At 45.0% G+C, this 286,725-nt stretch overlaps 6 protein-coding genes and 1 pseudogene across 18 annotated transcripts; 3 read left to right on the top strand and 4 right to left on the bottom strand.

The window, feature by feature from the left end:
* Positions 1 to 1,482: 1,482 nt before the first annotated feature.
* On the bottom strand, positions 1,483 to 23,168 carry Cacnb1 (calcium voltage-gated channel auxiliary subunit beta 1). 5 transcript variants are annotated; one of them, XM_021175436.3, is made up of 14 exons: positions 22,891 to 23,168; positions 20,073 to 20,159; positions 17,095 to 17,214; positions 12,943 to 13,065; positions 12,322 to 12,458; positions 12,007 to 12,083; positions 11,484 to 11,638; positions 10,420 to 10,500; positions 9,980 to 10,038; positions 9,688 to 9,797; positions 9,400 to 9,551; positions 5,630 to 5,725; positions 5,073 to 5,258; positions 1,483 to 3,324 (listed from the first exon to the last, which is right to left on the bottom strand). In XM_021175436.3, the coding sequence occupies exons 1-14, from the start codon at positions 22,972 to 22,974 to the stop codon at positions 2,863 to 2,865; spliced, it is 1,929 nt and encodes a 642-aa protein (XP_021031095.1). In that variant the 5' UTR covers positions 22,975 to 23,168; the 3' UTR covers positions 1,483 to 2,862. The 5 variants fall into 5 exon arrangements, with proteins under 5 accessions (XP_021031095.1, XP_021031096.1, XP_085685710.1 ...); XM_021175437.3 differs by lacking the exon at positions 11,484 to 11,638 and adding an exon at positions 10,756 to 10,775; XM_085829584.1 differs by lacking the exons at positions 11,484 to 11,638; positions 22,891 to 23,168 and adding exons at positions 10,756 to 10,775; positions 22,628 to 22,849.
* Positions 23,169 to 27,874: 4,706 nt separating this feature from the next.
* Rpl19 (ribosomal protein L19) lies at positions 27,875 to 31,415 on the top strand. Its single transcript, XM_021176342.3, has 6 exons — positions 27,875 to 27,975; positions 28,796 to 28,902; positions 29,320 to 29,442; positions 30,369 to 30,489; positions 30,713 to 30,823; positions 31,211 to 31,415. The coding sequence occupies exons 1-6, from the start codon at positions 27,971 to 27,973 to the stop codon at positions 31,332 to 31,334; spliced, it is 591 nt and encodes a 196-aa protein (XP_021032001.1). The 5' UTR covers positions 27,875 to 27,970; the 3' UTR covers positions 31,335 to 31,415.
* Positions 31,416 to 38,585: 7,170 nt separating this feature from the next.
* Positions 38,586 to 55,808, bottom strand: Stac2 (SH3 and cysteine rich domain 2). The gene is made up of 11 exons (XM_021177829.2): positions 55,349 to 55,808; positions 45,420 to 45,726; positions 44,706 to 44,803; positions 44,479 to 44,569; positions 43,384 to 43,496; positions 43,217 to 43,289; positions 43,058 to 43,119; positions 42,512 to 42,609; positions 42,187 to 42,238; positions 41,704 to 41,841; positions 38,586 to 40,045 (listed from the first exon to the last, which is right to left on the bottom strand). Exons 1-11 carry the CDS (start codon positions 55,436 to 55,438, stop codon positions 39,941 to 39,943), a joined length of 1,227 nt encoding a protein of 408 aa, XP_021033488.1. The 5' UTR covers positions 55,439 to 55,808; the 3' UTR covers positions 38,586 to 39,940.
* A 31,689-nt stretch (positions 55,809 to 87,497) lies between these two features.
* Fbxl20 (F-box and leucine rich repeat protein 20) lies at positions 87,498 to 150,950 on the bottom strand. Of its 3 annotated transcripts, none has more exons than XM_021177652.3 (15): positions 150,617 to 150,950; positions 127,381 to 127,442; positions 114,977 to 115,031; positions 112,733 to 112,807; positions 110,476 to 110,570; positions 109,029 to 109,097; positions 101,025 to 101,120; positions 98,132 to 98,258; positions 96,554 to 96,628; positions 95,149 to 95,279; positions 93,416 to 93,476; positions 91,774 to 91,818; positions 90,787 to 90,843; positions 89,357 to 89,569; positions 87,498 to 88,357 (listed from the first exon to the last, which is right to left on the bottom strand). In XM_021177652.3, the coding sequence occupies exons 1-15, from the start codon at positions 150,662 to 150,664 to the stop codon at positions 88,250 to 88,252; spliced, it is 1,317 nt and encodes a 438-aa protein (XP_021033311.1). In that variant the 5' UTR covers positions 150,665 to 150,950; the 3' UTR covers positions 87,498 to 88,249. The 3 variants fall into 3 exon arrangements, with proteins under 3 accessions (XP_021033311.1, XP_085685708.1, XP_021033312.1); XM_085829582.1 differs by lacking the exon at positions 150,617 to 150,950 and adding an exon at positions 150,117 to 150,137; XM_021177653.3 differs by lacking the exon at positions 150,617 to 150,950 and adding an exon at positions 149,808 to 150,109.
* A 2,404-nt stretch (positions 150,951 to 153,354) lies between these two features.
* Positions 153,355 to 193,682, bottom strand: Med1 (mediator complex subunit 1). 3 transcript variants are annotated; one of them, XM_021175428.3, is made up of 18 exons: positions 193,351 to 193,665; positions 189,334 to 189,440; positions 184,525 to 184,603; positions 181,939 to 181,993; positions 181,702 to 181,834; positions 180,785 to 180,813; positions 175,102 to 175,173; positions 173,270 to 173,344; positions 172,322 to 172,395; positions 170,202 to 170,291; positions 168,397 to 168,508; positions 167,581 to 167,705; positions 167,112 to 167,230; positions 164,636 to 164,837; positions 161,368 to 161,463; positions 161,162 to 161,267; positions 158,926 to 159,066; positions 153,355 to 153,672 (listed from the first exon to the last, which is right to left on the bottom strand). In XM_021175428.3, exons 1-18 carry the CDS (start codon positions 193,373 to 193,375, stop codon positions 153,642 to 153,644), a joined length of 1,671 nt encoding a protein of 556 aa, XP_021031087.1. In that variant the 5' UTR covers positions 193,376 to 193,665; the 3' UTR covers positions 153,355 to 153,641. The 3 variants fall into 3 exon arrangements, with proteins under 3 accessions (XP_021031087.1, XP_021031086.1, XP_029339323.1); XM_029483463.2 differs by lacking the exon at positions 153,355 to 153,672 and adding an exon at positions 158,490 to 158,731 and having other exon boundaries at positions 193,351 to 193,666; XM_021175427.3 differs by lacking the exon at positions 153,355 to 153,672 and having other exon boundaries at positions 155,512 to 159,066; positions 193,351 to 193,682.
* Positions 185,642 to 185,993, top strand: LOC147001403 (small ribosomal subunit protein eS27 pseudogene; annotated as a pseudogene).
* A 9,629-nt stretch (positions 193,683 to 203,311) lies between the features above and the next one.
* Positions 203,312 to 279,572, top strand: Cdk12 (cyclin dependent kinase 12). Of its 5 annotated transcripts, XR_015044960.1 has the most exons (18): positions 203,312 to 204,417; positions 208,781 to 209,656; positions 217,905 to 218,081; positions 219,326 to 219,465; positions 220,917 to 221,087; positions 225,616 to 225,805; positions 231,558 to 231,614; positions 232,436 to 232,537; positions 238,096 to 238,173; positions 242,211 to 242,327; positions 243,239 to 243,370; positions 244,836 to 245,047; positions 246,647 to 247,099; positions 251,065 to 251,482; positions 264,686 to 264,786; positions 265,225 to 265,335; positions 268,781 to 268,887; positions 278,428 to 279,572. XR_015044960.1 is itself a non-coding variant. In XM_021176011.3 (14 exons), the coding sequence occupies exons 1-14, from the start codon at positions 203,375 to 203,377 to the stop codon at positions 251,769 to 251,771; spliced, it is 4,452 nt and encodes a 1,483-aa protein (XP_021031670.1). In that variant the 5' UTR covers positions 203,312 to 203,374; the 3' UTR covers positions 251,772 to 253,440. The 5 variants fall into 5 exon arrangements, 3 of the variants coding, with proteins under 3 accessions (XP_021031670.1, XP_021031671.1, XP_021031669.1); XR_015044961.1 differs by lacking the exon at positions 251,065 to 251,482; XM_021176011.3 differs by lacking the exons at positions 264,686 to 264,786; positions 265,225 to 265,335; positions 268,781 to 268,887; positions 278,428 to 279,572 and having other exon boundaries at positions 208,784 to 209,656; positions 251,065 to 253,440.
* The last annotated feature ends 7,153 nt before the right edge of the window (positions 279,573 to 286,725 follow it).

Raw genomic sequence — 286,725 nt, 5'->3', positions numbered from 1 at the left:
CTCTGTCCTCTGCACTAGGAACTTCCTCCCTCTTCTCTGCCTTGGGTTAACTTAACCATGTCCCCAGGTTTCAAGGGAGCCTCACCTCTGACCTCTCTAGTTAAGGAACTGGTGTCCCCAGTACCAACTGCTCCCCACAGCAAGAAACTCACAGTGCTATCTGTGGTTTCCAGTTTGACTTGTGCCTACCACAGAGGAGATCTTTAATAAATGCTGGCTCCACACCTAAACATAGACGTGAATGATTGATTACCATGCAAAGGTAGTGGGGAGGATGGGAGGCAGAGCGGGGCTCTCAACAACTCTACTATCAGTTCCCCAAGGGGAACTGCCCCTGGGCTGCCCAGACCCCTGTCTGTGATCTGCTGGCTTATCTGGAGGCCATCAGGGGTCCGATGTCAGACTGACCCTTGAACACAAACTATGAACAGAAGCACTCAGGCAAGGGACCCAGACGTTCAAGTCCTCTAGAGCTGTCACCTCAAAAACAAGACCCAGGAAGGCAAGAAAGCTTTGCAGGTGCTGTGTGAGGTAGGACAACAGCTATGAGAGCCCACATCCTGGCAGCTGGTGACAAGGAGGGGCCTGCCACCTGCTTATTTTGTTCTCACATGTCTCAGGGGGCCTGGTCTCTCCAACCTCTTCACACCAGCGGAAAACCTCCCCAGCTCCAAAGCTCTCAGGACCCGTGTGATAGCACATCTGTAACTTTTGCAATCACAGACACTCAGGAGGGTGAGGCAGGAGAGTTGCTATGAGTTTGAGTCCCACCTCAGCTGCATGCAGAGTCCCAGGTCAGTCAAGAGTTACATTGTAAACCTGTCCCAAAATAAAATTTCCTGGCATGCTAGTTCACCCACAGCTGTGATCCCAGCATCTGGGGATGCTGAGGTAATCCCAGCGCAGCTGGAGATACATGGGAACTCCGGTGAGCATTGTCTACTGAGTGTACTGAGTGACACCCTGTCTCGGGAGGAGGTGAACAAATAACACACACACACACACCAAGCTGGGTGCTAAGTGTGTGGTGTCTTTAATCCCAGCAGTCAGGAGGCAGATCCAGGCAAACCTCTGAGATCCAGAGGAGCCAAAGTTGACCTTTCCCTAGTGAGGAGCTGCTAGGGCACAGGGAGGTCAGAGTAGAAAGGGGAAATAAGTAAATAAAAACAAAATATGTGTCTTTAAGATGTGAACCAGAGAGGCTTGAGACCACCCAGCCCCCCCCCCCGCCCCCTTTGCAGGGAAGAAACAGGTATGGCTGGCGTGAGCCTGTGGCTGAATGAGGAACACCTGCAGACAATCCCGAAGCAGCAAAACAAAGTACCATCTCTCCTTCGCCTCAAAGGCCCCCGGGGTGGAGCATTTGCCTGCACTCCCCCTTGATCCCCAACAGGTCCCCACCCTCACCACTGAGAGAGAGTGAGACTAAAGGGCTGACAAAGTGTGGTGACAACAAAGAAAACAGGCTCAGTAGGTGGCCGCAAAGGACAGAACTGCGGTTTTATATGTGGCAAAATATCTCTCCTAGAGGAGTACAGACAGACAGACAGACAGATGGGCACAGGACAGTAGACTGGGGCGGGGAGCGAAAGGTCGGGCAGTGCTATCTTCTAACCTGTTAGTGGAAGCTGCACCCCACCCCCCAGGAGGGTGGGGCAACATTGGCACAGGAGGTGGCGAGACAGGCGTGAGGTGCCCATCCCTGAGGTGGGCAGCTGGGCAGGGCCCAGTCCTTGTTGGCACAATCGGCTCTCTCTGGACCAGCTGTGATGCTGGGGAGGGGGCAGGGCTGCTGGACTCTTAGGGATGCTGAGGCTAAGGGAACCCCAGGGGAGAGGGGTTACCATGGCCTCTCTTGGAGAAAGTGGACACTGGGGAAGGACAGGGTCACAAGAGGCAAATACAGAGAAGCAGCAGCAACCAAGACCCCTAGGGGAGACCCAAGGTCCTTAGGAAGCCCCTGGATGGTGGTCATCTCACGGGTACCAACACATAGAGCCTGTCCCCTGGGGCCTCAGGATGACGGTGAAGGAGCAGTTTTTTTGGTTTAGAATGAGGTGGACCACAAAGTATTCATGGTCTCCACACCCAGGTGGCACGGAGATGTGGGGCTCAGATGCAGAGGGCCCCTCTCTCCTGATGGCAGCAGGCAGGGTATGCTGTAGACAAAGCTCATTCCTGGGGGAGGCAAGGGGTGGAGGGAGGGGGGCAGCATCTTGAGTTGCTCACTCCTCAAGGTTCTAGGACCTGCTTTCTTGCTATGACCATGGAGGGCAGAGAGTGCGCACTGATGCCCAGCAGCCTGCACCCAGCTCTGCTCCCCAAGGGTTTCCAAGCCGTGCCTTTCACCCACCAGAGAATGCTGCTAGGAAACTGTTCTGTTATGGAATGGACATGGTGGGGGATCCCGGGTCTGGGGGATTGGGGAAGATTCAGCGGGCTCTCTTCAGGAAAAGCACCCAACCCTTCCCAAGTACCCCTGTGTTGGTAGAAGAAGCCCCCACCCCCACCCCGATTTAAGACCTTCGCTTACAGCCCCGAGTAGAAAGAGTTGAGGAAGTGCACCTTTTCTCTGGGAGGGAGAGAGCCCCCAAAGATGGGGAAAGGGGGCACTTCAGAAAGTAAGCATTCCCCCATCCACCTACAGCAGTTTAGGGAAAAACCTACAGCTGGGGATTAAGGACCTCCCAGGAGCTGGGATAATTACCACCAAAGAAACCCCAAGCTTTGAGCAAAGGCATCTGAAAACAAGGGACACAGCGCCCCCTGGAGGCAAGACACATCTTGGGTGGTGTGCCCCTCTGCCCTCCCCTCCCCTCCCCGAGCTCAGAGCCTTTCCTCTCCCCGAACTGCCCCTGCCTCTCAGCGGATGTAGACGCCTTGTCCCCAGCCCTCCAGCTCATTCTTATTGCGCCCCAGAACCGGCCCACCACCCTCCGCACAGTAGCGGGCCTTATTCCGGCCCCGGTTCCTGTTGTCGGTCATCTCCTCCTCATAGTCTTCTTCTTCTTCCCAGGAGCCCTGCCGGGCTGGTGGTGTGCCTCCCCCTGCAGGGTCTCCAGGCCCTGGGCCCTCTGAGGGGTCTGTCTCCATGTCCACACACGAGTCTCCCGGCTCCGTGTAGGCAGAGTTTCGGCTGCCGGGGGTGTCAGCATCAAAGGTGTCTTGGCGGGATAGCGCCCGCAGGGTGCCTGCCCGGCCAGGTGGGTGGTTGCTGGGGTAAAGGCCTGGGGGCTGGCCCAGTTCCCCGGGGTACTCGTGCACACTGGCATGTTCCCCAGTGGCCCGGTCCAGCGGCTGGTCCCCGGAAGCAAGGTAGGGTCCCTGGTTAGCAGACAGACGGCACGCACCATGCAGATCAGGCAGGGGTGAGAAAAACACAAAGCAAGGCAGGTTAGTGATAGTGCCAAGACACCAGCCTGGCTCCTGGAGGGCGCTGGCTCTAGAGGAGGGGCACCCAGGAGCAGGGCGTGGCTCTAGAGCTGAGCCTGAGGGCATGCCATAGGCCATTTGCTCCTCCCTCTAGCAGCCTGAAGGCACCCAACTTCATCTGAGCGTGAACTGTCCTAGTAACCATGGTAAGGAGCCCTGAATAATTAGTCACCGCTTCCTCAGTGCATGTTATTAATGCTTTCCTGGGTTAATCATCGTTAACAGCTCATTAGTACTGCCGCTCATTAGTCGTTGCTTGGGTTAGTCAATTGCTCCAATTTTCCCAATATACTGAGATTTCAGCTCGAACTCACTGACCTCCCCACCCCCCAGTTTCCTCTGCCCACACTTAGACCTCAGCCATAGTCTTCGAGAAACCCACACTTCTTCCTTAGACTAACCCTGAGCCTCCATGGTTGAAGGATTCCTCCCCCGCCCACCGGCCCCACATAAAGCACTCAAAGCAGCCAGTTTGAAGAGGGCGAATGACTCCACGTCTCTACCCTAGCTCCACACCCACAGCTGGAGACCACAAGGTGGCCCAATGCCCTCATCACCAGTGGCTGACAGCTCCAGCCATCTCATGGTGTGTGATCCTCTCTGTAGTACCATTTCCTGGTTAAAGCGGGATGGGAATTGCAAAACAACACCAGTTTCCAAACTGCCTCCCAGAGCTGTTTTCTGGCAGAGTGGGGTGGGGGCAAAGAAGGCTGCGGTCCCTGAGGCTGGGAAGGGGAGGCTAGGCCCCCAGCTCCCCATGAGTAGATCCAGGACGGCTCAGCTTCACCGAACAAGTGAGCTCTGTTGCTGAAAACCCACTTGAGATGCAGCAGTCTAGAATGACTTCATGGTGTTTTGGCTCTAAGCCAGACCATACTCTTATCGGTGTGGGCTCAGAGATGGGCTGTGGCTCCGTGGGAGGAGAGCCTTTCCTGGACTCTGTTTCCCTGGGAGACGGTGGAAGGAAGGTACAGCTTAGCTCATAGATCCAGCTTGGGTCCCTCAAAGATTGAGGGATGCTGGGGAAAGGCAAGTTCTCTGGATTCGATGGCTCCCACTCTGTTAGATCTAACGTGGGTACATGGAGCTGACTGCTGTAGTGCTAGCTTGTAATTCCAGCATCCAAGAGGCTGAAGCAGGAGGATTGCCTCCAGTTTGAGGCCAGTCTGGAACACTGGAAATTCCAGGCCAGCTACTGCCAGAATGAAACTGTGTTTCCAAAAACCAACAACAACAACAACAAAAAGAAAAGGCTGTAGAGTCCAATGAACAGCCTATTCTTCTTCCTGAGATTTTCTTCCTAGCGCCCGGACTTATATGGGGTCCCCATCAGGCCTCAAGTCCAACAGATAGCAGATGCAGTCCTAAGGGACCAGTCCCAGGGAGGCAGCACCAGCCAGTCCCCAGTCCCACCAAAAACCACAGACACCAGACGCTGCCGCTCACCACGTTTTTTACAAAATAAAGCTCTTCCCTTCCTTCCTCATGTTCCCTGCACTCCAGGGTGGGAGGAAAGACCGGAGGGACATCGGCTACATGGCGTGCTCCTGAGGCTGGGCCACCGCGTCGCCTCCCCGCGGTGAGGCCTCCAGCCCGCCCCAGAAGCTGAGATTTCTCCTGAGCGAGGTGAGCACCTGTACCTGGAGGTTGGAGACGGGGGCAGGGCTGGCAGCCAGAGCTGCGGTAGCCATGGTGCGGTTCAGCAGCGGATTGGGTGGCGTGCTGCTAGGCGGATGTGTGGCCTTCCAGTAGGCTTCCAAGTACTCGGCCAAGTGCTCGCACGCATCTTCCAATTGGTTCTCGTCCAGGATTATGTCAAACATTTCCTGTGGAGGTGGGGTTAGGGGCGGGGCTGGGATGAGCGGGGGCGTGACCAAGGGTTGAAGGTGTGGCCTGGGTGCAGTGGGTGGAGTCAAGGGGGTTGAAGGACAAGGTTAAAAGGCCTCTGGATGTGGCCCAAGGAAAGGACACTTAGACCTACAAAAGACCGAACTCAGCCCAACTCCCTCTCATTCTAGGGATAGGGAAATCAGGCCATGGCTGGGCACGCAGTAGGGAGTATTTGAGCCATTTGGCCAATCAGGCATCCCTCTTTACTCAAGGACCTGGCCCAAGTGCTGTCTTCCATGCAGGCTGAAGGAAACAGGAGAACCCAAAAAGACACCTTCCCTTCCCTCCCCTGGGTCTGAGCACTCACGGGGGGACACTGTGCCAGCTTCTCCGAGGCTGCTATTTGGACATTGAGGTGTTTGGATTGAGACTTCCCTCGGGATTTGATGAGCCTCTGCAGTACCTGTTGGAGGGGAAGAGAGAGAGAGCTAGAAGGGCACGGGCAACGACCCAAGTCTAAAAGGCAGATTCTGCTTGGAGCCGGTGGGAAGTCAGAGTCAGAGCGGTGGAATGTTCCATGATTCTCTGCCCTGAGCATCTCTGCCAGAATGAGATCACAAGCTCTGTGTCCATGACACAAGGCCCAGGCTTAGGGCAACATGCCACACGGACAGACAGACACACACACACACACTTTCTCACACACTCATGCACATACTCACGAGCACATACTCAAATATTCATGCAACACACTCATACACACACACACACACACACACCTTGTCTACAGACTTTATTCTAATCCTCCAGTCTCACTCTCTCTTTTCCATATGAACAAAAGCTGGATACTAGCCTTGCTCCAAGGCTGCTGGTGTTTGAGGTGAGGACTTGCTATATCATCCAGACTGGTATCCAACAGGCCCTGGCACTGGCAGGCAGTCTGCTCCCTCCTGTCTATTCTCCTGAGTAGCTTCTTCACATGATCAAGTTAAACTTGATCCCCAAACTAAATTCAGCTATGGAGGGACATGAAACTCCAACAGAGAGGCAGTCTACAACATGGTCGGCCTATACTACTGCAAACCACCAATGTCATAAAAATCTAAAGAAAGCTAAAGAGCTACTCCATATAAAGAAGACTCCAAGTGGGCCTGAAGAAATGGCTCAGTGGTTAAGAACACTCTAGCTGCTCTTTCAGAGGACCCAGGTTCAAATCCCAACAACCACATGGCAGCTCATGGCTGTCTGTAACTCCAGTTCCAGGGGATCTGACACAGCCAAACATGCAAGCAAGATACTAATGCATGTAAAAAAAAAAAATCATTCTTTAAAAAAGAAGGAAAAAGGGCAGAAAAAGACACACAGTATGATACTGGGTTATGGGAAATGGTATCATAAGGGGGAATTATTGGGACAATTTTTAAAAAGCTGAATATGGGCTTTTTTGATTGGTTGGTTTTTTAAGACAGGGTCTCACTATGTAATTATAGCTGGCCTGGAACTTGATACGAAGATCAGCTGGCCTTGAACTCACTGAGATCCACCCACCTCTGCCTCCTGAGTGCAGGGATTAAAGGTGTGCACCCCATTTTTAGATAACATAGGGTATGGGAGGAGGCACTGAGGCAAGCCCATGCTGTTCATGAACTCATAATGTAGCTGAGGCTGACCCAAACTTCCGATCCTCCTGACTCACTCCCAGAAAGCTCCTGGCCTTAAGAAACACATGCTGGCCGGGCGTGGTGGCGCACGCCTTTAATCCCAGCACTCGGGAGGCAGAGGCAGGCGGATTTCTGAGTTCGAGGCCAGCCTGGTCTACAAAGTGAGTTCCAGGACAGCCCGGGCTATACAGAGAAACCCTGTCTCGAAAAAAACCAAAAAAAAAAAAAAAAAAAGAAACACATGCTGGGGGCTGGAGAGATGGCTCAGTGGTTAAGAGCACCAACTTCTCTTCCAGTGGTCCTGAGTTCAATTCCCAGCAACCACATGGTGGCTCACAACCATCTGTAATATCTGATGCCCTCTTCTGGTGTGTCTGAAGACAACTACGGTGTACTCATACATAAAATAAATAAATCTTTAAAAAACAAAACAAAACAAAAAAACACATGCTGTCTTAAAAGGAATGAAGGCATAAGATTTGTTGTTAAGTGTGTGCTGAGAACTGAATCCAGGGGCTCACTCTGTATATGTGAGCTTAAAATTTATCTTAAAAATCGACATGAGAGGCCCAGGTGGTAGTGCACACCTTTAGTCCTCAAACTCAGGAGGCAGAGGCAGAGTATCTCTGTAACCCTAGCCTGGTCTACAGAGTGTGTTTAAATCCAGTCAGGGCTACACAGTATAAAACCCTGTGTCAAACAAAGCCATAAGCAAAAATAATGAAATAAAGTCAGAGCTGAACACAATGGCAGTCATCCCAGTACTCAGGAGTCGGAAGCGGGAGGGCTGGGGGGTGAGGCCAGTCTTGGCTAATGAAAATGAGAGCAAAAATTCATCCATTGAAATAAAATAAAATCAGACTAGAGGTATAGCTTGGTGCCATGGTACTTGCTCAACACTTACGAGAGAGACGCTGGGTTTGGTTCCTAGCAATGGAGGAGGTGGAATTAGGCAGACCAGAGGTTCAAGATCACTAGTAGTTCAGTTGGTAGAGTGTTTGCCTCCCAAACCTGAAGACCAGAGTTTGAACCCCAGAATCAACATAAAAAGTTGGGCATGGTGAACCAGGGGGCGATGGCATACACCTTTAATCTCAGCACTTGGGGAGACAGAGGATCTGAGTTCGAGGCCAGCCTGGTCTACAGCGTGAGCTCCAGGACAGCCAGGAATGTTACACAGAAAAACCAAACCAAACCAACCAAACCAACCGAACATGCTAGCATGTGCCTGAACTCTTAGCACTTGGGAGTCAAACGTTCAAGACCATCCTTAGTTGCACAGTGAATTAGAAGCCAGAGCTACTGAGATCCTGTCCTAAAAGCTGGAAACAAAGCTAACAGAAAGAATATGGTACCAGCGTGGGCACCAGGCTCTTTACATAATTAATGCATTTACTAAGTTTTCACAGTGATCACCAAAGCGTGACTAGGCAGAAGATGGGGAAACTAGGGCACAGAGATGTTACATGAGTTTCCAGGAGAACACAGTAACGCTAAGGCTAAGTGACAGCCCAGGGCAGGAAACCCAGGCACTCGAGCCCACGCCCACATAAGCTCGGTGGAGGAAGCGGAACCTCCAATACTTTCTAGGCCACAGAATGTTTCTGCATCCATCACCTCATTTGATCTTTGCAATGTCTCCACCCTCAGGGATATAAACCCCATCCTAACAGTTATAGAGCAATGGAAATCAAGGGCTCGGGAAGCTTAAGGAAATGGCGCAGGGTTCTTTAGAACAAACCCTTCACCTAAATCCTTCCCCCGTGTCTCTCGAATCCACTAGCATCTTCAAAGGGAAGTTCGTGGAGCCAGGAGTACGTCACACGCCTGAATGCCAGTACTTGGCAGGCTAAGGCAGAGGTTAGCAAGTTCAAACTACACAGGGCAACCCTGCCTTGCAAAGGAAAGACTGGCTCAGTGGTTAGGACTCAAGTTTGATTCCCAGCCTCCTTGTGGGACAGCTCACAACCTGAAATTCCAGCTCCAGGGAGATTCTCTGCCTTTGGCCTCACATGCACATACTCACACATATATACATAATTAACAAGAATCAAAAGAAAAATTGTTTTAAAGGAGGAAGGAAGGAGAAAGTTCCTGGGGTCCTTACCACTACCCTCTGTGTCAAATTCTGCAGGAGCAAGTTTGTACAGCCTGACACTAGAAGGTCAAAACTTTCCAACCACCACACAGCTGGGTGGAACACTGGAACAAACTATACCATGTTCTTTCATTTTTCTGACCCAACGATGGACTGGAAGTTTGAAGATGAGATTGACCTGTAAAACCCTAATAACATTTATAATATTGAATCCACAGAAGGCACAGCACACCCGACTCTTTCCACCCATATCAGGTTGTGTAGTTCCGATTTCCATGAGTCTAGGACATAAGTCACCCCATCATGACCCATGCACCCCGTCTCCAGAACAATCCTGGTAGACCGTGTCCACCATAAGAACCAGTCTCCTGCACCCACCTTGGGAGATGTGATCTTGATGTAAACAATGATGGGGGCCAGCGATGTTTTAGAGAGCTGGGCTGGGTGGTTGATGGTATCAGCGTCCAAAGCGACCAGCTGCAAGGTCCGGGCCAGCTCGAAGATCCTCTCAATTTCACTCTGTACCTCAGCTGGGGCACAGGGACGGGGAGGGGATCGTAAGGTTCCCCCAGGAGGCAATGGAGAGAAGGGACACTTCCCCAGCACCTCGAATCCCACCCACCCTGACAGCCCGGGAGGGGAAGGGCGAGGAGGCGGGCAGCTCACCCAGGCTGGAGCGCGTGTTGGAGCGCTCAATGATGATGTGTTTGCTGGGGTTGTTGAGGACCGAGCGCTTGGCCAGGGAAATGTCAGCTGTTACTCGGGTGATAGAAATCCTGGAGGACCGGGCAGGGAAGGGGTCAAGGGTTGGGTGGGCAAGAACATACTGTCCACTCACTGGCTCCAGGCCTGCCACCCTTGTCTCTGTCTAAGAATCCCAGAGTGGTGGTCCCTTGTGTATCCCCAAGTGGATGGAAGGAGCCACAGTCAGGTGGCGAGTCACCTCTCAGGGTCCTACCTGCCATCAAACCGATGCTTGAGGAAGTCAAACAACGCTTTCTGCATCATGTCTGTCACCTGTCATGCAGGGGTTAGAGCGGAAGTCAGGCTCTGAACCACACCCCCAAGAGGTCCGCCTGCTGGGTACCAGGATCCTCCCTTTCCACCTTTTGAAACTCTTGAGATGAAGGGGTCTCTAGAAGGGTGGGAGCTTCCTCAGGAGCCAGGGCCTCCGATGCAGCCTGATTCCACCGGTCTCTTACATGGCATCTCCAAAAGGACTCTTAAGAATTTTCCTTGGGAGACTGGGCCCTCCTGAATGGACTTCCCATGGGTCAGGCCCCCTTAAGGGTTTTCTCTGAAGGGATAATGAGCTTTGGGGACATGGGACCCTTTGGAATATCTGCACACTCTGGAGGTCTGGGCCCGTCTGGGTGAACTGCCCTTTAGAGCTCCTACCTCATAGCCCTTGAGTGACGGTCCCACCAGGATGATGGGCCTCATGGAAGGCACCACGTCATAGGGGGGCACGTGCTCTGTCTGGGAGGGAAGCAGGGAAGGGAAACCCCAAAGTACAGATGTTATCAGCCCCTCTCCCCAAGTTCTAGGCTCCCCATGCAGCCTTTCCTCCCTCTGACCCCAGAGCCCAAATGTTGGTGTCAGAGGATTGGGAGTGGGGGATGGCCAGGCAGGACCAGGAAGGAGGGTAAAGGGAGAAAGGTCTGGAAACAGGTGTTAGAAGCCCCTCCCCAGCTCATCCCCAGTGGGGCAGACACAGAAAGCTGCCATACTCACCGATTTCTGCTTCTGTTTGGCTGGGTCCAGAGATTGCCAGGAAGGGGAAGGGGAGGAGAGAGGGGAAGGCACCAGGCAGGGGTAGAGGGCCAGGAAGGAGCCAGGACAGGAGAAGGGGCAAGAGAGCGGGTAGACCAAGAAAAATAACAGGCATGCGTGTTAGTGACAGACAGAGCCAGAAAGGGGATGGGACCCCGTGCCACAGGGGAGCCAAAGGTGGCCTTGGAGGCTGGAGGCAGGACAGACAGTCATCCAGTGGACTTGAGACTAGTGAGTCAAGCCTCCTGCCCTTCCAGATATAGCTCTGAAAAGAGCTAGAGACATTGGAAGCCCCTAATCCAGGGCCCACCCTCTGTCCATTGTTTATCTTCCTGTATATTTTAAGGATTGCCTGTTCTGTATCTAGGAGAGGCTGTTGGACATCTATTCACTCAGAGTTGGAACAGGGCAGATGAATGAACTCAGAGCAGGGCCTACATTAGTCATGAGGACAAAACTGGGTATGTCTATTACTAGACGAAGCAAGAGCTGCCTCTTCTTGAGGAATTGGGGAATGGGGTTTTATAAAGAGAGGTATGGTTCCAGCCCAGCCCAGCCCCGTACATCCAGTTGGGCAGAAAGCCCACAGGCTTGCTGTATAGAATGGACCACATCTGGACCACTCCAGCCTCTTTTCTTTGCCAAGAGCTGGGTCCTGACTCCCCTCACAGGAAACCAGACAGAATTACCTTCTTAAAGAAGGGGATGCGCTTGCCGTGGGGTGGCGGCGTGGTGACACTGCTCACGCTAGTCTTGGCTGAGCCACCGTGCTCCCCTAGCTCTGCCTCCTCCTCCTCTAACTCTAGGGGGTCGAGCTCAAAGGCAAAGTTAGTCATTTCATTACCTGGACCAGTCAGGAAGGAGGTGAAGGGAGAGGAGGAGGGAGATGAGCACAGAGACACAGCGCAGAACACAAGGATGGGATGGGGAAGAAAGAAAGAAGAAGTGAATGGAACGGGGCTAGGAGAATGGATGGGAGATGGGGGGTATGGGGGAAGGCAGAGAGATGGAGCTACCACAGAGAGGGACAGGAGAGACATGACAGACTCAGCTCGGAGGATAGCCTATCCTTAATGGAGGGGTACTACTGCATGTGTTTGGGGGACTCAGAATTGGGGTACCTCTTACTGCAGGGAGGAGGGGCCACCCCTGGGAGAGACCACCCCACCGGGGGAAAAACTCTCCCTCCCCTGGGTTGCAGGCCGCTCTTACCACTGGCAGGGGGTGTAGGGCGGCGGGTGCCAGTCACCACGTCTCCCAGACTGGAACTGGAGTTGTCACCTGACTTGCTGTGTGGGCAGAGAAGCAAAGGAACTGATGAGCAAAGGTGGGCGTGGGGCCCGTGGGGGGTGTGGGGGGGAACTTCGGTGCTCACGCGATGCATGCTGGGTAGTTCTCCAACCCACCCACCCACCCGTTCAGGCCATGGGCGAGCCCTGGAGGTCAAGGATTAGCTCTGAGGATCCCCCCTCCCCTGCTGGCCTCAAGAGGGGTAGCAAGTGTCCTCCCCACCCCCTCGGCAGACACCTGGAGCTGAGGCGGTTCTGGCGCAGGGTCTGTTCCTGCAGCAGACGAAGGCTGTCCAGTTTGACCGGGCTGGGGATGAAGCCAACCTCGCAGCCTTCCTTCACCAGCCGCCCAATCCACCAGTCATTATTGTACTTCTGTGAACAAGAGCCCAAGAGGGAGAGACTGGAGATGGGAGCCATAGCTACCTTCTAGGGAGACCCCCCAGGCTGCCAACCCTGCCAGTAAACAGCTCCCCCAAAGAAGCCCCGCCCCCGGCTTCATCCTCTGATAAGATCCTCCCAATTCCCTCTGTGACCATCGACCACCCTCCTTTAGAGAGAAGGTAGGAAGGCTCCTGCCTTCCTGAGATTTATGCTGTGGGTAGGAAAGCAGACACATGCACAGGGGCCCAGGGCTCACAAGCCCTCTCAGCCTCTCTGCGACTTAGGCATTACCAACTAATGAAAATTCACTGAGCTCAGAGAGGTGAAGAGATTTGCCTAAGGGTGCACAGCAGACTCAGGCCAGCTGCGTTCAGCTGGGCAGCTTTTTCCCACTAGCCCCCTCTCTTGGCATCCCTCCCATACACCACTAATGTCCCACCCTCGCCCCACTCCCGGTGCCAAGTGTTGCACCCACCTCCTTGATGTGTAGGAAGTCCTTGGGCTCAAAGGTGATGGCCACTCCCTGTACAGGCACCTCATCCCCTGGAGACGGATTGTAGCCAACATTTGTCCGAACAGCAAAAGCCACTGGTTTGGTCTAGAGGGGACACATGAGGTGGATGAAAGCGGAGAGCTGCAGCCAACAGTACCCTCTTTGACTGGGATAGTGGCTGTGTGGTTGTTTGCTTTGTAAATTATTCATTAAAATGTATACTGAATGGCTTGTGTGGTTTCCTGTAACTTTTACAATACAAAAGCGACGGGTGGGGCACTGGGAAGGCGGCTCAAGAGCTAGCAGCTCTTGGTACAAGCTTGGCAATCTGTTTTGATCCCAGAACCTAACAGAGAGAGCTGACTTTATACAGGCATCCTCTGCCCGCCATACGTGTGTGGCAGCATGTACACGCTCACACATACAGCACCATGCCCAGACACACCTAAGTGCACACACACTAATGAATTCAAGAGAAATTCAGTGGTTAAGAGCACTGACTGCTCTTCTTCTGGGGGTCCTGAGTTCAAATCCCAGCAACCACATGGTAGCTCACAACCATCCGTAATGAGACCTAAAGAGAGCTACAGTGTACTTACATATAATAAATAAATAAGCCGGGCGTGGTGGCACACGCCTTTAATCCCAGCACTCGGGAGGCAGAGGCAGGCGGATTTCTGAGTTCGAGGCCAGCCTGGTCTACAAAGTGAGTGCCAGGACAGCCAGGGCTACACAGAGAAACCCTGTCTCGAAAAACCAAAAATAAATAAATAAATAAATAAATAAATAAAATCTTTAAAAAAAAAAAAGAAAGAAAGAAAACTAAGAAAGGCTAGAATTCAGGGCTGGGAGGAGACGGCTCAGCCTGTAAAGGTATCTGCCACCAAGTGTGACAGAGAACCTTAGTCCAGTCCCCAGGACTAACATGGTGGAAGGTCAGACCCAACTCCCACAAGTTGGCCTCTGACCTCCATATGTACGTCATGACATACAGAACAAACATACAAATGCAAGATAATTTTTTGTTTGTTTGTTTGAGACAGGGTTTCTCTGTGCAGTCCTGGCTGTCCTGGAACTCACTCTGTAGACCAGGCTGACCTCTAACTCAGAAATCCGCCTGCCTCTGCCTCCCAAGCGCTGAGATTCAAGGCGTGCGCCACCATGCCCGGCGCAAGATAATTTTTTAAGTATTTGAAAATGGAAGCTAGGGGCTAGAGAGATAGCTCAGCGGGTTAAGAGCACTGGCTGCTCTTCCAGAGGTCCTGAGTTCAATTCCCAGCAACCACATGGTGGCTCACAACCATCTGTAATGGGATCCGATGCCCTCTTCTGGTGTGTCTGAAGACAGCGACAGTGTGCTCACATACATGAAATAAATAAACGTGTATGTGTGTGCCTGTGTGCATGAGAGAGGCAGGTCGTGGGCGTGTTTGTGCCACGGTAGCTATCTGGTCAGGAGCCAGTTCTCTCCTGTCACTGTGGTCCCAGAAATAAAACTCTGGTGGTCAAGCCTGCCCTGCAAGTGCTTTTACTGAGCAACTTTACCAGGGCCCCACCCCCTTTTTCTTTTTTAGATGTGAGACAAGGTCTCATGTGGGCTAGGCTTGCCTTGAACCCAATATGTGGCCAAGGATGGCCTTGGATTTCTCCTCCTGCTTCTACCTCCCACTGCTGGGATTACAGACATGGGTCACCAAGCCTGGGTTTTTTTTTGTTTGGTTGTTTGGTTGGTTTGGTTTGGTGATGCTGAGGATTGAAACCAGGGCCAAATCTACGATGGACAAGCACTATACCAACTGAACTACATCCCCAGTCCAGGCTGCCATTCTTCAGGAGCCTTGAGCTTCAAATCACGTCTGAGCTGATCACTCATCCAGTGTAACCTCCCCGTGATGTCCATAACACTTCTCAGCTCAGTGACGAGCTGTGATGTAAGCACAGACACAGATGATGACAGGTACGGGGTGGCTCCCAGCACCCACATCAAGTGGCTCACAATGGACTGTAACTCCAGTTCTAGGTTTTAAATGCTGTCTCCTGGCCTTTGTGGTCATCTGCATATGCTTAGCATACAGACATACACATAAGTACTAGATAGATAGATAGAGAGAGAGATAGATAGAGAGATGATAGATAGATATTGAGGCCCTGAGTGGTAGTACACTTTGTTTTCTTAACTTATTTTATTTTTATGAGTATACTGCAGCTGTCTCCAGACACACCAGAAGAGGGCATCCTGTCTCAAAACAAATAAATAAAGCAAAATTTTTCTTTTAAGATTCACTTACCCATTTTAGATATATGAATACTCTATTCTGCATGTACATCTACACACCAGAAGAGGGCATCAGAGCACATGATAGATGGTTTTGAGCCACCATGTGGTTGCTGGGAATTGACACTTAACCTTGTTGGTGCCTCTAGAGCATCAGGTCCATTGTTTTGTGTACCTTATGGTGTCATGGAAAAGTGGCAAACGGGAACCATAATGGCTGTGAGATGGCTCGGTGGGTAAAGTACTTGTGTGCTGGGGGGCAGGCGTGGTCAGAGATCAGCCCTGAGACCTCTCCTAGCTGTCATCCTCTCCTGAGGTGGCCACGTGCCACCACTAGACAAACACCCTAGTACATATGTAAAGGCCAGGAACAGAGGTTCACATCTGGAACCTGAGCACTGGGGTTTCACAAGCAGAGATAGGTGGATCCAGGCTGGGCACACTAGTCAGTCAAAATGGAGCTCCAGGACCAGTAAGGAACAATCGAGGAAAACACCTAACACTGACCTCTGGCCCACACTGCCGCATACAAGTGCACACACATGCGTACATCATAAACAGATGTGCAAACAAGTGCACACACACACACACAGAGCTCCACCAGCCATATGTGGTGCCTCAGTCTATAATTCCACCACTTGGGAAGCTGAGGCAGGAGGATTGCTGTAAATTCTGGGACATCCTGGGCTACAGAATGAGAGCCTGTTTCAAACATCAAAGAAAAGGGTCAGTAAGGCGGCTCAGCATGTAAAGGAGATTGCTGCCAAGCCTGCCACCTGGACTGGACCCCACGGTAGGAGGAGAGAAGTGTTCCACAGCTTGTCTTCTGATGTAGTGTGTCCAGGACAGCATGCACGGTCTCTTTCCCCCTCCCCAAATAAGGGTGATTTTTTTTTTTTTTTTGGTTTTGAGACAGGGTTTCTCTGTATAGCCCTGGCTGTCCTGGCACTCACTTTGTAGACCAGGCTGGCCTCCAACTCAGAAATCTGCCTGCCTCTGCCTCCCAAGTGCTGGGATTAAAGGTGTGTGCCACCACCACTCGGCAATTTTAAAAAATGTAAACCCCCTCCGTAAAAAAGGGCTGGTGGCACATCCCTTAAATCCCAGCTCTTGGGAGATAAAGGCGGGAGGATCTGTGAGTTCAAGGCCACCCCAGTCTTCAGAGTGAGTTCCAGGATGGCCAGGACTATTAAACAGAGAAACCCTGTCTTGAAAAAACAGGGAGGGGACTGGGGATATCCCTCAGTGATAGAGCACTCACCTGGTAGGAACAACTCCTTAAGATCAATCCCATAAGCGTGAATGGGTGTGCGTGCGTGCGTGCGTGCGTGCGTGCGTGCATGCCTGCGTGCGTGCGTGCGTGCGTGCGTGCAGGGACCAGGTTTAGAAGCTGGACATATTCTGAAGACTGAATCAGGAGCACTGAAGTTCAAGGCAAGTATGGGCCACATAAACAGACTTTGCTCTAGGACAAACAATGGCCATGGCTGGGTTCCAGTCTAGAATGTTTGTTTGATTGTAGAAAGTAGGTTTGTTTTCTTTGTGGTGCTGGAGATTGAACCCAGGACCTTGTGCCAGCTGGGCAAGCACTCCACACTGAGCCATATCCCTAACCCAGGAAGAAGCAAGTCCATCACTTATCAAGCTATGGAAATAGCATCAGACACTTTGAAGGCTGCATGAGAAAGAAGAATCTAGCACAGCCCAAATACTTTCTTCACAGGGGAAAGACACAGGGACAGACCTCTGTAAGCAACTGGTCCAAAACTTGACAGAGTCTGCCCAGGCTCTCTCGGGATGGAGGGAGGGGGCGGGGATGAGGATAACACGCGCAGGTCCTCAACCATCATTAGTCTCACCTTGGCTTTCTCGAGCTGGGCTAAGGCCTGGCGCTCTGCCTCCTTCCTTAAGGCTTCCCGGTCCTCCTCCAGAGACACATCAGAGTCTGATGGTCGGCTTGTGTAGGACTCTGCTGAGCCCTGAAAGCAGAGGGGACCAGATGAAGGCCAGCACCACTTCTCATGGCTCCTGGGACCACATAGAGGTGCTACCAGGGGTCAAAGTTTGCAGGCCTGTGGGATGAGTGTGACCCTAGGAAAGGTGACAACAGCCAGCTGGAGGTTAAGGCAGGTCTAATGACAGCTGCTTGGGGCTTGGGAGGGGTGGGAACCTGATAGGGGCACAGCACAAGGGAGGAGTGCCAGGGGATGACTCTAACTCCCAGCTCCTCCTTCTCTGCCCTGCCCCTGAATGGCCGAGGAGGCATAGCAGAAACTCAACGCCATCCTTTCCAGGGACTGTAGCCACCTTCTTAAGCCTGAATCCTCACGGTTGCCCATGGGTGGTCTGTTGGAATGACAGAGCCACCAAAATCATTGATTGAGGATCAGGGGAGCAAGACACCACCTCCCCTCCTCCTCTCTAGCTGGGAGTTCCTGAATAGGGCTACTCTAAGGCAACCCCAAGCTGCCTTATGGTATTCAGGGCAGTTCAGCAGGAGGTGTGAGGGGAGAGCAGAAGATGGATCGGGTCTCTGCCCTGACACTAGACTGCTAGATTGCAGGGTAAAGTCAAGTTGTGAAGATTGAGTGTGACAGGAACCCAATGCAGACCACAGTCACCATCCCAGAGTGCCAAGGACTCTGGTACAGACACACATACGTGTGAGACACATGGAAGCTATACAGATGTGTATAGCACTGGTCATGAGTGTGCAGACGTGTGTGTGTGTGTGTGTGTGTGTGTGTGTGTGTGTGTGTCTATTTGGGAATACAAAAAGTACGCTTGGGAAGATGTCCTCCACCGTGTGTGCTGGGTGTGAACAATTGAGTCACCAAGGGTGATCCAGAGGTCTATGTCCCTGACGGTGGGAGGCAAAGGGTGGCAGAGGACAGGATGCATGGATGTGGTGCGACTTCTGGAGGGGAGGGGGTGGCAGACAAGTGTGGGAGGGGATATGGAGAAGACGCAGAGTTACAGGTATGTGAGGGATCTATCTCTCCTGAGGGCAGGAAAGAGTCACTTGGATAGGACTGTCCATAGCTTTGGCATGGGAGACGGAGGCCAAGACCTACTTCTCCCCAAATCATCAGGTGATACAGGCATTACCTTCCTAGGGAAAATCCTGGGAACGAGAAGCTAGAGATTTGAGTCACTAATTAAAGCTGGAGAGACACAAAACCAGGGGGAGGGAGAAGCAAAAGAGCCCTCATTCCCCCTTGTTACAGAGTCCCCCAAAACAAGAATACAGATGCCCAGAGAGACAGAGACACCCCCTGACCCCAGCAGATTCACATATGCATACACGCACATACACACAACCAGAAATGGGAGACAGGAAAGAGGAAAGGAACGAAGAGATGAGCTGGGAGAAAGGCCCTCCTCAGCAGTCTGAGGGGTTCTTCCACCCACCCACCACCTGCCCCATCCCCAGCTCACCACTACCAGGGTCCGGCTGGGCACCTCCATCCCGGCGCCCTCAGTGCCTGGGCCCTGCCGGCCTAGGGGTGGCCCCCACAGCCGGTTCCCCCAGGAGCTCAGGTTACAAGCAGAATTGCTACATGTGCAAACTGCTAGGGTATATTTAGCTCAGAGATGTGGCAAGGTCTGCCCCCCACTCCCGCCACCTACTGGGGGTAGGACTTGGGGAGCTGGGAAGAAGGATGGGAACCTGTGGGGGTCTAAGCCCTTGGCTGACAAGGGGGAAACTGAAGGCTCTCTCTGCCTCAACCACAGGAGGGTGGTATCACTGCTTCTAGGCCTGGCACTGGCCAGCTCTGGAACAGCAGGGATAAAGGAATGCTTAAGGAAAGAACTTCAGATCTGTTTGGGTATTTTAGACTCACTCAGATCAAAACCTCCCTTCAGTATCTGGAGCTAAGCCTGGGCTCACACGTGAAAAACTCAAGAGAGAGAAGAATCAAAAAGAAAGTACTCAGGGGGTGGGGGGTGGGGGAGGGGGAGGATGGAATATGGAGTGTAAAAAATAAATTAATAATAATAAAAAAATGGAAGTACTCAGTTCAGTCGGCTTGGACCCGGCAGGGCTCGCCCCAGGGGCTCTTCCTACCAAGTGTCCTCTGCCCTCTCACGCTCTGTCTACTATCTCCTTAGCCACACTCCTTTTCTTCTCTGATCCCCAGCCCCTCTTGCCTTTTTTGGGTACCAGTCTTTGTTGAGATGCTCAGTAGTCATAGCAACCACATGCCTCCTCACTGCCTCTCCCCAGCCTAAGATGGCCTGGGGTTGAGGGAAGAGAGGGAAGTGGCAGTTTTCCCAGCTCAGCATGAGGGCCCAGAGAACTACTGTCAGCACCAACTTCAGCTAGGGATGCAGGCTACATCCCTCTAAAATAAAACACCCCTTATCCCACATCTTGCTCTCTCTCTCTGTGCATATTTAAAAGGAGTCATATTTGGAAGTGGAGAGAATCTGTTCCCTGACCCATCCCTCACTAGGGCCCGGTATCTCAGCTTATTTCCAGGCACCTGCCTCAGCCCCACCCCATCACAGTTTCTGGGGGAGGACGTGGAAGCAGACAGCCGGCAGGGGGAGTGGGTGACAGCCCAAAGCAAGCCAGGAGGAGGCAGGCCAGGCTGTCCCTGAATGAGATGACGCAGGCAGGCAGCAGGGGCAGGCAGCAGGGGCAGGCAGCAGGGGCTGGGAGCTGGTGCTGGAGGAGAGGCGGAAGCAGTGGGTGCAGAGAGGTCACAGGGTGGCGGGGCGTGGTGGTTCCAGGTAGGTGACAAGTGACAGAAGAAAAGGTGCCTGGAGAAAGTCGCAAGCCAGCCTGCACCAACCGGTGGCGTCTCCCAAGCCCTCTTCCCGGTTAGGTTACCTGGCGGACGAAGCTGTTGGATGTTGTATCCGAGGACGTACTCCCATCTGACCTTTTGAACCGCCCTTTCCTCTTGCTGTACTTGCCCTGGAGAGGTGGGGAAGGAACCAGAGTCAAATCAGAAAGATGCTTTCCTAGTTCACCTCCTACCAGGGCTGCTGCTGTATACAGCCAGCCTAGCCTGGGGACGCTCTGCTTGGCCCCACCCCTGTCCTCAGCTTCTCCATAGAGGTGGCCAGCCTGAAAGGAAAGAGGGTCTTCTACCTCACTGACAATGCCCAGACAACAGACACCATGAGGAAGCTTTGCAAGCGAGCCTGGGATGCACACACAGGAATCCCCCAAATCACGCAGAAGGCTGAGAAGCAGAAGGCCCGAGGAACGGGAGGCTCATTAGGCAGCAAAGCTAATTAAGATGCTGGGCAGGCTGCAGCAGCCTCCGGGGAAGGGAGAGGCTGCCTGCAGTGCTGGGGGGGGGGGATGGAGGAAGAGAGGGGGATGTCCTCTCCCCTGCATCTGGAGCTGAGGGGGCAGAGTGTGTGTTGTGCCCCCAGAGAGAGGAGGCGAGTGAGGCAACCCAGGGCCTGGCTTGGTTCCTCCCCTGAGCCCCTGAGTAGGGAGGGAAAGACATTCAGCGCTTGAAGACACGTTTCTGAGGAAGGAAAACAGGGAGGAGGTAGAGGACAGCCACGTCTGAGAAACTAAACACCCAACCTGTGGCCGGTGCCTCGGAGTAGGCTCAGCTTCGCACTCTGCCTCCACCCTAGCAGAACTTTCTCTCAGCCTCCGTCCTGGCAATCAGTGTTTATATTCCTCCCCAAGGAAGGATCCACTTTACTCCCACGCCAGCTGCTACTGCCCATGCCCCATCCCCACCGTGCTAACCCTGCTCCATCCATCTAAAGGCCCTTTGGCCCCACCCCAAGCTGAGACTAGGACATATACTCCTGCCAGTACCAGGTAAGATGGTTAATCTCTCTTAGTGGGCTCTAACTGGGGTGGGGGATCCTGCCTGACCTCTCATATGCCAAAGTTATGGCATTGAATGTCTCTTTGCTTCCTATATGGGAGCTGCTTTTGTGTCCCCCCTCTCTCATACACACACACACACACACACACACACACACACACACACACACTCATATTTCATATTCTTGGCCCTTGCCCAGTACAGGATGGGCAGAATGCCCAAAAGCTCCTGCCCCTAACCTCTATCCCAGACTTTCTTTGACCAAAGAGCCTAGAGGCACCTCAGCCACACTGCAGGCTCTGGCTCCTGAGACCTGGTGACAAGGAAGTTGATGAGCCAGGCATAGTGACTCACACCTGTGATTCTCTTTGGAGGTAGAGGCAGGAGGATCATAAGTTCAAGGCCAGCCTTGACTATATAAGATTCTATCACACACACACACACACACACACACACACACACGAATAATAGGACTGAATATTCTATGATCCTCCTTCCTTCTTTAAAACTGGGCATACAGCTAAACTAGTTTTGAGGCTCTCTACAGACCTAAGAGCATCCTACAGTGAACCTCAAGACACTTTCACGCGGGGCCAGTGAGACAGCTCAGCAGGTAAAGGGGCTTGCCTCCAAATCTGATGACCTGAGTTCGATTCCCAGGACTCACGTAGCAGGAAGTAAAAATCAACCTCCACATGGATACACGCATACACATTAAATAAATAAATGAAAAAAGTTTAAATAAAAAAAAAAAAGACTCTTTCACACACTACCTCGCCCCAGCTGGGCAAAGGGAGTGGCCTTCAGAGGGACAGGGGACAGCTGAAAGGAAGGCATCAGTCAGCTGCCTCCCAGACTCCAAGGGGCCTGGGGTGGAGAGACGAAGTATTTTTAGGTCTGACCTGACCCCCCCCCCCATACACACCCATCAACCACATCATGTTGCTTACAGTTGCTCCAGGCTGGCCACAGCAATGCAAGAGTTAATGCTATCCTTGGAGAAGGACAAGTCCTAGAGAAATCCCCTGGCATGGCCACCACATACCCTGCTGGTCATTCTAGGGGGACCTTGTATGCCCAAGAACGCCCCTACCTAGGAATAATCCAGGCACATAGGAAAAGTGAACGTGCTAGAGGGCAGCGCCCCTCCCCCAGGTAAAACGGCGACCTCCACTCCAAGACAGTGAGGTGGCACCCATCCAACTTTCCAAACTTTGGAGGCTCCCACCCCTTGGGGCAGGGGGTGGGGTAAGCTAATGTGGGTGTTGGGAGTAGGGAAACATCCAAGAGAGGGACGGAGACCAGGTGACTAGGGGAGGGCCTCCCAGAGCTGATCTCTTCTCCACCTTCGAAAGCCAATGTCTGAGCCTTCGAAGGCCTGTTGGCAACGCCCTCTGACCATCGTCTCGGCCTTTTCCCAGTACTACCCCCGCCCCACCCACACCCACTAGCGCCCCTAAACGTGCTCTGCGTCGCCCCCCTCGCCTGATTCGCTCTCCAGCCTCCCTCCAACTCCGCTTCTCAAGGCCTGGATTCCCCCCAACCCCCATCAGCATCCCCGCTGTCAGCCTGCTGGAGCCAGTACCCCAGCAGCAGGAACCTGGACGCGGGGGAGACCTGGAGGCGAGGTTGACAGGCATTCCACCCGCCTCCTCTCCGCTCCGCAGCACCGCAACCCGACTCGGGCCAATAGTCCATCGATCATTAACCCTCGAGAATGGAGGGTCGCGCAGACACCCCTCTCCCATCCACGCGGGGCATATAACCCTTTCCTTCCCGGGGCTTTCCAAGCCGACCCCAAGATCCGCAGGAGCGGTCCTTTCCCTCGGGCCTGGCACCTCGCCTTACCTGTGGGCTGGGGTCGAAGACCTCCATAGGGATCTCTTGGGAAGGTGGGTAAGGGCCCCGGGACATGCCGCTCTTCTGGACCATGGAGAGGATCCTCCGGTCCGGCCGCCCTCCCGGCCCAACCGGGCGCCCTCAACGCATGGGAGAGGCCGTCCGAGCCCAGAGCAGCGCAGCGTCGCGCAGCCAGCACCGGGTGCAGTCGCCCAGCTGGACCTCCGGCTGCACGCTCGCCGCCTTGCTGCCCTCCCTGCTCGCGCTGTGCTCTCTGCGGCCGCCGCCGCCGCCGCCTCCGCCCCTGAGGGTTCAGCATCTCCCCCCGCCCCTCCCTCGCTCCCGCCCCGCGCCGCGGCCCCGCCCCTCGAGCCCCTCAACCGGCTGCGCGCAGACAATGGCCGAGTGGCGGAGCCCCGCTGGCTTCCAGAACGTGGAGGGGCTCGATTGCTGTCCTCCGATTAGTCTGGGATGAGGGCGGCCTGCAGGGGACTAAGGGGAAACCGGCCTTGAGGCTGGGGTGGAGGTGGGGGGCGTTTACCAGTGTGTGCCAAGCATTGATGGGGGTGAAGCGCCGCTTGGTATGACTGGTACCGCCTCCCTTTCTGTCCCAAACTACTCTCTCAGCTGGTCTCCCTGAGCTCTCCAGCTTGGGCCACCGGAACTTCCCGGTCCCTGTGATCCTGGGACCTGCCTTTAACTCCTTTCTCCCCAGTGTCAGGCCCAGGCCGCCATGAAACTAGCTGAGTAGACAGACCTCCCTCTTCAACCGGGCTCTAGGTCTGCTGGCCCCAGCCGGGGCTGGATGATGGGGTGAGTGTCCAAAAAAGGCCACCAGGGACATTAGGAATGCTATCCAGGGACCCAGGAATGCTTCGACCTCATCAGTTACTAAGGTCTCACAGACTCTTCCAAAAGGCCAGGAGTCAGGCTTGGCAAGTCCCTGTTGCTTCTAAGAGAAAGGGAAGAGGAGGAAGTATGAAATGGGGGGAGGGGCTATTCAAAATTATACACCATGACTGTTGACCTAGGACTGTCTCTCTCCTTTATCCTTGACTGAGGAACAAATGTCCCAGAAATGTGGCTCCGGCTCAGCTGGTTATTGGATCCTAAGAGGGTCGTCTTCCACCGAGCAGTGGTGGAGCACACATTTAATCCCAACACTGGAGACAGACGCAGGTCAGCCTCATTTACATAGTCACCCTCAGGACAACCTGGGCTACGTAGAGAAGCCCCATCTCAGATAAACAAGTAAGCATTCTTTGTTTCCTACAGTGTTGCTAATACTATGGTATCTTTGCCCACTGAGATTCTTGGCAAGATGAGAGAACAGTAAGAGGCCCAGAAGCTGGGTCTGATGGTGTACAGCCATGTTGGGGGCTAGAGGCCAGCCTAGATCACATCATGAGTTTGAGGTCAGCCTTAGCTATGTAGAGAGACCCTGTCACAAACATGAATGAACAAGGGGGCTGGAGAAATGGCTCAGTGGTCTTATAAGAGCACTCGCTATTTGCTCTTCCAGAGGTCCTGAGTTCAATTCCCAGCAACCACATGTTGGCTCACAACCGTCTGTAATGGCTTCTGATACCCTCTTCTGATGTGTCTGAAGACATCTACAGTAACTCATATAAACAAAATAAACCTTAAAAAGAAAACATGAATGAACAAACAAAAAAAGTCCCACAACAAAAAAATGATGGCTGGGCTTCTGGGGGTGCTTAATAGCAGCATGGGGGCCATCTGTGGCAAGAGGACCAGTTCCTCCTTCTCCACCCAGCTCAGGGAGCAGAGAGATAAGAAAATGAAGCCAGAGCCTGGCATGGTGGCAGGGCACGCCTTTAATCCCAGCACTTGGGAGGTAGAGTGAGGACAGCCTGGTATACAGAGTGAGTTCCAGGACCAGGACAGTCAGGGCTACACAGAGAAACCTTGTCTCTCGAAAAACAAGAAGGAGAAGGAGGAGAAGGAGGAGGAGGAGGAGAAGAAGAAGAAGCAGAAGCAGCAGCAGCAGCAGCTTTGCCAAGGTCCATTGCCCTAAAATAAAGACTATTTTCTGTGTTCTGCTTGCCTAGAGCCTGTGTGCTATTTGGACTCCTCACTGTGGATTCTGAGAAGTGATGTTCATTCTCTGATCACATCATCTGATAAGGATCATGAGTAGTGAGGAAACCATGAGCAAGGTTCCTGTCTGCACACTGAGGACAGCAGAGCCTGGCAAGAGGAGGCAGCATGGGCTTCTCTAGCTAGGAATAACAGCAGGGCCTTTAACCTCAACATTCCAGAGGCAGGGGCAGCAGGCCTCTGTGAGCACAAGGTCAGCCTGGTCTACAGAGGACATGCAGGCTGGGTAAGGTTACAGATCCTCCCACAAAAAGGAGGAGGAGGAAGAAGAGAAGGGAGAAGAGAAGAAAGAAACCTAGCTGCATGTGTATCAGAAGATGGCCTAGGCGGCCATCACTGGAGAGAGGCCCATTGGACACGCAAACTGTATATGCCCCAGTACAGGGGAACACCAGGGCCAAAAACTGGGAATGGGTGGGTAGGGGAGTGGGGGGAAGGGTATGGGGGACTTTTGGGATAGCATTGGAAATGTAATTGAGGAAAATACGTAATAAAAAAAATAAAAAGAAAAAAGAAAAGAAATAAACCCAGTCTGTTTCATAAGTTGTAAAACGATGTAGATTTTTGTTTGTTTGTTTTATTTGATTGATGATTGGAGACAGGGTTTCCTTATGTAGCTCATCTGGCCCAGGCTGGCCATGAACTTCCAGAGATCTGCCTCGCATCTGCCTCCTAAATGCTGGGCTTGGAGGTGTGCAGCACCGCCAAGATGAGGATTTTTTTTTTTTGCTTGTTTGTTTGTTTGTTTGTTTGTTTTGTTGTTGTTTTGGTTTTTTGAGATGGGGTTTCTCTGTGTCATCCTGGCCATCCTGGAATTCACTCTCTAGACCAGGCTGGCCTCGAACTCAGAAATCCGCCTGCCTATGCCTCCCAAGTGCTGGGATTAAAGGCGTGCACCACCACCACTGCCTGGCCAAAATGAAGATTTTTTTAAAAGGTTGAATATTTCTGAGATAGTGCATAAGTATGTTTCTTACCCTGACTCTTTCCTTTTAACTCTCAGCTCATTTTACTGCTTAGAAAATTCAAAGAAATTGGGCGTGGTGGCGCACGCCTTTAATCCCAGCACTTGGGAGGCAGAGGCAGGCGGATTTCTGAGTTCGAGGCCAGCCTGGTCTACAAAGTGAGTTCCAGGACAGCCAGGGCTATACAGAGAAACCCTGTCTCGAAAAACCAAAAAAAAAAAAAAAAAAAAAAAAAAGAAAATTCAAAGAAGATAGCAACCAAGCACGGAGACGCAGACCTGTACGTGCAATTCAAGCACTGGAAAGAAGGTAGAGGCAGGAAGATAGAGTTGAGGCCATCCTAGGCTACATAACAGGATCTTGTCTCAAAAACAAGCAGAGAAAAGCTGGGCTGTGGTGGTTCACGCCTTTAATCCCAGCACTTGAGAGGCGGAGGCAGGTGGATTTCTGAGTTCAAGGCCAGCCTGGTCTACAAAGTGAGTTCCAGGACAGCCAGGGTTACACAGAGAAACCCTGTCTCAAAAAACCAAAAAAACGAAAACAAAAACAAGCAGAGAAAAAGAGAAAGACTCTTGATTCAAGTAATCATGAGAGCCAAAACCCTGATCTAGACTAGGCTGGCCTCAAACTCACAGAGATCCACCTGCCTGTGCCTCCTGAGTGCTAGGATTAAAGGAACATACTACGATACCCCGCTTGGGTCTAGGACTTTTAAAAAACAGGGTTACTTTTGTTTATTTATGTGCATATGTACATGCATGCCATCCTATCTGCTCTACCTCTCTATGCTGGTGCCTGAGGAGACTGGCACAGGCCACCAGGTAGCAAGGACAGGAGTTACAGACAGTTTTGAATGTTTACAGGCAGATATGGATGTTGGGAATCCAACTGCAATCCATTGCAAGCACACAAGCCTGTGCCATCTCTAGTCCCACTCCCTGGTTTTTGGGTTTGTTTTGTTTTTTTAATCGGGGCTCCCAGTATCCAGGCTGGCCTTGAACTCCATAGGTCCCTAAGGGTGGCCTTGGAATTTGGATCCTTCTGCCTTCCAAGTACTGGGGCCCAGATTGCCTGGACCGCCTTAAATTTGGGTCCATCTCATTTCCTGACAGTTAGGATTAAGGGAGTAAGCCAGCTGCTCCGCTCCGGAGCTCCAGGCATTTGAACTTTGGCCCCAGAACATTCTCTTTAGGTTTTCAGTCAGAGGTCTCCAAAACCACTCGTCTTTTTTTGTTCTGACAACCCTTCGTTTAGTCAATGTAGGTCTCCTCATGGGCTTGCTACAGTGCAGATTGAGGCAAACGAGATTGGTTCCGCTTGTTTGTGCTAACGCCTTTTTTGTAAATATTAGATGCAGATGATTTTCACAAGTGGATGAGAGAAATACGAGGCTTAGGTTCAGACTACAATGGAGATTGAAATGGAAGCATCCAGAAGCATCCAGAGATAGGGATCTGCGGGGGGCACTGAGAAAAATTTCTTGGTTTTGCCTGCGCGCCAGCGACTACTCTCTGGGAGCGAAAGCGGGGTAGTGTCCGCTAGCTCCCCGCCGTCCTTATTCCCTAACGCTCCTTTCGCTCCTTTTCTCCCAGCTAATCTAGAAACCTTTCACAGACGACTAGCGCCCCGCGAAGACCAGGCCGTCCAGGCCAAACCCTCCTCACGCCGCCTGCGCGACTTAGCGTGACTTCCGGCTACCCAGAGGACCACGTGACCAAACGCCCTCACTGCGCATGTGCGCCGCGGAGTTGGACTGAACCATTTTGCCCGACGAAAGGGGGTAGGTCTTTTGTGTTTTACAGTTTAAAACCGATTTTCGATCTCCAGTATCTAGGATCACGATTTTTTAGGAAGAAAATAAATTAGTGTGAGATGAAAGAAGGTGAAATAGCGTAGCGTAAATACAGACAATCATGGAGTGGGGCTTGGGCTCTCCCCTTCGCAGATAATGGGAGGAGCCTGCGGCCCACAAGCTCTTTCCTTTCGCTGCTGCGGCCGCAGCCATGAGGTGAGCGGGCCCGGCTCTCGGTTCCTGGCCGATGAGGTCGACGGGGCCGACGGGGCTGGCAAGGCTTGGCAGGGATCGGGGCCGGGACCCCGGATGGCAGCGGGGAGAGGGGAGGCGAGCGTGGTGCGGCCGCACCCGGGGCGCCGAGAGCGCGCACGGCCTGGGCCTAGGGAGGGTGGAACGCCGGACGCCGAGGCCCGAAGACCTCCCGCGGGCGCCGCTCCCCTCCTGGCTCGCGTCGTGGGGCAGCACGCGGGGAGACCGGCGGCGACAGGGCCCTGAGTGGCTCCTCGGCGCGCCGGAGCCCAGCAGACCCCTACCATGTAACGTGGGACAAGTCTCGGGCCGGGCCTCGGAGTGCGGAGGGAGAGGTGCCGGGTTGGCTTCCGCCCGAACGGCTGGGCGAGGTTTATTAACGTGAAAAAGCCCAGAAAGCAAAGAGCTTGTCCTCCTGGGTAAACAGGCTGCGTCACAGTCGAGTCTGATCAATTCGTGCCTCATCCTTAACATTAAAGTCTTCACCGAGCCAAATACCCGGAAGAGCTTAAGCACCCCTTCCCCCACCCCAAATCCCAAATGGCTGTCCACTTTGGCCACGTTCATTGCCCATGTCTTGGTTTAGATTTAAGCCCTTGCTTTGGAAATAGTTATTAGAGGACAGGAAGGGGTGGCAAAAGATTTTAGGTCTAGGGGGTGTGTTTGCCCTTAATAGTAATGTTGTATGCATACTGGTGTATATTTTAGAGGGAATATTTTGCTTGGAGTGTTTGTTGTTCAGATGTGGCTTCCAGGGCTTACTAGTGCTTTCTGTGTACCCCAGTATGCTCAGGCTACAGAAGAGGCTTGCCTCTAGTGTCCTCCGCTGCGGGAAAAAGAAGGTCTGGTTGGATCCCAATGAGACCAATGAAATCGCCAATGCCAACTCCCGTGAGTATGATTTATCACCCTCACTCACCATCTACCTACAAGGAGATAAATATGTATGTCTATGCATGTATCATTGTATATAGAATTGGTTTATAGGATGCAACCATCTCGTGTTACATTAATTTATGAGTAAAGTGAACATTTTATGTCGCATGGAAGTTTTTGATATTTGAAGACTGGAGGATGTTGGGTGAGGTTTCAAGACAGAAGCAAGCCTTGTTAGTATCAAACCAAGTACTTTGTTAACCTGCATTTCAGATACACTGATATGCTATGAAATATTTATGAGGTAGATGTTCTTTTTTAAATAAGTATTCCAGGATTTCAGCTCCTTTTCAGGATGTTGGGTCAAGGATAAAAGCTTGAGTTTCGTGGCTGGCACTTTACTAACTCAACGGGTTTGTTGTGCTTTCCCAGGTCAGCAGATCAGGAAGCTGATCAAAGATGGGCTGATCATCCGCAAGCCTGTGACTGTCCATTCCCGGGCTCGTTGCCGGAAAAACACCCTGGCCCGACGGAAGGGCAGGCATATGGGCATAGGTGAGAATGGTCTAGCCTTTCACTCTGCCTCTTAGATGGGTACACTGGGTAGAGCACTTGGTCAGCAAGGTTAAGACCTGTCGGGCTCTACATTCACATTGGTGATATTTTTCTCCCATCTTGTGCAGTTGCTGGGTGGTAACTATCTTCTTTTGCATGGATACAAGTTGGCACTAGTGCTGAGTTTGTTGGTGGGAAAAGATGTCAGCATTAAGTCCCTATATTCTGATTATGCTGGGGGGTCTACTGGGTGGTTTTGTTTGGTTGGTTGGTTGGTTTTTTGTTTTTTCAAGACAGGGTTTCTCTGTAGCCCTGGCTGTGCTGAAACTCACTCTGTAGACCAGGCTGGCCTTGAACTCAGAAATCCACCTGCCTCTGCCTCCCAAGTGCTAGGATTAAAGGCATACATCACCACTGCCCAGATTACTGGGTGTTTTAAAACGGGATTAAAGGGGTGGCTCAGAAGTTGGGGACACTACTGATGATCCTGCAGGGGATGTGAAGTTTGGTCCCAGCTCTCGTGGCCCACCTGTGTGCATGTTTCTCCCACATGGTTTTGGGGAATGACTTCAAGGGCCATTGTTGTTTACAGGGAAAAGGTTCATACACACTACCCTTTGTCCTGCCGCAGCCTCATGCTTATAGAGTTTGTGCTGAAGCCGGTGGATCTCAATTTCAAGACTGGCTTTAGTGCTGTCCCCCAGCCTGAAAGGAGAAATTGTTAATGTTTGTGTTTATTGAGACCATCTTCTGTATAGCTCTGACTGACCTGTGCAGAGCCATCCTGCTATTTGTCTTCTCTTGACTCAGTAGATAACAGAAATTAAGTGTTTGGATGGACCAAGTATCTCTTAAAATGAAAGACAGGTGAGGGAAGGACGGCTCAGTTGTCTTTGGTGAGTAACTCATTTCTAATTCTTGCTCAGGGAAGAGGAAGGGTACTGCCAATGCTCGGATGCCCGAGAAGGTGACCTGGATGAGAAGGATGAGGATCCTGCGCCGGCTTCTCAGGAGATACCGGGAATCCAAGAAGATTGACCGCCATATGTAAGCCCCCAATTTTATGGCTTTGTCTTTTCATCCATCTCTGTCTCAGTTTGAACAGGGAATCCTGCCAGAGAAGTGGGTTATTTTCCCCTTATGCTACCAGTAGCCTAGGATTTAAATTGGCCAGGCAAGTTGTGTGTAGGAGCTGCCCCAAAGTCTTTGGTGTCCCTGTAATAACAGACTTAGTGACCATTGTTAACCAGGGTTACATTGTCTGCTGCAGGTACCACAGCCTGTACCTGAAGGTCAAGGGGAACGTGTTCAAAAACAAGCGCATCCTCATGGAGCACATCCACAAGCTGAAGGCCGACAAGGCCCGCAAGAAGCTCCTGGCGTAAGTTTCGAGAAGGATCTTGGGGCTGGAGAAATGTCTCGGGCTAAGAGCACTGGCTGCTCTTCCAGAGGTCCTGAGTTCAAATCCCAGCAACCACCTGCTGGCTCACAACCATCTGTGATGGGTTCTGATGCCCTCTGCCCTCTTCTGGTGTGTCTGAAGACAGCGACAGTGTAGTTATGTACATTAAATAAGTAAATAGTACTTTTAAAAATGTTATTTAATAAAGAAAAAACCTACCACCTGCCCATCCTCGCCTATCTAGGTGAAGCAGGAACTGCTATTCTTTGGGCTGATATGGCTCCAAAGGTTTAGAGGTCTGGGATGTGCCTCTTTCCAGCTATTCATCTGTGCCCAGACTGACTCTCTTTCTCTTTCTTGCACCAGTGACCAGGCTGAGGCTCGCAGGTCTAAGACCAAGGAAGCACGAAAGCGCCGGGAGGAGCGCCTCCAGGCCAAGAAGGAAGAGATCATCAAGACTCTGTCCAAGGAGGAGGAGACCAAGAAATAAAGCTTCCCTCGTGTCTGTACATAGTGGCCTGGCTGCGGCCTCATGTGGATCAGTCTTTAAAATAAACAAGCCTTTGTCCAATGCCCTCTTGTTTAGCAGTTTGGGCTGCTGTGTCTTAATGAGAGCTGGCCACACAAGCCTGGGATGTCAGCCTAGATTTCAGGGTGGTATTGGGACTTACTGAAGGGTCACCTACCTCTTGTAGCCTTGAGTGATGTATCCATTCTCTGGAGTGGCTTAGTCCATCAAGCAGCCTGTGGGAAGGGTTCTAGTCCCAAAATGTTACCCAGATGCTTGAAACCAACCTGCCTTAGCATCTCATGAAGCATTTACCATGTGGTTGTTGGTTTGGTAGACCAGGCTTGGCCTCAAACTCGAACTCAGAAATCCACCTGCCCCTGCCTCCCAAGTGCTGGGATTAAAAGCTTGTGCCCCCACTGCCTGGCTGGGTTTTTGGGTTTTTTTTTTTTTTCTCGTTTTTCAAGACAGGGTTTCTCTGTATATCCCTGGCAGTCCTGGAACTCACTTTGTAGACCAGGCTGGCCTCGAACTCAGAAATCCGCCTGCCTCTGCCTCCCGAGTGCTGGGATTAAAGGCATGCGCCACCACGCCCGGTTTGGGGTTTTTTTTTTTTTAAGATTTATGGATATGAGTGCTCCTCTTCATTTACACCAGAAGAGGGCATCCGATTTCATTACAGATGGTTGTGAGCCACCATGTGGTTACTGAGAATTGAACTATAGAAGAGCAGTCAGTGCTGTTAACTGCTGAGCCATCTCTCCAGCCTGTACTTAACCCTGTTAGCTGCTGTTCATAAGGTTTTTTTTGGTTTGGTTTGGTTTTTCGAGACAAGCTTTCTCTGTATATCCCTGGCTGTCCTGGTACTCACTTTGTAGACCAGGCTGGCCTCAAACTCAGAAATCCGCCTGTCTCTCCCTCCCAAGTGCTGGAATTAAAGGTGTGCGCCACATAATAGCTGTGAGCTGAGTACATTGACCCTGTAGACTTCACACTGTAATGAAGTAGGGTCAATCCCGTCCATTTTGTGACTGATAAGAACGTGGATGAATAAGGAGGATGCTGTGTGATGGTTTAACGTGTCTGGTGACAGGTCGGCTCTGAGTTACACTTGAATTACCAGAGTGAGTTGTGTCCTCAGTAGCAGGGCCTTTCAAGGAAGCAGTGGAAAGAATGAGGTGGAGGAGGCAGGTGTACAGAGGCACAAGGGCCGGTAGACCCCAGGGCTCTGCTTTATCCAGTTCTGGGCCGGGAAGAAAGGTGGTAGAAGGCTCTAAGCCCAGACTCAGAAACACCACCTTCCTATGTGGCCAGGTACAAGGCCTGGCACAGGGGAATTGATTTCTTCTGCCTTTGCTACCATGGGCTCTTCCTATAAGACTTTCCTAATGGCAAAGCTTCCAAGGCCTGGAGAAGGAGTGTCCTCTGTCAAGCTCTCAGTTTAGCCTGGACATGAGTCCAGCTCAACTCTGAGGGGAAAGTTTAGAGACTACCCTATCTAGACAGGGACCACAGAAGGGGACTGCAGTGATCCAAGCATAGTAGTCACGGTTCCATTCTGAGCCAGGAGATGGCGCTGTTCGCTCACTGCTGGTTTGTATACTCAGGCTTCTCGGGCTTTTTGTTTGATTGGCTGACATTGGGTGATTTTGAAAGGTTAAAATGCTTGTTTAATTTTTTATTTTTAAGGACTTATTTGCATTGATGTTTTGCCTCCGTGGATGTTTGTGTGAAGATACCAGACATTCTGGAACTGGAATTATAAGTAGTTGTGAGCTGCCATATTGGGAATTGGCAGCTGGGAAATGAACCTGGGTCCTCTGGAAGAGCAACATCTGAGCCATCTCCCCAGCCCTATGAGAGTTTGTTTTAATGTCAACTTGCCACAAATTAGAATCAACTGAGTAGGGAGCCTCACCTGAAGAATTCACATTGCCTTAATAATGTTAGGAAGACACACCCGCCAAGGGTCCAGATAAAGAAGGGCCACAGGAGGAGGACGATTATTCCTTTGTCTGATTGATCTTCTCTTGTGCCACCAAGTTTACTTACCCCACTACTGCCACCTTCATTAAAGACAAAACCAGCGATTCCAGGCTTCCACCACTGACTACAAAACAGTGACTCTCTAAAGACTAGGTGTTCAGTGCCAGAGGGGGCTGATTAGGCTCACAGCCTTAGGACCTGAGCCAGTCAGTAAGCAGCACTCTCCAATGGTCTCTGCTTCCATTCCCAACCCCAGGTTTCTACCTTGAGTTCCTGCCCTGGTTTTCCTCGGCTGTAACCTGTAACCCAAATAAACCCTGTCCTCGTCCGAGTTGTTTTAGGTCATTTTCACACAGTGACAGAGAAGCAAACTAGGAAAGATACAGGAAGTGATGGATGGGCTGAGGGTTCTCAAAAAACCACTCATGACAGACAATGTTCTGCCACTGAGCTATTATTCCCTATCCCACTGTTATTTTCTCCTGACAGCCACCCCAGACCTGGAAGGAACACCTATCATCGGCTCTGACACTTTTACAAGAAAATACATGAAGGGATTCTAATTTTCAAGAACTTCAAGCATAAAGCATCCGTCCCTAAATAGGGCTGGAAAGAGGGCTCAGCGGTTAAGAGCACTGGCTGCTCTTGGAGAGATCCTGAATTCAATTCCCAGCAACCACATGGTGGCTCACAACCATCTATAATGGGATCTGAGGCCCTCTTCTGATGCAGTGACCTCATATACATAAAAGTAAATAAATAAATCTTTAAAAGAAAGAGCCAGGCGTGGTGGTGCATGCCTTTAATCCCAGCACTCGGGAGGCAGAGGGCAGGTGGATTTCTGAGTTGGAGGCCAGCCTGATCTACAAAGTGAGTTCCAGGATAGCCAGGGCTATACAGAGAAACCCTGTCTCGAAAAAAACAAAAAAGAAAAAGAAGGAAGGAGGAAAGAAAGAAGAAAAGAAAGATAACTGTTGAATCCACTCCAGGCCCTGGAAATCCAATTAACTTAGCCCTGAAGTATAGCTTTGCAGCATAGGATGTACTTAGCATGAGTTCCAGCCCCAGCTCCAACCTCCTTAGCCCCTCCAGCCCCTCATGATGGGCCCTTTCATTCAAGAGTATACGACTTGGGGCTGGAGAGATAGATGGGTAGCAGTTTAGAGCCTTTGATGCTATTCCTGAGGACTCAATTTCAATCCCCAGAGCACACACTGGGCAGTCCCAGCCACCTGTGACTCTGGCCCTAATGCCGTCTGCCCTTCCTTGGCACCCACTTATATCTAGCACACACACATAGGAACACACACATTAAAAATAAAAACAGCCGGGCGTGGTGGCGCACGCCTTTAATCCCAGCACTTGGGAGGCAGAGGCAGGCGGATTTCTGAGTTCGAGGCCAGCCTGGTCTACAAAGTGAGTTCCAGGACAGCCAGGGCTATACAGAGAAACCCTGTCTTGAAAAACCAAAAAAAATAAAAAAATAAAATAAATAAATAAATAAAAACAAAGCCAGGTGTGGTGGTGCACACCTTTAATCCCAGCACTCAGGAAGCAGAGGCAGACTGATTTCTGAGTTTGAGGCCAGCCTGGTCTACAAAGTGAGTTCCAGGACAGCCAGGGCTATACAGAGAAACCCTGTCTTGAAAAACCAAAAAAAATAAAAAAAATAAATAAATAAAAACAAAGCCAGGTGTGGTGGTGCACACCTTTAATCCCAGCACTCAGGAAGCAGAGGCAGACTGATTTCTGAGTTTGAGGCCAGCCTGGTCTACAAAGTGAGTTCCAGGACAGCCAGGGCTATACAGAGAAACCCTCTCTCAAAAAACCAAAATAAATAAATAGATAGATAGATAGATAGATAGATAGATATAAAAAAATAAATAAAAACAAATCTTTTAAAAAGTATATGACTGGCCAGGCATGGTGGTACATATAATCCTGTCACTCCGGAGCCTGACTGCTCCAAGTTTGAGGCCAGCTGGAGCTACACAGCAAAACAGAACAAAAGTATAGAACTATTCCTATGAAATATTTTTATATATCTTTCCAAGGGACTCACTGTCTCCCAGGTAAAGACCCTGAAAAAAGCCAACTCATTCTTTCTGTTTGTTTGTTTTCTTTTTTTCTTTTTTAAGATTTAGTTATTGGGGCTGGTGAGATGGCTCAGTGGGTAAGAGCACCTGACTGCTCTTCCGAAGGTCCAGAGTTCAAATCCCAGCAACCACATGGTGGCTCACAACCATCCGTAACGAGATCTGGCGCCCTCTTCTGGAGTGTCTGAAGACAGCTACAGTGTACTTACATATAATAAATAAATAAATCTTAAAAAAAAAATCTTTAAAAAAAAAAAAAAGAAATATTTTTATATATCTTTCCAAGGGACTCACTGTCTCCCAGGTAAAGACCCTGAAAAAAGCCAACTCATTCTTTCTGTTTGTTTGTTTTCTTTTTTTCTTTTTTAAGATTTAGTTATTGGGGCTGGTGAGATGGCTCAGTGGGTAAGAGCACCCGACTGCTCTTCCGAAGGTCCAGAGTTCAAATCCCAGCAACCACATGGTGGCTCACAACCATCCGTAACGAGATCTGGCGCCCTCCTCTGGAGTGTCTGAAGACAGCTACAGTGTACTTACATATAATAAATAAATAAAAATCTTTAAAAAAAAAAGATTTAGTTATTTATTATATATAAGTACACTGTAGCTCTCGTTAGACACACCAGAAGAAGACATCGGATCCCATTACAGATGGTTGTGAGCCACCATGTGGTTGCTGGGAATTGAACTCAGAACCTCTGGAAGAGCAGCCAGTGCTCTCAACCGCTGAGCCATCTCTCCAGCCCTGTTTGTTTGTTTTCAAGACAGTATTTCTTTGTGTAGCCCTGGTTATCCTGAAACTAGCCCATAGGTCATGCTGGCCCCGAACTCCAAGATCCACCTGCTTCCATCTCTGAGTCCTGAGGTTAAAGGCGTGTGCCATCATCCAGCTATCCAAGTTGCTCCAGTGACTTCCCAGAATCTCAACATTGTCTAGTTATGAGTACCATGGAGGTCTGGCTCGGGGCTGCCCCCTGTGGGTTATGACTCAATAGTGCCACGGCAGAGCTGGAGACAGGCTAGGAAAGTGAAGATGACTTTGGCCTCCTCCCTGGTGGCATAAGTGAAGCTGAGGCAGGGATGGGCTCTGCCACCCCCTTTAAAACAGAAGACTGAGTCTAGAAGTGCACAACTGTTTTCCTTGGGGTCCAAGCCCTGGGGGACCTGGGGGATGCAGGAGACTGAAGAGAGGGGACTAGGCTATATATGTGATGGGATTACACAAAGAGCCTCACTGCCTGAGTCTCCCCAACCCCTGTCTCCAGCATCTATTACCCTGTTCTTTTAGGCTTCCCCTTCTCTGGCTCCTACCTTTTTCTTTCTGCATCTCCCTTGAACCCAAGTGGGGTGTACTAGGAGATCTCAGGTTGAGACAGAGGGAAGAGAGAAGGATGTATGTAGGTCAGAGATGGTGCTGGCAGCAGATTTCTGGGCATCCCCAGGCCAGCAGTGTGGCTGGTCCAGATCCCCAAGAACAAGAACGGGCAGGGAGGAGGGTGGAGGCCACAGTGGGGACACCAGCTGTTCCCAGCCCCTAGGCTGGGAGCCTGCTGTCAGTAGCTCAGCCACCCGAAAAAGCTGCTGTGTTCAGCAGCGCAGCAAACAGACTGGGGGAGGGGGTCCAGGCCAGCTGCTGGCTGGTGGCAGACACTGGGTATGCATAAGGCTTCAAAGGCTTGAATTCAATATTCCTACTTGTCTCCATTCCTGGAGCTCCTGGCCAGGCCATCTCAGGCTATCCTCCATCATGGTGGCTTAAGGCACTGAGGGACACAGGGTAAGATGTCTAGGCCCCTGATTGCTTGGTAATCCCGGACAAATCATTTTAGTTTCCGATCGGCATCAGTTTTCCTAAGTGTAAAAGGGCCGGGTTGTTCTGTATAAAGTGGATGACTTCCAGCAAACTACTTACCATCTCTACCCCAGTGTCCTCATTTGTCAAAGGGTTCAGCACATGGTCTAAGTTATTGAGAGGACCAAATAGCATGAGGTTCCCAGCATGCTCCGCGGGCCACGCCTGGTGCTTTATTACGGGCCACGCCTGGTGTTTTTATCCTCTTCCAGGCAGGCATGGTGCTGCACACCTGTAGTCTCAGCTACTAGAGAGTGCACCGATGCTGGAGGATCAAGACATTCAGGAGAAGATGCCTGGATTACATAATTCTAGCTACAGTCTTCAGACGCAGGCATGGTGCCTTCTACCTGCAATCCTAACACGTGGGAGGCTGAGGTGGGACATTACTGATTCAAAACAAGACCCCATTCTCCCCACCCCACAAAAAAAGCCATCAGATATGTGTGTGTTCCGGTTCCAGGGCGAGCAATTCTAGTAAAAGGCTGTCTTTCTTCCCTCTCCACCCTCAATCTCTATTGCTTTCATCGGATGAAGGGGTCCAAAGGATGCTCAAGGAGGAGGCGCCACAGTCTGGTCCCAGCCAGCCTACCTAACTCCAAAGGTGAAGGGAGGTGGGGACCAAACTCCGATGGAGGAGTGGGTACTTGTCAAGACTGGCAGATTCCCACCCTCTTGCGGTCTGGCAGCACCACCACTGCCCTGGCCCTCCCGCAGTAGCCTCGGGCTCGCTTGCTCCCCCCTGCGCCTATAAATAGCTCAGGACACGCGAGCCGCGCGAGTGACGCGGCCAGGCAGGCGCGGGAAGGCGGCCGCTTGGCTGGAGCAGGTGGGCGGCAGCCCCAGAGGGGCGTGCACGACCCCTCCCCCCACCGTTCCCTCCTCCTCCCCTCCCCCCATGCCAGGCATCTGATGACGGACGCTGCTGAGTCATCTCCTGGCCTTAGCGTCCTCCACTGTCCCCTCCACCACCTCTGAATCTCAGGCTTAGGGGCTGCGGAGAGAGGCGGCCTCCGAGGCCGAAGCATGCAGGTCTGCGTCAACAAGGTCACTGTGGGTCAGTCCCCTGCGCGATTCAAGTGCACGTAGAACCCAGAAGTGACCTCAGCTCACCTCCCTGGCCTGACTTTGTTTCCCGCCTTCCTCGGGTCCCTCTGCTTCTTTCTGTGGTCCCCAAGCCAGCACATCCTACTCTGACGCCCCTCTCAGAGCTCAATACCTCCTGTACTCTTAGCCTCCATCCCAGCCTGATACTCGCTTGCTTTCTCTATCCCAATCAGATACACCAAGCAGGCAAGCTGAGACAAGAAACATTTAATTATGGGCCTGGGGGCTCAGCAACGCCCCCGCAGACCCTTCATGCAGCCTCATGTACAGTGGGCATTGGGCCCGCCCCGGGGATTTTGCTGGGGGGGGGGCCTCATGGCAGCAAACAGGGCAGTGTGGCTTTAGACCCCTTTTAGGGGAAAAAATGGGGCAAGGTGTGTTGGGTAGAGAATCGGTGTCCTCTCGTTGTATGGAAGGCAAGACTGTGCCCAGAACTGGGGGGTTGGGGTGGGGGTGGTGGCATTGGCTGACAGAATCAGGGCTCAAAAGGAGGGTCTGAGCTTGGAAGGAGGAGCAGGTGCTGGCACCAGGAAAAAAAAAAAAGCAGCCTCTTGAGGAAGAGGTTCTTTGTCCTGCCAGGAGGGCTAAGGGCTCCTAGAGCATCATTTGATGGTGGCCAAAAGAACTTTCCATAGCCTTCCTCAATCTGCCAAGGTATCCTTCCCAGGGATGTGCCGTGTAGATCCCAAACGGTAAGAAGGTAAGTTTGGTCCATCTGAGGACAGGGCTTTTAGAGAAACCTCACAACCTCAGACTCCCCTAGCTGTCTGCTTCTGGTGGTAGGGATTTCTGGAGTCCTAACAGTGAAATGTTTTGACCAAGCAAGGGCCAGCATCTTGTTCTCCACCTGGGTCTTTGTCCAGGCTGCTCTTGGATACCGATTTCTAGTAGACAAAGGAGAATGAGACTGTTCTGTGAGGACTGCCTTCAATGGAACAGACTCCTATGTGTTACAATCCTTTCCAGACCTCAGTCCTGACCCTGCTCTGTCGCCCAGGTTTCAAGTAATTGGAAAGATCCCTGAACTTTCCTGAGAGTTGAAGGGGTGACAGGTGGTTAACTTAGGGCTCTCCCATAGTCCTCAGGGTCTTCTCAAGCCAGAGGGGAGGGCTGAGAGACACCAACAGGTCCTCTCTCAAGGCCCCACTTGCAGAGGGTGGATACACAGACCCAAGCAAAGGCTGTGGGCAGAGAGGAGTCAGGCATGCAAGGCAGTATGAGCGGGTAGTCTCTGGAAGACAGCAGGCGACTCCCTAGGGTGGGCCTCACTATGGCAACCCGACTAGGTGGTGCTTGGGCTCTGGGTGGTCCTACCTGTAACTTCCTCGTTTCTTCCCAATTTTGACTCCCTTTCCCAAGCCCCATTCAGGATACCCCACCCAAGAAATAAACCTTCCTCAGTGCAGAAGGCTCCTAAGTGGGGGCGGGTGATGCTTAGGAGAGAGACAGGGAGAGGAAGGGTGTGGCCAGGATGCCCGCTTCCTTCTCAGGCCAGAAGCAAGAGCCAGGCATGGGCAGGGGTAGCATCTGGGTTCTCTCGGTTTCTGTCAGATCTCTGCCAAGGAGTCGGCTGGCACCAAACCCCGCTTCTTGCCACTGCTGACGCGGATGAAGCCATCGCTATCCTTGCTTCTGCTCACGCCTACGCAGATCTGAGTGGAAACAGAAGAGATCAGGAATGAGAGTACTGCTCATGACTTCCAAAGGACACGCCCCAGGGGAGGGCGGGACTGGCGGGCTAGCATAAATCTTGTGGATAGAGCTGATGCAGGCAGATGCTAGGAGAGGGATCAGCAGCAAGACCAGGACCCAGGGGATAGCAAGCAAGCGGCTGAATCTGGTGCTCAGTTAAACCAACGTCCAGTCCTGATCCCATGTCACAGAGGAGGTGGCAGAGGGGAAAGGGCTAGCCTGAGGTGACCCAGCAAGCTAGAGGGCATAGTGTTTAAACTAGCCAGGGGCACACTAAGTCCTAGCACTCGGGAGGCAAAGGTGGGCAGATGTTTGAGTTTAAGGCCAGCCTGGCCTACATAGAGTGTTCCAGGCCAGCCAGGGTTAGGGCTACATAGTAAAATACTATCTAATAAAAACAAAAAGCAAGAGCTGGCAAGATGGTTCAGTCTCAGTGGTTAAGAGCCCTGAGCCCTGGCTGCTCTTCCAGAGGAGCCAGGTTTAATTTCCAGTACCAACATGGCAGCTCGTAACTGTCTGTAACTCCAGTTCTAGGGTATCTGACACCCTCACAAAAACGTATATAAAATAAAGTTAAATAAATTAAAAAAAAAAAAAAAACAAGTTCTGGAGAGATAGATCAATGCTTGGGTCACCGAGGTTCTCAGCACATGGGTCAAGACGCCTTTGAGGGACAAATATTAGACATTCTGTGTATCAGATTGTTTTTGTGGTTGTTGTTTGTTTTGTTTTGTTTTTCCAGACAGGGTTATCTGGGTAGCTCTGTCTGTCCTGGACTCACTTTATACATCAGGCTGGCCTTGAACTCTTCTTGACTACATTACAATTGTTTTGTTTTTTTTTTTAAAGATTTATTTATTTATTATATGTAAGTACACTGTAGCTGTCTTCAGACACTCCAGAAGAGGGCGCCAGATCTCGTTACGGATGGTTGTGAGCCACCATGTGGTTGCTGGGATTAGAACTCTGGACCTTCGGAAGAGCAGTCGGGTGCTCTTACCCACTGAGCCATCTTACCAGCCCTTGTTTTGTTTTTTTGTTTTGTTTTGTTTTTTTCTTTTTTGATTTTTGGAGACAGGGTTTCTCTGTATAGCCCTGGCTGTCCTGGAACTCACTTTGTAGACCAGGCTGGCCTCGAACTCAGAAATCTGCCTGCCTCTGCCTCCCAAGCGCTGGGATTAAAGGCGTGTGCCACCACTGCCCAGTTTACAAGCTGGGTTTTTTTTTTTTTTTTGCTTTTTCGAGACACAGTTTCTCTGTGTTGCCCTGGCTGTCCTGGAACTCACTCTGTAGACCAGGCTGGCCTCAAAGTCACAAAAATCCTTCTATTTCAGCCTCCCAGGTCTACACCACTGCCCAGCTGCTATATAGTCTTAGACCCAAGACACCCCTCCTGCCTTACCTAGGTCACAGGTATGCGCCACCATGTCCAGTTTATGTGCTGCTGGGATGGAGCCCAGAGCAAGCTGTCCACCAGTGCCCCCAGCTGTAGTCTCTAGAGCATCCCTAGCTCCAATGTCTTCCCTTCTAACCTGCTTGCTCCCTTCGGACCCTCCATCGGAGCACTTGACACCCTCACTCAGTACACATCCTGTGCCTGCAGGGCCCTGCCACCCACCTGGTTCTCCTTGAGGCTCATGTAACCCTGCTCCTTGTTTCCAGAGAAGGGCTGACAGCATCTCCAAACATTCTCTCCTGGCCTCACCCGCTGCACGAAATTGGCCGGGAAGAAGCCAACCCGGTCGCCAATCTTGCCCTGGGGGTGAGGGTTTCAGTGAGCCTAAGAATTAGCTTCACCCACACTCTCTCTCTAGACCCACTTCCTACTCAGAGCCACAACTGGGGTCCTCCAGACCTTGGGCTCCAGCTCCTCTCGCTGGGCGTGGCTTCTGGCCTTGGAAGGCTATAGCATGGGTAGGGGGAGTTGATAGAGGGGGAGGGAAACTGACAGCAAGACCCAAGAGTTGGCCCTGGGCTGGCCTGGGCAAGCCATTGGAGGAAGCCTGAAGGGAAGGTGGATGGAGTAGCAGTTATCAGAACCCCCCCTCCACCCCCTCTGCGCCCTCCCCCCCAGGCCCCGTACCCCACCCTGACACATTACCTTCCACCAGTCTTCGTTAGAGTCATCCACCAGCATGATCCGATCTCCAGGCCTGGGAAAGAGAGAGTTGGGGCAGCGTGTGGGTACCCAAGTGCCCTGCAGTCCCCGCTCATGTGCGAGAGGATTCTTAGTGCCCCTTAGAGGCCATTGAGACCAGAGATACACCAGGTTCCCTGGAACAGTCCAGAATTGGACAGGAGGCAGGACACTACACCGATCACTCTGAGTACAGAATCATTAGATGTTCAAGAAGCAAAGGTCCCCATCATCCTATGTTCCAAGGTCAGTGGGGGTTAGACAGGGCTAGACCACAGAAAGGACTCACTGCAGAGCCAGGTCATTGTTCTCCTGAGGCAGGAACTTGTAGAGGGCGACATAGGAGTACATGGGCCCCACGTCCTTCCGCAGGGGCAGCTTTGGGGGCTGTAGGACAAGTTCTGGGTCAGTGATGGTGGGTCACCTCCTTGCTCTACCCCCTGTCTGCTTGCTGTGACTATGCATGTCTGACCTGGGAGTCTGTGAGGTCGGACAGAGTGAATTTCTGGTAAGCAATAGGGCCTAATGTGTATCTTCTCAACCCTGGGGGGGGGGGGGCACTGATCTAGAGAGGGAAGACACCCTCTGTCTGCTGCATTCAAGAATGACCCGCCCTTGCGAGAGCAGGGGTGGAGTCATAGACAGTGGAGACCCCTCCCAATCTTCATGGCTCCTGTCTTGACTGTGACCTCTCTCTGGGGCCTGAGAACACAGGAGGAAGGAAGCCGTCAGCGCCCTTTGTAGTGTGTTGTAATGTACATCATACTGATCAATGACAAGAAGTGACATTCCTTCCCACCCTGGCCTGTGGGTTCCAAGCTAACTCCAGGCATACCTGCTGTCCAGGGCTCTTCTCCTCTGGTCCTGAGCCTTCACTTTCTGCTGGAGCTGTGAATACTGGAAACAGCAAGGTCAGGCCAAAAGGCCGAGCTTCAAAGACTACCTCCCCCATCCTCCCTCCTCCTGTCCCTGGGGCCTTCTCACCCTGGCTTACCACTGTCCCCAGGCCCCTCTTCTGAGCTGCGGATGCTGCCTTCCCCGTCTTCTGTTAGCTCATCACGCTCACTCTGGGGAGAAACAGGAGGAGGATCAATCAGCCCCTGGGCCCACAGTCATGCTCCGGTCCCCTCCCCCAGGCCTCCCCTTCCGTGCCCAGCATACCAGGCTCCGTGTGGGGGACTCAGATGTGCTGCTGAAGCTGGAACGGTTCATCAGTGCCAGGGAGGTGCCATAGCGCAGCGTCTCATAAACTGGGTCCACCTTCCCGCTGGTCCCTGCGGAGCATTCAACCTCAACGCCTGCCACCCAGATGCCAACCTGGATTCACCCTGAAGCTCCATCATATGGGTCCCAAGAATAGAACTCAGGTTGCCAGCTTTGGGGGGCAAAGAGTTTTACTTGGCGAGCTAACTTAACCTAACCCAAACCAGCTCCATTTTTGTGTTATTAGTATTTGGTTTAAGACAGTGTCTCATAGAGCTCTAGACTCTTGTGTAGCAATGGTGGTTTTGAACTCTTTTTTTTTTTTAATATCTGAATCCTTTGTTATTATATGTAAGTATACTATAGCTGTCTTCAGATCTCATTATGGGTGGTTGTGAGCCACCATGTGGTTGCTGGGATTGAACTCAGGACCTCCAGAAGAGCAGTCAGTGCTCTTAACTGCTGAGCCATCTCACCAGCCCCCAGTTTTGAACTCCTTATCCTCCTTCCTCTGCCTTTTGAATGTTGGGATGCCTGGCCTGATGCCTGGCACCACACCCAACTCAGTCTCACCTCCTTCAGTTGTGTCTGTGTCTGGCCCAGTGCCTCAAACTAAGTAGGTGCTCACTAAATTGCTGTTTGGGAGACGAATGAAGATATCAATAAATGGAGCCCACATCCAGGGCAGGGGAGTATGGTGCTCCAGGAACAGGCAGTGCCTGTGTGACTCAGGTATGGAGCCGAGAACGGTGTGGATTTCTTTCTTTCTTTCTTTCTTTCTTTCTTTCTTTCTTTCTTTCTTTCTTTCTTTCTTTCTTTCTTTCTTTCTTTTCTTGGGGGGGGGGTTGTTTTTGGTTTTTTCGAGACAGGGTTGTCTCGAAACTGTCCTGGAACTCACTTTGTAGACCAGGCTGGCCTCTAACTCAGAAATCGGTCTGCCTCTGCCTCCCGAGTGCTGAGTGCTGGGATTAAAGGCGTGCGCCACCACACCCGGCCGGTGTGGATTTCTTACAGGACCTCTGAGAACAGCGGCCCCGAGTGTGGGTCACTTACCGGTCGGTGGGGACTCCTTGTTCATCGCACAGGCTGGTGGCGGCTCATGCACCAGGAGTGGGGAGCTGAAGTTTCTTCGAAAAGATGTGGACTGAGGTAGAGGAGGCAGTGAGAAAACAGAGAGACTAATGACCTACTTGGCCCTGCCCAAGCCCGGGCCACCCCATAGGAGGAGGCAGCCTTGAGTCTCCTTTCGGCCATTCTCCCACATCCCATCCCTCACTCACTGTCTTGCCCGGGCATTGCTGGTGGGAGATCTCCTCGGAGCACCAGAGGTGAACGCTGACTTTGCAAGTCTTACATCGCAAGCCCTGCTTGGAGTTTCCTAGAAGAGACTGTGGGTTCAGCAAGAGGAAATGGCCAAGAAAGGACACTCCCATAGACTAGGAACAACAACAACAAAAAGCCTGGCTAAAGGCCCGCTGGTAGTAGTGGTGCTGGCGCATGCCTGAGCTTGAGGCCAGCCTGGTGTACAGCACGAGTTCCAGGACACTCGGGGGTACACAGGGAAACCCTGTCTCAGAAAACAAAACAAACAAACAAACAAAATTCCTTGGAGAGGGGCGTGAAGGAAAGGCAGCAGATGCTTAATAGTTTTGTGCTGGGCTTCAGGGCCTGGCACCTCTCCCTCCTACAGTGAAGATGTCAGCGGCAGGAAAGCCAAAATGTGAGCTTGGAGCAATAACGGTACAACCAGCATTCATGACTCTATCGTTCTTTCCCAGAGTTGGCAAAATAGAATCCAAGGACAAGTACACTCCAGGCATGTGCTCTAGCCACGACCCAAAGCCCAGCCCCCACCCAACACTCATTGATCTCCCCAGGGAGAGAAACACAGTGGGTAGGGTGACCCTGCATTGCGATACTCCAATGTCAGGCCGTTCCGTGGCTTCTTCTCGGACGCCCACCAGTCTGCCACAGGACCCCGGGGAGGTACCTACCCACAATGAGTTGGTGGCACAGTTCACACGGGCTGGCTCTCTTGAAGACATGTTCCTGGAAACTGTGCAGCCTCACTGGTTTGAGCGGTGCCAAGGGGCGAGGGACTGGGCACGGGGAGGGTGTTGGGGTGGGTAGACCCCTGTCTGTGGATGCAGGTGGTGGAGAAGGGGGAGGCAGTGGGGTTGGCGGTGTCAGCAGCACCTCTGTTGGGCACTTGAGCTCAGAGCCCGAGCGGAGGAAGAAGTTCTCCACGCTCTTACTTCGAAGGATGGTTTTGAGGGAGAGGGAACGCTTAAATCGCTGGAGCTGGAAAGAGAAAGCAAGGAGCTGTGAGCAGGTAGCAGGCTGTGAGCTCTTGGCGAGCTGTGAGCCTGTGGCTCTGCGGCCCTCTGAGCCCCTGGCGAGCTGTGAGCCTGTGGCTCTGCGGCTGGAGGACCGAGCAATGAAGGCTCGGGAGAGCTGAGGTCCACAGCCAACAGCAAAAAACTCTCAGAGACCCCTGCTCCGACCATCCAGCCTCCCAGAGCTCGTGGGAGCTGGTAGGGCGTTCCACGGGAGTTCTACCTTGGGCAGGCTCATGCTCATTAGTGGGGGAGACTATGGAAGTCAAGTGTCCAAGGCATAGCTGCTGGTCTCCTCCAGCCAGATAGGGCTGAGCTAGTGAAGCCAGGGAATCGTATCATTCCCCACCTTTCAACCCCTGCAGCCCCCCCAAAAACAACAAAAATCTAGACTGTGGATGGATGTGGCAGCACACTTCTGTAATGGAGGGAATGGAGACGGAAGGATCAGAAGTTTGAGGCCAGCCGGCTGGTGGTGGCACAAGGCCAACCTGAGCTACACTGCAAAATGTTGTCTAAGACAAACAACACTAGACTTTTGCAGGGTGAGATGGAACACTTTAATCCCAGCACTCAGGAAGCAGAGGCATGGCAATCTCTGTTGATTCAAGCCCAGCCAGGGCTACATAGTGAAACCCTGGCAATACAAATATAAAACTAGACCTCCTCCTCCTCCTCCTTCTCCTCCTCTTCCTCCTCCTCCTCCTTCTTCTTCAGATAATGTCTCAAGCATCAGCTGGGCATGGTGGTGGAGTACACTTTTAATCCCATCACTCTGGAGGCAGAGGCAGGCAGATTTCTGAGTTCGAGGCCAGCCTGGTCTACAGAGTGAGTTCCAGGACAGCCAGGGCTACACAGAGAAACCCTGTCTGGAAAAACCAAAAAAAAAAAAAAAAAAAAAAAAAAAGACACACACACAAAAAAAGTCTCCTGTATCTCAGACTGACTTCAAACTCTTCAAGATGACCTTGAGCTTCTGATCCTTCTGCCTCTCCTTTCATTAAGTGCTGGGATCACAGGCATGTAATGCTATCCCTGTCTTATTCATAGCCAGAGATCAAACTCAAGGCTTCACACATGCTAAGCAAACACTTATCAGTTGAGCTATAACCTTAGCCTCCCAGAATAGACCTATGTGAAATTATACAGAAATGATGTAAAAATATTTTCTTTTTTTCTTCACAAAAATGTAGCATAATTTTCTTCTGTACCTCCCAGCCCCCAACAGTAAATCTTGGGAACCCTATACAGATGTACAAGGATCTCTGTCAGCAATTCTCTGGCACACACCACTTCACTGTGCCGTTGTACTAGTTAGTTATTCGGTAGGTGTAGCTTGGTTGGTAGAGTGCTGGCCTGTTGCGCACACAGTTGTGGATCTTATACCCCAGCATCCCATAAAACTGAACCCAGTGGCACTTTGAAGGTGGAGGCAGGAGAATCAGAAGGGATCAGAAGTTCAAGGTCAGCTTTGACTTCATAGTGAATCTGAGGCCAGACTGGGCTACAGGAGACCCTACCTTATTTGAAGGAAGAAATAAAACAAAGCAAAACAAAACAAGAAACAAATGAATAGCTGGACAGTGGTGGCGCACGCCTTTAATCCCAGCACCTGGGAGGCAGAGGCAGGCGAATTTCTGAGTTCGAGACCAGCCTGGTCTACAGAGTGAGTTCCAGGACAGCCAGGGCTATATAGAAAAAACCTGTCTCGGAAAAAAAGAAAAAAGAAAAAGAAAAGAAACCAACGAATAAAGCAAACAGTATTGAGGCTTCCAGTACTTGGGAGACAAACACAGGGAAGACTACCTTGGTATGCCAGCAAGATCCTCTCACATAGCAAGATCCTGTCACAAACAAAAACGCAACAACCTTTGGGGCCAAACAATACAGACATGGGAAGGGTGGGACGGAGAATTGGCTCAGTACTTAAGGACACTGGTTCTTGAGGAGGACCTAGACTGATTCCCAGCATGCACCTGACTGTCTGTTACACCTGTCCCAAGAGATACAGCGCCCTCTTCTGGCCTCCCTGTGTACCAGGTACACAAATGGTACACAGATACACACGAAGCCAACCACTCATAGAGAACACACCAGGTCTTTTGGTTTTTCCACCAACAGAGAAGGTAGAGGCAGGAAGATCAGAAGGTCAAGGTCGTCTCCCTTGGTTACATAGAGCTTGAAGCCAATCTGAGATGCATGAGGCATCAGCTTTTGTTTTGTTTTGTTTTGTTTTGTTTTTGGGGGGGGGTTCGAGACAGGGTTTCTCTGTGTAGTCCTGGCTGTCCTGGAACTCACTTTGTAGACCAGGCTGGCCTCGAACTCAGAAATCCGCCTGCCTCTGCCTCCCGAGTGCTGGGATTAAAGGCGTGCGCCACCACGCCCGGCTCAGCTTTTGTTTTTAATAATTTATTTTTATAGGCATTGGCGTTTTGCCTGCTTTACACATCTATGTCTGTGTGAAGGGGTCAGATCTTGGAGTTACAGACACTTGTGAGCTGCCTTGTAGGTGCTGGAAATTGAACCCAGGTCCTCTGGAAGAACAACCAAGTGCTATTCACTGCTAAGTCATCTCCCCAGACCATATATATAATTTATTTTATTTATATGAGTACACTGTAGCTGTCTTCAGACACATCAGAAGAGGGCGTCAGATCTCATTACAGATGGTTGTGAGCCACCATGTGGTTGCTGGGATTTGAACTCAGGACCTTTGGAAGAGCAGTCGGTGCTCTTATCCACTGAGCCATCTCTCCAGCCCTGTTCTGTTTTATACTGACATAGCTTCTCACTATGTAGCCCTAGCTGGCCTGCAACCCATAGAGATCCATTTGCCTCTGCCTCCTCAGTGCTAGACTTAAAGGTGTGCTCCATCACTCCCTGTAAAAGTCTAGTGCTATTGTTTGTGTGAGACAAGATCTCACTGTGTTCTCCAGCAGGTGGAGTTGAGCAGGAAAGTACCCTACACCTGTCTCCTCAAAGCTTACTCTCCCCCATACTCTATCTCCACTCCAGCCCTACAGCCAGCTTATCATAGTAGCTGTTTTGTTCTTAGTTCCAAGTCTGGTTCAGGCTCCCTGCCAGCTCCCAGGGCCATGACCCCTGACCTTGCTAAGAAATCTTTTCTGTGGCTGGAAGAGATGGCTTAGTGGTTAAGAGTATGTTCTGCTCTTACAGAGGACCAGAGTTCAGTTCCCAGCACGCATGGAGGAGGGTGGTCCACAGGCCCCTGTAACTCCAGCTCTGGGGGGGCACCACACCTTCTTCTGGCCTCTGTGGGGCTCCTGAACTCCCACACACATACTCATTATTTTAAAAGAGAAAAAAAAAACTATCTTGAAAAGATACCTCTCCTGGATCCTCAGGAGACAGTCAGTACCCTTGTTCCCCTGGGGAACACCCCTGGCAGGTGAGCAGATGATGTCTGTCTTTCCTACTTAGGTCTTCCTAGAGCCCAGACACCAGGAATCTCAAACTTACCTATGTACTTATGCCTGGGAGTTTTTTTGTTTTTGTTTTTGTATTTTGTTTTTGTGTTTTTTGAGACAGGGTTTCTCTGTATAGCCCTGGCTGTCCTGGAACTGACTCTGTAGACCAGGCTGGCCTCGAACTCAGAAATTCACCTGCCTCTGCCTCTCGAGTGCTTGGATTAAAGTGCTCTACCACTGTCTGGCTTGTGTTTGGTTTTGAAACAGTCTAGTTCTTTGATGCCCCAGCCTCCAAACTGGAAGTGCTGCATCAGGAGCATGCACTGCCCCACCATGCGGTGAAGTGCCTGGAGCCACACCCAGAGCTTCATCTCCCATTCCAGCTGTGTTCTCTCTCTCTCTCTCTCTCTCTCTCTCTCTCTCTCTCTCTCTTTTGTTTTTTGAGACAGGGTTTCTCTGTGTAGCCCTGGCTGTCCTGGAACTGACTCTGTAGACCAGGCTGGCCTCGAACTCAGAAATCCACCTGCCTCTGCCTCCCGAGTGCTGGGATTAAAGGCGTGCAGCACCACTGCCCGGTGCCTGGGAGTTTTGCTGCTCACGTTGCTTTCTCTGCCTTCTACACTTCCAGAGACCTCCCTGTCGGAGAAGAGTTTCCCCACAGAAACCAGATCCACTTCCTCCTCGGGTGCTTCCTGGTCTCGCCCTAGGACAGAGCTGCATCAGTGCAGGTTCCTTATCAACTTCTAACCCCTCCTAAGGCAGAGTGAGGCAGAGGCCCTGCCACCTCCAATCCTCGAGGGTCACTGTGCCTCTGTCAAATACATCACCGACACAGCTGAGGCGCTCTGAGGCGGGAGTTCTATACACTCCTCTCTCAAATAAATACAGCCTCTTGGCATCTGTGTAGTACAAGGTATGGTGACCTCCTTATCCAGAGCCTGGCCAGTCTCTCATCCTGCGGAGAGCTACCTTATTCCTGCCCGCTCTTTTCCACCAGCAATAGAAAAGGGGGGCCCAGGCCTGGCTCCAGGCAGGGAGTCTTGGCCAGGGTTCCCAGCTGGCATGCCAGGCAGCCTGTGTGCTGTGGCTGACTGCCTAGCACCTGTGTATGCCAAAGGGATGGAAGTAGTGGCCCCTCCAGCTTCCCAGAGGCCAGCAGGCAGCAAAATGGAAGGAGAAGCAGAGGGGATGTTTGGGCACAAGGCAGGCTCTAGTAAGCCAACTAGGAGGCCAGAGCCCAGGGCTGTCTGGCACACTGAGTTGTTCATTTGCTTCCAAGCTTAGCTTCCTGGACAGCACTGTAGGCTTCTTTGTGCACCGATGAGAAGCAAGGCCTGGGGCCCCGGATGCCTGTGTGCAGAAGCAGAGGTGGTAAGCCAGACAGGCAATGAAAACTAACTAGCCTACACATACCTGCCCAGGTCTGGCTGTGGCTGCCAGTACAAAACAGGGCTTTCGGGCTTTGATGGGGTCCAAGAGGAAAATGAATACTATTGCTACCCTTCTTGCCCCCACTTCCTGCCACCAATGTTCTGCTCAGGGACAGAGCGCACAGGAGGCAAAATTAGAGAGTTGTGCTGGGGACAGGGCAAAACCAACCTGTTATCTGAGTGTGAATCCCATTACTTCCTCTCTCCGAGCCTCAGTTTCCCTGCATCCAAGAAGGAGGAGACAACACTGGGTACTCCTTGGGTAATGCAAAGCTCTGGGTCCAAACAGATCAGTCAAGCATAAATTTGGCCCCGTAAAGAGTTCTCAGCATTAGAAGGCTGGATCTGGGCTAGCACTCCTACGTTTATTTACATGTGTGTCTGTGTGTGTGTGTGTGTATGACCATGAGCATTTCATGACATACAGTCTCACACTGAATGCAGTGCTGCCCACTGGGGGAGACCATGACTGACCCATGGTTCAGATGAGGGGTGGAGCTTAAAGAACTTAAATGCCCCTGCTCTGAGTCCTCCGATGGCAAACAGCAGAGTCAAGAATTGGATGTTGGCTCAGGCTGCTCAGATCAAATAACCAGGACTATACTGTCGCCTCGAGCCCTGCCTGGGTCTTCTACCTTCCTTTCCTTTGCTGTTCCATGGATTTGTCTATTGGGTCAATCAAGGAATTCGGGGTTAGAAGGGGCTAGAAAGACTGGACACCTAGACCAGTCCCTACGCCACCCCACAACATTGCTCTGGCCACATTGTCTCTGAATGAGTGGCTCTTGGTCACCTCTTGTGATGGAAGGCACACCCCCTCGTGGATAGACACTCCATTTTTGGACAATGGCAGTTGCTGGCAGTACTACCCTATATAGTGGTGAAACCTGCCTCCTGTGACTTTTGCCTCTCACCCCCACTCCTCTGGCTGGGCTATTCCCTCCTAGTCACATTGGAGATTCCAATACATGAAGACTTCAGTGTTCCCCTCCCAGGGCTATTACTCCCAGAGTGATTCCTGTAAATCTGAGTCCCTCCCCCCAGCTGTAGCCTGTGCCCTTTATTGGTATACCCCTCCCCGTGCCAGCAGCCACCTCTGCATGGGGACCAGAGGTGTCTGGAACACCGTGTTCTCCTGCATCAGGGCAGCCTCCACCCCGCCTGCTGATTTTCTAACTTAGCTCTGGGCTCCAGATCCCAGGCAGGCAGAGAAGAGGGAAAGAATTGCCACCTGCGTTGACTGGCAGATGTCAAGGGCTTTGACCAGAGGGCAGGATGGGACATTACTGTCAAATGGGTGACTCTGCCAGGCCAGGTATTCCAGCTTCTTAGACTCCTGGTCTCTGTAGCAGTCCCTCCATTTTACGTTTATTTACGTGTGTGTGTCGGTGTGTGTGTGTGTGTGTCAGTGTGTGTGTGTGTGTATGACCATGAGCATTTCATGACACATGTGTGGAAGTCAGAAGACAACTTGTGGGGAGTTGGTTTTCTCTTTCCACCATGTTGGTAGGTCCTGGGGATTGAACTCAAGTCATCAGAATTGATGGTAAGGACTCTTATCTGATGTGGCTTAAATAAACATGGCCCCCGTTGACTTTGTACAGAGTGGCACAATTGGAGGTGTGGCCTTGTTGGAGTAGGTGTGGCCTTCTTGGAGAAAGTGTGTGTGTGTGTGTGTGTGTGTGTGCGCGCGCGCGCATCTGGCTTGGGTTTTGAGGTTTTGGTAGCTCAAGTGAGGCCCAGTCTCTCTCTTCCTGCTGCCTGCCAATCCAGATGTAGAACTCTCAGCTGCTTCTCTAGCACCATGTCTGCCTGCATGCCGGCAGGCTTCTCCCCATGATGATAATGGACTAAACATCCGAACCTGTAATCCAGTCCTGATTAAATCTTTTCCTTTATAAAACTTGCCGCAGTCATGGTGTTCTTCATAGCCATAGAACAGTAACTAAAACAATAATAAGGCTCTCGCCAAGCCCCACCAGCTCTCTGGGTGTGTCCCCTGCATGGGCCCATTTCTGAAACACTTCAGCAAGCTGTTTCATGTGGGTCAGGTTCCCTCCCAGTGCACCTGCGGACTGTCTGGTGTGTGGCCCAGGTCATCAGGTCTGTTCTTAACCCCTTCTTAGGCAGGAGCCCAACCCACCAGTGTCCTCTCCCTCGAAGCTCCCTGGAGGCTCCTTTCCCCTCAGTTCCCCATGCCATCTCCTGAAACAGTACCAGGCAGCTGGCAGTGGGTGGTGTCGGATGTGGCAAGAAATGACTCAGATGGCAAAACAGGCATGGTGGGGTCTTCCTGGATGACACCAAAAGGAGGTGCCGTTGATATCATTGGATGAATGGGAATCCTGGGAGAGAGTGGTCCTGCCTAGGAGATTGCTGAGCAGGCTGGGTACAGGGCTGAGACCCTGCCCTAGACTAAGCAGGAAGCTGGGTTCAGGCTGGCAAGGAATGCTGGGAGCACCAAGCTGAAGACTCCCCGGGCGGGCACATGGCCCAGTGTCGACTCTGCCTCACACAGTTAGGTGGGCAGCACCCCTTTTCTGTCTTTCCTTTTGTGAGGGGCTGAAGGAGGCTGACTAAAAGCCCTGAGTTGGTTCCCTGCCCACCTTTGCTCTACCGAGCACCCCCTTGACACACACCCCCAGGAAGGACTGCTTGGGAGGTCATTTCAGAGCACTACACAAGGACAAAAGGGGCCAAGGCTGGGGACCCAAATGGCTTGGCACAGAGGGGGTCCGCTGTGCAGTCTATCTCCTCTAGACCCAGAACAGATGACATTGCAGGGTCCTTGTGTTGGAGGATGGAGACACAGCTCTGCCAGGGTCTGACTCCCCTTCTTCCCCCCCCCCCCACACACACAGCTGAGCTTGCAGCCTGTGGGTTTGCTGAGGCAGCACCATTCCTGGCTCCTGCCTGCCTTTGGGAGCCCCTGAGGGGCAGGAGCTGACAGGTTCTCATATGACAGGCACTAGGAGATATCAGCAGGGGGGCTAACTGCCCAGGGTGACAAAAAGGCTGGTGAGCCAAGCTTAGTGTGAGGACCAGCTCCCAGGATTCCCCCTTGTATATTGCAGATAACCCAGACAATATCCTCCCTGTTCATTCCTTTCCAGGAGAGACTTGGCATTATATGGGGTCTAAAATGTGGACTAGAAGCCAGAGTCTAATTTTTAGAAGGGAGCAGAAGGCCAAGTGTGTACTGAAGCCTTGGATGGGAGGGACCCAGGTATGGTGGCTCAGCGCTGTGATTTTAGCTCTCTGAGGTAGAGGAAAATGGCTAAAAGAGTTTGAGGCCAGCCTTGGGTACACAATGAGTTCTAGCCCAGCTAAGGATACTTAGCAAGACTGTTGGTCTCAAAAAGCCAAGAGCCTTGGACACGGAGAGTGGCAGGGTCCCCAAGTGCAGGCACAGGGTAGCTAGCTACCTGGATAGCTTCAGTAAGACTCCATGCTAACCCTGCTCACTGCTCACTGCAGGGATGACCTTGACCTTGAATTAACCTCATATTCTTAAGGGTCCGGTCAAGATGGACAGAGAAGAAAGATGGTCGGTAGGAAGTGCTGTGTAGGAGCTAGTAACCCCAGAGAGTCTCAAGACACCGCCCATTTCTGGTTCTCACCACGTCTTGCTTGGTCACAGGACCAGGATGGTAACAAACACCAGGGTGGAAGGGAGAAAGGAAGAAGTCTTGTCCTGAAGTCTAGGGAAGGGAGAGGGCTCCCTCCCACAGTATCCTCTCTTCCCATTTCCGGGCTCTCAGATAGCTTCCCACAGAACTTCATGAACATCTAGAAGTTGGGGAGGGGGCAGACTCATTATGAGTGGGAGGTGGAATGTAAGCGACAGCCTCCCCCACGTCTTTCAGTGCCCGCAGTCTGGGCTCCGCCTGCCTTCATAGGAGAATAATTTATTCATTGTGACTCCCGCAAGAGTAACAATCATACATAATTAGGGTTAATTATGACATTCATTAATTACGATGACTTCTTCTTTTGATTCTGCCCTCACTCCTCCCCTCTCCCGGTTCTCCAAGCGGGGGGGTGGGGCTGCCTCTGGCTCTGGAACCGCAACACTCCGGGTCCCCGCCCGCCACCGACGGCCCGCGCTGCCGCAGCCCCCAGCGCCGGCTTGAAAGCTGCGCACCCGGGGCCGCAGCCTTTCGGGCCCCCAGCCTAACCGGTCCGCGAGATGCGTGCCAGGTTGCTGTGGGTCAGAGAGGGACGCCGGAGACACACAGAGGAGCACGTAGGGAAGCAAAGAGAAGCGGAGTCTGCACGCGCCGAAAGGAGACGGTTGTGGCTAGGAATTCAGAGAGGCAGGAGAGAGGGGGCCCCGGGGAGCCGCAGACAGCGATCTGACGGCCCCGGGAGGGGTGCGCCCCGCACGCACACACGCGCGCGTACACCGGCCCACACCCGCTACACACGGCCACACACGCCCTGCGCCTCCGCTGCGCCGATTCCCTCCAACAAAGCCGAGTTACAACCGCCCAGGAGGGAGCCGGAGCGCGTCGGCGCCTCGCGCGTTCTGGCGGGTCGTGCTCGTGTGATCTGCTCCTTGGGTCCCCTCGTCGCGAACCCTCTCCTCCCTCCCCGGCACGGCGCGCAGCCTTAGGAATCACGCGGGCCCCGTTTAGCTTCCGTGACCCCAAAGGGACCCAGCCACTGTGATCAGCGCTCCAAGTCAAAGATGCCCGGGCGGGGCCAGGCCTCGCACCCCACGACTTACCTTGGTTTCTTGGAGGGTGGATACGGTCCCTGGGGGGGTATGGGTGGCCGCGTCATCCGGTTCATTCTCCTTCTCGCTCATTTCGGTCATGGTTGGGGTATAAAGGAAGAGAGGGTGCAGAGACCCGACGGCAGGCCCGCTGGGGGCAGGCTGTGAGTGGCGGGCGTCTCTTTGGGACTCTCAAGCCTTTCTCCAGGGGCAGCTCTTCAGTGACCCCAGGAGAAACCCTCCCAGGCAAAGCAGCCCCCTAACCCCAGGCACCAGGGGAGAAAGTTGTCGGTGTGGCAGGGGAGAGGGAGGCAATTACCCCGAGCCGCGTAAGCTGGACGACCCGGGGTGTGAGGATCAAGGGTCTGCAGAGGATGCTGCGCTCCGCGGGAGGAAGAGGGAAGTAGGGATGCGCGGATGTGCAGAGCCAGGGAACGACGGAGCTGTCCGAGTCCGGCCGGCTCCGCCGTCCTCTGCGCCCGCCCCCCATCTCCCTCCCCCTCCCCGCGCCGGCCCCAGCCCTGCACCCGGCGGCCCCTCCGCCCAGTCCTAGCCTCCCAACTTTGATTTAGGAGGTCGCCTGGTCCCTCCCCCTTCCCTCCGCCACTCCCCCGCGCAGCTATGCAAATGAAGGTTCTCAGCTATTGGCTGCGGTGGTGGCTAGGAGGGCCAGCTGGGTGGAGTCTTGGGGGGCTCGACAAGATGGGGAGGGGTTTGGAGGGTAAAGAAGCGGAGGGGTAGTTTTACATTGGAAAACCCGAAATGGGGGCCGATAGGTGGGGAGACAAAATTGAAGGAGGGCTGGAACAATGATAGTAGCGTCTGGAAATGCAAATAATTCGAGGATGCCGCAGAGTAGCCGAGAGGAAAATCAAAGTTACAGCGTTCTGATAGTGCACATTGGAAGATGCCGCACCTTGGCAGAGAAAAAGACCCGCTCGCCCCATTAACTTGATGCCTTTCTAGGATCTCATCAAATTATACCACTACTAGACTTATAGACGCTCCCTGAAGCAGAGAACAGGCTGTTTTGTGTGTGTTTATGATCCGCGTGCCCGTATGTCTGACTGTATGCGTGGTACATGAGAGGCGCACGTGTGAGTTTGGTTGACAGAGGTTAGTTTCCGGTTCCATTCCTCAGGAGCCATCCACCAAGAAATGAGTCTGAGTCTCTCATTGTAAGCCAATTTGGCTAGAGTGGCTGGCGGTGGAGCCTGAGAAATCCTCTCTACCTTCCCAGTGCTGTGGATTTGGCCCTTTTAAATAGAGGCTGGAGATTAAAGTCAGGCCCTTATACTTGAATGATTTTAAACTATACTAGCGTGCCGGGCGTGGTGGCACACGCCTTTAATCCCAGCACTTGGGAGGCAGGGGCAGGCGGATTTCTGAGTTCAAGGCCAGCCTGGTCTACAGAGTGAGTTCCAGGACAGCCAGGGCTACACAGAGAAACCCTGTCTTTAAAAAACCAAAAACCAAAACTAAAACAAAACAACAACAACAAAAAATAAAACAAAACTCAAACTGAAAAAAAAAAAGGCTAGGGCAGACAGCTCTTCATCATGGATGGAAAATCAGGCAGCCATGAGCCTTAGTTTTCCTGTCTGGACTTGAGCAGAAATGGACTTCGACTATCATCCAGGAACTCTCCAAATCTCTCTAAGATAGGCTCTTCTAAAATCCTGAACACCTGGAATTTGGTCACCCATAGGGCCTGGTGTTCTCTGCCCACTCAGTCTGAAGGTGCTTCCTCTTATTCCTCTTCCTCTTCTGCTTCTAAAATATAGTTATTCTTATTTAATGTGCATTAGTGTTTTGCCTACATGTGTAGGTGTGAGGGTGTCAGATTCCCTGGAACTGGAGTTACAGACAGTTGTGAGCTGCCACATGGGTGTTGGGAATTGAACCCAGATCCTTTGGAAGAGCAACCAGTGTTCTTAACCACTGAGCCATCTCTCCATCCCCTGAAGGTGCACCTTCTAATGCACGGCTATAAACCGCTACTTATTTCCCCAGGCCTTCTGTTTTTCAGCACCCTTCTGGCCCTGAGCCGATTTGGCCTGATCAAGGATGCTATGTGTGGATGGAGACATGTCTGGGCTCATGCGTGCTGCCTCCTCTGCTGTCGGTGGTGGCACTCAAGGACTCAGGTGATGGAAGCGACCAGCTCCATGTGAGGCCTGAAGGGCAGAGTGGCTATCCTGTCAAGGATGAGATCACCCTTGGAGCACTGCTCAGGCTCCTGTGTCCAGGAATAGAGCTCCCGTTTGCCAGTGGTAGAATAGGACACGGGCAGGTGTTCAGGCTGCTGTGGGGGCTTAGATCCCTCCCCCCAGCTTTATTACCTCCAGCTCAATGGCAGCTGCAGAATTCCTCTGGCTCCTGACTCTACTGAAAGGAACCAAGGTGGATACTGAACTCTCAGCCCTCCAAAGTGTCTCCCCAAAGGAACCCTCATGATTAGCCTTTGAAGACCATCCTGCCCCTCTGAGGATTGTACCCCCATAGCCCATTTGTTTTCCTGGGCATCACGGGACACCGAGAATCATGAGGCTCTCTACCAGCCCAGGGCTGGAGTAAGCATAGCAGAGCATAGCTGCAGTCCCAGCATAGCTGTAGTCCCAGCTATTCAGGATGCTGTGGAAGAAGGCCAATATGCATTAAAGAACGACCTTACGGCCCACCTCAGCCATTTATTGAGACAGTCAATGAGACACTCAGTTCCTCAATGAGAACTGACAACTAGCAATGGGCACTAGACTCCTTGCCATTTGCCTGCTATAAACAAAGCTCAGAATTCATTCCCAAGCACCACAAAACATGAACATATTTTCTGTTTTAGAATAAACAGGTCTCTTCTGGGGTAAGGTATTCCTGTTTCTTTCTAAAAGCTGGGATTTGGAGGGTTTTTTTTAAAACAAAACAAACAAACAAAAACAAAAACAAACCCCTGCTTGCCTCAGCTACTGAGTCCTGGGATTAAAGGTTCATGCCACCAACCTGCTTTTAATTTATTTTTACTGTATATGTTTGAGTTATTTTGCCTGCATGTATGATGTGCACCATTGCATGCCTGGTGCCTATGGAAGCCAGAAGAGGGTGCAGGAGACAACTGGAGTTACAGATGGTTGTGAACCATAAGCTGCCACATGGGTGCTGGGAATCAAATCTCAAGTTCTGAGAACAGCCCGTTCTTTTAACCACTGAGACAATTTTTTTTTTTTTTTTTTTTTGTGGCCAGGCAGTAGTGGTGCACACCTTTAATTCCATGCAAAGGCGGGTGCATCTCTGTGAGTTTGAGGCCAGCCTGGTCTACAGAGTGAGCACCAGGACAGCCAGGGCTGCACAGAGAAACCCTGTCTCAATTCCATTCCTGGCTCCCAAAATAGAAAAAAAAAAAAAACAAAAAAAAACAGAAAATTGATCTCTGACCCTCTGACCCCCACATACATGCCAGGATGCGCGCGCACCTCCCCCAACAAACAAACAAACAAACAAACAAGATAAAGATGGATGAGGGCGACTGTGCCATGGTGGGCCACGCTCCCGTCTCTGGCGGAGTATGGAAGAGTGACCAGGATTCCACTCAGAGTAGGCAAATCCAGTGTAAAGGGCTCTTTCCCCTTCCTCTCCTTTCTTCTGGGAGATTTGTGCTTTTCCAGTTCTTTCCCCAGAGGAGCAGGAAGAACGCAGTCTCCTTGGCTCTCCCTCCTTGGCCGTTTGAAGCCTCATATTCTAGTCCATGGAGAGAGTGATGATCCATAGGCAGGGAGATCCTGACGGATCCCAGGGGAGCCAGAGGTACCACTCACCCAAGGAGTCAGGAAGTCGGTGGACCCCCGCTCCAGGGCGTTTCTGGTCTAGCCATTTGTGGGGCCACAGTGGAGGAGGCAGGGGGCTGGATCCAATGACCTCTGGGCGTCCTTCCTGGCTGCAGCTTTTGTATTTCAGAGCAGTCTTTCATGAACTAAGTGTGAGTCATTGCTTTCAGAGCTGACTACTCCCACTGCAGTGGCTCAGGGACAGGGCTGAAGCAGCCACACGTCTGCTTCTCCTCGGAAGGAGGGTCACTGTCGCTGCTCAGACGTGGGGTGGGCGGAGCGAGAGCCAGGTGCCTGGAAGGGTCCCCCCTCAGGACGGTTGTGGGGATTGGGACGCCCCCTTAGGAGGGGTGAGGGATTGCTGGCTTTGCTTAATAGGAGAGTAGAATTTTGTGAGTGGCAGAAACACTTGAGACTGGAGCAGGGGGGGTGAACCAGAGGACTTCAGAGCCCTGTAAGGATGCAACCAGTTCATCACTTTGAGACCCATTCTTATTCCTGAATGACCTTTGTTCTCCCTTTATGACCAGAAAGAGTCTTAATTTGAGGGTAAACTTGGTTTTCTTTTTAGAATGGCTGAAGTAGATTCAATTAGGTGGGAATGATTTGGGTTACAATAGGGGCAATAAACTGAGAGTGGAGACGTAGAGGCAGGAGGACTCCTGTAAGTTTGAGTCTAGCCTAGGGTTACTCTGATGACTAATCTCATTTGCCAGCTTGACTCACCTGGCAAGAGGGAACCGCAATGGAGGACCTGCCTTCATCCGATTGGCCTGTGCACATGTCTGTATAGCATTTTCTTGATTGCTGATTGGTGGAGCAGGACCTAGCCTACTGTAGGCGGTGCTACCCCCTGGGCACATGGTCCAGGGTTATATAAGGAAGCTAGCTGGGAGAAGCAGGGGGCAAGCCAGTCAACAGTGTTTCTCCGTGGACTGTAAAATGTAAGGGGAATCGGATCCTTTCCTCTCCGAGTGGCTTTGGTCGTGGTGTTTAACAGAGCAACAGGACGGTTGTGGGGATTATAGATTCGTACCATCATGGCTGGCATACGTACAGACATGTAAGTGAAGCAAGTGCTCCCGTGCCAGGACAAGCGGGTTGAAGGCCAGAAGACAATTTGTGTTTGGAAACCGAAGTTCTCATTCCTCTGTAGAACCTAGAGACTGAACTTGGGTCTTCAGGTTTGACAGATACCGCCCTTATCGGCCGAGTTACCTGACCCTCCCCCCACCATCTTGAGGTGGAAATGAGGAAAAAGCTGGCGAGAGGAGGTGTATGGTCAGAGACTATTGGTTTTGGGTTTTTTTTGTTTTTCTTTTTTTTTGGTTTTTTTTCGAGACAGGGTTTCTCTGTGTAGCCCTGGCTGTCCTGGCACTCACTTTGTAGACCAGGCTGGCCTCGAACTCAGAAATCCGCCTGCCTCTGCCTCCCGAGTGCTGGGACTAAAGGTGTGCGCCACCACGCCCGGCTTTTTTTGGTTTTTCGAGACAGGGTTTCTCTGTATAGCCCTGCCTGTTCTGGAACTCACTTTGTAGACCAGACTGGCCTCTAACTCAGAAATCTGCCTGCCTCTGCCTCCCAAGTGCTGGGATTAAAGGCTTGCGCCACCACACCCGGCTTGATCAGTGACTATTGTTATTGTTCTTGGGAACCCTTCGTTCTGGACTTCTGGTTGAGTTTAAGGGCGTCTGCGAACCCCTTGAAGCTGCGTAAGATTTTGGAGGCTAGTAAACATTGTCTGGAAAGAAGAACACAAAACAGTCAGTGGTTGATCTACTTGCCACGGGGGGGGGGGGGGCGGTGGGTGGGGGGGTGGGGGTGGGGTGGGGTGTCCCTGAGCTTCCCAGTTTCTCCTCAGGCAATCCCAGATTCCTGAAAGACTAAGACGCACTGGACAACAGCCAAATGGGGTGGAACACGGTTTAATCCCCAGCACTTGGAAAGCAGAGGCAGGCAGATCTCTGTGAGTTGGAGGCCAGCCTGGTCTACAGCATGTAAATTCCAGGGCAGCCAGGTCTACATAGAGAAACCCTGTCTTGAAAAACCACCACCACCACAAACAAACAAATAAACAAAAAACCCCCGCCAAACATAAAACCAATAAACAAACAAACTAACTAATTAATTAATTAAGGAACACTGGGGAAGATAACACACCGGATAGCTGTCTTGCCTCCATTTTCAGTGTTTTAGACACCATGATGTGCAGAATCTCTTCTTCCCTAAGGACTGACTGACAGATTTTTCCTCAGAAATGACTTGAGCTCAGTCCCCTCCCAGGGGCCTCCGAACCTTGTGGCCAAGAACAGTTCAGGTGACAACAGGATCTTCTAGGCTGTCCCTCCAGCTTTTGGATGGGGTGTCTAAGGTGGCGGAGTCCGTCTTGGCTGGGAGTAGAGTCTAAGCTCACACCTCCCAGCTGGGGAAAAGTGTTCCTCAGCCTCACCCCAATCTCCTCTTCGTTCCCTACCAGCACCAGCTGGCTTGGGACCTCAGGGGCAGATACCACTGTCATGATTAAGGCCCGTGGCAGGCAGCGGTAATTATGATTTTATAGAAACACAGAAGGCTCTTACGCAAGCACCTGACACACTTCCCGGCTGTGGCATCTGGGACAGCCAGGTCCCCAGGGGCTGGAGGAGGGCCCCTGCCAGCCCCTGCTGCCACCAGCCTCTGGCACTCGGGACGCTGGCTCAGAACTGCCTTCCTACCGCCTGTGGCACTGTTCCTAACCCAGTGTGAGGGAGCTGTCTCTGGGCCCCATGCGCCCCAGGCATCCTGAAGGGAACAACATGAGCTCTAGTGTGCAGTCCCTCCCATCCTCCTCCCCACTGCCCCCACACTTGCCATAACCCCAGGAGACATGTTCTGTGTGAGGGGACATGGAGGTGGGGAAGTTTCCTTCTCTATGAAACAACCCTTCTCTCCCAAAGATGTCTCCTGCTGTTTCTTTTCTCCTGAAACTAGGGAAACAGGCTACTGCTGCTGTGGCCATGTGGGGTCAATGTCCTAGCAGCCACCCCTACGCCCCCTCCCCTCCCTCCACCCTGTGCTGGGATGGTACCCTGCTTCTGAGAGTGTCTTGAAGCACAGCCTTCTTTCTCCATTTCTCCTGCCCACCCACAAAGCATCTGTTACCAAGGTAACAGCAATGTCATCAGTTTGGGGATAGTGAGGGAGAGGAGTCCTGTACAAGCAGAGAGGGTTGGGGGCTGGAATTTTGGGGTGACGGACACTGTAAGCAATGATCTTGTGCTGATGAGGGGGTGTTGGCACAGACTGGGCTGGGGCCCTCACTCCGAGTGGACCAAGAGGAAGGAGGAGGATGTGTGGGTGCAGACAGGCTGTGTGTTAGAGGTGAGGGTGCCTCCAGCCAACTGTGGAGGAGAGGTGTGAGCACCATGATGCAGAGATGCTGGGACCGAGATGCGGCCTGCCTTCAACTTCTCCCTAGGCTGCCTCCCTGAGAAGGGTTCCGGACATGGCTGCAACATCCCAGTGCTTGAGGCTTGGGGCTCACACCAAGCCACACCCAAGCAGTGCTGGCTGGCTGGCTGGCCAAGCAAGGAGGTCCTAGCTACCAAATGGAGAGGCAATGGTAGTGGGCTGACTGGTGCCTGTGTCAAGGCTCTCCTGTAGACCCTGAGCCAACAAATCTCATGACAGAGGCCTCTCTGGGCCATCCTGGGGCACACTTGGGAGATTGTAAGGCACACGGGATCAGAATATTCTGGATAGAGAGAGCATCCTAGATAAAGGCACAGGGTATGAAACAGGATGGCTGCTTGAGGAAGAAGCTAGTCATGAAGGGAGACCGCAAGGCTGAGAGAGGCAGAAAGAGCTCTGACTAGCCAGGACGCTGCCTTTCCCTTGGGAGGACTTCTTCCCAGACCCTCCAGTTCTCAGTGAGGGTCTTATGCTGTTCAGGCTGGCGTTGAGCTCAAAGCAATCCTCCTGTCTCTGTCTTGCAAATGAGTACTGGGATTAATTGGCTTGCTATGAAGGGGTTTCCCAAACTTACTTCCTGGAGCCAAGGTTTTTCCATGTTTTTTTTTTTTTTTTTTTTTTTTTAAAGATGGCAGAGGCAGATTGATCCCTTCGTTCAAGGCCAGCCTGGTCTACAGAGTGAGTTCCAGGACAGCCAGAGCTCCACAAAGAGACTCTATCTTGGGTGAGGGAGGGCAGACAGAATAAAAACAAAAGGGCAGATCTAGAGAGCAAGTTTTAGGTCAACCAAGGCTACACAGTGAGATTCTATCTCCTGCCACCATAACCAGCCCAAAATATTATTGTTCCCTACTATTCACATGTGTGCTGCTGACGGCTCTGCAGTGACCGACCGTGGTCCCCAGCAGATTCCACAGCCCCATGAAAAAACGGTGTTGAAACTGCTGGGTGACCACAGTCGTGAACCACCTAAAAGCCAGTCAGCTGTCTGGTCTGGCGTGGTGTGGCACAGGGGAAGAAGAGCCAGGTGGAGCTCTGGAAATCAGAGGCAGCCTGGTCTACAGAGAGTTCCAGACCAGCCAGGGCTATGCAGTCAAACACCCATTAAAAAAAAAAAAATGTATAAGCAAATAAACAAGGAAAGAATAGTGTTGAGTGACTGGAGGCCATGATGGGCAGTCTCGTGTGATCGTTAGCTTATGACCTTGGACATGATGAATATCTGTTTCCTTGTCTGTCCTACCTCACTGATAGGTTTAAAATATACACTGGATCTGGGCTTCTCCCAAGAAGGTATAAGCTGACACTTTTAGGACTCCTGGCTCCCCTTGCCCTCCAGCAATGCCTCCCTTTCCCAGGTACCATCCGGGATGCCCATCGCCCATCCCAGTCCCGAGGGAATTCCAAGGAAAGTAGCCCCAACCCAGGCACTAGGAAAATATGCAAATGTGGCTTCTCACGTCATCCCTGTATTACTCACCACCAGGGCTCACAGTCCAGCAGTAAAATACAAATATTTTATCCCCATTTTGCAGTTAGACAGGCTGATACTTGGCGGGCTCCCCAGGGCTGCCAGCTCTGAGTCTTATGGTTCATTCTGGATTTTTGAATGAATGAGTGACCAAGGGCCATGAATGTGAGAGTTGGGAGGGAGGGAGGGAGGGAGGGAGGGAGGGAGGGAGGGAGGGAGGGGATAAGTGTGAGTGAGCCTGTGAGTGAATGAGAAATACTTCCTCCTTCTCTGGCTCTCCAGGTTGGCACCATGCCTGGGACTGGCTTCGACCCCACTTGTAATTGTCTGGCAGAGTTGGGCATAGAGAAGGGACTAGGAGCAGGCACTGTAACTCAAATCCTGGTTCCTCCTAACCACGTGACCCTGAGCTAGCTACTGAACTTCCCCATCTTTGGGGGAAGGTGGGAAAAAAAGCTTCTGCTCCATGAGAGAGAGAGAGACAATGTCTGGAAAGCAGACTGAAGGTCCTCTTGAGCAGCAGAGGGAGACCCTTGCGGGGTGAATGCTAGAGAAATACATATACACACAGACATATTCTTGGAAGAGGGTCTTCTATGTAGCAGAGGCTAGCCTTAAACATCTGCCTTCACCTCCCGAGTCAACACACACACACACACACAATCTCACCCTATCTTTCCTTCCTTCTTTTCTTTCTCTCTCCCTCTCTTTTAAAAGATTTATTTATTTTATGTATATGAGCACCCTGTAGCTGACTTCAGATGCACCAGAAGAGGGCATCAGATCTCATTACGGATGGTTGTGAGTCACCCTGTGGTTGCTGGGATTTGAATTCAGGACCTCTGGAAGAGGAGGCAGTTCTCTTAACCACTGAGCCATCTCTCCAGTCCACCCAAAAGGGGTGGGGGGGTTCGAGATAGGGTTTCTCTGTGTAGCTCTGGCTGTCCTGGAACTCACTCTGTAGACAAGGCTGGCCTTGAACTCAGAAATCCACCTCCCAAGTGCTGGGATTAAAGGCATGTGCCACCACTGCCTGGCCCCGCACCCCTCTCTTTCTTGTGTGTGATTTGTGTGGGACTGTGCATGTAGTGCCCTGTGTGTGGAAGTCAGAGGACAATCTGTAGGAGTTACTTTTCACTTTCTGTGATGAGGAACAAACTTAGTTGTCAGGCTTGGTAGCAAGCATCTCTGCCTGCTGAGCCCTCTCACTGGCCCCAGTTGTTACTTTATCACAGGGTCTTGTTAAATTATCCAGGCTGGCTGGGCATGGTGGCGCACACCTTTAATCCCAGCACTCCAGAGGCAGGGGCAGGCAGATTTCTGAGTTCGAGGCCAGCCTGGTCTACAAAGTGAGTTCCGGGACTATACAGGGCTATACAGAGAAACCCTGTCTCGAAAAACAAACAAACAAACAAACAAACAAACAAAAAGTTATTCAGGCTGGCCTTAGACTCACTATGTAACCCAAGTAGAGCTTGAATTTACACTGCCTCCCTCCCCCACCCCCCATCAGCCTCCTGTGTAGCTAGGGTACAGCCCTGTGCCGCTGTACCCAACTCTATTTTTCACTTTAAAAACAAAAAAACAGGTTTTCACTATATATCCCTGAAACTTCTTGCTGTGTAGGCCAAGGTGGCCTCAAACCCATAGCAGGTCCTCCTGCCTCTGCCTCCTTAGAACTGGTACTGCAGGTATGAGCCACTGTGTCTGGCTTACATGGGGGTTCTTGAAGGTGTTCTCTGTCACCTGGGGACTTAAATCTTGGAACCAGATGTAACCTCAGAAGATTTCCTATGGCAGATGAGACACTGGTCTTTGGCTAGAGAACTTTCTGGAACTATCAAGGAGATCCTGAGTCTGTGGGCTGCAATGTGGATGGCCACCACCCTCATGACATCATAGATGACATCAACAGTGGTGCAGTGGAGTGCCCAGCTAGTTAAGAAGCAATAAGAAAATATTTCAATAAAAGACTATCTGGTAGCCAGTGTGTGTGTGTGGGGGGGAAGATTTCCTATAATCCTCACTGCCCTGAGGAGAAGGAGGAGGTCTTGTCCCACTTGGCGAATGAGGAACTATGATCAGAAGTGTGGAATAGATGAGAGTCTGGGTAGCCTTGCCTTGTGAGGTCTCCTATTCTTCCCTCCCAGGGCTTCTCAGGTCTGATGATTGGTGGAGAGCTGCTTCTCCGTGCCCAGGTCAGGGTGCATGTCAGAAGACTGAGGTAGGGGTTACAACCAGGCAACTCTACCTGTCTCAAAGTGAGTTTTCCCACCTTCAACAAAGGCTGAGGCTGGGGTAGGCAGCTGGGACGGGAAAGATCAGAAATGCTGAGAGGGCTGTGCTGAGGGGAGGGGGACCTGGAGCCCTGAGCCATGCACAGCACGTGCCTTATAGGCAGCCAACATCCCTGGATTGGGACCCCACTCCCCTGCCTGCCCCTGGTGCTCTCCTGGAAGGTGCCAGCTTTTGCCCTCATTTAACCTCCATGAACCATAGCAAGCCTCTGCCTGGACCTGGACTCCCATCTCACAGCTACCCAGGTAAGGACAAAGCCCTGTAGGGGCACAACCACTGTAATCCTGCCACCATAGGGTTGCTGAGAATTGAACTCAGGACCTCTAGAAGAGCAGTCAGTGCTCTTAACCGCTGAGCCCTAACCCCTGGGCCATCTTTCCAGCCCCAGCTGCCCCACTAAGAATCCAGGTACCCAGAGATGGAGACAACCAGGCCAGGGAAGATGATCTCATTTCTGTTTCCTGTGATAAGACTTAGTGACTGGGGTCATGTAGGACAGGCTATGTGATCAGAAGTGAATAGAGAGGTGGGAGGGGGCGGAGGCGAGAGGAGATTGTCTGTATAAAAGGACAATGAGCCGGGCGTGGTGGCGCACGCCTTTAATCCCAGCACTCGGGAGGCAGAGGCAGGCGGATTTCTGAGTTCGAGGCCAGCCTGGTCTACAAAGTGAGTGCCAGGACAGCCAGGGCTACACAGAGAAACCCTGTCTCGAAAAACCAAAAAAAAAAAAAAAAAAGGACAATGGGGGTGGGGTGGAGTGGGTGGGGCTTAATGTGAGGAAGAAAACATTTCCCCAGGCAGGTTGTCTGTACAAACCCTCAGGGGCTCCATGCCCTAAGGCAGGGCAGGACAGAAGCAAAGAGACCACCCTAAGGAAGTCTCCACCCCTGAGTGCCACAATCAGTCAGGTACCCTCAGTGAAGGATCAGGTGTCCTGCCAGCAGATGGCCTATGTGTGTGGTCCCATAAAGAGAAAGGACATTGAGGTGTAAAGGTCCTTTGGGGATTCCTGTGATTCTATATCTACTTGTTCTGCCTCCTAGAGTGAAGAGGCCTCTCCTGTGGGGTCATGTGAGGGTCCCAAAGCCTCTGAACGACATGTGGATTTGGGGCTAAATAGATATCCCTCACCCCTTGGGCCTCTTGGGGACCACTAGGATTGTGGGAGACCATCCCCCCTGGCAGTCAATGATTAGCCTTGGAGACACCAACTTGGGCTATCCCTGCAAGTCCTCAGTCTCCAAGAGCCACGAGTATCCAGCCAACAAGACGCCATGCCTCACCCTCTTGTGAGTTTGCTAGTGTATGAAGGCTAGAAGGCGGTACACTGATCCAGCCCAACCCTGTGCTGTGCTCTCTTTTAAAGATGTCGTTTTTGGTAGAAAACCTGTGATCCAATCTGGGGGAACGGTGTGTGGCAGCCTTCTGCAGCTTGTTCAAGGAAAGCTGGGTCTTCAAGACCTTGTTCGAAAGCCGAGGGAACAGACTTCCTGCTCTTGGACTTTTTTGGAAACCAGCCCTTAGTTCTTAGTTCTTACAATTTATTAGGCTCTGGGACATCTCAAAACACTCTGACCTCCCACTCTCCTGGGTTATTGTTGGGCATGGCTGGATGTTTCAAAAGCCCTAGGAGTTATGAAACCAGGGAATAAAGGCGGCTGTTGAGTGAGGCAGCCACATGTTAACAGGGAGGTTGGAGGCCAGGGAACTAGGGGAGGGTTCTCTGTGCTACATGAAGCTGCAGGTTCTTTGGGGAAGAAGGGAGAAAGGAGAGAGGAGAGAGGAGAGGGAGAGGCGAAGGAGGGAGAGAGGAGAGAGAGAGAGAAGAAGAAGAAGAAGAAGAAGAAGAAGAAGAAGAAGAAAAGAAGAAGAAGAAGAAGAAGAAGAAGAAGAAGAAGAAGAAGAAAAAGAAGAAGAAGAAGAAGAGGAGGAGGAGGAGGAGAGAGAGAGAGAAAGAGAGAGAAAGAGAGAGAGAGGAGAGAGAGAGAAAGAGAGAGAGAAAGAGGGAGAGAAAGAGAGAGAGAGAAAGAGAGAGAAAGAGAGAGAGAGAGAGAGAGAGAGAGAGAGAGACGCCCTTAGGGGATGGTGGGAAGGTCCATGTCTCGAAGCCCCTGCCCTGTTTAAAACAGGAGGAGCTGTCCAGAGATCCTAATGCAGTCTCCCCACCCAATGTTCTAGTATGTGCTTATGTGCTTATGTGCAGCCACCTGGCTCACCATGAAGCACCAGGAGACCCCACCTTCCTGAACCAGAAGCTGCTGCACTGGGGGAGAGGAGGAGGCTTAAACTTTGGAAAGAGGCTCAGGGTGGACTGAGGGGACATGTTAAGGCTCAGGGTGGACTGAGGGGACATGTTAAGGCTCAGGGTGGACTGAGGGGACATGTTAAGGCTCAGGGTGGACTGAGGGGACATGTTACTGGAAGACTTAGGATCAGTTAATCTCTCCCAGGTTAGTTCTATGAGGTGCCCATGTATTATTTTGAGGTGGGTGGTGCCCCTCAATGACCTCAGTTGCTGTAGGTAGCAACCCCCCTCCCCCAAGAATTGGCAAGGGTAAGTATGACTGTTCCTCTGGGCCATAAGCCAATGTCACCACTGTGATGTCATTGTGAAGTAGAACTCTCTGGAGTCCATTATTTCATGTGGCCCTTGCTGCTGCTCAGAAATGGGTGGGCGGGTGGGAACTGTTAAGGAAAGGAGCCCAGAAAGGAGGATTTTCTCAAGGACACAGAGTCGGTCGGTCAGTCGGTCGCAGAGCTGAGCTTTGGAAAGGCTGACGCTGACGCGGAGTTATTCTCAAGCATAAACTTTGCTCGTCAGGTGACCTAGTTAGCGGCCATTCTGTGTCACGCCCATTGTTCTGTGACTGAGGGACTGGCTGTACACAGAAAGATAGTCCCGTCCTCAGGAGGCCTACTGTCTATTAAGTTGGTGAGCAATCACAGGATTGGTTGCAGAAATGAGAGTGGAGCGTGGCTCCAAGGAAGAGGCAGGACATTATTGTGGGAGGGTAGCAACACTTCCGTTTGACAGAGGACAGGGATACTCATGGGGTTCAGGTCTCCAGGGTCACAGATTACATCAGAACATGGATACGGGGACTCTAAGTCTCAATATTAGTGATAGGGTCAGTGTGAGGAGAAACGAAGGTTACTCTAGCATGGGTCACCGGTCACCGTCAGGCCACTCCCTCCTGCACCTGTGGACCCTGGCGCTTGTGGTGTCCTCGATGGATGCCTGCAACAGCATTGACTGGATGGGTGTGGGTGGAGGTCCCAGCGTGAGAGCTTATCCTGGATGTCAGTGAAGAGGGCCCCTCCTGTTTCCTGGCTTGCAAATCTTTTCGGACAGGGAGGGCTGAGCAATTGTCCCTTTGCCTGTCACCGTGTACCTGCAGATGTGCCTGTCCTTGGGAGGGATGAAAAGCAAACGTTACCTTCTTGACTTACCTATGGTGGCATTTCACTGAGACCCCAACAAGAGGACTTCCCTATTCCTGCAAGTGAGCCTGAAGACAGGATCAGGAGAAGTTGGGGGTGGGGGTGGGGGACAGAGAGGGAACTGCATGGAAGGAAAAGAGGGGGAGCTAGTCAGAGCCAGGTGAGGAGAGACTGCTTATCTGCCAGAAAGCGCTTTGTCTGGAGAAACAATCGCTTACTGAGACTCAACCCAGGGATGGGCTCGTTAAATATTAAAGCAGCAACAAGAATTATGCAACAAAAATGGAGTTAGCTTGATTAAAAAGACAGTGGATCCAGAGGGCTGGAGCAATAGCCCAGGGGTCCAGTGCTTCCTGTTTTTGCAGAGGGCCAAATTTCTGTTCCCAGCACCCTTTTTGGGTGATTCACCACCACCTGTAACTCTGGCTTTTAAGGGATCCAATTCTCTTGGCCTTCTTAGGTACCCGAGCTCACATGAACACACCTGCACATATATATACACACAACTAAAAACAAAAACTTAAAAACACGTAGTTTGGGGCTGGAGAGATGGCTCAGTGGTTAAAAGCACTGACTGGTCAGGCAGTGGTGGCCCATGCCTTTAATCCCAGCACTTGGGAGGCAGAGGCAGATGGATTTCTGAGTTTGCAGCCAGCCTGGTCTACAGAGTGAGTTCCAGGACAGCCAGGGCTACACAGAGAAACCCTGTCTCTAAAACCAAAAAAAAAAAAAAAAAAAAAAAAAAGCACTGACTGCTAGAGGTCCTGAGTTCAAATCCCAGCAACCACAAGGTGGCTCCCAACCATCTGTAATGAGATCTGATGCCCTCTTCTGGTGTGTCTGAAGACAGCTACAGTGTACTCATATACATTAAATAAATAAATAAATAATAAAAAATAAAATAAAATTATAAAAATTCCCACAAAGTATGCCTGGGTGGTGACAACCATAGCATTGTGCACGATTTTATCCCAGCACTTGGGAGGTAGAGGCAGGAGGAACTCTGAGTTTGTGGCCAGCCTGGTCTACAGAATAAGTTCCAGGATTGCCAAGGATACACAGAGGAAACCCTGGCTCAGTGGGTAAGAAATTGCTGAGCAAGCATGGGGATAGGAATTTGGATCTCCAGGACCTGAGGAAACACTAGTGGGCGTGTGGGCCTGCCTGTAATTCTCAGCATTCCAGAGGAAGAGATGGAACAAGTTCGCTAGACTAGAACTGCGAAGCTCTGGGTTCCAGTGAGACACTATGCCTCAAATGTAAGGGCGAGAGTGACCAAGAACAGACTTACATTGTGTGCTTGTTTTCAGACAGATCTTGTTTATACCCTCGACTGAAATGGAACTCACTATGAAGTCCAAGCTGGCCTTGAACTTGCAGTCATCCTCTGACCTCCATAAGCACAAGTGTGTGCCCACAGACATGTGAACACACACACACAGACAGCAGTTGTGATGGTCTATACTTGTAATCTCAGAGCTGGGGATGTTGTCTTTTTTTGTTATGCTTGGCTGAGTGTCTAAGAAAAATTTGCTGGGTGCAGTGGCATACACCTCTAATCCTAACACTTGGGAGGCAGAGGCAGGTGGATTTCTGAGTTCCAGGCCAGCCTGGTCTACAGAGTGAGTTCCAGGACAGCCAGGAATGCACAGAGAAACACCATCACAAAACAAAATAAACAAATCAAAATAAACAAAAAAATTACAAATAAAATATTTAAAATACAACTAAGGTGGAGTGAGACCTGAGAAACGGCACTTGGGGTTGACTTTAAACTTCTACACACATGCATACACACTCACACATGTGCAGAAACATACACACACACACACACACATACATGGCACTGGAGACTAGGGATGAGGCTGCACACTTGTAACGGTGCACACCTGTAACCTGTGCACACTTGGAGACTGAAGTAGAAAGATTACCATCAGTTTGAGGTCCCTCTAATCTAGAATGGAATCCTGTCTCAAAATCCTCTTTCCCCAAATCCTTGAAGCCAGATGTAGTGGCTCACTCCTGTAATCCCAGCATAAGAAAGGCCAAGTCCAAGGCCTGCTTGGGTTACAGAGTGAGAAGGTGTCTCAAAAAGCTAAGGGCTAGGGGCTGGAGAGGTGGCTCAGTGGGTAAGTGCACTTGCAGCTCTTGCAGAGGATCCGGGCGGAGTTCCCAGCATCCACTCGTGGCTCATAACTCCCCGTAATCTAGTTCCAGGGGATCTGATGCCTTCTTTTGAAGTCTGCAGGAACCCAGGCACTCACATAATGCCCATACATACATGCAGACAAAATACACACATAAAGGAAAGGAAAAAGAAATAAATCTATTAAAAAAAAAAAATCAGAGCTGGGCGTGGTGGCGCACGCCTTTAATCCCAGCACTTGGGAGGCAGAGGCAGGCGGATTTCTGAGTTCGAGGCCAGCAGGAGGATTTCTGAGTTCGAGGCCAGCCTGGTCTACAAAGTTACAAAGTGAGTTCCAGGACAGCCAGGGCTATACAGAGAAACCCTGTCTCGAAAAACCAAAAAAAAAAAAAAAAAAAAAAAATCAGGTTAGCTGGACATGGTGGCGCACGCCTTTAATCCCAGCACTTGGGAGTCAGAGGCAGGAGGATTTCTGAGTTCAAGGCCAGCCTGGTCTACAGAGCGAGTTCCAGGACAGCCAGGACTACACAGAGAAACCCTGTCTTGAACCCCCCCCCCCAAAAAAATAATAACCAGGTGGTAGTGGTACACGCCTTTAATCCCAGCACTCGGGAGGCAGAGGCAGGCGGATTTCTGAGTTCGAGGCCAGCCTGGTATAAAAAGTGAGTTCCAGGACAGCTAGGACTATACAGAGAAACCCTGTCTCAAAAAACAAAAACAAAAACAAAAAAAAAACAAAACAAAACAAAAGACTTTATCACTCTCTTAGCGCCCACAGGAGCTGACTGACCTGGAAACTGAAACCTGACCTTGCCTCCGATCACTTCCTGGCTCTCTCTTCTATTCCCTAGACCTATGACAGGTTGCCTCTTTCTGCTGAAACTTTGACCAGGCTAATGCCTTTTTTCCAAACAGGGACCTAACCTGGCCTCTTGACAGCCTTGAGCAGACCCCATACAGACCCTTTTGAAAAACCCAGGCTCTCCCTGCTATCTGTACCTCCCGACCCCCACTTCTGCAACCATAGCCTATTTGGGGGCCTCACCTGCCTCTCAGCTTCTGTCCCCAGCGAGGGGAGGTAGGATAAACCTGTGTTAGCTTCTGGTGTGTGAGACCGGAGGCTGGCATAGAGGAGGCCAGGGACAGTGTGCACTGAAGCCTGACGGGTTCAGGGGCGCCTTGCAACTTGGCTGGCCACACTACTCCCCGAGACTCTGGTCTCTTTCCCGGGCCCAGTTCTTCAGAGATTCATTTGGCTCCTTGGGGGGTGTAGTCCAGCTAAACGGAGTCTTCCAATTTCCCCAAAACCTACCTTAAAGCCTCAAGGCTTCTTAGTCTCCGGAACAGATTCTCTCTGCCCCCTGGTGGCCAAGTATGGTACGGCCACAGTTGATACCAAAAGCAAGAGTCCTGACAGGATGCAGCTAGGCTCTTAGGCTTGTGAGTCTCCTTCCCATAGTCATCGTGAATCCCTGGGCCCCTTGGGCACCTCTGTGGTCTTCATGCTGAACCCCGGAGACTGCATCTCAGAGATGAAGCCCTGTCTGCGTGAGCACTCCAGCTAATGTGGGAAGCTCGCCAGCTTTACTGATGGGGCTGGCATGTGACAGGGACCAGAACTATAAGCAACTGAAGGTGGGCATTCATGAAGAAAACTTTTCTCGCTTGCCTTGCTGTGTGTCCTTCAACTGACTTTTACTGAGGACCAAGAGCTACTTGGCACTACTGTGAATAGCTTTCTCTCGGCTTGATATATATAACATACAGGGTCCAGAAATGTTAATTAACTCTTTCAAGGACATACAGCTAGAAGTGGTGGACCTGCGGTTTGGATCTACATTTCACTCCCATGTCTGGGCAGGTTAGGGCTGTCTGTAGGCTAAGGGACTGTGTCTCTGGCCTCCCAGACTCAACCTCAGACTCCTTCCCTTTCCTGGTCCTTTCTGACTCTGTAGGAACTATTCTGCTGAAGTTCACCCATCAGGACCTTATCCAGACCTGCAGGACTGACATTCCCATCTAACAGGCGCTTCATAAACTGTTTGAGCCTGAAGGTACCTTACAGGCCACTTGAGTCATGCTCCTGCCTCCCCAACTGAGTCTCATGTAGCCCAGGCTGACCTTGAACTCACTATGTAGACATGGATGGTTTTGAACTCTTGATCCTCCTGCCTCCTTCTCCCTAGTCCTGGGATTATAATATAAAAAGCTTTTTATAGGAGGCTTGAGAGATGGCTCAGCGGTTAAGGGCTGCTCTTCCAGAGGTCCTGAGTTCAATTTTCAGCAACTCTATGATGGTTTCACAACCATCTATACTGGGGTGTGATACCCTCTTCTGCCATTCAGGTGTTCATACAGATAGAGCACTCATATTTAAAATAAATACATCTCAAAAGTAAAGAAGAAAAGAGCGATAGCAGAATCCTTTTTGTTTCTGGTGTTGAGGATCAAACCCTGGGCCTCATGAATGTACTGAGTCCTCCCAGCCACTCAGATCCTCGGCCTTTTTGACTATGGCCCTGGGGGCAGCTGGGTTCTCAGTAAGCAAGTATAAGGGCAGGCGGAATTAACTGATCCCTCCCTGGCCCAGGCCCAGGTTCCTTTCTCTTGGACCCCATGTGGCTCTAAAGACAGATGTGTCTCCCTGTCACATCTCTTTGCTCTTCCTGAACTGAAAAGATGAATCTTCCTTTGTGAAGGAGGATGGTGGTAAAGGAAGATGACCATCTGGCTGGGCTGAACCCGCACACACCTGGGCACACGAGGGTGGGCGGAGGGAATCCTGAGTGCAAGACCAGCCTGAGACAGTGAGGCTGTCTGGAGAACAGAGTAGGTTTTAGAGGGAGGAGGGTCTGGCTTCGAGAGGGTGACAGGAATGCATAGCCCCCTAGATGACCCAGAGAAAGGGAAGCCTTTCCAGTGCTCATGGCTGAGAGTGCAGGAGGGATGGATACTCCGACCAGTCTGGCTCTGAAGTGAGTCTGCAGGAGCCCATGGCTGTGGAGGGCGTTGGGATCTATCACAGGTAGTGTGGACGGTGCCAGGCTATTTTTAGTGTGGCATTCAGGAGGCTAGTAACTGCATCCTGACCTAAATCCAAAACTGATGGCAGCCTGGTTTGCTGCGTGCCCAGGAGCCCTGTGAAAATGCCCAGCTGACCCCGGGTTCCAGGTTCAGAGTCAGAGCATTCTGTTTCAATCCCGGAGAAGACACAGAGTCTCCAGGGTCCCTTTGCTTTCTATGCAGGAGCATCTGCTGACTTCCAGGACCCAGCCTCCTCCTCGGCCACTCTCTCTGAGCTAGCCAAGCTAGAGAGACAAAAAATCCCTGGCGACACGGACTGAGCGCCTTTCGACGGGGTAGTGCTGGTTGCTCAACACTGTAGTAAATAATTAAAATGTTTACTTACTCCTTCCTTGTAAAATATTCTAAGGATTAATTTTTTAAGCTGGGTGTGGTGGTGCAAACCTTTGATCCCAAACACTCGGGAGGCAGAGGCAGGAGAATCTCTATGAATTCCAGGTCAGCCTGGTCTACAGTGTGAGTTCCAGGACAGCTAGAGCTACATAGCAAAACTGCCTCAAAAAAAAAAAAAACAAAAAAAAAAAAACAAACCTATAAAATGGAACTTTCAAAGATTTAAAAGAACATGTTTTGCCTGTGTCATGCATGCCCGCTGCCAAGGGAGGTCAGCTGTCAGATCCCATGGGATCAGTTATTGACAGTCTTGTGACACCACGTGACTGCTGGGAACCAAGCCTGTGTCTTCTGTAAGAAGCCAGTTCGAAATTTCTGAGCATCTCTCTCTCCAGCCCAAAGTGTTAACTCTATAAAGACACAATGTGTTGTTCAAGTTTTACTGGTTTTAGACTTTCTAAGTAAAAACACTCTTTAAATTCTTTTTTCTTCTTTCTTGTTTTTCGAGACAGGGTTTCTCTGTATAGCCCTGGATGTCCTGGAACTCACTTTGTAGACCAGGCTGGCCTCGAACTCAGAGTGCTGGGATTAAAGGCATGCACCACAATCGCCCGGCACTCTTTAAATTCTTAATAGGGGTGAGGCTGGAGAGATGACTCAGCAGTTAAGAGCACTGACTGCTCTTCCAGAGGGCCTGAGTTCAGTTCCCAGCACCCACGTTGTGGCTCACAACCATCTGTAATAGGATCTGATGCCCTCTTCTGGTGTGTCTGAAGACAACTACAGTGTACTCATATACACTTTCTTTTTAAGATAAACCTTTTTAAAAAAAAAAAAAAAAAAAAAAAAACCAAACCAAAAAAGAACACTTAATAGGGAAAGGGATGTCACTTGGGGCAAAATCATTCTGACTGGATTCCCACCCCCTCCACTCAGTTGGTTTGGGCAAAAAGCAGCTACTAAAGCCTCCAAAAATCTCAATGTAATAAGAATTCTGGAACTTTAGTTTCTTTACACACACACACACACACACACAGGAGAGGGGGGGCTGAAGAGATGGCTCAGCAGTTGGGGGCACTGGCTGCTCTTCCAGAGGAAGAGTACCCACAATTCTCAGTACCACAGGGCAGTTGAAAACTGTCTGTAACTCCAAGATCTAACACTCTCACATAGAAACACATTCAAGCAAAACACCAATACACGGAAGATAAATAAATACCCCCCCCCAGGTTTTTATTTGATGAAATAAATATGATGAGACTATGCTCTTGGTTTAATCCCAGGTGTGGGGAGGCGTGGCACAGCTTCCCCGCAGCTGGCTGTTATTTGTTCCTGGCAGAGGTGTAGTTTTGCCAGGTGTAGATCGTTTCTGCAATGGTGTGATATTTGACATCCTGGGAAATTTTCAGAGGATTTGTAAGTGCTAGAACCCCGATAAGGTGGGGTTGGTGGTGGTTGGGAGGGAGTAGGTTGAACTGTTAGTAGTGCTCAAAGAAAAAAACAAGAAGAAATTAGAGGGGCTGGTGAGATGGCTCAGTGGGTAAGAGCACCCGACTGCTCTTCCGAAGGTCCGAAGTTCAAATCCCAGCAACCACATGGTGGCTCACAACCATCCGTAATGAGATCTGACTCCCTCTTCTGGAGTGTCTGAAGATAGCTACAGTGTACTTATATATAATAAAAATAAATAAATCTTAAAAAAAAAAAAAAGAAGAAATTAGATTCAGATCTCTCCTCCCACCCCATCTATCCTTTTCCTCCTATGTAGTGATGGGGGTGAAATGGTGGGGGTGGGGAGAACCTACAAAAGAGCAAAGACTAGTTATAAGCAAAGAGGAAACAAATATTAGATTCAGAGATCTCTCTCTTTCCTCTCTGTCCTTCTTTCTCTAGTGATAGAAGTTGAAACTGGGGGTATAAAGGATGGGAAAAAGAACCCACAAAGTAGCAAAGACGGCTACAACTCAACATTCAGATCTCTTGGGTCAACTTAAAGCTAGCTCTAGAGATCTGGGGACTCACATAGCTGTTCCCCAGTGCTGAGACAAAAGATGGGCCTGGGCATCAGACCCAGGCTCTGCACATGTAACCAATGATATACCATCAACACCTGCCTTTAATGAAACGGAATTTGTTAAAAACAGGAAGACCAGGGAAAATTTAGACCCCCTAGCACCAAGAATATAGGTTAGCCCGTTCAGTGACCCTGTTCCAGGAACTGGCCGACCACAAAAGTTAGATTAAAATCTTGAGAACAATCTTGAGAAGCAGGGAGTTTCCCCTTGCGATTTTTAGTACCCCCTTGTGATTTTTCACTGGTATTTTCAGCATTTTCCAATAATGCCCTACCTACCCACTTGGGTTGTGTTTTTTTTTCCTTTAAATACCCCCTTTCCCAGCTACTCGGGGTCGAACTCCTCTACCCCTGCGTGGGATACGAGTCGACCCAGCACGCTGGTTCCTGTCAATAAACCTTGTACGAGTGCAGCAAGGTCGGTCTCTCGTGAGTTCTTAGGGGGTCGCATCATCCCGAGACTTGAGTGAGGGTCTCCCCTCTTCAGGGGTCTTTCAAAATGTTTTCATACCTTGAGCAATCTTTCCCCATATTAAGGCCATACATATAACCTCCTATGAGTTTTTTTCTTTGCAGTTCTGTAGACTGAACACAGCCTTGGAGATGCTCTACCACTGAGCTACATACTAGTGGGTTGGGTGCACCCATGCTGGCATGTATGGAGGTCAGAGGATAAACCTGTATGAGTTGGTTGTCTCCTACCATGGGACTCAGGTTGGAAGGGCAGGCAGCAGGCACCTTCATCCCCTCAGAAATCTCAATCATCTGCCAAAACATTGTTTTAGCACTCAAAATAATGGGTTTCCTTATGACAGTTTCTTTGCTCAGACTCCCGTGTTGAATCTTACATCTAATGGGCTCTGGCTAGAGAAAATGGGTGGGAAGACAAGCAAGCCCTGGCTGGATTGACAGAAGAGAAGCTTGCCTACTTAAAAACTGGGGCACGCCGGGCGTGGTGGCACACACCTTTAATCCCAGCACTCGGGAGGCAGAGGCAGGCGGATTTCTGAGTTCGAGGCCAGCCTGGTCTACAAAGTGAGTTCCAGGACAGCCAGGGCTATACAGAGAAACCCTGTCTCGGAAAAAAAAAAAAAAAAAACCGGGGCACTGTCTCCTTCAGAAAGTTAACATTGACGGAGTTATCAGATAAGCCAGGCAGATACCTCTGCTGCCTCCCAGGGGCTGTATGGCCCACAGATGACTAATTCAGACCTCATCTGCAATTTAACGCAGCATAAAGAATAGATGTCACACACCTGTAATTCCGGCAGTCAGCAGACTGAGTCATAAAGATTTCATTTCTGAGACTCGCCTGGGATACATAACAAGAAACTGCCTTTGAAAGTCTCTGTGTGGGGGTGGGTGGGGTGGGGTGGGGATGTCAACTGGGATTTAGGATTTCATAGGCCTCAAGGGTTTTTCTTGAGACTGTAGGGATAACATTTTTTCAAAATGGTGTTGTCTACTGAATCAGGTACCATTCATGTGCTAGGCAAGTCCTTTGCCTTTTTCTGTGTCCCCCATTTTTGGTCTGAAACAGGATGTCATGTTGCCCAGGTTCACCTCAAATTTGTCACATAGCCAAAGATGACCTTGAACCTGTTCTGCTTTTTTTTTTGTTTGTTTGTTTTTTTCGAGACAGGGTTTCTCTGTATATCCCTGGCTGTCCCGGAACTCACTTTGTAGACCAGGCTGGCCTCGAACTCAGAAATCCACCTGCCTCTGCCTCCCGAGTGCTGGGATTAAAGGCGTGGGCCACCACGCCCGGCCCTGTTCTGCTTTTTAAAGATTAAATTTGCCTATCCTGTGTGAGCAGTACATATCGTCAGCAGAGGCCTTGAGGAGCCATCAGATCTGCTGAAACTGAAGCCACAGGTGGTTTGAGCCACTTGATGTGGGTGCTGGGAACTGAACCCAGATCCTCTGTAAGAGCAGCAAGGGCTCTTAGCTGTGGAGTGACCCCTCTAGCCGCCCCCGAAATCTTGACTTTTTAAAAAAGATTTATTAGGGGCTGGAGAGATGGCTCAGCGGGTAAGAGCAGTGACTGCTCTTCCAAAGGTACTGAGTTCAAATCCCAGTAACCACATGGTGGCTCACAACCACCTGTAAAGAGATCTGACGCCCTTTTCTGGTGCATCCGGAGACAGCTACAGTGTACTTATGTATAATAATAAATAAATCTTTGGGCCCGAGCAAGCAAAGGTCTTAAAAATTCAATTCCCAACAACCACATGAAGGCTCACAACCATCTGTACAGCTACAGTGTACTCATATACATAAAATAAATAAATAAATAAATCTAAAAAAAAAAGATTTATTATACGTAAGTACATGGTATCTTTCTTCAGACACACCAGAAGAGGACATCAGATCTCATTATGGATGGTTGTGAGGGCTGGTGAGATGGCTCAGTGGGTAAGAGGACCTGACTGCTCTTCCAAAGGTTCTGAGTTCAAATCCCAGCAACCACATGGTGGCTCACAACCATCCGCAACGAGATCTGGCGCCCTCTTCTGGAGTGTCTGAAGACAGCTACAGTGTACTTACATATAATTAATAAAATCTTAAAAAAAAATAAATCTTTAAAAAAAAATGGATGGTTGTGAGCCACCATATGATTGCTGGGACTTGAACTCAGGACCTTCGGAAGAGCAGTCAGGTGCTCTTACCCGCTGAGCCACCAGCGCCACCCCCCCCCCGACTTTTTTGAGACAGGGTTTTTCTGTGTAGCCTCAGGATCCCAAGCACCTCATCTTCCAAGTGTTAGGATTTGAGGAATGCATCACTGTGCCTGAAGCCATGAGCAAATTTGACTCTTAATGCATCTCTACCAAAGTGACAAGAACCTGCTATAAATAACTTGTGCGTGTCTCTTAGACCTTTACTACAGGCTGGATATTGGGATCTTCGTCAGAATGAAGCCAAGAAAAGCAAGGAACACAGTGGTGTTTTCTGTGTGCCGTTACTCTTCCCAGACCCGGGTTAGATACTGCGAGTGGAGCCAGCTATCTGAAGCCACACGGGTCGTGTACACTACTGGTCTGAACCTGGACATTCTACCTCCTGCACTTGTGTGCCTCTCTCTGCACTTGTTCCACCCGAACTCACCCTTCCTTGCCAAGGGAAAGGTAAGCGAGGGACTCAGGTTGAGGGATTCCGCAGGGAGCAGTGCTGGGACAGAACTCAGGTAGACACAAGCAGACTGGACACAGGCAGACCTACTGCTGCCAGCCTGGCCTGCACCAGAAGTCCCAGGCCAGCCAATACTACACCATGAGGCTGTGTCCAGGAGCTTGGGGCGGGTAGGTGGAGCAGGAGAGATGGCTGGGGGTCATGAACGCTCATTGTTTTTGCAGAACCTTAGTTTCTAGCAACCAAATGTGGCTCACAACCCATCCATAACAAGGTGTCTGCACGGCGGCCACAGAGGTCAGAAGAGGACATTAGATCCCCTGGGAATGGAGTTACAGGCAGTTGTGAGCCACCATGTGGGTGCTGGGAACGGATCCCTAGTTCTTTGCAAGGGTTCAAGTGCTCTTAACTCATCGATGAGGTCTCTCTCCAGCCCCTGGGTGAGCCTCGTTAAGGCAGCTCGGATTTATGCTAGGCCCTTTGTTTCTTGACGCCTCTCGGAGATGGGATTATCAAGTAATAAATAGTTATTAGCAGAGTATTGACTAAGGTTATTAAGTGAATTGATGATATTTAAGTGAAGAGAGTAAACAATATTTAAAAAGCATCGATGTCACCCCAAAAGTCCCTTCAGTCCCAAGAGCCTTTGCAGTTCTAAGACCCATATTTAGGAATCATAGCTCATCAGGCTGTTTCCACAGGGAAATGAAAAGTCTTCACAGCTGATTTCCTTTAATTACATCATAAAACAAAATTAGAACATACAGGAACAATAATAGTTACATAACAATTTACTTTATATATTTATGTAATATAAAAACATATCTTTAGTCCAAAGATTTTTAAAGCAAAAAGAATCGTCTACTGCCTCCTTGGATTTTCTTTATTGAAAACAATCCTCCTCACCCCCACATCCTCAGATGCTGGAAGTACGAGGTGTACATACAGTCACTTAGCTAGTGAAAGGTGGCGTTAAGTCCCCACTGGGGAACAGTTCAGGGCCTGGGGAGTGGCCAAGTGTTGGCACAGGCCTGGTGAGAAAACGAGCAAGCAGCAGCCCCCATACAGCGAAGTCCAGGTCAGGCCCAGCAGCTAGGGCACGGGGATCACACGGTGACTGCCCTGCTACCCCTCAGGGAGTCAGCGGAGTGGGGGTGCAGGACTGGAGACTGAGTTCTGCAGACAGCACCAGGTACCCATCCATCTGTCCCTGAGCAGCCTGACCGGAAGGGGGTGGTCCTCACAGTGCTCTGAGCTCTGCACAGGCCACATGGGATACTCAGGTCTGTGCCCTCAGGGTCACTGGAAGGTGGGCAAGGGTAAGCTGAACCACCAGGAAACACTAACTGGAAAGAGTTCCTGGGAGGAAGAACGGAGGTGGCCAGAGTGGATAAAACCAACGTTAAAAGTGACCTCAAGCCTCTCCCAGATTCCCCTTGGGGTTGTCCTGGTTCTTGGGGTCACAGCAGGGAGGAAGAGCTGGCTGGCCTAAAGATTCTGGGACGCGCCAACAGGATCTAGGTGTCAGTGTGTCACGTAGGAGTGTGGCAGGGATGGGTCACAGGAATCAGGCTCACCACTTGTTAAAGATTAACAGTCGTCAGAAATATGTAAGAAAAGATCCTTACAAGGAGCAAGCCTTCCTATGGACACCCAGACAGCGACAGACAGCAAGGCCCTTCTCACTGCTGCAGAGCCAGGGCACTCCTGTCTAACTAATGAGCCCCGCCACTCAGTCATTTAGAGGTCCCTGGTCTTCAGGGCTACAAACAGTGAGTGGTTGAATGTTTTGTGGAGCTGAGAGGAAAATGTTAGGGTACAGGAAGAAACATATGTAAGCAGCAAAACAGGGCAGATCGGAGATAACACGATAAACGGAGCAAAAGGATGTAACTTCAAAGATCTCCTGGGACCTGGCAGAGGACACCTGTCTGTCACTACCCCTTTGAAGGGGGAGGACTGTTGTCCACTGTCCACACTCCTGTCTTGGTACTAATGCTGTCCCCAGAAGTAAGGAAGCCACCAAAGGGCTCGGAGTTGATGCCATGAAAAAACGAAGTAAACTTGTCTCATGGAAAGGAAGTCTTTTGAGTGCAGGACAGATGCGCTTCCGAGCCAAAGCATCCTCTCACCAGCCTTGCCTGTCCATGCCATACAGTGGAAAGCAACACTAGGTTTCTGCCTGCTCATGGTTCTTGTTCTACGAGCCACTCTGGCTGAGAAGTGCTGACATCTTTGTAAACTTGACTCCACAAAGCCTTAGATCAAACACTCCTGTGGCAGAGACCAAAGACCTGCAGGTGGATGGTCTCGAACCTTCCACACGTGGTTTGTATAACAAAAGCTTTTCCCTCTCAAATATTACACATAACTTTCTTAAACTCCCATTCAAGGGAGAGGATAGTAATAACTGAAAGTTTTCCAGAGATGCAGAAACGACGTGCAGAGTAATCAGAGCGCACAACACTGTGGACCAGGCTCGAATGGGAAGCCCCAGAAGCCCTCCACATAAAGAACTCTTCTGTCTCCTGTGGTAGTTTCCAGCAGGTAAAAAGAGTAAGGCAGGGTTACAGCAGCCAGTGCTTAAATAGCATATATACATAAATTTAAAATTTTTTTTTCTTGCTGGAGAATGAAGATGTAGTCAGGTCTTTTGGATATTGTATTTACAGCCAGATTTTACTCTCCAATCAGCAGGGCTAATCATGACCTATTGATAGATAACACTGCCTTCTGCATCTTCCGATGCAGACTTAAGACAAAAATAAAGGTGAGCAGGTTTGTGACTCCTACTTCCCCTCATCCCTCTGACTTAAGACTTGTTTGTCTTCAAGTCTTCAAGAAGGCTGGGCTTATCCTCTGGTCTATCAGCAGAAACCACAGCACAGAAACCCACCTGTATAACTCAGAGAAGGTTCAGCAGGGCTCATTCCTTGTCTACCCTCTCACTTATAACTCCATGAGCTGCCTGACTTTAGAGCCATCAGCCTTGGATTTTACATAACCCTTTCTTATAACGCACATGGATCCCATGGTACATCTGTGGAAGTCACAACAATTCCCAGCCGGCATTACCGCTCCTTCACTGTCACAAGTCAGGTTGTCAGACTTGGCCTGCAAACTTTGTTTACCTGCCGAGCCATCTCAACAGTCCAAGGTCGGTCATGATCTATGAGGCCTTCCAAGTCTCAATGCTGTCACCTACCAGGCTGCCCATGGACAGGCAGGGAGTCACTCTCTTCAGTGACAAGTCTCCTACGCCCCTAACAATGTCAAGTCAAGGCATGTTTACAAACACATTTTAGAAGACAACTGAAAATATCAAATAGACTTCAAATAGTCTACACAGCTACAAATAGTCCAGACTGGACGTCGGTGGCCCACAGCTACAACAAACATTCCAAACGGTACAGAACACCCCAAACAAAGCATGGTAGTTTACTCAACAACATTCCCTGGGAAATGCTTAAAACACCACCTCGGACTTACATGCCTTCTACCTAGTAGACACAGAAATCTCACCGGAAATTTACAAAAACAAACCGAGGGATACTTTTACCTCCAGAAAGGCTGTCAGGGTGAGAGCAGGGCCAGTCACTGCATTTCTAAAACATTAAGCAGAGCAGAGCGGTTTAATCCTTCAAACACTGGGGGAGAGGTCATGGTAGGTCCCTGTACTCCTCAGAGCCAGTTAGATCTCAAATTCAACTCCAAGCCCAACTCCCAACCCCACGGACCATCACCTGAGAACTATCCCAAGCCACTGCCACTCCCCTGTGCTGTGCTCAGTTCTGCCCACCACAGCTTGCTGTGAGCAGGGAAAGGAATCCAAGGATGCTAGACTGGATGCCACAATGCAATAGAGCTTTAGACACAGGGCAGGGTGGGTGCTGGAAGAACTGGAGAGATCGGTGGCTACATTTGTAGGTCTAATAAAGCGGCAGCAGCAAATGGGCGTAGGATATTCCACATGACGCAGGGGAGCTGAGCCTACAATGGACGTTGTCTATTCAAGATCTTTCTCCATATTAGCAATCCCTCCTGGCCACCTGGAGGCTTAGGGCACCATCTTTTGAGGGCGCCTTATTCTTCCTTTTGCTTGGCTTGCTTAAGCAGTGTCACAGTGTAGCTGAGGCTAATGTCACTCAGGCCTCATTTTTTTCTTTCCCCATTGTAAAAGGCATGTTTGGAAGTGGGTGTAAAATGAGACAAATGGACCACCAGGCTTCCCCCCCCCCGCCCCCTTGCTATGTACCCCAATCTGGCCGGGTACTCGCAGCAGCCCTCCAGCCTCTGCATCTTCTGTGTCGAGATACAGGCACAAACCACTATACCTCACTTTATCCCTCTTTTATATCCTTACTGTGAAGTGCAGGCACGTACATGCCACACCTTGTATGGAGGTCACAGGACAGCTCTCCCTCCACACCTTGGTATGGCAGGGTCTGTTTTGCTTCTGTCAGTGTTATGTGCTCCAGGTTGGAGATGGAGGGCCCTCAGGCTTCTGGCGGATTTTCCTGCCTCTGCCCACCGCCCATCTGGCTACAGGAGTGCTGGTATCAGACTCATAGCCCCCAATAGGCTTTCTCAAAAAGGAACTTTTCACACTAAACCTTACTAGAACTGACGATTACAGCTCAGTGGTAGAAGACCTGCTTAATGCTTGAGAAGGCACCGGGCTCCACACATGGCAGGTCCTAAAAACAACCCCAAACCCATCAACCCAACCAAAACCCTATCCAATTCTTACAAGTATTCCACATGTAGGGAGTGGAATCCACTTGGATTCAGAGGTCAGTACTTCTCTATGCTCCTCTATGCATGATGGGCCTGTGTTACTTAAGGAAGGAATAGGACGCCCGCTTGACCGTGCCAGAGCTGTGCATCAGCAGACCCCCTCATCCCTGCTTTGACTCGGGTTCTTGGCCCAGAAAGGTGATTTGCCTTACGAGCAGGGGTCACCAAGACAAAGAAAACGAACCTGTGTGTAGCAACACTCTGAGCAGGCAGACAGCCCTTTTCAAGACTTCTAACACACTAGTAGTTAGGAAACTCATTCAAACTTGAACGGATACCAAAGAGTTCCTGAATGACGCAGACTGGGGCAATCAGACCCGAGTCTGCTACCTCCTCAGTGTTCAGGTCTTACTGTCAACTTATTAGGCACTTAGGGGAAAAAAAAACCCCAAACGACATAGTTTAGAGCTGATGGTCCCTCACCTTCTTTTGATTTTGTTTGAAAGACCTAGGGTATCTACATCTAAATACATTTGCAAGTGTGTATGTGAGCTAGTGTGCCTAACTTTATAATCCCAGCAGTAAGGAGGCCGAGACAAGAAAGATTCCAGGCCAGCCAGGGCTACAGAGTATAAGCCTTTCTCTGGGCGATGGTGTGTGTGTGTGTGTGTGTGTGTGTGTGTGTGTGTGCACACGTGTGCGTGTGTGTGTGTGTAGAGGGTAGGAGGTACGCCAGTCTGGTAAAGCAGTACTAGCCTCGAGTCAGAGCCGCTCAGGGTGCTGCTGCTGGCTGAAGTGGAGGGTAACTGGAGTCCAGGTGACTGAGAGCAGTCAGGTGAGCAATGTAACAAGACGGTCTCAGAGGAAAAAGGAGATTTCTCTCAAGGTAATTTGAACATAAAGGGGAAAAGGAATAAAAACACAAGTAATTTAGCTTTCAAAAGAGCATAATAAAATAAATTTTCAATAAGTTTAATATGATAAATAAATGTGGGAGCATAGCGTTCGAGGGCCTTCCATCTGTGTTCTACAGTAATGGAGAAATCCATCAGACTTTCTTCCTATATATTCTGGCAGAACCTGCACCTATGGCATGAAACAGCCCTCCCTTTTAACATGCCAGGGTCACAGGCTTGCACACCCAGGTCCCAAAAGCCCCTCTCCCAATACTCTAATGAACACACACAAAGCTTCTACCATTGGGGTTTAGAAATATGCCTTAGAAACTCATTTCATTTCTCCCATTCTCTGTGTGTTTCTCTGAAGAGGCTTTTTCTTGACTGAGCCATAGGTACTAACCCTATTCCCACGCTCTGGGGTCAGGTGCTCAGGCTTGGTAGACTCTGAGCCTCCCATTCCCTCTCCAGGTTTGATAGACTCTCAGCCCTCTACTCCCTCTCCGGGCCCTCTGGCTGCCCCAGTGCTCCTGGCTGGCTGCTTTCATGTCCCCTTTCAGAGGAAGTCTGAGCGGAGATGCTCAGGTCTTGTGTTTACACACAGCAGCCAGCTATTACAGGGCTCTTCTTGTATCCCTCCTGGGATTAGTTGTGGGAGGAGACCAAGAAACCAAAAGCAGCCCCCACCTCCGGCAGCACAGCTGCAAAGCAAGCAACTCAAGTAACTCGGACACAGGCAGAGGCCACACCCACCGCCCGCTGGCACAGGACACAGGTCATTTGTGCTGGAGCTTGGGGAGCGGGGAATCCAGGCTCAGCTTGGGATTCATCACCCACCCTACACACTGCTGCACTTCTCTTGTAAGCTCAGTGAGTTTGAAGGAAGGAAATGTGGGGGTGGGGTGGGGCAGCACGTGGGGGACAGCGCACAGCGTGCAAACCAGCATACAGCATAGGATACAACAGAAACCCTAAGGAAAGTTTCTTTCCATCCAAACAGTCCGACTATTTCTTATCATAACTTTCCTGCTTTTGTTAGAATTTCTTTCCAGACTGGCAAAGATTCAGGCAGGGTCCCCTGATGGTAAAAGTTAGATTAAAAAAATATTTATTGATGTTTCTTTTAAAAATGTTTGGTGACCCCAACTAATTCATCCAAAATGCAAACTGTAAACACAACAAATAGCAACATAGTAACAATCGAGTGGGCAGCATCCTGAGGACAGACTGAAGAGGAGGGGGAGGGAGGGAGGGAGGGAGGGAGGGAGGGAGGGAGGGAGAGAGAGAGAGAGAGAGAGAGAGAGAGAGAGAGAGAGAGAGAGAGAGAGTGAGCGAGTGAATGGCAGTGAGCGAGAGAACGGAAGACAGGTGCAGTGACATACAGTGACAAACTGAGCAGGTAAGAAAAGGAATTCTATTTGGACCCCAGTGATTTCAATGCAGCCGCTAAAAAATCTCTGGGTCAAATACACAAACACCAGATGAAAGGATGAGCTTTCTCTGTGAGCATGCTCAGCATGTCAGCACGGGAACAAGGAAGCCCACGAGTCTCCCAATGGATGGCTACCATTTCTAGGATGTGGAGAAGTTTTCTTTCTGGTCCCTGGATACGTCATATATTGTTTTCCATGCTACCTCTCACCCTGGAGGATCATAGTTACTGTTCCACACCCCCCACAGAAACCCCTTAATAAAATGAAGAAACCACAGAAGCATTAACACTGGGCTCTGCTGGAATGTCCCCTCCCTCTACCGTGGCCTGCGATTGCTTCTGGGCATGTCCAACGGGAATGCTTAGGTTTTACCAACCCACTTGTTACAGCCGGCATGAACTTCAGAGCCATGGTCCCAGAACCACAGCAGATGGGGTGAGGACGCCTGTGCCTGTGCATGTGCGGCTCTGGGGATCTGGACGCTGCCCTCACTTTGTAACCCTTGCCCAGAATGCTGGGGTCGCTTCCACCGGAGAGACTCCACGGTATGTCTAGAAGTGTCATTAAATACTCAGTTCAACACGGTGGGCCACCCCGCTGTCATAGGATGATGCAGCACCTGCAGAAGCGCTGTCTGCTGCCCCCGACTGATGGGGGCGGAGTGACAGGGGCGAAGTAGGCGTGGACTTTAATGTTGGGTAAATGGGTCTGAAACAAGACAGAAAACATTAATGAGAGGGCGCTTACAGAGGACGAGATCACAATGCTGCCTCTTAGAGAAACCAAGGCTGAGAGCAAGGATGCTAAGCTCCCTTAGGATGCACAGAGGCCCGGAGGCCCGGGTTGTACTCTCTTCTATGGAGGGGAAGGGAATGAAAACAAGTTAATTTCTCATCTTGTCCCAAAGGGAATCCCAGTTAGGATCCCATGGCTGGAAGAAGCTAGGCAACTTTAAAACAATTACTTATCGAATCAAAACATGTTTCTAGTCTTTATCTGAATACTTACGAGGTTTAAGGCATGTGAGAGGGTCCAAAAACAGGGATCCTACCTTTAGACATCCCTCAGTTGCTAAGTAAAAGGGAACACCAAAATACCAGTAAACAAAGATGCTGGGGCTGCCCACGGCTGTCTGTCCTGTTGACGCAAGGTCTCCGCCACACCAAGAACCCCTTTTCTGTGTTGGGGGAGGTGTTTGCCACACTGTTGTTTCCTGAGGCAAATGTGGAGATGTTCAATCTCCAGTCTTCCTTGTACATGCTGGGCAAACTCTCTGCCCCTAACGTCATCTTCCAGCCTCTCTTATGGCTCTCTTCCAGTGTCTCACTATGTGGATGTGAGCTCACTCCACTGTCCAGACTGGCACCTGGCACTTCACTTACGATTCTCCCCTCAGCCTCCTGATTACCAGGATGCATGCCACACCCTGGCAGGCATTTTCTTTGTCATGTCTGTCTTCCCTTTAGAACCAAATTCTAGCATGGGGGTTTTCTGCTTGTTAGTTGTCTGTTCTCTGGGGATTGGTGAAGGCCTGGACACTACCACCCAGATGTCTTCCCTTCAGGGGCATTTTCCTACCAGTTCCACCTGACATACAGGTGGAGTCTACCCTGAGGTTTGCTTGCTAACTATCCAAGGAAATGAAAACAGAAATCAAGAGACACTCAGGAAGAAGGCGGGGTGGGGCCAGCCATCAGTGTTCTTTACCCTGAGTCTCTTGATGCCAGCCCGGGTGATCTGCTGGCAGTCATAGAGTTCTATTCGCTCAAGGCTATGACAGCTCTTCAAGTGCTCCAGGGATGCATCGGTGATTAGTGGGCAGTTGTCCAGCTCGATCACCTCCAGCTGGTCATGGGCACAGGCCCCATTCCCTAGGTGACGGATTCCATCGTCTGTGATCAGCTCACAGTGAGAAAGACTCTGTAACCAGAGAGAGCAAAGATGGGCAACCAAGCAGCTTCTGGCATTGCTCTTGCCACACACTTATGTCAAATCCCAATACAGGCATTTCTGGCTGGTCCTGGTGAATACAGAGCCATCTAGAGCCATTCATGAAGGAATAAGACTATAAATCAGAACTGACTGACCCACTGCCTTCTTTTTTTAATTTTTTTGTATTATTACAAATTTATTTTGTGAATTCATGTAATGACTATGAACTATTTCACAAAGTAAGATAGCCTTAAAAATTACCTCAAGGTAAAAATCACCCCTTTTACTTTCAGCAGAGGCAGGAGGAACTCTTAGGAGTTCAAGGCCAACCTGGTCTACAGATCAAGACAGCCAGAGCTACACAGTAAGATCATGGTGTCGCAAACAAATCCACTCTCCAAATTAACACTTTCTTATCTATAGGACAAAACAGGGCCCAAGCTTTTCATATACAAACTTTTAGGAAGTTGGAACTAAATACTGACTGCCCGATTGAGGGCACAAAGGCTGAGATGTTTTTATGGCTACTGGGTACTGGGATCTTACACATAACCTGCCCCACCAAACACATAAGGGTTCTGTATTCTGTTCTGGACAGAGAACCTTCAACCCAAATACCTCCTATAGATTCACTCAAATCAGGAGCCAGAGCAATGTGTCCTGGAAGACGTGGTCGACTCTAGGATCTTGTTCTACAAATGCACATCACTATAGAATCCAGGCTGGCCTCAAACTCCAGGTGATCCTCCTGCCTCAGCCTCCCGAGAGCTGGGATTACAGACATATGCCACTACACCTCATTAGCAGTATGTCTTCAACCTCTAGATTGGGTTGGGGACAGTGAGATGGCTCAATAGCTCAGTGGATAAAAGGATGTTTCCAAGCCCTGTGACCTAAGTTTGTTCCCCAGAACCTACATAGAGGTGCCTGGAGAGAATGAACTCCAGAACATAGTTATTATCCCCCGACCACGTGTCCAGGGATACTATGTACATGCACACACAATAATCAAGAGTTCAATCCCCAGCACCCACATGGTTGCTTATAATGATATATAACCCTAGTTCCAGAGGATCCAATAGGAACAAACATAAATGGTGCATATCCATGCATATAGGCAAAGAAACCATACACAAAAAGTAAAATAAATCCAAAAGTTTTTTGGGTAAATAAATTTAAAGTAAAACAGTCTAAGTCAAACTCACCAACACTTGAAGCCGAGGACAGTGAATGGAAAGCTGGATTAATGTGCTATCCGTGATCTAAAAAAAAAACCAAGTAAACTTGTTTACAGGTAAAATTATATTAATTTAGATGCAATTCATGAATACCCTATGCAACTCTCCTTCTAGTTCAGGTATCACTAAATAACAGGCCCACACGCTGCCTAAACCAGGAAGACAATACTGATCAAAATTTTTATTTATTTATTTATTTCTCAAACTTTCCCCCGAAGAGATAAGGGTTTCTCTGGTAGCCCTGGCTGTCTAGGAACTCATCCTGTAGACCAGGCTGGCCACAGAGATCCACCTACCTCTGTCTCCCTAGTGCTTGGATTAAAAGTGTGTGCCACCACTGTCTGGCTCAGACATGGTTTCCAACAGAGATCCGGTGCTTCCAGACCACCAGTGCTGGCTCACTGGTTAAGAGCCCACCAGTGCTGGCTCACTGGTTAAGAGCACTGGCTGCTTTTCCTAAGGACCGGGGTCCAATTCCCAGCATCCATACCATGGCTCACAATTGTAGCTCCAGTCCCAGGGGACCTCTTCATCATGCTTTTTGAAAGAAAGATTTGCCTAAATTGCCAGTCAGTGACTCTTTTCAAACCCCTATCCAACCTTCATGTCTACGACATGGCTTGAGAGGATCTGAAATACGGCAGGCACAGAGGGAAGCAGATCGACTCAAAGGGACCGATTCTGGAGAAGACACAGTATTTAGCATGAACAAGAGGCGAATGAGGGGGGACAGACACTCATTTAACAGTAGACGGCAGCTGTCACGTAGCATCTGGACAATGATTTTATACTGTAAACACCAATTGCTGCTGTGCCTGGAAGTCACCTCAGTAAGTGGAAGATCAACACCACTGCTGGGTGCTTTGGTGTCCTGTGTAGGGAGATGGTTGGGCATTCTGCAGCACACAGATGGTGTCTACCACAAATGTGCTGAGAATAAAATCACAGTCTTACCTGCACACATTCTTCTAGGTCCATCTTCTCAAGCTCATGGCAATTCTACAAAGTATAAAGCCACACAATTTAATATCAACTTCTAAAGCACTGGTACATCATAAAAGTAAAAAAACCCGAAGACAGCGATCAAATCATAGTGGGTCAGTTGCTGTCAACCCAGTGCTGCTCTATCACACTCTGTTGGTTTTTTTTTTTTTTTTTAATTTATTTATTATATGTAAGTACACTGTAGCTGTCTTCAGACACTCCAGAAGAGGGAGTCAGATTTCATTATGGATGGTTGTGAGCCACTATGTGGTTGCTGGGATTTGAACTCAGGACCTTCAGAAGAGCAGTCAGTGCTCTTACCCGCTGAGCCATCTCTCCAGCCCTCTGTTGGTTTTTTGACATAGGGTCTTGCTCTGTGGACCAGGCTGTTCTCAAGATCCCGCTGCCTCAGGTCCCCAAGGGCTGAGACTGATTATAAATGTACACCATCTTCCTTGGGTCAATTACTTCATACTTTTTTTTCCCCGATAGTTCATACTTTTAAGTATTTTATATTGAACATTTTATAAATCCAAAGGAGTAATTTTGCTGAAAATTAGTACTATGCTAACACATATCTTTTTAACTAAAAAGTAGTTCAATAAAAATTAGTTTGCAGGGGCTGGAGAGATGGCTCAGTGGTTAAGAGCACTAACTGCTCTTCCAGAGGTCCTGAGTTCAATTCCCAGCAACCACCTGGTGGCTCACAACCATCTGTAATGGGATCCAATGCCCTCTTCTGCTGTGTCTGAAGACAGTACTCATATAAAAAACAAAATCAATCAATCTCTCTCCTCTCTCTCTCTCATCTCTCTATCCATCTGTAATGAGATCTGATGCCTTCTTAAAAAGAACAAGAAAAAAAATTTTTTTAAAAGAAAAAACAAAAACAAACAAAAACAAAGAAAAAATGAAGGTTAACAAATTATTTTGTTTGGAAGAGAGAAGTTTTATTTGCTTTTGAGCTAGGCATGCTGGCCTTTGCCTTATCAGTACTTCATAGATCAGCCTGAAAGCAAATTGCATTCCCCTTATTTTTCAATACCAACCAAAGTCAACATAATTTAAAATGTTCTTGAGTGAGGCTGATCTGAGTTAGAAGCCAGCCTGGTCTACAGAGGGAGTTCTAGGACAGCCAGGATTACACAGAGAAACCCTGTCTCAGAAAAAAGAAAAATGCAAGCAAGTGTGGTTATTCTACAGTGATTTATATAAGCCACACAGAGTATTACAATTCTCTGGAAGACTCTTCTGTCTGGTATATTACTAACCATCTCCTTAAACAGTTCTCTTGCTCATCACATACTTAACAACATTGCTTTATAAAGTACAAGGAAATCCCTGTTTCACTGTCATTCACTATCTTAGTAAAACTGGAGAAATCAAGTCTCAACAGAGAGCGCCCTGTGCCATGCTCTCTAACACACGCCTGCACTTCCCAAGCCAGCCGCAGCGTCTGGTGGCCCGTGGTCTCCTGTCTCACACCTACCCAGTCCTGCTGACTTGCTGGTTCTTTCTTTGCTGTTTTCTCTGAAATAATCCCCTCCCCACAACAAAACCAAAACCAAAACCCACTATGAAAACCAACTGCAGAACCCTAAGAAACTCTTACCCTGGCTAGGGTAGTGAAGCCCACATCTGTTAACTGGGAACATCTGGCCACTTCTAATATTCTGTTAAAAGAACAAAGTGAAAAGAAAGTTAGGCTCCTGGTTCCTGAAACCCAGTTTTATTAAAGCATCAGTAATTTGAGAAAGCAATCTTTATTCTCTGACTCTCATTATACAGTATGACATTAGTGACTCCACAAGTTTGTGCATAATCTCATTTTCACGGAGTTATCAAGTGGTCCTGTCAACACCACACTTCAGGGTGATGCAATCAAAGAATATAGAGGAATAGAACTGAAGCTGGTAGTTAATGCCAAATTGCATTAAAAGCCTTCTTGATGGCATATTGCTTACCCCAGGGGGCAGCCTGCTCCTAGAAAACAAAGGAGATGGAGATAAATACTCTGTCTCGGGGCATCTGTGGCTGAAGTAACTATTTTCTGTCTTTCACATAGGTCGCAGCAGATTTCCAGGACCACTGGAGTACAGGTCTGTCCCAACATGAAACCCTCCGCTGGAGGCTGCCCATCTCCTCCGACAGAAGGATGCCAGGACGGCAGCCATGCTCTTAGCTAACACTGTCCTCAAACCACTCACAGAGTAGGAGATCACGGTCTGTTAAAGCCTGGTAGTGGCTGTCCTGTATGACAGCACCAAACATGTTTCCTTAAAAACCCTTACAACCAAAGTTAAAAAATTAAGCCAAAACAAAATAAACCACAAAAACCATAAATTAGTGTTGTAGGGAGAACAGGGTATGGCAAGACAGCCTGTGATGGTCACAGCAGAACACAGAGAAAGCAGAGCTGAAATTTAAAGTACAGGCGGCTACCATGAACTGCACTGTCTCCTAGAGGCCGGTTGCTTGCTCCCTCCTCCTTGAGGACAGCCTTTACTCTAGACTGAAGGTGGAGGTGAGGAACCTCCACATTTTCAGCCTCTGTGGCTGGCCCATCACTGGGAGAGCACATGCCAGCGTGCCTGTCTCAGATGCCTGCTCACCCACTTGCTGCCCATTGGCCTTTGAGCAGGTCACTTCACCCCCTTATCCTGGACCTTGCTTGGCTTTTTCTTCTATGATGTGAAGATAGAAACAGTGCTTCACACTAGCGATCAGCATTTGTAAGCCCCTAACATACCTAACTATGCTTGTGAGTCACAAGCACTAGGAAACAATGTTATGCATGTTTTTTCTGTCTGGACTATGCTTTGAATCACTATGTGCATCCTAACAGAAAATTCTAAGAAAACATCCAGACAGAGTTACAGAGTAACAAAGCTGTTCTAAATACTAAACCTGGCTAGGCGTGCGCCTGTCCCACCACTTGGGAAACGCAGGTAAATCTGAGTTTAAAGCCAGCCTGGTTTAGATAATGAATTCCAGGACAGCCTACATAATAGATACCCTGCTTCAAAATGAATGAATGAATGATAGTAAACACAAGAATTTCTACAGAACTAAAAAAAAAATCTTCTATGGATTACAAAGACATAAGTGACCTCCGGGTGGGCTTTAAGATGTGGAGAAAGGAATTTTAAGGATTTTTCCTACAATGACCAGTAAGATCCCTTGGGGATTCATGTCATTTACATGTCATCACAGAACAAAGCCAGCAGGACAACAGCAACAAGGGTGGTGACATTGCTGTCTGCTTAAAGGTTCAAAATGCCAAAAGGACCATGGCAGCTTCCTCTTCCCTTGATTTTTTTTTTGAGCTAAATAAACAACGTTTACCTAAGTCGAGGGCAGTTCTGACCTAGAGCGTTCAGGATGGCATCTGTGATATTGGAGCACCCAGAGGCACAGAGGGACTGCAACTTATGACACCCTCTGCATATGGTAATGAGACCTTCATCTGTGATTTGCTAAAACACAAAAGTGAGAAGAATCAATAAACACTAGTTACAGAAAAACAAACAAACACAGACACACACTTGCAAAGGCAGCATGGTCACTGGGCACCCAAGCCCAGCTCCCTCCAGCTCCCTGCAGCCAGCTCCTGCCGGTGCAGGCTGTGGCTGTGCTCACACTCTGTGTGAGATCTTAGCCTAAGCATGGGGCACGTCAGGGTGAGGACCCATAAAAGCTTTAAAACCTAAAAATGAGTAAGAACCAGTCTTTTTGTTTTGCTTTGTTTTGTTTCTGAGATAAGGTTTCGCTGTGTAGCTCTGGCTGTTCTGGAACTCAGAGATCCTCCTGCCTCTGCCTCCTGAGTGCGGTGATTAATGGTGTGTGCCACTGTGCCCAGCTAAGGACAGCAGTCTTTTAATAGTATAAACATATTTACCAGTATAGCTGAAAATTAATACAAAAATAAATTGTGAGTGGCTACAATCTCACCATAGCATCTACTTATTTGTATTTTTAGAACAAATATCCCAACTATGTAACTAAATAGATGTGTTTAATTCAGATATAAATTAGTATTTTAAATAACTTTGAAGTGAATTAACATTTTGAAACTTCAAAAATGTTACACTTAAGTAAAATGTCACAATAGGGTGTTTGGGCATACACCAATAACCCCTACACTGTAAGGACCAGTCAGAAGGATCTTAAGTTCATGGACACCTGTACTACATAATCAGACCACGTTGCAGCAATTAAATAAATAAATAAATAAATAAATAAATAAAAAGGTACATGTAACATCTGTGCTGGTCTCACTGTATAGCTCAGGTTTGCTTTGAATTCATGCCAATTCTGCTTCAGGTCTTAAATGCTGGGATCACAAGTATGAATCATTATGCCCGTTTTTGTCTTTGAAACAGGATTTCACTATGGGGCCTACTAGCTGGTCTAAAACATAGCACATGCTGGCATTCACTTATGATCTTCCTGTCCTAACCCAATCAGTGCTGGGGTTTTGGTCCTATGTGTGCATCACTATGTCTGTAAGCCCCTGTTTTTTTGTTTTTTTTCGAGACAGGGTTTTTCTGTGTAGCCCTGACTGTCCTGGAACTCACTTTGTAGACCAGGCTGGCCTCGAACTCAGAAATCCGCCCGCCTCTGCCTCTCAAGGGCTGGGATTAGAGGCATGCGCCACCACTGCCCGGCTAAGCCACTGGTTTTGATGAACTTTGTAATAACATCACCGAGGAATTACTAATACAGAAACATTATGGTAAGGGATACTTACTAAGCAAGTTTGCAGGTTTAAAGTCACTAGCTCAGGGCAGTGTGCACCTATGTACTTGAGAGCTTCATCTTCTAGCTGCAAAGATTAAAAACAAAAGTTTACTACATTGTTTCAAAGGAGAAAAAGACTGTACCCATTCATTAATACAGCCTCAATATAGCTAACCAAGTTGCAAAGGGAAAAAAATCTCATGTCGTATTGCTAGTAGTAGCAGTAACCAGGATTTCCTGGAAGTCAGTTTTTGCCATACCAAATTCTTATTAATATCAAATCTAGAAGAAGGTTATGGTCAGAGCCTATGGTTAGGGTCTACCATGTTGTCCTGGTCGTCCTGGACCCCTGTGTGGAGCAGTCTGGCCTCATCTTTCCTCATTTTCTGCTGGATTACAGGCTTGTGTCATCGTGCCTGGACATGCATTTGATTTCTAGCACCAAGAATAATATTCACGATGCATTGCGTTAGGACTACAGGCAAAGCAACTTTCATTGTTCTACAACCTACACAAGGCTTTTGGGAGGAGGAGCTGAGAACAGAATCTATGGTGCTTATTTGCTGCTGAGAATAAGCAGGGAACTCACGGAGCAGGGACAGATAGTAAGGAACGCATCGGTGATGCACAGCAGTCAATATTTTTTTAGGATTCCACAAGTAGCCAGAAGCTCAGGCTGCCGTTTTAAGGGAATCACACACCCAAAGCTCTGTTTCTAACAAAGGGATCTTCCCAGCATGGCAGAATAGCAGGGCATTTTAAATGGAGTCCACAGCAGAGCTTTGGTGACCACCAATAAAACGCTGTCACCCCTAACTCCACCCACTCTGTGAGTGCTTCTTCTAATGTCATCACAGAGAAATTGAATTTTACTTTTTTTTTTTTTTTTTTTTCCGAGACACGGTTTCTCTGTGTAGCCCTGGCTGTCCTGGAACTCACTCTGTAGACCAGGCTGGCCTCAAACTCAGAAATCCGCCTGCCATTGCCTCCCGGGTGCTGGGATTAAAGGCGTGCAACACCCTGCCCGGCTGAATTTTACTTTTATTGTTACCTTTTTTCTGGAGACAAAGCCTTATAATGTTTGTAGTCCAGGCTGCCTTTGAACTTACAGGAATCTTCCTGTTTCAGCCTCCCAAATGCTAGGCGTACAGGTACATTCATCGAGTTTGTGAATTTTTAAATGAGATATGGCAGAAGGTAAAATGGGCCCTTTAAAATGACCTTGCCGTATAAGGTATATGTGGCAGATTTATGAACAATTCCTGCTGGTTATACCAGCGTAAACACCAAGACTGCCCTTTTTGCCTATTTAGCTCAAAGTAACAGGGAATAAAGAAACTTACTTTTCAGTACAGATAAATGGCACAACAAGTGTCTCTCCAATTGCTCTCCCCCTCCCCCTCCCCATTTATGCTTTGGTCAGATATTAATTCTCCTCAATTCTAAGAAAAATGTTCTGACTTTTGGAAGCGTGTCTTCATAGTTATCAGCACCCCACCTCCCACCTTCCTCAGGACAGCCATCTTGGGAAAACCTACTCAGAGCTGATGGCTCCTCTGACGTTCACGAGCACTACACAGAGCATTACCTGAGTGCAGCCTTTTAAGAATAAGGCCTTGAGACCCCCACAGCCTCTCACTAGTGCTTGAATGCCATCCTTGGTTACTTGGTCACACCAGGAAATGTTCAACTGCTCCAACAGTGGACAGCCCTCACTTAGGATAAAACACAATGAGACAAGTAGGTCACTACCTCCATCCCAAAGCTGCCACAACCTCATCTTTATGGTGGTCATGTAGGACTGCATTACTAGGCAGGGTAATTTAAACCCAATTTTCACAACAATCACAAAGCACATATTGTTTTACAGATATAGACTGAAAGTGGAAATTAAATGACTAGTTTAATTAAATGACTAGTTGAGTACCAACAACAGTTCAGGTTCAAGGTCAGATTTCCTTCCAGTCGAGGAATTTAACTAGTATCACAGTTCTATCACACTTTCAAACTTCTATTAAAAAACAAACAACAACAACAACAAAAAACCCAAGTCTAAAAGGCTCTCTCTCCGTTTCCTTATCTGGGATCGTCCCAGAGTATAGTCTCGCCAGTCTGACCGAGGTCAGCCTCTGTGTACAGTATCCTGGATCTGCCTTTGATTCTTTCTGCTCTTGTCAGTTCAGCCCTGCCTGGAATACTCGAGGCTTTCAGTCTATCCCTGTAAACACGGCCTGAACGGTTTCAAGTGCCTTGCTTATAGAAAAGTCCTGAAATAAAGTCTAGATCCAGGTTTAAGTTCATCTTCAACATAAATAATCTGACTTCAGCCAAGTCACTTAGGAAGCGTGTCTGAACCTCTCAGTCCAAGATCAGCCATGTCCGTCTCAGGCTCACCCAAGCCGAGACACTCATTTCTATTGCCAGCGGTGCAGCGACATAGTGTATGCCTACCTGGGGCCTCTGTGAACCTTACAGGCACACCTTAGTCATATTTCATGGCTGTTTCAGACATTTATATTTTTAAAAACCTGGGGCTGGTGAGATGGCTCAGTGGGTAAGAGCACCCGACTGCTCTTCCGAAGGTCCAGAGTTCAAATCCCAGCAACCACATGGTGGCTCACAACCATCTGTAACGAGATCTGGTGCACTCTTCTGGAGTGTCTGATAAATAAATAAATCTTTAAAAAAAAAAAACAAAAACAAAACCTGTAAATGCTTGTCCTGTGTACTGCATAAAGCCTTCAGTAAATGAGATCGCCCGTGTGAAAATATCTTATAAATGTTAAGTGTCACCGAAGCGACGGCCTTACACAGCAAGCACTACGGATGCATCGTGTACTCACAAGGAAGCTCGGAAGCTTCGCCTCGTTTACTAAGTCTCTCTCTCCATCTGACACAGCATCTTGACAGGTAACCTTGGCTGGTTTAATACCACAGGTATATAGCAGCATAATCTAAAAAATTTAAGAGGGGCTGACGAGATGGCTCACCAGGTAAAAACACTGACTGCTCTTCTGAAGGTCAAAAGTTCAATTCCCAGCAACCACATGGTGGCTCACAACTCTCTGCAATGGGATCCGAAGCCCTCTTCTGCTGTGTCTGAAGACAGTGATGGTGTGTTCACACACATAAAATAAATAAAAATCTTAAAAAAAAAAAAAAGATTTCTGGATGGGAGAAATGGCTCATAAATTAAGAGCACTGTCTACCTTCCAGGTCCTGAGTTCAATTCCCAGCAACCACACATGATGGCTCACAACCATCTATACTGGGTTCTGATGCCCTCTTCTGGCCACAGGCAGAATGCTGTATACATAATAAATTAAAAAAAAAGAAGATGATTTTCAAATGGAGGATTTCTTTTAAAATAAATTTCTGTTTGGGGACTAAAGGCAGGTGTTTCAGAAGCTCAAGGCCAGCCTGGAATACATATATATATATATTCCCCCCTAGGTCAGGCCTCATAGCACTCTGCAATCTCAGCTACTTGAGAGGCTGAGGCAAGACAATCATAAATTCAAAACTCTCCTGGTCTAGAGATCGGCTGGTGTACACAGTGAGACACTACTAAAAATTAGGATAAAATGAAACAAAAATCCCAGAACTCTGGAGGCAGAGGCAGGTGCACCTCTGAGTTCCAGGCCATCTCGATCTGCAGAGCAAGTTCAGAGATACACAGTGAGACCCTGTCTTAAGAAAAACAAACAGAAACCACATGAAAAATTAAGAATGAGAAAGGGGAGGAGAGGGGAGGCTTGGTATTGAGCTCAGGGATGCACCTGCGGCCTAGGTTCACAACCAAGAAAAGGAAAAACGTTCTAGGCACTGTCTGCCTTCTGGACGCTCTGTCACTCAGTCAAGGCTGGCCTTGAACTAGTGATCCTCTTGTCCAAGCTTCCAAGCGCTGGGATTTGGTGTGAGCCACCTCTAGCTTTAATGTCCTTAAATATGAGAACAGGAGGTAGTTAGTGAACACTCACTGCCGTATGCATTTAAAGCGCAGTATCAGAGGTGGCTTCAAAGCACTTTATGTCAGGCCTTCACGTCAGCCTGACAGTGTCTCACATAATCCTAGTAACAGCGCAGCAAGATCTTAGAGGGGCTGTATTCAGCCCCGGAGGTCCTGAGTTCAAATCCCAGCAACCACCTGGTGGCTCACAACCATCCGTAATGAGATCTAAAGACAGCTACAGTGTACTTACATATAATAAATAAATAAAGCCTTTAAAAAAAAGCAGTCCTTTATGAACATCTATTTGATCATTAGCAGATAACCCATACTGCTCTGTTCAAAAGTTTTATCTCTGGATGCTTCATATTAATGTAGGCTGAGATTTTTATGTGAGCAGGGGCAAGAAAAGGTCCTCTGGGAACTATAGGACACACTGTGAAACATCACTACCTTCAATTCCAGCTGTGTTACCAGTTATTTTTTTTTTTTTTACAAGTATGTAGTAATAGGCATATTATAAGAAACTTACCTCAGAGCTTTTAGAGACATGTTTGTTATTGACGTACAGGAAGCCAAGTCGAGGTGTCTGAGTTTGGAGCAGAACTTGCTAAGGCTAGTGCAGGTACTGCAGATAGAGGGGGGAAAGAATACACATTTAAAATAAGAACATATCTAGGCACTGAGAGGCTCAGTAGGGAAAAGCGCCTGTCATGCATCTGACTGACCCCGCCCTGTCAGTTGTGCTCCGCCCCTAAAGCTGTCTTCTCACCTCACATTGGTGCTGTCACACCTGTGCTGTAGAAATTGTAGAGCTGTACTCCCAGACACATAAAAACAATAAAATTTAAGGTACTTGATAAAATATATGCAAGTCCAACAACTTAAATGTTTACTGCATCACACACCTTTCTCAGGAAATATGCATGTGTATATCAGAATTGTAAAATTTTTATAGCATCCCCAAAGCAGCCATAAACCTAGGATCTTACTGAAGAGCAAAAGAAAAGCTGTGCTGTGTATAACTTGCATCACACAACAGTGTTTGGTTTTCATCTGGAAACACTGTGAGCTAGGGACAGCATACTGTGTGTCTGAATGCTCTTCCAACAAAGGTCCTGAGTTCAAATCCCAGCAACCACATGGTAACTCACAACCACCCATATTGAGATCTGACACCCTCAAAATTTATTTATAATAATAAATACATCTTTGGGCCAGAACGAGCAGGTACTGAGTGAGCGGGACTGACCAGAGCGAGCAGAGGTCCTAAATTCAATTCCCAACGACCACATGAAGGCTCACAACCATCTGTACAGCTACAGTGTACTCACATACATAAAATAAATAAATCTTAAAACAAACAAACAAACAAAACCAGAGGTTCACACTTGCTCTATGAACCCATAAATGCCCGAGGCCCAGCTCCAAAAGCTCTAGTTCTTCTGCCTGCACTGCACCTTCTCTTCATGAGAATGCTGTACAGGGCAGGAGAGAAAGCTGGAACTTTGTAAGATCTACAGAGGAAGGACTGGAACCAGGGTGTAAGAGAGCGACTATAGCATTGTGGTACTGCCCAGGAGTTAAGTTGTCAGCCCTCAATCTTACACATGCTAAGCAAGCTCTCCACTACTAGGATATCCCATACACTAAATGAATCTACTTAATTTAAGGGTTGGTTTCCTGCTTGCATCATGGTTTGAACAATTCAAGTGATTTTTTTTTTTTTTTGGATCGAATTCAGGCTTGCACTATCACGCTGAGCCCATAAATTTCTTAAAAAATATATAATCTTGGGACTGGAGAAATGGTTTAGCAGTTAAAAACACTGGCTACACTTCTGCCTGTTTTTTTTGTTTGTTTGTTTGTTTGTTTTTGTTTTTGAGACAGGGTTTCTCTGTGTAGCCCTGGCTGTCCTGGAACTCACTCTGTAGACCAGGCTGGCCTCGAACTTGCCTCCCAATTGCTGGGATTAAAGGCATGCGCCACCACGCCCGGCCTGGCTACTCTTCTAGAGGACCTGGTTCTAACACCCAGCACTACTCACAAACGTCTGTAACTCCAGTTCCAGGAGATCTGATTCCTCTTCAGGCCTCCACAGGCACCAGGCTCAAATGTGGTGCACAGACATACACACACCCAGAAGAATAAACACAAGCCCATGACTTTGTCTTCACAATAAAACTGGCTTAGAACTGGATCAATGCTTGTTGTATCTTTGTTTCTTTTGTTTTTGGAGACAGGGTTTCTCTGTGCAGCCCTGGCTGACTTGGAACTCATTCTCTAGATGAGGCTGCCCTGGAAGCAGAGATCCACCTGCCTCTGCCTCTTGAATGCTGGGATTTGAGGTGTGCACCCCCAGTGCAATAGTAAGCTTGTATCCTTTACTAACCAGAATTCTTAGACCTCTAGTTGGTTCAACACACTCTGGCCTCAGCACAGGCTTCTTTGTAGTTCTATTAGCTTTTTGGTAAAAACCAAACCAAACCAAACCAAACCACACCACACAACCCAGGCTGATTTTGTCCACTGTAGCTACTGCCTCCTGATACAAAGCTGCTTTCCATGCAGAGAATCCTTGTCCTGACACTTTATGAGGCTGCTGCTTGCTATGTTTCTTGTAGAAAGTCAGGTGGGTTTTAGGAAATTTCATCATCTCTGCAGGCTCACTATCAGCACAGAAAGAAAGAATGGGCCAGAAATGGAAACATACAGAATTTTTTCTCTTTTGAGACAAGATCTTAACTCTGTAGCCCAGCCTGGCCTTAAAATAAAATAATTCTCCTGTCTCAGTGTCCCAAGTGCTGGCATTACAGGCATTCAGTACTTCCTTTACTACATTTATTGTAAACTCTGGTTTCTTTTAAAGTTACAGTTAAAGGAAATCTTCCTAAGATTGGCTTGGCATGTGTGCTGTGTGCAAGCGAAGGCCACAGGACCTTGGTTGCTGATCTTCAGGTGCCATTCAGTGATCCTGGGACGAGATTTCTCAGTGGTCCAGAGCTCACCTAGGAGCCTAGGCCGGCAGCCACCAATCCCAGGGATTTCCTGACCTTGTGTCCACTCTCCCGAGTGCCAAGAATACAAGCTTGCTTCACTACACCTCCTGGCTTGAAACGTCTCTCAAATTTCACTTTTGCATTGTGTTACTAATATGCAGAAACAGAATTTCTTGAATAATGAGCCTCTATCCAGAGAATTATTATTATGCATGGTTTTGATTTTTCTGAGACAGGGCCTCACTATATAGTCCTGGCTATCATGGAACTCACTATGTAGACTAGGCTGGCCTTACTCAAGAGATTTGCCTGCCTTTGTCTCCCGAATGTGGGGGCTGAAGGTGTGTTAAGATGGGATGAGGAGGAGGAAGAGGAGGGAGAGGAGGATGAGGAAGAGGAGGATGAGAACAATTATTGAGTTTGGGCACAAATGTGTATGTGGAAGCCATGGGTCAACTTTGGGGAGTTCCTTCCATCCTTCCACTATGGTCCCTGGGACTGAACCCAGGTTATCACTAACTCACAGGCCCTAAACAGCTCTTAAACTTTTTGTGAATACTAGCAGGTTTTTGTGGTTTATGATTTAATTTTTGTATGTATGTATGTTTGTATGTATGCATGCATGCATGTATTTTGACATGTTTCTCTGTATAGACCTGGATGTCCTGGAACTAGCAGAGATCTACCTGCTCTGCTTTCCAGTGCTGGGACTAAAGGCATATGCCACCACACCCATCATGCTTACTATAGCATCTTACATACGTGAGGCTGGTCTTGAATTCTTGAACTCCTGATCCAATTTTTATCTTTGGCTCTCCAAATGCTAGGATTACAGGTGTACTTACATTGGCTTAAGACTGTTTTTAAGTTAAAAACATGGTGTGAGTGTGTGTGTATGAGAGAGAGAGGAAGGGAGTAGGGAACCGCAACCCTCTGCAGAAGCAGTGCTCCCGCTGGCTGAGCCTCCTCCCCAACCCTAGCTTATGAATCTGCATGAATGGGTCTGTAGGCTTCTTCACCACAAATAAGGTTTTACTTCATTATTTCTGTTTCCTTATTTGTTTTCTGTATGTCCAAAATGTATTACAAAAGAAAAACCCTCAAACTTAACACCAGCTAGATGCTCCAAACACAAAGTGTGCTGGCTCAGTGATAGAGGACAGATTTAACAGACTTTAATAGCTGGAGTGGTTCACCTGCCCCACCCCAGGCCCCACGTTGGCACCATTATTTTGATCCTGACCTTAGAGGTAAAGGAGCCTTTCAGTATTAAGTAAAATGTTATAGTAGGGTGTGGTGGCACACACCCCTCATATCACAGCATTTGGGATGACTGAAGAAGGGGTCAAGAGTTAGTTTCAGGCTAGCTTGGGCTACACACAACAGAAACACAACAGCACATTTTTCTCTTCTTTTATAGTACCGAGGATTGAATAGGGGGTTGCATGTGTGTTAGGCCAGTGTTCTAACATTGATTTATGTCTCTCATGTCTCTTTTTTGTATCACCGAGTCACCCAAGCTGACTTTGAGCTCACTCTGTAGCTTAAGCAAAACCCGGACTTCCTCAGGTCTCAGTCTCCGGGGTAGGTCTGCTACAGTTATGTAGCCTAACAAGCCTGACACTTGCTTTGGAGCCCACTGTGCCTTAACTCTCTGACCTCAACCCTGAGTGCTGAGATTAAGGTGTGGACTCTTGTCAGGCGGGACTTTTATGATGCATTAACCTGGGAAAATTTCCTAAAAATCACTCAACTTAAAAGAGCCTTGAACTCTTCCTATCTCTTCTTAAATGCTGGGATTAAAGGTGTGTACCACCATGCCTGGCTTGGTTTTAGGATTTCATGTTTATTCCATTAAAAGAAAATGAAGGGTCTCTTCTGTTACGTGAGAACCTGGATAATCACCGTAGCTCAAGCTGGTCTGAAACTTTAGGTGATACCTCGGCCTCAGTGTCCCAAGTGCAGAGCCTGCAGGCACGAACTGGTTCGCTTATTCCCATTCACCTCAAAAGATTTAGAGAAGTTCTGTCTTTAACTTATGGGTTGTTTAAATGTATATTGCTTATTGCTTTAATTTTTAAATTCTTGGTATTTCCTCATATTTTCTTCTGTCAAAGACCTCTCTAGTTTAGCTCTCTAGTTATAAAAAGAGATCACCCAGTTAATTATTTTAATCTTATTAAGCTTGTCTAGTACCCAGCCTATGGTCTATTCTAAGTGTCCAGAACACAGTGTGTTCTCTGCAATCACTGGGTAGAATGTTCTGCTCGCATAGACAGCATTGTCCATTCTTTTATTTCTATGTATTTCCCTAGGTAAGGGGAAGGGTTTTACTATGCTGTCTGGCAGGGCTTAGATCTTGCTCTGCAGACTAGGCTGGATTCTAACACAGAGATCTGCCTGCTTCTGTCTCCAGTCCCCACTTGCTGAGATTAAAGGTATTAATTTACTTGTGTGGGATCTAAAGTTGTGGCCTCCCTTCTCCCAGCCTGGAACCTGCTTGCTCAAGGGTGGAGCTTCCTGCTCATTCGTCCTGCCACGCCTACTGCTGGACCCTGCCTTTGCTGCCTGGAGGCACACACGTGTTCGTCCTGCTACTGGACCCTGAGTTACTTGGCGGGATATTAGGTTCCCTCCCCCTTCCTTTATAACTGAGTGTCTGGAAATAGTAAAATTGAGCTTTGATCAGAATGTTGTCTTAGCTCCGTTCTTTCTTCTGCCCCGTCTAGATTCCTCTCTTTTCAGCTCGAACTGCCATTCTCAGTTGAACCGTTCGTGTTGTGGACTGCAGGCAGGCCGCAACATAAAGTGAATTTCTTTCTCTCTCTCTCTCTCTTTCTTTCTATCTTTCTTTCCCTCCCCCTCCTCCTCCCAGGCCCTCTTTCAGGTTTTTGAGAAAGGATCTATGTAGTCTAGCCTCGTCTTAACCTCTGGAACCTCTAGTTTCCCAAAGTGGGACTATAGCAATCCTCTTTAAATAATCTCTGCCTACCTTCTGGACTGTATTTTTCCCGAGGGAGGTTCGTTATTTACTTCTTTAGTAGATACTCTAACTGACCTGTCTCATCCAGACACAGGGGCTGATGGTGTTGCTATCCAGCGCTTGTTTCCCTTACTTCTTTCCATTGAGTGTTCTGCCCACGGAAGCACAGCTTCCACGTTATACTGATAGTTCACACGTGGGCTAGAGAGGACATTCCAAGCTCTTTTCAAGTATCTTTTCCTTGGTACTTTTCTTTTCTTTTCCTTTTTTGTTTTTTTTTTTTTTTTTTTGAGACAGGGTTTCTCTGTATAGCCCTGGCTGTCTTGGAACTCACTTTGTAGACCAGGCTGGCCTTAAACTCAGAAATCCGCCTGCCTCTGTCTCCCAAGTGCTGGGATTAAAGGGGTGCACCACCACTGCCTGGCCTCCTTGGTACTTTTCTATAAGCCTAAACTCCACCAACCAGGCATATGTGGCCATCTTGCGTTTTTTCTTGCCACTGCTGCCTGTGAACATAGCCTCTGGCCAACAAGGACATGTGAGGTTTCTTTCCTTGGATTTATTTCTATTTTATGTTTATTCCTGTCTGTGAGTGTAGCACGTGCATGTCTGAAAAGGGCACCACATCTCCTGGACCTGGAATCACTGAAGGATGTGAGCTGCAAGCGAGGGAAACTGAGTCTTGGTCCTCTGTAAGAGCATCTAGTGCTCCTAAGCCCTGAGCTCTCTCCAGCCCAGGGAAATGCCTGAGTGTGCCTCACTGACTGTTACATCCTGAGGGTTAGTGAACTACAGCTTCAAGCTAAAAGGGCCTTTGCTTTCGCTCTCCTCATTATCATTTTTATTGCTAATGTTTTAAATCAAGTGAGCCTATCTAGGTGCCAACTCCAAGCCACTGGTTTTTATACTCTACCTTGTTTACTAAGTATTCAGAGCTTTTCATGGGATTGGTGGGCCGGGAGCCCCAGGCAAGAATTCCACTGACTTAGCCAGGCACCAACAGCGGCTACAGCGGCAGCTACACATACCTTTAATCCCAGCACTGGTTGGTTTTCCTGAGTTTAGGCCAGCCTGGTCTACAGTTTTGTCTATAAAGTGAGTTCCAGGACAGCCAGGCCCACACAGAGAAACCCTGTCTACAAACAAAAGGATTTCACAGACCTGGAGCTAGAGTTTTAGTTCAATGGTAGAGTTTGCCTAAATGCACAAGATTTGAGTCTGATCTTTAGTACAAAGAATAAAAAGGCCTTGATCATTAAGATGTAAATCTAGTCTAAAATATTTACAAATTAAATACCATGTCTAGGGCTTTTTTTTTTTCCAAGTACTGACAAACTCAGAGAGGATAAATAAGTAGGAGGCGTCTATGATCCGGAGAAGAATGGCCACAGTAACACCAGCCGAGGCTGGGGGATGGCTCTCGGTGCTCAGAGCACATATGAACACCTCAGGCCTCCAGAACAAACAAGTCAGTAGAGAGAAATTCTTTCTGAGTTGCTATGGCACCAACACAGATTAGAACTTGACTTCGGTTCGTGGACCTTACTTGCTTTCAGTTCCTAGGGATGGCTTTGAGACTCAGGCCTCCCCTGCCCCAGGTTGGTTTTGTTTGGAGACAGACTGTCCTGTAGTTCAGGCTGCCCTAACACTCACTATGTAGCAGAGGCTGGTCTAGAACTCATGATCTGCTGCTCCTACTTCCCAAGTGCCAAGCACCGGGGTTATGGACACAAATGACTTCTGCTCATCTTCCTTTTTGTTTTTGAGACAGAGTTTTTAATAGGCTGGCTTAAAATTGGCACTCCTCAGCCAAAGGCCTCAAAGAAGAGAAATAAAACACCCACGTGTCCTGTGCTCTTGTGTCTCCCCAGCATTCAAATAAATCTTCCTGTTTTAGGACATTTTGAATGGGAACTCCATAACCACCCCTGGCTCCTGTCTGCCCACTATGCTATTCTCAGCCTTCACTTCACGACAACTCTGCTACAGCGTACTAAAATGAGACGTGATTTACATTACCACCAACGGATAACCTGGGGCTGAAGTTTTTCACACCCATTTGTATATCTCATGTCTGACTGTAAGAGTCTCAAAGATAAAGGATTGTGTTAGCCGTTTTTATATGGTGAGTAGAGGCAACAGTCGTTTTCCTTGAATAGCACTGGCCATTTAGGTCTATGTTTAGTTTTAATCATTTTGTACAATTATTGTCATGTGGCGTTTGATTATCAGCCTTACAGCACATACATTAGCTGTAGTGTTTAAGTCCCACTTTAAATATCACAGATGAATGAGCTCAAAGGAAGCCTTCTGTTCCACCTCTCCCTTCATTGCTTTTCCCTTAAGTTTTTTTCTTCTAGCACCGGGGATGTAGCTCAGAGATATAGCACAAGGCCCTGGGCTCACGCCTTAGCATCATAAGCCAGACCAAAAAAGAATCGTTCATAAAATCAAGGGAACTTACTTAAATTCACTGTGTTCAGGAGACTACAGTCAAGACCAGAATAAGGCAGACTATGGACTAATGACAGTGCCTCCTGAAGCCAATACTCACGCATCTGTTGTCTTTGTACATCCGTTGAGACTTAGTACTTCAATATTCCTACAGTTTTGTGCAAAGGTCCTTTATGGGGAAAAAAGTTAAAGGTTACAAATAAATTGGGCAAAACTTTAGATATAAAAACAAAGACACAAAATAATACTGGTTGTTGACACCTATGGTGCTGTAATATTTAAAATATATAATTGGTTTGTTCCCTAGCTTCCAGGATAGAGATCCTAAGACGTCTGTAATATCCTGAGGAACAGGGGTGAGAGCTCTGTTTGTCCTCATTATTTGAATAATGGACCAGAGCTGCTGGGGTGGTGTCCTGGGGAGGTGGCATGCCAACTCCACAATGACAGGTGCTCCGGTCTTTAGACACTCCTCAGTCCTGCCCTGTACGTCCTCCAGCTACTTACTCATGTGCTTGGTAATGAGCTGTCACTACTACCACCCAAAGCTCTTTCCTCAACTACTGGACTCATGCTAGCAAATGTGAAAATGTTGGGAGGAGTCATGGTAACACCTGATTTTATGGGCCATCCAGAAGTGCATAGCAACTGGGACTTGCAACTAGCAGTTGAGTAGGGGCTGATTATAAAACTGGGCTGCTAGCCTGCAGGGTCTGAGCTGACGCTGGACAGCTGTGCTGGCAGTGAAAGGAAATAGTCAGTACCTATCTGCAAAACCAACGAACTGTTGGGATGAAGAAAAACAAACTTTTATATCTATGTGTGAGGTGTGAATTCAACACAAAGTAGCTGGTGGGTCTACAGAGATCAATCCCACAGCCTGTTCCTTTGTTCATTTATTATAGTTGTTTTGTATCCAAGACAGGGTTTCTGTGTCCCTGGCTGTCCTAGAACCTTCTTTGTAGACCAAACTGGTCTTGCACTCAGAGACATCCACCTGCCTCTGCCTTCCCAGTGCTGGGATTAAAGGCGTGTGCCACCACCCTCCGGCTCCACAAGCCATTCTTAAAACTGTAAATGTTTTCTTCTTTTCTCAGAAGAGCTCCCTGTGTCGCCCTGGCTGACTGTGGACTTGCAATCCCTCTACTTTAACCTCTCAATTTCTGAGATTAAACATGGATCTTTATGGCAACAAAAGCTGAGAATCATTTTATCTTTGAATTAACTGAAGTCTATAATCTAACTAAAGGTCCCCAGAGAACTGCTTTAGTATAGAGCATTTTGAAATCTCATCTCTGGCCTACATTTGCTGTGTAGCCCAGGCTCACTAGTGTTTCCCTGGCGGATACACTGCGCGGTGGGATTATTAGGACAGGCACCCTGGGTCTCCACTTCGTACTAGAAGTTTGTTGTAACCAACGTACACGTTTGCATTTGAACAGCTGAGAAGTTTAAAAGCTGCTCAATGTTTAGCCTTTCCCAAGTGAGTTGGTGCTGCTCTTTACTTCAATGTACAAGATTGAAAGCTTTTAAAGTTTTCTTTTTACCTTAATGCATTGTCTCCTACTCCAAGACACCCACGAAGACTTAACTTTCGTAAAAAGCCTCCACATCGTTTTGAAATATTTTCCACTACCCGGCCCTATGAAGAGACAGTGAAGCAAAAAGACAGCTTATGTTACTTTTGACAAGAATACATCCTCATTTAAAAAAAATAAGAAGCAATTTATAAACAGAGAGAAAGGCTTTTAAGAGAATTTTTTAGAAAATTTCAGCGTACTCCTAGAAGCCCATCTACGGGAACACAGCTGGTCTGTGCTCTCTCTTTACCTTGAAGGGGAGTCTGTATTTGAGGAATAGTCCTGTCCTGTCCTTGCAGAATTCCAAGTCATATACGGGGCTTGCCTGGGTCAACCACAGCTATGGGAGGACATAGCTGTCCACATTTACTCTTGTCGGAACTCAATGGGCACTTGCCATGTGGCTGAATGATCCTGTGGGTCATGTTTGTTAAGTACACACATCCACAAGATCAGAAAGGTGTAGGGTAAACACAGTATAATGTTAATGAGTTTTTTGTGCCTTTTTAAAATTTTAATGTAAGTGCTCAGGCTTCATGCATGCCTATGCATCACATGCATGCAGTGCCTGTGTTGTGTTGGACACAACAAGGAGCCTGACTTCCTGAAACCGGAGCTACAGAGGGCTGTAAGCTGCCATGTGGAATCTGGGAATGAAAACCAGGGTCCTCTAGAAAAGCAGCCAGTGCTCTTAACTGCTGAGCCATTTCTTCAGCTCTACTTTTGTTATTGTTTTGAGATGTGTCTCCTGTACCCAAGGCTAGTATGACTACTATGTGGCTGAGGGTGAACTTGAACTCCGTGTGGTACACACGTATGTGCAGGTCCAGAGGCTGTTCTTCTCTACCTGCTTCTTCCTTTTATGTTTTGAGATAGGGCTTCTCTCTGAGCAGACCTTCCTCTGTGGTAGACTGGCTAGCTAGCAAGCTTCTAGGATGCATCTGTCTTCACCACCGCCCCCTTGGTTCTGGAGTTAGCGGTGTACCTCCATCCCTGACCTGTACATAGATGCTGGGATCTGAACTCAGGTCCTCACGCCTGTATGGCAAGGACTTTATCAACTGAGCCATCTCCCTTCCCCTGACCTTGTGCTTCTTTCTGATCTTCTGGACTTTCTCTCTCATGTGCTGGGGTCAGAGGTGTGCGCATGCCTGGACGCTATTCTACTTTTCTACTCAGAGGAAACCAACAGGCTACACACTAATGAAATTGTCTCATTAGTAAAAACAATTTAATAGTTTTAATTATATCTATTCTTGCTCCCCCAAGAACCAAAACACCCATCAAGAATCAACACGAATAACCACACCCAGCAAGTTTACGCCTACTCACTGTAAAGTAAACAAATATAAAACCATAAGACAAAACCTTTGCTCTCAGGACTAATGCAATTAAGAACTTAGTGTTAGTTCAGGGAACTCAAAAACTGAAGGAAAAACTAGGGGGAGAGAAGCAGACCAGTCAGGAGTGTGGTCTCTAATGCTCCAGGTCCTAGGTGTGAGTCCTCGCACCCTCTTCCCAAACCTGAAGAAACACTTTGTTGTTGTCTCACACTTTGTTGTTGTCTGGTTTTTTTTTTTTTTAAGATTTATTTATTATATGTAAGAACACTGTAGCTGTCTTCAGACACTCCAGAAGAGGGCGCCAGATCTCGTTAAAGATTGTTGTGAGCCACCATGTGGTTGCTGGGATTTGAACTCAGGACCTTTGGAAGAGCAGTCAGTGCTCTTAACCACTGAGCCATCTCTCCAGCCCCTGTTGTCTGGTTTTGTGTTGACACGGGATCTCATTATGCAGCCAGGCTGGTCTCCAGCTCACAGGTTTGCCTGAGTCTGCTGAGATGAAAGACCTGAGCTACCACACCTAGTTAAGAAAATCCTCCTGGGAACACTGGAGACTTCCATCAAGTTCAGCTGCACCAAAGCAATGAGCTTCTTCAGTGGAAAAAGGTTTCAGTGGCTACGACTGACACTGTGACTACTAATAAAACAATGGGGCCACACAACACGAAACTATACCTTCATGTCCTCACACACACCAGAGTCACATCTCAGTGTCTTCCCTGTCTCCACACCACAGAGTCATACCTCAGTGTCCCCCCCCCACACCACAGTCATACCTCAATGCTCTCCCCGACACACCACAGACTCAAGTATCAGTGCCCCACCACCACCAGAGTCATACCTCAGTGCCCCCCTCCCCCCAAAAAACATGGGAGACATACCTCAATGTCCCTCTGGAAATCAAACAGGTCTATCCGTTGCCAGTTACTGCCATCCAGAGCTAGGACATTCCAGGCCTGTTTTGAATAAAAAGAAAGAGAAAGAACAGAGGTCAAAATGAAAACAGAAACTGTAATATTTAAATTCACAATTCAACCATCCAATAACTGAGATCGACCTCAGTCTCCGAGGGACCCGCATCAGGGCAGCGAAGCCCCAGGGAGGCAGCAGCAGGAGGCAGTGGCAAGATCTTTCTCTTATTGTGTTTCCTCATTATCAATGTACTCACTCAGCTGTGCTTCATAATTGATCAATATTCTGTCCAATTTGACTCAGTGACAATTTTATTTTACTGTTTGTCTCGCTGGGGATCAAATCCAGGGCCCTGTACCTGCTAGGCAGGCACTGTACAGCAGGGGCAGCCCTGATTGTTTTAGGAAAGGGCTTATTGTGCCGGGCCCACCGACCTCCAACTCTTTATCTCCTGCTTCAGCCTCAATCCTCCTAGGGATGGGGCCCGGCCAGGCCTCAGTGCTAATTTTAAAACTGTTATATGTCTCTTCAATTTTCAACATTCAGGATTGGGTGTGAGACCATGTCAGTAGGAGCTTGTTTGTTGTATAACATTTGACATTTTAAACCCTTTAAAAACTTCCTCTAATTATGTAATAAAGTCATATATTGTTCAGAACAATATATACCCTTCTGCATGTATTTCACTATGTAGCCTAGGATGTACTCAAACCCAAGATACTCAAGTATCAGAATTATAGGGACCAGCCATCTCAGACACTGAGATTTGAGTATTATTTATTATAACAAATTTAAAAAGCAATTTAACGGAGGTTACACTTAGAGCCACTCCTCTGACAATTTTTTGAGACTGTAGCACTGGGTGACCAGGAACTCTTAGAGACCCCTCAGCCTCTGCCTTCCCAGTGATGGGATTAAGATTTGGGACACCACCATTTCCCACTTTTCTTCAAGATTTCCAAAACCAAATTTTGGATATTCTGAGAAACCCAAGGATAACTGTCATATGATCAGCAGAAAGCATGTCAGGGTTATGAGGGCAAGCAAGCAGTTACTCTAAAACCAGGTATGTTTTCACTGCGTTCTCATGTGGTCAGCGCTACTTTTCTCTTTGTGGCTTCTGATTTTTCCAGTTTTTTTAAAATTGCTAGCCATGGGAAGTTAACAAATAAAACTCTTAAAACCACATGTTTAAGAGATTCTTGGGCTAAATATATCTCTGATTGTGTGCTAGTCCTTGCCAGGTTCTTCACTGAGCAGGAAACATGCAGAACTCAGCCTAAAATTAGGAATGACAGGTTCCTCCCTAGAGTCTGCATTAAAAAACAAAACAAAGCAAAAAACCTCCAAGTCCTGGCAGTATGGCTCAGTGTCAGGCCTGGCCTACCTTATGCCCAGCACTAGACTCAATCCCAGTACCACAAGAGCAAATGCCTCCTTCCCAGTACAATCCACAAGTATCGGAACAACAGGATCCCGAGAGGCACTAACAGTCCAGGGTTAATGAGATTTGGTAGCTCCCTGCCTTCCTTAAGTGAAAACCACAATCAAAGATTACTGTGAACACCCCTGGACGACAACTTTAGTTTATAAGGAGCCAGACAGGAAAATGTGCTCACTTGTAAGGACGCTTGCAGGTAAGGACTAGCTATACAGTTACGGGACAAAAACGGAATAAAGAAACCACAACACAGCTTATCGTTTCCAGTATGGTGGATATGCAAGCAAGTAGGGATTTTAGCATGGAAACGTTATTTTAAAATTACCAGAAAGGGGAAGTTTCTACATTAAGGTTTCTGGGTTCTCAAATACAGCAGTGGTGGGAGTTACACGGGTGGTCTGAAGAGACTCTTGGGTCCACCCAGAACGGAGACTACTTCATGGGACCTCCCACGGGCTGGCTACTTTGGAGCCTTTCTCCCCTCAAGTCATTTTTGAAGAAAAGACTATATGGAGACAACATGAGAATTAAGTACAAAGAGCCTTTAATACAGCCATGTGCATGCCAACGTGCTGGCGTGCGATGAACAGAGTTAAGGTCTCCAATGTAAAGCACCCCTTTGGTTTGTATCATGCAGACATAAAACAGAATCAATCACAGAACGACAGGGCAGGGACGGGCGCCCTGAGTGAAATGATAGACAAGCAACACCTAAAAGGCGACCGCCCCAGTCCAGGAAGACGTCCCCCTGTCACCATGTCAACCGTCTTACCCTGGAGACCTGAGCACAGCGACACAGGGTAACAACATCCAGGAAAGAAAATATCCTAAGAAGAAAAGAGAGGGACAAGCTTTTATCATTTGTTCTCACTCTTTAGATAGTCTGTCTCTTACATAGTCTCTCTCCTGCCCACCTCATTATGTGGTTCAAAGTAGCCTTGAACTCTCATGAGCCTCTTGCACCAGTCTCTGGAGCGGTAGGCTTACAGGTGTATAGCCACTGTATCTAGGTTTTGTTTTTTAAAGATTTATTTATTATTATATATAAGTACACCATAGCTGTCTTCAGATGCACCAGAAGAGGGCATCAGATCTCATTACGGGTGTTTGTGAGCCACCATGTGGTTCCTGGGATTTGAACTCAGGACCTCTGGAAGAGCAGTCAGTGCTCTTAACTGCTGAGCCATCTTGCCAGCCCAGCTTTTGTTTTTTAAATAAAAAGTTTTAGTGTAAAAAAAAAAAAGTTTTAGTGTATAAAATGACAGGTTTCATTATCTTTTCATTTATGTATATCCCTGTACCCTCTTTCTTCCTCCCCCATTTTGCTGGTCCCCTTTGTACCCACATACAGTTGCTTAAGAAGTTGGATTTTGTCTATAATGATGTACACAGAATATTATACACACATACGAACACCTCCATCACTCAAAGGCAGTTCTTTCAAACAAATACAAATGTACCCTGAACAATTTGCAAAAATAATTCTTTCACCTTGAAAGACAGAGCAGTTGAGGGCCAGCCCCCAAACTATGTTAAGTATGTATAGTTAGTTCAAGGGCGTTAAGTATTGGCTCTCATTATGTAACCATTACCACCAGCCTGGAATTGTATCTTGTCAAACTGAAACTTTGTATTTAACAGGAACTTACCATTCTCTTTTCAGCCTTCCAGACCCCATTCTTGAATCTCTCTGGTAAAGAACTTGCTATGATTTCATCTGTAGGGCTGAGTACTAGTTCCTTATATAAAGGATCCCTACATGCTGTACACTCACTGATGGATCCTTGTGCTGCTTTTTCAACTGGTTACTACACATTCTGTGTCTATGCACACAAATACCTGTCTGAGTCTGATTTCAATTATTTCAGCTATATATCCAAAAGTAGACTCTTTGTAGTTCTGTTATGCATCAGGTGTACCATTTTAAACACCTATTTATCAGTGAAAAAAATGTTCCAGTTGCTCTATCTTTGCTAGCATTTCTTTTCTTTCTTTTCCTTTCCCTCCCTCTCCCCCCTGCCCCCAGCCTCCCAACCGGGTCTGTTTTTCCAGACATGTAATACCTGTAATACCACAGGCTGTCCTGGAACTTGCTCTGTAGATCAGGCTGGCTTCGAACTCACAGAGATCCACCTGGCTCTGCCTCCCAAATACTGGGATTATAGGCATGCTCTATCATGCCTGGCTTCTTGTTTTTAGCAGCCAGACTAATGGCTGTGAAATAAGAATTGGTATCTCGGGGGCTAGAGAGATGGCTCACCAATTAGGAGCACTGGCTGCTCTCTTCCAGAGGTCCTGAGTTCAACTCCCAGAAACCACATGGTAGCTTATAACCATCTGTAATGGGATTTGATGCCCTCTTCTGGTGTGTCTGAAAACCATTACAGTGTATTCATCTACATAAAATAGATATAATCACTAAAAGAAGAAGAATTGGTATCTTTTTGTACCTTTGTGCTTGGTGTTTTGAGGCAGAATCTCACTCTGTAGACCAGGATGGCCTCAAACTCTGAACAATTCTCCTGCATTGGCCTCCCAGGTACTACATTTAAGACACTATGCAAAGTTTGGGAATTTTCTAATGTGCTTCTTGGCCACTTGCATATTTCCTTTGGAAAACCATCTATTTAAGACCTGTGGTTGGGGCTGGAGAGATGGCTCAGCGGTTAAGAGCACAGACTGCTCTTCCAGAGGTCCTGAGTTCAACTCCCAGCAACCACATGGTAGCTCACAACCATCTGTAGTAGAATCCCATGCCCTCTTCTGGTGGGTCTGAAAACAGCTAGTGCATACACACACACAAAATAAGTAAATAAATCTTTTTAAAAAATGTTTACACCCTGTGGTTGTTTTACATCAGGTTATTTGTGGGCTTTCTTGTTGGACTGTGAAGTCCTTTGCACCCTTCGTTACACGCCCACTTCACTTCCTTCTGCACTCAGGCTGCCTTGTCACTGCTTTGGACCATGATGCAGACCAAGTGACATGCTTTTCTTTTATCTCTTGAGTCTGAGGTGTCATATTCAAGAAATCACTGTTAGGGACAATTTAAGGGAGACTTCCTCCCATGCTTTATTCTAAACGTTTATAATTTTAGCTATTATGCTTACTTGGGGTTTTGTGTGTGTGTGCTGTCGGGATCAATCACAGGGCCCACCAGTTATCACCAACACCACTTATATTCTCCAGTTCAACTCGATCCTTTTGCATGTGGATAATGGCTTTCCAATATCACCTGAGTTCCCTACTAATGGCTAAGCTACCTGTGAGCAATCACTTGATGATAGCGAGTGCATGTGCTGGAGACGACCGTTCCTGACCACCTCTCCCACTGGACTTAAGTCTTCTTTCCGTATCACACAACTAAGGATTTTCTGTTCTGACGTCAGCATTGCTTAGTTGTTCTTCCCTCCGTAGGACAAGATTTCACTACACAGCTGGGGCTGGCTGTCCATGAACTCCACCCTCCACCTCAGCTTCAGAATGCTGAATTACACGCACGCACCAGCTGCAGAAGGCGGCTTGGATGATCCAAACAACTGCACGGTGTCAAGAGGAAAAAAGAGGCACGGGCAGCAGTGGACTTACACTTCCCTTGTGCAAAAGCTGTGTCTGTCCATCCATGCATCCATGCATCCATCCATCCATCCATCAATCCACAGTCCTCTTTCCTTTCTGAGGCAAGGTCTAAGGACAACCTTAAACTCACCCTGGTCCAGAGTGAGAGTCCTGGGACAACCAGGGCCACTTAACACCACCCTGCCTCAACCTCCCTTCCCCCTAAAAAAGACAGGAAACCACAGGAGAGGTGGGCTGGAGAGGTGGCTCAGCAGCTAAGAGCACTGGTATTCTTACAGGCCTCCCGGTTTGATTCCCAGCACAGACACGGTGCTGGCCAAGTAACTGGGATTACACACCTGAACTACCAGGCTCATCTTAGATTTCTGATAGATATCTTTTTTTTTTTTTTTAAGAATTATTTATTTATTTATATGTAAGTACACTGTAGCTGTCTTCAGACACTCCAGAAGAGGGCGCCAGATCTCCTTACGGATGGTTGTGAGCCACCATGTGGTTGCTGGGATTTGAACTCTGGACCTTCGGAAGAGCAGTCGGGTGCTCTTACCCACTGAGCCATCTCACCAGCCCTTCTGATAGATTTCTAATTCTCCCACATGAGACTGATTAAAGTTGATACTGAACTGAAAGGGTTAAGGGAGGAGCAACAAGACACGTAAACGCACCTGCTCCATATCCTGCAATGTCAGCCAAACACCTGAACAAAGCCCAGACAACAACTATGATGAGATGATGAATGAAATGGGTGTTAGTAGGACCTGGGCCACAGCTTGATAAACTGATAGTTCAGCATGCACACGGACCTGAATTCCATCCCCAGAAACACGCACAGCCTATTTCCCACTGGCCTATGAAGAATAGGAGGAAGAAGAACAAAGAAACTAAAAGCCGGGCGGAGGTGGCGCACGCCTTTAATCCCAGCACTTGGGAGGCAGAGGCAGGCGGATTTCTGAGTTCGAGGCCAGCCTGGTCTACAAAGTGAGTTCCAGGACAGCCAGGGCTATACAGAGAAACCCTGTCTCGAAAAACCAAAAAGAACAAAGAAACTAGAAGCAGCAGTAGCAGCAGGCTGGCTCAGACTGGAGGGCAATTCTCCTGCCTCTATCTCCCGAGGGCTAGGCTTACAGATGTACACCAGTCTCTCTCGTGAGTTTGTTGTTTACCTGTAAGAGGATCTCAATATGTAGCCAGGCTGGCTTCCAACTCATACAGATCCAACTATCTCTGCCATCCAAGAACAGGGTTAAAAATGTGTGCCTCTAGCTGCTGTTTGCCTGAGTCTTGCTTCTTTTTTTTTTTTTTTTTTTTTTTTGCTTTTTTCGAGACAGGGTTTCTCTGTGTAGCCCGGGCTGTCTGGTCTCGAACTCATAAATCCACCTGTCTCTGCCTCCCAAGTGTTGGGATTAAAGGCGTGCATCACCACGCCCGGCTCCAGGTCTTGCTTCTGATTTATCTTGTTTTCTGTGTATGATTGTTCTGCCTGCATGCATGCACATGTGTGTGTGCACACACAGGTATACATACACATATACATTACATACATACATACATATATATGTACAAACTGTATGTCTGGTCCCTACAGGTATCAGAAAAGGCATGAAATCCTTTGGAACTGAAGTTATGGGAGCCATAAGCCACGATGTGTGTGCTGGGAATCTAACCGGATGCAGTGTAAGAATACCAGTGCTAGGAGCTGCCGAGCCACCTCCCTGGTCTCCTCTCTGTTTTAGGGGGAAGAGGGGTTGAGATGGTCTGAGTGGCCCTGATTATCCCAGGACTCTCACTCTGTAGACCAGGCTGGGTTGGGATCACAGGTGTGTGCCAGCACTCTCAGCCCTTTTGTGTGTCTCTTGTCACAGATCTGGAGAGGCCATGCCAGACACCTGAGCTGTTATCTAGGTACTTTCAGCACCATTATTTTAACCAAAATGCTACTCACTGGTATGCAAGCCTTTTTCAATCTACACTATACAGAGCACATAAGTACTTCAGTGTATACTATGTTAGACTTCCACCACTGTGCAAAATACGTGATGATCATGTGATTTCAGGTTTTATAACACAGTTACTTTGCTATGCTGTTGCTTAGATTGTTGGTGAGGTGGGATGGCAACATGAGGGGACATGTGATAGCCAGGAAACAAAGAGAGAGAGGCACGGAGTGACCAGGTTCCCAATACTCCCCCTCAAGGGCTCATATCTGACTAGGTCCTAACTCCTAAGGGCTATTTCACCTCCTAAGAGAACCAAAGACTAAGGACCAAGTCGTCTTAGGCCTTTGGAAGACATTCAGGATGCAAACTATAACAGCATTTAACTACTTTATCATCTATATTACTACTAGAACTCTCTGGAAAGTCCTACTGCTCTAAGTAGGCTGGGCTGGAGAGATGGCTCAGGGGTTGAGCACTTGTTCTTACGGAGGACTTGGATTCAACTCCCAGCACCCACAAGGTGGCTCACAACCATCTGTAGTTACAGTTCCAGGGGATCCATTGAGGACACTAGACATGCATGTGGTGCACACGAATATATAAAGGCAAAATACACATAAAATAAATGATAAACTAAAAGGAAAACAAAGCAAAATGTTGCAGGATATTTGATCACACTGTGAATCCTGAGATTGTGTCGTTTACTGAAAAACCTGTTTCTAGGTGTGGTAAGGCTCAGCCCGTAGCATACACCTTTAATCCCTCTGGCTGGAATACAGACTCGCCTTTAACACTGAAGGTAAACTTAGTTTGTAGAAGGAAGCACCCAAGTTTAAAAGTGATGTCTAACTGGGTGGCAGGCAAAGTGACAAATCCAAGGAAGAGTTGACAGAACAGGCTATGCCCAACTCTCATGAGAAGAGAAAGGAAAGGGAAGCTACTTGAGGGGCAGTGCAGGGGGAGGGGCGAGCAGTTCTAATGGAACAGTTATACAGAGACAAGTTGCAGAGAAAACCAGCTAGACACAGGTAAAGGCAGAATGAGCCAGAGGATGAGCAGGCACCATATCAGAACAGATTGCGGATTAAAGGCGTGCGCCCCCACGCCCGGCTGGAGGCAGGAAATTTTAGAGACATCAATGTCTACAGGAAGTAAAAGTAATCTCTACACAAAACAAGTTGCAGTGGCAGCCACCGCCATCTGTAACTCGGTCCCAGAGGGGCCAATGCCTTCTTTTGGCCTGTGGTTACTGTACACATCTGATACACAGATATCCATGCAGAAAAAACACCCAAGCACAGAAAGTAAAATAATGTCCTGTAGGAATCCTCTGTCATTTCTCTTTGACCATACTGGGCCCATGCTCCGTGGTAGAGGAATGCCAGCCACGTGAGTCTGCTGGGAAGTGAAACCTGTGCACTTTCAGGTTCACTGTGATGATGATCAGGGAGGATGAAAATGACAGACATAAAGGCTACGGAGTGGAGAAAAGAAGAGCTCCCTTCTCAGGCTGACCACCTGCTCGGCGGTCAGGAGGCTCCTGAGAATTTCTCTTTCTTTTTTGAAAAAATACAAAAGTAGGCCGAGCGATGGGCCTGGCGGCGCATACATTTATCCCAGTGCTCAGGAGGCAGAGGCAGGTGCATCTCAAGTTTGAGGCCAGCCTGGTCTACACAGTGAGTTACAGGACAGCCAGGGCTGTAGAGATGGACGGTGTCTCAAACAAAACAAAAAATGTTTTACTGGGGTAAAATCATGGTTATTAGAATGCTTATTTTGCAATAAAAATGGTAATTCTATTACGTGTTTACCTAAAACATAGAAAATTACCTTTGATCCACAACTAAATCAAGTCATGACATCTCACAAATGTCTATAATTCCAGTTTCAAGGGATTCCATGCCCTCTTCTAGCTTCCAAAGGCACCCAACATGCACATGGCATACACATGTATGTAAACAGATACCCAGATTCATACAATTAAAATTCAGGAGGGAGAAGTAGATTGACTCAGAGTTTTTGTTCTTGCTTTTTCATGTTGAGACAAGGGTTCTACAAAGTTCTGGCTGTCCTGGAACTTTGTAGACCAGGCTGGCCTCAACTTACAGCAATCCTCCTTCTTCTGCTTCGCAAGTGCTGGAATTAAAGGCATGTGCCACCATGCCAAGACAACTCTAGGACTTTGAGTTCATCTTGATGTACAGCTTGCATTCCAGACCAGCCAAGACTACAAAAACCACCAAATATCAAAAAAATAAAATAAAATAAAAAAATAAAAATAAGGGCTGGTGAGATGGCTCAGTGGTTAAGAGCACTAACTGCTCTTCCAAAGGTCCTGAGTTTAAATCCCAGCAACCATATGGTGGCTCACAACCATCTGTATCGAGATCTGACGCCCTCTTCTGAAGAAACTACAGTGTACTTACATATAATAAATAAATAAATCTTAAAAAAATAAAAATAAAAGACCGTTGACCTCATGAGAAATACAAAGTTTAGCAAAAGCAGTGTAGAAGCGCACTGTCACTGAGAGCGTACTGTCACAAGAGCTTAGACCCGAAGCCTGGTGTGCTGGCTCCTTTTAGCACTCACGAGGCTGCGTCAGGATGACTTCCGAAGGCTCAACGCCACTCAGAGACACACTGGCGGGACTCTCAAAACCACCAGTAGACACAAAGTATATTGGAACTTATAGGTAGCTCATGAGGCGACTAGACAGTACTTTTATCAGGGAATAAGGTAGAAAAAGAGTGGACATTTTTCTTTTTTGTCTGTTTGGTTTTCTTTCAGTTTTTTCCAGACAGGATTTCTCACTCACTCTGCAGACCAGGCTGGCCTTGCACTCACAGAGATCTGCCTGCCTTTGCTTCCCATGTGCTGAGAGTAAAGCTCTGTGCCATCACTGCCCAGCCAGTGACTGATCTTTGACTAGGTTACGATGTACTGAGAAGGTGATCTTCATCTATCAACACCTTGCCCTTGGACTTCCCAGTCTCCAGAACTCCTGAGAAATAAACTGTATTCATCATGTGCTTTATCTAGGTCAAATATTTTGTCGTAGCAGTGCATATGTCTGAAACCTATCAAAAGGCTGGCTGACGGGAGCCTCACTTGAGGGAACCCTAACTGAGGGAGGCTCATGGCTTCTCTATGTGCACTACTCCTGTGGTGTGTGCACTCCGACTCTCCAGAGTCCACGTCATCTAGCTGACTAGTGTGGGTCAGTTAGAGTGGCTCAGACTGGACTAAGCGGGCTGCAGTCTGAGAGAAGTTATTACTAGGGGTCAATATTAACTACCTCTGTACCCAGAGCAAACAGAAAGACAGTAGTCTGGCATTTGCCAGTGGCCAGTAAGTACCCACAAGGAAAAGCAGCTTTAAGGCCAATAACTGGCTGGTTACCGCAGAACCCACAACTTGGCTTAAAATCTTGCAGGTCCCTAAACCAATCAACCTGATAGCCTGTTTTATTTTTCCATTTCAGTTTACCTAAAATAATCTCCATATTGTTTGGCTGGGGTTGAAAGAGTGTTAATTACTGGCAGTTGAAAACAGCTTCAAGGGCTGGAGAGATGGCTCAGCAATTAAGGGCACTGGCTGCTCTTCCAGAGGTCCTGAGTTCAATTCCCAGCAACCACATGGTGGCTCACAACCATCTGTAATGGGATCTGAAGCCCTCTTCTGGTCTGTCTGAAGAGAGCAATGTTATACTCATATTTTTTTAAAGTATCTTTTTTCTTTTTTTTTTTTTCCCCCGAAACAGGGTTTCTCTGTATAGCCCTGGCTGTCCTGGAACTCACTCTGTAGACCAGACTGGCCTCAAACTCAGAAATCCGCCTGCCTCTGCCTCACAAGTGCTTGGATTAAAGGCATGCGCCACCACGCCCAGCTAGTTTGTAAATCTTGATAGCATCAATTGTTTCATGGATTATTATTTTAGGGAGGATGTACAAGTCCTATTGAATGGAGGTGATCCCTGCCTTGTTTCTAACTTTAAAGGCAATGCTCTTTAGATGTAATCACCCAGCAGCCAGGGATGTTAACATCGACCTGCATGCTCTCTATTCATCTAGAGCATTGTTCACAGGACATATCATGAACCTGTAGGTAGACAAGTAAATAGATTTTCACTGTCATTTTTTTGTAGCTGTATTAAAGTTTTTAGACTCAACTACCAGCTGTCAGATTCTAGTTTTTTTCTTACATGGCTAAGTCATTTTTCTTGAAAGGTTTCTAATTTCATTAGTGTCATATCCTAGCATGAATCATTTAGATGAATAAGGTAGACAGGGTGTGGCAGTGCACACCTGTAATCCCAGTGGGAAGCAAAGTCAGGCAGATCTGCGTTCAAGGATAGCCAGGGCCATATAGTGAGCATAGTGACACCCTGTCTCAAAAGAAAAAAAGAAAGAAAAAAAAAAGGAAATAAGTTTTCTTTGGTAATTTCAAACTTAGAAAAAAGTCACAGTATAGACTAAAGCAGTGCTGACCCCAACATTGTAAACCCAGTGTGGACCCCATCAGTGCAGGCCTCAACACTGCAGACCGAACAGTGTAACCCAGCAGTGCAGACCCCAGCTCCCCTTTTCTGCTGACACGGTGATGCCTTCACCCACATGGATTCCCAGCACCCAGGAGGCTGAGACCAGGAGATGATGACACAGAAGCCAACCTGAACTATATTCGGGAAATTGAACAAAAACCCAGTTGGGTGGACATGTAGTAACAGAGGAGGAACTGACCCTCCTAAACAGCCACCGTGGAAAACAGCCTGGCAGTTCTCAAAAAGCTAAATTTAGAAATATCACATCACCAGCATTCCCACTTTTATAGTTAGGACAGTAATAGTAATTGGGCTGAGGACTGGTAAAATGGCTCTGTGAAGGAAGAAAGGCGATTGCCAATATGCATGAAGTTCTGTGTTGGATCCCTAGGACCCCTGCCCCCAAATAAATAAATGGAACCAAGTAGTTAGAATGGCTATAGCAGCACTATTGATAATAGTCAAAAGTACAAATAACCCAGTTACTATAAACTGAAGAGTAAACAGTGTGGTACATCCATACACTGGACTGTTTCTTTATCTTAAAAAGAACAAAATATAGATGGTCCTGTGACCTGTACGCATGTTTGGAAGAAGTCAGACACAAGAGCCTAAGGACTCTATCCCTGTTATAGGAAATGTCCTGGGTAGACAAGTCCATGGAGGCAGAAAGTAGAGTGCAGTCGCCTGGGGCTGGAGGCAGAACTGGTACCCAGCAGGATTCTGTCTGGAAGGAGGTAAGGATTGGCTCTGCAGAGAACTCTGCAGGCGCAGCATTCGGGTGCCACAGAATGTGTGTGCGAGTCAGAGGGAGAACAAAACTGTACGAACCGCTTCATTTCTTCCTCCATGTGAACCCTGGGGACTGAGGTCAAGCCAGCAGGCTTACTGCCTTTACTACTACCTGAAGGTAAAGTTTTTCTTAGCCTTTCACAAATAGAAATCTACTTAGATATCAGCTAATGTTCTATATCAAATTTAATCACAGATTATTATGACACCTTGTAGCATCTGTACAGCAGTTCAGATAACACTAGCATCTAAAAATGCAAGCCTCTGGTATTTCAGTTGACTTGAAGCTCTTTTCTTTTCTTTTCTTTTCTTTTCTTTTCTTTTCTTTTCTTTTCTTTTCTTTTTGTTTTTGTTTTTTTCAAGACAGAGTTTCTCTGTGTAGCCCTGGCTGTCCTGGAACTCACTCTGTAGACCAGACTGTCCTTGAACTCAGAAACCCTGCCTGCTTCTGCCTCCTGAGTGCTGGGATTATAGGCTTGTGCCACCACGCCCAGCTTGTTTTCTTTAAGATTTATTCATTTTATTTATGAGTATACTACAGTAGCTGTCTTCAGACACACCAGAAGAGGGCATCAGATCCCATCTCTCCAGCCCCTTTTTGTTGTTTTTTGAGACAAGGTTTCTCTATATAGTTCTGGCTGTCCTGGAACTCACTGTGTAGACTAGGTTGGCCTCTGAGATCCATCTGCCTCTGGCTCCCAGAACTGGGATTAAAGATGTGCACCACCACATTGGCCTTCAGACTGGATTTCTAATAGATCCATGTCAATGATCTCTTCTTAAATATTCAGAGCCGGGCGTGGTGGTGCACGCCTTTAATCCCAGCACTCGGGAGGCAGAGGCAGGCGGATTTCTGAGTTCGAGGCCAGCCTGATCTACAGAGTGAGTTCCAGGACAGCCAAGGCTATACAGAGAAACCCTGTCTCGAAACCAAAAAAAAAAAAAAAAAAAAATTCAGGAAAAAAAAAAAAGAATGACAGTCACATGTAGCAGGGAGGACAGAGACAGACAGCTGTACTCAGGCCTCCATGTCTGCGAGCATCACGTCTAGGGCACCCCAACACATCACCCAATACTACATCCATATGTGATCATGTCCCATATATAAAGCAGAATGACAAAGAATTTTTTAGGGTTTTTATGCCTTTTATACCGAAGATTTTATATTTAGAAATATAAAATATTTTTATATTTAGAAATATAAAATTTTATATTTAGAAATATAAAATCTGAAAGAAAACACATATAACCACAAATAGTGAGAAGTAAGAGCCCCAGAGTGAGGCAACATATATTCTATACAAATTTGATGAATTCTGAATACTGCACTCAAGGACCAGAAGAAGGCATCAGATTCCAGTACAGATGGTCTGCGAGCCACCATGTGGTTGCTGGGAATTGAACTCAGGACCTCTGGAAGAGCAGCCAGTGCTCTTACCCACTGAGCCATCTCTCCAGCAGAACAGGCTGCTTTTTACTTTAAAAAAAAAAAAGGGGGGGGGGAGTCTGGCTTAGTGGCACACACCTTTAAACCCAATATTTGAGAGGCAGAGACATGGGTATCTGAATTTGAGGCCTGGTCTACAGAGGGAGTTTCAGGCTACACAGAAAAACTGTTTAAAAAAACCCAAAAGAATGAAAAAAGAAGTGTGAAGTCTGTCCCACTGTAGGTCTATAAAGACACAAGCTGTGAGAACAAGGAGCAGTAGCATTTCATGGTGTCACCAGCCCAGGGAACATTTTAATGCAGTAGTAGCTGGGCAGTGGTGGCGCACGCCTTTAATTCCAATGCTCGGGAGGCAGAGGCAGGCGGATTTCTGAGTTCGAGGCCAGCCTGGTCTACAGAGTGAGTTCCAGGACAGCCAGGGCTACACAAAGAAACCCTGTCTCGAAAAAATAACACCCCGCCCCCCCCCCCCAAAAACCATCAAAAAACCCAAAATGCAGTAGCAAAGTAGTGTTACTAGGTTACCCTTCAGAGGACTGAGTTTTTCCTACCTGTCTTACAAGGAGGCAAAAGCAAAGTAAGACGCAAATCACATGCAGGTCTAAGTTTAAACACTGCTACTAAAATGTCAAGAGCTGTTACAATGAATGTAAAAGTCCAGGTAATAAAGATCAATCAAGCAAGTGTCACCTCTGACCTTCCGATGCAGGATCCCAGGACAGTTTTGAATGTAGCCGAACACATTTGTAGAAAACAATGACAAAAGGTTGGACTCTCGTGATAAACACTCCAAACAAAAAAACCACCAACAAATTTTAACTTCACACACAAATATTGTATACACAACTGATGGACGCAGAATTAGGGCTCAGACTTACCTCAACAGGAGTTCTTTGGGAAGTTTTTTATTGATTACAGCCTCATCACTGTTTGAGAACATCTGTAAAACAAAAATCACTGCATCAGGCATTAACATTCATCATGTTCACAATTTGGTTTAAATTCCCTCATGAGATGTTAAAAACAAAACAAAACAAAACAAAAAAACCTTAGAGGGACACAGACAAATGGCTTAGGAGGAAAGTGCTGCCAAGCTTGCCGGTCCATCCGAGCTCAGCCCCGGAACCGTGAGGGAGAAGGAAAGAACAGCTGCAAGTCACCCTCTTTCCTTCCTCCCAATCATGTGTCCACACACACACACCAAGTACAATGAGGACAAACACATAAGCCCAACGACTCCACCTCAGGGACCACCGCCAGACACAACAGCCCCCAAGGTGTGGTGGACGATACAACTTCCTGAACTTCCCTAGCTTTTATATCCAATTTAGCCCCTCTACTAATCTACAGAACTCAGAGACCCCCTCCCCTCTAAACTCACAAGTCCCTCAACCTCTAACCACAGAAGCTTCTCCTCTGCCATCTGAAAAAGGCACCTTATTTGTTCTGTGAGTTGCTGTTGGAGCTCCTACCCCAGTCTCTCCAGCTGTGAGTGCCTGGGATTACTAAAGCATACAATTAACTGAAGTCCTCAGCAGGTCTCTCTACTGAGCCCATTCCTAAATACTGGAATCTTATCTGACCTTGGGCCTCTGCCTCTAGTGCTGGGATTAAAAGTGTGCATATCACACAAAGACCTTTTTCTTTGTAATGATTTGTTTATTTGATGTGTATGGGTATTTTGCATGCATGCATAGAGATGTTTACCACAGGAATGCCTGATGCAATGACTCCTCTGGAACTGGAGTTACAGACTGTTAAAAGCTGCCATGAGGGTACTGAGAATTGAATCTGGGTCCTCTGAGGGAACAGCCAGTGTGAACCATCTCTTTCTTCATCCCAACTTTTTTCTTTTTGTTTTGAGAGACAGGTTTGTCTGTGTGGTCCTGGCTGCCCTGGAGCCCACTCTGTAGACCAGGCTGGCCTGAGATACTTGAGACCCGTCTGGCTTTGCTATTGGAGAGCTGGGATTGAAGACAAACGAGCATCACCACAGAGCGAACGCCCGGTTACCTTTCTGTGTTACATCCGTGAGTCTGACATGTACACTCTAACTGCACAGCTGCGCTGTTCGACGAGCCTGCAGCCTCTGCTCATACTCTGCCCAGGACTTGGTTTTGTGTGTGGTGTAAAAGCCCACCCACCTGCTTGCACGTGGACACCCTAACTGGTTCCTGACCTCGAGTTTCACTTGTCCTGCTGTATTGCTCAATTACAATCACTTGAGCCAACGTGCAGGAATAGTCTGGGATTCCCCATCCTCTTCCTTTCAACTATATACCGTTTTATGTCACTGTCCCAGACCTGGAGGGCACTGCTGTCCTAAAAACCCATGAGTTTTCAAAGTCAGAAGCATGGATTATGTCCCCATTTATTTGGGATTACCTTGATTTTTTTCCAATAATTTTGATAATTTTTCTGTGCATACGCTTTTCATGTTTATTTCTAAGGTACTCTATTCTCTTTAATGGTATTGTTGGCCCACAGGCCATTCTAGGACGGCTTGCCCTGGTGAGCAAGATGTAACATCTCTTCATCTTCTGTTTTCAGCCCACCCACGCCTCAGGCCCAAGATATATCTTTTCTATATAATATAAAGTTCCTTCTTAGCCGGGCGTGGTGGCGCACACCTTTGATCCCAGCAGGCAGAGGCAGGCAGATTTCTGAGTTTGAGGCCAGCCTGGTCTACAAAGCGAGTTCCAGGACAGCCAGGGCTACACAGAGAAACCCTGTCTCAAAAAACCAAAAAAAAAAAAAAAAAAAAAAAAAAAAAAAAAGTTCCTTCTTCGTATCTAGTCTTGCAACCCATGTGTTTCAAAAACAAAACAAAACGAAACACGAAAAACCCAACAGGATCTCACTATTGTAGCCTTGGCTGGCCTTGAATTCACAGGGCTTCACTTGCTTCTGTTTCCTAAACACTGCTATTAAAGTTAGCACCACCAAGCCCAGCTACAATCTGTGACTTCTGACAAAGTGTTTAACCCATTTCTAATTGATTAGGCATGTCTAACCATCCTACTTGCTTTCTGCATTATTTTATTTTCTCCATGTTAACAGCTCACTGAGTGTCCTCTCCTGTGAGTCCTCACAGGCCCAGAGTGATTTTCCTCCATGGTCTCTTGGGGGGAGGTTGTACCTCATTTTGTTACCAGCTTCCAAGAAACTCATTGATGAGTCCTTTTTTTTTAAAGATTTATTTATTGTTATAAATCACATTATATAACCATTATATTACTATTATATTATATAACCATTATATTATGGTTGTGAGCCATCATGTAGTTGCTGGGATTTGAACTCAGGACGTTCAGAAGAGCAGCCAGTGCTCTTTACCACTGAAGGCCTTGCATATACAAGCATTCATTTCCAGCCCTTTAAAACCTTTTCTCAATTAAAAAAAAAAAAAAAAATCTACCTCTACCAGCCCCATCACTGGTGAGTTCTAATCCTGTTCTTCTTTTTCCTTCTTCATATAATGCCTCCATTTTAAAGATTTACATATTTTAAGTGTGTGACGTTTTGCAGGTTTGAATGTCTGTACCACACATGCCTTTGTGCCTGTGGAGGTCATCAGAAGGCGCTTGGGCTCCTGGAGTTCTGAAGAGCTGTGAGCCACTAAGCAGGTGCTGGGCACCACAATGGCTCCTCTGCATGCCAAGCTGCTGGGTTTTGTTGTTGTTTTCTTTGTCCATAGCCCAGGCTAGCCTCAACCTCACTGGCTCACTAGCCTCTGCTTCACAAGTGCCGAGGTTAAAGGCCTGGCAAGTTTTCTCAACTGCTGAGCCATCTCTCTATCCCCTAATTCCTTCATTAAAAAAAAAATTAAGTTATTTTCATAATGGTTGCTCTAGCAATTCCAGTATGCATCTTTAACGAGCCACAATGTACTTCAGATTGCTCATTCCTACAAAATACAGGAAGTATACTACAAGAGAATTATTTTTCCTTTTCCTTTTTGCTATTAAATATTTATCTGATAAACCCCAAACTATAGTTCTTAATTATGCAACCGTCTTTCAATTCAGTCAAGATAATAAAAGAACAGTTTATTTATAGCCTTTTAAATTTACCTCTGTAACTAACATTTATAGTGTTTTTTCTTCGAGTTACCATCTGGTACCATATCCTTTAAGCTTGAACAACCTTTAATAGCTCATGTAAGGCAGATCTGCAAACAACAAATGTCTTGGTGCTTGCTCATTGCAGTTTTAAATTATTTTCCCTCTATATTTTGTGTTTCTGTTTTTAAAACAGGGTTTTGATTTATAACCCAAGCTAGCCTTGAACTCATATGCCTCAATTTCTCTGAATAAGAATGTACTTGGGTTCTCTGAAGAAACAGTATCAATAGCATACTACACTGCATGTGTGTGTCTGTGTATCTATTGATCTACAGAACTGTATCAACAGATAGATACTGGGGAATTATTAGCTTGTAGACATGTGTCCAAAAGTGCAGTTGGGGTGCGGCTGCTATAACGTCCAAGGGCAGGAAAGGGATGCCTTAGTCTGAAAGATGTGGGGAAGGAAATATCAGGGAAAAAAAAATTTTTTTTTTTTTTTTTTTTTGGGTTTTTCAAGATAGGGTTTCTCTGTGTAGTCCTGGCTGTCCTGGAACTCACTCTAGACCAGGCTGGCCTTGAATTCAGAAATCGGCCTGCCTCTGCCTCCCAAATGCTGGGATGCCCAGCCATAAAAATATTTTTATCTAAGTATAAACAAACCACTTAAAGTCGACACATAAAATTAACTATCGTAAATTTATTGGAAATTAAAGGATTTAAAAACAGGGCCTTGCATATACAAGCATTCATTTCCAGCCCTTTAAAACCTTTTCTAAATTAAAAAAAAAATTATCCATCTACTTCTTTTTTATGTGTGCATGGAGATGCACGCCACATACACATGAATCACTGATCACTTTTTACAAGGATTCTGGGATTTATTTATATAGTAACAGTACTTTGTTTCTTTTTAATAATAGAATAACAAACAGGTCCTTGGTATATGCCATGTTTTTTGTTCATTAATGTTCTTAACAGCTTTGGATAAATACTGTTGTTATTAGCGTTCTTATATTTGTATTTATGTGAACACCTATCTTTAATTCATCTAAGAACATCTAAGAATTCATGTGACATTTTGATAGAATGTTAAAGAAGTCATTAAGTTGATTTCTGTAGTAGCTCTACCACTCAACATTCCTGTCATTAATAAGGCTTGCCATTTCTCTGTATTTCTGCTTACACTTGTTTGGGACATAATATTCAGTGCTAGGGCAGAACTCAGGGCTTCACTTCACACACACTAGGCAAGTGTCCTACTACAAGCCCCAGACCTATTCAAATCCTTTAATCTTAAATTGGGCTGTTTTATTGACTAGTAAGGGTCCTTTGTGGTTCCTAGACACAAAAGCTTTATTCAGTACACTACTTACATTTTTAAAAGGTTGTCAGTTTACCTTATCAAGGGTGTTACTTAATAACAGGTGTTTTACTCGGCTTGTTTCTGTTGAATTCTAGCTTGAATTCTATTTTCTTTCTAGTGGTGCTTGGGACTGTGGAAGAGCCTTCCCTACTCAAGCTGCTGAAGGGCTCCATGGCTTAGGACATCCAACGCCACGAGTTTTGGTCATTTTCCCCCAAAACACTGATTATCATCCACCGGCTTTCTGGCCTTCTCTGTTCCTTTTGCTTGCCTCAGACTAGCGATTCTGCCACATCTGCCAAGGCTCCACCACCTCTGCATGGCCCCTACTATTTCTGATGAAAGTCATGTTGGCCACAGTAGGTGCCTTTTATGGTTTTTTTGGTCCTCTAGCTTTTGTCGTAAGCAGTCTGAGCACCATTTCACCAGGGCGGACATCCTTGTACCCAGTCTACTTTAAGGTCACTAAGATTCTGAGCTGCACTGATCAGCATTTCACCAGGCAGGGCACGGTGGCACACACTTTAATCTCAGCGCTCAAAAGCAGAAACACGCATGCTACAGGGTATCTGATCACACTATGAACTCCAAGACTATGTTATTTACTGAGAGAGGGCATTGCTTCTGAGTAGGAAGGTCAGCTGGGTGCTTTCTCTGCCTCTCTGAGCTAGTAGGTTTTCACCCTAGCATCTGGTTCCTGAGTTTTCACTGGTAAAAATCAAACCGTTGAGATTTTGTTTAAAAACAACACAGGCAAATCTGTGGTTCCACTCTAGCCTGGTATACATAGTAACTGCTGAGCCAGCCAGGACTACATTGAAAGACCCTGTCTCAAAATAATAAATGCATGCATTTTCATCAAACTGTTGTGAACAGTTAAGCTCAGCATCAGTCTCAGGACAGCAAAGACAGATGTAACTCGTGTACAGAAGTTCCGTCTACAGATGAATGACTAATGAAACGTGTTAGATACATGTAAGTGCAAAAGTTCAAGATGAAAAGAAGGCTCTGGGATCCCAACTTTCTTTAGGACAGAAGGATTCGGATGAAGTCCTTTGGCTTTGTAAAGTATTCCTCAGCTGGTTGTGGTGGCTCCTGTCTGCAACACCAGTATTTGGGAGACAAATGAAGGAGGAGCATGAGTTTGATGCTAGCCTGGACTAAACACTACAAAAAGCAAACCAAACCAAAACCAGACCAAACCAAACCAAAAACACAACAACAGCAGCAACAACCCGAAGACAAAGGTGAGGGGACTGAGGGTGCTGAGGCGACGGTTCAGTGGGTAAGATTCTTGCTACCCAAGCACAAGAACTTAAGTTCAAAGCCCCAGAATCCATTTAAAGCCAGGTGGGCATGCACTCCCAGTCTTCCCTGTGGACAGGAGCAGAGACTGAGTTTCTGGGGCTCACAGAACAGCTGGGCCCCATGTATAGAGTAGCTACCAATGAAGGCAGCTGACCCCTAAGGTGTCCTCCAAACATTCCCAGGCCCATAGTACACACGGCAATCACTGCACATAGTCAGACTCACACAGAGGACTGTGGCAATGAGCTAGCTAGCTCTCTCTCTCTCTCTCTCTGAGTGAATTCCAAGGTGTGGCCTTAACCAACACTGAAGCACACTCCCAATTCATTCCCGCTGTCATCTAAGGAAGTCTAGCTACACTTCAGAACAGCAAAAGATCATGTGGGAACAGAGAACCAGCTGACAGCAACCCCAGCGTCTCAGACTCTAATCACAGCCTATTACACACTTCAAAAGCAGTCAGTTGCCAGAGGCCTTGGCCTCCTGAGTGACCTTTTAAAAAGAGAAACACGCCGGGCGTGGTGGCGCACGCCTTTAATCCCAGCACTCGGGAGGCAGAGGCAGGCGGATTTCTGAGTTTGAGGCCAGCCTGGTCTACAAAGTGAGTTCCAGGACAGCCAGAGCTATACAGAGAAACCCTGTCTCGAAAAACCAAAAAAAAAAAAAAAAAGAGAAACACAACTGCCAACGTAAACTCATTCTTCCAAGCTATTCCATGGTAACTTACGATTGATGTAAGAATACCAGGTGCTGGACAGCAAATACTACCAAAAATAAATAAATAAAAGTTCTTCATTGAAAAAGACTACTAGCCCTGCTGTGGTGGTGCACACCTTTAATCCCAGCACTTGGGAGGCAGAGGCAGGCGGATTTCTGAGTTCAAGGCCAGCCTGAACTACAGAATGAATTCCAGGACAGCCAGGGCTACACAGAGAAACCCTGTCTCGAACAACCAAAATAAACAAACAAAAAAATGTACAACCAGTGGTCTCATTTTCATAGATCTGAATAAACTTTGTAACATCCAATGGTAGCCTGACTAGGTCAAATCTTTATGACATCTGGAATATTCTGGAGAGAGATTTTAGGACAGAGTATTCATAAAGAAACCCATAGCTAAAGCTGCAAGATTTCTGTTTTTCTTCTTTTGGTTTTTCAAGAGACTGGCTTTCTCTGTATTGCCCTAGCTGTACTGTACTCTGTGTAGCCCTGGCTGTCCTGGAACTCACCGTGTATGTAGACCAGGCTTGCCTCAAACCAAAAAATCTGCCTGCTTCTGCCTCCCAAGTACTGGGATTAATGGTGTATGTCAGCACTGCCCCGCTGAGCAGATTTTTTCAAGAACACCTTTCCTATAAGTTGTTTTCACAAGGTTATGCCATCCCTGCACTCAACCAACACCAGATGTTTTTCCAATCGGCTGGTTTTCTTGCCAGAATCTAAAAGGAAAAACATTTTTGTAAGCTAAATAAATCTGAAGGAAAAGAAGCTTGCAATTTCTCCACCCGACGTAACTGACTACTCTTTAGAAACAAACTATGGCCCGTGTAACACCACACCATCACTAAACCTTTTCTAACAAGGACCTCTCTAGATAAAAACACCAAGGAAGAAATACATGTAGAACACACACACATTACAACAGGCCACACTTTCTGCACTGCACACCTTCTAACATCAGACTCAACAGCACACAAGTTATGCAGGTCTCTATCTTGTCCACCACCGCTTCTCCACTTGCACTTCAGATAAGGTATATACATGCTCGTGCACGCATGTCCACTGCATGCACAGGGAAGAGCAGGATGTCCAATGCAGGCTCTCACTCACCAGGAGATGTTTCCCAGCTAGGCTGGCCAGGCACTGAGCCTGAGCAATTCCCTTTGCTCGGTTCCCCAGGCCCAGGGCTGGAGTCACAGGTGTGTGCAAGGCCTCGCACTGCGCTTCCAACCGTGGGTCATCACAGTGTGCTTTATGTGCACTGAGCCACTTCCTGGGCTCTCTTTACACACTCATTCTGTTTTCCTGTTCAGTATTTTGTCTATTTACTTGGTTTTACTGTCCTGGACAACATTTTAGGTCCCTGAGAGCTCCTGAGTTCAATTCCCAGGACTCACATAGTGGAAGGAGAAAAACACCTGTGCAAGTTGTCCTCTGACCTCCACGACACTGTGGCATGTCTAAATAAATGTAATATCCCCCCCCCCCCCCAAATCATACAAGTTGTATCAGGCCTGCCTTCTGGAGAAATAATTATCTAAAATGCCACTTGAGACTCTATCAGACAGTGGTTTGATATATCCAGTAACTGTGGTAGAGATGGAGAGAAATAACTGGATTCCTGTCATGCAGGTCAGGAAGAAGCCATTTCTTTCTTTCTTTCTTTCTTTTTTTTTTTTTGGTTTTTCGAGACAGGGTTTCTCTGTGTAGCCCTGGCTGTCCTGGAACTCGCTTTGTAGACCAGGCTGGCCTCGAACTCAGAAATCCGCCTGCCTCTGCCTCCCAAGTGCTGGGATTAAAGGCGTGCGCCACCATGCCCGGCTGTTCCTGGTTTTTGAGCAAGGTCTCTGTATTATATAGCCCTGGCTAGCCTTGAACTCATAAAGATCCACTTGTCTATACCTCCCCAGGATTAAAGTATGAACCACCATGCCATAAACTGTATAGCTTTTAATGATAGTGGATCATATCATCTCTACTTTGACAATATAGGATATACTTAATCAAATGACATAAAATGTTTCAAACCCAAGCTTTGTGAGTGTCACAATTAGGAAGTCTTTACCTGACCTAATGTGAAGGGGCACAGTCAAAACATAGAACATTGAAATAGTATATAAACTTATATTCAGTCTACAAGTATCTATAATGAACATCTCAGGGCTGGAGAGATGGCTGTGTGGTGAAGAGCACTGCTGATCTTCCAGAGCATTCCCAGCACCCACATGCTGCTTACAGCTTTTTCTAACTCCAGTTCCAGTGACCGAACACCCTCATGCAGACAAAATACCAATGCACATAAGATAAAAATAAATAAATCATTAAAAAAGTAAAAATAAAGATGTATACCACCATGCCTGTAAACCACCATTTTTAAGATAAAAATATCTTAGAAAAGAAAGGAGGCGAGAGGCATGGCTCAGAGGTTAAGAGCACTGACTGCTCTTCCAGAGGTCATGAGATCAAATCCCAGCAACCACATGGTGGCTCACAACCATCTGTAATGAGATCTGACGCCCTCTTCTGGTGTGTCTGAAGACAGCTACAGTGTACTTACATAAAATAATAAATAAACCAAGTAAGTAGATTTAAACCCATTATGGGAAGATTTTGTCTGTTTTGTTCATTCTTACATCTCCCGGCATTCCTAACAGCAGGCACGTACAAGGTACTGGGTAAGGATCTGATGACTGACTTAGTCATCAGGATGGAACTGAACTGGACGTGGTGATGCATGCCAGAATCCTTGAGAAGCTGAGGCTGCTGAATGAATGATCACGAATTTCAAGTCAGATGGGGGGAGGGGCGGGGCAGGGCATGGCTACAAAGCTTGACTGAGCAGGCGAGGGCTGGTCTGGCAAGGGGTGATGGTTCCCGGGACCCACTGAGGAAAGAGGCTTTCAAGTTTTGCTCTGACTTGGACACATGCCCTGTGGCACACAAGTACCCAGCCCCTCTTATGTGGTACAGTGCAAGTGTGCCTTTAATCCCAGCACTCAGGAGGCAGAGGCAGGCGGATTTCTGAGTTCGAGGCTAGCCTGGGCTAGAGAGTGAGTTCCAGGAAGGCCAGCAGTGCTACCTCGTTCGAAGGGTCTCAATCTTCTGACCGCTGTGACCCTTTAATATAGTTCATGTTGGGGGCTGGTGAGATGGCTCAGTGGGTAAGAGCACCTGACTGCTCTTCCGAAGGTCCAGAGTTCAAATCCCAGCAACCACATGGTGGCTCACAACCATCTGTAACAAGATCTGACTCCCTCTTCTGGAGTGTCTGAAGACAGCTACAGTGTACTTACATATACTAAATAAATCTTTAAAAAAAAAAAATATATATATATATATATAGTTCATGTTGTAGTGACCCTAACCATAAAGTTATTTTCATTGCTGCTTCACAAGTGTAATTTTGCTACTGTTACAAATCACAATGTAAATAAACTGTATTTGACCTGGGATCATGACCCATAGGTTGAGAAACTGCTGTTTTAGGGGATGTGCAAATGTGCAAAAAACAAAACAACAAAAAAAAAAAAAACCTGTGTCAATTTTGAAGGCCACACAGGTCCCCCATTTGCCTTCCAAACATGGGAGAGTTAGAGTAAAGAAAATTCATTTTCAACTATTTTTCCTTAATATAATCATAACTCAGAAATCACTGTTAAACAGCAAGACTTTGGTGTTTTATTTCTACATAACCTCAACTCATGTTATAACAAGGAAACAGATATTGGAAATCTTATTTTAAAGCCATAAAGACAAAGTTAAATGGTTTTCCTCTGTGCTCAATGTGAGTACACAGCTATGCCAAGAGCAGGTCCCCTGAGAGCCTGACTCCTATACTGAAACCACAGCTTTCCGTTTGGATAAGAGACTGAGAAGCTCATGTGTGATTTATGTCACTCAGTGCCCGTAATCCACCGACTCGGAGACACGAGGCCTCTGTGAATACAAGGAATTCTGGGAATTCTGGACTGATGGCCTGAGAGCTCCGTCACCTCTGCAGATGGTGAGGCCTGGGCTAGACTCACAGCACTGTAAAACTACAGGAATAAAGTAACACAGAAAATACCATTATTCTCTTGTGTGTTTGATACAAGGTCTTGATTTAAAAACATAGGCTAGCCTTGAACTCATTATACAGCCCAGGTTGGTCTTAGACTGAGAACAATCGCCCTGCCTTAGCCCCCACTCAGAGTTGACTGTCTTCATTGTTTGTTCCATCTATGAGACAAGGTCTCAAGCATGCCATGCTGACCTCAAACTTCCTGCGTAGCTGACGATGGCCTTGCACTTCTGATCCTCCTGCCTCCACCCCCATGTTCATATGGCACTACGTAGGACTCGCACACAGGGCCTTGCCCTAAGCAAATACTCACTCAGCTGAACTATATCCCCACCTCCTCTATTCTTTAGGGAGTGTGCTGACTTGGCAAAGCTGTACTTTTCTGTTGGACTTTTAAAGGCAGGTCTACATGTCAGAGGCGTTTATATAACAGAAGCCAACTATGACTAAGAATACTGAATATTAATGAAGCCTCTTATCTTTGTATGTTACAGTTCATGATGATATACTAGGAAATTATAGCATTAAGCACATATTCTAATTTACTCAAAGAGAATTTCAAAATAAAATATCAGTTTTCTACAAGTGGATTGCAGAAATAAGTTGTCGTGTGGTTTTCCTCACACATAAACACAGACCAGCATCCGGAGCATGAAAACAAGTTTTAAACAGATGCCAAGGATGGGTGGTGCAGGCTCAGCACCACAGGCTCCTAAGAAAGGATCTCTTCTTGAACGGGATCAAAATGCATTTCCTGCCTACAGTCAGCTCTATCACAGCTTCAGTTTCTACAGTTAGTGAGCGAGGAACGGCCACTTTCCGGGGTGAAGGCTGACTGGTCCAGTGTTTTAAAATGTCAACTTACAATTCAGTGCCAGTGTCCCATCTCAGCAGCTGTTCACCATGACTGCCTAACAAAGAGCACAACAATGGCCAGAGTGAAACACTGCCCAACTATTACTGCATGCATTACCACTCGGATTAGGATTCAGAGGCACTCCAGCTTATTACACAAACACGAAAACTGTACCTACTCAGGAGATGATGAATTGTATTTCTCACTCTGTAAAAGACATTCTCTTCTAATCAGTAAATTCTTACTTAGAGAATGTGGGTCCCAAACTAAAACCCCAACACTTGGGAGGTGAGAGAATGAGAATTAGAAATCTGAGGCCATCATTAACTACATGACCCCCGGTTCTCACAGACCAACACTAGCTAGGTGCAGTGCACATTCTTGGAATGCGGAGGCAGGCGGAACTCTGAGTAGAAGGCCAACTCGGCAAGCCAGGACTACACAGTGAGACAACTGTCTCAAAATACAACAGCAGCAACAACAAAACACTAAAAATAAACAGGTATTTTAAGGTATTTAAAATATTAAGTTACAAAAAGCCTATTTACAAATACTTGCATGCTACAAAAGTACCAACAACAGGCACCAGTCACTTGTGCCTTTACTGTATGGCAGGCGGCTTGCTCATGCCCCAGAGACTGAGAATTCAGTAGTCACGGTGGAGGCACTATAGTCCTTACAGAGACTGAGAGAGATTAATCTGAAGCACTTTTCCAAGATCATACAGATGGTGACTAGAAATGCTCCAGTTTAAACCCTGGCTTCAAAGCTAATGCTGGGAACAGGCTCTATAAGGCTGGAGAGGTGGCTCAGTGGTTAGGAGCACTGAGTGCTCTTCCAGAGGTCCTGAGTTCAAATCCCAGCAACCACATGGTGGCTCACAACCATCCGTAACGGAATCCGATGCCCTTTTCTGGTGTAAAATAAACAAATCTCTTTTTGAAAAAAGAAAAGGGAGCTGGAGAGATGGCTCGGAGGTTAAGAGCACTGACTGCTCTTCCAGAGGTCCTGAGTTCAATTCCCAGCAACCACATGGTGGCTCACAACCATCTGTAATGAGATCTGATGCCCTCTTCTGGTGTGTCTGAAGACAGCTACAGTATACTTATATAAAATAAATAAATGGATAAATAAATCTTTAAAAAAAAAAAAAAGAAAAAAGAAAAAAAAGATAGGCTCTATAAGTAAATCTCACAATTGCTAACTGTAAGAACCAGAGATCCAAACTCCAGGCCATCTCGCAATCATAACCACCTCTCAGCAAACTCCAGGCCATCACGCAATCATAACCACCTCTCAGCAAAAACATCCACTTGGTCACGCGTGGTAGACACTCCCATCCCCACCTCGCCCTTCAAAAGTCGACTTTTATCAGAATTCAGGACAGAAACAGACAAGGTATTCAAATCATCATATTAAGATTACGAAGGCTAACTTGTTTTTTCTTTACTAGGATTTACAAAGATATTTAAGACATTGGTAATAAATTAACCATTTAATCTCTTTGCAGAGAATCACAGTAAAAGTAACTGTAGAGTATAGACAACGGAAGGAAGACTGGACTGGGAATTTAACCTAATACTGACATGAGTAATATAAGAGTTCTACTAGAGTATCATACACAATGAAACACAAAATATGTATAAGAATACTTTAAAATTTCCATTTTTAATTATGTATATGTGTGTATGTGTGCGTGCGTGTGTATGTGCACATGACTGCAGTGGCAGAAGCAGGCCAGGGGACGGGGGTTGTAGGTGGTCCTGAGTCACTGGACATGGTTCTAAGAACTGAACTCAGGTCCACTGGAAAGGGTTAGGAGCATGCATGTGCTTATCCTCTAAGCCTCCCTCCAAGCCCTGTCCACGAGCAAGAGCTCTGTAAGCCTCGGTGACACTCGAATCCCTACCTATATGAAGGCCTGAGACAAGAGAATCCTGACCAATCTCCAAGAGTCTCCAAGAGTTCTAACAACACAGGGAAACCCTACCTATAGCACATTTTAAACCAGTTTCCAAAGCGGGTAGACTACGGCCCAGACCTGTTGTTGGGTTCCTTGAGGGAGGGTGTAGCTCTGCAGCCCGAGCTATCCTGTAGAAACCCTCTTGCTTTCTTTTGCGGAATCACAAGCCTGTGATCCATCACACCTAGCAAAAGTGCATTTTAATAGTTCATAAATCAACAGTTTCCTTTTATAAACTCTGCACGATACCTTAACATTTTTATTTTCCTATTGAAATCAATTTCAAATTTTAAATATTAAATGATATAAAGGAGCTGGCTCCAAAAATAGGATGAAGGGAAAACTTTTTTTTGTGCTTTGTTTTTTGAAACAGGCCTTCTTCCTCTAGATCTTGCATGGTAGCCAGGGCTGGCCTAGAAACTGAGGCAATTCTCCTGCCTCAGCCTCCAGAGTATGGAGACTACAGACCTAAGTCATTGCACCCATTTCATTCTCCTCCATGGCGTTTCTAAGCTCCCCTTCCATACACTGTTTGACAGCCTGCTCCTAGACCAGCACAAATCTGCAAGCCCTTGATGGAACGTTTTTATTGGTACATTAGCAGGTACTACAAATCTTTTCTTTCCTCTTTTCCCTGGTAACTTTTATACATTTCTTTTTCTTTTCATGTACATGAGTATTTTGCCTAGACATATACCTGTACATCATGTGTGTGCCTAATGACCACAGAGGCCAGAGGAGGCCATGTTACAAATGGAGTTACATGTGGGTGCTGGGAATGGAACTCTGGTCCTGTGGAATGGCAGCTGAGTCATCTCTAAAGCCTTTCTTCTCCTGCTTTTATATGATGAAGAAAACAAAGTTGAAGTAGCTTGCTCTTCTCGTCTCTTTTGTGTCTGTCCCTCCCTCCCTCTCTCTTCCTCCCTCTCTCTCTCTCTCTTTCTTTTGAGACAGGATGTATCTGTGTAGCCCTGGCTGCCCTGAGATTCATTCTGTAGACCAGGGTGGCCTTGAACTCAGAGATCCTCCCGCCTCTGCTTCCTGAGTGCTGGGATTAAAAGTACATAAACGGTGCCCAGCTAAAAGCCAAAGAGAGGATATATTGAGTTGGTAATAACTTTGTTGTGCTTATCAACAGAGGGCGACATAGGTCTAAGAACTAGTCATTTTGAACCTGCCCTAATCTAGTAGTCTTTTTCTTTTTGCCCCTCCCACAATAAAAATCACTCTGCAAACATGTAGCTGCTAGAATGAGCTCTATGGGATCTTGTTACTGTAAACTCTAAGTAAATCCTAGTTCTTCTAAGATCTTGCATACTGCAGTGGATCATAAAGTTATACCAACAGGAGCCAACTAGATGGCTCAGCAGGTAAAGGGACTTAGCACCCAGCTTAGAACTCAGGTTCCATCCATCCCTAGGGCCCACATGTGATAGGAGAGAACGGACTCCAGCAAGTTGACCTTTACCCACCAATTCCACATATATAATATATATATAAATATCTGTATAAATATATATATTTAAGTTAAATCAAGGGCTAGAGAGATGGATCAGTGACTGCTCTTCCAGAGATCCCCAGTTCAATTCCCAGCAACCACATGGTGGCTCATAACCATCTGTAGTGGAATCCGATGACTTCTTCTGGTGTGTTTGAAGATAGCAACAGTGTACTCACATACATAAAATAAATAATTCTTTCAGAAAAAGTTTATTTAAGAAAAAAATAATGCTGGGCGTGGTGGCGCACACCTTTAATCCCTGCACTCCGGAGGCAGAGGCAGGCGAATTTCTGAGTTCGAGGCTAGCCTGGTCTACAGAGTGAGTTCCAGGACAGCCAGGGCTACACAGAGAAACCCTGTCTCGAAAAACAAAAAAAATAAATAAAAATAAAAAATAAAAAAAATAAGATTACATCAACAAAACCATACTTCTGTAACTGGTGTAAATTTGGGTGTACACTGTTGGGACAGAGACTTGGTCTACCGCTGGACTTCATCCCGTATGTATTTGCTGCCTCACCACTCAGGCGGTGCCCCAGAACAATTACTCGTTTGTTACAATGTTGCACTTTTCTTTTTCAGTGTAACCATAATTCCCCAGGCTGAGGGGTAGACAGAAAAAAAACCCTGCCAGTATGTTTCATATTTATCCAAATCCTTGTCTACTGTGATCTAATGGGATAGGCGACTTTAACCTTAAAGCGATTGAAAGGACTAAGCAAAAGGGTTAACGACACTCCTGACCGTAACTGTCAGCCACTGTCACCAAGACATAGTAAGGCCAAAACAGCCCCTTAATATGAATATTTAGATAACAAAAAAGGTTGCTTACTAGACAAGAGGTTACTTCCCTATCCCTGTCATTTATATGCCGACCAGGTATTGCACATACCCAGAAAAAATTATTCATTAGTGTCATTTTGTTCACCCAAAGCTTTGGAAAGCTAATGTGGAAAAGTAAAAGAGCACCTGCCTAGCCTGTGTGAGCCTTGCGGCTGGGGTGTGTGTGGAAAAGTCACAAGATTAAGAAAAATGAATCAAGTATAAATTATATCCCGTGACCCAATATAAGGATTTATTTTCAGCTGGGACTCCATTAGAGTCCTTTTTGTTTTTCCAGGTTTCACTATGTAACCCTGGCTGTCCTTGAACTCACAGAGATATAGTCCTACCTATAGGATAGGTGCACCTATCATTGCCCAGCTACATCAGAATCCTTCTATCAAGTAGACTAAAGGGCATTAAGAGATAACATTATAAATTACAACTGGATATCTTGTTACTTCTCAGTTAGTGTCCATTGAGGGCCTAGCCCAAAAGTTCACCCAGCCTACCAGATCAGGGTGAAAGACAGCACGGAGATACCCTCCTCGGACGAGCACTTACATCCGGTCCATGCAAGAGTGGTCTTTCTTCTTCCAGAATCACAGCACTATACTATATGAGTACTGAAAACTCTAATTCCACTTCCAACCTGTTACAAGTTAGGAAACTGTATTTCAAGGGACAGGAGTGGATCTTCAGCCAGTAACAAAAGTGCTCATTTATTTGAAGGGAAAATGAGGTCCAGATTAGACATGAACAACTTTAGAAATTAAAATATATTTTTTTTATTTTTACGTATTGATCCCGGGCTTCACTCATGCCAAGCAAGTGTCCTGTCACTACACTATATTCCTTCCTCAGAACAGAGATTAGTACCCATCACAGCCTTTGTAATTCCGGTAAAAAAGAACCTGAAAGTCTTATCTAGACTCCATGGATGGACAGATGGACACATGGCAGACATACATACACACACACACACTCATGCACATACACAAACATGCACACACACACAAATAAAATAAATTTTAAAAAATTCAAAGGCTGAGCATGGTGGTGTCCCCAGCAGTTCACAAAGAGGGGCAGGAAGTTCTCTGTGAACTCCAGACCAGCCTTGTCTCACTCAGAACAGTGAGTTCTAAGCCAGCCAGGGATACTCAGTTAAGACTGTTTCAAATAAGCTGGGCGTGGTGGCGCACGCCTTTAATCCCAGCACTCGGGAGGCAGAGGCAGGCGGATTTCTGAGTTCGAGGCCAGCCTGGTCTACAAAGTGAGTGCCAGGACAGCCAGGGCTATACAGAGAAACCCTGTCTCGAAAAACCTAAAAAAAAAAAAAAAAAAAAAAGACTGTTTCAAATAAATAAAAAAGAGTTGGGCATGGTGGCCCACGCCTTTGGGAGGCAGAGGCAGGTGGATTTCTGAATTTGAAGCCAGCCTGGTCTACACAAAGTGAGTTCCAGGACAGCCAGAGCTATACAGAGAAACCCTGTCTTGAAAACCCAAAATAAACAAATAAATAAATTGATTAATTAATTTAATGAAATTTAATTAAAAAAAAAACCAACAAACAAAACCAAACAAACCAGATTCAACAGCATAGGCTGCCTGATCTTGTGGTGCAGGCCTGAGGAGTTTATGGGGTATATGAGGATCAAAGGCTCAATGATTCTGAGAGGGCTAAAGGCCACCCTGTAGGACTTAGTAAGACAGCTTGGTTGTAGCAAATTAGGAAAGCACATGTCCAGTGTGGGGGAAGAGTATGTAACAGTGTTACTAGTCCTCACAGCTCACTGAAAAGTGACCTAAAATAGATGGACACTAGCATTTAGCGTTTGGAAACATGAATACTTCCAACACAAATGATGATTAAGTTGAGCGTGGCAGCTCCTGTCTGTACCCTGACATCTGGGAGGCTGGAAAGAGGGTCCTAAGCTGGTCGCCATCTTGGGTCCCCTAGCTTCCAATCTGAGCTATGGAACAAGGCCTAGTGACAGCACTGTATGGGGTATTATGTATTTATGAGACAGCCAGTGAAGTATAATGAAAAATAATGAATAGAGAGTCATTATTTCCAAAAGAGACTTTCATTTCCTAACTTATGGTCTTAACATCTCCAGGCACTGATTACAAAATAACTTAATGTTAGCTAATGTAACACTGGCTTTTTTAAAACATTAATTTCTTTTTTAAGTAAACTAAAGTGAAGACTTTCTTCCAACACCATGGTGTGTTTATTATGGACCTATTGGAAGCAGGATAAAGACTGAACTAAAAGAAAAAAAATCTCAACTTGGGGCTGGAGTGATGGCTCAGCGGTTAAGAGCACTGACTGCTCTTCCAGAGGTCCTGAGTTCAAATCCCAGCAACCACATGGTGGCTCACAGCCATCTGTAATGAGTGAGATCTGACGCCCTCTCCTGGTGTGTCTGGCGTGCTTACATGTAATATCTCATTTGGATCTAAGGGCAGGATTAGACATTTGAAATGTGTCTCTTGTTAATCCTGGCGAGTGTTAAGGCAATGCTGGTTAACACACTTAAAATGAAAGACACACACATTAATTTGACAGCATATACAAAATATATTCGATGAATTTTAGGAAAACCATTTCTCCATGCATTTAGTTGGCTTTATGGCAAGTTACAGTAACAACAGAACAAGAGTTAAATATTGAGTGTGAAGAGTAGAGGGCTGGGAGGCAGTGGCACTAGCATAGTCCCAGCCCTGGGGAGGCAGAGGCAGGTGGATCTGAGTTCAAGGCCAGCCTGGTCTACAAGAAGGAGTACAGGACAGCCAGGGTTACACAAAAAACCAACCAACCAAACAAACAAAAAACCCAAGACAGAGTCTGGGGAGCTGGAGAGATGGCTCAGTGGCTGAGACCATTTAACTGTTCTGGGAGGGGGAACAAGCTAGGTTCACAACACCCACCCCAACCAGGGAGCTCACAAGCGCCCATAACTCTAGATCCAGGGAACTCCTACTTGTCTGACCGCCACAGGCACCGCACCCCCAGGCATGCACATGCTAATGCACATCCACACACCCACACCCTCACAAAATAACTCTCTAGAAACAAACAATGAACCCCACCCCCACCCCCAGATTAGATTCTTGGGCCTCTACTATTAAGCCGCACAACTTTTGACACCTTAATTATACCATCCTGGGTCCCAACTTTCCTTGAATGTGAAACAGAAATCTAAGAATCAAGGCTAGACAGCATGTGTAGTGGAGTCTGAGGCAAGAGGACCTTGGAAGTTCCATGCCATCCTGGGCTATGTGAAACCCTGTGACAAAAACATAGTGGTGCTGGAGAAAGGGCTGGGTAGCTAAGAGCACTTGCAGCTCTTGGACAGAACAGGGCTCAGAATCTATCACCCACAAGGTGGCTCACAACCACCTGTAATTCCAGTTCCAGGGGATCCCATGCCACTCTCTTACCTCTGCGGGCACCAGGCAGGCATGAGGTGCAAACACGCATGCAGGCAAAACAATCACACACGTAAAATAAAGTGTATCTTTAAAGTACTTTAATGAAATAAATAAATAAAAACCCTACACATATGCACACAAAGTAACAGAGCTAGGAACATCAAAGTTTTACATCTCCGGATCTTTTATTCTCTACCCTAAAGTCACCTGCTTTTGGCTTTACACAGATGCTGCAGGTTTGGCTTATATAACCAGTGATCTTGCTTTAATTTTTTTTTTCCTTCAGGGGCAATCATGGAGGACACACAGTTTGAACGGGGAGGGGTCTCACTCTATAGCTCAGGCTGGCCTGAAACTCACTATGTAAACCAGACTGATTTGGAACTGGGGGCAAATCCTCTTCAATCTCCCAAGAGCCAGGATTACAGTTCCCAGCCACTAGGCTCCGTTTAACGTAAAAGCTTTTCTGCATCTCTGGCTCTGAGAGCAAGATATAGAGCATGTGGCCTCTGATCTCAGCATTCAAAAGTACACAGAAGAAAGCGTCCCCAAACTGGACACTGGCACATGCCTGGAATGTCAGCACTGAGAGACAACAGTAAGAGCCTTGCTCACGGTTCCAGGCCACTTTGGGCTAAACAGAGATTTGTCTCAAAAAAAAAAAAGGGGGGGGGTGAGGAATATTGCTAATAGAATCTTGTGCTGGGTCCCCAGTATCACAAACACAAAATGAAACCATTCTAAGAGAACATTAAAACAATCTTCATAAAGAGAAGGCTACGGGCATGGTGGTGCACGCCTTTAATCCCAGCACTCCGGAGGCAGAGGCAGGTGGATTTCTGAGTTCGAGGCCAGCCTGGTCTACAAAGTGAGTTCCAGGACAGCCAGAGCTATACAGAGAAACCCTGTCTCGAAAAACAAACAGAGAGGGAGAGAGAGAGACAGAGAGAGAGAGAGAAGGCTACAATGCATCAAGCATGCAAAGATTTAAGTCTCTCTCATCTTAAAGGTGGGGCAAGAGTCTTTCACTTGTATTCATGATCACGATTTGAAATTAGCTATTATTTTTGTACACATTTCCAGATCTTACGAAAAAGTCTCATTCTGTGATAACCTACTAAGAAATAATCAGCCCCCTGTTAGTTCTTTTAGTTTAGTTCTGAGGATTTTTCTTTTGTTTTTATTTTCAAACAGAATTTCTCTATGCATCCCAACTGTCCTGGAACTCTCCATGTACACTAGGCTGGACTGGAATAGGCAGAGATCTGCCTGCCTCTGACTCTTGAGTGCTGCGCTTAAAGGTGTGCAAACGATAGCCTGGCAGGTTTGAGCGTTTAGAAATTCATGAAGCAAGCAGGACAGTGTGGCACATGCTTTTAATCCCAGCACTCCAGAGGCAGAAGCAGGCAGATCACTGAGTTTGAGGCCACCCTGGTTTACAGAGCAAAGTTCCACAACAGCCAGGGCTAACACAAAGAAACCCTGTCTGAAAACAAAACAAACAAACAAAAAAAAAACCAAAACAACAAAAAACCCTAAAAACTAAAAATAAAAGCTGAAACAAGCCCAGGCAGCAGAGGACAGTGGCTCACAGCTACGATGCTGTGGAGAAACCACCTCAAGCTCCCGGGCTACTCCTGAGATCCTGTCTCTAAAAAGAAAAGCCAAACAAAAACAAAGAAGGATTTAAAAACAAGAAACAGCAATATCGCTTTAACCACAAATGAGGATCAGGCTTCCCTCAATCCTCACCTCAAACAGGAAATTCTCCACTCAGAATAGCAAGGTGGTCAAGAACTATCGAAGTTTTGGACTCTTCCTTTTGAACTCTTTTGGGTAACCCTAAACTGTCAGTTGTCCAGGTAGTAATTTCAATGGTAAAGACTTTCACACTAGTGCTGGACTTGAAACCACCATAAATTATTCTTTTTGGCGGCTCCACTTTAAAGCAATACAACATTTTACATAGGCAGTTTTTATTATTATGCCCCCAGCCCACCATTAAGTTACAAATGAAAACTCGAATGTAACCAATGAACTTCTCCACTCCTCACTGCCACTTGGCATAGGAAGTCTGAATTTACAGTCTCTCCACAGCTCTTCCCTCCTACCTTAACTTTATAACTTTAAATACTTTTTCAAGAAATACAAAGACTATACAGAAGTTTCGTCCCTAGGTGAGACATTCACCCGAAGCCCACAAACTTTTGTCTCAAATTTATCTTTTAAAGGGAGCTGAAGGGAAACACTGGGTGTTAAAAATACAACAAGAGAGAGGAGACAGAAAGCCAGCAAGTGAGATGAACACTGAGCCTGGACCCAACACAGGTCAGTCAGCCTGAGCCTCTGCCAGAAAAGGCCAGGTAACATTTTCTCTTGTGTAAGTTTCTTTGTCTCTCGGCCTACCAATGAAACCTCCAGCACATTTCCAAACTATTGTATTTCGTTTCACCAGTAGTTAGGATACTTCCCAAAGGAATCCTTTTCTCAGACGTGAACTCGCCTTTAAAGATCTTTCTGACTATGTACGGTTCCATTCCTGGACTACAAACCTCCTTTTCCAGAGGACAAACTTAAAACAAAACAAAAAAACAAAACAAAACAAAAAACCAGGAATGGATTCTCCGAAGGCTCTCAGACCTACCTTCCTCGCATTCTCTGAACAGATATCTAAGTTCCCAATAAACAATGAACCACAAAAGAATAGACTAAACGGGGAAGAGGAAGTATCAGAATATCCAAACAGCACGAAAACCCCACAGTCGCCTCTATCGTCCAGTTTACTACCACCCCCAACTTCCTACTTCCACCGAGGACTCATCGATTCCCGCTCGGGTGGAGATAAACGATTCACGAAGGCAGCAGGCGCTGGCCAGCCGGGGACGGAGTGCTTTCATTGCGTGGTGGAAGGAGGCTAGCCAAGGGCTGGGCAGAGAATGGGAAGCTGGGTGTTATGGGGGAGGGGGGATTTAGGGCGCCAGGGCTAATCCCGGCCAGGGCCCGCGGGTGGAAGGGGCAGCAGGCGAACCTCCCGGAAGGCGAGGCAAGCCGGTGCGCGGGGCTTGCGGGTCGCGAGCAGGGGAGGACGCCGGCGGCCGCATCGGGGGCGGGTGGCGGGCCGCACAAGGGAGGAGGCTCCGATCGAGCGACTGTTTGGGGTGCGAGAGCTGGCCTTCGCCGCCGCCCGAGACCCCTCCGAGCTCACACCTCAAACCTGCTCTTGGTCACTCCGTTCACGTCCCTCCTCATGGGGCCGGCGGGTGCGGCCCGGGCAGGGCGCTGCGGCGTGCGGAGTGCAAAGATAGGGGCCAGGGCAGGCCCCGGAGTTCCGGGAGCGGGAGGAGGCGGCGGCGGCGGCAAGGCGAGGCTCGCCCGGCCGACGCGGAGGAGAGGCCGCTCGAGTCCCGCGGGGGCCTCCACCACCGCCCGCGGCGTCCGCGGCCGCGACGACTGCCAGTCGCTAGCTCGGTCCTCTCCAAAGCCTCAACTTCAACCCAAAACAAAAACACTCCCCACCTGCCAGCAACGCCGCTCCTCATTGGGCAGAGCCGCCCGGGCCTCGGAACGCCGGGGGAGGGGAGGAGCGCTCGGCCGCGGCGGCGGCGCGAGCCCACCCCTCCCCCACCCGGCGCAGCCCGGGACAGTGAGCCCGCGAGCGCCTGGAACGTGGGGTGACCGGGCGCCAGCCCACCAGGACAAGGAGAAGCAGGGAAGTGCCCAAGTGCGCGCCTGCTTCGGTGCGCGCGCGGGCGTGTGTGTGTGTGTGGGGGGCACGGTGTGTGTGCTGTGGGGCGGGTGCGAGTGCGCGCGTGCCCGCGGACCAGCGAGAAGAGAACAGGGACGGGAACATCACCGGATCCCCTCCAGCACTGCGAGGACTCCCTGGCACGTAGCGACCCACGCGGAACCTGAGCTTTCAGCTTAGGGTCCCCAGCCCTGATCTGATCACTTCCCAGGCGGCCTGAGCTGGCACCCACGTCTTTCTGACCACCCAGCTCCCGTCCTCTATCACTCACTGTCGCCTTGAACCCAAAGTGCAGCAGGCGGTCCCTGCTCGGAGCCATTTTCCTCCTCTTTCTAGACGTCTCTAGGTTGGGGCAGTGCCGCCGCCGCTGCCGCCGTAGGTGCTGCCGCCGCCTCCCCCACCCCGGTGAATTGCATTACGGGGTGCTGCAGGGAGGCCTGGGGGGCCCCTGCCGGGCGGATGGCTCTCAGTGCCAGCCTCCAGAAGGCAGGAGCTGGTTGCGCTAAGAGGAGGACCTAGCGCCAGCTCTGCACAGGAGCTGGCAGCGAGGCTACACCTCGGGATCAGGGGGTGCAATGCCCCAGTCCAGTACCCATTCCTTGGGCCGGGGGAGGGGCTGGCGTCAATCGGGTGGGGGCGGGCAAGGCACAAGGGCCATTGGCGTCCCCGCCCCTCCGGCCGCTGGCGCCCAATGGGCTGCAGCGGCTGCTCACCCTCCAATCAAAGAGCTGGTTGGTCAGAGCCACGGCGTGACGCCATTTCGGCGGGAAAAACAAGCATGTAGGAGCGAGTAGGCGGGGGCGGTTGTCCATAGGAAACTCTGACTTCCCTTGGATTTCGCTCCTAGTATAAAAGGTAGTCTGTCATCTTTTTATGTTAACTCCAGCCTTCAAGACTTCCAAAATCTATGACCTATTTTCCACGAATTATGAAATAACCGAGAGTGAAATTGATCTGTCAGAGAGAAACATTACAAAATGTACCAAACCTGAAATATTAAAAACTACCATAAATCCCAGCCATCCTGATTAGACCTTAATACTGCTTCCAATTTTATGCTCAAAGCAATTACGTGTTTGTCGTCAGACCTTTTATACTTAGTTTTAGAACTAGAAAGAACGTTTAAGAGCAAAAGTGTTACAGTATACCCACATACATGAAATAAGCAAATGTGTACAAAAAAGAGAGAAAGGCTGGCCCTCTTTAACAAATAAAAGAGCAAAATGTTGTGAACCTTTTTAAAAAAAAAAAACTTATGATTTATAGCCCCTAAAATAAAATGTCCCCCCCCCCCTTTTTTTTTTTTTTTGAGATTGTTTACGAAGCCTGTTCTGGTTGCCTCTGCCTCCAGTTCTGGCATTAAAAGCATTTGTCACGCCTGACAGAACTTTTTTTTTTTTTTCCCTGAAGAGGCATTCCTAAGCAAACTACCTTTAAAAAAACTTAGTTCTTTGGCCCACAAAAACCTAGGTCCACATGAGACATTCTCTGAGTCCCACGTGACTTTTTTTTAATTTTTAAATACTTATGTATGTGAGTACACAATTGCTGTGTTCAAACACACCAGAAGAACACACCAGAAGAGGACATCTGATCCCATTACAGATGGTTGGGAGCCACCATGTGATTGCTGGAAATTGAACTCAAGACCTCTGGAAGAGCAGTTCTTGCTCTAAACCGCTGATCCATCTCTCAAGCTCCCCCTCACCCCCATGCTTTTAAAAGTATTTACTTCAGGCAGTGGAAAAAAAAACCCACAAAGTTTAGTGGCATCCGAAAGCTGTTTCTCCCAGCAAGAATTACTGATGAAGGTTTAACTGCAAGTCAGGAAAAGGTGAGAAAGAGAAAAGTTGACAGACAAGTCAAGTATGGGAAAGAAAAAAACATCTGGGCTCATTGGTCTACCAACTGTGCTGTGAGCCCATTTAGAACAGTACTCAGTGAAGCTGTTGGGTTTCTAATTAATTTGGATTTTTGAGAGGTTAACAAATGGAAATACTCAACGAATAAGATTTTATAGTGACTGTAATCCCACAAGGTAATCCCAACCTGTAATGCTGCTTAAGGACTGCTTGAGGTCAGAATCCTTCTGGGCTTGCTAGAGACATTGTCTCAAAGACACAAATCACAAACAACAAAAGCCCCAGCACTTGGGAAGGGAATGCAGGAAGATAAAAGAGTTTAAGGTCAGCCTCAGCAACACAAGTTAAAGTCTGGCTGGGCTACATGAAACCTAGTCACAAAAAACTACCAGCCTGGTCTCCGCAGGGAGTTCCAGACCAGCAGGGGGACATTGAATCTGTCTTAAAAAAAAACAAAACAACAAACAATAAAAAACACAGAGGCACATTTCTTTTTATCAAAGAAATTTATTTGCATGTAAAGAAAGTTTTATTTTTGTGTTGTTTTAAGGGTGAAAATCCACAGATTTTATCCACTTTCAAAAAATGAAAAAAAATATTTACAGAACAGACATACACAGAAAAGCAAATTAGAAATGCCTTTAAGAAAACACCCTTTCCATTGCTCCTGATGTACATTTTTAAACTCAAAATTTAAATCTCAGCTCTATAGTTGAACATTTTCCCAACCTAGTTTCTAAGATAATACTTCCTGTCTCTCCAAAACTCCAAGGCAAATGACAAGAGGAAGTGGCTAAGGATGAAGATAAAGTAGAGCACAAGATTGCCCAGGGATTGGTTATGTTTTCTATACTGACATCTGATGGGACCAGTGAGGACACTATGGGACCCACTGGCTCTTCTGAAAATTCATGATATATTGCTGTTACAGATCTTTCAGGCCTTGGCCTGACAAAAGGAAAATCCAATTCAAGAGTTATCAACCTCAAGCTGGCTTTGGCAATTACATCAGGTCCCCTTGCTCACCTCGAAAACACTTGTTTTAAGATACACTGAAATATTCTTGTACATCAGAGCAGATTTTTGTCCAAAGACCCTTAACATGAAGCCCAAAGACAGAAGAATCAGGTCAAACTAAAAAAAAAAAAAAAAAAACAAAAAAAAAAAAACCATAAACTCCAGCAGCAGCAAATAGGTACACGTTGACTTCACGTCCTTGCCGTCTTTCAAACAGGAGGGTGAACACACCTGGATGGGAGGGAGGTGTCCCAGGCTTGATTTATCCTGCCGCTTCTCCTCCACCCTGTGGAGAAATGCAGTGCTCCCTGGTTCCCAGGCAGGGTGAAGCAGTTTAGCCCCGGCTCCCTGTTAAGCAAGTTCAGATGCTGGGTCATTGTGTGGGGTGTGCCCATCAGCAATTCAGGGGCTTATCCTTCATCCAGATCCTAACTCGGGATTCTTTGATCTGGGATGAAGACAGAAAGAGAGAAAAGCTTCCCAGTTTACTGATTTTGGTATTTGTTGACTCTGCTCGGGGGGCCTGAGCCCCTTATACTATGCAGTACATTTCCCCATGAGATTGTCCCCACCCACAACAAAATGAAACCCCATATAACAACTTTCCTGCAGAAACTAAGAGGATAGGATTCAGAACCAGGTGGCAAATTTCTGAGAAATCCAACCTGGCTTTATCTGAGACACCGCACGGCTACTATGTCAGCACCACAAGAGAAAGCACTCCAATACACCCTGCCCATGTCACCCAAGACACCGGGCTCTGATAGGGGAACAGGTAACTTTTCTTGCTCCACTTTCCAATACATTGTTTCCTATTTATTGCCTTGGGACACAGAAATGGCAGAGTTGTTGAAAACCAATGACCAGAAAAGGGAGAACACCAAAAAAAAAAAAAAAAAAAAAAAAAAAGAGAGAGAGAGAAATAGGAAAGAAAGCCACAGTAGATTTTTCCAAGTCTATGCTAACTCCAACAACCTGCAGTGTTGGATGTAGAAATCGTCCGTATCTGATGAAGTCACTCCACTTGTAACACATACAAACATGAATCACCTGGCTTTTGCTTGTTTTGTAATCCAGAAGAGTTGTGCTGGGGATCACGCCCCACCCCCACCCCGCTGATACAGATCCCGAATGGAATCATCAGGAATGGCACAGTGCAGGTGGCGAAATCAAAGTAAGGCTGCGGACTTTTGAGAGGACCCTCCAAATACTGAGAACTTCTGTTGCACTCAAAACGGTCTCCTGCATTTCTCTGTTTATGAGGTCCTCCTTTGTCCTGCATTTCTCTGTTTATGAGGTCCTCCTTTGTCCTGCATTTCTATATTTATGAGGTCTTCCTTTGATGTCCCTCAGAATCCACTCTGACCTGTTTCTCCAAAAAGGTCCGACTGTGTGCTACACGGTAGCAAGGGTTATCTTCATGCTCACTTAGCATTCCAGGCCCTAATTACTTCAAGTGAGCTTGAAATTGTTTTAAGTGAACTATGGCTGCTTTTTTTTAAATTGTTTATCTCGGGGAGCATACAGTGGAGTGATTTAAGTCTGAACTCCTTCTTCTTGTGATGAAGAGAAACAAAGAGTCCAGCTCTTAGGAATGGCATCAGCTCTCCTGCAAACAAAATGCTGGGATGTAGACTTTTGGCACATTGTGGAAGTAGGAGAACTATTGATTCTATACAATAGGGTATAGACTCTGAAAACAAATGTATACCCCCCAAAGCCACCCTTCCTTTTTAATGAAAGAGGAGAAATCTTTTCTCTGCATAGGGAGGTAACTCACTCCTAATATTCCTATGGTGTCTGAACCCTGTGAAAAACCTCCAAAGATAATAGTTTTGGTTTTTCTATTCAACTCCAAAGACAGGCTGTGATTAGCTCTGGGACTGGTGCTGCAGCGTCAGCACCAGCTGCAAGCTCCCGACCAGGCAGGCCTTGCTACCTGCCTCCTACTGTTCTGAACCATAACCTTCATAGATTTAGGAACAAACATTGCATAAAAACAAACATCAAGGATTAAAATATTACAAATAAATAACTAAAATAATTTTCCCTCCCCCAATCACTCCTAAGAAACAGACACCAAACATTGCTTTAAGTGTCCAGAACTGCCAAAGTCCTTCCCTTGCCCATGCTTCCAATGGACATCTCCCACAGGTGAACAACCTTCATGCGAATGCATCAAGGAATGTATTGCTTTTTCATTTTCTGCCCAGCCCTTCAAATACATGCACTAAAATGAGTTTAAAGCATGTCCTGAAAATGGAAAAAGGGAGAAAAATATATGAATATTTCCCACAACAATTTCCCACCCCTCCCTCTCTACACCCTCTCCCACCACCCCTCTCCCCTTCTTAAGCAAGTAATGTATTCATTGCTTTCTGGCAAAGAAATATGACTTGTTTCTGAACAACCAACCACATGGTTTCGGTAGCAGGGTCTAGATGTATGTTTATAAATGTACCCAGCTTGGTGTAGAGGCCCATGCCCTTTAGGACTCTTAAGCACTGACAGGGCCTGTCTGACTCACCCCTCGGGTTGGTTTACATATATCATTAGTTTCTCCTCTGAATGTGTGTTTAGAAAGTTAGGTTAATTGCCAATCAGGGCCACATCCATGAGATCATCATCTTCCTCCCCAATCATGAAGTCAGGGCTGAGCCTGGAAGGCCTGTCTGCAGATAAGATAGGGTTATTTGTCACAGACGACGTTGGATCTGAAGAAATGGGGGATTTCGACCAGTTCTCTGGCTTCATGCTGTGAGACTTCTTCTTGTCTCTGTCTTTGTCTCTGTCCCGATCTCTGTCTTTGTCTTTGACTTTCTTCTTTTCCTTTTTGTGCTTCTTATGCTTCTCTGTGCTGTACTCTGGAAGTGGTCGGATACCATCCTCTGAGCTGGGACTGTTCTGGTAGGATCTCTCTGCTATGGAGGAGCCTGACTCACTTTCACTGTCCACATTCTGTGGTGTATATGCTGGCGACTTACTGTGGCTGGGAGAACCCCTTTCGTGCTTTGGAGTGGAACCACTGATAAGTGGAGAGCCATAGTTCTTTGATGAGGCTATCTGTGGCCTGAGCCCATCTCCACCACTTTCTCCAGGTTTCTGTAGTGTCACTTTGGCTTTGATGCTCGGGGAGCCTCCATCGTGCTTGCTGATAATTATTTTTGCCACACCCGTGCTCCCCACATTTTTTGACTCTGAAGTCTTCTTAGAGGAATCCACTGACCCCCCAGAAGTAGAAACCTTTGATTTGTCTTTATCACTTTTCTCACGTTTGCTCTGGAATTCCCCTCCTGACATGTTATGTTTGGAGGACATGGGATGGTTAGAAGAATTTGTGCTTACGCCCATCTGACTGTCTATTGGATCCTCACCCCCAGGCCCACTGGTCACCACCCCATGCTTCAATTTATCTATGACAGCTGTCAAGGAAGGCTTCTTATTCCTACTGGGAGATTTCCCTTTGGAACTGCCATGTTGATTCTGAGAGGATGACATGGAAGAACCGCTTGAGGAAAATGAAGAGGAAGATGGTGTACAAGAATTAGATGCTGGAGGAGTTTTTTGAGACACTGAGCCTGAGGATGCTGACCCTGAAGAGGACTTCATACCAGAGCCTGAACTAGTTCCTGACATATGAGAACCACTGGAACCTGAACTGATAGGGGACTTGGCTTTAGAGGATGGGGGGGTTCCAGGAACAGGCTTCATTGGAGAGGCAAGCTTATCTGAGCCTCCGGGAGGCCTTGAATGGGAAGGGGATATGTTTGGTTTACTTATAGAAGGGTTCATAAGGGAGGATGGCTTGCCTTGAGGTTTCATCTTGGTGCTGCTAGACCCACTGCTCAGTCCATGTTTGGTAATGGGAGAGGAGCCTGGCTTCCCCCCAGTCTGAGATGAATTTTTGGACTGGCTGGATCCAGAAGACCCTTGGCTAGAATACATACTGCCACTGAGCTTGGAACTTGATGAGCCTTCTGATTTACTGCTTTTCATCTTGCCTGAGGTGGAAGCAGAAGCTAAGGAAGAGGAGGAGGAAGAATGACTGTGGTGGCTTTTGCTGCCAGAGGAAGACACAGAACCACTGCTAGTGTACTGACTGTGAGAGGAGGGCTTGCCCACCATCACTGTCCCTTTAGGAATCTGAATGGTAATCTTAGGAATGGGCGGGGTGGCGACACCTGGGGGCGTCTGAGATCGTCCTGAACTACCTGGAGATTTGGACCCACCGGTGCTGGTAGGTGGGGTGAAAGGTCTATTAGAAGAACTGTGAGATGGGGATTTCCCCTCAGTGTCTGCCTTCTTCCGCTTTGGAGGCTTATCCTTGCTCTTCCCATCATTGGAGGGAGTGCGGCTGCGCTTGCCTGGCTTGCTGTCTGACCCTGGACCTGATCCACTGCTAGCACCTGTGCCGTTGCCTTCCTTCACCCTCTTTTGAGTTTTTTCTTTCCCTAATTCTCCAGTGGTCAGTAAAGGACTCTGACTCCCACTGTGGTGCTCCATCAGATCTGCAGCACCCAAAGCCTTACCGGCTACTGATATAATACTGAAGTCGACCGTGTCAGCCTGGCTGCTGCCCTTAAATTTTGGCTCCCCACTGTCTCCTCCAAGCATTGGCATCCCCAATGTATTTAGTGCCTGAGATGCGAATCCTTTGAAATCATCATTATCCCCACTCTGACTACTTTCATCAAAATACTCCTCTCCAAAACCACTTTGGCTTTGGCTGTTCAACAAATCAGGATTGAAATCTACTCCGTCAGGGAAAAAATGATTGGTAGGAGAATCACTACTGGGGCTTCCAGCAGCATCTGCAATAAGGTCAGCTGGATCAGTGTATGGATTTTCATTATTATTAGTTTGAAAGACATCAGAATCAAAGAGGGCACTCTGAGAATGCCCAGAACTTGAGGAATCACGCACAGGGGTGCCAATGGGTGGGCAGTCATCACTCGTGCTGGGAAGCTTTGAAGCTTCTTCGGCAATATCTGAAAGAATATCAGTTACATCTGGGCCAATGCTGTCTGAACTGGACAGTCGGACCATCCTCTGAACACTGGGCTGGGGGTGAGACACTGGCTGTGGGTACGTCGCTGGGGGAGTGCTACACTGGCTTGGAGCTGGGGTGATATGAGGTGTATCCAGCGTGTCAGCGGTCATGCTGACATCAAACATAGGGTTCTGTGAGTCGACATCCATGGAAAAGAGCTCCCTCTGGAAATCGTCTTCAGTCTGGTGCTTGGGTTTGTCAGGTGGGACTCTTGATGACTTCTTCTTCTTGGCCTTGTTGCTCCCCGAGCACATCTCCATCCGGGGTGATCCGGAAGAGGAGCTCTGCCTTTCTAAGGGGCCGCCTCCGTAAAGGGCTGAGAAGTCCTGGGCGGGGCTATCTTTAAGAAGGTTCATGAGCATCGGGTGGTTCTTGGTGTTGCCGGCCATCGAAGAGACAGGTGGCGGCGTGTGATGAGGAGGGGTCGGACTCGAGCCAATGGTAGACCCCCCGTTCCCTGTGATTTGCAACAAACTGGTAAGAATTGGGTTCTGAGACACCTTGCTGAAGTCCTCCCCATGGCCCACCGACTCATGCCGATCTTTGATGCTCATGCTCATATTAAACAAGGTGGTAATGGGACCCCCCGGAAAGGTGTTGGTTGGTGTAGTGGTACCACTCATTGGGTTGTTGCCTGTGGTCATGCCATACCCTGGGCTGCTAGCCGGGGGCAGGTTCTTTTTCACCATGTCTTCAACTGTCTCTGCAATGAGAGACAGTGCTGGGGTGTCAGCCTGTATGGTTTCAGCCTTCCTCCGAATAGCCCTCATCGTCACAGGGATGGACATACATCTGTAAGATAGGAGAAAACCACCTAAGTTAACACTGCATTGGTGATGAGTAAAATCATCATTTGGAACAAAAGGCTCTACTTTTGCCTGTGATTTACAAAAGCCTCAGAAAACAGCAGTTAGCAATTTTTACATAAAGCAAGTATCTGTAATACAAGAGAAATTTGACAAATGCCAGATTGTTGGATATATTGATTCTAAAAAGAATTGCAATCCAATAGAAAACTAACTGCTTATGAAACACACAAAAACCAAACCAGAGTCCAAAAACAATTTACACTGAGCTAAAAGAAAGTTGTCATGCGTGGGTGGCACGGGAACTTCGAGTTCAAGGAAGTTTAAACTACAACAGCCAGACCCTGTCTCAAAAATGAAAAACATGGAAGAAACCCGGGGAGGAAAAGTCATGATAGTTAAACTCAGGAGGGAATATCTTCCTTTTGGAGGGGCTCCACATGGTCACAGGTGATAAATATAAAACCACTAAGAAAGACACTGGCAATAGCAAAAGCCACTCTGGAAAGTTCTGTTGCTGGTCTGCAGTACTAGTTATCTTAGCAGAGACTAGTTTTAGCTTCTGGGTAAGTTTACATTCTCAACAGACTTTTAAGACATTTTGCTTTACTATGTGTGTTAACACTGATATTTTGGGCAATATAACTATTAAGTGTTTTATCTTCAAGATTTTGACAGTTTTACTTGACAGGTGCTGGGGATATGTAAAATGAACAGCAGTGTTCCAATCAAAGTTAATCGCAATCTATTAGAATCCATTTTGAGGCTGAAGATGGGGCTCAATTATTACAGTGCTTGCCTACCATGCACACAGCCCTGGGTTTCCTCCCCGGCACCAAATAAACCAGGTAGAGTGGCTTATGCCTCTGACGAAAGCACTCAGGAATCTAAGGCAGAAGGATTGGGAATTCAAGGTCAGCCTTAATTACATTATCAAGGCCAGCTTGGAAAACACAAGGCTATGCCTCAAAACTTAAATAAAGGTCCAGTCCTGCAGAACCAAAGCTGCAGGAGCTCCATGACACAAGTCAACAACAGGATATCTGAGGGGAGCCTCAGGGAGGATCCAGTATTGATAGTGAAGCAGAAGACAGAGGCCTCAAAACAGATCAATGACTCAGTGCAATGAACATTTTTAAGGAAAGCGATTGAAGCATACCTCAGGACACACTGTGACACAGTACAGCTCCCCCAGCCCCCGAAAAAACAAACAAACAAAAAAGCTTTTTGTTTTCTTTTGGGTAGGAGGTTGCAAGGGCAGAGGGTAGATATGGAGGGACGGGGAGATGAGTGGGATTGAGGTGCAGAATCTGAAATTCACAAAGATCAATAAGAGTTTTTTAAAAAAACCTAAGTAAATGAAATCTCTTTTTAAAAATAGGCTGTCAGCCCCCTACTTTAGAAATAAAAATTTCAAAATTACATATTAATGTTTCCAGGAAGCTTGCTGGTTTAAATGTTAACTCCCCACACACAGCTATATAACATGGTATATGTGAAAGAAGAGAGTATGTTAAAAAAAAAAATACTAATAATTAAGGCAAGTCTTGACGATAATCAGCACAAGGCAAAGTTATTCAAGGCCCACCTGGTCTAAACAGTAAATTCTATGGAGGCAGCAATGAGAGTGTGTCTTTAAAAACAAAGTGTATTTTTCAGCTCTCTGTCACCTTAAATGTATAGCAAGGCTTGAAATGACCAGCTTTATCCCTACTGTGTATATAGTGATTTTTAAATAACAAACAAAAAACTTCACATTTTTTTAAATCTCAAAGCATAATAGTAAATTTAAATATTTAAATTTAAATGGCAATGTTTTTCTAATACTTTTAATTTATGTTAAACATAAACATATAGACCCTGGCTATGGGATATATCATGAGGATGCACACACACATTTAACCCCAGCACTCAGGAGGCAGCGACAGACAGATCTGAGTTCAAGGGCAGCCTGATATATAGAGAGTTCCAGGACAGCCTTTCTTGAAAAATAAATGAATGAATAAATAAATAAATACATAATTGCATACACACATTGTACAAATCTCAAATTTCTCTTAGAAGAAAAGGGCCACTACTACCTTTGAACAACTTTGGCAATGAAGTCGTCTGTACAGATTAGTGCATCTGACAGCCCCTTGTAGAGTTTACAGCTCACATGTGTTGAGTCTTGCACATCCATCACCACTGAAAGACAAAATGTGGAAGTGATCCTGTGATACATCCAGGTTCTCAATTTTTCAAAAAAGGATACCCCCAAGAGAGTCTGGCCACCCACACAACTCACCACACACAAGGGAGTCATTCACAGGGTGCTGAAAAGATACACTGAATCGAGATTCTGAGAGAGGACATACTTCAAACTGGAGGAGCCCAGGAGAATCTGAACAATGAGGAAAAAGATCATAACCATATTTAAGACATTAAACAAACAAATAATTGTCTTTATGCAGATAGTAACATCACCAGTTGATCACCAGGCACGCACAAGGTACACGTACATACAGGAAGGCAAAACATTCATGTATATAAAATAAATACAACATAGAAAAACTTAAAAACAAAAAATTAGCCTAAATTGAGAGTGAATTCTGAAAGCAGAAATGGCCAAGACTTCTGACACAGTCTTGTGTAGCGCAGAACCCCAAATCCCGACTTAGCTTCTAACACGGAGATTACAGGTACTCACGACCAGGCCCAGGTCTCAAGTAGTCCTTTCATTTATTTGATGTAGCCAATCAGTACTATTACCATAAAAATTCTCAGTAAGGGTGGTTTGGTTGGTTTCTGAGGCAGGTTCCCGGTGCAGCCCTTGGCTGACCCTCACTGTCTGTCTAGAGCTACCTGCCCCTGCTTCCGCCTCCTATCTAGTGCTGGCATACAGTCACGCACAACATTAGCCTGAGTAAAACCTATTTTCATTTTGTTTGTTAAGTATTTCTAGGCAAGGTTTCTCCGTATAGCTCTGACTGTCCTGGAAATCACTCTGTAGGCCAGGCTGGTCTCAGTATCACAGAGCTCAACCTTCCACCAAGCACTGGGATCTCTGTGAGGTTCAGATCAGCCTAGTCTACAGGAATACATAGTAACAAACAAAACACAAACATGCACTGAGACCAGGTACATATACATACACATAATATACATGCATTACAGATTCATTTTGGATATTTAGACTTCCTTTGTTTTTTTTTTTTTTTTTTTTTTCAGGGCTGACAACCGAACCCAACGCCTTACTGTCCTTACGTGCTACAACTTTAACCTGTTTGTTTATTTTCAGAAAGGGTCTCTCTGTGTAGCTCAGAGTTCTACCTACCTCTGCCTCCAAATACTGGGATTAAAGGAAACATGAACACACCAGATTCCACACCAGGCAATCTAGTTTTGCTTTTGTTTTTTTTCTTTTTAAAATTTATTTGAGCCGGGCGTGGTGGCGCACGCCTTTAATCCCAGCACTCGGGAGGCAGAGGCAGGGGGATTTCTGAGTTCGAGGCCAGCCTGGTCTACAAAGTGAGTTCCAGGACAGCCAGAGCTATACAGAGAAACCCTGTCTCGAAAAACCAAAAAAAAAAAAAAAAAAAAAAAAATTTTTATTTGGTTATCTAGCAAACATTCTAGTGGCACAGGCACAGATACCCACACATACACCGTCCACACAAGTTTTTTTTTTTCCTTCTAATGCTCATTTTTAAAATAAAAAAAAAAAAAAGACTTATTTATTTTATGAGTAAACTGTGGCTGTCTTCAGACACCTCAGATCCCATTAGAGATGGTTGTGAGCCACCGTGTGGCTGCTAGGAATTGAACTCAGGAGCTCTAGAAGAGCAGTCAGTGCTTTTAACAGCTGAGCCATCTCTCCAGTCCCAAGGACAAGGAGTTTAAGAGCAGCTTTACCTGAATACCCAGTTCAATCTTGTCTAGGGGTATGCGAATACCTATCTCAAAACCATCTTTCTAAAGCAGTTCTCTGGATTTACATCCTGCTTCTTGTTGCCTAGAACTTCTGCTGACAGATATTTAACACTAAATAACCGTCACTAGAACACTGTATGACCTGGGAAACTAACTGATCAATGGGAGTCGCCAAAATTTGCATCAAAGCTGCAAGTAGCCAATTGTCTTTAAAAAGTATCCCTTTAGAATCCAGACAGAAAAAGAAAGGATCATATATCTTAGACTTTTATTTATTTATTTTTTTTAATATTTTATTTGAAACAACACATAGGCAGTATACAACCCAAACTTCCTCCTTTAGCTGCCTCATACATGTGTATCTTATCTATACATTTATAATATACATATATGGGTTTATTACATTTTTGTTTGTTTGTTTGTTTTTTGATTTTTAATATTTTTATTACATATTTTCCTCAATTACATTTCCAATGCTATCCCAAAAGTCCCCCATAGCGCCCCCCACTTCCCTACCCACCCATTCCCATTCTTTTGGCCCTGGCATTCCCCTATATTGGGGCATATAAAGTTTGCAAGTCCAATGGGCCTCTCTTTCCAGTGATGGCCGACTAGGCCATCTTTCGATACTTATGCAGCTAGAGACAAGAGCTCCGGGGTTCTGATTAGTACATCATGTTGTTCCAACAATAGGGTTGCAGATCCCTTTAGCTCCTTGGGTACTTTCTCTAGCTTCTCCATTGGGAGCCCTGTGATACATCCAATAGCTGACTGTGAACATCCACTCCTGTGTTTGCTAGTATCTTAGACTTTTAAAGATATATGACCAAATTCTATAAAGAATGGGGTGGAGTGGGATGGTATTTTAAAGGGTAAATCTACCACGCATAACAACCTAAACTGTAGTATTTAGACAAATCTATCTCAGTGCATTAAGATAGAAAGTAAAGACACACTGGCTAGGTACGGCACTATTTAGAAGAAGTAATCAGGAAGGGTGGTGTAGACCTTAATGTTAACATATGAGAGGCTGAAGCAGGCGGATCACCTCAATTCAAGACTAACCTGTAAAACAATGAATTCAAGGCTAGCCCGTCTGACAGTGAGCCCATCTCAAGAATAAAAACAAATCAATAGAAACTTTTAAGTCTCATAGACATACAGTATCTATCAGCTGAAGTTTCAGGCAACAAGAAACAGAATGTAAATCCAGAGAACTGCTGTACACACACACACACCCCAGTGGCAATGATTTTTACTATAAATGCCAATTGTAACAAATTAGTTCCCTCAAAATAATTCGTGGTGACTAAACAAATTCCTAATTGTGCTTGTTTTGTTTACAGTGACATTCTAATTCTTTTGCTCTGGATGTGGAATCAAACACCTGTGGTCTCTAAAGCTATCTGGGTATTTCAATGAACTATCTGGGTATTTCAATGAACTATCTGGATATTTCAATGAACTATACGGGTATTTCAATGAACTATATGGATATTTCAATGAACTATCTGGGTATTTCAATGAACTATATGGATATTTCAATGAACTATATGGGTATTTCAATGAACTACCAAATTCAAGAACCACTGGAGAAGTGAGCACCTATCTCCCAGGAAGTTGATCAGAAGGAAAGAGAGTACCTTCTTTTAAAATAGTTCTTTTGACACAGCTTCCAATTAGAGTGTTATAGGCCACTTGGTGTCTGATCATATTCAAGATAAGAGGAACTCGGCCAGGGTGCTGGAAGGTGATTTTGCTGACCAGTGTTCCCTGCAGGCTCTGACCATCAGGAAGAGGAGCATCTTTATTGAGAAAATAGCAGTGCTGCTGACCTGGAAGAGCCTAGGCAAAAGAGGAATGCAAATGAATGGTGTTTACTCACCAGTGTACCAAGTCACAAACTATCCTGCAGTGGGCAGGAGGAATACCAAAGTATGGGACATAGTAAGCGTCACCTAGTATACAGACCTCTTTCAACTTATGTTATGAATGTCAACTAGTTATTCTTTAGCTAAAAGATACCTGTTTATGAATGTATTATTGAGATGAATTCCTAACTTAGCTAAAACAAAAACCACCTTAGAAATTTACACTAGCAGTTTCTAAAGAATTACAAAGATGTATGTTAAAAAAAAAAAAAAACTATATAATTATACTTTAGCTGCAACTAGAGAGCTTCGAAGTTGTATAAACTATGCATTCCTATGCAATTCAAACCCAGATGAAGTTTGGTACCTTTCATCCTTTATATGCGCCAGCATTTGTTCTCCATATGTATTTAAAAGGCCTTTCTCATTCTAGCACCTAATGGGCTAGGGCTGAAGAGATAGCTCAGTAGTTAAGAGTGCTCTTTCAGACAACTTAGATTTGGTTCCCAGCACCTATCCATTCACACAGCAGTTCAAACCGTCTGTAACTCTAATTCCAAGAGAATCTGAAACCCTCTTCTGACCTTCATGTGTGTACAAATGCAGTAGTACACTTACATTCATGGAGGGAGAGCACTCATAGACATAAAAATATTAAAGTAAAAGGAAACAAAGCAGGGCAGTTGTGGCACATGTTTTTAGTCCCAAAACTTGTGAGGCAGAGGCAGGCAGATTTCTGAGTTCGAGGCCAGCCTAGTCTACAGAGTGAGTTCCAGGGCATTACAGAGAAACCCCATCTTGAAACACCAAAAAACCAAAAACAAAAACAAAAAAACCAAGGAAACATTTTCCCTCTTTAAGACAGGTCTCACCGTTCACACTTGGCCCAAGAAACAATCCTTCCTCCCCACCCTCCTGCTCTGAGACAGGGTTTCTGTGGTGGTTTAAATCAGGAGGTGTGGCCTTGTTAGAAGAGAGCCACTGTTGGGGTGGGCTTTGAAACCGTACAAGTGCCATGCCTGCTTGGATGCTACCATGCTTCCTACCATGACGATTAATGGACTGAACCTTAGAACCTGTAAGCCAGGCCCAATTAAATGTAGTCATTTATAAGAATTGCCTTGTTCATGGTGTCTTCACAGCAATGGAAATCCTAAGAGCCTCTCTATATAGCCCTGCCTATCCTAGAACTTGCTCGCATGCCTCTGACTCATGAGTGCTGGGATAAAGGTGTGCCACCACGCCCTCAAAAAAACAAAACAAAACAAAATTCTTAGTATCTTTCAACCTTCTAAGAGTTCAAGATAGCATTAAAAGATTTCCAATTCTGATACTTTTTTGAGAAAAGGTTTTGCTACTCCAAAGTCAAGGCAATCCTTAAGCCTCCACTTCCCAAATGCCATGCTCCACCAGTCCTGGATTTCTCTGTAGATACTTCTCAGCATGTCTATTGTCACAGCAATCTAGAGGACTGGTTTATGATCACCCTCTGCTAAATTCAATGGCAGCCTGGGTTACATGAGAACTTGTCTAGAAAGAAGAAGGAAGGGCTAAAGAGATGGCTTGGTGGTTAAGAGCACTGACTCTTTTTCCAAAGGTCCTGAGTTCAAATCCCAGCAACCACATGGTAGCTCACAACCATCCATAGATAGGATGTCCTCTTCTGGTGTGTCTGAAGACAGCTACAGTGTACTTACATATAATAATAAAATAAATCTTTGTGCCAGAGTGTTCTGAGTTCAATTCCCAGCAACCACATGATGGCTTATAACCATCTGTTCAGCTACAGTGTACTCATATACTTAAATAAATACATCCTTAAGAAAAAAAAACAAAAAAAGAAAGGAAGAAAGAAAGAAAGAAGAAGGAAAAGGACATGAAAGAATGCTCCTTGATTTACAGCCACTTGCTTCTCTTCCAGAGGGCCTAGCTTCAGTTAACAGAACCCACATGGCCACTCACAGATGTACATAACTCGAGTTTAGGTGACCTTACTTCTTTGGCACCAGGCAAGCAGGTTATGTATATACTTAAATATAGCAAAATACTGATGCACATAAAATACACATAGACAGAAATGTACATGGCTGTTTAACTCAAAAGCTGATTCTCTTTTGCTTTAGCATGTTTATGATGACTTCTTTTGCCCATCTGAGGATGATTTAGCAATCTAAAAGAAAGCTATTGGAGGGACCTCACTAGTGCTATAGAGAAACAACATTGTTGCAAGTCCACAGGGCCTACTTACAGCGTAAAATCGCATGTTGTGATTCAAAGGTAAAGGGTCAGGATCCTTTGACAGTTCAAACTGAGTGATGAGTTCATAGAGGGGCAGGTAAGTGGGCGGAGTCTCAAACAACGGGATTCCTGGAAATACAAGGACTGTTCGTATCGCTCACATAAGATCAAACTGTGACAGCTTCATTGTCTTCTTGTGATCTTCCTATGCATCTGCCCACATATCCAAAAGTTCTTACAGAGCACTAGTACTAACTACCAGTACTAACTACTAGTACTAACTACTAGTACTAACTACCAGTACTAACTACTAGTACTTTCCTAACAGCTGTACTCAGCAGCACTTCTTTGAAGCCAAAGGACTGTAAATTGTTCAAGATAATCTGAAGTCTTTCATTCTGATTTTAACAAGTTTTATCTCAATGGGTAAAATCTATCTCTATTACAGGCTGGCAAACATTTTAAAAAACAAAGCTTACCTGTGCAATTTTGCAGTTTCTGAACAAATGCTTTAGATACTGGAATTGGCTGGGGAAATTTCAAGAAGAAACACGCAGGAAGATCAACACTGTTGGCACTAGTGACTGCGGAGAAAGAAGGGGTCCTTCAAAAAAAGAAGAGAGGGATATTTTCTATTTTGAAGACTATGAACATTTTTTCTTAGACAAGTATATAATACATAGACCCACAAAAGCTTACTTTTCTACTATCCTGACCACAATTCCAAAGTATATTACCTTATTCTCAAATACTTTAATTCTGAAGTATTTAAAAAAATATGTATAATGGGGCTCAGGGTCTAGCTCAGTGTGAGAGAATACACTTCCTATTTGTAGCCCTGGGTTTGAAAACCAATATAAAACTCCAACTAATTTATTCAGAGCAAAGAATGTGGTCTATAGGGAATATTGGCATATATTATCCTGGTGGTTAATAATGCTAACTGGTATTCTAAAAGACCTGTATTCAATTCCCAGCACCCACATGGCAGTTTATACCATCTGTAACTGCAGCCCCAGGGGATCTGATGGCTGCTTCTAGCCTCAGAGGGCACCAGGACAAAGGATGGTGCAAAGACCCACTGGCAGGCAAAATATACATACACAGAATAAAAAAACACAAATGTGAGACAGTGTGTGTTCTCTGAGTAGGTCTCAAGTAGAAACATTCCAGTACAGGACAGGCGTACATGCATGGAAGCAGAGGGCGACGTCTGAACATCCCAGGAAGATAAACGCACTGGGCTTGCAGCTCAAAAAATAGACGTCACAACTTTAAAACTATCTTCATCTTACCATTTGTTGTCAGCCGGGTGTGACCCCATAATTAATGGGGCAATTGGGAGTTTGTACATAGCAGAGGTTCCTTCAATTGTCACTGAGGCATTCATTCCCAAAGACCGAGGAACTGGGAATAGAAAAAGAAAAAAAGATTTTCTACCTCATAACTAGGACAAGGATCTCAGCACTAAAAAAGACAGAAATGGTGGTCCTGTGTGCAAACCCAGCATTCTGCAGAATGAGAAAAGAAAATGGACCTGAGTTAGAAGCCTGCCTGAGCTACAAGGCTAGACCCAGTTTCAAAAACAGAACAAAGCACAGAAAAAAAAGAAAAGCAAGGCAACACGGAAGCAGGGGCTACAGAGTAAGTCTGAGGCCAGCCTGAGGAGAAATATTATTTTCCAAAAGAACCAAAACAACAACAACCAATAACTAACATGCAGAAGAAACCCCTACCGTATCTGTCACCATGAATCTACATACTCTAATCCCACAAAAATCACAAATGTTACAAGCTTGGGTTGGAGAGATAGGTCAGTGGTTAAAAAGCACTGGCTGCTCTCCCAGAGGTCCCTGGTTCAATTCCCGGTAACCACATGGCAGGTCACAGCTGTTTGCAACTCAAGTTCTGGGACTTCCACAAACATACGTGCAGGCAAAACACAAATGCAAGTGAAATAAATATAAAGAAAAGAGATAAAAAGAAAAGGAAGCAGGTGGAGTATGCCATAAGCACGCCTATGTCACACTGCATCAATTCCTGCCCAAAGGGGTAAAAAAATGGGGAGGGGGGGAGGACTACAAGCTACCTCCCCACAGCAATCAGTATTTCTTTCTGCTAATGATTAAAGAGCTCACTATCAACTTTTACTTTCATTCACAACTTCACAATGTATTTAAATGAGCTTATAATGACAGGACAATGATTGAAGCTATACTGCGGTCAAGTGTCCTGGTCTAGTTCTTCTGTTCTTTTGCTGTATTAGTCCAAACACAAGCAGGTGTGGTGTGCATACCCAAGAACTAAGAGTCCCAAGTTCATCCTCGGTTATATAACAAATCTGAGACCAGTTGACTCTGCCTCCCACCAACCCCCAGCTGCAGCCATATGACATTCCTGTCTCAAAACACCAAAAGCAGAAAGTTAAAATACCAAGGGTCGTTCATTACTGCAGTTAAGTCGTAGTTATTTAATCATTGAGAAAGTGTCACCACGTAGTCTAATTTAGCCTTCCACTCAGGTTTCCCTGCCTGTGCATCCTCGCTGTGGGCACTCTGGGATGTCCCACCAAACCCAGCCTTCCTCCCCTTTAGCATAATCAGGAAGCTGGGTATTTGTCAGTAATCTACATCTCATCACTGACTCATTTACTTACGAAGCTAATATTATATATAGGCTTGAGTGCTTAAGTACATATACATGTATATATGTGAGATATATATGGATCTGTTCATATGACATGTTCATATTATATACATAAAGATAGAAAATTAAGAAATACCACATTATATGATTATTAGCCGGGGAGACTGGGCATTTGAATTTTACCAACATTTTTAACACATCAGAGAAAGGAGAGCATAGTGGTACACACTGTAACTCCACCACCTGGGAGGTAGAGGTCGTCCTGTCTCAATAAACCATATCTAGTAGGAATGGTAGTTCATAACTATACTCTCAGTTCTTGGAAGGCTGAAGTGATATATATGATCACTATACGTAAGTTTGACAGCCACCCTGTGTTACATAGTGAGTTCTAGGACAGCCTACGTAACAGAAAGAGATCTGCCTCAAAGTACATGAAACAACACACACTTACCATTCTTTTCATGCAAAATGATAGGAGAGGCAGTCTTATCATCCAGCAGGTCAGATGGAGAGGCATAGTATTTCATATTCATTAAATGACCTATCATTAATAAAAGTTATTAATAAGGCATCTTTATTAGTAAATTATATACTTTAAAAAAGCATTCATTATATTTGTGGTGGCACTCAACTATAAAGAAACCTCATCTTAAACTAATAAGAAAAGGCTGGGGACAGCTCAGGGAAGAGTGATTACCTTGCCTACAAAAAGCTTTAAAACTTCGTAATAAACACACACACATACATTCCTACATCTCCACACATGGGCATGCACATACACCCACACACCACACACACACTTAATTCTATAGGGCCAGTGAGACAGCATATCCAACAAGAAAGCCTGCCACCAAGTCTGACAGCTGAGTTCCCAAGGACATTTTATGCTAGGACAGAACTGACTCTGACCTCCACATACTTAAAAAGACACACACTCAGAAAGAAGATAAATGTAATGAAATAGAAAACAAAGAGTTGCACAAATATGCAAAGTCATGTCCTAAATAAGCTTATGAAAAGTTTATTGATCCTGGGAACAGCAATATAGTTCACACAAAGAAAAAAAGGAAAAGTATTAACATCTTCGAAGTCATTAAAAATGACTGGTATAGTAACTTTCTTATTGAGCTTATGTCTTCAGAAGCTCAAGGTAAAATTAAAAGCTTGGGACTGGAGAGATGGCTCAGTGGTTAAGAGCACTGCCTGAGCCGGGCGTGGTGGCACACGCCTTTAATCCCAGCTCTCAGGAGGCAGAGGCAGGCGGATTTCTGAGTTCAAGGCCAGCCTGGTCTACAAAGTGAGTTCCAGGACAGCCAGGGCTATACAGAGAAACCCTGTCTCGAAAAACCAAAAAAAATAAATAAATAAATAAAATGAAAAAATAAAAAAATAAAAAAAGAGCACTGCCTGCTCTTCCAGAGCTCCTGAGTTCAAATCCCAGCAACCGCACGGTGGCTCACAACCATCTATAATGGGATGTGATGCCCTCTTCTGGCATGCAGGTATACATGAAGATAGAGGACTCATAAAATAAATAAATCTTTCAAACAAACAAACAAACAAAAAACGGGTTGGCCGGGTGTGGTGGCGTACGCCTTTAATCCCAGCACTCGGGAGGCAGAGGCAGGCGGATTTCTGAGTTCGAGGCCAGCCTGGTCTACAGAGTGAGCTCCAGGACAGCCAGAGCTATAAAGAGAAACCCTGTCTCGAAAAACCAAAAAAAAAAAAAAAAAAAAAACGGGGGGCTGGTGAGATGGCTCAGTGGGTAAGAGCACCCGACTGCTCTTCCAAAGGTCCAGAGTTCAAATCCCAGCAACCACATGGTGGCTCACAACATTCCACAACCAGATCTGGCGCCCTCTTCTGGAGTGTCTAAAGACAGCTACAGTGTACTTACATATAATAAATAAAATAAATCTTTAAAAAAAAAAAAAAAAAAAAAACGGGCTGGAGAGATGGTTCAGTGGTTAAGAGCACTGACTACTCTTCCAGAGGTCCTGAGTTCAATTCCCAGCAACCACATGGTGGCTCACAACCATCTGTAATGGGATCCAATGCCCTCTTCTGGGGTGTCTGAAAACAGGTACAGTATAGTCACAAACCTAAAGTAAAAATATAAATTTTTTTTAAAAAGTGATATACACCGGTGAACATCTGGCCTAGAATGCACAGAGCTCTGGTTTGATTCCCAGCACTCACTGCAAAAGAACACAAAAGGAACTGAGGGTGCTAGAGAGACGGCTCCCTGGTCAGCGTGCTGCCAGGAAAGCACAAGCAGCTAAGCATGGCAGTCTAACCCCTGCAATCTCAGCACTGTGCTGGGGAGGGGCAGGAAGATCACTAACTGGTGCTTACTGGCTGCCAGCCTAGGTCCAGGATCCCCGAGAAATCCTGCCTCAAGGGACTAAGGCAGAATGGTAGGGTAGGCTGCCTGTCCTACTCTGGCCCCCACACATATATGCACACCACACTCACATCCATGTTAAAATAAGATCGTAGTCTTTAAACTAATAGCCATACATTTTACTAAAAAAAAGAAAAAGAAAAGAAAATTAAGAAAGGCTAACTTACCCCCGCTCCGTGGGGTGAGGTAACCAACACTTCCATGAAGAATCTTATCCAAGGGAGTGGCATTGGTTGCCTTCCTACAAGACAAATAATCTATGTGTGATTGGATTTAGCCACTGACAGTTTCAGTCAAAGTCTGATACTGAGCTAAGTTCATAAAGTTTTATAAAGCTATCAAAATGACTTCAGCTTGTAACTGCACACATAAGATGTGCTCCTCACTGTCAATGAACGGGGCTGTTTTCCAGTAACCATCAGTATGAAATATAGTAAAATGTACAACTACGCCAGGTATGTACACCCCCATAATTCTGTAACTGGAGTGGATGACACTGCTGCACCTTACATGTCAGCTGGGCTGGGAGTCCTAGAGACACTCAATCTCAAATTAATGAATAAAATATTAGATCTGGATAACTATCCGATAATCAATTCAACTTTGAAAATATTTCAGATATAGTCTATAGAATAACAACTAACAACTCAGCAATAACTGAACTATCTCAGTTATCCATGAGTTTCTGAGTTGTTATACTCAGAAAATAGAATGTAATACTCATTTTGAAGCAACAGCAAATCACAAATGTGTATAAACATGCATAATGCAGACATGTGCTGTGTAGTAATATGCAAAGATATGTAATCGCATATACTGTAGTACACCTATAAGTGTAAAAGTTAAGATGTTAAAAATCCCCTGGAGGAGAAATTAAGAGTCATAGAATGGGAGCTGGTGAGATGGCTCAGTGGGTAAGAGCACCCGACTGCTCTTCCAGAGGTCCAGAGTTCATATCCCAGCAACCACATGGTGGCTCACAACCATCCGTAACGAGTTCTGGCGCCCTCTTCTGGAGTGTCTGAGGACAGCTACAGTGTACTTACATATAATAAATAAATAAATCTTAAAAAAAAAAAAAAAAGTCATAGAATGGTCTCATCAGCCAGTCTTACCAGTACATAATAGCCATTTTAGAAAGGTCCTGTTCTAATGATTGGAGAGCCAGATACATTTTAGTCTTCAGTTTGCTAGAGAGTAGACAAGAAAAAAATGAGTTAAACAGTTCTATTAAATAAGCACATACAAGCACTGTCACTGGCCAGATGTGGTGGCACACACCTTCAACCCCAGTCAGTGTGAAGCAGAGGCAAGCGCATCTCTCCAAGGTCAGGCTAGCCTAGTCTACATAGTAATTCTAGTCCAGTCGAGGTTACTCAGTGAGACCCTGTCTCAAAACAATAATAACAAGAAAACTAAAAAATACTGACTAGGTGGTTAGAACCAATTAAACTGTTTTAACTCTTAAAAAAAAAAGTTAAAAAACAAGGTGTGGTTTGCACAACCTTAATCCTAGCACTCAGGAGGCAGAGATATGCAGATTGCCAGGAGTTTGAGCTAGGCTGATCTACGTAGTGTTCCAGGACAGCTAGGGTTACACAGTGAGAGCTCGTTATAAAAAGTAAAATGAATAAAATATAAACTATCAAAGATGGACATCCCATCACACAGGATAATCTTAACACATAGGATAAAGAAGGAACTAAGAAATTCAAGGCCAAGGCCATTCTCAAATACATACTGAGGTCAAGCCTGGGCTACTATTACTTTTGGGGGGGGAGGGGAGGAACTACCAGAGTTTATGTGTATTTTCCTTTAAAAGAGTCAAGCAGTTTAACAGAATCCCTGAAATCAACACACTGAAGATATTTCAACAATTGTGTTCTATCTTCTCAAATTTCAACTCATTAAAAGCAGACATGTCCACTTTCAGATAAAAACCTTAGGAGATAGAAAAGTTAAAAATAAAATACTTTAAGAACTAGAGGGTCTGGGGATTTAGCTCAGTGGTAGAGAGCTTGTCTAGCAAGTGCAAGGCCCTGGGTTTGGTCCTCAGCTCTGAAAAAAAAAAAGGACTAGAGAGATGACTTAGTGGTTGAAAAGTACTGACTGCTCTCCCAGAGAACACAGGTTCAATTCCCAGCCCTTCTGACTTCCACAGGTACAGATCTGATGAACAGACACACATGGAGTTAAAACAAACTGAACAACCCCACCCAAAAAACTAAAACAAACAAAAAACTCCAAACCAATTTTAAAAAAACCCATATACATAAAATAAACATTTAAAAGTTTTTTGTTTTGTTTTTTTTTTTTTTTTTTTTTGGTTTTTCGAGACAGGGTTTCTCTGTGTAGCCCTGGCTGTCCTGGAACTCACTTTGTAGACCAGGCTGGCCTCGAACTCGGAAATCCGCCTGCCTCTGCCTCCCGAGTGCTGGGATTAAAGGCGTGTGCCACCACGCCCGGCTAACATTTAAAAGTTAAGGGGCAGCACGCGGGAGGCAGAGGCAGGCAGATTTCTGAGTTTGAGGCCAGCCTGGTCTACAGAGTGAGTTCCAGGACAGCCAGGGCTACACAGAGAAACCCTGTCTCGAAAAACCAAAAACAAACAAACAAACAAAAAAAGTTAAGGGGCTGGAGAGATGGCTCAGGGGTTAAGAGCACTGACTGCTCTTCCAGAGGTCCTGAGTTCAATTCTCAGCAACCACCTGGTGGCTCACAACATCTATAATGGGATCTGATGCCCTCTTCTGGTGTGTCTGAAGACAGCGACAGTGTACTTATATATATATAATACAAATAAATACTTCTTTAAAAAATAAAAATATACAATAAAATTAAATAAACATACAGCAGAAAGGTATGAAAATGTATAACCCAAACTGGCTCACAGACTCATACTCCTTTTTCCAAAATGGAAAGCAAATGAGTAAGTGAAATGACTTACTTGTCTCCTGGGAGGTTATACAGATTAACAAGACCCTTCAGATGCTTGGAAAATTCCTCAAAATTCTTTTCCCTATAGGGAATTCAGGAAGGTGGGGAAAGAGAAAATACAACAGGAAATTACTACTTTATTCTACAAAAACCATGGCTATCAAAACTCATTTAATAATCTGCCCACACTTCTATCCACATAAATCGTCTAGTTAACCTAGAAAGGAAGAAAAGCAAGCCGGGTTGCAGATGGCTCCACAGTTCCCAGTGCTGGCTGCTGCTCCTGAAAAGCACCCACAACTGTCTGCACCTCCACCAACAAGGCGTATAGTAGACTATTTTGGCCCCCATAGCACTCAGTACTTATGGGGTATAGATATAGGATGCATATGGTGCAGAGACATTCATACACATAAAACTCTAAAACCTGAAAGCAAGAGGCCTGGAGTGATGGCTCAGTGATTGAGAGCACTACCTGCTCTTCTAGAGGACATGAGTTCAATTCCCAGGAACCACATGGTGTTTCACAACCATCTATAATGAGATCTGATGCCCTCTTCTGTCATGTAGGCATATATGTAGGCAGAAAACTCATACACATAAAATATATAAATAAATCTTTCCCTCAGTTAAATCCTATGAGTTTGAGGCTAGCCTGGTCTACAAATTCAGTTCCAGGCCAGCCAGAGCTACACAGAGAAACTGTGTCTTTAAAAAACGAAACACAAAACAAAAAAAAGTTGAGTCAAAAGGCAGTGGGACTTGGTGGTATATTCCTAACTCCAGAATCTGACCCAGGAGGATTGTGGAGAGGAATGTGAGTTCACGACCAATCTGAGCTACAGAGCAAGACTTGATCTCAAAAGCAAAAAAAAAACCAAAGAAAAACAGCTATACCCAAATGGCGCTAATGGTAGAGCCCTTTCCAGTCTAGTCTACTGGAGTCCATATATAGTACCATGGTGAATGGAGCCCAGGGTTCAACCCCCTAGCATACACATATGAAGTCAAGGACCCAATAACTATTTGGCTCCTACATACATTTAGCTCTTCTGCTTTTTACCTTCCATCCCTTTAACATGTTACTAAAACTGGGTGCACACTACACGTATGTTTGATTGAAACTGTGATAAAGTACATGATCAAGGATGCAGTCTACAGTTACATGCAACCTACGAGCTTAGAGTGGACAGAGGGGTTATTCCCGAGCTAATCACATACTACAGCATACGCCTGTGCCCAACTACAACACAGAATAAGGAATATATTAGTGTGATGACTGGGTTTTTTTATCCCAACATTAAGGCTTAAAATGTGATTCAAATGAGCTTTTGTGGCTTAGAACTAAGAATGCAAAACATGGTAAGAAATAGAAGGGAATAAAAGACATTATCACATTCCAACAACTCTGCTTTTCCATCTGTTTTTGTTTGCTTTGTTTCTTGAGACAGGGTTTCTATGTATAACCATGTCAGTCCTAGAAATCATTCTGTAGACGAGGCTGGCCTCAAATTCAAATATCCACCTGCCTCTGCCTCCCAAGTGCTTGGATTAAAAGCATGTGACACACACATGCACACATACACTCACGCAAGCACACACACGTTGTCCCTCTCCCTCCATTGCTTTTAATCTTAAAGAAAAATGGGTCTAAAACAAATTAGCTACAAGGCTAAACAGTTTATTCTCAATGCTGTAAGCATTTAAACAGAACAGCACAGTGGCAGTAAAAAGATATATTCCCTAACACACTATCACCATGCATACTAAGTGACTAAAAATATGATGTAAAGATAAGTTCCATGGGGCTGGAGAAATGGCTCAGTGGTTAAGAGCTCTGACTGCTCTTCCAGAGGTCCTGAGTTCAAATCCCAGCAACCACATGGTGGCTCACAACCATCTGTAGTGGGATCTGATGCCCTCTTCTGGTGTGTGTCTGAAGACAGCTGCAGTGTACTCATATAAATAAAAATAAATCTTTTTTTAAAAAAGATGAAGTTCCATTATAAATCACCCCCTTCAAACAAGTTTACAAATTAATTTTAGAATATCACAAATTCATAAGTTAACATAATCTACTCCAAGTAAAATCCAGAAATATTCATTCATTCTAGAATATTCTGATGACACATCTTGGTGAGTTTCAATTCAATATTTATATGGTTTATTTTAGACTATCACCATTTATTTACTTATCCATTAATTAATTAATTAATTCACTCGCTCATTTTTACTTCATGTGCACTGATGTTTTTGGTTGTATTCATACAAGCATGTATGCATACATGCATGCATGTGTAAGAGTGTCAGATCCTCTGCAACTGGAGCAATATACAGATGTAGGGACTGAACCTGGCTCATGTGGAAGAGCAGCCAGTGCTCTTAACCACTGAGCCATTTCTCCAGCCCCATTGTTTATTTAGATAGGGTAGAGCTATGTAACTCAGGCTAGCCTGATATTATATAGCCCAAAGCTCAAACTCGCAACAATTCCCCTATACTGGCCTCTGGGATACTGGAAATAATTATAGATGTATGCATACCAATATATTTGACCATATTACATCTTTTCTTGTGGTTTGGTTTGGTTTTAGTCTTTCAAGACAGAGTTTATCTGTAGCCCTGGCTACCCTAGAACTTTATCTGTAGACCAGGCTGGCCTCAAACACAGAGATCCACCTGCCTCTGCCTCCCGAGTGCTGAGGTGAAAGGCATGTGCCACCATCATGGTCTGGCTGTATGACAATTTTTAAAATATGTTTACAGACCTGGTTCAGTAGTTAAAAATTCTGCTGTTCTTATAGAGAACCCAAGTTTATTTCCCAGTACCCACATGGTAGCTCACAACTGTCCACATGCAGGCAAAATACTCACATATACAATATAAAATAAGTAAGTCAAAAAACCAAACATTTTAAAGATTGAAATTTGGTATATTTGACTATAAAGATAATAAACTGCTAATAAGAAGCCTGAATATAAAACCTACTTCCTCCAAGTGAAAAGTCTTTCTAAGATATACACTTATGTTCAATATTCAAAACAAAAATGAACTTCTTCTAATTACCAGAAATTCTTATGTCTGGGTTTAAATTTAAACACAGGAGTTCCACTCAGTTCAAAGGGGGGAAAAAAAAAATCAAAATGGCAGGAAAAGCAACCAAAAATAACAGACTGTTGTCAAGGCTACTACTTTTACTGTGATAGATTATATGTAATACACAGACCTAGCTTGTTCTCAAAGTTGAAATGAAAATGTTGTATTATTGGTTTGGAGTCAATATTCTTATACAATTTCCAATTCAATGGTAGTGCTTTGTGATGAGATTAATCTTAATTGTTAATTGGTGGGATTTAGAATCACCATGGAACCAAGTCTCTGGGCACATCTGTAAGGGATTGGGTGCATTAGATCAACTGACCTGGCAAGATCCAGTCTAAGATGTGGGTGCTAAGTCCTATGAACTGACGTACAAGACTGAGGTTTTTTTTTTTTAAAGTAGAAAAGGAAGAAAGAGAGAAAGAAAGAAAGAGAAAGAAAGAAAAAGAAAAAAAGAAAGAAAGAAAGAAAGAAAGAAAGAAAGAAAGAAAGAAAGAAAGAAAAAGAAAGAAAGGAAGGAAGGAAGGAGGAAAAGAGAGAGAGAATTAAAAAGCATGGTGGTGAGCACCTTTAATGATAGCTCGGGGGTAGCCAGAGACAGGGTTTCTCTGAACAGCCCCCACTGCCCTCAAACTCCTCACTCTATAGAGCAGGCTGTGTTCATACTCATGAGATCTGCCTGCCTCCTAAGTGCTGGGATTAAAGGCAAATGCTACCATGCCTAGCATGCTATTCACTTTTGATCAACAAAGAATTCCCATGATTCTTTTAGCACTTCTTACCCAGTTGTGATTTGTCCTGCATACATCTGTCAAGGTATGTATGTGTAAGTGTGTGGTGTACACATGTACATAAACATAAATAAACATAAGCATATAATAAAAAATATACAGTATGTATCTATGTACATAGTTTTGATTTTTGTGATGCTGGAAGAAACTGAATCCCCAAGTGTACACACTAGGTGAATGCTAAACTACTAAGTTAACATCTCCAGCTCATACAATTTGTTTTAATTGAACCACAGCTTTTTAAAAAATATTTTATTATATATATATGAATGCTCTATCTTCATGCACATCAGAAGAGGGAATCAAATCCCACTACAGATGGTTGTGAACTATGTGGTTGCTGAGTCTTGAACTTAGGACCTCTAAAGGAGAAGTCAGTGCTCTTAATCACGGAGCCATCTCTCCAGTCCTTATCCAGATAATTTTGATTATCACAATTATTGAGTGGATACTTTTGGCAAGTCCAAAGAAAGAAGAGGGCAGCGGGGCGTGGTAGCGCACACCTTTAATCCCAGCACTGGGGAGGCAGAGGCAGGCGGATTTCTGAGTTCGAGGCCAGCATGGTCTACAAAGTGAGTTCCAGGACAGCCAGGGCTACACAGAGAAACCCTGTCTCGAAAAACCAAAAAAAAACCAAACAAAGAAACAAAAAATAATTGTCACACTCAAGACTGGGTGTGATGGAGGGTGCTTACAACCTCAACATTATAGAAATAGAAACAGGAGAGTTCAAGAGTGTTATTTTTTAATTTTTTTTTCGAGACAGGGTTTCTCTGTGTAGCCTTGGCTGTCCTGGAACTCACTCTGTAGACCAGGCTGGCCTCGAACTCAGAAATCAGCCTGCCTCTGCCTCCCGAGTGCTGGGATTAAAGGTGTGCGCCACCACCACCCGGCTCTGTTAACTCAATTCTAAAAATAAACAGGAACAGACATAAAGTCAAGAAAATAAATTCAGGGTTGGTGAGATGGCTCAGCAGGTAAGAGCACTGACTGCTCTTCAGAAGGTCCTTAGTTCAAATCCCAGCAACCACATGGTGGCTCACAACCACCTGTAATGAGATCTGACGCCCTCTTCTGGAGTGTCTGAAGACAACTACAGTGTACTTGTTTATAATAAGAAATAGCCGGGTGTGCACTCGGGAGGCAGAGGCAGGCGGATTTCTGAGTTCGAGGCCAGCCTGGTCTACAAAGTGAGTTCCAGGACAGCCAGGGCTATACAGAGAAACCCTGACTCGGAAAATAAATAAATAAATAAGGCTGTCCAGGACAAAGAGTGTGGATACAGTGAGCTGGTCAGTCCAAAAAAAAAAAAAAAAAAAAGAAAGAAATAGAAGAAGAAAGAAGAAGAAGAAGAAGAAGAAGAAGAAGAAGAAGAAGAAGAAGAAGAAGAAGAAGAAGAAGAAGAAGAAAAATAATAATAAATTCACAGCCAGGCTGTAGTGGTACAGGCCATTAAACCCAGCACTGAGGAGGCAGAGAGTCTGAGGCCAGCCTGGTCTACAGAGTGAGTTCTGTAGTACAGCCAAGGCTACACAGAGAAACCCTGTCTCTGAAAACCATAAATAAATAGATAAATAAATAAATCCACAAGTCCGAGTTATAAAGACCAGCAATGGCTTCCTTCCACCTTTGAACTGAGCTATGTAGGAAGCTGAGGCAGGAGGAGGCATGGCGCTTGCCAGACTGGACTCCAAGGCCACACCCTCCACCCCACCCCCACACCATAACATTTCCCTCCAGAGAACAGGATTTTATCAATGCCAATGTCAGTGCCAAGAAATATATCAATGTTATCTGCTTACCTTAACTGCTGTACAAGCTCTGGACAGCTCTGAAATCAAAGAAATTAGGTTAAAGCATTAAATTAATTAACAAAATTAAAAACATCGAAAAGTTTTATATTAATAGCACATGCTTCAAAACAAAAACATTAACAGCACAGAAAGCCCTGACATGTGTGTGTGGAGACCACATCCTCCTCTATCGCTGTCCTCCTCCATGCATTCTGAGACAAGGTCCCCCTGAACCTGGAGACTTGGTGCTTCCCTGAAGGTAGCTGGCCAGCAAGCATCCCGGCTCTGCCTGTCTTGCTTGCCCCAGCAGTTCTAGCATGGGGTATGAACACACCCTTTACGTGGGGGGAAGGACAGAAGTGCAGGTCCTCAGGCACTATCCAGAGTCAGCTTGCTAGCCCCTCAAAAGCCTTTTCCTACTAGTGAACCATAAACGTGGGGTGGGATTTTTAAAATCAATACAAATAAAATCATTTATAAAGGTAGTCAGTAGTTTCTTTAAAACATCAGGATCTCTCTTCAACATCATCCCTGGAATCTACATAGACTTGCTTGGCTATACACACTTGACATTCATTTCTACTCCAGGACTGTTCATATTGTCTGCCAGAATTATAATTGCTTTGAAGGGATGGAAAGACTGTTCCTGTATCTGAACATCTCTTGTTCAACCCAAGCTCTAGTTTGTTACTATGAATGAAAAGGGTGGCTATGGTTGGTACTTCTACTCCCCAAAGCCCTTGGTGACGCCAGAAAGACCTGTTACTCTCAACTTTATTCTAAAACTACCAGTGTGGCCCATCACATCATCTCTACAGTGGCTCATGAAAAAAACCTAAAAGACAAGCTATACCCACCCCAACAATTCATTTTTAAGTATGTTCCTAGGTAAACCCCATAGATTCCAGTGAAATATCAACACATACCACAGGATTCTCCCCATGGTGAGCCACTTTTACATCACAAAGCTGTCCTGCAGGATCTAACTGCACTTCCACATAGAACATATCTGACGTGATGTAACATTCAGTGCCACTGGCACTGAGATGAGAGCCCAGTCTAGCAGGAACAAATCAAAACAAAGATTAATACAGGACACATGAGAAAGCTCCCCAAAATTAGCACTGTGTTGTACATTTTTGCCCACAGATAAAATTACATACCCATTCTGTCTGGCTATAGATTCCAAACGATCAGTCATTGCTGGCAAAGATGTTACTGTGAAAAGATAATGGGGATGGGAGGAGGAATTCATAAAGAATATTCCAAAAGAATGAGTATATCTACCCTTCCAAAGCCATAAACATATTCAATAGTTCAGACACCTATAATCTGCAGCAAGTTTATTGAGGCTTGGCTGTGACCCAGTAGTCAGGTAAAGGACATGGTGATAAGTGGTAAGAGGATATGAAGATTGTGATACTTAACCTTCATTGTCAGTTGGACTGGACGTAGAAGTACCAAGGAGACATGCTGCTGTAGATGTCCTTGAGGGTGTTTCTAAAGAGGTCTAACTGAGGCGACCCACTCTGAATGTGGGTGGTTAGGACTAAGTGCACGACCCAGGAGCACGTGAGCTGAGTGCCAGCATTCATCTGACGTCGGTACACTGTGACCTGACATTCTGACTGCCATGCCATACGGTAGACTTACACCCTCCAACTATAACGCAAAAGTCAAACCTTCATCCTCAAATTGTCCTGATTAAGGATTTTGTCACAGAAATAAAAGTAACCAAGATAAAGGTGTATTTGATAATTATGGGGCCTGCACTGGTAATGCATGCTTTTAATCTCAGCACTATGGATGCAGAGGCAGGCCTGAGTCTGAACTATACACCTTTGATCTCAGCACTTGGGAAGCAGAGGGAGATGGATTTCGGTGAGTTTGAGGTCAGCCTGGTCTACAGAGTGAATTCCAGGACAGCCAGGGTTACACAAAGAAATTCTGTCACAATAAAAAAATAGACAGATAGATAGCTAAAGAAAAAACAAACAAAAAATTATAGAGTCAAGCCAGGTATACATACCTGTATAATGAGTAGCTAACACTGGGGGGTTGGGGGGGGATCAGAGGCAGAAGGATCAGGAGTTCAAGGTCAGCCTTAGCTTAGCCACATAGTGAAACCCTGCGTTAAAACACAAGATACACAGAGAGACAAAAAAATACGAATACCAGGCATGGCAATGGACACCTGTTATGCCAGCCCTGGTCTGCATTATATAATAATTCCCAAGTCAGACTAGTCTGAGACTCTGCCTCAAAAAAAAAAAAAAAAAAAAAAAAGGAACAGAAATACTACCAAACTATGTTTTTCTCCTTTTTTGTTATTACTTATGTGGGTCAAGGTCACTTTAACTAAGAGAAAGCATATGGAACTAATACAAAGCCGGCCAGGCAGAGTGGTGCCCCTCTAGGGTTGAGTCCTAGGCTGTCAATGCTAGAGTGAGAAGGGTAACAATGAGAACACAAAGGGAGCCAGGCTGTACTATTTTTTATTGAATTGGTGTTTTGCCTGCATGTATTTCTGTGTGAAAATGCTAAGTCCCCTGGAACTGGAGTTGCACACAGCTGTGAGCTGTCATGTGGGTGCTAGGAATTGAACTCAAGTCCTGTAAAAGACAGGCCAGAGTTCTTAACCACAGAGCCATCCCTCCAGGCCCCCAAAGGCTGGAGTTGTGACTCAGCAATTAAGAGCACTTGTTGCTCTTGCAAATGACCCAGGAGAAGCACCAGGTACCCACATGATGGTTCCCAACCATCTGCAATACCAGTTCCAGGGGATCTGACTCTCTCTTCTGACCTCCATTGTTACTATATTCATATAGTACACATACATATATATGCAGGCGAAATATTCACACACATACAATAAGTCAATCTAAACAGATTAAAAAATAAAACAAGAAGGTAGTATAGATATAATATTATTCCTTCACCCCTCCCCACCAGTACTGATGGCCCTGCACATAGCAGCCAAGCATCATAAAGAAAGGTATAGTACTGTAGTTGAGCACACACCTAGAATCCCAGCATTCAGGAGGATGCGGTAGGAAGATGTTCATATCAAAGGATAGCCAAGGATACTGACCTGAAATACTAAGACCCTATCTCAAAAGCCCAAAGTAAGTAATAATTAATTGTTTCAAGCCAGGCTTGGTGGCGCATACCTTTAACCCCATAGTCCCTTGGCTTGGGAGGCAGAGGCAGGCAGCTCTCTGTGAATTTAAGGTCTACACAGTAGAGTTCAGGCCAACCAGGGCTACAGAGTGAAACCCAGTCTCAAAAATCAATGATTCATAATAAATGAATCAAAATGAGGTCCTTTTGGAATTGGAAAGAAGCACTTACCTTGCAGGCCTGACAGACTGAGTTCAATTCCCAGAATGTACAGTAGAAAAAGCTGACTCATTAGCAATTTCTAACCTCCATGAGCTTGGTTACACATGCACATTTGCATACAACACACACACACACACACACACACACACACACACTCATACACACCAAGTGCGCTCGCACACATGCAAATCATAAAGCAAACAAGTCAATAAAAAACTCACAAATTCAGGAACAAATTTCAGGAACAAATTGAGTTCAACTCCATAAGTGAAAACAAAAGCAACATCTAGCATAGAAAGTCATCGTCTACCTTAATTTATATTTCTATTGAATTTATAAGTTGGCCTTCTCATAAAAATCCTTAATGTGAGTCTTAAGATCAATATATTATAAAGGTTTATACAAACCTTTGAGAGCCTTCTGCAGTGTCTCCAAACAGCTGACCAAATGCTGATGGCCTCCAGAACTCATTACGACCCTCTTCTCCTGTGTCAAATTACAGAATGAATCAAGTAAAAATGTCAACCATAGCAATGTTTCAGGTAAACAGGTGTCAACTTACTACACTACATTTAGACTACAGATTCTTTCCTTTCTTTTGAGACAAGGCTTCAAGCCAGCCAGGGATGACCTTGGATTTCTGATCCTCTGGCCTCCACCTCCTAAGAACAGTTTTCTTTTGTAGGGGATTGCTTCCTAACACTTACTTATTTGTATGCATGAGACAAAGGAGCATGGCACGTGGAGGTCAGAGTAAACTGTCACGGCATCCCACCACATGAGTTCTAGATATCAAACTCAGGCTACAATTCTTGGCAGCAAGTCCTTAGCCAGTGGGCCATCCCACCAGCCCAAACTATTTTAGCTTTTTTATTTTTTATTTATGTATTTATTTATTATATGTAAGTACACTGTAGCTGTCTTTGTCTTCAGACGCACCAGAAGAGGGCATCAGATCTCATTTGGGGTGGTTGTGAGCCACCATGTGGTTACTGGGATTTGAACTCTGGACCTTCGGAAGAGCAGTCGGGTGCTCTTATCCACTGAGCCATCTCACCAGCCCCCTATTTTAGCTTTCTTAAGACAGGATCTGGAACTCCTCTTATAGCCTAGAATGGCCATCTTTCTGAGATTTGAGTTGTATAGCACCAAGCCCAGAAAGCCTATAGACTGTTATTCTATTCATCTACCTAAAGGAAGAAAAGTTCATATAAATGAATAATATATCCATACCAATATGTGATAGTAAAAAAGGTATTCTAGGGCTGGAGAGGTGGCTCAGCAGTTAAGAGCACTAACTGCTCTTCTGAAGGTCCTGAGTTCAAATCCCAGCACCCACATGGTGGCTCACAGCCATCCGTAATGAGACCTGATCCTGACCCCACTTCTGCAGTGTTGGAAGACAGCTACAGCGTACTTAGATAAGATATAATAATAAATACATCTTTAAAAAAAAAAAGGTATTCTAGCATCTAAGCTAAACTTGGGGAAGTTTAGAACTTTTAAGAATCCAACTATCGCTTTCCGGCGGTGACGACCTCCCTACGAGAACATGCCTCTCGCAAAGGATCTCCTTCATCCCTCTCCAGAAGAGGATAGGAGGAAACACAAGAAAAAGCGCCTGGTGCAGAGCCCCAATTCCTACTTTATGGACGTGAAATGCCCAGGATGCTATAAAATCACCACGGTCTTTAGCCATGCACAAACGGTAGTCTTGTGTGTTAGCTGCTCCACTGTCCTCTGTCAGCCTACAGGTGGAAAAGCAAGGCTGACAGAAGGATGCTCCTTCAGGAGGAAGCAGCACTGAAAGCCCCTGATTGAAGATGAGTGGGAACCTTCCCAATAAACACATTTTGGATATAAAAAAAAAAAAAAAAAAAAAGAATCCAACTATCAAGCTGGGCAATGGTGGCGCATGCCTTTAATCCCAGCACTCAGGAGGCAGAGGCAGGTGGATTTCTGAGTTTAAGGCCGGCCTGGTCTACAAAGTGAGTTCCAGGACAGCCAGAGCTATACAGAGAAACCCTGTCTCAGAAAACAAACAAACAAACAAACAAACAAAAACAAAAAAACAGTACTTGTTGCCCTTGCAGAGGATCCAAATTTGATTCCCAGCATCCCCAAGGACTGCTCACAATCACCTGTAACTCCAGTATCATGGGATTCAACAGATGCCCTGTTCTGACCTCTGGGGCCTCAAGGTACAGACATGGTCCAAATAAATACAGAGACAAAACACCCATTCATATAAAGTAAAATAAGTAAACCTTTAGAAAAAAAAGAATGTAGTGGCCACGCCTTTAATCCCAGCTCAGGCAGAGGCAGGAGGATCTCTGTAAATTCCAGGCCAGCCTAATCTACAAAGTTAGTTCTAGGACAGTCAAGTCAACACAAAGAAACTGTCTCCAAAAACTGATGAATAGATAGACACATATGAAGTAATTATTTTAAAAATCCTCTTTTTATAACAGAAGAGGGTGGGCTGGAGAAAGATGGATCAGCAATTATGAGTGCTTGTTGTTGTTCTAGAAGACCTGAGTTTAGTTCACTGCACCCACATAGGCTACACAATAAGCCTCTGTATTGGAGGTAAATAAATGTACTTAAAAAAGTGTAATGGAAGAGTGATGCAAGCTTCAAATGCCAGCACTCAGGAGACAGAGGCAGGAGAATTACAGGGTTGAAAACAGTTTGGGATATGTGACAGCCTGCCTCAAAACAGCAAACTATTGAACAAAAAAAAGAAAAAAACTAAAAGTACTTTTTTGATTGCAAACTAAAGGAGGATGCACATGCATTTCCTGATAGAATCCGTAGTTTCAGAATGGAGGGCAATGGCCCAGCATGCACCAAGCCCCAACTTCAATCTCCAGCAAACAGTGATCAGAGTGGCCTCTGCCTGTAATCTCAGGGCTCTGAGGAGGAGGAAGGATATGGAGATAAAGGTCATTTCAAGGTCACCCTCCATTATCTAGCTCCCTCTAGGTAGCCCCAGCTGTGCTGGAACTCACACTGTAGGCCAGGTTGGCCTCCAACTCAGAGTGCTGGGATTAAAGGCGTGCACCACCACTGCCAGGCTCCCCACCTCTGTCTCATTTGATCCTTACAACTAAACTATTTGGAAAAGGAGCTGGAGAGATGCTCAGCAGTGGATAACTGGTTGGTCTGGAGGACTCAGAATCAACTCCCAGCACCCACACAGGGGCTCACAACCATCTGTGACTCCAGTTCCAAGGGCTCTCACGCCTCCACGGGCACCAGGAACACACAGGGTACAAAGGCACCTATGCAGTCAAAACACACACATACACACACACACACACACACACACACACACACACAATCAATCAAAACAAAGCAAAGCAAAACATCTTAGATAGGCAGACTAGCATCATCTGCTTCTATGAGCAAACAAACTCACAGAGATTACAATTACAGAATTTGATCAAAGTCACATAGTAGCAAGCACTGCCATGGAGCCTGATGTCCAGGGCTTTGGTTCTGGTTTATTCTTCCTCTGATGCTAGTTAATGATTGTGTCTCATGCTAGGCAAACACTCTACCACTGAAATAATTACACCCCTTGGTTATAAGATATAGTTCCTTATTAACAAATTTAGTTCTTCCACTAGCCAATATTCTGATGATTGGCCAGATAAATGATAATAAAGATGTTGAAATTATAGGGAAGACGAAATAGTCTCATTAAAGTGTAATTTATATATAGAAAAATTAAACCTATGAGAACCAACACCAAGTGGATCCCTGTCCTTTGACTGTGGCTGAGTGATGTGAAGGAATACTTAGCATACAGCCAGCATGCTTTCCAGTGCTGCACCTCCCACTTAAGTAGTTGAAGTAACACCGCACCGGGGCACCCCTCAGAAGTACCACAGAGAAAGACATTAACAGTGAATGGGTACCGAATGAGACGGAACAAAGGGAAAAACAAAACTAAAGACTCAATGAGACCCTATTTCACACAGACCAGAGAGGCTGAAGAGAGCAGAGTGGTGGCGCACAACTGTCACCTCAGCACCTGGGAAGCTACAGCAGGAGGACTACCTGAGATCTATAGCAATGTCAAGGCCAACCTAAGCTACACAGAAGATGCTGACTCAGAAGGGCTCTATGATACCTGGGAAGCTGAGACACAAGGACCGGTGCTCAGAGCCTGCCTGAACTACACAACAAATTCAATGCCAGCTTGCACAATTGCTCTACCAAAACAAGTTCAAGGCCAGAGAAGGACACCAAAGACTGCTTCTCAAATAGAAAAAAACACTGTGGGCTGGAGAGATGGCTCAGGGGTTAACAGCACTGGCTGCTCTTCCAGAGGTCCTGAGTTCAATTCCCAGCAACTACATGGTAGCTCCCAACCATCTGTAATGGAATCTGATGCCCTCTTCTGGTGTGTCTGAAGACAGAGACAGTGTACCCACATACACAAAATAAATAATCTTTAAAAAGGAAAAGAATACTGTTCTGTACTGACAATAAACATCACAGCATAACAAATAGTCATGTTAAGCGTTGTAAGTAATGTAGAGATTGGCTTAAAATATACAGGAGAATGTTTATAAATAGTGTGCAAAGACAATGCCTTTTTGTTTGTTTGTAGACAGGGTTTCTCTGTTGTCCCCCAGGCTTTCCTGGAATTCACTCTGTAAATTAGGCTAGCCCTGAACTCAGAAACTCATACCTGCTTGCCTCTGATCTGTGAGAGGTCCTAGAATAAATCCTCTGTGGATAGGAATTCCTAAGGCACTTCCTTCCTGAGATGGCCTTGGAAATCAACACCACCATGCTGTTTTGTGATGAGTAAAAGCACGGACACAGCATTGGATCTAGCAACCCCTGCGCATTCGGGGGCTAGCTTCTTCTTCTTTTTTTTTGCTTGTTTTTGTTTTTCGAGACAGGGTTTCTCTGCATAGCCCTGGCTGTCCTGGAACTCACTCACTCTGTAGACCAGGCTGGCCTCGAACTCAGAAATTAGCCTGCCTCTGCCTCCGGAGTGCTGGGATTAAAGGCGTGTGCCACCACACCCGGCAAGGGGGTAAGTTTCTTAAATAATTCTTCTTCTTCTTTTTTTTTTTTTACAAAGTACTTTTTAATTAATTTCGTTAGACATAACTGAAAGTGATGTTGCAGCACATGAGTTGTGTACAACTGTGCAGTAATTCTCAGTACCTCGCCCACTTAGTCACAATACTCACCATTACTTGACGCACAAGCTTAATGGTTTCACTCCAAGGTCTGTTCTGGTTAAATTTCGCATGGAGCCGTTCCAGGAGGGAGCTCATCTTGCTCAGCCTCTCTGAGTCTACAACGGAAAGCAGAAACCACCGTTAGACATCAAGACTTCCATAATTTCCCCTACAAAAGAGCCCCTGTAGCTCACTAGGAACTGTCAAAGCACATTTTATGTTATGTACTCCAAAACATAAAGAAAGCCAGCTAGTCACCCATACGTTCCATCCGTGTACTGGAGACACTGAGGCAGGAGGTTTGCAAATTCAAGGCTAGCCTGAGCTACAGAGGAAAACTAAGTCTCAAGTGTATACACAACACACGAGGTTGTCTAACGGAAGTTCCTGGAGACAGAACCTTACTAAGTTGCCCATTGTTGGCCTTGGAGTCTTCAGCCCCGACAATCCCCTGCCCTAGCCTCGTGAGTCACTGTGACTACAGGTACACACTGTGTCCAGCTTAGAAGATAGCTTTAAATTTTATTTTTATGCCAGGCACAATGACATGCACCTTGTATCTTAACACTCAGGAGACAGAAGCAGTCATACCTTTGTCATGTCAAGACCAGTCTGGTCTGCATAATGAGACCCTGTCTTAAAACGGACAGCAACAATAAAAACCAAGGGAGAGATGGCTCAGTGGTTAGAACAAATGCTGCTTTTCCAGAGGACCTGAGTGAGACTCTCAGCATTCACATGGCAGCTCACAAACATTTCTAACTCCAGTTCCAGTTCCAGGGAATCTGACACCCTCTTCTGGTTTCCACAGCCACACATGCGATACATAGACATACATGCAAACAAACCATCCACATATATAAAACAAATATTGAAAATACTACTAGAAACCAAACCAGACTGTGTTTATTATTTGTGTGAGGATGTCTTTTTTTGTTTGTTTTTTTGAAACAGGGATTCTGTGTAGCCCTGGCTGTCCTGGAAGTCACTCTGTAGACCAGGCTGGCCTCGAACTCAGAAATCCACCTGCCTCTGCCTTCTAAGTGCTGGGATTAAAGGTGTGGCCACCATCCCCAGCTGTCTGTGAAGTGTGAACACAGGTGTAAACTGGCCACAGTGCCTGTGGAGATCAGAAGATGGCTTTCTGCAGCCGGTTCTCACCTTTCACCGTGAGTACATGGGACCTTCCAGGCCCAGATGCATCGTGTTGTTTTATCTGGTATTAGGGTCTAAAAAGGCTGGCTTTGAACAAATAGAGATCCACCTGCCTCTGCCTCTTAAGTCCTGGCATCAAAACAATTCTACAATGCCCAATGCATCCTTTAAAGAGCACTAGCTGCTCTTTCAGAAGTTCTGGGTTCATGTCCCAGCATCCACATGGCAGCTCACAGTCACATGTAACTCCAGTCCCAGGAGATCTGCTCTCCTCTTCTGGGTTCTGAGGACACCAGGCATGTACTTGGTACACAGAAATACAGGGAGACAAAACCACCATACACATGAAATACATATTCTTTATTTCAAAAAACAATGTTGGGTATGCATTTTTTGGGGGGAGGGTTGTTGTTGTTGTATTGTGTTGTTTTGTGTTGTTTTGTTTTGACTCATGGATGTGTGGCATGTCTGTGCAGTGCTCGTGGAGGTCAGAAGACACAGAGACTCCAGAAACTAAAGTTACAAATGCTTGTGAGTTGCTGCATCGACATGTGTTTCCTGGGAACCAAACCTGAACCTATGCCAAAAGCACAGGGCTCTTAAACCCTCAGCTCGATCTCCAGCCACCTCCCTGCTTTTTTTCTTCCATTTTGAGACAGTCTCTCACAGCCCAGCTGACCATGACCTTGAGGGCTGACAAGATGGCTACAAGAGTAGAGGCACCCGATGCCAAACATCAGAGTCTGGGTTCATGCCCCAGAGCCCACAGTGGATATGGTAGATGCCCCACCTCCAAATAAAGAAATGTAAAGGGTGAACTCCTCATGCTCCTACCTCTACCTATGAAGTGCCAGGATTATAAACATGGGTCACCTCCCCAGGCTTGCTTTATAGCCCAGACCAAGCTCTAAGGCATCCTCTTGTCTCCTTTCATCAGCCTCCTATGGGTGTGTGCCGCTATAAACAGACCCCTTCTTTTTTATTTATTTTTGGGGTATGGCTGAGACAGAGCTTCCCTGGCTGTCTTGTCTCTTTGTAGCTCTGGCTGGCTTCAAACTCAGGGATCCACCTCCCTCTGTCTACTAAGTGCTAGGACTAAGGCATGAACCATCACCAGTTGGCTCTTTGCTTGTTGGTTTTTAAGACAGGGTTTCTTACTGGACCCTGGGGCTCACTGAGTAGGCTCATAAGTGAGTGAGTTAGTGCACCCCACAGATCTACCTGTCGGGGATCAAACTTAGGCCTGTTTTCATGTTTGCACAAGAAGCATTTTATCAACTGACTGAGTTCTCCCTGCAGCCTTTTTTTCTTCTGGACAAGGTCTTACCTAGTTAAATCAGCCTAGAACTTGCTGAGAAGGAAAGGGCAGTCCATAAGCCCCTCTCCTCCAGCCTCTACCTTCTAAGCAGTGAGATTACAGGCATGTAATGCCCAGCTTCTGATCAAACTTTAATTGAAACAAACAAAAAAACTGGTAATTACATACACATGCATGCAACACCTTGAAGGATATACTTGGAGCACAATTTAAGGAAGATGTATTATAATTAGTTGGGTTTTTTTTTTTTTTTTTTTTTTTGGTTTTCCGAGACAGGGTTTCTCTGTGTAGCCCTGGCTGTCCTGCAACTCACCAGGCTGGCCTCGAACTCAGAAATCCGCCTGCCTCTGCCTCCCAGGTGCTGGGATCAAAGGTGTGGGCCACCACGCCTGGCTCCCTTTTTCCTTTTCTTTTGGTGCTGGGGATTGAACCCGTGGACAAGAAGACATTACTCCAACCACTGCTCTACATTCTCAGCCTCTAAATTATCTTTAAATTAACATACAAAGCAATGGGTATCATTTTGGCATTCTTATACATATAGGCCATTATACTTGGTCCAAGTCCTCTCCCTCTGAGAGCCACCCTGCCCCGACCTCCAAACAGCCAAACCTCTCACTTCATTTCATATTCCATTAACCTGTCTATCCCGCAGACCTCCTTTGTTCCCACATGGTCCCATGTTTTCACAACTGGCACACACCAACACATACCTACGTCGAGATTCCTCGTAAGAGAAAATGTGCTATTTATCTTAATATGTCTCATTTTGAGTATCGTCCACTTTGCTACAACTGTGGAGACTTTATTTTTGGATAAGCCAGTCCAGATTGTGTAAGGGAGTGTCTGAACCAAGAATCAAACTCTTAGCTGGCCATCGCAATGTGTGTAAGCCTGCACTTCGGAGGCTGAGGCAGGGGGACCTTGTCTCAAAAGAAACAAAGAAGATTCTATCCTTTCCCTTTTCTTCCCTCAACTGGGAAACTGGTTTGGGGATTGCTCCTGCCAGTTTATAGTTCTGAACACCTCTCCCCCAAGCTTTGAAGCCATCGGTCGAGCACAACTGAAAACAGTTTGTAAAGACACAGCACCGTATTTGAACACTATGACATTCCAAGTAATAAACGGTCCGCTTTTACTATGATGAAGACCGAACCAAGTCACTCCGGCTAAAACACCCTCTATTACTTTGACTTTACATTGTTCTAATGTCATCTTCAGCGATCTCTCCTGGAACAAAGCATCAACAAGTTTCAGTTTCCCTCTCCTTGGGTCCCACCGGGCTAAGCTCAAAGTACCCTGAGGCTCAACTTCCTCGTCCCTCGTCCCGCAGAAAACCTTTCACGAGTGGAGGGGACGGGGGAGCAGCGCCCCGGAGGAGGCGCTCCAGTATCTGTAGGGCACGGTCCGGATCTAAGATGCACATTCCACCCGGATCCGATCCCCTGCACAGTGGCCCTGGAGGGGCGTGGGTCCCCACCTCCTCTCCCGGATTGGCTCGCTGCAGCGGTGTCCCGCCCCTCCTTCCCCGCCATCCCCCCCCAGTCACTCACCCTCGGTTTCCCCCTGAGCCTTCATCCTGACAGCGGGGAGGTCTTGTGTCCGCCACGAGCCGGGGAGCCTTTCCCCGCCACTCAGAGGGGAACCAAGTTAGCCTGGGCTCCGGGGAAGCGGCGCACCAGCGGCCCCGACTCTTCCGGGGAAGGCTCAGTCTGAAGTCCCCGGCGGCAAGAAGAGAAGGGTGCTCGCGGCCGCCGCCATCTTCCCCAACGGAACTTCCCAAAGATCGCGAGATTAATCGTGTTCCTGCGAGACAGAGGAAGAAGGAGCCGCACCAAAGTCTCGCGGAGGTTGGCTGATTTCGTCCTCCCCGCAGGATCTCTAGCAGGCCCGGCTCCGATTGGCTCAGAATTCACACCTTGGCGTCTAAGGGTGTGTGCCCAGTGTTGACGTCTCTGTGAAAGTTTATGTTTGCATCCCGACTGTTACACAATTTGTAAATTAAAAGCGTTAGCTCTTCGGCCGGGCGGTGGTGATGGCTCAAGCCTTTTATCCCAGCAGGCAGGCGGAACTCTGAGTTCGAGGCCAGCCTGGTCTACAGCATGCAGAGAAACCCTGTCTCAAAGGAAGCAAAATGTTTGCTCTTTGAGCACCCGGAAAAGTGGCACACTCCTATAATCCCAATGAGGAAGGGGGATTGCATAGTGAAAACCTGTCCTTACAAAATAATCTCTCTACTGAAAGATTTCCAGTGAGTTTTAGTGTTTGGGTGTTTAGAGTTTGCCTGGTGGTGGTGCACACCTTTAATCCCAGCGCTCCGAAGGGAGAGGCAGGTGGATCTCTGTGAGTATGAGGGCAGCCTGGTCTACAAAGTTTCTGGACAGCCAAGGCTACAGAGAAACCCTGCCTGGACAAAAACAAAACAAAACAACAAAAAAGTAAGATTTGTAAGATGACAAGACATGTAACTCACCAGCAACATATCTGCTTAGCATGTCTGAAGTCCTGGGTTTAATTCCTACAGAAAGTGGGAAGGTGAAATTTCCTGAAGAACCAGCAGCAGTTATGTTGTTTAAGAAAAAGAAAGAAAGGGCTGGAGAGATGGCTCAGTTAATTTAAGAGCACAGACTGCTCTTCAGGAGGTCCTGAGTTCAATTCCCAGCAACCACATGGTGGCTCACAACCTGTAACAAGATCTGACTCCCTCTTCTGGAGTGTCTGAAGACAGCTACTATATATATATATATGTATATATATATATACACACACACACATATATACACATATACACACATACATATATATAATAAAAAGAACTCGGGAGGCAGAGGCAGGCAGATTTCTGAGTTCAAGGCCAGCCTAGTCTACAAAGTGAGTTCCAGGACATCCAGGGCTACACAGAGAAACCCTGTCTCTAAAAACCAAGAAACAAACAAACAAACAAACAGAATGATTTCACACACACACACAAAAAGATGATTTTTGGAAAACATTATTGTCTTTGACCATGTTGAGCTTGGCTTTGTACAGAAATTAACAGTATATTGATCTAAATTGAGCTTAATTTGTTTCCCATTTGTACAGAGGTCATGCACAATTTATAGTAAATAAATAAGGACTTACCTATATCAAGCACAGAAACTGTTAAAGTAATATCTAAAATTCTTAAAAAGAGGACAGCAGTACTTTAGGGTTTTGTTGCTGTTTGTCTTATTGGTTTTGAGACAGGGCTCATGTAGCTCTGGCTGCTCGGGACTGGATGCATGATCAGACTGGCCTTGACTTCACAAAGATCCACCAGCTTCCTCATCCTGCTTACGTTCAGCACCACAGCACCTACGCTCCAGTGCTGGTGCTTTTTACACACCCTGGAAGCAAGTCTAACCTATTTCATTCAGTTTTATACATTTATAGGAATATATAGGATTTTAGATTAGAGAACTTTTTTTTCTGATTCTACTATGTATTATCATTGACTTTATAACACCAGTGAAAACACAGATGTTAACTTACTCTCTACAATATGAATCACAAAAACATCTTCAGTCAGTGTCTTGATAAATCTTCACAAACACAATTTCTGTAATTCTGAGACGTTCATGACCTCTGGAAACAATCAGAATAAACTGCAACAGTGAGTAAAAGATCTGATCTTGGGGCCTAGCAAACACAGGAGTGGATGTTCACAGTCAGCTATTGGATGTATCACAGGGCTCCCAATGGAGAAGGTAGAGAAAGTACCCAAGGAGCTAAAGGGATCTGCAACCCTATTGTTGGAACAACATGATGTACTAACCAGAACCCTGGAGCTCTTGTCTCTAGCTGCATATGTATCGAAAGATGGCCTAGTCGGCCATCAATGGAAAGAGAGGCCCATTGGACTTGCAAACTTTATATGCCCCAATATAGGGGAATGCCAGGGCCAAAAGAATGGGAATGGGTGGGTAGGGAAGTGGGGGGCGCTATGGGGGACTTTTGGGATAGTATTGGAAATGTAATTGAGGAAAATATGTAATAAAAATATTAAAAAAAAAAAAAAAAAAAAAAAGATCTGATCTTAGTGTAGTTTCTTTCTTTCTTTCTTTCTTTCTTTCTTTCTTTCTTTCTTTCTTTTTTTGAGACATGGTTTCTCTCTGTAGCCCTGACTATCCTGGATCTTGTTCTGTAGGCCAGGCTGGCCTCCTACTAAGGGATCTTCCTACCTCTGCCTAGAGTGCTGGGATTAAAGGGTGCGCCACTACTGCCAAGGTTGTGTAGAACACTTTCAGTCACAGAACTCTGGAGACAGAGGTAGGCGGATTTGTGACAGAGAGGCCAGCATGTCTACACACCAAGATCTAGACCAGCCAGATTCATCTACAGAGACCTGGTCTCAAAAAAAATTTTTTTTTTAATGTATATGAGTGCTCTATCTGTGTTTATACCTGCATGCCACAGAGGGTATCATATCACATTATAGATGATTATGAGCCACCATGTGGTTGCTAATTGAACTCAAGACCTCTGGAGGAGGGGCTGGTGAGATGGCTCAGTGGGTAAGAGCACCCGACTGCTCTTCCGAAGGTCCAGAGTTCAAATCCCAGCAACCACATGGTGGCTCACAACCATCCGTAACGAGATCTGGCGCCCTCTTCTGGAGTGTCTGAAGACAGCTACAGTGTACTTACATATAATAAATGAATGAATCTTTAAAAAAAAAAAAAAGACCTCTGGAGGAGCACCCAGTGCTCTTAATCACTGGGCAATCTATCTCTGCAGCCCTCAAAAAAATTTAAAAAAAAAATGCTATTCAGGCTTTTAATCCCAGCCCTGCTGAGTCAGAGACAGGGAGACTCAAGGCTAGCCTGGTCTACAAAGTGAGTTCCAGGACAGCCAGTGCTGCATAGTGAGACGCTGTTTCCAACCAACCAAAGGCTAGTCAAACATTCCCCAAAGCCATCCTAACAGACAGCATGGTTCACAAAAGCAGAACCAGCAGCTCACATTTAGTAAGGAGAGATCTTTGTGAATATCTGGAAACGGTCTTAGTGTGCTTTTGTATTTGTGATGTGTGTAGGGATGCTACTGTGTGACCACACTTTCCTGGGGAAATGCAACACACACATCTTCTTACCCCCAGATAGGTAGCTAGCTCACTACAAGGGCGAAAGTCCAACTTGGTGAACCAATGAGTTTTATTAGGGATACTTACAGGAGCAAAAACGACTCAAAGACAGCTGCATGACCAAGGCCCCACCCGGCATGGGAACCTGAAGCACACTGCACAGCCTGTGGGCATCTCAACACATTCGAGAGTGTCCTTTGCAGGAGCCTCGGTTGGTCTAACCCTCTTCCAGGCAGCTAAGCTGGTCTCTGCTTCTTCCAGCTCAGAGTCTCTGCAGCTTACCACTCTTCAGAGCCTTCCTTGTCAGCAGCTTGGCTTGTTTACTCTTGGGAAGAAGGAGTAGAGAGAATCTGGTCAGTTTCAGGAACTTCCTGAAGCTGTTTTGAGTTGTTTTACCTTCATGTTTAAGGAAATTCTCTGCAGGACAGAAGTGTGACATGGTAGTAGTCCCCTTGCCCACCCCCATGGTTTCTCCCTGTAGCTCTAGCTGTGGAGATTCACTGAAGCTGGCCTCTAACTCAAAGATCCTCTTGCCTCTACTTTTTATGCTTAGCAGGACCCCCTAAGGATGTGAGGTATTCACCAGAGAAGACCATTAGCTCTCTGTCATCATCAGAGAAGGTGACAGTGACTTATGCAAAAGGTCTCGTCCCGATCAGTGTTCTTCTGTTAAATATTTTTTTTTTTTTTTTGGTTTTTCGAGACAGGGTTTCTCTGTGTAGCCCTGGCTGTCCTGGAACTCACTTTGTAGACCAGGCTGGCCTCAAACTCAGAAATCCGCCTGCCTCTGCCTCCTGAGTGCTGGGATTAAAGGCGTGCGCCACCACGCCCGGCTTGTTAAATATTTTTTAAAGCTACCTCCAGCAATTGGCACCTATTTACTATACCTTGATTTTTTTTTTTAAATGTATAACCTATTCCTAATATCTGGGGCAGACTGGGTGACAAAGTAAATTTTTTTAGTAGCTGTCTTTAATCCTTTAAAAAGGACCTAGAAAAAAAAATGTTTACAGTCTTTTTTTAAAAGATGTATGTATTTATTTTATACATATGAGTACACCACCATTACTCTCTTCAGACACACCAGAAGAGGGCACCAGACTCCATTACAGATGGTTGTGAGCCACCATGTGGTTGCTGGGAATTGAACTCAGGACCTCTGGAAGAGCAGTCAGTGCTCTTAACCATTGAGCCATCTCTCTAGCCCTAAAGTCTTCTATTTCAGTGTTTGACAGAAGGGAAAATCCTTTCTGTCTGGGCTGTGTTATCTGGTGACACTCATGCCCAGCCCAGGGGCAGTTTTTTTTCCACTTTTTTTCAGAGAGTGGTGGGTTCTGAGTTTTCCAATTCTCTCTATTGTTAGTTGAGAGAGAGAGAGGAATGGAACTTTCTCTTTTTCTTCAGGCTAGACAGGGGAACTTGGCCCCTTCCCTGGGACTGCTTAGAGCAGACACAGAGCAGAGGGAGGGCTCACCTGGGAGAACGATTCACCCTCCCTGTTTTTATGCACCTGAAAATACTGAAGCAAATCTTTCAAGAGAGTGAAGTGTTTACAAACAGAATTGCCCATAGTTTAACATTCTGGATCTCACATCACAATGACAAGTAACAGACTGATGAGCAACGACGGAGACAGAAGGACTGAAACAAACCATAATGAAACAAATCGGGGGTAGGCACCACACACTCCTACACCTGAATGGAGAGAGACCCAGTGACCTCACCTAGACCCCAATCTGCCCCTCCTATGCATCAATCAGAAGGCATCTCAACCAGACTTACCCTTGGGGCTGTCAGACCCCTATGAAATGTTTGGCATTGCTTGATCAAAGTGAAGTCTGGAACCTGGAACATGCCAGGTGGTGTACCCCTAAGGAGTTCTCTGACCACCACATTCATCCTTATTCCACGGGGCTCTAAGACTCTGTTGTGCCATGAAATATTCATGAACCCCAAAAGACCACCAAGGAGCCGAATCCGATGCAGTCATGTTAGGGTCTCTAGCTCATGCTTCAGGCTCCTTGCCAACCCTGACACAGCAGGAACGTGGAGTCCTGAGCCTAGTTTCAGGCAGCATTTATAGAGGGAAAAAGGGGGGTATCTAGCCTGGTACACACTTAGCTGGGGGGCTGTTATGACCTTTAGCATAATGGCTGGTGCTGGGAGGCTGGTGCTGGGAGGAAAAGCATAAACTTAACTTCTGTTTTCTTCTGGATTGGTGGTTGTTAGGAAGTGAAGTGTCAGGGGAAGGGGAGTAATCTGGAGGTGGAGATTTGTTAGGGAATAGCCTGGAAACTGGTGCTGGATGCAGGGTTTGTTGCGGGGTAGCCTGGAAACTGGTGCTAGGTACCAGCCTGTTAGTTAACTTGAGTTCAACCTTAGATTAGGTTCTCTAAGATGGAGTCTGAACCCAGAAGATTTGGTCTCTTAACTCCCAGCATCTTGAGCACTGGTGTCTGGGATTCTGGCGGGACCTTCAGAAACACTGTAGGCTAGTCACCAGAGAAGACTGCTCAACCATGGGTTTAAAACAATAGAAGGTCTTTATTAGCTGATCAGCAACTACACTGGATATTCAGGACCCCAAGTGTAGCTCTGAGTCTTTCTCAGGGTGAGCTTTTAAGCACAAAAACTGTGTCTTGGGTTGGCACACTTCAGTTAACAAGAACAGTTAGCCAGAAGCAGAACTGCAGAAGTCATGAACGAGGTCAGTACAGTTAGAGATTGTCCCCAAACTATTGATGACTTAGGTTTTATTTTTGCTGGGTGATGCTCTCTACCTGCTGAGTTCTATGGCATTTCCAACGCGTGAGTTGTGCTAAGGTCTGGGGCTCTGTTATATAGCACATCGGGTGTGTGTTGGTTATTAAGTTGTCGAGTTGCTAGATAGAATTTGGAATGCTAATTTGAGTTTCACATTGATTTTTTTTTTTCTTCTGTTTTTGGCAGGGTCTCCTCCAGCCAATGTAGGCCTGAATTCTGAATCTGCCTTCATCCCCTAAGTGCTGGGAAACAGGGATAGGCAGCATATTCAGCTTAAATATTTTGAGTGTGATAGCATATCCTAGATATTTCATGACGTAAATGATATATGAATCTAAGCTGGGCTTGGCAGCACAAGCCTATAATCTCAGTGTTTGGGAGGCAGAGACAGGTGGATCTCTTTGAGTTTGAGGCCAGCTTGTTCAACAAGGTCTCTATGGCTTGTTCCTGGCCTCTTGGCCCTTGGTTCCTTTTGCTTCCTCTCTCATTTCCCTCCCCTCCTCTCATGGCCAGGTTCACTCTGGACACTCTCTGATGTCTCTACCTCTGCCCTAGCTCTCCCTTATATCTAAAGTAAAAACCTCAACCGATTAGAGTCCAGAGAGAACATGACCAGCAGACTGAACTGGGCTATGTCAAGAGAAGGGGAGGGGAGAGGGGTAAACCAGAAGCCAAGAGGCCAGGAGAGTGGGAACCAAGAGTGGGCAGCCAAGAGGCAAAGAGATAAAAAGAACTGTGTCACCAAAATGGTGGGGTTACATAGGGAAGAACAGCTGGGGAAAGGCAGTGAGGTTCAGGGGCTGGAGAGGTTGAGGATAGGGTGTGGGGTGCAAAGTGCCTCACCATGACACAGGTAGCGACTGAGAGAGACCCTTTCACTTGTTAAATAAGCACCTGGTGAGACATTTGTCCTGGGGTTTGAGACCTAACACTTTCTCATAGAAACTCTCTGCACAAATGAACAGGAACGTGTATACTAACTGTAGTTATAGGAAAACATACAGGTTACAAAGCTTATAAGTCTACAAGTTTGAGGCCAGCTTGAGTAATATGGGACTTAGTCTAAAACTAAAAAATTAGCTGGTTATGGTGGCACAAACTAATACCAGCACTTGGGAGGCCAAGGCAGGCAAATCTCTGTAAATTCTGGGCCAACTTAATCTATATATTGAATTCCAGGCTAGCCAAGGTCACAAAGTAAGACCTGTTCTCAAAAACAATTAAAAGGCACACTAGGGGGCTGGTGAGATGGCTCAGTGGGTAAGAGCACCCGACTGCTCTTCCGAAGGTCCGGAGTTCAAATCCCAGCAACCACATGGTGGCTCACAACCATCCATAACGAGATCTGACTCCGTCTTCTGGGGTGTCTGAAGACAGCTACAGTGTACTTACATATAATCAATAAATAAATCTTTAAAAAAAAAAAAAAAAAAAAGGCACACTAGGAGCCAGGCGGTGGTGGCGCATGCCTTTAATCCCAGCACTCGGGAGGCAGAGGCAGGTGGATTTCTGAGTTCGAGGCCAGCCTGGTCTACAGAGTGAGTTCCAGGACAGCCAGGGCTACACACTCGAGAGCATTTTTTATTCTCACAGAAACAGAAACACTCTTCTCACTGGTTATTGTGAAAATTCAGAGTTTACAAATTTTGTCTTCAAATTTTTGACAGTCCCACATGCCATCACTCGCCTATTGACTCCCATGTGATGTTTTGATGCTTAGGCATCAAATGTGAGCTCCAGGCTAGCTCGAGACCTTCTCTAAGATAGTAGGTGAGGTGAGGGAAGAAAAGGAAAAAGGAAAAGGAAGGAAAAATGAAAATTTGGACATAAGATGTCCTAGGGTAGAATTTTTGTTTTGTTTTGTTTTTCGAGTCAGGGTTTCTCTGTATAGCCCTGGCTATCCTGGAACTCACTTTGTAAACCAGGCGCCTTGAACTCAGAGATCTGCCTACCTTTGCCTCCCAAGTGCTGGGATTAAAGGCATGTGCCAACACCCGACTTAGAATCTTATCCACCCTAAAATGTAGTGTAAAAGAAATACTTCCAGAGCCTGGCGGTGGTGGTACAGAGAAACCCATTCTCGAAAAAACAAAAAACAAAACAAACAAACAAACAAAAAGAAATATTTCCAGGAGACGTTTCAACTGGCACTTCCTGAAGGTAGTGCACACAGGCTTAGACACGTTTTTTTCCCCCAGTCTCATTGTCTTCTCTGTTTGTAGAAACTGGACGTTTGTTATGGTAAAACATCCAGCAGTGGAGAAAGGGCTGAGGCTCAATAGCCACCACTGGGGCGGGGGGGGGGGGGGGGGAGTCCAGCCTGGGTTACCAAGAACGTGCTGCAAGACAGCCTGACATTTCCCCCAATTTTGGCACTCTAACCTTTCTACTAACTAGCCCCCCCTGAATCCGGGAGTCCTTGCCTGTAAAACTGCAATGAGGACAGTGTCCCATGGGTGTGAGGGCAGAGAAAATGAATGCAAAACGCCTAAACTCAGCAAATTCCACAGTAGCAAGCGTTGTTTGAACATTCAGACCTAAAGCAGGGCGGAGGTGGTGCGTGCTCCATGCCCTTAATCCCAGCACTTGGGATGCAGAGGCAGGAGGATTTCTGAGTTCGAGGCCAGCCTGGTCTACAGAGTGAGTTTCAGGACAAACAAGGCTACACAGAGAAACCCTGTTTCAGAAAACCAAACCCTCACAAAATCTTCAATATTCAGACTTGCGCTGTAATGTCCCCAATGTTCACCTGTCCCTTGTTTGTATAACCCCCCCCCAAAAAAAAAAAAAAAACTATTAAATCTAAAGACTTCTTACAAGCTGTGCTAAGACTCATCCCCACCGGAACCTGGGGATATTTAATCAAAGGATTACCATTTAGGTTTAAATTTTAAAGGTAATCTCCGCAACTTCCGCTCCTATAAAGCCCCCCAAAAGGGGGAGTTGGAAAAGTATCGCGAGAATCTAACGGGCTGCGCCTGCGGCTTGGGTCCCGTTCTCGCGTTTTCTGGTGAAGGAATGGGTCGAGGTGAAAAGGGAAGCGCCAAGTATCGCGGGAGTCCTGCGGAGTCTCGCGATACTTGCGGCATTCGCCCCTCCCCCTCCCCCTCTAGTGCCGTTTCGGTTTAATCTAGTGTGTGAGTGAGTCTGGGCGAGGGAGTGAGATGTGGCTGTGAGGGGTCGGTGTGAGGCGGAGGCTACCGAAGGGGGCTCCCTCAGGCACGAGGGACAAAGGGGGGAGCTGAGGCAACCTAGGCCGCGGAGGCCTGGCGACAGGAAGCCAGCCGCCCCGAGCCGGGCGACCGGGTAGGGGAAGGGCCCGCGCAGTCCTCCCAGGGCTCCTGAGCCGCCGTCGGCCCCACAGGCTCGGGCGGACGCCTTCCTACTTCCTTGAGCGCCCGGGCTCGCGGGCCCGAAGATCGGCTCGGCGGGGGTGGGCGGCCGTGAGGGGCGGACTCGAGCAGCTCCCGGCGTCGCGTTCCTCCCGTGCCGAGGAACTCTGGGTTTCTTCCCTCTCTCCTTCACCCCCCACCTCATGTAGGAGGGCGCTGAGGCGGCGAGAGGGAGGAGGAGCCTGGCCTGCGGTCCCTGCCCTCCCAACCCCCGTCTAGGGGCTCTTCGGGGGGCGTGGAGTCGGGGCCGGGGGGAGGGTGGGGCTTTTTGGAGCGCCGGGGGAACTTTTTCCCCTTCTTCAGGCCCGGGGAAAGGGAATGCCCAATTCCGAGAGACATGGGGGCAAGAAGGACGGGAGCGGAGGAGCTTCTGGAACTTCGCAGGCGTCATCGGGAGGTGGCAGCTCCAACAGCAGGGAGCGTCACCGCTTGGTGTCGAAGCACAAGCGGCATAAGTCCAAGCACTCCAAAGACGTGGGGCTGGTGACCCCCGAAGCGGCATCTTTGGGTACCATAATCAAACCACTGGTGGAGTACGATGACATCAGCTCTGATTCAGACACCTTCTCCGATGACACGGCCTTCAAATCAGACCGGAGGGAGAACGATGAACGTCGGGGAACGGATCGGAGCGACCGCCTGCACCGACATCGTCACCACCAGCACCGGCGGTCCCGAGACTTGCTAAAAACTAAACAGACCGAAAAGGAAAAAAATCAGGAAGTCTCCAAATCTGGATCTATGAAGGACCGGGTATCAGGCAGTTCAAAACGTTCCGTGGAGGGGAGTGATGATTATGGGAAGGCCCAGATATCCAAAAGCGGCAGCAAGGAATCCAGGTCGTCCAAAATGCACAAGGAGAAGACCCGGAAAGAACGAGAGTTAAAGTCTGGATACAAGGACCGGAGTAAAAGTCATCGGAAACGGGAAACACCCAAAAGTTACAAAACGGTGGATAGCCCTAAACGGAGATCCAGGAGTCCCCATAGGAAATGGTCTGACAGTTCCAAGCAAGATGACAGCCCTTCTGGAGCTTCTTATGGCCAAGACTACGATCTTAGCCCCCCAAGGTCTCATACTTCTAGCAACTATGACTCCTACAAGAAGAGTCCTGGAAGTACCTCAAGAAGGCAGTCAATCAGCCCACCTTACAAAGAGCCTTCTGCTTACCAGTCCAGCACTCGGTCACCCAGTCCTTACAGCCGACGACAGAGGTCTGTGAGTCCCTATAGCCGGAGACGGTCCTCCAGCTATGAAAGGAGCGGCTCTTACAGCGGGAGATCACCCAGCCCCTATAGCCGAAGACGATCAAGCAGCCCTTTCCTGAGCAAGAGGTCTCTGAGTCGGAGTCCAATCCCCAGGTGAGCTGTTGTCTGTCCTTCCTAAGGAAGGGTCGGTTGGGAGGAATTGAAAATGAGTCTTTAACATTTTGTTAAAGCTTTCAGTGTTTTTCTTTGACAAGTCATTTAGGTAAGTTTGGCTTTCCCCTCACCCAATTGAGAAGTAAACATTCCAAGTGCCTCCAACTATTCAAGCAAGGTAGGTGTAAGGTACTTTGCAGTAATGGAGAACTTTCAGCTGTGAGAACTTGCTTCTACCTAGCGGGGGCATAGTCTTCAGAACTCCTTTAGCTGTTTGTTGCTTTGTCTTAAAATTTTGTAAGTCATAAAATTTTGTAAGTCATATTGATACCAGTGCTTAAACTTTATTGGAACTCACAAGAGAATTTTAAGAAGTTACAAATTTTCATTTCTACTGTTTGCATAAGTTATCGTACTCAGTCTTGTCTACCATGTTTCCAAGTCTATAGTTATCACTGTTTTACCTTACTTCTGAAAAGCCCTGTCTTTTAACTGTTAAGTGAAAATTGAGCTAATGAGAGTAGTTTTTGATAGAGTTTAGCAAAAAGTGGTTGAGTTTTTTGTTTACAGTACCAATGTTGACCACTTACTTAGTGTTGAAACACTGGTAGTTTTCAAAATTTTCCTTGAAATATGTGCTAATAATGCCTTCGGCTTGCTATTTTTGTAAGAAAGATTGTTAATTTGAAATCATCTATTAAATTATCTATCCTGTCTCATGTATAGACCCATCTCTGTCCACAGCAACAGAACAGGAGCTGTATATTATCTGAGTAGAATCTTAATGTTTTTTGGTGAACTTAAGTAAATTATTTAATTTGTCCACACCAGAGTTTATTCATTTGGAAGATAGAAATAAAAACTACCTACTTCAAGGCTCTTGTGAAGATTAGTAAATAATGAAGCATGATAAATAATGTGCCATATACATAGTATGACTCAGTACATTTTATAAGTGAATACCACTGACAGGGAAAATAACTCATGCATATGTTTTATAAATCAGTATATATATCACTGGCTTGAACTTACAACTAAAGTGGATTTGCCTAACTACAGTGCTTAAGTTTGCTTAGTGTTTTCTTATTCTAGTATTAAAAAAATTAATAGGTTGAATTTTTTAAACATGTATCTAACACCTAAATTCTGTAATTTGTGACATTTTCTTTAATTCCATTAGTCCATCTTTTAGATTCATCTCAAAGTTGTAGCAATCAGTATACTTTTGTAAGCATTCAGCATGTATACCATTTCTTAGAGTTCAGTAGTTTTTGGAGAGGTAAGGTTTATGCAGAGTGGAATGCATAAGTCATAAATACAGTTTATAATGTTGCATAGTTTTAAAGGGAATCTAAAAAGTTTTCTCAGAGTTTAGTTTGTGCTTTTTAGACAGGGTTTCACACTGTAATCTAGGATAACCTGAAATTTACTATTTAGCTTGTGCTGGCTTCAAACTGACCTGAAATCTCTAGTAATCTTGCCTTAACCTCTTAACTGTTGGAATTACAGACATGAGCTAGTATATTAAGCAGAATATTTGTTTTCTTAAGAGTATGAACATTAAAGCTACTTGAAAAAAATTTTACTGTTGAGTATAGAATTATAAAAAGCTAAAACAGGATTTTTTGGGGGAGGGGGAAGGGAGGTGTTTTCGAGACAGGGTTTCTCTTTGTAGTCCTCCTGTCCTGGAATTAACTCCGTAGATCTGGCTGGCCTCAAACTCAGAAATCTGCCTGCCTCTGCCTCCCAAGTGCTGGGATTAAAGGTGTGAGCCACTACTGCCTGGTAAGAAACCTTTCAAAACAAAAGGTCTCACTTAAACTCCTATTATAGATTTCTGGCCGTGGTGGTTCACACCATCTATAATCTGCTTTTATAGATTCCCAGATTTCATTTCACAGTCATTCCTCAAAAAAATTTTATTTGTGGGATTGAAAACAATGGCTTAGCAGTTAACATTGACTGTAAGCAGGTATAGTTTGAGGCCAACCTCATCTGCATATCAAATTTTAGGCCAGCCATAGCTACATAGTAAGATCCTACATTTAAAAACAAAACAAACAAGTTTATTGGTACATGCAGTTATTCACCTTACTAAAAAGTTGATTGGAAATCATTTTTGTATTAATGTAACTGAGCAGGACTGTTAGTATCAGCATCAGTAGACTAAGACAACATGATCATGAGTATTAAGCTAGCTTAGTCTATGTAATAAGTTCTTGTCTCAGAACACTAAAAAGTAAAACTATGAGGTGTCAGGGCCCAAATATACAAAAGAGGGTTTTAAAATTTTTATTTTAATTTAAAATATTTTCTCTGTGCTTATAAACTCTAAATTCTGTATATTGGACATTCATTTACTATAGATACAACTTTATTATAATCTGAGGCTCTAAGGTGGACTCTAATTAAAAAGGTAGAAGTTGGGCTGAAGGGTTAGGAGCATTGGTGGTTCTTGTAGAGATTTCCCAGTACTCATACAGTGGCTCATAAACACTTCTAAATCCACCCCCAGGGATTCCAGTGCCATTATCTGACCTTTGGATACTGGGCATAGCCATGATGTACTTCATAAATAGATGAATACAAAGCACTCTTGCACGTAAAATAATAAATCTTAGAAGACTAAAAATAAAAAGTAAGATGTTCCTGATATTTTCAAGTTATCAAACATTTATAAAACAAAATTACTCAAGCATTATGACTATGGCTACATTCTAATGTGGGGAAATATGCCATCTTTTTTTATTTGAGTAAGTAGTGGGTAAGCTGGTCAGTGATCACAGTTAAAAAGGCCAGCCTGGTCTACAGACCAGGACAGTCAGGATTACATAGAGAGACCCTGTGTGCAGAAACAACAAAACCAAAACAAATAAAAAAAGAAAACCTCAATAATTAGTGGGCAATTCTTGGTACTTTTTTGATTTTGTTTGTTTTATTTATTGCAACAATTCTGCCTCTGTCTCTTTACTACTGTGATTATCAGTAATGCTGCTACCTTGCTGGCTCTGTTTTTTTTTTTTTCTTTCTTTTACACTGGGTATTACTATTTTTTGGTTTTTTTTCGAGACAGGGTTTCTCTGTGTAGCCCTGGCTGTCCTGGAACTCACTCTGTAGCCCAGGCTGGCCTTGAATTCAGAAATCCACCTGCCTCTGCCTCTGCCTCTGCCTCCCAAGTCCTGGGATTAAAGGCATGCACCACCACTGCCCAGGTTCAGCAGCCAACACTCTTAACCACTGAGCCATCTCTACAGTTCCCCTTTTCTCCCTTTTTTTAGAGAGGGGGTTGTTCTGTCTTTTCTGAGACAGGGTTTCACTATATAGCTCCAGCTGTCCTGGAACTCACTAGGCTGGCCTTGAACTCAGAGATCCATCTGCTTCTGCCTCCCCAGGGCTGGGGTTAAAGGCCTGACTTGTTTTTGTTTGTTTCTTTCTTTTTAAAAAAAAGGGGGGGGGGCTGGTGAGATGGCTCAGTGGGTAAGAGCACCCAACTGCTCTTATGAAGGTCCAGAGTTCAAATCCCAGCAACCACATGGTGGCTCACAACCATCCGTAACAAGATCTGGCGCCCTCTTCTGGAGTGTCTGAAGACAGCTACAAGTGTACTTACATATAATAAATAAAAAATAAATCTTTAAAAAAAAAGATTTTATTTATTATTTTATGTATATGAGTACACTGTAGCCTTCTCAGACACACCAGAAGAGGGTATTGGATCCCATTGCAGATGGTTGTGAGCCACCATTGGGAATTGAACTCGGGACCTGTGGAAGAGCAGTTAGTGTTCTTAACCTCTGAGTCATCTCTCCAGTCCCCCAGTCTCTGTTTTTGTGTTTTTAATTTGCTGCTTATTTGTTCATTTTTATTTTGTTTGTATGGGTCGTTTGCCTGTATATCTGTATACCTTGTACTTGCAGTGACTAGAGAGGCCCTCAGAGGGGGTTAGATATACCTGGAACTGGAGTAACAGTCATTTAGCCACCATGTGAGGTTTAGGTTAAGAACCTCAGTCCTCTGGAAAAGTAGCCATTGTTCTTAATCATTGAGCCATCTCCCCCCCAACCCCCCCATTCCTTCCTCACTTTTTTTTTTTTTTTTTTAAAGTTGTCTTTGAACTTGCAGGTTCAAACACAGAAATCCTTCTGCCTCCCAAGTGCTAGGATTAAGGGCGTGCACCACCACTGCCCAGCTGTGACTCTGCCTTTCAAGTGCTAGGATTAAAGGAGTGTGCCATCATGCTTCTCTTTAGAGTTGATAACTCAGAAGGGGATTAAATTTATAGTTCTAGATCCTGTTTTGCTGGCCTGTTATCCTCTTTATAACTGTATATTGTGTATTTAAACTGCCTTTCTTCTTTTTCCAGTAGGAAATCCATGAAGTCCAGAAGTAGAAGTCCTGCATATTCAAGACACTCGTCTTCTCATAGTAAAAAGAAGCGATCCGGGTCACGCAGTCGTCATTCCAGTATCTCACCTGTCAGGCTTCCATTGAATTCCAGCCTGGGAGCTGAACTCAGTAGAAAAAAGAAGGAAAGAGCAGCTGCTGCTGCAGCAGCAAAAATGGATGGAAAAGAGTCTAAGAGTTCACCTATAATTTTGCCTAAAAAAGAGAAACTTGAGGTGAAGGAGTCAGGGTTAGAGTCTAAAAAGTTACCCAGAAGTATAAAATCAGAAAAATCCACCCCAGATACTGAACTGGTTAATGTAGCACATTCAAACCCAGAGGTAAAAAACTGTTCAGATACAGGGAAAGTTAAGTTGGATGAGAACTTGCAGAAGCATCCTGTTAAGGATTTGAAAGCACAGGGAACAAAGGACGCTAAACCTGTAGCACTGAAAGAGGTGATTGTTACTTCAAAGGAAACAGAGACATCAGAAAAGGAGACTCTTCCACCTCTTCCCACCATTACTTCTCCACCCCCTTTACCAGCTACTACCCCTCCACCACAGACACCCCCTTTGCCACCTTTGCCTCCACTACCAGCTATTCCGCTGCAGCCACCTCTGCCTCCTCCCCAACCACCATTTAGTCAAGTTCCTGTTTCAAGTACTTCAATTTTGCCCTCTTCTCCTCACCCAAGGACATCTACTCTATCCTCTCAGACAAATTCTCAGCCCCCTGTACAGGTTTCTATGAAGACTCAAGTATCTGTAACAGCTGCTATTCCACACCTGAAAACTTCAACATTGCCTCCTCTGCCCCTCCCTCCCCTATTACCTGGGGATGATGACATGGATAGGTAAGTTTCATAATAGGATGGAAGAAGTAAGTCTTCTGATTTATAATATATTTTAAGATTCTGAGCCTATTACACTATCTTTTAATCTTTTATAATTAGAAATTACTTTTTGTTTTTAAGTGGAAAAGTCATTCTTGATTGAGAGTAGAATATTAGAACTTTGTCGGGTATACTCTTTCATTTTTAAAAAATTACGTTTGTTTATTTTTGAATGTGTATACTGTTTGAGCGCAAAGGCCAGAGGAGAATTTGGGGGGGAATCAATTTTCTTTTTTTTTTTTTTTTTTTTTTTTTTTTTTGGTTTTTCGAGACAGGCTTTCTCTGTATAGCCCTGGCTGTCCTGGAACTCACTTTGTAGACCAGGCTGGCCTCGAACTCAGAAATCCTCCTGCCTCTGCCTCCCGAGTGCTGGGATTAAAGGCGTGTGCCACCACGCCTGGCGTGGGAATCAATTTTCTATTGTCCAGGTATCAGTCATCAGGCTTGGTGGCAAGTGGCCGAATTATCTTGATGGATACCTTTTGGGGTTAGGAGCAGGGATGGGGTCTTTTTTTTTTTTTTTTTCTGAGACAGGGTTTTCTGTGTAGCCCTGGCTGTCCTGGCACTCACTTTGTAGACCAGGGTGGCCTCGAACTCAGAAATCCGCCTGCCTCTGCCTCCCGAGTGCTGGAATTAAAGGCGAGAGCCACCACGCCCGGCTGGATGGGGTCTTTTTACACTCACTGTATAGTCTCAGGAAGCTAAACTGCATCAGTAGCCTGAATGTTGGGATTATAGATGTGTACCACCATGTCAGACAGGAATTAAAATTTAAAACCTGATAAATCTTTTCCATGTAAATTTACTTTAATTTTTAGGATTTTGGGTTTTTTGTGTGTAAAGGGGTGTGTTTCTGAAACAGGGCATGCATCACCACTGCTCCAACCTAGATTTATTTTGAGTGTGTGTGCATGTATGACTTTTGTTTGTACATATGTGTGTGTACAATATGTGGTCATAAGGTGGTAATGAATACCATGAGATAGGAATATGGATGGTTCTGAGCTACTATGTGGGTGTTGGGAATTTCACTTAAGTCTCTAAGAACAATAATTACTGAGTTATCTATCCAGTCCCAACTTTACTCTATTTGAATATTTTTTATTTATGTGTATGTGTGTGAACCTTCATGAATATATGCGTACCACATGGATGTAGAAGCTAGTTTAGGCCAGAGGTTATTGGATTCCCTGAAATTGGAGTTAGAAATGTTTGTGAGCTGCCATGTGAATGCTAAGAACCAAACCAGGTCCTCTGAAAGCCCAATGAGCACTCTTAAACCCCTGAACCATCATTCTAGGCCCAAGTGTATTGTTTTTGTGTGTGCTCACATGTGTGCATTGGAGTCTAGAGGATACCCCCTATACCTTAGTTATTACATAACCACACCTCCCATATCTTTATTTTATTTTGGTTTTTTGAGACAGGGTTTCTCTCTATAGCCCTGGCTGTCCTGGAACTCACTTTGTAGACCAGGCTGGCCTCAAACTCAGAAATCTGCCTGCCTCTGCCTCCCGAGTGCTGGGACCAAAGGCCTGGGCCACCATGCCTGGCTTGTGGAGTTGATTTTTGCCTTTGTTCTTTGCCTAGATTCCAAATGGAACTCAGGTCAGTAGAGTTTCATGGCATGCATCTTTAGTGACTTAGCCATATTACCAGTTCTGTTTTCTTTTCCTAATATTTTAATATCTATAGAGAATTTATAGAGTGATAAAATTTTTAAAAATCCTTTATTCTTCCAGGCAGTGGTGGCATACACATTTAGTCCCAGCACTTGAGAGGCAGAAGCAGGTGGATCTCTGAGTTCAAGGCTAGCCTGGTCTACAATTCCAAGTTTCAGGGCAGCCAGGGCTACAGTGAGAGACCCTTTCTCCAAACTACTTCTCCTCAACTTTCTCCCCGCGTTTCCTATAGGAAAAAAAAGGCAGTGTGAGGAGGCATCTCTGCTAATTAAACTATAACTTAGAATGGGGAAGGTAGAAAGAGCTTAATTATCACAGAAATGATCATAAAACATGAATTTCATCAATGAAATTATGAGTTGTCCATACTAGCTAAACAAGACATCAGATATGCTTTTACAGGGACATGATAAAGAAGTGTAGTCTTAACTGTTCTTTCTGTTGAGATCCTGTCCTTTTATTTTCTAGGGGATGAGTTGTATTTCCTGTCATAAACTTCATTGTAAATTAGAAAATAAGTTCTGCTTATCTTAAATGAAAACCTATTTTCAAAGTTTACTTTCTAGGTTCTTCAGTATTTTTTTTTTTTAATATATAATTTTAGTGTTGTTGTTGAGGGTTTTTTTTTGTTTTAGTTTTTACTTTGTAGACCAGGCTGGCCCTGGACTCAGAAACCCGCCTGTCTCTGCCTCCCAAAAGCTAGGATTAAAGGCGTGCACCACCACGCCTGGCTAGTTACTTTCTAGGATACATCAAATTTGAGTTATGATGATGGGGTGGATATGTGGGTGGGTATGTGAGTGTAGGTGTGCAACTGGAGGACTAAAGTCAACCTTAAGTGTTATTCAAAAGTCATCCATCTTGTTTTTGTTTTAATTTTTTGGTTTTTCAGGATAGGGTTTCGCTGTATATAGCCTTGGCTGTCTTGGAACTCACTCTGTAGACCAGACTGGTCTTGAACTCAGAAATCTGCCTTCCTCTTGTCTCTCAAGTGCTAGGAATTAAAGGCATGGGCCACCACTGCCAGGCTTAAATATATTTTATGTAGCTGGGTGTAGGCCTTTAATCCCGACACCTAGGAGGCAGAGAAAGGTAGATCTCTTGTGGAGGCCAGCAGTTTGGTCTACATAGGGGATCACTTTTTTTTTTTTTCCCCTCAAGATGGGCAGTGATGGTGGCACACGCCTTTAATCTCATCTTTTAGGAGACAGAGGCAAGTGGATCTGAATAAGTGGATCTGATAAGCCCTATCTTTAAAGATTTATTTATTTATTATATGTAAGTACACTGTAGCTGTCTTCAGACACTCCAGAAGAGGGCGCCAGATCTCGTTAGGGATGGTTGTGAGACACCATGTGGTTGCTGGGATTTGAACTCTGGACCTTCGGAAGAGCAGTCGGGTGCTCTTACCCACTGAGCCATCTCATCAGCCCCAGATAAGCCCTATCTTGAGGGGGGAAAAAAAAAAAGCAACAAACCAAAGTATTTTTATCTCTATTATAAGTGTTCTCGATTATTTGTATGTGCACCAAAAAGTGGCAGATCCCTTTGAATGGTGTTGTAAACTACCATGCAAGTGCTAGGAATTGAACTTTGGTACACAGAAAGAGCAATAAGAGGTTTTTTAACAACTTAGCCATCTCTCTAGCCCTTTGAATTTTCTGGTTCTGTCTCCCTGGTGCTGAGATTATTAGCCCATTTTTGAATATAGGTGTTATAGACAAACTTAAGTCCTTGCTTGGGTAGCAAACATTACATTATACAAATACAATACAAAGTATTACTGACTACTATTTCTCCAGTCCTGTTTATTCTTTTTAGTTCTTATGATCTGTATTCTTTCAGACTACCTCTGTGCATCTTAAAAATGTTGTAGTATAATTGTGGATAGTGGAAAGGGTAGTGAGTGGAGAGAGTTTTACTTTTGAGGTAAGGTATTACTTTATTATCTAGTCTGTGTCAACTCCTGGCCTTCAGACATCTTCCTTCTTGAGCTATCCATGTGCTAGGACTACAGTTATTCATTACCAAGGCTAGTTCTTTTGTTTTTACTTAAATATTTTGTTTTTTTGGAGACAGTCTTATTATGTAGCCCTTCCTAGCCTGGAACTCATCAATCTGCTTGGCTCTACCTCCAGAATTCTAGGATTAAAAGTGGGGCTACTATGCCCAACTCAATGTCATTATTGTAAGTATTTGGTAACTGGTTTTTGTGGGTTTTTTGTATTTTTTTCCCTGAGTGATTGTTTTTTTTTTTATTATTATTCATAAATTATTAAAGGTAGGAAATGGAAATGAAGATTTTGTATTTTCTTGAGACTGAGGGAAGAAAGAGATCAGTCTTGGTAGCTTATTGGCCAGCTAGACTGGATAAATTGAGGAGAGTCAATTCAGTGAGAAATATTGTCTCAAAAAATACAATTTGATAGCACCAGAGAAAGACCTTTGATTGCCTCTGGCTTCTACACTTGTACATACAAACAACTTATACACATGTGTAGAGGCCTACACTAGCAATTACAACACACAACAATATAAGAGAGGATAGAGACAGAGAAGCACACACTCTGACTGAGACTTTAAACTAGGCTTTGTGGCCACTTGCCATGCTAAGCCCTCAGGATGCTGATATAGAGGAATAGCTTAGTGTTGGAAGGCTGGCATTGACTCCCAAATGCTGGGATTATATGCCCTTTCAATATAGGTCATTAGACTAAATGAATAATTAAAATTGCTCAAGGCAATAGGGTCAGGTGAGTTGAGATGCCTTAATGGTAAAGAGCACTTGCTGCTCTTTCCGAGGAGCAGTGTTCAATCCCCAGTACTCATATCGTGGTTTGCAACTATCTGTCTCTCCAGTGCCAGTGTATTTGCCCTCTTTAGTCACTTCATGCATGTGGTATACAGACAAAATAATAAAATAATCGAAATAATCAGAAGAAAAATAAAACAACATTCTGATAACATAAAGCTTATACTGGTGACAGAACAAGTGAATGAATTTGGTTAATGATAATTCAAAAAGCTTTTTTTGTCTTGTTCATTTTTGTTTTTTGAGACAGTGTGTTTTTGTGTAGGCTTGGCTGTCCTGTAGCTTGTTCTCTAGAGCAGGCTAGTCTGGAACTAGCAGAGATCTGCCTGTCTTTGCTTCCTGTGTACTGGGATTAGAGGTGTATAAGAACATAGCTGCAACCAAAATACATTATTTCTTAAAGATTTATTTTATGTGTACATATGTGGCAAGGTATTATATACGTGAGAGTAGGTGCCATAGGAGGCCATTGGTGTCAGATCTCTCTACAGCTGGAGTTACAGGATGGTTGTGAACCAGCATGGAAGTGCCCAGTTCTCCATAAACAAGTCCTCTAAATGCTAATCCATCTTTTCAGCCCTGTTTGTAGTTTTTTCCTCTTTGCTTGTTTGTTGAGACACTGGCTTTTGCTGGCCTCCAGTATGCTAGTAGACCAGGTTGTTCTGGAATTTAGCATGTAACCCCATTGACCTTGACCTCTTGGAATTCCTCTGGTTTCATAGCATGAGCATTGAGTTTTCCTTTTTCCCTCCAAGAGGTGGCACATGCCTCTAAATCCAGCACTCAGTAGGTTAAAATTTTACAGGAAGTGTACTGGCAGTCTGTTCTGCTTCAGAGCCTTTTGGGGTACAGGATGAAATTCATCTTTAAACAAAACAAAACATGCAGCTGGGAAAGTGGCACATTCCTTTAATCCCAGCACCCGAGAGGCAGAGGCAGACAGATCTGTCTGAGTTCTTAGCCTAGATCCTGAGGGTATAGTTAATAGCTATGGAGAGAGACCCTGTCTCAAAAACAACAAAAAAAATTTAAGTGTACATTTTTCAGTGGTAATAAACTATATTTTAAGCCATGAAGTAATCTTTGAGGAAAAAAAAACTAAAGGTGGACTTGCCGGGCGTGGTGGCACATGCCTTTAATCCCAGCACTCGTGAGGCAGAGGCAGGTGGATTTCTGAGTTCGAGGCCAGCCTGGTCTACAGAGTGAGCTCCAGGACAACCAGGGCTATACAGAGAAACCCTGTCTGGAAAAAAAAAGAAAAAAGAAAAAACAAAAAACAGTGGACTTAAGTGATAGTCATGGACAGTTGAGATACTTTGAGTTTTCTTCCTCCTCTAGAAAACAGAACTAAGAAACCTCTCTCCTTTTTTTAAAAAAAAATTATTTGGAGACAGGTTTTCCACTTAGACTCACCACTTTCTCAGGCACCAGGCATGCATATAGTACACGGACATGCATGCAAGCGGAACACTTAAATTAAAAAAAGAGGGGGGAGGTGGGCTAAAGATCAATTGGCAGAGTTGCTGCTCTTGCAGAGGACCCAAATTCAGTCCCAGCACCCATGTCTAGTGTGACTCCAGCTCCAGGGACTCTGGCATTGCACCTAGTTGAGCATCTACTGTCACTTGCACATACATACACACTAACATACACAATTTAAAAATAAGTTTATCAGGCTTTATAGCACATATCTATAATCACAGCACACAGGAAGGAAGGAAGATAAGGAAGGAAGCTAAGAAGGAAGACTGGGGGCTGGTGAGATGGCTCACTGGGTAAGAGCACCCGACTGCTCTTCCGAAGGTCCGAGGTTCAAATCCCAGCAACCACATGGTGGCTCACAACCATCCGTAACGAGATCTGGCGCCCCCTTCTGGAGTGTCTGATGACAGCTGCAGTGTACTTACATATAATAAAAATAAATTAAAAAAAAAAAAAAAAAAGAAGGAAGACTGGTGTGAGTTCCAGGCTGGCCATAGTGAGATGTCTAAAAGCGAAATGGTCCAAAATTTGACTAGTTTTCCAATTTCTAGAAAGCTAGCTTGCTTGGTTTTCTTCTTTCTCTCTCTCTCTTTCTCTCTTTCTTTCTTTCTCTCTTTCTCTCTTTCTTTCTTTCTTTCTTTCTTTCTTTCTTTCTTTCTTTCTTTCTTTCTTTCTTTCTTTCTTTCTTTCCATACTACTATAATTTGCTGGTTGTGTGAGTCCTATCAGAGACTTAGTAAGTCTGAAAATGTTGCTTGATTTTTGTTTTTGTTTTTTGAGACAGGGTTTCTCTGTGTAGCCCTGGCTGTCCTGGAACTTACTTTGTAGACCAGGCTGGACTCGAACTTAGAAATCCGCCTGCCTCTGCCTCCCAAGTTCTGGGATTAAAGGCCTGCACCACCACTGCCAGGCGATTTTTTTTTTTTTTATTATTTTATTTTGAGAATTTTTATTTTGTGTGGTCATAGATCATTGGTGTCTGTTCCCAGAACATTTAATGTACCTATTTTTTCCCGGAGTTTTGTTTCCAAACTTAGTTGTGAAACACTTTGATCTAGTATTTCCTTTTCCTAAGTTTTCTATATGTCTTTTAAGTAGTATTAGTTGCCTCTTTCATTTAAATCTTTTATTACAAAGTAAGTTTCATGAATTGTATGAGTTTCATTCCAACATTATAATTTTTTAGAACTTCCTTTGTACATTTTATTTTATCAGAAATAGGAATGTCAGGTGTTCCATTAGAGTTTTTGAATTGGTTTAATTTTTGGATTTTTGAAACAGGATCACATTATGGTTACTGGCCTTAAAACTTGCTATGTAGTTGTGGCCTCTTTTAATACTTTATTTCCTTGCCTAAATACTTGCCAAGTTTGCACCCTTCCTGCCTCCTCTTCATCAGGTATTGGGTATTTAACCCAGAATCTAGGACCTGTTAGGGAAGAATTTTATGACAATATGCTGGGGACGTGGCTCAGTGGTTTAGAGCATTGGCTGTTCCTCTATAGGACCTGCATTCTATTCTCAGCACCCACGTAGCGATTTAGACCCATCTATAACAAAAGTTCCAAGGTATCTGATGCTTTCTTCTGGCCTCTGTAGTTGTCATTGCATGCATATAGTGCACAGATACAAATTTTAAAAAAATTTAAGTTTAAATTAAAAGTATAACACAAATATTAATTTTAACTATTAATTAAGTACATTCAAGTACTAATTTCTTGTAGAATTTTTTTAAAAGATTACTTATTTATATGATGCTTAGCTTGAATGTACACCTGAAAAGAAAGGGCATGAAGATCCCATTATATAGATGGTTGTGAGCCATTAAACTCAGGACCTCTGGAAGAGCAGCTAGTGTCTTAACCACTGAGTCATGTCTCCAGCTCCCAAGTTTTATCTGTTTGGTTTTTTTTTTTAAAGATTTATTGTTATTTTATGGATATTAGTGATTTGCCTACATTTTATGTCTGTCCACCAGGTGTATACACCTGGTTCACAAAAAGGTCAAAAGAGGGCAATGGGATTCCTTTGGACTGCAGTTACAGACAATTGTGAACTGTCATGTGGGTGATGGGAATTGAACCTGAAGTCTTCTGAAAGAACCACTCTTAACCGCTGAACCATCTCTCTAACTCCCACAAGTAAAATTTTAGTGTTTTAATAGTTAGGCATTATAATATTCTTTGTAAACTTTGTTTCTGAACAGTTATTTTATTCTCTCATCTCTATTTAGTCCAAAAGAAATGATTCCTTCAAAGCCTGCAAAGAAAGAGAAGGAACAGAGGACTCGCCACTTGCTTACAGACTTGCCTCTTCCTCCTGAGCTACCAGGAGGAGATCCGTCGCCTCCAGATTCTCCAGAGCCAAAGGCAATTACACCACCTCAACAACCATATAAAAAGAGACCAAAGTAAGTTTTACAGGATGTGTAGTTTTTATATTTTATGAACATACACGTCTTCATGCATGTTTATGCTTTACATGCATGTCCTGTGTCCCAGGAGACCAAAAGAGGGTACTGGATCCCCTGGGACTGCAGTTAAAGTCAATTGTAAGCCACTATATAGATGCTTGAAAGATTCTTGGTTCATGACTCTTACCTGCTGAGTTATCTTACCATCACCTTAGGGATCTCTCTCTCTCTCTCTGTGTCTCTGTCTGTCTCTCTCATTTTTTTAAAAAGATTTATTTATTTATTTTTTGGTATACAAGTCGTCTATCTGCATGTGTACCAGAGTGTCAAAAGAGGGCATCAGAATTCATTACAGATGGTTGTGAGCCACCATGTGGTTGCTGGGAATTGAACTAGGGATCTGTGGAAGGGCAGTCTGTTCTCTTAACCGCTAAGCCATCTCTCTAGCCCCTGACTTGGGCTTTTGAAACCTCAAAACCTACCTCCAGTGACATAATTCTTTCAACAAGGCTATACCTTCAAATCCTATCAAAGACTTCTACTCCTGATGACTAAGCACTCAAATGTATGATTCTAAGGGAGCCTTTCTCCTTCACCAATATAGATGACGTTTTTTCTTGTTGAGAAAGGGTCTTAGCTCTGTGTCCCTGGCTGGCTTAGAACTCACTATAGATTGCAGTATCTTTTTTTTTTTTTCTTTTGGTTTTTCGAGACAGGGTTTCTCTGTGTAGCCCTGGCTGTCCTGGAACTCACCCTATAGACTAGGCTGGCCTCAAACTCAGAAATTCACCTGTCTCTGCCTCTGACTTCTGCCTCCCGAGTGCTGGGATTAAAGGCCTGGCTGCAGTTTCTTTAATTACAGCATATGGGAGACAGAAGCAAGTTAATCTCTTGAGTTTAAGGCCAGCCTGGTCTACAGTGTTAGTTCCAGAGCAGGCAGAGAGCTAGCTTTCTGAAAACAAACAGAAATAAGGGAGACACCACCCTGGCCAGCTTTAACCGTATTTCTTTTTTTTTAATTTTTGAAAAGCAATCCATGCATTTATTGAACACTTACACACCTCTCCACTACCTTGTACCTTTGAAGCCAGAATTCTATGATAACCATTGATAGATACTATTTCCATTTCTGCCTCTAGATATTATTTCATTCTTCCATTTCTGCCATTTCAGTAATAATTTTGTAAGAAGCCAATTGTGTAATGGCAAAAAAATAACAGTTTTACTGATTTTCCTTTTAGAATCTGTTGTCCTCGTTATGGGGAAAGAAGGCAAACAGAAAGTGATTGGGGGAAGCGCTGTGTGGACAAGTTTGACATTATTGGGATTATTGGAGAGGGGACCTATGGCCAAGTATATAAAGCCAAGGACAAAGACACAGGTATTTCCCTAAAATTCTTGATGCCAGAGTGTAATAATTTATCAATTTAATATTTTATATTAATTAACTAATGTGTTAATAAATATTAATAATTAAATAAATATTAATTAATATTTTAATAAATGTATTAAAATAAATATTATGCTCTAATTTGTTCTTTTACTATTACTTAGTAGATTAAAATGTTCCAAAAGAATAAATTGGCCATCTCTTTGTTTGTTTGTTCCAGGACCTCCCTGTACCTACTCTCTTACATAAAATAGGGCAATATTTGGATGTAACCTATGCCCATATTCTGTGTAGTTTATATCATCTCTAGAATATTTATAGTATCAAACCCAGCAAATTCTGAATAAACATTGTTATTATTCAAGAATCACTGACAAAAACAATGTGTGAATAGTTCAGACAGTGTCTCAAACCACCTGGAGAAGCTTTCAGTCTACAGTTGTGTGATTCCATGAATGACCAGAGAATTCTTTTCGGACCAGAGATATAGTTCAGAAGTAGACTGGTTGCCTTATATTTGAGAGGTTCTGGGTTTGATTTTCAGCAATATAAGCCACCCAAAACTAAGTTCTCAACTTTTTGTTGACTATTTTGAATATTTATTGTTTTGACTTGGTGGTGGTTTTTGGTTTTTATTTTGTATTGTGTTTTGGTGGTGTTATTTGAACCTACAACTTGCACTACACTGTATCAAAAAGGCTATAGATATAATCCCAGCCTTTGTAGTTTATTTGAACTATTTTTTTACTTCCAGAAATTTTTGTGTGTGTTTTTTTTTTGGGGGGGGTTGGGTATTGTATTTATTTAGTGAGTACAAATGAATGTCTGTTTGGTCTTTGGGCATATTTGTGTCATGCACACATTGGGAGCTCAGAGAACAACTTGCAGGGAGTTCTCGTTCTACCATGTGAGAAGTAGAGCAGTTGAAGATGTCTTAATCTGCTTATCAAGAACCCTGTCCTGGAAATGAGAAATCTGGGGAAGAAAAGAATGATATTGTTTATATATTTATTCATTTATTTATTGTATTTTTTCTTTGGTTTGGTTTTCAAGTCAGGGTTTATTTGTCTAACAATTCTGGTTGTCCTGAACTTGAGTTTTTAGATCAGGCTGGCCTCAAACTCAGAGATCCATCTGTCTCACCTCCCCAGTTCTGGGATTAAAGGTATGCAACATCACACTGACTCAAGAAGAGTTTCTATATCAGCATGAATCTATATGAAAAAATTGAGAACATAGGAATAAGACTGGTTGTGTAGCCCGATAGTAGAAGCCATGCTTAGTATAGGTTCTAAACTCAATCTCAGCCCCTTACAAAACAGAAGGGAAAATCAGGTTTTATGTAAAAAGTTTGTGAAGGTGAGGACATGTAATGCTGGTTCATAACCAGGACTAAGAAGTGTAAGTTGATTGCAATAACAGCTTGTATCTATTTTTTGCAGGAGAACTAGTAGCTCTGAAGAAGGTGCGGCTAGACAATGAGAAAGAGGGCTTCCCAATCACAGCCATCCGGGAGATCAAGATTCTTCGTCAATTAGTTCATCAGAGTGTTGTAAACATGAAGGAAATTGTCACAGACAAACAAGATGCACTGGATTTCAAGAAGGACAAAGGTAAAAGCAGAGATTTCTGTTACTTTAGTTTCATTTGTATGAGGTTTTAACTGAATGTGTATGTACACAAATATGTGCCTGGAAGAGCAGTAAGTTCTCATAACCATGGAACCATTTCTCCCTCTCTTTTTTCTGTTTTGCAGTGGTGGAGGTGGGCCCAGTTTCTTTATAACACTGACTGTTCTGTAACTCATTGTGTAGACAAGGTTGGCCTCAAACTCAGAGATCTACCTGCTTCTCCCTCATAAATGCTGGGATTAAATGTATGAGCCACTGCACCCAACATGTATTTATTTTTGAACAGAGTCTCCTTGTAGCCCTCTATGTAGACCCATGTATCCTAAAACTTTTTCTCAATCCTTTTTCTATATCTGACTCCAGAGTGCAGTAATTAAAGGTCTGTGCCACCACGTAAAACTATTAAAAAAAAAAAAAGTTGTGGGTTTGTGTGTGTGTGTTTGTGTATAAATGGACACTGGATGCTCAGGAACTTGAGTTTACCAATGATTGTAAGTGGCCATGTAGGTTCTGGGAATTGAACAAAGATCTGTTGCAAGAGCTACAAGTGCTCTTATATATTGAGCCTTATATCTTCTGATTTTTATATTTACTCATTTAAATAGACAAGGTCTCTCTAGTTCTGTCTGTTCTGGAACTTGTTATGTAGACGAGGCTGGATCTCCTTGGGCTTGAGTTGCAGGTGGTTGTAAGCCACCCTTTGTGATTGCTGGGAACCCAATTTCCTTCCTCTGCAAGATCAAGAGTTTTTTTTTTTTTTTTTAAGTTAGCAAGTCTTAGCTTAGTTCCTTCTATTCCAAAGTATTCCTTTACTTTAATGCAGTCTTTCTTTGATGGAACTGTGGACTATTTTTAAAATTTTAGGGAAGCTGTGACAATGCTTGTGTCCCCATCCTGTCCCTCATCATTTCTCTTCCCTCAAAATGAAGAAGAAAGGAAAAAAGTGTAATGGGGTTGAAGAGATTTCTCAGTGGGTAAAGTGCTTACCATGCATTCATGAGATCCCAAGTACCAAGGAAAAGCTGAGCATATCAGTGCATGCCTCTGACCCTTCACTTTGTAAGAGAGAAAAAGGTGAATGTCTGTGACTCACTGGGCAGCCAAAATAGTAAGCTCTAAGGTTAACAAGACTTTCTCAAAAAATAAGGTAGAGAATGATAGAAGAGAAAGATAACCTGGTGTAAGTCTTTAACTCTCACACCAGAGTATCTTCATGCACATATGTTTGCATGCATGTGCACATATACTCCCTCCCTCTCTGTCTCTGCTTCTCTCTCTTTACCTTTCTCTCTCTTTCTCTCTCTCTCTCTCCCCTCCTCTGTCTGTCTCTCTGGTCTTTCCTAAATGTGTACCATTTAGGAAATATGAGAAAGTTCTTGAAGCCTACTCCCTATTAAGAATCCTGGCTTGTATTGGGAATGTAGCTAAGTTATAGAGCACTTGCCTAGTACACTTGAGATCCTGGGTTCAAATTTTTTTTTTTTTTTTTTTTTGAGACAGGGTTTCTCTGTGTAGCCCTGGCTGTCCTGGCACTCACTCTGTAGACCAGACTGGCCTCGAACTCAGAAATCCGCCTGCCTCTGCCTCCCAAGTGCTGGGATTAAAGGCGTGCGCCACCACGCCCGGCTTTGTTTTGTTTTTTTTATTTTTTTTCTAGACTGGGTTTCTCTGTGTAGCCCTGGCTGTCCTGGAACTCACTCTGTAGACCAGGCTGGCCTCGAACTCAGAAATTTGTCTGCTTCTGCCTCCTAAGTGCTGGGATTAAAGACATGTGCCACCACCCCCGGTACATTTTCTGTTTTTATGCTACTAGTGAACAGAAGTATAAACCTGGAGTTTTTTTGTTTTTTTTTTTTTTTGAGAACAGGGTTTCATATAGCTGTTGATATATTCTGTGTAGCTAAGGATGGCCTTTAATCTTTTTACCACATTTGTTTATGTGGTATTAGGGATTGGGCTCAAAGCCATGGTTTTGCTAGACAAAGTGCTGCATGCCTGAGTGCTTGTGAGACTTGCACTTTCAGTGCTGGCCTGCTCTACATACTAGATTCCAGGCTAGTCAGTGCTACATTGTGAGACCCTGTTTTGTTGGTTTTTGTTTTTTTTTGTTTTTATTTTTTTTATTTTTTTTTAAAGATTTATTTATTGATTATATGTAAGTACACTGTAGCTGTCTTCAGACACTCCAGAAGAGGGAGTCAGATCCCGTTACGGATGGTTGTGAGCCACCATGTGGTTGCTGGGATTTGAACTCCAGACCTTTGGAAGAACAGTCGGGTGCTCTTACCCACTGAGCCATCTCACCAGCCCCTTTTTTTGGTTTTTAAAGATTTATTTATTACATGTAAGTACACTGTAGCTATCTTCAGGTACTCCAGAAGAGGGCATCAGATATCCTTATGGATGGTTGTGAGCCACCATGTGGTTGCTGGGAATTGAACTCAGGTCCTTCGGAAGAACAGTCAGTGCTCTTAACCCCTGGGCCATCTCACCAGCCCTGAGACCATTTTAAAACAAAAACATACAAACCCAGGGTCTTAGGCATCCTCAGCTTGTAGGTTTAGTATTTCATGATATGATTTCAGTGTGATAAATTTCAAATTGCTTTTATAAGTATTTTTAGTGTGCTTCTTTAATTTGTATTTATGTATTTAGAAGCTGTGATTAAATGATTTGTAGTTCTGAATTATTTTTGTAAAAACCAGCAACAGCATATGTTTATAAGACAACATTTACGAGCTGGGCGTGGTGGGGTACTCCTTTAATCCCAGCAGTCTGGAGGCAGAAGCAGACAAATTTCTGAGTTCGAGGCCAGCCTGGTCTACAGAGTGAGTTCCAGGACAGCCAGGGCTACACAGAGAAACCCAGTCTAGAAAAAAAATAAAAAAAACAAAACAAAGCCCGGCGTGGTGGCGCACGCCTTTAATCCCAGCACTTGGGAGGCAGAGGCAGGCGGATTTCTGAGTTCGAGGCCAGCCTGGTCTACAAAGTGAGTTCCTGGACAGCCAGGGCTATAAAGAGAAACCCTATCTCGAAAAACCAAAAAAAAAAAAAAAAAAAAAAAAGGAATCATAACAACTTTTTACATTGTTTATGGTTTTCAGGAGTTGCTTCTCTTCTTTGATAATGGGCTCTGGGGATGAAACTCAATTTGTGAGGCCTGCAAAGCAAGTACTTTGGTAAAACGCTGAGCAATCCTAGCAACATCTTTCAATTACTTGTACTTAAAATGTTTACCATTTTATTTTTATGTGTGAATCTGAGTTTGTGTCCCATGTATGTGGTTGCCCATTGAGACCAGAAGGTGCCAGATCTTCAGGAGCTATGATTATCGGTACTTGTGAGTTGTGCTCAGGAGTCAGTGGCAGCCCATACCTATGAGGCCAACCTCATCTGCATAGTCAGTCCTGGACCTGTCTCAAAAAAAGGGAGTATGGAGGGTAGAGCTAGAGAGATGGATCAAGGGACTTTCATTTGCCTCCCAGAACTCATGTCATTTTACAGCCATCTGTAACTCCAGTTCCAGTGGATTCAGTACCATCTATTTGCCAGGTACCAGGCAAGGATATTGTGCACGGGTAGTAAACACAGGCAAAACATAAGATTAAAAAAAAAAGTACTCATAATTTATAACTGTGGGAAGCCGTGATAACATTTGCCGTCACTAGATGGCGCCAAGCTCCATTGTGCACATGTGCAGGAGCAAAAGCCCGCCAAAGTCACCAGTCCACTTCCCAAGACACAAGTCCATCCCCTGGGGCATTAACCAATCCCTGGGGTGTATGAGACCGTGGGTGATGCTATCAGTCTTAGTTAAGACACGTCACATTAGGGTATTTAAGCCTCACACGTTTCTGAGCCTTCTTTGTTCTACCTCACGATTATGAATAAAGTGTAACCAGGGAAAGGTCTTGTGTTCTGTGCATGTTTTTCGCGGGCGAGAAACAAAAGCGCAGGACATATAACAATTGGGTATGGTTATCTTGTACAAGATGAAACTGGAAAAACGGGCTGGTGAGATGGCTCAGTGGGTAAGAGCATCTTCTGAAGGTCTGGAGTTCAAATCCCAGCAACCACATCCATCACAGCCATCTGTAAGGAAATCTGACTCCCTCTTGTGGAGTGTCTGAAGACAGCTACAGTGTACTTACATATAAATTAATTAATTATTAAAAAAAAAACTAGAAAAACTAGAATAAGTAGCTGATTGCATTTGGATTTGGCCCAGGGTCTGTAATTGTTAACAGACTTTAATCATGACATATATAAATTAATGGTAGCAGTTTTCTCAGAATGTAAATTTTTAACATAAAAGTAGTATATGAATCTAGATTTACTTCCACTAGTATTGTGTATCATTAGGAAGGGAAATTATTTTTATTATTCTAATTTATGTCCTTTTTCTATAAAATTAAGGGGTTGTTCCAGAGAGACTGGTTAACTTCACATTATATTTAAATTTGAGGATTGTTATGTCAACATTTAAACATTTCTTTTTCATGTTATATAGGTGCCTTTTACCTTGTATTTGAATATATGGACCATGACTTAATGGGACTGCTTGAATCAGGTTTGGTGCACTTTTCTGAGGACCATATCAAGTCATTTATGAAACAGCTAATGGAAGGACTGGATTACTGTCACAAAAAGAATTTCCTCCATCGGGATATTAAATGTTCTAACATTTTGCTGAATAACAGGTAAAATAGTAACCAAGTAAGGCTAATCACCTTTTCCCTTTCTTTTTGATTTTTATCTAGCTAATTAAGATTATAAGCAGTACAACCTTTTTCTCTTTGCATGGATGTTCAATGTCTTCTCTTTTTCTTTACTTATCTTTCTTTTTACCTCCCTTTTCTATCATTTTTCCAAATTTATCGTTAGTATTAACAATATAGGATTACAATTTTTTTTTTCTTTTTCGAGACAGGATTTCTCTGTAGCCCTGGCTGTCCTGGAACTCACTTTGTAGACCAGGCTGGCCTCGAACTCAGAAATCCGCCTGTCTCTGCCTCCCGGGTGTTGGGATGAAAGTCGTGCGTTACCACTCCTGGTTACAAATATTTTTTAATTGCTAAAATTCTAGGGGATTGACCTACTCAAGAATATACCATATAGTCAATAAACGGTGTTCTTGCCAGAGCTAACTTAGACATACAGTGGGTTCTTAATATTCTTTAGTAGAAAGAAACAGGCCTGTCTCTTTAGCTGTGGTTGTTCTCATCCTCCCCCCTCCCCTTATAAGCACACACATTTGCACACACACAAACATGCATGGTGGTTGTGTTAGGAGGTAGAATAAACAGCCAGATGGGATTACCTGAAATTGTCTAAAAAAAAAAAAAAAATTTTTTTTTTTTTTAAATTAGACATTGTCACTGTCTTTAGACCCACAAGAAGATGTCTTAAGATCCCATTACAGATGGTTGTGAGCCATCATGTGGTTGCTGGGAATTGAACTCAGGACCTCTTGGGAGTCAGTGCTCTTAACTGCAGAGCCATCTCTCCAGCCTCTAAATTCTAACACTGAAAGTTTGGTAGTATACACTGTTCAGCTGAGTTTAGTAGTCGAGCTAACCCATTTATTACTGTTCAATTCAGTAAGTATGTTTCATTGTTACTTGATTTAGACAAGATTTCAGTCTGGCTCAGGTGTCTTTGAAGTGTCTTTGAACTATTATGTTCACAGCCTCCCAAGTGCTGGGTTTAAAGGCATATACCACCACACACTAGTCCCATGTTTCTTTAATTAAGAATTACCTAAAACATTTAGTTTTCAGGAATAAATAGAAATTTATCAGAAAGACTATCAATGAAGAAGCAAAATCTCTGCAGAAAATATTGCTTATACAAAAGCATATACACAGGAAAAAGAAGATGCCCCCATAGTCTTATGACTTAAGAAACTAAGGTAGGAGGATCATTCAGGGTTTGAAAGTAGGGCTAGTATGTATCTCATTTGCTATACTGTTCTTGCCAGTGTGCCTCATGACCTGGATTTGATTCCTAGCACTATATACCAGTTATGTGGTCAGCTTGAAACTTCAAGACTCTTACCTCAAAAAGAAAAAAAAAAGCAGTGTTTAGAAAACTATAAATATAGCATTATTGCTAAAGCAAGAAGTAAAGCACACTAAGGTGAAAAATGAAGATGTGTTGCTGTTCTTATTATATATCTTACTAAGGAGCTTTTATGTCTAGTTCAATTGGGATGGCATTCAAGTGTATCTGAGAAAAGTACTATTTAAAATTATGTGGCTTTATTGTGAGGCAAACATGAGGTAAAGATACTAAATCTTAAACTGGAACTGGGTACATTCTTACCATCACAGATACTAGGAAAGTTAAAGTGGGGGTGTCAGGAGTTTGATGGCAGCTTGGGCAATTTTGTAAGACATACTTTGGAGAAAGTTGGTTTTAGTTTGAGGGAGGATTTTTTTTTGTTTTTGTTGTTTGGGTTTTTTGTTGTTCTTTTTTTTTTAATCATTCTACAACTCAAAATCTTTTATTAAATTTGAAAGTCCATTACTCTTAAGTCTAGATCTTTAATAGTTAGTCAATCTGTAGTCCTAGCTACTTGGAAGGTTGGGGCAGGAGAAACATGCATTAAGTTTGTCCAGTAGCTATGAAGACTATCTACCTGGAATAGTTGTGCATGCCTTTGATCCCTGCCCTTGGAAGGCAGGAGCAGGTGGTCCTCTGAACAAAAGGCCAGCCTGGCTTCTGTAGCGTGTTTGAGGCCAACCAGGAATACATAGCAAGACCTTGTTTCAAAAAGAACAACAACAGAAACAACTTTTTTTTTTGTCCTCGGAACTCGCTGTTTATACTACCCTGGCCTTGAAATATCAGAGATCCATCTTCCTCTGTCTCCAAAGGACTGAGATTAGAGGCAGGTTCCACTGCATTTGGCTCAGTTTTTACATTTTATTAAGTGCCACAGGAGACAAGGGCTCTTCCATCAGTACAAGTATTCACCAGTTCTTTCATGGTTTGCCCTGAGGATTCTATGAGTGCTGTACATATGGATACATTCCTGTTTTTAACATTCACTAGGTGGTTAAAGCATATGGCCTAGTTTATGATGGCAGCATACTAGATATAGGGACTGAATGTGGAATAGGAGAGAAGAGCTAGCTTGGTTTCTATGATAATTCATTAAATTATCAAAGACCAAAATGTTCATCGGGATTTTTTTTTGTTTTTATTTATGAACAAATATCTCACTTTGTTTCACGGCGTGTTCTCTATCTCAGAGTAATCCTGCTTCAGCCCCCAAGTTCTGAGATGTAAATTGTATACCCAACTTGAGCCTGTATTGTCTTAGAGAGACCTGGCTTTCTGTTTTAGAAGGGCACTAATAAATACTATATGGTGCAAGACTGAAGGCAGTGAAACCTGCTAAAACTATCAAAAGAGGTTAGGTTGATGCAGCAGTAGTTAAGCTCATGTAGATGGCCAGGTTTTGGTTCTTAGTGTGCACAAGAGAATTAACAACTAGCTATAATTCCTGTTCTAAACAATTCAGTATTCTTTCTTGGCCTCTAAAGGTTCTTGCATATATGTGGTATGTGTAAAATCATGCACGCACACACACATACTGGTATAAAAATACTATATATACTTGCAATAAGATGGCCTCTGGACTGGAGAGACGGCTCAGTGTTTTAAGAGAGCTGCCTGCTGTTCTAGAGGTCCCGAGGTCAATTCCTAGCAACCACATGGTTCCTCACGACCATCTGTAATGGGATTCGATGCCCTCTTGTGGTGTGTTTGAGACAGTGTACTCACATACATTTAAAAAAAATCTTTAAAACAAAACAAAACCAAAAAGCTGTGTGTACCATATTTGGCACTGAGTGGGAAAACAATTTATCTTTAAGTCAGGCATGATTAGAAGCCAGTGGTTCTCTTGAGTTTGAGGCCAATCCAATCCACATAATGAGACCCTCTCTAAATATTAAAATGAGTAGAATCCAAGAGAAATTCTTTTTTTTTTTTTTTTTTTTGGTTTTTCGAGACAGGGTTTCTCTGTATAGCCCTGGCTGTCCTGGCACTCACTTTGTATACCAGGCTGGCCTCGAATTCAGAAATCCGCCTGCCTCTGCCTCCCAAGTGCTGGGATTAAAGGCGTGCGCCACCACGCCCGGCGGAGAAATTCTTAAAGAGATAGAAATAAAAGTAAATTATTGACTACAATATGGTCATATTTACAAAGTGAGTAGTCATAGATGTCAGATTACAGATTATAACACTGAAGAAAAAAGTGCTAAGTAAAGATGACAGGTGACATTAGTGTTGAGAGGTAAGGGGATATGCATAGTTAAGGAATGGACATAAAATGGGATGGACAGTGGATTCCGAAGACAAAAAAACATTGAGTACTTGAAGATTATGTTTGAAGATATTTTGTTTTTTGGGATATGTTGAATAAAACGATAATTTTTTTTTTCCTTCTGTTGTATATGCCAAATTTTCGCAATACTTCCACATAGGAGTTTCAGGCTACTGTGAGTTATAAGACCTTATCTTAAAGCTTCTAAGTTTAATTCCAGCACCACAAAAAGTAAGGGACAGTGAGGTGGAATTTGTTGTCAGGTATGGTGAAAGTTCACCTGTAACTCACAGGGTAGAGGATGCACTGACTGCTACACTGCTACAGGTTTTCTCTAGCTGCACAGACATATATCACACACTCATACATCATATGTACATACAAACACAAACACCATACACTTACACATCACACACACACACACACACACCATGCTTTGTACATATAGTAGTAATGAATAATAACCAAACAAGTAAAGAAATACTCACATGATTCATGCAGCAAATGTATTAGCTCCTGGTGGTGTTAAAGTCCAGCATATTTTTCATAGCTATGTCTTTTGCCATTTTAATTTAGATTTCCTTTGTGTGGAATTAGCTTGTAAGCTCATGCTTTTAATTCCTACATTTGGAAAGCTAAAACTCAAGGATTATTATGAATTCAAGGCAAGACTGGGTTATGTAGTGAGATCTTGTTTCACACAGAAAAAAGAATGGTATTTTGGACAAGTGGATGAAGGTGTGTATAGACTTCTTATTAGGAATGATAGTGGTTGATTTAATGTAAAATTTTGTTCCTATTACCTTTCTTGTTTTATAGTCATCCCTTTGCTCATAGGTTTGCTCTCTGAGATTTGTCTTACCTGAGCTATCAGGTACTTCAGATGCAATCAGCCCCCTACATTCTCCAAATGTAGCAGGGTTATACATATTAAAATAGGGTACAAAAATTTAGATACATTAACATAATTCTGAGTAGTTCATAGTTTTTAAGTATTTCTCCCAATTTTGTGTTTAATTTTCTTAAAATACTCCTTGACATCTCTGTATACTAAGGGATGGGAATGTAGTTCAGTAATTAGAATTAGCGTGCACAAGTACCTGAGTTTAATACCTAGTACTATATTAGATGGAAGGAGGATGAAGAGAGAATGGGAGAAGGGAAGGTAGAGAGTGAATTAGACAGTCACTACTGAGCAGAGTCAAAGGGGATTCTGATTCCTTTAAAGGAGTGTCTCAAGCTTCATGGTAGTGCAGAGGCACAAAGATGATGAGTTTAAAACAGCCTGAAGTCCATAGCAATATGCAGTCTAAAAAAAAAAAAAGTAATAATTCTCAGACTAGCTCTTTTGGTGTCATGGATGAGCTTGTTAGAAATGTACATTCATCTGGGAGGTGGTGGTGCACACCTTTAATCCCAGCACTTGGGAGGCAGAGGCAGGCAGATCTCTTGAGTTCAAGGCCAGCCTGGTCTACAAAGTGAGTTCCAGGACAGCCAGGGATACAAAGAAAACCTGTCTCTAAACACCAAAAAAAAAAAAAAAGGTGCCATTATGTTTGTCTTCAACATTAGGTATTGCATTAACATATGTACTAGGCACAGATGTCTACCACAAAATATTTAAAGGCTAAGTGTAGTGGTATACACCTTTCATCTTAGTATAAAGAGGCAAAGGCAAGTGGATCTTTGTTAGTTCGAGTCTGGTTTTATGTGATAAATTCTATCTCAAAATAAAAAAATAATAAAAAGAAGTAAATGTTTAGAGGTAGCGTGGAAGAGACATAGCTATAGTCCCAGTTTTTGGCATGGTTGGAGTAAGATAGATGATTGTTTTAAGAGTTGGGGATCAAGCTGGGTGATGTATGTAGACTCCGTGGTCAAAAGATATATTAGAAGTCAAATGCAAAAATGTAATAATAGAAAAATATTGTGAGGCATTACAAACTTTGTCTGGAAATTTTAAATTGGGCAGGTTAACCCTTAATAGAAATATGATTAATAGAAATAGGCATCTAAATTAATTTTTATAATTCTTTTAGCACTTTAATTGGCTCTTAAGTTTCCAAGTGTAATTTGATCACTTCTGCTTTTACTTATGAAAATAATTTGTTTTTCAGCGGGCAAATCAAACTGGCAGATTTTGGACTTGCTCGGCTCTATAACTCTGAAGAGAGGTGAGGCATTTGTCACCATCACTTATGGCAAGCTTTACTTGTGACCTATGATGTAAGGCCAACTTTGGCATAGTAAAAACACTATCTCAAAAAAGTAAAACTAAGGGTAGAAAGAGTATAAGGGTGGTCTTTTTAATTTTCTGATACTTTCAAATTCTACAGATTATAGTGACTTTTAGAATCCCCTAATTATTTGAATGTGTTATTACATAGATCTTTTGTTTGTTTGTTTTGCAATGGGTTTTTGTTTGTTGCACTAGCCGCCCTAGAATCACTCTGTTAGCCAGGCTGGCATTGACCTCACGGCAGCACACCTGCCTTTGCCTGCTGAGTTGCTGGAATTAAAGGCACGGGCCACCATCCCCTTCATTCTTTTGTTGTTGTTTGTATGTTTAAAGACTGCTGTTTAACTTTGTGTGTGCCTGTTCATTAAACCCATTTGACTACATAGGTATCAAATCCACCTGAAGCTGGAGTTGTGTGTATTGTGTGTGTCTATGTATGAGTGTCTTCCACACATATGGGGGGTTCTGGCAGTAAAATGTGTGCCATGATTTTTAGACACTGTCTGAATTCTTCAATCTGTCCTTTATTAAATAAAATAAGTTAACCCAAATTGGACTAGAAGTTAGCTCTTCATCTTTCACTCATGTCCAGCTTGCTTTTAGCCTGTTAATTTGTTATTGGAATTGTTTTAACAACCTCATCTTTAATTGCAGCTATTTTTTGTTAGTGTTTAGTTACATATTTTTTGTCAAAAATATGAAAAATACACAAAGGTAACCTATCCAAATTCATATTCTGATGGTTTTACATTTCAGTCGCCCTTACACAAACAAAGTCATTACTCTTTGGTATCGACCTCCAGAGCTGCTTCTTGGAGAGGAGAGATACACACCAGCCATTGATGTTTGGAGCTGTGGGTAAGACTGTCTTAACCTTTTATTTTGTCGGTAACTCATAACATATACTATTTCCTCTATATATTTACTATTTGTCTTTTTTAACTGTATGCTCGTTTACACACATAAATATAAATAAAAATGAATCTTATTTTTTTAAAGAAACAAAACTGGAAACAATGTAGTAGCTGGCTTCAGTTCACCCAGGCTGGTAATGCTTCTGCCCACAATTAACTAGGACTATCAAGCATGTATCATATGCCCAGCTTATCTCAGGTCTTTTAATTAACATCTCCCTTCCATCTCTAGATTTTCATTTGTTTCCTTATAATCTGCTTAGAGAAAACTAGATCATTTTTTCTATAGATGTCTCCAGTTTGAGTTTGTATTATTGTTGCCACTGTCACAAACAAAAATAACACTTGCCTGTGTCGTGTGATGTCTTGGATCATCCTCAGTATTTCAGAAAAGCTAATTATTTCATTTTGTTTACCAGTTTTCAAAGTAGTGAGGTGGTTTTCTACTGTCCTCTAAAAATGACCAGTGAGAAGATTTGTTTCATTGGATTTTTGTTTATTAGGAACATTAGAAACTAATAGACTTGCATATTTGATATGTTTTAATGGGGAGAGAGAGAAAAGGAGAGCACAGAAGCATATGCCAAGTGTGTGGAAGTGTCCACGGAAAGTAGAAGAGGGGGTCAGACCCCCAGAGCTAGAAGTAACAGTTGGCTGTGGGGTGCATGACCTGGGTGCTGGGAACCAAACTCTGGTCTTCTTCAAGAACAACAAGTGGTGAAAACCATCTAGCCATTTTTCTAGTCTTTATCATTGTAGTTTTTTCAAACTTCCTAATCTTTGTCTAGTCTAAAAGTTAGTTCTAGAGTTCTGTTGATACATTGTTAATAAATAGTCTTTCTTTTGTCTACAGTTCAGCCATTTCTCTTAAGGAGCTTTCTCTTTTTTTTAATGTTTCCTCCTACCTCCTTTTTTTCTTCTTTCCTTTTGCTTTTTCTAATCAGGATCTCTCTAGCCATGTCTATCTTGGCTTCATAGTGTGACAATCTTTCTGCCTCTTCTTCCCAAATGCTGGTGTTGTAAGAGTGCACTGACATGGCAACTGTAAAAAAGATTTTTCTTTAAGACAAGGTCACAGTTAGCCCAGGCTGTCATGAAACTCAATATATAGCCCAAGATGACCTTTTACTCCTAAGTCCCTTGCATCCAAGTTTTGCGATTACAGACTTGTGTACTATTTCTGTTTTGAAAATGAAATTTAAAGTCCGCATTTGTATGTTAAAGATTAAAGTGTTTTTATTTTTATTAATTCTTTCAAGACAGGGTCTTTTTATGTAGCCCTGGCTTCCCTGGAAATTGATATATAGACTAGGCTGACCTTGAATTCCTAGAGATTCCCCTGGTTCAGCCACCCTGCCCCTGCAGGTGCTAGGTTTGAAAGCATGTACCACTATGTCTGGGTCCTACATTTTCTAAATGGCCTCTGTCTGTTTTATGTTTGTATTATGTGGTGTGGCAAACTAGCCTTAACCTTTGTTGGTTATGATTCCCACATACATACCTTCTAAAATAGCATGTCATCTTTCCCATTCCTTTTTTTTTTTTTTTTACTTTTTTAAGATTTATTTTATATATACAAATTCTCTATCTGCATATATACCTACATGCCAGAAGAGGGCATCAGAATTCATTATAAATGGTTCTCAGTCACCATGTGGTTGCTGGAACTTGAACTCAGTATCTCTGGAAGAACAGTCAGTGCTCTTAACCACTGAATCATCTCTCCAGCTCAGCTTTCCCATTCATTTTCTATTCCTCTATTATAAATCTTTTAAGAAGAGTGATGTGGTTTTTATTTTTAAAATTCAACAAGATGGTATCTTACCAAAATGAAATCACACTTTATTTTATTTTTAACGACTCAAGGTGAATATATTTGTATTCAATAGTACTAGCCCAAATTATAACTAACCTGGAAAGTTAACAACTCATTTAAATGCATGAGGAACATCTAGAGACAGGAATATCTAGAGTTCAGGGTTGGAACAGGAGAAATGGCTCAGTGGTTAAGAGCACTGACTGTTCAACCTCATGGTGGCTCGCAACCATCTGTAATGGGATCCAATGCCCTCTTCTGGTGTGTTAACCTGGGGTACATTAGAGAACCTCTCTTAAAAAACAACACAAGGAGAAGCAAGATACATGGGAGAAATGTATAAGTAAGTGTATTGGTGTTTTTGTTTCTCAGTCTGTACAACTTGCAAGCTTACTATGATAAATAAAATGTTGGCCACATAATAAAGTCTTTCACACTTAAGGATTCTAGCATTTAGGCATACAAATCAGGGCAGAAATTAGAACTACTAGTCTAACAAGTTACCTTTGTTAATATAAGTGGTGCTGGGTTAGGCTTTTTGTCCCAGTACTTGGGAGGAAAAGGCAGGCTCTGTGAGGCTAGCCTAGTTTGCAGAGCAAGTTGAATTCTTTTTTTACTGCTCTTCTATTTCCACTAGTTGGTATAAAACTGTATTTAAATGTTGATTTTGACAGTTAATATTGGAAAAAAAATATTTCTACCATTTCCACTTCAAATCAAGATAGACTCTAGAAAAGCTAATAAATTATAGGTGAAGTAAAATTAGATTACTTGAGATTAAAAATGGTAATAGAATGACATAGTACTCTAGCTATGGCCACTTGGGAGGCAGAGGCAGGTATACGTAGTGAGACCCTTTGTCAAAAAAACAAAAGAGGAGGAGGAAGGAGATGGGAGAGGGCTGGGGCCAGTAAAGGAGCTCAGTGATTGATAGCTCTGGTGCTCTTGCCAGGGACTCCACATGGGAGCTGACAACCCAGGGGATTTCTGTGGGCATGTGCACATACATGCACATAACCCAGACACACACACACACACACACACACACACGAAAAATTTAAAATAAGTATCTTAGGATTTGGAGAGATGGCTCAGTTCTCAGCACATAGATCAGGCAATACATGTAATTCTAGTCAAGGGGTAAAATACTTGTAGCCTCCAATGAAACACATATACAGATAATAAAAATAATCATTGTAAGTCATTATGATCAAAATAATCGTATAAAATCCTCAAAGAATTAGTAAATGAAATTTTATATAGCATCCTAGAGTGGAGCCAAGGGCCTGAAATCCTGACATTTTACAGATGGAGGCTGGAGAATTGGGAGTTTAGGTCCAGACTACATGAGACTGTGTTCCCAAAACACAACAAAAAGCACATTAAAGTAATTAGCAATTAGCACTATTCTAGTATCACTTTTTAAAAACAAAAAACAAAAAAAACCTTTTTTTGAAGACAGTATCACTTTATGTATCTCCTGGCGGCCTGGAAGGTATTGTGTAGATTAGGTTAGCCTTCAACTTACAGAGGTCCATATAACCATAATATAATTACCAAATTAAATGAATTTAACAGGGCTGAACAGGGACGTGCATACATACAATTATGTGTCCAATCACAGAGGAAGGATAATTCCAATTTCAAGGTCAACCAGAGACCTATAGCAGAAAGGAAGTTTAATATTAGTCCAGGATAACTACCCTATATAGTGCTTTAGTCTATGTTCCTATTCTAGTTCTATACTAATGATGTCCTAGAAATAATACCTTTGTTTACTTGAGGTGTGTACATTACACTAATTTGTTTTTTGTTTTTATTAGTTGTTTATCTGCTGTTGCACATCTTATTTGTAGCTCACTTGTTCTCAAATAGTGTAGTTATAGCTGCTTCCTTTGTCAAAGTCTTCTTTAGTCTACACTGCTGTAGCCTTTTTTATTTTTATTTTATTTATTTATTTATTTATTTATTTATTTGGTTTTTTTCGAGACAGGGTTTCTCTGTATAGTCCTGGCTGTCCTGGAACTCACTTTGTAGACCAGGCTGGCCTCGAACTCAGAAATCCGCCTGCCTCTGCCTCCCGAGTGCTGGGATTAAAGGCGTGCGCCACCACGCCCGGCAGCCTTTTTTATATTTCACATCATTTATTATTTTGAAGAATGTAGACCAGGGTCAGGTTATGTATTTTTAGCTAGAATATACCATAAGCAGTGTTATGTTCCTCATTGGATATTTTATGTACATTTACATAGACTTCACTTGCCCTTTAGAAATGATAACAATTATAGTCACTTTTTTTTCCTCTCTCACAAAAGTTAATAGTTTCCCTCTTACAATTAGTAACTATTTTGTGCACAGATGCCTTGAAACTCTAAATAGTTTATTACAAAGCTCTTTCTTCTGTCTTTTTTGAGACAGTGTCCTTGTAACATAGCCCTGACTGTCCTGAAACGTTAGAAACTATGTAGGCCTCAGTTGGGATCAAAGGCATACACCACCATACCTGGCATCTTTTTTCCTTTTCCTTTTCCTTTTCCTTTTCCTTTTTCTTTTTCTCTTTTTCTTTTTCTTTTTTTCCTTTTCCTTTTCTTCTTTTCCCTTCCCTTCCCTTCCCTTCCCTTCCCTTCCCTTCCCTTCCCTTCCCTTCCCTTCCCTTCCCTTCCCTTCCCTTCCCTTCCCTTCCCTTCCTTTCCCTTCCCTTCCCTTCCTTCTCTTCCTTCCTTTCTCTCTCTCTCCCCCCAGCCCTTTCCCTCCCTCCTTCTCTCCTTCCTTCCTTCCTTCTTAAGATTTATTTATTTTATATGTGAATATTTTGTCTACTTGAATGTGTGTTTTTACAGTGTATGCCTGATACCTGAGGAGCTCACAAGGTATGGATTCTTTGGAACTAGAATCACATAGTTCTACCGTGAGCTACTGTGTGGGTGCTAGGAATTGAACGCAAGTCCTTTTCATGATGTACTAGAGTATTTTTTATTTTATTCTCTTAATTTTGTTACATATACGATGTATATGTATGTGTGAATGAAGGAATCTGTGACTCTGTTTTATTCACTGCTGGTCCAACTTCCAAGAATCTTCCTGTCTTGCTATAGAATCACAAGCATTTTAGGCACACGTGACCACACTCAGCTTTGTGTGACTTCCATAGATGCAAACATTGGTCCTCAATACTTCATTTACCCACTGAACCATCTCCTAGCCCTGAATATCCATCTTAAAATAACTATGGTATTTAAACAGAATTTATTTAAAAGTCTGATGAAACTAAATTTATCTGATAATATATTGGCTTTTTTTTATAAATATATTGCCAAAGGGGTTATAATAGTATAGTATAGTTCTATAGAGCACATTAATGACAACAAATTCTCTTTGACTGCTATGCATCTTGTAAACTTGTGTGTATTTTCTTAGATTACCATGGTGTGACAGATAAAGAACTCCTATTAATTCCTTTTGCTTATGAAGGACTGTAGAGTTTGATATGCTGGCAAATGTAAAACTTTTATAATGTGTTTTCACTACAAGAAATTGTTTTTGTCTTTTAGGGAACCCAGACACTGATGTTCTGGGCTAGTTTACCACACAGTACATTGTATGTAGCTCAAGATACTTAAAAGTTTATTGAAAGACACTCTACTCGAGGGATTTTTTTTCTAACCTATAAATTTTACTCTTTTTAGGTGCATCCTTGGGGAACTGTTCACAAAGAAACCTATTTTTCAAGCCAATTTGGAACTGGCTCAGCTAGAACTTATCAGGTATGGTTACACATATGCTCTTAAGTGTCTGTATATAGTCAATAAGAATTTCTTAAACTTTTTCACTCATAACCTGTTTTCACATGAGAATGTTCTACATAACCTTATGTAATAGATATATATAATTAATATACAATTCCCAAATTTACTGATAAAAAATCACAAATTGAATTTAAGGTAATTTTTGACATGTACTTTTACATTTTATTAAATATGAAATTAAGTTTGTGTATTAATAAAATAGTTGTGTTTTTTTTTATAAGAATTGAATTTATTTTAATTTATGTGTGAGTATACACTTGGATGTCAGCTTTACAACTTTACAGCCTTTCCATCCTTACAACTTTTCCTCCTTTCCCCATGGTAGGAGAGAACTAACCTTCACTATTTGTCCAGTGACTTCTACATATACTTATGTGCAACATTGTCAGAAATAAGCAAATAATTGAAAAACAAAACTTTAGCTTTTTTTTTTTTTTTTTTTGGTTTTTCGAGACAGGGTTTCTCTGTATAGCCCTGGCTGTCCTGGAACTTACTCTGTAGACCAGGCTGACCTCTCGAACTCAGAAATCCACCTGCCTCTGCCTCCCAAGTGTGGGGATTAAAGGCAGGACTAGAGAAATGGCTCAGCAGTTAAGAGCATTGACTGACCTTGAAAGAACTCAGGTATCTGGTTCCTGTTCCAGAAGATCTAAAACCTTCACACAGACATACATGTGGGCAAAACACCAAAGCACCTAAAAAAAGAAATCAGGCATGGTCGTGCATACCTGGTTTACATAGTATGTTCTAGACAAATCAGGACTACATAGTAAGACCTTATCTCACCAACAGTCTTGCAAATAGAAGAAATAGTGTGAAATTCATTTACTTTTTAAAAACAAGTTCAAGTGCCTAAAATCAACAAGTTTCTAAAATCAAACATTCTACCATGATACAATCTGAAAATTATACTAATTTGATACTTAAATCTTGATGAATATTGGTATGAAGTTATTTAAAGCCTTGCTTGCTTGCTTGCTTGGTTGTGAGCTACAGGGTCTCTATGTAGTCCTGGCTTTCCTAGAGCTTGCTATGTAGACCAAACTGGTCTGTAACTCACAGAGATCCTGAATGCTGCAATTAAAGATATGTATCACCATGCCCAGCTAAAGCTGTTGTCTGTCTTTTCTCTTTTTCTTTTTTTTCCCTTTCTTTCTTTCAAGACAGGATTCTCTTTGTATCCCTGGCCGTCTTGGTCATAGAGCATAGTGGCTTCCAACTCAAGAGATCAGCCTGCATTTGCCTCCCACATGTTGGGGTTAAAGACATGGACCCAGTTAGCTTTTGTTTTTTATAATTAAGTCAGTATTGTTTCTGAAAAAGCTAAAAATTACACACACACACACACACACACACACACACACACACACGTCAACATGATAGACTCAATGTTTCAGACACTGTTCATGTGGGATTATACCACTCATAGTGCAAGGATGCTGTTTGTTCTGAATCAAGACTTCAGTGAAGTCATACAATGTAACACTGGGGAATATTGGCAGAAACATCTTAGACTTAACTATAAATTTGATTTTTAGTTAACTTTTTGTTTGTTGTATATATTACCATTGCCAAATTTGTCATGGCCCATTTATATAGCCCTTAGTTATAACTTACCCCTCTTTTCTTTTTTCTTTTTTTTAAATTTATTTTATTTTATGTATATGAGTACACTGTAGCTGTACAGATTTTTGTGAGCCTTCATGTGGTTGTTGGGTATTGAATTTAAGATCTCTGTTTGCTCTGGCACAAAGATTTATTTTATTATTATATGTAAGTACACTGTAGCTATCTTCTGATGCACCAGAAGAGGGAGTCAGATCTCATTACAGGTGGTTGTGAGCTACCATGTGGTTGCTGGGATTTGAACTGGGGACCTCTGGAAGTGCTCTTAACTGCTGAGCCATCTCGCCAGCCTACCCTACTCTTTTTTTTTTTTTTTTTTTTGTATATGAATGCTTTGTCTACATGTTAGAAGAAGGCACTAAATCTCCTTTTTTTAAAAAAAAAAAATTTATTTATTTCATGTATGTGACTACATTGTCACTGTCTTCAGACACACCAGAGGAGGGCATAGGATTCCCATTACAGATGGTTGTGAGCCACCATGTGATTACTGGGAATTGAACTCAGGATCTCTGGAACAACAACTAGTGCTAATAATTTCTGAACCATCTCACTAGCCTGAGTTTTAAAACTAGGTAATGAATAGGTAATGAAATTCTCCAGTTTTTGTAACTTTTTTTTAGTTATCCCACCAAATGAAATAAAATAAATTTATCTTTGCTAGGTCCAGCTTAAAATCTTTTCTGTGGCATCTTGTGAACATAAATTATGTTTTATGGGGCTGGAGAGATGACTCAGCAGTTAAGACCTCTAGCTGTTATTGCAGAGGATCAAACAGAACCTCATTGTAGCTCGTAACCACTCCTACCTTTTAGTTTTAAGCATTTGAGGGTTTGCATGTTTGTAATTGCACCACATGCATACTTGGTGCCCTGTGAAGCCAGGGGAGAGCGTTGGATCCCCTGGAACTGGATGTGTAGAGGCTGTCAGCTGCTGTGTGGGTTCTGGAAGCTGATTCTGGGTCCTATTTAAAGTGCTGTTAATTTCTAAGCCACCTCTCCAGCTTTAGATTGTCTAAATCTTACCTTTCTGATTTTATTCTTATACATATACAAATATGCTGTATTTGAAAATACTGGTACTTGTAATACAGGCTGTTTAAAAGGATAAGACAGTGAGAATATTTTTAAGCTTGTGAGTTCAAGGCTAGCCTAAGTGGCCTGAATTCAATCATAGACACATACATATAGAAGGAGAAGTTCCCAAAGTTTTCCAGTGACTATTACATGTGCACATATACTCAAACACTAAAGTAGGAAAAAATGATAAAGAAATATTTTTCTGACCAGCCTCCTTGAAAAACAGATCTAAGGAATCTCACCTCCACATTACTGCCTGATGATTTTTGGTGGTGTCAGGGTTTGTAGAGCCAAACTGCAGTGGGCCAGTGGGCTGGCTTCTTGGATGCAGGTGCTTACCATTAAGTCTAAGAACATGCATTCCATCTTAAGGACTCACGAGGTAAAAAGAGAGCGTTGACTCTTGAGAATTATTTTTTGATTTCTACTAATGTGATGTAGCATATTCCTTGTTAACTATACAGAGTAGGAATATAATTTTTGGCTGTTCTTCATGTTTTTTGGAGTACATGCTTTCTTCTTCATTTTACCCTGTGGATCCTGAGGGTTGAACTCAGGTCATCAAGCTTGGCAGGAGTAATCTTTTCCTCAGAGCCCTCTCTCTAGCCACAGTTTTAAATGTAACCTAAAATGGGCAATTTGGGGAAGGCTTGAATTGGGCCTCTCTTGCTATAGTTTGCTTTCTTCTTTTTCTCTGTTACTTTCCCTTTTTCTTTTTTTATTTGTTTTGAAATAGAGTCTGTCTTTATAGGCCATACGTGCCATCAGCTCATCAATTCTCACTATTGGAAATTAGTTTTGTCAGGTATGGCGGCACATGTCTTTAATCTCTGCTTTTGGAAGCAGAGTCAGGTTCATCTCTGAGTTCAAGGCTATCCTGGTCTACACAATGAGTCCAGGACAGCCAGAGGTTTATAATAGAGAGATGTGACCCCAAAAAAGAAAGAAAGAAAAGGAATTAATTCTAGTTGAATAGAATAAAATTGATGATGAGAATAATAGATAACATGTTTTACAAAAGTGTGAATCATTTTTGATTGCTCTGTCTATATATAAAATTTTTGTTAGCTTTCAGTATTTACAGTTATGTTTTCTTGGAACCAGTTCTCTTATTGCTTTTCCTTAGAGCAATTAAGGTCTTGCTTTACTTTTTTTCATTTAATACTTATTAATGTAATAAATCATAGAGTCACCAGATCTCAGAAGATAATTTCTCCTTTGAGAACCTTTAGAAGTCATGCTATCCTGATGATTCTCATTATTGCGCTTGTTCTTTTGCTTTCTTTTCAGTCGTCTCTGTGGTAGTCCTTGTCCAGCAGTGTGGCCTGATGTTATCAAGCTGCCCTACTTCAACACCATGAAACCGAAGAAGCAATACAGGAGACGCCTAAGAGAAGAATTCTCTTTGTGAGTTTTGCAAAATCCTCTTATATCTTTTTTCTGTATCTAGCTTCTGTTGGTATTTTACTTTTACTGTTAATTTCAATTTAATACGGAAAACATTTTAATTACTTTTTTTGTTGTTTTATTTTTCTGTGACAGTCTCACTATGTTCTTCAGTTCATAGACCAGACTGGCCTCAAACTCAGAGATCTCTCTGGCTCTGTATCCTGAATGCTAGTATTAATGGGGCTCCACTAAGCCCAGCCCCATTCATTGATTCCTTTATGTATTTGTATATGGATATGAATGGAAGACAGAAGAAAATTTTCAGGAGTCCAGTCATCTGTCATGTGGATCCCAAAGATAGAATACTGCTCATAATGTTTGGTGACAGGTGCTTTTACCTGATGAGCCTCAGTTAGCCCATTTTATTTTATTTTACATGTGTGAGTGGTTTTGTTTGCATGCATGTATGCGTAGCATGTCTCTGCTGCCTTCAGAGGCCAGAAGACTATGTTGGATTTTCTAGAACTGGAATTTGGAAGAGCTGGCATATGGGTATTGGAAATTTAATTTGGGGTTTTGGCAAGAGTGCCAGTGCTCTTAACCTCTAAGCCACCTCTCCAGCCCTACTACTGAAGAGTTTATTTTATCCAACCCTATTTCTGATTTTCTCTTCTGAAGGCCTTGAACAAATAAAAACTTTTGAGCATCCTGAGGAAAAAGTACAAAATTGTTGGTTTCATTAGTTTTCACCTGCATTGTAGCATTTCTTAAATCATGCCTTAGATCTGTTGCTCACATTAGCCAATTTCCAATTTTCTTTGCTTATTTTTACATGGAGATGGAAATTCAAATAATTTTTGATACAAGTTTCATGGTTTGAGAGCTATGGGTTTGTTGTGAGTTTTTTATTCCACTGTTCCTTTCCATAGCATTCCTTCAGCGGCACTTGATCTATTGGACCACATGCTGACACTGGATCCTAGCAAGAGGTGCACAGCTGAACAGACCCTACAGAGTGACTTCCTTAAAGATGTGGAACTCAGCAAAATGGCACCTCCAGAGTAAGTATTGTGATTGTAAAATGAGTCCAAACTTTCTGCTAGACACTGAAGATGAAAAATTTAAAAATATATAGGTTTATCAAGATAACTGCCAATGGGAATGTTAGTGTCGATAAGGTTACATAACCCTATTTGATTCATTATTTTCTTTTGTTTCTGGATCTCTATTGTATAACATGCTAAACAGTGTCTTTGAAAGGATTCTCTGTAGTTTTTGCTTTTAACTATTTCTTCTGTTGTAATCATTATGTTGTCATTATATACTTCTCACACTGAAAGAACAGTTCTAATTTTAAATAGTTTGCCTCAGTGTCAGGTCAGTAAGGGTCATTTGTGTAGGCTGGCCTTGAACCTTAGATCTTTTTCCTCAGATGCATTTTCTTATCATAGAAGGACTGTGATGGTAAACACTTATAATCCCAGCATTTGGGAGGCTGTTGAAGCTGAATCCAGAGTTCTTAGTTCCTGGAATAACGTCAAAAAAAAAAAAAAAACATGGTTAATTACATATAAATATAATTGCTCTAAGGGTCTATCCAGATTCGTTTATTGTATTAAACTTCTGATATATAAATTTTTTATTGAAATTTAAGAACTGTAACATAGTTTTGTGTAGAAACAGTGTGACCCTTGATGACCTGGAACTCACTAAGTAGACCAGGCTAGCCTATAACTAACAGGGACCCCACCTTCTTCTGTCCCTTAGTTGCTAGGATTCAGAACATGCCCAGTTTAACTCTGAAAAAGTTTATGATGCCTAACCATGGACATTCAATGAATAATTTAGTACACTGGTGATGTTTATGAAATTCCAAGATTTAAAACACGATTTATGTTTGTTTGCACACATGCTCATTCTCTTGCCAAGGTACATGTGCATGTTGTAGGAGTTGGTTCCCAATTTGAGCTCAGGTTGTCATTTTTGGGGGCAAGTCCTTTTACTTACTGAGCCATCTTCCCAGCCCTTTAGTAGGCTCTCATAACTATTTTTTTTTTGGTTTTTCGAGACAGGGTTTCTCTGTATCGTCCTGGCTGTCCTGGAACTCACTTTGTAGACCAGGCTGGCCTCGAACTCAGAAATCCGACTGCCTCTGCCTCCCGACTGCTGGGATTAAAGGCGTGCGCCACCACGCCCAGCTTCTCATAACTATTAATAAGCTGTTCATCTCTGTTCTTATTTATTCTCAGCTGAAACTTCACTAGTAAAACTCTTTATTCTTTTTATACAACAGAAGCAGTATTTGACTAGATAGGAGTTGGTTCTAGTATCAGTAAGATTTTTATTTCTTATTGTATAAATCTTTTGGGCTTTTATTTTCTACAAACTACTATTTGCCATGATTCTTTTTATACTGCATTCTAAAATTTATGTTTTTTTAAATTCTATTACCTGTGCTTCTTGCTTTTTTAATTCATTCTTTCATTTACTCACTACTTATTCTTCCTTTGTTTTGTGTTTCTCCAGTCTACCTCACTGGCAGGATTGCCATGAATTGTGGAGTAAGAAACGTCGACGGCAGCGACAGAGTGGTATTGTGATAGAAGAGCAACCTCCGTCCAAAGCTTCTAGAAAAGAAACTACCTCAGGGACAACAGCTGAGCCTGTGAAAAACAATAGCCCAGCGCCACCTCAGCCTGCTCCTGTCAAGGCAGAGCCTGGTCCAGGGGATGCAGTAGGTCAGTGCTAGCATGGAGCCTCTGTTTCTTAAGTAGATTTTGAGGGCAAGATGCATATATGTCCATATCACTGTGGTTTTATCCACTGGAACATTAGAAAACCAATTGATATCCTCATTTCTTTTTTTGTTTGTTTGTTGTTTTTTGTTTTTGTTTTTTGAGACAGGGTTTCTCTGTAGCCCTGGCTGTCCTGGAACTCACTCTGTAAACCAGGCTGGCCTCGAACTCAGAAATCTGCCTGCCTCTGCCTCCCCAGTGCTGGGATTAAAGGCGTGCACCACCGCGCCCGGCTCGTCTGATATCATTTCTAAGGAGAAATAAGTCTTACTTTTTGCATCTAGGTTAAAAGTTTGCAGTAGGGCATTTTCATTCCTTGAAATACAGAATATTATATCTTACTTAAATTATGTGTGGAAGAAACCAATCAAATTTGTAAAATTTAAGATTAGTTTACTCGTGGGTGGGTGTGTGTGTGTATGAGTGAGGATGTACATCTGTGCACCTTTTGTGCTTAATGCCTCCGGATGCCAAAAGTGGATGTCAAATCTTCTGGGACTGGAGTTACAATTATGAGGAGAAGTATGGGTGCTAGGAATCAAACCCATTAAACACTGAGCCACCCCTCTAGCCCTGACTCACAGCTTTTGAGCAGTAATTTAAAGTTGTTATGTTAGATTTGATAAGGCTTTAGAATCCAGTCAAATTAAATCTCAATTGCTAAATGTAGTTCGTTCTGTAGACTTATTTCTTGACCTATATACTAAAATTGTGTCAAAATAACCATTACGACAAAGTATTTATCACTTTTTTTAACTGCAGATCTATTTCATTTTCCATTCTCTATCGACCCAAAGACCATGAACTTACCATCTTCCTGCCTCAGCCTTCAAAGTAGCTGAGATTGGAGTGTTCTACATTTGGAACACGTTAGAATCTTCCAGAAAACTTGAAAAATAAATTCCCTCAGATCAGTGTGGTGGCAGATAACTGTAGCACAACACTGGTGACTTGGAGTAAGGAGGCTCAGATATTCACAGTTATCTTTCAGTACACACCAACTTTGAGGCTAGCCTGGGATACACAAGATAATTAAGCCTTAAATAAATGCCAAATTTCTTGGCACATTAGGCCCTTAATTCTTAAATCCATCCTAGCAGTTTTTACATATAATGTTGAAAATAACTGACTAAAGTGGAGAGACAAAATATAGTTACTTTTATATATAGTGCAGGGATGCTTTGGTTAGTCCTTGTGTTTTATTTGTTGTTTTCATTTTTACTTATTTTATTGGAGGTGGCACATAATGATGTGTGTAGAGGTCAGAGGACATCTTGCAGGAGTTGGGTCCTGGTCTTTATACAGCTGTCAGGCTCAGTGGCCAGTGCCTTTTACCTCATGTAGCATCTCACCTGTCCAAGCCTTTGCATTTTAAAACAAGAATAAAAAATAAACTGTGATGTAATAATCAGATAGTAAATTATGTGGGATTCAAAATGAAACTGTGCCTTTAGATATTATAAATTGCTTTTGTCAGTTGAAGAAGACAAAGGGCCTTGCCCTTCAATGTCATCTCATATTGGCTTCACTCTTGTCCCACAGGCCTTGGTGACATCACACAGCAGTTGAATCAAAGTGAATTGGCAGTGTTATTAAACCTGCTTCAGAGCCAAACTGACCTGAGCATCCCTCAGATGGCACAGCTGCTTAATATCCACTCCAATCCAGAGATGCAACAGCAGCTCGAAGCCTTGAATCAGTCTATTAGTGCACTGACTGAAGCCAGTTCCCAGCAGCAGGACTCAGAATCCATAGCCCCCGAGGAATCATTGAAGGAGGTACCTTCTGTACCTGTGGTCCTGCCTCCTGCTGAGCAGACAACTCCTGAAGCTTCAAACACACCAGCTGACATGCAGAATGTGTTGGCAGTTCTCTTGAGTCAGCTGATGAAAACCCAAGAGCCAGCAGGTAACCTGGAGGAAAACACCAATGACAAGAATAGTGGGCCACAGGGGCCCCGAAGAACTCCTACAATGCCACAGGAGGAGGCAGCAGGTAAACAGACCGGTCATGAATCTCATTGAGCTCAGGTGCTGTTGATCCTCTTAAAAATCTCTTAATGTTTTCTTTTTCACAACATTGGTCTCAGTTTCAGTTTTCTGTAATCTAGTCTACAGGAGGACATAGCACCAAATGATGTATTTCTTGACCAGCCTATTCATTTAAGTCTCAAAGCACCTTTCATATATTGATAATTTTTCCAATTAATGAGGTACTGGTAAGTAAAACCCCTGTATTCTAATCAAGAAAACCAAAGCTGTAGATAGTGAGGTATCTTGAACCAGTATGTGATAGCAAGCTAGTCCTAGAGAACCTGACTTTAAAATAAACAGCAAATTAGTCTTCATATCTAGTGGAGTGGATCCTGGATACCAGAATCTTGTGTGGAAGATACAGTCAAGAAAGCCCTAATAAAATACCATTTCAGTTCCTGAAAATAATCAGGGAATTGTTTTGAGCAGACAAACACCTTATATTTTCTTTCCAAACAGTAATAGTACCTAAAAGTGGTTATTTTAAGTCTGTTTATGAAAGGGACAATGGAATCAGGAAGTAAGCATTATGAAAAGAAAAAACAAAGTCTAAAGGTAAAAAAATGTTATGTCATAAGTCACATGACCACACCATTGCAGTATTAGAGGGGAAGCATTTGTAAGTACTCTAATCAGTTCTGACTCACAATCCGTTTGAAAAATCTTACTATCTGAAAGTGTTTTCAACTTGAAGATGCCCCATGAATTGGGGAATAAGAAGAGACACAGACTGAAGAGGTATACTAACTCTGAACTTTAGGAATCTGCATTTACATTTCATTTGGGTTGGTACAGAATATATATTCTTTATTTTCACTAGTATAAGGTCAAAAACATATCCTGTTTTTTCATATGTGAATAGTGTTCAAACTGAAAGACAATAAAATTAACCTTTTGTTTTTTGACCAGGTAAACTGCAGCATAAGAAATTTAAGTAAATCTGTCTGTGATCTGCTGTTATTAGCAGACAAAGCTCATACACTCATATGTCTTGATTCACATTGCTGTTCTCTGATGATTTGAGTGGTTTTAATAGGCACGGTAATAGAAAAGGCTGGAGAGATGACTCCGAAGTTAACACTAGCTGCTCTTGCCAAGGACCTGGTTCAATTCCTAGCACCTTTATAGTGGCTCACAGTTGCCTGTAACTCATATTCCAGAGGTTATTATTCCACAGGGACCAGGTACACAAATGGCAAACAGACATACATACAGGCAAAACACTTGCATAATAAAAATAAATAAAGATGTACATTTAAATAAAGAAAAGGATATGTAGAATTAAAGGAGGTTTTTCATCTCCTGTCTCAGATTCTGATCATACCCAGTCATTCCTCAATAAGTAGATAACAATTTTCAACTCAGGCAAAGTACCTGAAAGATCTTTGTCAAATTAAATAACATCCTGATTGAACAGTGTTCACCAAATAATTCAACAATCTATTAACTACATAATAAAGTTGAACTGAAAATAAGTCATAGCATCTAGCTAGAAATTAGATATGCTTTTTAGAGGAGAATGTAAAAATGCCACAGCTAAAGATGAGTAGAAATGTTGGGTATGGTATACATTTTTGATCATAGTGCTCAGGAGGCCAACCTGGTCCGTCCAGCAAGGCCTCTTTCAAACCCCCCCTCCCCCCCAAAACACCAAAATCCACAAGTGATATTATAGTTATTCCTGAATTATCTAGTGTGTTTGCAGGGTTTGTTAAGTTTTGTTTTGTTTTTTTTTACCATAAATTGACTTCAAAACTAAGATCCTGCCACCACACACCTCTTACTTAGCCATTGCACAGTTCATTTACACTTCCACCAGAGGGCAGACTGTATAAACCAGAAAGGTGATCTTAATTTGGCAATTTAGTTTTTCTTTCTGTACTTGTTAAGAAAGAGTAGTGGTTGAAATCTAATAAAAAAGAAAAATTTAAGGTACTTTTACATTAATTTACCTCCTTCATTAGTACAAAATTATTATAGAGTGACAACATCAATACTTTAAATCTGAAAAAAATATGGTTTATAATTTATAGTTTTAGTTTTAATTCCTTTAAATAAGCTTTATTAACTTCAGTAGTTCTTAATGAAAAGTTACATAACTGGAAGAATATAAACTTAAACTGGCACTTGTTTTTTGTTTGTTTTCTTCCAGTATTAAAAACTTGGTGATTGTTTTTATTTCTTCTAATGTCACCGGTACCTCGATATCCTTATAAAGAGAGCTAAAGTAGTATTGACAGTAAAACACTTTGAAATATAATACATGGTTGTAGTTCAATTACCTTATCATTTCAGGTTATTTATTCTCCGAATTGTAAATTTTCAGTAGCTGATTTCTTCTACCTTAAATACATTTTTTTCCCTGCTACTCAGCTGACCAGCCAGTGAACAAATAACTTGGAGTTACATGTTGTAAAGTGGACTATTCTGTTTCAAAACTGAAAGTTGATACCCTACCTCCCCGGCTTGTGCCCCCAATCCCAGAAACTCTCAAACTGTTTACTTTTATTTATTTCATATGCCATCTGGCCTCAGTTTTCGCTGCACAATGTTAAAATTGTTCTTATTTTCTTGGGGGCTTTTTGCCTTTTTTTTTTGGACAGGTTTTCTTTATATAGCTTTGGCTGTCCTAGAACTCACTTTGTAGAGAGCAGGCTGACCTCAGACTCAGAGATATAGCTGCCTGACTGTGCTGCGAGTATAGGCATGTGCCACCACCACCCAGCTTGTATATTGTTTTGAGCTTTCATCTGCATACTTGGAGAGTACAAATTTCATTACTATTTCCTTTACAAAGTATATGCAAGATAATTGTGCTATAGGAATACCAAATTGTAACCAAAAACTGGTTTTGGCTTGTCTAAGTAATGACATTACATCACTAACTAATAAAATAGAAGAAAATGTTTTAAAATGTTCCCATAAGGAAAAGAAAAATTGGTCATTTGTAAGATAAAACCAAAACAACAATCCTTTTTTTAAAAGCAGCTTGAATGACAATCCTGAAGACATTAATCTTACTAGTTTTTTTCTCACTAGTTTTGTGTGGCCTCAAACTCATGTCATTTTCTCTCTTTTAATCTTGCCCTTGTAAGAATTCATTTTCAGGCAAATATAGACAGCAATGAAAGAGCAGAAGTATGGGGACATGGTTCAAGAAAGAGTTCAGTAAGGATGAACACATTTTTGTCAACAGTACAGTTCTATGTGATTTTTCTTTTCATCGCATTTAAAAATATGCAGAAAGTAAGAAAACAATTGAAAAATATAATAGGATTACTTTGGTTTTTGTAATTATTACAATTATTCATGAAGCTGTGGTTGGTTAATAACACTTTTTGAGGATATGGTTATAGAGAGAAATGACTAATTTGGAGAAGCAAAATGTCCTTTTATACATGTTGAGAAGTTTTTTTTTTCCTTGATTGCATCTCTCCTGTTGTATTTCAGGTTAATTTTCTATCATCAAACACTGTAAATGTGTTAGCCAGATTTACACATTGTACAGAAAGATTATGTCCTAGAAATTTGACCACAGAGTGTATATTGTTCTTTCTCATCTTCCTTCTTTCTGCTTTGTTTTCAATAATGTTTTGATCTAACAGCAGAAGGGATGGAGAGGTTGCCAACAATCTGCATATTAGAACAGTTCTTTAAAGAAGAAAATCTCAAAACAAAAATATTTAGGACAGTCATTTGAAACATAACATCTTTTTATACCAGCCGTCAGATCCAGAATGCAACTGTTTTATTTCTAATCACTTTATTATTTTATTCATAAATTTCAGTTTCCTGGTCCCAGGTTTTTTCCTTTTACTATATCTGGTTACATGTATTGGTATTTATTTATGTTGGACAGTATGTGTTTGTGTTTATAATCACATGTGATTTTTAAGATGGTGTTTAAAAAAAGTAACCCTTCCACAGCATGTCCTCCTCACATTCTTCCACCAGAGAAGAGGCCCCCTGAGCCCCCTGGACCTCCACCGCCGCCACCTCCACCCCCTCTGGTTGAAGGCGATCTTTCCAGCGCCCCCCAGGAGTTGAATCCCGCCGTGACAGCCGCCTTGCTGCAACTTTTATCCCAGCCTGAAGCAGAGCCTCCTGGCCACCTGCCACATGAGCACCAGGCCTTGAGACCAATGGAATACTCCACCCGATCCCATCCAAACAGGACTTACGGAAATACTGATGGGCCTGAGACAGGGTTCAGTGCCGCTGACACTGATGAACGCAGTTCTGGTCCAGCCTTGACAGAATCTTTGGTTCAGACCCCGGTGAAGAACAGGACCTTCTCAGGCTCTGTGAGCCACCTTGGGGAGTCCAACAGCTACCAGGGCACAGGGTCAGTGCAGTTCCCAGGGGACCAGGACCTCCGTTTTACCAGGGTTCCCTTAGCATTACACTCAGTGGTTGGGCAACCATTCCTCAAGTCTGAGGGAAACAGCAACTCTGTGGTACATGCAGAGACCAAATTGCAAAACTATGGGGAGCTGGGACCAGGAAACACTGGGGCCAACAGCTCAGGAACAACGCTTCAGTGGGGGGGCCCAGCTCAGTCTTATGGAAAACCCTACAGGGGGGCTGCAAGAATCCCACCACGAGGGGGAAGAGGGAGAGGAGTTCCTTATTAACACAGAGACATCAAATGCCCTGAAAGAATCCTTCCCTGTCCATCTTTCCATCTAGTTCTATGAACCTTTAATGAACTCTCCTGCCAGAGCAAGGTAATCATCGGCATTCGGCTACTGCAGTGCTGTCTGTCGTTTTCACTTGCTGCTAGCAGACGAGTCAACCATGTTGGCACCAGTTCTTCCAAAATGGGCAATAGCCAGAATATTTACTTCCGCTCTGTGTAGGAGCTATAGTAGAAAAATATGGAGAGAAAGACACATTCAATTGAAAAATAATTGTTCCATTAGCTCATTGCCTGCACTTAAGCAGAAGAGAACTATTTTGTTTTGAGATGGCTCTGGAGAGGCTTTGATTTTTAAAAATTATTTGTTTTATTTTCTTGTGTGTGTATGTATGTGTGTGGGTGTATATAGTTTGTTTTGAATTTTTATTTAGTTTCCTACCCCAAACTCCCCTACCGCCCTTGAAAGAGAAGAGTATTGAAAAGATCTGAGCTCCTCTAAGGCCTTTGCTAGAAGGGTAACAGTGGACTGGCTGGCTCAAATGTTTCCTTCCTCTCTACCATCTCATATTTTTGCTTCAGTGATCACTCCCTTTACCCCTGTTGAATATCTTGTACATACCTTTTTCTAAATAAATCATCCTTATGTTTGCTCAATTTTGACAAAAGTTATGTCCCTCTTCCTGCACACGCAGCAGCATGTAGGCAGAGGTGTTCTCGGGCGAGTAGGCAGACTTCACCCAATCCTTGGTTTTTTGCTTGTTTCTCCCTCTTTTCTTTTTTCTCCTTCCTCCCTTGTGTGTTCACCCCTATTCTCTTTGTCTCTTTTTGAGGCATTTGTTTGAAAAAAATACATAGTAGAGATGCCCGGGAACCTGGAATAATACTTTGCCCTTTTCTTTTTCCTTTTTTTTCTTTCTTTCTTTTTTTTTTTTTTTTTTAATAAAGGAAAGGAAATTCAAACTCCTACATTGTTCTCCGTAACTCTTCAATTCTAAGATTTTTGGTTTTTGTTTTTTTAAGCCACGTTCTGATGGGGAAGTTGATTTATTAATGGACAGCATAGGACATTGCTGCTGAGCCGTGGTTAGAAATTATACCACCATACCTACCTAGAGGGGTAATAAGATCAGTAAGCATGTTTACATGAATATTTTTGTGTTTGAAAGAAGAAGAAAACTTTAAAACAGAGCCTTGTGATATTGTCAGGAAAATCCTGAAAATCCATGAGCACATAACCCAGTTTAGGTTATATATCTGAAGATTTATCAATTCCCGATACTTTAAAGAACAATTTTTAAACAGTCCATCAGAAAGAACAGTATTGATAAGTATATGTCTCAGCATGTACATCCAACCATTTCTTACAGGGATCATTTTTGATTGTGGTAAAGGGTGTAGTCCCGTATGACTTCCGGAAAAGAACTTTGCCTTTGCAGAACAGGAAATGGATGAGAGGAAGGATTTCAGGGTGGGGTAACTTGAGAGACTTCTCATGGCTTCCATTTCTCAGTATCAGCATCTGGAGTATTTTAAAAACAGATTAATGTCATGTAAGTGGGCTGCACAGTTTTAGGGTAAGCTCTCTTTTACAAAGGCAAACATACTTCACCATCTCGGAGAATAGTTTTCAGAAACTCAAATAAAATTTCATGTTTCAATACCAAGTTCTTATGTTCAAATATATTTAGAAAGATATATTAATTTTTTAAAAATTTAGAGGTGAAAGAACCCTCTTCAGCTACATTAAAAAGTTATTTTTCCCTTGTTAGTGATATAGATACCAGTGTGTATATTTCTTTATTTTCTGATTTTGGTCTGGCTTTGTCATAGGCCAAACACTAAGTGAACCTTCTAGCCATTTGGCTTTGATAGCTTTTTATGCCAGTATGTCTGGTTTAAATACCCTAGACACACTGGCATGCTATCCATAGACTGCATTACGGTTTATCTGTACCTTCAGTCTCCTGACTAGTTAGTCCTCAGACGTGGGCCTTATTTTAGAATTTTTTAACGTAAGGTATTGGGCCCCAGACTCCTATTTTTGATTAAAGAAACTGAGCTGGGATACATTAAGTATCTGTTCAGTGAAAAAGAATTGTTTTCCCATCAAATAGGAATAAATTTCTCTATATATTTTCATTGTATTTTGGTTATCAACAGTCATCAATAATGTTTTCCCTTCCCCTGTCACACTATATTTTTAATTATGCCAAATAGTCTAAATAATTTATGTAAGCTTCCATTCCCTTTCCCTGCTAGGGAAGGGAATGAGTGTATGTGAATGCGTGTATATGTATGTATGATCCCATTATGCCCCACCCCATTTTGGGAGTCTAGACTTTAAAAAATATTTTTATAATAATTTTGACTACTTCTGAAAGCCGAGAAAAAAAAAATCTCATTTATATATCCTGAAACCTGCATAGAAGAAAAGGTATTTGGTCATTTTTTTTCAGCTATATTATCTATAAACCTAATGGAAGTAAAAATTTGGCTTAATTTTCAACCTGAAAAGTAGTAATCTGGTTAATTCCATTCAAAAGTGGTTTGAGTTTTAACTATTATTTTGAACAGATTGAAATCTGATTCTGTTCATGAATAAGAGGCAAAACTGGCTTGACCATGATCTTTTTTTTTTTTTTTTTTTTTTTTTTAAATGTGGTTTTAAAAGCAGATTTGCTTAACCCAGTTTCTTTTTTTTTCATCTGTCTATAGGGAAGAGGATTCTCAAATAACATCAGATCTATGTATTTAAAACCAGAGCGGTCAGCACAAATTTGTATGTAGGATTTTTTTGTTAGCTTATACTATAAGCATCACCCAGTGTGTATGTGTGTGTGTATGCGTGTGTGTGTAATATGCATATATAAGTACAGTGCTAAAGTGGTTACCAGCAGGTTTTGAGAGAGAATGGTGCATTGGGAAAGTGTCAGTTGCCACCTCCTCCTTCCTGATTTACAGGTCTCTGACACTGTATTCCTTTCTCTCTCTTGTTTTTGACCCCCATTGGGTGTACCTTGTCTATGTACAGATATTTTGTAATATATTAAATTTTTTCTTTCAGTTTATAAAGATGGAAAGTGGAGATTGGAAAATTAAATATTTCCTGTTAATATACCACTTTTGCTGCATTGCATTTACTTCTAATTTCTGTACCCCTTGAGCATATCTAATCATGTATGGAGGACATTTTTTCCTTTATCTTATGGGTTCTCTACTTCAGAAATGCTATAGAATCATAAACTACTAAAACAAGAAAATTCCTCAGGGTTTGGAGAGGTACTTGAAAATCCTAGAGTAGGAAGTAGAGCATTAAAAATTGTGTTAGAGAATATGATTTTAAAAAGAAAAAAGTAGCAAACAGATGATAGTGTGAAGCCATCAAGAGTTGAGCTTCATGTACCCTGACTGACTCCTCCTGGCAGGAGAGGTAAGTGGGTTTGAGCTCAGTAGTCATCAAAAGAAGTTGGTAAGAAGCTATTTAGAGAAAAAAGAAGAAGAGGAAGAAGCTATTTAGACCCAAAGGATCCAAAACCAGGCTCCCACCATTCCACCCAGTCTGGTTTCCACAGTGTGCAGAATTGGGTCAGCATGCGGATCATTGTATCCAGCTCCCTTTGAGATTTCCTAACACAGTACTAGGCTAAGAAGTGAAGCAGATTCTTTAAAGTGTGTGTGGTATTCTTAAAATCTTTTCCAACTCTACCAGAGGGGGGGAATTGTTTTTAGTTCCTTTTATGGCTTAAAGGTCCTTGGCAGTGTGTACTGCAGTCTAGCTAGGGAGAAGGCAAATAAAATCTATCAGGAGAAAGATTAAAAATGTCTGACATTTGTATATGGGATGAGCAAGTTATAAGCCTTAAGGGTTACCTGAGACATGGGAAATGAAGGATTAAAAAACTGCTGCTGCTGCTTCGGGTTGCTGACCTGGACTAAATTCTCCATTTTTGGTGTCCCCTGCCTGTGAGCAAAATCATACCCCTTTTTACCCTAAAGTATAATATAGAGCTCAAGATTGTTCCAGTTCCCTGAACCTTGGTATTCCTTACTCCAGAGATAGTGAATTTGTTTTAGGACTTTATGCATTGCATGTTTGTGACTAGGTATTAATTTCAATCAACCAGAGAGCACTATTCCCACTTTATAACAATAGCTGTCTTAATCCTGTGTCTAAAGACTGAGGACTTACTGGCCTAATTATTTTTCTCTTCATACACAAAGCCATTTCCTTATAGAAAGCCTTTTCAGTAGTCAAGTTTGTTTGGTACTCTTTTTCCCAGATACACACCTTAGTTTTAAAAGGCTAATTTCTATAGTGAGTTAACAATGTTCTTGGTAAATGAGTTTCTGTTATAAAAGTCGGTCTCCACCCCCCACTCCCCAGGTGAACTTTTTAAAGTTATTGAATGACTTCTCTTTTCACAGTTTAGTGGTTCTGAAGGGCTAGGGTAGCATAAGAATGAGGAGCTCCTTAGTGAAGAACTGTTCCACTATTTGAGGGAGAGGCAGGTCTGAAAATGGGCATTCCTGGACACTATTTGGTTTTAATTGTCTGGCTAGGTTTTCTCATGTGTAGGAAAACCTCCAAAAGTGTTTCTAGTATAGCCTTAGGACTACTCAAGATAAGTAGAAGATTCCTGCAGCCCAGGTTGGAAGACACCTATGGGGATCACTGGTACTATCCACCCTTCCTCTCCTTACTGAGTTGTCAACTCCCCTGTCTACCTACTCCCTTTTATTTTCTTGCTTCCTCTCTTCACCTTTTTCTCTTCTGTCCCACTCAGGATCCTACTAGGATTAAGTCTACCATAATTACTGATGACCTGACTTGGCTGGGTATTAGTATTACTATGCTTCATAGTTTCAAAATTTTTATAGGCAATTCAGAGGACAAATAATCTGGATATTAACTTGGAGTGGGAGGTAAAGAGCATACTTTGATATTGCCAAGATATGGGAATCTCTGTGATATGTTTCAGTATTCTACTTCCACTCTTTGAACCTTCACCTCTTCTCCCTCATCCTAGGAGTCACCTTACTGCTGGTGACATTTCTAAATTCATTTGCAGAGAGTGTATATAGGGAGTAAAGGTTGGAGTAGAGAGCAGACAGGCTGGTGGTTATCACTTGGGTATCAAAGTATTTTGACCACTAGGTTGCTTTCATATCTCTTATTTCAAAAATTAGTCATCCAAACCTGAGAAAGACTGATGTGGAGTTAGTGTTTCTCATGATCTTTATATGAATAATTGTTGGTGAAGCTTTAAGGTTCTTCAGGCCTCAGCTTCAGCAGACTTCTCTGAAGTAGGGATATAGGCATAAAGTTCATTTAGATAGATGTGCCCTTAGGACTTGGAACAAAATGGATTTTTAAAAGATGTATTATTTTTCTGTGTGCACATGTACCATATTATGTGCAGGTACCTGCCCAGGATCGCCAAAAGTGGGTATCTGATCCCCTGGAGCTGAGATTATAAGTAGTTATGAGCCACATGATATGGGTAGTGGGAACTGAACTCAAAAGTCTTCTGGAAGAATAACTTGCTTTTTACTTCAGAGCCATCTCTCCACACCTCTATAAATGAATTTGTTTTGTTTTGTTTTTCGAGACAGGGCTGTGTAGCCCTGGCTGTCCTGGAACTCAGACTGGGCTGGCCTCGAACTCGAACTCAGAAATCCACCTCTGGAGTGCTGGGATTAAAGGTGTGGGCCACCACCGCCTGTCTAAATGAATGTTTTTGTGTCTGGATCTTAAAAGTAGCTGTAAATTCTAGTTTATTATTTTAAAGATATACAAAGTATCAAACTAAATTATCACTTGAGAGAGGCTTATTGAAGTAGTGTTTTTAAAGGATATAGTGTAGAAGTCAGTGCTTAACTGAAGAAAGTCTTGGAGGGTTTTTTCCCTCTACTTAAAGGGGTGTCTCAGAACTTTGAAGGTGCAAAATTAGAGATTGCTGTGAGGTAGCACTCTATACTGGGCTAAAACAAGTTTGAATTTGTTCAGTTATGGATTATCAGGCGAAATTCAAACACTTAACAGATGTGTAGGAACCAGGTACCCTTACATTTAATTCAGGAAGTTTTAGCTTTTGCTTTAGACCGGTGTTTGCAACTTCTATTAGGACTCAAAGGCCTTGCTTAAAAAAAACCAGCAATAGTCAGGAAAACAACAACCAAGAAACAGCATAAAGAGGTGGTAGCAGAAATAGGGCAGGAGGGAAAACACCGATAGCTGCCTGGCAATGGTCTGTGAGAAGAGACAGTTGTGATTGGTTGTGACAGTTGTAAAGTTTAGGGGGTGTTTGCTTTAGAGCCTCACAATGAGGATAGTTGAGTTAATAAGTGTTAGAAGATAGGCCTAGAGCCCCAGACTATTACAGCTATTGACTGTCTCTTAAAGACATTCCTTCAGGGAGTCTAAAGAAAATCAGAAAAAATAAATACACTATTTGTGTTATTTGAGTCTACCATTTAACTGGCTGCCCTGAAACTCACCAGTCTGGCCTCAAACTCACAGAAAAACATTGCCCTCTGGAGTTCAGGGATTAAAGGCACATGCTTGTCCTTTAAACAAAAGTACAAAGCAGGTAACTGATGCGTGACATTTGCATAGCAATGCTGTCTACATAGTTCAGGTAATAAGGAAGGAACATGCTAAAGTTAAGAATTATTTGTAATTTTTTGTTGTTGGCTTTGGTTCTTTTTAATTTTGGGACAGTGTCTATGTAGTCCCAGCTGAGGACCAGACTGGTGTAGAACTCACAGACCTTTGCTTGCCTTTGTCTCCCAAGTGCTGGGATTGAAGGCATATGCCACCACACCTAGTACAAGTTTTTAAATTGCAAATGATTTTATATGTTTTAGATCAACCCTTCAAATTGTTCATTTTCCCCTTGGTTTAGATAAGCAGTGCATAGAAGAACAGAATATATGGATTAAGAGTCTCAGAATGAATGAGCTACAAGCTTATTTCAGTGCCAACTTAGACAAATGAGAACACAGACCCAGAAAGGCAGAGAAACTTATGCTGTTGGGAGAAAGTAAGGAAAGGGTAATTTATGTTAAGATGCTACTACATGTTAGGCAGTGTGCTAGGTGCTTTGCATTTAGTATGTGTGTGCAGGGACTCACTGTGTAGTTGTATCTGGCCTGAAACCCATAATGTTGACCAGGTTGACCTTGAACTGTGCCTCCCAAGTCCTGGGATTAAAGGTGTGCACCATCACACACAACTACTTTGGGGCACCTTGAAGCCAAAGGTTAGGAGGGATTAAAGGCAAATTTCATTGAATATTGTAAGCTATATATAAGATATAAGGGGAATGGCAGGTCACTTTTTTCTTTCTAACCCCAAGGAGGAAGTGAAGAATAAGCATTTTAGGATGAGATTAGGCTAAGGAAATAATCACTGGGGAATTAAAGGAGCATGTAACTTCACTATTCTAGAATGGTGGCCAGAGACATCAGAATTAATTTTCATTCTAGAAATTCAGATTATTGCCTGGGAACATGGGATTAACTTTAGCTATAATAGGAAATAGGGCCTAAATAAACATGGTGGTTGGAAAGCAGAGGCAGAAGGGTCAGAAGTTTAAGGCCATCTCAGTTCCATAGTGAATTCAAGGTCAGTCTGGAATAGGAGAGATCCTGTTTGCTTTTTAATGTTTTTGTTTTGGGGTGTAATTTTTTGTTTTTGTTATGAAACAGGATCTCACTGTATCTGTAGCTAACCCAGGACTGACATGGAAATGTGCCTGCCTCTTCTTCCCAGATGCTGGGATTAATGAGGGACACCACCACACCCTGAGAATTTTTTTTTTAATGTAATAAAATGAGTTTTCATTCTTAAGGTATACTTAAAGAAAGTGTTTAAATACTATGAATCAAGGAGGGTTTTTTGTTGTTTTTGTTGTTGTTTGTTGTTTTTTTTAAATGTGCATGGTGTTTTGTTTACATGTGTATCTGTATGTTGGGTCACCTGAAACTCGAGTTACAGTTTGAGCTGCCATGTGGGTACTGGGAATTGGACCCAGGTCTAGGAGATACTTTTTTTTAATGTATGTATATTTTGCCTACACGTAATTCTGCACCACGTGTGTAGCATGGTGCTCATTGCCTGCTGTGGGGCCAGAAGAAGGCATCATATATCCCTTGGAGCTGGACTTACAGACAGTTTTGCGCTGTCTTGTGGCTACTGGGAATCAAACCCAGGTTCTCTGAAAGAGCAGCCAGTGCTCTTAACTACTTGAGCCATCTCTCCAACCCTTATTTTATTTTTGTTTTTAAATCTTTGAAATCATGAAACTGTGAAAACTCTGAGATCTACCTGTCTCTGCCTCCCAAATGCCAGGATTAAAGGAGTGTACCACCACTGCCTTGCCAGAATTTGTAATTTTGGAAAAACTTGTGTCCTTTGGAGCAGGTGACAGCCTGAAAGTTGGCAGAATAGAATAATGTATCCAGAGAGTTATACCATGAGAATCCACTCACTGGCGAGTCACAGTGACCTTAAGTCATGTCCTATACTCAGAATGAGCAAGTGCACTGAGAGGGTCTCAAGTTTAGGAAGCTTCTGGGCATAGTGGGAGAGGTGAGTCTTATTCTTGGCTGAGGTATGGGAAGTGGATATTTTTTATTTTGTCTGCTGTGCTTTTTTTTGTTTGAGACAGTCTTACTATATCACCCAGATTGGCCTCAAAACTGTAATCCAGGACGGCCTCGATTTTGCTTCAAGAGTTTGGGGGTTATGGGCATGTGCTGACTTAAGAATCTGTATTTTATAAGTCTATACGTTGGATGTGCAGCTTATGAAATGAGTGTAACCTCAACAAGAAGCCACAGCAAAGAAATAACCAGAAAAGGCTGAGTTAATCTTGAGTCTGAGAGTAAAGATAACAGAGCATAACACACAACCCCATGTAATTTTTCAGGAACCCAAGTAGCTCCTGTTTTGCTCTTTCTCTTTCTGTAACTTTTGGGAGAGAGAAGACTTGGGTTCTGTGCCCTATTTAAAAAAAAAAAAAAAAAAAAAGCTTCTTGCTGGTCATGGTGGCGCACACCTTTAATCCCAGCACTCGGGACGCAGAGGCAGGCGGATTTCTGAGTTCGAGGCCAGCCTGGTCTACAAAGTGAGTTCCAGGACAGCCAGGGCCACACAGAGAAACCCTTAAAAAGAAAAAGAAAAAAAAAAAAAAAAGAGCTTCTCACTAGCATCACAGGCCTAAAATAGGAGAAAGCATAGAGAAGACGGTGTATGTCTGTTCCGAGCACAGGGCTGTCAACTGACTGGCTAGAATGGAACAGGAAAGGTGTATTAAGAAATGAAGTTGGAGCCAGTTGTGGTGGCACATGCCTTGAATCCCTGGTCTACAAAGTGAGTTCCAAGTCAGCCAGGGCTATACAGAGAAACCCTGTCTCAAAAAACCAAAAAAAAACAAAAACAAAAACAAAAAAACGAAAAGAAATGAAGTTGGAAAAGCAGTCTTGGTTGCCTGAGTTAGGATCTGAGCTTGGCTTGTTAAATAGTTATAGGGAGCGATAGAAGTGAGCTAAAAATGATGTGGAAGCCTGTCATAACTTTATTGGGCCAAGGAAATAATTCTTTAGGATGCTGTTCTTGCCCAGATTTAAGGCAGTAAAGACTGTCACTAGTGTGAGACCAGGGAACTCCAAAGAAAGGAGGGGAGTTCACAGGAGTTAGGCTTGCTGCCAGCATGGGTGTGAGTGGGGTGCGGGTTGGGGAGGTTAAAGGATGGTTTCCAGATGAGGGTCCCAGGACACAGTTGAACTGATGGTGAAAGTTAGGTAAGAGGTGGCTGCTTAGTTTTTAAGAAGCAGGTGCTTGTTAGCTACATGCAGTGTACCTTTGTTCTGTGTTGAAGAAGACAGGAGCAGACCCTACTAAAGGAGGACTGGAGCATGCATTGTGACCATACGCCTGCAGTACCTGCCCCAAGCTTTTTTTCACTTTGGAGAACCAGGCAAGAAAGTCTGATCCTGGTATATAGCAAAGACATCCAAACTTCTAGCTCATGTTATCTGTGGAAGAATATAGAGGTGATTTTTAGTTGGTTGTGGTTTTTTGTTTTTTGTTTCTTCTGTTGTGCTTTAAAGATGGGAAATGACTAGCCTGTGGCAGTGTGTGCTGTGGAAGCACTGTCTTCTGGCTTGATTCTTGGAAGGCCTTTTTCTGTCCCTCCCTGGGGCTCATTTGTATATCTGGTTCCTGCTCCCAGAGCCATAAAGTGGGAGCCCCCATTTATTAATTGGGTTGGGACTGGGGAGGGGGTCGGCGGGGGACTCTTTAGTGCAGCAGGCAGGGGTCTTTCCGAATGAGCCCATTAGCCAGCCCCAACGGCAGCTGAATCGGGGCTGCAGCCAAGTCCTCTCCGTTTCAAAAACCCTCCATCGCCTGCAGCAGATCAGAACAAGGCCTGCGGGAGCCCTTAGCTTCTGATTGCAGCTGTGAGGAAGGACAAAACAATTTATAGGAAGCCAAGTAGCTCTTGTCTCACTGTCTTTCTCTTTCTGACTTTGGGGAGAAAGCAGGCTGGAATGCTGTGTCCTCTCTTAGTGAGGTTTCTTGCAGGCATGTACAGGCACAAAGTAGGAGCAAACAGGAGTGTGTGGGATTTGGTATTTTTCTCTGCTGTGGGTATATTTACGTATCCTTCCCATTTTATACATACAGTTGTGTTGGGCTAGCAACCACTAAGTATATGGGCTTTCTTTATAGGGTTCCCTAGGGCAAAGTCAAGTGTGTATGCAGTATGCCAGTCTGAGTGTGGGCAGAGACAGTCTGCCTGCTTTATCAAGATGAGAGAGAGTTAGATCCCTTAACTTTTCCTCTTAGGAGGAAGGGCTTAGCATTTAGAAGAACTCATTTGCTGCTTTATTCAAAGTGTATTAGGAAGACATATACTACAGTGGTACTGCTTTCTACAGTGCCATAGAGAAGGGTGTCGGGCCTAAATATCCCAGGGGAGGGAGGAACATTTGGGTCTTCACCTTACAGAATTATAACTTTCCAGAGCTAAAGAGAGGTATGTAATCCAGCCTCTCTTTTTAGAGCATGATACTGAAGCTTAAAGAAGGACAGTGTCCCATCCAGTCATGCAATAAGACTGTTGGACTATCTAGGACTAGCTCCAGAGGCAGGATATTAATCTACATGAATAAGCATGAAGCCCTCAGCTTTTCGGGTGCCTGTTCCTAATAACCCAAGGCTACTTTAAGAAGGGAGAAAGCAGATTCTGAAGGGGGAGAGACAGAAATTGAGGAGGAAAGGTAGATTTTAAAGCTATTAGTATGAAACCATGTTATGTATCACTCAAGAATAATCTCTTAGTAACCAAGTGTGCTAACATACACCTTTAACCTCGGGTCAGTAGGTGGAGAAAAGCAGATACTGAGGTCAGCCAGCGCTACATAGTGAGACACTGTCTTAAATTAGATTCATTCACAGCCAGTTAGATAGCTTGTAAAAGTGCCTCGTCTAGCAAATTGAGATCTATCCCTAGAACCCACGTAATGGAAGGAGAGAACCAATACCTGCAAGTTGTCCTTTGACTTCCACAAACACTGGCACAGGCATCCCTCCCATACACATATACATAATGTGATTTTGAAAAAAGAATAGCATGCAAATTTTACAAATAATTTCTAATGATATAATAACTAAATTGTTGGGAAGAAAGTGGTAGCCATAGCCAAAGATCTTAATGCCCTTAGACTTAGCCCAAATTTTCAAAGAACCCTTGGCCCCAAACTAAGGGACTGATACTAGGGAAAACTTCCTCAGAGGCAAAGTGAAAAATTGATACCAAATCTCAGCTTAGGCTCTTTGTCATTATAATAAATTTATGTCGGAAGAATCCAAATGGAGAGAGAGCACTTTGAGGCCAGGCTGGAGAGAGTATCACTGAATGGGATATGGAATCATGAGACTCAGGAGAGTTGGTGGGGACCTTCTGCCTTTCTCTTATTTGTAGAGCTAGAGGAAGCTATTTGGTGTTCTTGGACCATGCATAAGGAAAAGTGTTGCACAGTGGTCAGAACCAAAAATAAGCTTATCAGGGCTGGCCTATGGGACAGATACAGTAAGTCATCTCATCCTGGAGCTAGGTCTGCTGTACTTCCTTATGTTTGCTTTCTCTGGACATAAAAAATTGGGAACCTGTTAGTAGCAAAAAAAGAAAATGCTGACGAAAGCAGCAAAATGCTGAGCAACTTGAAGATAGTTAAGGTCTGTGTTAGGGATCTACCAACTGATACTGTCTGTGGATAACAAAGGGGCAGATCCCATTGTGCATCATTTGTGGTCAGTCCATTGCATTATAGTTGAAAGAATATAGGAATATGGGGTTAATCTCCATGCAAAGACTTTGTTCCTGCAAAGGAAATGCACAATAAACCTAGTTACCAAAATTGCAACAAATCTACTCTTGTACACCTTTCTGTTTCATAACTAAGGCCATTTTCTGACTCAGATTAAAGAAGCTTTGATGAACAAGAGAACCTCCAATTGAAGATGGTGGTCCGGTCTAAAGTTATGTTACCCCCTAAAGTTAAGTTAGAATCTTGCATTAGCCTTGTATTAACCGTAACGTGCACTGCCCTCTATAGTATTTCTGTGTTTCACAGCTTGTATTCTATTAAATTTTCTGACATATACCTTAAGTATCAGGGCCATGGTTTTTTACTTATCATCCTGGGAACTAGCCTTTGGAGGTAGGAATCTGGAACAGTCAGCTCTTCTCTGGAAGAATTCTTGAGAGACTTGGAGAAGCAGCGACCATCATACTGTTACTGTAGCTGTCAGCACTGTAATCTCCTATGCCTGACCACCGCCCCCTTTGCTCTGGGTATTGTCTTGTGTCTCATGTAGCTTCTTATTTTTCTTTACAGATAGCAGCAGCAGGGATGGCCTTTGAAGAACTCCAGACACCCATCAGTTACCTTGCATCCAGAGACTCTCAAACAATCTCATTCACAATACTTGAAGCCAGGTAGGGACTTAAAGCCAGTCAGAAGCCCCTGGCCTGAGTGTACATGGAGTAGCACCCCACTTGTGACAAGGCAGCTTCTTCTCTGGAATCCCCCCAAAAATTTCCTGAGTTTTTATTTGTCCCTATTCCGGTATCCTACCTAGTAGTTAACAAGCTCTCTCCAGCTAGAATGAGTGAGCCCTCTCTAACAGTAGCAGTTACTTCATTCCTGTGTTACCAGATAGATACGCCTCTACACGGGAGTACTGACATTATTATTCAGTTACTTTCAACCTCCTTTAGGGTGAATATCTCCCTTGCCCATACCCCTTCATACACAAAACACTTTTCCCTCAAAAGCTGTTTTTTGTTTTTGTTTTTGTTTTCTATTTCTTTAAGTCAAGATAGGACAATACTATCTCTTCTTGCCTCTAATGAACTTCACTGCCTTCTTTCTAGGTTCAGTGGAAAAGTCCACCTATCCAAACACTGCATGAGACACCAGAAGTGGAGGCCTGCACCTCTGCTGTCATTCCCAGAGCCGGCATCTCCACCTTCCCTCCCTGAGAGGTAGGTATGGTGTTTCACTCACTTCACAGATGATGGGTGGCCTCTAGCTCTGTCTGTATCGCTCGTGTTTGTTTCTTTCCTTTCCCTGCCTCTCATATGAACTGGGATTCTAGGTTCTACATCTAGCTTCTCAAGGAATATTTTTGTTCAGTGTTTCCAAAAATGGAAGGCATTTGTGACTCAGCTCTTTTTCTCAGTAGTTTCCAAGTCCTAGTATTTAGGATGCCCTTCTAATGGCCATCAGATGTCCATCCCTTTTCTGTAGTTTAGAACCGTTTCCCTCCTGTTTAGCAGGTAGTGGAGGTAGTAAACAGACTGATGATGGTGAAGAACAGTCCAGTAACACACAGCCTCTCTCTTGAAAGCTGAAATTCTGAAGGCTTAACTGGAAGAATACCTGGATCTTTTGAGTGTTTATCTAGTGTCTGTTCTTTAGGACCAGTATCTTGTCTCTGTCCCTAAAACCCACATATCCCAGCGAATGGAAAAGGAACAGCTCTAGCTAGGGTATAGTCAACTATAACTAGATGAGTAACTAGATGTTACTCTTGTAAATATGATGTCAGCTTTATTCTGGGCCCTATGGAGAGTTGTCAGGGTTAGAGCATCTTCCTGCCTCCTGGATGCTAGCGGTGACCCTTCCTTATCCTTTAGACTTTCTGACTTCTCTCTCGGCAGTGCTTCTCACCTCTGCAACCCAGACAGCCAAAGCAGCAGGTCCAGATAAGTGCCTCTGGATCCATCCCATAAACAACCATCAAACCCAGACACTAGTCAGATGCTGTTTCCTAGAAGCATGTGTGTCAGAGTTGTTGGTAAGAGAGATAAAGCAGATGTTAGAAAGCAGGACATGTCTCAGGATGTAGTCAGGTACTACATGCCTTGAACTGCTATTTAGTTGTCTTATCAGTCAGGCTACCTGACCAGTGGGGCAACTGCAGTTCTGATTTCTACCACACGAGGGCACTGCTGGCCAATTAAAATCCAAGCTCCTTAGGAAACAGATGGATGAGGGCGCTCTTTTCAGGGAATGATCAGAAACAGTCCCAGAGAGCCAGAGAACCTGGCCCAGAAGCCAAAAAAATAACTGATACCACTTGTTATTCCCTTAAAATGGCCTGAGGCCTAAATACTTGGTCCTTTGGGCCTGTGATTGAGTGGGTACCCAGCTGAACTTAAGGTCCAGGAGCTATGTCTTCTTCTTAAACAGCCTGACTCCAGCTGTTTAACCCACTGTCCTCATCCCCCCAAGATGTTGAGTTCCAGTCCAGGAGGATGGGGTTGAATGATTTCACAAGGGAAAAGGTTTTCTACAAGTATTCAAAGGAAAGTGTCTTTGTGAGAAAGTATTGAAAAAATGGAGTCTAAAAAAGTGGGTTACCTCATCTCTCCCCCTGACAGCCAACCCCCACCCCCACCACAAACCTACAGAATTCAAGTTTAATAGATCTTTGTGTCTGTTTGGGCAAACCACACCCAGGACGCCAGAGAGCTCTCAGCCAAAAAAAAAAATGTATCAGAAAACAGCATGGTGGGGACTCTGTGCCATGTCATGACTCGCTGGGCATGCCAAGTGGCTTGGGATCCTGTGGGACTGAGGACCCCACAGTTTATACTCAGTCAGAATGAACAGGCTCAGGGAGATGACAGGGTCTTCTTCCTTTTCCTCCTTCCCCCATGCCTGAAGGCCCCTCCCCAGGAGGACAGCTTGATTAAACAGTCGGTGCTGCTGGAATTACTGCACAGCTGGTGCTCCCCCCAGCACCCCGAGCAGAGCAGCAGTGCAGATTAAAATCTCCAATTAGCGTTAAAGTGAAGTGAGGAGGTGCTGAGGCTGCCAAGGCAGCCAGGCCGAAACCCTGAGTTGGCACCCTCGCTCATGCCTGATTCTGAGTGCTACCCTTAGTCACTCCTTTGTGAGTCCTTTTCTGACAGTGCTCAGTGTCCATTAGACTTGTATCACTTGAGGGGGACCTTGGGTTGGAGGCAGATGTCTTAACTGGTAAAATGCTAGGACTCCATAAATTGGAAGAAAGCAAGATCAATCAGTGATTGTGAAGTGCTCTGGACAGCCTACTAGACAGCGAGGCTATGGCAAGTTGATGCTACTGTTGCTGTGTTTTGCTTACAGAGTCAACAGGACAGGTCCCTTGGAGCTTAAGGTGCTCAGGGGCATGGTGTCCACATGAACATACATCTGTGTATATTTGATCTTATTTGTCCTATCTGCTTCTACCCAAATTATGGCTTCTTTCCTCCTCTCTTCATTTTTCTCTTAGCCTTCTTGTAGGCATGGGTAGGCATAGCTGAGCCCCGGAGTGTCCCTATGCCTTGCCACCTGGGTCCTAGCTAGTTGCTCTTTATCTTCCTAGTTTGGAGAAAAGACGAATCAGACCTTTCCCCCGTGAACATCTTACCCACTCAGAGATCCCTCTGCCCTTTCCTTTTGTTCCTTGCCTGTCAAATTCAGAAGCAGGACAGAACAGCTAGCCACACTCTCTAACTGCCCCTTTAAGAGAAATGGAGGTGGTGCCTAGCTGACTTAACCTACTCACACCTCAAAAAATTAGACACCAGGGCATGGTGCCACCCTCCCAGACTGGCACATGCTACCCTGGCAGAGGTTCAAGCACACCCCCATGTCATATTCCTACCCTACGTCTTCCTCTACTCTCTCTCTCCCCACATCTTTTTTTTTTCCTCAGCTCAAAGCACAGCTGAGCCTTAAAAGGGGGGTGGGGTGGAAAGACCAAGCTGGGGCAGGGGGGTGTAGAGCGCCAATAGCACGTTTTCACCTGCCATTTAATTGGATGTATTTTTAATTAATGGGACCTCAGGGACCAACATGAGACAATCTGATCTCTGAATAGGGACAGGGGAGGGATTGGATAAGGGAGGAGGATTGGGCCACTGGGTGCGGTTACCAGGAACCCGGGCCCATCAATCACTGGCCACTTTGCGTTCTGGCATGGAGAATAGCGAGGTGGAAGAAAAGGGGAGGCACTGGGGAAAGGTGCCAGGATTTCCCCCCAACTGGCAGGACCTCCAAAAGAGATGGAATTGTGCTGATTGACTCAGGTTTGCAGCCTAAATTTGCAGCCAGAATTGTAGGTAAGGCTGTGCTCTTACTCCTGCAGTTTTGACTAGATGGGTTGATCTCAGAGAGTATAACACTATGGAAGGGAGGTGGGGTAAAACTTTGAGGTCCCTGAAGAAAAAGGGTAAGAACTAGGGACCATGGACCTGGGGCTGTGGTAGATGAAATCTGAAAGGGGTAGAGTTTGAGGCCATTTCTACACATTTCTATAGGAAATAAGTACCATAGCAGTTACATGGAAAATGACACCCAAATGAGATCTGGTGAATTTGGGTCTGAATCTTAGAACATTAATGTTATAAAGAAGGGAACTTGGAGCTCATCTTATCTGACTCATTCCTTATACAGATGTGGAAGCCAGACCCAGAGAGGAAGAACAAATTGAATCCTGCTCTGAAGTTGCTTTATGTTCTGAATTTGGAGAATTCCTGGGAGCATGGGGCAAGAAAAAATAGGTAGGTAAGGAGAGAAGAAAGTCAGATGAAAAATGTAAGCAGATGAAAAATGTAAGCAGCGTGTTCTGTCCTCCACTGCCTGACGTCTCACGTCGCTGGCTCCTGATTGTTGGAGCAGTTAGGAAAGTCAGCAGATAGAGTTTATAAGAGACACAGTGGGGACCCATACCCTTTCTGTGGCCTGTTCCAGAGGTCACTATCCTTCAGCCCTCTCTGTAGAATTCTGCCATGTTTTAAGGTCTAAGGGAAAGAAATGCTTCAGCTACCTCAGCTATTAACCAAAAGGCAAATCTACCAAGTGAAACTAAACTTTTTCTAGTGGAGATCTTACCGCAAGTTCCCATGCTATAATAAAAGTGATGCCGGGCGTGGTGGCGCACGCCTTTAGTCCCAGCACTCGGGAGGCAGAGGCAGGCGGATTTCTGAGTTGGAGGCCAGCCTGGTCTACAAAGTGAGTGCCAGGACAAGCCAGGGCTACACAGAGAAACCCTGTCTCGAAAAAACCAAAAAAAAAAAAAAAAAAAAGTGATTAGAAACAGTTATGCTAAAATGGCAGGGGTAGTCTACACCTCTTGTCCCATTACTACAATAAAGACAGTGGTAAAATGCAAGGCCCTACAAAGAAGCTAGGAGTGTTCCTGGATCCATGTAGTATCCTGGCTCTGGAGTCTTAGGTCCCTTCCGGCTCTTAACAGTGATGGTTTTCCTGGAGAGAAGGACACATTTCCAGCTATCTATATCCCTGTTCCCTAACTTCCTTTATTGTTTATATGCTAGGGCGAGAAGGATGAATGAAGGTAATGGAAGGATTTCCTACCAGTTTGCCAAAGGTGGTATTTCTCAACATTTTCCTGTCTTAAAATCTTCAACATTCTTTGATCTGTGCTTTATGAGGCTAAACTGGGGTGGAGGCAAGATAGGTTGGAGGGTTAAAAGACAATACCAGAGCCGGGTGTGGTGGTGCTCACCTTTAATCCTAGCACTCGGGAGGCAGAGGCAGGCGGATTTCTGAGTTCGAGGCTAGCCTGGTCTACAGAGTGAGTTCCAGGACAGTCAGGGCTACACAGAGAAACCCTGTCTCGAAAAACCAAAAAAAAAAAAAAAAAAAAAACCAACAAAAAACAAACAAACAAAAAAAAGGCAATACCAGTAGAATTCACCACACTTTCCGACTCTCATCCTTACCTTCCTTCCACTCCTAGTCTTCTATTTTAGTAACCTCAGGCCCTTGAGAAACACAGGATCTGCCTCCAGCTTCCAACCTTATCCTGATCTGCCTTAGACTGTCAGGGGCTGTCATGGTCTGTTACTCACAGACAGGGTGAGAGGCCCTCATATTCCCCTAGGACAGTCTGGAAAAAAAAATCCTTCTAGGCCCCATCCTGCATCCAAGTGCCTCAGGGCTGTTGGTATCAAGAAACTGTGCCAAAATCTGTCCTGTCAGGGAGATGAGGAAGAAGAGAAGATAGTGTTGATGCTTTAGAACTGAGACCTGTAGTTCCACCCATGGGATTGGCTGCTCAATGGAGTGCAGGACAGTCATAGTGAATATTGTTTGAGGATAGTGGCTACTGTTGACAGAGCTGCTCTTTCAAGTCTGACATACAGAGCAGTGAAGATAGCACAAAGCAAAGGAAGAAAGATATCTACTTTGTGTAGATAAGCAAGCCTCCTTCTCTCTTTATAGGCCTTGGTAATTGGTTCACCTCTCCTCCAGGTATTGGAGGCACAGGAAAGCAGTCACCTTGCATTCTGAATGTCCTTTGAGGGACTAGAGCTGCTTTCCCTTCTTCTAATTCTGCCAGGCCTGCCATCCACTTCCAAGGTTATCCCAGGGTGTCAGATCTATAGCCTTAAGTCCAAGACTAGAACCTGCTAAGAAGTCCAGAAGAAACTCAGGCCCTTTGTGGGAAAATACTTAGATATGAAATAAATATAGTAGAAAAAAGATAGCAGCACCAAGAATTCATTACATTCTGGGATTAGTCACCATTGGCCTTGTATTCCTTCAGTTTTCCTTTCTTTTTGTTTTGTTTTGTTGAGACAGGGTTTCTCTGTATATCCCTGGCTGTCCTAGACTCACTTTGTAGACCAGGCTGCCCTGGAACTCAGAAATCCGCCTGCCTCTGCCTCCCTAGTGCTGGGTTCAAAGGCGTGCGCCACCACGCCCGGCTCCCTTCAGTTTTCCTATGGGTGAGAATAGATCTGGAAGTCTGAACCTTTCACCCCCATCTTAGAAAGCTGTTGTACAGACTCTCCCTATATCTTCCAGGCCTTAGACAGAGAGGAAAGGAGAGAGACACTGACAGAGGTGGCAGTGCCATTGTGCTCACTGGCCAGAGATGAAAGCAGGAGATGTCTATTTCTGAAACAGCATTCTTACCCCATCTTCTTCCTTTTACATGCTGATGGCTCTATGCCCAAGTGTGCTAGCTTGTCTGGCAGGTGATCCTGTTCCACTGTGCGGGCAGCCAGCTCTCTGCACAGAGCACACACTAGGGTCTCACGCTCCTTTGCTCACTCGTCTCGGACTGTGTTGTAGATTCCTAGGGATGAAATAGAGTGGTCCTAGGGTAGGAAGTTGTGGGCACTGGGGCCTATGCATACATATTTGCCTGTCTGTACGAGGGGGAGGAAGAAGGCTGCTGGCAGCTTAGCAGAGCTTAAGGTTCTGGTGACTCACAGCAATGGGGGTGGTTCATGAAAACAACAGAGGGGAAGGGGGATCAAGTCTGTTAGAGTTTTCTTTTGCCCCAGTCCTGCCCACTCTGAGCTCTGTAGATGAAAAATCTCTCATTAGATTAGGAGATGTCCCAGCTATGAAAAGAAAGGGAGAAGTGGGAAAGAAGTGACAGGAGAAGCTGAGCTTTCCCAGTGAGGCTTCTCATGAGGAAAACCTGAGACATTGGCCTACATAGAAGATATTATTACATCCATTGTGGCAGGACAGTCAGGAGGCCTGGGCACTTTGCAAAAGAGAGGCTTTCCTGGTAAGCGTGTCTTACTATCATTCCTCAGTTGCCTGCCTGGAACTCTGTGTACCCAGCTCACACCAGAGCTTTAAGGGGAGGGGAGGGTGTTGTTTGTTTGTTCTTGAGACAGAATCTCATTATTTAGCCCAAGCTGACTTCCAAGTTTCAAACATCCTGCCTCATCTCCCAAAGTGCTAAAAGTGTAAGCATGTACTACTGTCTTAGTCAGGGTTTCTATTCCTGCACAAACATCTTGACCAAGAAGCAAGCTGGGGAGGAAAGGGTTTATTCGGCTTACACTTCCACACTGCTGCTCATCACCAAGGAAGTCAGGACTGGAACTCAAGCAGGTCAGGAACTTGGAGGCAGGAGCTGATGCAGAGGGCATGGAGGGATGTTACTTATTGGCTTGCTTCCCCTACCTTGCTCAGCCTGCTTTCTTACAGAACCAAGACTACCAGCCCCAAGATGGTCCCACCCACAAGGGGCCTTTCCCCCTTGATTGAGAAAATGCCTTACAGTTGGATCTCATGGAGGCATTTCCTCAACTGAAGCTCCTTCCTCTGTGATAATTCAAGCCTGTGTCAGGTTGACACACAAAACCAGCCAGTACAACGATTATGTCTAGTGTCAGAAATTTCTTTTTTGAATATTATTTTGTGTGAGTGAGTGTGTGTGTGTTGCCTACATGTATCTGTGCTTACTGTACTGTGGAGATCAGAAAAGAGCCTTAGATCCCCTGAAACAGATGGTTGTGAGCTGCCTTGTGGGTGCTGGAAACTAAACCTGGAGCAGCAGGTGCTCTTAACCACCGAGCCATCTTTCTGTCTCTATCAGAATTTAATAACAAAAACAAGACAAATACTACTACAAGACTAGAACCAGGAAGGATTGTGCTCAGTGTTCTCCTTACTAGAATCAGGCACCTTGACCAGAGAGAAGCAGCTAGGGGCACTTAGATTGCTGAACAGGGTATTGGTACAGGCTGGGAAATGGCTGCAGTCACAGATATTCGTAAGTGCTGATGTTGTTCTCTCTCACTGGTCAGATGGGCAGCATGCATCTCCCCCATTTTTTTCTCAGTCGGTGACGGGGACTGGCAAGGAAAGAGAACGGTAGTGACTTTGGGTATCAGTATATTCCAGGCACATGATATTAAACACCCTAACTTTAACCCACAGAAGAGAAGGTTGGGCAAGTGTTTGGCAATGGATCACGAGTTCTCGTTCGTCTGTTTCTCTCCCTTTTATTGCTGGAAGGTCTGTTTTCTAGCCAGAGTGAGGGTCCTCTTTCCAGCTACACCTGGAAATCCAAAGATGGCTTTGTTGGAGAAAGACAGTTAATGTTCTTCATTAAGAAAGATGGAATCAGTTTTACTTTTCCTCCTTTGTGGCAGTATAAGGAGCTTTGAGACCCTGTACTAAAGCTTAGTTCTGAACTAAACCCACATCATGTAGCCCTGGGTATAAAACTTATATTAAGAGAGGAGCCTAGGCCCGGCGTTGGCACACACCTTTAATCCCAGCACTTGGGAGGCAGAGGCAGGCGGATTTCTGAGTTTGAGGCCAGCCTGGTCTACAGAGTGAGTTCCAGGACAGCCAGGGCTGCACAGAGAAACCCTGTCTCGAAACACAAAAAGAGAGATGGTGGGGGGGGGCATGGAGGGAGAGGAGAGGAGAGGAGAGCCGAGCCTAGATCTACACTGAGCTTATAGGCAGGTATGGGGACTTCAGCTCCGGAAGAAATGCCATGTTCTCTGCTTTCTTTCACTTCCCACCAGCCAGCTCAATTCATGACCACCTGATTATCTCCAACATTACCAGACATGGTATGTAGTTATCTCTCCCTACACATTTCTCTCTCATTCTCTTCCTGCCCCCTCTCTCCTCTCTTTCTTCCCAACTGACAAATACCTGAATTTGAATTGTTTCTACCATTAAAACATCACAGTCTAAATTGTCTTCCTAGCCACTGCAACCTAACCTGAACCCATGAATGCCTTTAGATTAGAAAGCACTCATCAGCTTCATCCTTCCCTGTACTATACCCAAGCGTGGACTACTATCTCTGTGGCATCAAAGACCCTGCTCTGGAGCAGAGGGTAGCCCTTGAGGTACAACTAGGGCTTTGGCCCTAAATGTGTGTATGCCTGTGTATTGGGCACACTGTTTTATTAGTGTTATTTCAGCATTGTGATGCAGAGAGAGTAAGTGTAACAGCTGCTCCTTGCTTGCAGTGTTTATTGTTACCTAGAGACAACCTCCTGGCTTTTTCCCAGATTTCCCCCCACCAGCCCAGCCCCCCCTGCCAACAATCCTGTTCTCTCCACACTGATGGGAAATTTATAGCTTGCCCATATCATGCCATTAACTCTCTCCTATCCATAGGGCACATGGGTCATGGGAAACCAAAGTGAAGAGTGGGCAAGCTTTAGACCCAGAATGGAATAGTGCATGCAGAACAGAAGGGAGGAATGAGACATGTTCAGTGTCCAGTCTTAGGCCCAAGTTGTTCTACAATGCAAGTACTAAGTAGGCCTGACCCTTTAGTTTCTGAGATCAGATGAGATGAGTCACATTCGGGGTGGTATGGCCATAGACCCAGTTGGTCCTCTGCACTTTTGTATAGGAGAAGAGAAGAAAGAGCTTTTCATCTGACTTTGAGATCTCAGAAGAGCTCCTCTGGACCTAGCTTTGGGATCTTGACATCCTCGTGCCAAAATTATCCTCTTACCTGGCCATCTCTATAGTCCCTCATTGGGTTGTCTAATCTTGAGCAAATCCAGCAAGATAGTATTGGAATGGAAGGGAACACATTGTGGCGGAATCCACAGCCTCCCACCCCAGTCTGAACAAGGTAACTATAGAACTTGTCACATGGAAACAGAAGATACTAGTTTGAGAGGTAGTGGCAAGACCACACAGCAGGGTTGATGTCAGACATGAAGCCTGCTGCTCAGCCTGTTGGGAAAACTTTCACCTGCTAAGGTCCTAGGGATTCCAGGCATTCTCCCAGCTGGCTACCTTGATTTGGTTGCAGTTCTCCTTTCTGCTTGTCTTCCATGGTCTATTTTCCCTTGCATTCCTCTTGGTTTGATAACTTGGGGTAGATCCAAGTGCCTGAGGAGGGAGAAGCATCCTAGTCATAATCTCAGCAGAACTAGAGAGAGAACCCCACTCGCCATCTCCTTAGGACTTTTCATGAAAGAGAACCATGGACCTATTCACATCTACATGGAAATGGAAGAGAAGAAAAAGGATTGGGATTTAGCAGAAAGGATTGAGTTAAACCTATTAAAAAACTCATGGAATGAAATGTTTCTCTACAGATACTGTCCTGCCTGTGATGAGTTTAAGTCTGTGCCTACCCACAGAATATTGGGTAAACATGGTTCCTTTTCCAGAACTCCTTCACCTAGCCCCAGCACAGTTCCCACACAGTATAGTACTCCTTGAGACTGAAATATAGTTTTTTATGGTGGTTAGATCACAAGTTTCAGACTCATTCCTGGGTTCTGATGCCAGCTCTACTACTTACCAAATACCTTTTGGAAGTTACTTCAAGCTCCTAGTCTGAAATGCAAATAAGGTGACAGGTCCTCTGAAAAGCCTTTACACCTACATTCTTGAGGGCATTGCTTACTTTTTGGTCCAAGTGCCTTTCTTTTAACTCTAGTGCTTAAAATCTACATTAAAATCTCTTAATTTCACTATTTTACAACATGAAAAAATGCAAATAAACTAATATTCTTCAAGATTGTAAAATTTCACCAGAGTGTGCAAAACCTGGACTTCAAGAGGTTTAAGTCAGCAGTGTATAGTATATAGTGTGTGGTGTGCGGTGTACAGTATACAGTGTGTGGTGTCTGAGTATACAGTGGGCTACTGTTAGTTTGTATTTTTTATTTGCATGGACATTTCACTTGCATGTCTGTTATATACTATGCCTGTACCTAGTGCTCACAGAAGTCAGGTGTCATCAGATTTCCTGGAACTGGAATTATAAATGGTTATAAGGTACCATGAGGGTGATAGGAGTTAGCCCAGGTCCTCTGCAAGAATGGCAAGTACTTCTAACCACTGAGCCATCTCTCCAGCCCCTGACAACGTTGCTTCAAAGATTCTATGATTCCTGAAGATTTTGTGTGTGTGTGTGTGTGTGTTTGCGCGTGCCCACGCATGTACACGTGCATACAAACGTGGGAGATTGTCCAGACATTTCTTCATGATGTGAAAGAAGGGTGACAGTCCCCTGAAAGAAGTAGCCAAAATCCCTCTTTTCAGACTCCCTAAGAAATCAGTTTCCCAACTTTTGCCTTTCTAGTAAGAAAAAAAGCCATTCTTCCAGCGTATAAGTCACTGTTCTGCTTGCAAGTATAACTTCATCTAGGATAGATTGGAAAGCAATAGCCATTAGGATGTTAGGTATAGTAACTGGCACCTATCTGCCATTTTACTTTGTCAAATATATTTACCTACATTACTCTACTGTGCACCAAGCATTGTACTGTGTGTATTTTGTGCATATGTTTAAAGTCTACAAAGGATTGTATTACCTAGACATACTGAAATATAGGGCTCATTTTGTATTGTTTTTTTTTTAAAGAATTGTTTTATGTATATGAGTGGGATTTTTGTTTGTTTGCTTCTTTTTTGTTTTTTGTTTTTGTTTTTTTTTTTGTTTTTTCGAGACAGGGTTTCTCTGTATAGCCCTGGCTGTCCTGGAACTCACTTTGTAGACCAGGCTGGCCTCAAACTCAGAAATCCGACTGCCTCTGCCTCCCGAGTGCTGGGATTAAAGGCGTGTGCCACCACGCCCGACTACATGAGTGGGTTTTTGTTTGTTTTGCTTTGTTTTGTTTTGTTTTGTTTTTTTGCATGTCTGGTACCTACAGAGGCCAGAAGAAGGTGTTGGATCCCCTGAACCTCAGGTTACAGGTGGTTGTGAATAGCCATGTAGATGCTGGAAACAAACCTGGGCCCTCTGCAAGAGGAAGTTTTTTCAGAATTCATGATGTGAAATTTTAAAATAAGTAACAAAAAAGTTCCTTTTTTGTTGTTTTTTGCCTTTTGTTTGGGTAGTTTTTGGGGGTGTGGAAGGATGTTGTTTGGTTGGTTTTGGTGTTTTGACACAGGATTTCTTTGTGTAGCCCTGACTGTTCTGGAACTCACTCTGTAGACCAGACAGGCTTTCTGCCTCCTGAGTGGGATTAAAGTTGCGTACTACCATGCGTGGGTTTAAGAAATGACTTTATAGTTAAGAGTACTTACCACCAAAATAATTTTATGTATATGAATGTTTTAACTGCATGTGTGTGTGTGTGTGTGTGTGTGTGTATGTATGTATATGCACCAAGTATGTACCAGGTCTGCCTAGAGGCCAGAAGAGGTCATTGGTTCCTCTAGAACTGTTGTTACATATGGTTGTAAGCTGCCATGTGGGTGGGTGATGGGAACTGAACCTAGGTCTTTTTCGGGAGTAGCAAGTGTTCTTAACTGCTAGATCCAGCCCATGTGATCTTTTCATAATCTTTTTCTTTTCCTTAGCTGTAGTTCAAAGCAGGACCTTGCATAGCACATATAAACATTCTAGCTACATGCCTGACACTCTGCAGGTTTTCATTTTGTCATTGTTTCTGGTTTTTGAGACAGTGTCTCATGTAGCTGAAGGTGACCTGGAGATTTTTTTGGGGGGTGAGGATGCCTGGGTACATGTGAAGGTTAGAGTACAACTTGAAGGACTAGGTTCTCTTCTTTCACCACGAGGGTTTCAGGGAGTCCTTGGGCTGAGAAGCACCGTTGCCAGCTGAATCATCTTGTAGTACTTCCCTCCCCTTTTTGGGGGGTTTCAAACATCCCAGGCTGGCTTCAAACTCACTATACTCCAGGAAAACTTGAACTTGTGATTCTCCTGAATGTTGGTGTAACTGGTGTAATCAATTACATTTCCTTTTATCTGTGTGGGGTGTGTGTGTGTGTGTGTACATACATGCACATGTACATGTCACAATGCATATAGAGTTTTGTTTTGTTTCAAGACAGGGTTTTTCTGTGTAGCCTTCCTGGAGCTCACTTTGTAGACCAGGCTGGCCTCGAACTCAGAAATCCACCTGCCTCTGCCTCCCAAGTGCTGGAATTAAAGGCGTGCACCACCATGCCCGGCGTGAGATTTTTTTGTAAATAAATACTCATCATATGGGTTCTGGAAATTGAACTCAATTTGTCAGGCCAGGCTTTGGAGGCAAGTGACCCATCTCAGCACCGCCCTATGCGTGTGTGTTTATTTATCTTTATTTTTAAGGATATCTATCTATCTATCTATTTATTTATTTTTGGCATATGTATGATCGGAGAAGGGAAGGGGAGAAGCCTTGAGTTGGCCTAAAGCCAGAAGAGAGCATTAGATCATCAAGAACTAGAATTACAGGTAGGAGCTACCCAGTGTAGATGCTAGCAACTGAACTTAGATTATCTAGAAGAGCAGCAAACAAACCACTAAACCATCATCTCTCCATCCATGGTTATTTATTTATTTTTAATGTATTTCTTCTATTATTTTATGTGTATAGGTACTTTGCCTGAGTATATGTCTGCGCATCACTTGAGTGCTTGGTTGGTGGAGACCAGAAGAGGGCATGAAGCCAGAAGAGAGCATGGAGCCCCTGGAACTGGAATTATAGATGGTTGAGATTTGCCAAGTGGGTGTTGGGAATCCAACCCAAGTCCTCTGGAAAATAACCAGTTCTCTGAACTCCTAAGCAATCTCTCCAGGCCCCTGTTTATTTTATAATTATGTGTATGCATCTGTGTCTGCTTGTTGGTATGTGCAGATGAATGCACTTGCCTCAGAGGTCAGAGAAGGGCACTGGATCGCCTGGAGCTGGTGTTATAAGTGGTTGTCAGCCCCCTAGAGTGGGTGCTAGGAAGCAGACTGAGATCTTCAGCAAGAACAAGTGTTCTTAGCCACCGGGCCGAGTCCTCAGCCTCTCCTACACATTTGTAATAGAGTGACTGGACCAACAGGATGGAAGTATCCACTCCCCGTGGGCATTGCTTTATTGATGGGTGCTAATGAGAATTATATCATCTTCCTCTTTGTAGTGAGAAAATTCCTTACTCTCCTTATGTCTGTGTATGTCTTTGAGACAGGGTCCCTCTGAGTCCCATCTGTCCTGGAGTTTTCCGGCTGACCACAATCTTGCAGAGCTCCTCCTGCCTCTGCTTCCCAGGTGCTAAAAGTAAAGGCATGCACCACCATACCTGCCCTTAACAGAAACACAAGAGCAAGCTACTATGGAAACATTCTTTATCATAGTAGGTAGCTAGCTTGCTTCTTTCCTTTCTTTGTTTTGGTTTCATTCATTTATTCAAGACAAGGTTTCAGGCTGGAGAGCTGGCTCATCGGGTAAGAGCACTGACCTCTCTTTTGAAGGTCCTGAGTTCAAATCCCAGCAACCACATCTGACGCCCTCTTCTGGTGTGTCAGAAGACAGCTACAGTGTACTTATGTATAATAAATCTTTGGGCCAGAGCAAGCAGGGACTTAGCGAGTGGGGCCTACCAGAATGATCAGGGTTGACCAGAGCAAGCAGAGGTCCTAAAAATTCAACCCCCAGCAACCAAAAGGAGGCTCACAATCATCTGTAAAGCTACAGTGTACTCACATACATAAAATAAATAAATCTTTAAAAAAAAAAAAAAAAGAAAAAGGAAATCCTTAAAGAAAAAAAAAAAAATCCTAGCAAACACAGAAGTGGATGCTCACAGTCAGCTATTAGATGGATCACAAGGCTCCCAATGGAGAAGCTAGAGAAAGTACCCAACGAGTTAAAGGGATCTGCAACCCTATAGGGAGAACAACATGATGAACTAACCAGTACCCCGGAGCTCTTGTCTCTAGCTGCATAAGTATCGAAAGATGGCCTAGTCGGCCATCACTGGAAAGAGAGGCCCATTGGACTTGCAAACTTTATATGCCCCAATACAGGGGAATGCCAGGGCCAAAAGAATGGGAATGGGTGGGTAGGGAAGTGGGGGGGGGGTATGGGGGGCTTTTGGGATAGCATTGGAAATGTAATTGAGGAAAATACATAATAAAAAAAATTTGTGAAAAAAGAAAAAAAGAAGAAAAAAAACCAACCAAACAAACAAACAAAACGACAAGGTTTCTCTGTGTAGTCTTTGCTGTCCTGGTGTTTTCTCTGTAGACTAGAATGCCTTGAACTCAGAGACTTGTCTGCCTCAGTCTCCCAGGTTCCTTTGAGACAGGCTTTTCTGTGGACCTGGCTATCTCAAACCCATTACATAGTTGAAGGAGACATTAAACTTCTGATCCTCCTGCCTCTACCTCCCAGGTACTCAAGTTACAGGTTTGCTTCACCATATCTTGCTTTTATAGATGTTTTAATTGAAATAATTATAGATTGACTTTCAGTTTAAAAAATTATACCAAGATCTGGGGGTAGTGGTTTATGCATGTAATCTGAGTACTCAGGAGGCTGAGACAAAAGAATTGCCTAAATCTGAGATAAGTTTGGCCTACAGAGTGAGTTCCAAATGAGCCAGGGGTAAAGTAAAACCCTGCCATCACAAACAAGAAAGCAAAACAAAGCAGGCTGCTGTGTGGTGGTACACCTTTTTGTCACCACAGCATTCAGGAGGAGTTTGTGAGTTTGAGGCCAGCCTGATGTACATAGTTCTAGCTAGTCATAGCTACATAGTGAGACCCTGTCTCAAAGAAACAAAGGCTGGGGAGTGGTTCATTGAGTTGGTGTGTCTGCCGCATGAGCATGAGGGCATGAGTTCACATGCTTCACAGATGTGTGACCCCAGCACTAGGGGTGGCGGGAAACAGGTGGGTCTCCAGAAGGGCTAAGTAGCTACCAACCGAGTGTTGATTCTTTGGTTCAGCGAGAGATCCTGTGTCAAAAAATCAGGTGAAGAGTGATGCCCATCAACCTCTAGGATCTGTGTGCATAATCACACACGTACCCACATGGATTTATATACACAAATACAGACACAAAAGAAAAGGGGCCCCCTGAATGGTATTACTTTCCAAAACTGTAATAAAATGTATCTATAATGATATTAATGTAGTCTATTAATCTTACAAAGGTTCCTGTCATTTTCTGTCTGTGTGAGTGGGTGTGTGTGTGTTGGGAGTGGGGTATGCAGCATGGATACAGAGGTCAGAGGACAACCTATGGCAGTTGATTTTCTCCTATCATGTGTGTCCAGGTGATGGAACTCGAGGTTGTCAGACTTGGTGGCAGAGACTTGACTCGCTGAGCTATCTCACTAGCCCCAAAGTATCTATAGTTTTTCTGACTGTGGACATGTGGGTAAATGTATGCACACAGTTTTATTTCCTGTTTTACATTTGTATATCCACCCTACAGTGAAACTGCTGAGCAGTGAAGGGGCAGTGTGGCTTGGTGGTAGAGGCACTTGCCTAGCGTACACAGGCTCTGGGGTTCAGTCTAGTGCCCACAGGAAGGGAAGGGAAGGGAAGAACGAAAGGATGCTCTATAGTTCTAGCACCACAGGACTCCTTGTGAATTATTTTTAAATCACACCTATTCCTCCACCTCTTTTTCCTTCCCTCAAGTTGTATGTTTAATATGGAGTCACTTTTCTCCATTATATGATTTCCAAGGACTGAACTCAACTCATCCTTTTTGTTGTTGTTGTTTTCTGAGACAGGGTTTCTCTGTATAGCCCTGGCTGTCCTGGAACTCTGTAGACCAGGCTGGCCTCAAACTCAGAAATCCACCTGCCTCTCCCTTCCGAGTGTTGGCATTAAAGGCGTGCGCCACTACTGCCTGGCTTTTTTTTTTTTCCTTTTTCTCTTTTTCTTTTTTTTTTCAAACTCAGCTCATCAAACTGAAATAGACTCTTTATCTACTGAACCATCTCATCTACCTAGATCTTAGTTCTTGGTACCATTAATCTTCCCTTTTAAAAATATTTTAGGATTGTTATTTCTCATGAAGCATAATTCTGGATATCCATCTGAATATTTGTATGTACCAGTGATTTTTTTCTGTTATTTAGTCCATGGTGTAGGTAGGCCACCAGTACTTTAATTTATTCTGTTCTAGCCTAGTTCACTTTTGAGGCACAGCCTCATTTATCCCGTGGTGACCTTAAATTTCCCATATAGACAGGGAAGACATCTTAATACTGGTATTACTGGTATACATAACCACATCAAATTTATACCATAGTTAATTTTTCCATTCATCTGTTGATGGCTATCTGGGCTAATTCTACATTTCTTTTTTCTTTTTCTTTCTTTTTTTGGGGGTAGGGGGGTTGAGGCAGGGTTTCTCTGTGTAGCCCTGGCTGTCCTGGAACTCACTCTGTAGACCAGGCTGGCCTGGAACTCAGAAATCCACCTTCCTCTGCCTCTGGGATTAAAGGCGTGCACCACCATGCCCAGCTTAATTCTACATTTCATACTACAAATAAACTTGAAAATTTGTGTCCAGCTTTTCTCTGAACATAATTATTTTTTATTTATTTATTTTGGTTTTTCGAGACAGGGTTTCTCTGTATAGCCTTGGCTGTCCTGGAACTCACTTTGTAGACCAGGCTGGCCTCGAACTCAGAAAGCCACCTGCCTCTGCCTCCCGAGTGCTGGGATTAAAGGCATGTGCCACCACACCCGGCTTGAACATAATTATTTTGTATGTATTATCACTATGTAGTTTTGTCTGGCCTAGAACTTGCTATGTAGACCAAGCTGGCTTTGAACTCAGTGATCTACCTTCCCCTTCCTCTGCCTTCCAAGTGCTGGAATCAAAGGTATGCACCACTATGCCTAGTAAGCAAACATTTTTAACTATCAATAAAGTTCTCTCATTTTGTACTCACTAGCAAGAGTAAAATAGCATGTTTCTCTTGGTTGAGTTTTTGGTTGTTTTTTTATTTTATTATTATTGGTTTATTTTTTCGAGTCAGGGTTTCTCTGTGTAGCCCTAGCTGTCCTGGAACTCATTCTGTAGACCAGGATGGCCTCCAACTCAGAAATCTGCCTGCCTCTGCCTCCCACGTGCTGGGATTAAAGGCATGCGCCACCACGCCTGGCTGTTTTTTTATTAAGATTTATTATGTATACAATGGCCTGCCTGTATGTATGCCTGCAGGCCAGAAAAGGGCACCACATCTCATTTCAGATGGTTGTGAGCCACCATGTGGTTGCTGGGAACTGAACTCAGGACCTCTGGAAGAGCAGCCAATGCTCTTAACCTCTAAGCCATTTCTCCAGCTCCCCAAGTAATGAGTACATTGTAACTGTCTCCAGACACAGAAGAAGAAAGCATCAGTCCCTTTTACAGATGCTTGTGAGCCACCATGTGGTTATTGGGACTTGAACTCAGGACCTATTAAAGAACAGGAAGTGCTCTTAACCGCTGAGCCACTTCTCCAGCCCTGGTTGAGGGTTTGTCTGTTTGTTTGTTTGTTTGTTTGTTTGTTTAGTATATGTAAGTACACTGTAGCTGTCTTCAGACACTCCAGAAGAGCGCATCAGATTTCCTTAAGGATGGTTGTGAGCCACCATGTGGTTGCTGGGAATTGAACTCAGGACCTTTGGAAGAGCAGTTGGCGATCTTAACTGCTGAGCCATCTCACCAGCCGTTTGAGTGTTTTATAGTCAGAATTGTTAAACTTCTTAACCCTTTGGGCATGTCATTAATACCTTCATTTTGTAAATGAGGAAATGAGGCTCATAGTTATTTTCCCAAGATTGAATGCTGTTAAGTGGCAAAGAAGAACTTGGATTCCAAGATAATTGAGCCCTTTGTACCACACTAAACATTCTCAGACTGGAGGCCTCTCTACACTTAACTAAGGTTTCTGGGGAGAGTAGGGGCAGTACTGGCAGAGAGACGTTGGGAGTCAAGGGTATTGGACTAATTTGGGTCCAGACAACCTTGGTTCATAGATTTAAAGAGCAGTTGTGCTACAAAGTGAAGACACTGTTGCATATAACCAAGTTACTTCCTCTTTGGAAGAGGCTAAAATGAATGTAGCTCTTGAGCAGTGTCCTTTTAGACCTGCAACCTGAAATGGAAAAGGAGGGTCTAGCCTTTGAATGCCTGTCAAAGGTCCTCCTTGGAAATTCGGAGTTGAGTGTATCTCTGAGGTCTGAGGAAACGGTACCACAGCAAGTGAGCTCTGTTCTGTAGGGGTAACACTTTGTTGTTGCTTTTAATGACAAGGGAGCTATACTTCCTTTACATACAGACACACTTTCCATGGGCACTGTGGAGAAGGGACAAGCCAAAATGCCAGTCTATCTCATAGTGTTGACTTTACCTCTGTGCTTATTCCCAATATCATAGATATTTAGATCCAGAGAAGCTGGAGAAATCATATTCCCCTCAGCCTCTAGACACAGATTGAAATGGCAGATGGAAATCCATGACACATAGTAAGGATGCCAACATGGGGCTGGGTGGTGGTGGCGCACGCCTTTAATCCCAGCACTTGGGAGGCAGAGGCAGGCTGATCTCTGAGTTTGAATCCAGCTTGGTTCTACAGAATGAGTTCCAGGACAGTCAGGGCTACACAGAGAAACCCTGTCTCCAAAAACAAAAAAGATGCCAACTTGTAGAGAGGAGGTTTGGTTTCTGAGCATCCCCATCTAGTACAAGGCATAGGTGATGTCACCATTGCCCCCTTGCCCTTTTCCAGTAGCTGTGAACATCCCATACACTGTAGCTATAGACACATGGTGAGATCCCCTCTTCTGCCTCCTTCTCTTCCCCCCTTGGCTTATTTGGAACAGCCTGTCTCCCAGTGGTACCCTATCCCACTCAGTAACTCTGGCCATGAGAGAATCATCAGGCCAATGGCTAGAGGGGTCCTTTCTGGTCTTTTTGTCTTCTGGTTGGAAGTTAGCTCTGATCAGATCACTATTGGCCCTTTCTTCCTCTCCCCTTAACTGAGATTTTCTGGGCCTCAGACATCCTGAATGTAGCTGAGAAGTCTCTTCCTTGAAGCCTGGCTGTTGTCTAACTGGGAGATGTCAAAACCTTGCTTGTTCCCTCTCTTTGGTAGCTCCTGTAGTCCAGATCCCCTCCTCTCCTGGCACTTCTCCCTTCCCATTCCTCCTTTCTCTTCTCCTCTCTCTCTCAGCAAGTTTTTTATGTGATTACAGGCACTGCATGGTAATTAGTGCTAAACTCATTTGCACAACTACAGTTAATTGGCTACAACAATTAATTAATGTGTTGGAAATTTGGCACTGGAAAAAAAAAGTTTGTCATCAAAAAAAGAAAAAGGGCAAAAAATTGTAGAGTGAGATACTCATAAAAATCGAGGGCAGGCTTCAAAAGCCCAGCTGGGCCTTCAACTTCAGGCCAGCCTTAGATGCCTTCCCCTCTCAACTTCAACGGATTTTCCTCTCTCATTTTTATCTCCTCTTTTTTTCTTTCTCTCTCTCCCTTTTTTACAACTTAAGCAAACTCATTTCCCTGATAAAATATAGCATGACTAATGGCTAGAGCATGTAAAAATCATTGGGAAAATGTCCTTGGAAGACGAATGCATTTTCAGCAGAATAATTAACTTAATTAACAAATTCACATGCATATTCATCAGGCTATTAATGTCTTCTCGGCTCAGCTTGATGAACATTGCGGTAATAACCATCTCATTTACATACTGCATTCTACTGCGATCCAAAACAGATACAACATACAGGCATACACACTCACACACACTCACAGGAATACACACAACATGCCTGGGCTGCTCTTCTAGGTTGACTGGGGGCGCGCACTCGCGCGCATGTGAGCCCCAGTTGAGCTGTGTGATCTACAGAGGGTCATGACTCAGGTGGCTAGGCATGCCCACATGTGGATGTCTGAGCGAACTCTCTCTCTCTCTCTCTCTCTCTCTCTCTCTCTCTCTCTCTCTCTCTCTCTCCTCCCTCCCTTCCTCGCTCTTTTTTCTTGTTTCCTTTTCTCTGTGTCATTTTCTCTCTTCTCTCGCTCACGCACCCCCCCCCTCTCTAGGGAAAAACTTGGTATCCGTGCCAACTTTTCCCCCTTCCCCTCCTCCCTCTCTTCTTCCCCTCTCCCAACTGCTGCCAGCCGGTATCAGCGCCGAATTGCCATCTCCTTGAGCTCTCTGTGGAGCAATCTCAGAGAGCAGTAAGGTGTGACGCGGGGCTCTGCCGGCTCCGCAGCACCGCCTGCGGAAAGAGCGCAGGATGGCGGAGGAAGATTAAGAGAAATGGAGAGCAATGCTCGGCTGCCATTGGTGTGTGCAAATGCTGAGGAGGAAGGGAGAGGGAGAGTGAGGAGGGGGGAGAGAAAGGGGGAAAAACCAGCAGCTGTCGGCCTAATTCTTCTAACACTCTGCTTGTGGTCATATTAGAAAAACAGATTATGCCCCTCGGTGCCACTCACTTATACTTGACATACGTTAATGTTCTATATCTCCATTTTCGGGTCTTCACAATGATGGACTTGGTCTAGGAGGATGGGCCTGGGTGGCCAAAGAGACACAGAAGTCTGTCCTTTCATTGTTTCCTGACCTCCAACCCCAGTCTCTTCTGACCCTTTAAAAACAAGTGTGGATCAGGCATGATGGGGCGGGCCTTTATTCCCAGAACTCTGGAGGCAGAGGCAGGCAGATCTTTGTGATTCTAGGCCAGCCTAGTCTATAGAGTGAGTTCAAGGCTAGCCAGAGCTATGGGGGGTAGGGGAGAGAAGAAAAGAGAAACAAGCTTAAACTTAGGTTGTAGCTGACACACCATTTTGCCTTGCCCATTGCATCCCCTTAGAAGGTGCAGAGGGCTGGGCGTGGTGGCGCACGCCTTTAATCCCAGCACTCAGGAGGCAGAGGCAGGC

This window comes from Mus caroli, unplaced genomic scaffold, assembly GCF_978045245.1.
Source record: "Mus caroli unplaced genomic scaffold, Mus_caroli_1 scaffold_13, whole genome shotgun sequence".
NCBI lineage: Eukaryota > Metazoa > Chordata > Mammalia > Rodentia > Muridae > Mus > Mus caroli.
The sequence above is the reverse complement of the archived record's forward strand: the minus strand, read 5'-3'. Positions and strand labels throughout refer to the sequence as shown.

Coding starts and splice junctions, on each gene's coding strand:
- Cacnb1 (XM_021175436.3), bottom strand. CDS start 22,974: ATGGTCCAGAAGAGCGGCATGTCCCGGGGCCCTTACCCACCTTCCCAA. Junction 13,066..17,094: donor CCCAGCTCGAGAAAGCCAAG/GTGAGACTAATG, acceptor TGTCCCCTCTAG/ACCAAACCAGTGGCTTTTGC. Junction 5,259..5,629: donor AGCTGGCACAGTGTCCCCCC/GTGAGTGCTCAG, acceptor CCACCTCCACAG/GAAATGTTTGACATAATCCT.
- Fbxl20 (XM_021177652.3), bottom strand. CDS start 150,664: ATGGCTCCGAGCAGGGACCGCCTGCTGCACTTTGGGTTCAAGGCGACA. Junction 95,280..96,553: donor TAAACCTGCAAACTTGCTTA/GTAAGTATCCCT, acceptor TTTGTGTTTTAG/CAAATCACAGATGAAGGTCT. Junction 93,477..95,148: donor CAGAACTGCCCTCGACTTAG/GTAAACGTTGTT, acceptor TTCTTTTAACAG/AATATTAGAAGTGGCCAGAT.
- Rpl19 (XM_021176342.3), top strand. Junction 28,903..29,319: donor AATCGCCAATGCCAACTCCC/GTGAGTATGATT, acceptor GTGCTTTCCCAG/GTCAGCAGATCAGGAAGCTG. Junction 30,490..30,712: donor AAGAAGATTGACCGCCATAT/GTAAGCCCCCAA, acceptor TGTCTGCTGCAG/GTACCACAGCCTGTACCTGA.
- Med1 (XM_021175427.3), bottom strand. CDS start 193,375: ATGAAGGCTCAGGGGGAAACCGAGG. Junction 181,994..184,524: donor ACTGCAGAAGGCTCTCAAAG/GTTTGTATAAAC, acceptor ATCTTTTCACAG/TAACATCTTTGCCAGCAATG. Junction 175,174..180,784: donor GAGCTTGTACAGCAGTTAAG/GTAAGCAGATAA, acceptor AATTCCCTATAG/GGAAAAGAATTTTGAGGAAT.
- Cdk12 (XM_021176010.3), top strand. CDS start 203,375: ATGCCCAATTCCGAGAGACATGGGGGCAAGAAGGACGGGAGCGGAGGA. Junction 204,418..208,780: donor AGTCGGAGTCCAATCCCCAG/GTGAGCTGTTGT, acceptor TTCTTTTTCCAG/TAGGAAATCCATGAAGTCCA. Junction 238,174..242,210: donor GCTCAGCTAGAACTTATCAG/GTATGGTTACAC, acceptor CTTTCTTTTCAG/TCGTCTCTGTGGTAGTCCTT.
- Stac2 (XM_021177829.2), bottom strand. CDS start 55,438: ATGACCGAAATGAGCGAGAAGGAGAATGAACCGGATGACGCGGCCACC. Junction 44,804..45,419: donor GTGCCACCAACTCATTGTGG/GTAGGTACCTCC, acceptor AGTCTCTTCTAG/GAAACTCCAAGCAGGGCTTG. Junction 41,842..42,186: donor CTAACGAAGACTGGTGGAAG/GTAATGTGTCAG, acceptor CCTCACCCCCAG/GGCAAGATTGGCGACCGGGT.